This window comes from Asterias amurensis, chromosome 2 (assembly GCF_032118995.1).
Source record: "Asterias amurensis chromosome 2, ASM3211899v1".
Classification (NCBI taxonomy): domain Eukaryota; kingdom Metazoa; phylum Echinodermata; class Asteroidea; order Forcipulatida; family Asteriidae; genus Asterias; species Asterias amurensis.
In genome coordinates this window covers 6,121,212-6,365,004 of record NC_092649.1, presented here as the reverse complement: position 1 = coordinate 6,365,004, position 243,793 = coordinate 6,121,212, and the positions used below count along the sequence as shown (strand labels likewise).

The window sequence follows — 243,793 nt, the reverse complement described above, 5'->3', positions numbered from 1 at the left end:
TGTAAATCTATGGACATTTTGAAAAGGTACACAAATCATTGAAATCTGAACCTCAGAAGAAGGTATTGGTGTCCATACATTTTTTCAGATTTCTTGCTTTAATAATTAGAAATGAATTATTTCTCTTTGAAATGCATGACAACCAATTAAAGTCATTGGACACTGTCGGTAAACAATGTTGTCCAAAGGCCCACACTTCGTGTATCACAACTTATATATAAAATGACAAACCTGTGAAAATTTAGGCTCAATTAGTCATCGGAGTCTGGAGAAAATAACGGGAAAACCCACCCTTGTTTCCGCACGTTTCGCCGACCGTTTCATGACATGTGTTTAAAATAAATCCGTAATTCTCGACAACGAGAGTTGATAATTGTTTTTAATGTTTTCTCAAAAAGTAAAGCATTTCATGGAATAATATTTCAAGAGAAGTCTTTCCCCTTGACCTTCTGTAAACCCTGTAAGTTATTTGTAAATCTGTGAACTTTTTTTGTTCCTGTTCCGAAAGTGTATAATGGCTTTAAAGCAATAATAACACAACGGCTCATAGTTTTTCGTCTTTACCATGTTGTTAAAGGCACTGGACACCTTTGGTAATTGTCAAAGTCCAGTATTCTCACTTGATGTATCTCAAAATATGCATAAAATAACAAACCTGTGAAAATTTAAACTCAATTGGTCGTCGAAGTTGCGAGAGAATAGGCCTAATGGAAGAGAAAATACCCATTTCGTGCAAAGTGATGTGTGCTTTCAGCTGCTTAGTTTCGTGACCTCAAAGTCTAATTCTGAGGTCTCGAAATAAAATTCATATATTTCAGTGGAAAATTACCTCTTTAAAAACTAACGGTTACTTCAGAGGGAGCAGTTTCTTACAATGTTGCATATTATAACACCCCTTGCAAGTATTGTGCCTGCTCATTGGTTTAGAGCGCGTCACATGACATGTCTTAGTTTTGCTAGACGACGGCCGTGTGATAGAGCGTCGGTTTGCCATGCGCTAGTCCGAAGACTAGCACATGGCGCCGTGCGCTAGTCCGACAGACTAGCACACGGCGTGCAGTACCCAGACGTCCGTTGCGTGTACGAGGATGATAAATTAATAGTCTGTAACCATTTCGGATTGTCCGACACTACATGCAACACAGTAGGTAAAAGTGTTTGCAATCTGTGTTCGCGTCGTCCGTGGATTGTAGCATTCAGGTCTGTAACTTAATAATAATAATAATAATACAGGTTTTAGAAATGTTTGGGGTGTTATAAAACAAATATTGACTGCTTTTACTCGTGCAATGGTTAAAAACTATGACTCCCTCGGTGATCCCCGGAGCGTTCTATTTTCCCTCGGCTTCGCCTCGGGAAAATAGAACGCTCCGTGGATCACCTCGGGAGTCATACTTTTAACCATAGCACTCGAAGCAGTCAATATTTGTATATTATAACACCCCTTGCAAGTATTCTGCCTGCTCATTGGTTTAGAGCGCGTCACATGACATGTCTTAGTTTTGCTAGACGACGGCCGTGTGATAGTGCGTCGGTTTGCCATGCGCTAGTCCGAAGACTAGCACACGGCGTGCAGTACCCAGACGTCCGTTGCGTGTACGAGGATGATAAATTAATAGTCTGTAACCATTTCGGATTGCACGACACTACATGCAGCGCAGTAAAAGTGTTTGCAATCTGTATTCGCGTCGTCCGTGGATTGTAGCATTCAGGTCTGTAACTTAATAATAATAGTACAGTATTTAGAAATGTTTGGGGTGTTATAAAACAAATATTGACTCAACAGCTCCCCACTGCTCGTTACAAATTAAGTTTTTAGATTAACAATTATTTTGAGAAGTATATTACCAATAGTGTCCAATTCCTTTAAAGAATTCCTGCAAAGACAACAGTTTAAGTAGGCTTATTTGTCTGAGGTGATTTTTATTTCCCAAAACAATATGTACAATTTACACAGGATTTAATCAGAATTACAATTAATTGGAGCAAAGTGAAGGAAGAAGGAACAACAAATCTCCCCTATCTTTAACTAATCACTATGCAGCACTTAAATATAGCTCAGAATCTAATCTAAGCAACATCCATGCACAGGTACATAAGTAAGGGAATCAATGTGTGGTGAAGAGGTTTCCAACTAGTGGTTTTATCCCAACGAGGTCTGGTTCTTGAAAATTTTACCAAGAACCGGGCCGCTCGGCGGGTTTAAACCACTAGTTGAAAACCGATTCAACACACTTTGATTCCCATTCATAAATACATTTTCGGTCAAAAACATCATCACTTTTTGGTCAAAAAGTAAAATAAATGCAAAAATTATAATTGTTAAATGATTTCTTTCAACCACTGATCTCTATACAACACCCCTCCAGCTATGAAATGGTAAAGCCCTCCGCCGCCCTCGCGTAAACAACTCCTTAAAAAGGAATGCTGTGCGCGTATCGCGTGATGTGGCACAACTGTTTCAGCCGTTGCTCTCGACCAATAGGAATGAAGAAACTGTCTTATAAGAACAGGTGCAAGCTCGCGTGTCACGCCCATGAATAACACTTTTTACCGGTCATAAACAAAGGTTTATACACACCCATGTGATGAGCTCACCACCAATAGGAATAGGGAAACTGTCTGAGGTGTTTATGAATGCTGTATTGTTGACCGCATGAATTAAATTCAAGCGATTAAAAAAAAGTACTGTTCTTTCATTACTACTCACAAGAAATATTCACATGGTGTTATCGCAAAGCTTACTAGTTGTTTTGTTCATTGTTACTATTATGTTTTGCCTGTTGAAAGGTCCCTAAATTGGGAAAAATATATGACAAAATACATGTAAGAACATGTTGTAAACTGTTGTCATTAATCATGAAACCTATCAATAAACCAACCATAAACGGTGGTTTAGTAGTTAAAGGGTCTATGTACTTTTTGTAGAACGAAAAAACACAAAGTCTACAGATTTACACTAAACTTACACAGTTGGAAGATAATGATAGTATAAAGCTTCCCTGAAAATACTTGTTGCTGAGGAGCTGTAGTTTTTGGGAAATGAGTAAAACAATGTCATGAAAATAATTTTCGTCTAACTGATCATGAGACGAAAATTATTTTAGCTTTTAAAAACGTTTTTTCATGACATTGTTTTACTTATATCTCAAAAACTACAGCACCTCAGCAACTAAAGTCTTAAGGGAAGCTTTGTATTAAGTTTAATGTTAAGAGCGTGATTTTGATGTCAATATCCACAAAACCAAAGGGCTTGTCCAGTCTTGAGTTTACTGGCCCTACGCTTAAAGCACTGGCCTCAGGCCTACAGTCCAGTGTCAGTTTGGAGCTTTGTTGAAGATGATGTAAGCGTATGCCCCTAAAAAAAACCAAATATTCAGATGTAAAGACGGAAAGTTGTGGAGTTCTAAACTTCTTGAGTCTTCAATTTCTCTCATTTCTCTTTTTAGGTTTCTTGGTAGAAATCATTGAAGTTGAGTCTCAACATAAACTCCTCCAGGTGGGGCTGGTAACCACGGGTAACCAGCTTAGCAACCACTGCAGAAACAAAGACAATTAATAGGACACTTTGTCAGGAATATTGTGAGTATTAATATACCTTTTTATGTTTGTTGTAGTGTCATTTAGCCTTCAAGAAAATTTCTGCTAGGGTTGAAATGTCAGGCAGTTAACTATTTGTTATGTTTATTCAAGGCTTACTTCTATCCAGCAAATGAAACGAGCAGCGGTGAATTGCTACGATGAAATTGTGAAATAACCAACAGTGAAATGCCATGCAAATACTTTGTCTTGGGACTGGTATGAACATAGAGGAAGGACGGTATGAAGTTTACAATCAGCAAGATTTCAGACTGCTACTTATTACATCCTGTTGTTGATAGTTACCAATGCCGGAACCGACTTCACAAAGAGCAAAGATTGATCTTAACCCTTCCCATCTAAAGCCCTAATGTAGCTGACCCCATAAAATCACTAATTAGTTTATAACTAATTAATTTTGTGTGTATAGTCTATGCTCATATCAACACAAACAAACGAGAACATTTTTATTTGTCTTAGACACTTCGTTTGTCAGCCTGCCCAGCTGTGTGAATACTCGACCAAAATGGGTTTGTTTGCAAATCCCTAGGGGTCATGTTCTGTAAAAAGAAAGAAAGGAAGAAGCTAGCCTCTCAAGATCTACAAAATATCGTCAACAAAAATAGTTTCAAGTAGATGTCATGAAATGTTTTCCTTTTGACTGTTGGCAGCAGCTACCTATTCTTTTAATTGATTTTGGGTTGAACAAAGAATATTTACAAGAGCAGAATTTGAACCAACAACCTCAGGATTTGAGGCATTGCATGGTGAGGTATTAATGTATTATATTTGGTTGTGTATCTACTTGCCAGGTAGAGTTTGTTCATAGAGAACTGTCTTTCTTTATTCTACAACCGAGGAGTAGACTGTTCGGGTGTTCGGGAGACTTCTCAGTTCTGAAAAGAACTGTCCTGAAAAGAACAGTCTCCTGACGATGACTAGAGCAAGTTAGTCGAATTGTTGAGACCAATTTAAGAACTGATTCCAGTACAGTTAATTACGATCCTATAAGCTAAAGTAGTTGTCCCAGCCTATTTTCTATACAATCCGCCCGGGTAGTACATGTAGTTAAAAAGCAGGACAGTTCTTTTCAGAACTGAGAAGTTTCCCGAACACTCGAACAATCTACTCCGCATTAGTAGAATAAAGAAAGACAGTTCACTAAGAACAAACTCTACCTGGCAAGTAGATACACACATGGTGTTAGCGCAAACCAAATATATATTGACCTCAGGATCAACGCTCTACCAAATGAGCTTTGGCAGTCTCCCTATTTGATTAATATCTTTGTTTGAGGTGCCAGTCAGAAGCCATTCAACCGTTAACTACCATGTAGCCAGGGATCACACCAAAGTTTACAATACAACATGGAAAGCAACAGCCAGGGGATCACAAGGGGATACACCTTTTTACTTCAGATTTTGAGGAATAAACCACAGACATGATATTATTTGGTCCATAGAAAAAAAGTAGGACGATTTTATCTAGTCAAGGGCTGACCTACAAGTACACATGGTGTAGACTTCAATAGGCATTTCAGGCTAATCAATCAGATTTTTTCAAAGGCAATTCTTTTTTGTAAATCAGACTAAATTAGGACAAGTATCATGTCTGAACCACAAAGGAAACAAAGTGCGATGTCACAATACTCTTCGGAAGATAAATCTTTAGTGCTTTTTGAAATCAAATCCAGCCTGTAATTTATCTCTAAGATGTTTTGGATAGAGAAGATAAATAGATAAGAACTTTATTATCCCACACTGGGGAAATTAAAACTGGCCTTGATACAAACAATACAGACAAACACAAAAACACTAAAAATTCACAACAATAAACAGACAGATTGATTAAAAGAAGCAATTAGTATCAAAATTTGTTTCAGGTATGGATAGAAAAAAAGTATGCAAAGCAATTAATTATCGACAAGGTTAAAATGTACACTAGGGAAGTTCTCAAAAACTGCCAACCTGGAAAAAAAACACAGAGCTAATCATTGTAAAAACGAATTGCATTAGGGACAAAGGAGTTGTTGTAGCATTGTGTCCTAATTCTATGTTGCAAAAGGCGATCCCTCACCGGCGACTTCATAAAAACCTACGGTACATGGGATGGGATGGGCCAGACAGGATCATGCTCACTTTAGTACATACTTAGTTCTGGTAAAGTGCCTCTGGGCTTTGTAGATCGGCTCTGGTTATTCTTCTAGAAAATGAGTCTAAAGAAAGGAGTTGGTCCCATGTGGGTTGTGTAATGCATCTAAAAGAACCCAGTGCACTTATCGAAAAGAGAAGGGGTACACCCCTGTGTTCCTGGCTGTGGCTGCTGATGCGCCGCAGCACCTTGTAAACCCTTAAAAGGTCCTAAATAATTGGGTCTCAGAATTCATCACTGCAATAACCTACACGTATCTTTCTGAAAGTTTGTATATACTCAGCACCTTGAGTACCTTGTTTGGTAGATACGTGCGCTATATAAGACTTTGATATTACTACCTTTATAGAGGAATCCCGAGTACTCCTTAAATGCAAGGAAAGACATCCTGATGTTGTGGAAGCCAGGATGAGATGCTTGCTTCTTCTCCTTATCAAAGACCCAAGATGCTGAGACAAGCTGGGTGCGCACCTTGAGAATCAGACATAAGATGTCTGTGATAATCTTCATGACGGGGGCAGCTTTCTTGTTTAGCAGACACCTTGGGGGTTAAACACAATTAGTATCAACAATTTGGCTCTTAACATGGATGTGTGATATACATTGTGTACTCATCCCCTCCCCCCCCCCAAGTCCTGCCGGAACAACATTCACAGGCATACTTCTCAAGTGGGAATCAAACCAATGACCATCTGCATTATACAGCAGATATCATGTCATAAAATATTTGTGTTCTTTTTGTTCTGTAAATTATAAAAATGGATCGTTGGGCTGCTATTAAGTGCCAGTCACCACAGGTTTCTAAAACACATACACACTCATTCGGAATTGTGCATGGGTGTTTGTCTTCTCTGACGTAACTTCGCAAAAGCTTGCTCGAGTCATGTGACATAGCAACTGGCTCATTAGTCAGAGGAATTCCAATTTAAGTGATAACTGTGGCGAAGCAATTTAATGAACTCGATTGATTTGCATGTGGATTTTTTTTACACAGAACTTTGGAAAGCACCGAGTATACAGTGCTTTATTAAAATACACACTGGTGTAAGGGCAAAAACAAATTATATTCTGTATCCCGATGCAAACATAACAGCTATTAAAACATTGCTTTACCCATTCCTAACATAAAGGATTCGAAAAGCCAGCGGGCTTGCTCGATGGTCTAGTGGTAAGACATCAGCTCTAGCAATGCAAAGGTAATGGGTTTGAATCCCACTTGAGTGATTTGCTAGTAGTTATTTTTTTCACAGAACTCAGGAGACAGTCCTTAAAGCACATGGGTGTAATGGTAAAAAATAATTTAATTTATTGTACCAGACTTATTAAATTCTAACTTGAAAATGGCTTATTAGGTTCAGATTTTTAAAAAGTACGCTACCTGAACACTGCTTTATTGAGATAGTCGGCATGCTTCTGATGAAGGTCATCCAGATTGTGAACCTAAGGGGGGAAAAATAAAAAATATCCTTGGTGTTCTGTATCAACTACAACTAGCCACAAATATAAGAAATACTTCTTGTCTCTTTAAACGACCAAAATTTATTATTTTCTTGCCAAATGTAGGCCTCGAATAACACACGGCACTCACAGCAATTGCTGTGGTGCCCTGTGCCTTTAATGTGGTGCCCTAACTGCCCTTACCAGAGGTAAATTGCTGTTCCCCTTCAAGAACAAAATTCAAGGCCTGCAAGTGTTTACTCATAGTGTTTCAAAGTGCATTCCATGTGATGTGTAATGCTCATGTATAGAACTCAGTTTTATCGCTGAGGGAATAAGTTTTCCACAGTGTTTCAGGTAGTGCATGCTGAATACACCTCCTTACAATGCACAACTCATAATTCAAAAACTTAAATAAAAAAGATAAGTGCTTTGAGACACCTGTAGATTAAGCGCTATAAAAAAAAACCAAGTTATTATACAATACAATTATTATATGGGAATGTTTGCGGTAACACCAATGGTGTTACCGCAAACCTTTCCACCATGCAAATTTTCAAATCCTACTAATACAATTATTGTTATTGCATTGTGAAAAAAATCATTAGTTTTTATACCTCAGTCTTGAGTTGTCTCTGGAATTCCTCCCAAGTAACATGGATGATTTGATTGACGACATATCCCTGCATCACGTTCACAAAGTGCTGCATCTCATGCCTAGCAAAAAAATCAAGTTTAAGAAATCATTTCAGAGGAAAGACCTGTAGATCCACAAGCCAGATACTTCATTTCGGTTCTCAAAACTTTTTCAGGATAAAACCGCTGAAATTTTCTGGTCATGTGTTTGCTGGCCCAACACTAAGATCACCAGAACCCCTGATACCCAAGCCTACATTCGTATGGACTGTGAAAGGGGTAACCCTGTTTCAGCCCTAGGAGTAGGTGGCAACGGCCTCTGGAAAAAACAATTGTAGCCCACACCTTGAAGTGGCCTTCAGGCCTTGTGTCAGGCGACTTGCATAAAAACAAATTTAAAAATCAAGCCTGTACTCCTGGGTACAATTTTGAAACCTCTTGTCCTTAAACCTACACAGCTGCAACGTTATGCCATTTCTGTGTTGGATTCAAATAATGTCTGGTTCAATGACCTGCTTGATCACAAGTTACCACTTAAATTTGAATTCCGCAGACTATCAAGACAGTCGCTATGTCATATGATTAGGGACGAGCTTTTGCGTAGTTACTTAAGAGATCGTGAACACCAATACACAATTCTGAATGGATGTGTATGGCACAATGGTACAAGGGTTTGCTCATCTGGAGATTGCTTTACAAAGGCTTGCCCCAAACCATTTCACATAGGAATCCAGATGTAAGCGGTACATTATGACTTAGCAAGTCATTGTATTCAAATCTAACTCGCAAATGTCTTATTGTCAGAAATAAAGACAATTATGAAGATATGTTGATATTTATATGTGACTGTGAGTTGTTGAATGAGTCATTGTGGTGTAGTTTACCTGAATAGCTGCAACTGTCGGAACTGGGGGGAATTACCAGCATGGTTCACCATACCTTATGAAAAAAAAAAAAAAATCAAAAACTATATTAGAACAAAAATACTTTTAAAAACTTTCTACAGAATCCTCAGAAGATACAAAAATCCAAATTTTTATCTGACAATTTAATAAGTACCAAATCAAATACCAAAACTTAAAGGCAGTGGACACTATTGGTAATTACTCAAAATAATTATCAGCATAAAACCTTTGGTAGCGAGTAGGGGTTGATAGTATAAAACATTGTGAGAAACGGCTCCCTCTGAAGTGATGTAGTTTTCGAGAAAGAAGAAATTTTCCACAAAATTGATTTCCAGACCTCAAGTTTAGAATTTGAGGTCTCGAAATCAAGCATATAAAAGCACACAACTTCGTGTGACAAGGGTGTTTTTACTTTCATAGTTATCTCGCAACTCCTGACGACCAATCAAGCTCAAATTTTTACAGGTTTGTTACTTTATGCATATGTTGTATACACCAAGTGAGAAGACTTGTCTTTGTCCACTGTCTTCAATTTAACTTTTCATTTCATTTTTTCTTTATATAAAATTGGTTCAACAATAGTCGAAAAGGAGTCAAAATAATATGTCATCTTATTTATACCTGAAAAAAAAGTAAATACTATTAAAAACATTTGTTTTGCTACTGTTAATGCTAGTGTGATATCTCAATGGCTACCCTCTCCCAATATAATAAAAACATGTCATACATCAATTCTTTTTGTATCCCATTACATAAAAACACTAAATGCCAAAATTACAAAGGATACAGTACAACAAAATAGGCATGCAATAAAAAAGTTAAAAGAAAACCTGAGAAAGATAAAAGGGCAGATACAAAAGTGCACCACACATCAACAAAAAGAAAACATGAAACTTAAGTTTCAGTCTCACCATGTCTCTTGAGATGGAAGTAAATATCTCTCAAGACCCAAGATGTTCGTTTCAGCTGCACCAAGAAGGAGAACACCTTGTTGTATTTGGCTAAACACGTATCTGTGATGACGATATTACACGGCCACTCAACCTAAATGAGACACAAATATCATTGGATTATTATTAAACACTTTGCTGTATTTGGCTAAACATTGTATCCAATGAAATCACTGGTTCTGTAAAACCAATACCAATCTTTATCCTTGCGGATAAAGACAGGGGACCAGTCTAATGATAACTGAGCTCAGCATTCTTGGTGTTCTCTTTCTATAATGCAAACTCACTTCAGGGAAAAAAAAAAAGCAAACTATTCCTTACCTTGTATCGTAATTCCAAACAATCAAAGGTATCAATAGCTGTCAAAGACAAAAAGGTTCATTCTTATTATGCTATTCTATTAGAAACAAAGAAGAAAGAGTTTGGTCAGCCGTAAAACAAAACAAACAAAATGAATTTTTGTTTTATGTTGTTCCTATCTGTCACAACATGCCCTAGGCCTAAGGTCAGGTTACATGAGGTAATTTTTACAGGCAACTAGTATGCAACCATCCCTACTGCATTCAAAATGGACACTTTCGTTCCACACGAGAAATCTTTCAAGCAGTTTCCTTTTTTACTGTATCAGAGAGAATTATGTAACAATTGTGACTGTTCTTGCTTTTTTGAGATTGTCTGGAACTGGTTGACTGTAAACTGACTCTAGTCGCATGACCTCTAGTCTACAGGGCAGCCTGTAAAGCATTTTCACAAAAATCAATCAATAATGACAAATCAAGGAACCCCCACGAATATAATAATAGGATTCAAACTTAATTCAAACTTGGCCTCTAGTTACCAGGCAATTTCTGTGGTCTAGTGGTATGACATCTGCTCTAGAATGTCAAAAGTCGTTGGTTCGAATTCCATCCAGTTATGCTTGTGGATTTCTTCACAGGACTCAAGAAAGCAAAGAGTATAACAATGCTAAACAAACATCAGTGTACATGTAGTTGCATACTACAACACAAATATTAATGTAATAAAACAATTTTGAGATGTTCATTTCCAAATATCACAATATATAATCTTAAAACATACATGCATGTAAATTGGTTATACATACTAACCGTTTGGCTTGAAGTGATGTGGAAGATACTTTAGACTAAATCCAAGGTTGTTAGCGTACTTGGATTCACTATTCGTTGAGTACTGAACGGCCCTTGCCAGAAGCTGGTTCAGCACCATGGGTGTCAGTAACTCGGGAGGCCTCATACCTTGGGCAAGCTGTCAACAAAGTAATTTGTTTACATGTATGTCTTTTTTTTGTATTTTATCTTTATTATTTACTTATCTTATAATGGGTTTTGATACCAATGGTAGATCAACTTTTTGGCCATGACACAAATCCCTACCCACTGTGAATGAAGATGTAATTAACATAACTTTACCTGTAGAAGTTTCAGCTTCATTAGTCATCATGTTTTTTTGTTTTTTGAAAGTGGAAGTCACAGAGCCATGTTTTCAGGAGAGTCGCATGAATCTGTTTTTTCCGTAAAATTATTTTACTAATTTTTCAAAAACTACCGCACAGTAAGAAATATTTTAAGGAAGCTTTTAACCACAATTATCTGTAAACCGTGTATGTTTAATGTAAATCTGTGGTTGTTTGTGTTTTGTATCGTACAGAAGTACCCAATCCCTTTAATATGAGAGGTTAGGACAGTGTGTTAGAGCAGGGTTTGATGAGAGGTTAGGACAGTGTGCTAGAGCGGGGTTTGATGAGAGGTTAGGACAGTGTGTTAGAGCGGGGTTTGATGAGAGGTTAGGACAGTGTGTTAGAGCAGGGTTTGATGAGAGGTTAGGACAGTGTGTTAAAGCAGGGTTTGATGAGAGCATAGGACAGTGTGTTAGAGCGGGGTTTGATGAGAGGTTAGGACAGTGTGTTAGAGCAGGGTTTGATGAGAGGTTAGGACAGTGTGTTAGAGCAGGGTTTGATGAGAGCATGAGACAGTGTTAGAGCGGGGTTTGATGAGAGGTTAGGACAGTGTGTTAGAGCAGGGTTTGATTAGAGGTTAGGACAGTGTGTTAGAGCAGGGTTTGATGAGAGGTTAGGACAGTGTGTTAGAGCAGGGTTTGATGAGAGGTTAGGACAGTGTGTTAGAGCGGGGTTTGATGAGAGGTTAGGGTAGTGTGTTAGAGCAGGTTAGGACAGTGTGTTTGAGCAGGGTTTGATGAGAGGTTAGGGCAGTGTGTTAGAGCAGGATTTGATGAGAGGTTAGGACAGTGTGTTAGAGCAGGGTTTGATGAGAGGTTAGGACAGTGTGTTAGAGCAGGGTTTGATAAGAGGTTAGGACAGTGTGTTAGAGCAGGGTTTGATGAGAGGTTAGGACAGTGTGTTAGAGCAGGGTTTGATGAGAGGTTAGGGCAGTGTGTTAGAGCAGGGTTTGATGAGAGGTTAGGGTAGTGTGTTAGAGCAGGGTTTGATGAGAGGTTAGGACAGTGTGTTAGAGCAGGGTTTGATGAGAGGTTAGGACAGTGTGTTAGAACAGGGTTTGATGAGAGGTTAGGACAGTGTGTTTGAGCAGGGTTTGATGAGAGGTTAGGGTAGTGTGTTAGAGCAGGGTTTGATGAGAGGTTAGGACAGTGTGTTAGAGCAGGGTTTGATAAGAGGTTAGGGTAGTGTGTTAGAGCAGGGTTTGATAAGAGGTTAGGACAGTGTGTTAGAGCAGGGTTTGATGAGAGGTTAGGACAGTGTGTTAGAGCAGGGTTTGATGAGAGGTTAGGACAGTGTGTTAGAGCAGGGTTTGATGAGAGGTTAGGGCAGTGTGTTAGAGCAGGGTTTGATGAGAGGTTAGGGTAGTGTGTTAGAGCAGGGTTTGATGAGAGGTTAGGACAGTGTGTTAGAGCAGGGTTTGATGAGAGGTTAGGGCAGTGTGTTAGAGCAGGGTTTGATGAGAGGTTAGGGTAGTGTGTTAGAGCAGGGTTTGATGAGAGGTTAGGACAGTGTGTTAGAGCAGGGTTTGATGAGAGGTTAGGACAGTGTGTTAGAGCGGGGTTTGATGAGAGGTTAGGGTAGTGTGTTAGAGCAGGGTTTGATGAGAGGTTAGGACAGTGTGTTTGAGCAGGGTTTGATGAGAGGTTAGGACAGTGTGTTAGAGCAGGGTTTGATGAGAGGTTAGGACAGTGTGTTAGAGCAGGGTTTGATGAGAGGTTAGGGTAGTGTGTTAGAGCAGGGTTTGATAAGAGGTTAGGACAGTGTGTTAGAGCAGGGTTTGATGAGAGGTTAGGACAGTGTGTTAGAGCAGGGTTTGATGAGAGGTTAGGACAGTGTGTTAGAGCAGGGTTTGATGAGAGGTTAGGACAGTGTGTTAGAGCAGGGTTTGATGAGAGGTTAGGGTAGTGTGTTAGAGCAGGGTTTGATGAGAGGTTAGGACAGTGTGTTAGAGCAGGGTTTGATGAGAGGTTAGGGCAGTGTGTTAGAGCAGAGTTTGATGAGAGGTTAGGGTAGTGTGTTAGAGCAGGGTTTGATGAGAGGTTAGGACAGTGTGTAATAGCAGGGTTTGATAAGAGGTTAGGACAGTGTGTTAGAGCAGGGTTTGATGAGAGGTTAGGACAGTGTGTTAGAGCAGGTTTTGATGAGAGGTTAGGACAGTGTGTTAGAGCAGGGTTTGATACGGGCAGTGCAATGTAGGTTGATCTCTCATTCTTATTGCTATGGATTTACCAATCGGAATCAAGGATTCAAGTTTGAATATAATTACCTTATCGAATAGCTGATCACAGAGGGAAAGTCCAAATTCTCCATCTTCAAGAAAGAGGAAACTCCTGAGTGTTTCAAAGTGTTTGCCGATCCCCAACTCCACTATAAAGTAGTCCAAGATTCCTTTATTTACTAAACTGATCCTGGATAAACAAAAACAACAACAAAAAACACTCACACAATTGAAAACCGAGTCGGTGTATGGTTACACTCATGTGAACGCACTTTGTTTGGGAAGAAGTTTGGGTTTGTTGGTTTGTTAGTTTGTTTGTTTAGACGATCTTCCCGTCAAGGGAACTCGGCAAACTCCCACAAGGGGACATAACCAAGCTGGCAACAGCCAATCTCCAATACAATTTGGTTTTAATGTCTATGATAATGAATAAACCAAACCAGGAAATTGTGCTTCATTAACTAGACAGCAATACTTTTTTAGTTATTGTGAAATCAGCGATTAGCTTGGTAGGATTCGAACCCACTACTCTGTGATTGCAAGTCCAGTAGTTTTACCACTGGACCCAGTAACCAAGCAGACAAGTAGAGAAAACTGTTTGAAATGTCAAGAGGCTTCTTCTTCTCAGATCAACACTTATGAACATAAATGAACTTCTTAAATGAATTTTCATTTAGGAAACTTAAAGGAACATTACAGAATTGCTTTTGCTAGCAAAAAAACGTTGCTGGCAGTGTAAGCACTTTATGTAATCTACAATATACATAAACTGACCAACCTGTAGAGAAAAGTGAAAAACCGATCACCATGTTTGAATTGCACCGATGCCAAAACAAAAATTAATAAAATGCTCCATGAAACTAGATTATTTATTTCTCATCAAATATGTAATTTCAGATAGAAATATTTCAAGGGATGTTTTCTGCTATCATCATCATTAGACCGTGCATGTTTAATGTAAATCTGTGATTTTCACGATTTTTGTTTCTTACCAATTCTGTAACGTTCCTTTTAGAACCAACTTCAATTATTTCTATTATGACTAGTAAATATTACTTAGAAGGAGAGAAGTTACATTTACTGGGAGACTTGTTGGTTTGAAAAGTTCCAAGTGGTATGAAAAATTGAGGAAAGGTTCTGGGAAAGATTAATAGATTTCCTGTAAGGGACAGCGTCAAAAATATTTTCTCGGCGGGCTGGTAACAATGGACGGAGAAGAAGTGCGGTTGTATTAAATATGGGTTTAATGACTGATCATTAGCAACGTTCAAAATAAACTAGAGTTTTGCCTAGATGTCTCCATCCCATCCACCCTAAGAACTTACTGAGCAAGCAGCGGTGCTGTAACCGATCTCTTCATGATGATTGGAAGTGATTGGAGTTCCACTGCTTCCATACTGTCCGACTCCAACGCTTGTAAACCATAGTCTCCAACCTCCGTCGATAACGGCATGAAGCCAGTGTTGGATAAGAGGTCAGGCATTGGGGGCTTGTCTGGAAGAGTAAAAAATAACTAATAATGACTTTCAAGAAATGTTACAAGACAAATCACTTTTCAGAGACAACTTCTAAAAGTTGAAGTCGTCGTCAGAGGGATTTACTGGGAGGGAAACCGAAGTCAAGGAAAGTTAATGAATGGTGTACAAAGAGAGTTATAAACTTATTGTTATATTACTAAGTTAGTTTTCGAAGATGAAAACACCTGTATAAGGCAAGTTGTGCATGGAAGTTTGCTCAACTGTACTGTCATTGCAAAGAAACAGAAATGCTATGGAAATGTTTATGTAGCTTTGGACAAAGCTGACAAATACAACTGACTTACTGACAGGGATGATTTGAGCTCTGATAATAAAAATGATACTATTTGGGCCAATTTATATCAACCATGGACACTACTTGTGTTAACATTATACAAAAAGACCCAATAAAAGTCACATGTGAAAGTTTCAGCTGGATACAGTGTCTACTTGATGAGAAAGTTCATCAAACAAATGACACAGCTGGTCGCAACATTTCTGAATGATCCAAACCATATTACTTCAAAGGAAATTCTCAACAAAGTTTTTACTTTCAATAGTAACAACGCTTCTCATCAAGTAACTTTGTATGGTCATTAAATGTTTGTATATTTATCAATTTATGCCTTGCTAGATTCAGATATAATTGCGACTATTTTGAAATACATAGAACTATAATATATGTTTGCAGAAAACTTACCAAGAATATCAAAGTTATCCTGCAATGGTTCAACTCCCTCAGCCAACCAGACAACAACCGACCGATCCTCCGTTGACTCCCCACCATCTGTCTTAGTCTGTCCTCCCTTCTGCTGACCAATCCCACCATACATGAACCTCTGTGCCGTTGAGTCCGACGGGTGATGACCATGAGCCACGACTGTCATTTTGGTTTCTCCGCCGTCTCCCAACTGCTTATAAACAATATTTTTGTCATCGGGGTACAGCATTGACTGTATGGATGAATCCGAAGAATGGGCGATCGGAGGTCTAAAGATAACAGCGCCCTCTATTGATCCAACCTGCGAGACTCCAGAGATGATGTTGTGCTTAATGTAATGTGATTGGCTGACAGACTGTGAGGTGTTGGACTCCTTTGATGCCCCTGGTGTATGGTGGGTTTGTTGCTGTACAGCTGCAGGGTAAAGCATATCCCCAAGATGTGAATCGCTAGGGTGTGCCCCGGTAGTGGGTATACCAAGGATAGCCCGGTCCTTGACCAAGTAACTAGCTTCTGTGGAAGAAACATTTTCCTTGGAGTTAGAATCCTCTCCGAGGTTTTCTTTGGGGTACAGCACATCCCCTAATGATGAATCCCCAGCATGTCCGAATGCACTTTTAGCAATGTGACCACCCCTCAAGTTCAAGTCGGATGGTCTGCTATCTGCATCTGAAGGTGATAAGAGAGGAGGTTCCACTGGTGCTACAGGGGTGGATGGCAACAAAGGCACTTTTGGGGTACAGAACATCCCCTAATGAAGAATCCCCAGCATGTCCAAATGCACTTTTAGCAATGTGACCATCCCTCAAGTTCAAGTCCGATGGTCTGCTACCAGCATCTGAAGGTATAAGACAGGAGATTCCACTGATGTTACAGGGGCAGAGGGTAACAAGGCAACTGGTAGCAAAGGTTTTTGACTTGAAGAAGAATCTATTTGCCCAGATGGGTTTAACAAGACCTGAGAATCAGTTCCTTTAGGATAGAGGAAATCTCCTAGTGATGAGTCCCCAGCATGCCCGTATGTACTCTTCACCACTTTTCTCAAGTCCCCTCCAGTCACCTCACCGCTTCCCCCCAAATTAGAGTCAGATGGATGTCCAAGCGCAGTTGAAGATTCAGGAATGGACTGCTCCACTGGTGTATTAGGGGAATACAGAATGCCACCAACAATTGAATTGGAGGGATGTCCAATGGAAGGTGAGACAGTCGGGACTCCAAGCATTTCATCTATGATATTAGAGTCTTGAGGCAGCGCAGCTTGTGAATTTTCAGCTTCTGTTGGTAGACTTGAACCGATCTGGATCAAGACATCATCAACATCTGCACCAATCGATGACGCCTGTTCTAACCCATCATCCTCAACATGCTCCTTGGGTAGAAAGTCTGAAATCAGGTAGCGATGTGTGGTAGGATTCTTAGCATCAGCCTTAGCTTGAAGATCGGCACCAGTGCCTCCACCAGCGATCATCTGCAATGTAGCCTCAATGTCTTGGTTTGGAAGTTCTCCTGTTCCTAAGAAGTCACTTCCGACTGAAATCAGCAACTCCAGTTCTGGCTCTCCTATTTGCTTGACTGTAGGCAAGTGCTGTCTACCAGTAGCTAGCTTCATCTTCGAGGATCTCTCCGATACTTGGGAGCCCTGTTGGGAATCCTCTTCAGGTACGGCTGAAGAAATCTGACTCCCATCAGGTCTATTATCATCCTGATCTTCAGTCCCTCCAGACACAACCGATTGACCCGCTACGCTCTCTGACCCCTGAACGACCTCTGAAGTCTTTAATGTGTCCTCTGAGCCGCTGAGTGGGACACTGCCTTGTTGTTTTAACACAAGCTCCTGTTGGAGTCTCGTCTCCTCTTGCTGGATGAATTCCACCCGTGCCTGGTCTAGTTGATGGCGTCGAACACGCCACAGTGCTCTTTGCTCCCTAGCTGAGGCTTCCTCCGTCAGGCCAGCGTAGTACTCAACCAACTCTTCCCTGTATTCACAAATATAACACACTGATTCTGGTTATAAACACTCACTTTGATTATAATTTATAACAATTTAATTTGCATTGTTTGCATCCATTTAGTGTTTAACTTAGTCAACCGTTGTTCTTTTGAGTTTTTATTAGTTTTTAAGGGTTTAATGAAATTCCTGTTTCTGTTTACAGTTGTTCTAAGGCATGTTAATTGGCTTCTTGTTTCACATCTTGAATAAATGTAGATTGCTATGAACTTAATTAACTCTCATGGTCACGCTTTATAAACCTTCCTACTGTCTGACCAATCAACTATCAACCAGTGTGGGTTTAAATGATAGATGGATTAAACCAAGGATCAAAAGATTCAGACTAAAAGTTAACATTAAATAACATTTTGTCAATACACAGGGAAGTGTTAATATTAAATTGAAACACATAGGACCGCTAGACTTGTCGCGTATTGGGTTTACAGGCCCGACTCTAAGTCACTAGCTATGTGCAAACCAACATGTACATACCTGACTTTCTGTTCCAGATCATACTGCGCTTTAGCCTCCCCTGTCTCTCTCTTAGTCACTGCTTCAATTCTTTCAATATCTTCTTGCTTCTCTGTCTCTTCAGCAAGAGCCCGACGCTGGGACAAAAATAAGTATACATGTAATAAGAGAGCCATTTAAGTATAATTCATGTATAATTTTGCGGTATAATCAGCAGAGTGTGGGTTTGAATCCCCAGCTGTGACACTTGTGTCCTTAAGCAAGACACTTAAACCATTGCTTCGTCCTTCAAAAGAACCCAGTCCTTAAACAAGACACTTAACCATTGCTTCGTCCTTCGGATGGGACTTAAAGCCGTTGGTCCCATGTGTTGTGTAACGCATGTAAAAGAACCCAGTCCTTAAGCAAGACACTTAACCATTACTTCGTCCTTCGGATGTGATGTAAAGCTGTTGGTCCCATGCGTTGTGTAACACATGTTAAGAACTCAGTGCACTTTTCGAAAAGAGAAGGGGTTCGCCTCGGTGTTCATGGCTATGGCTGCTGTATGCGCCGTAGCACCTTGTAAACCCTTATAAGGTGCTAAATAATTGGTTCTCAGAATCCATCACTGCAATTACCTATCTTTCTGAAAGTTTGTATATACTCAGCGCCTTCAGTATCTTGTTTGGTAGATACGTGAGCTATATAAGACTTCGATATTTTTATTATTGTTGTCATTTAGCTATTGAGAAAGAATTTGCTAGGTTCGAAACGATAGGCCATTAAATATTTTGTTTGCATTTATACCATTGGTCCATTTGGTTGGTAAGCTGCTGCAATAGCTAATTCTATTTTCTAGAATTTAATGATTCACATAAATATCCTGTGAAATTGTGTCATTTTTGTGTAATTTCAAGACAGAACATGGTCCACTATTTTGTGGAGCCAAATTTGTTACAGGTATACTAGTTTTTATTAATCAAGCTGTTTCTGTATTTTATCCTGTAATGGGCTGTGGACAGAGGGCGTAATTTATGTTCTTGTTGTGAAACGCCCTCTAGTGTTCGCTGGTTCTTGCATGTATTTTAGAATGCAAGAACATGCGAGATAACAAAGATTAGAACTCATTTATTGGGACAACGTGTGTTGGCGCTCGTTGTGTAACAAGAAAAAATCATAAAGCTTTGTTTTTAGAAAAAATCTTAACCCCGCCCACACAAAAAAAAAAACCCAAACCCAAACCAAAACCAAGCTTTGAAGAGATGTTTTCTCAAGTTCATAAAAAAAAAAAATTACAATCCCTTTTTGTTATACTTATGTGTCCAATGCTCATGTATGTGTTGATTTACCAACAGTAAATGTGATCAGGCAAGCTAATTATAGCGTCTTATACGTCGGTATGCCTTTGAAAGCATTTACACTTGAATCTTATTTCGGTAATTTTAGGGTACTGCCCCTTCTACGATGAGTGTTTTTTATGCAGGAAATACGGTAATACAGGTACATATCATTTTAACCTTTTTACAAGTCAAGAAACACAAGCCACAACTTAACTTCGACACTCACCACAAGATCTCTCTGCATTTGGTCTTTAAACTCCTTGAACGCTTCTCTCTTCTTAGAGTCTTCTGCAACACGCTGTTCCTGCATTGCATCTGGAAATACGAAATAATCATGGCAGCTTGTAATCATTCTAGCAGCGACTAAAGTAGGTCTAATATTTCCACAATATCCGGACCTCCCAAAAACCTTTACTTGTGGAAAAAAATCCCCACTATTTCCCACACAACTCAGGGGAAAGAACCGAGTTCTCTGTGCGTATCATACTTCGATGTAGGGAAAAACCAAAGATTATTGAGCGTCGAAAGTGCAGGATAGGAAACTGGATCTCTATCTGCTGTTGGAACATGAAATATGCATAGGGACTGTTTCAGCTGGCAGATGTTTTGTTATGTCATTGAAAGCCATGCTCATTATCTTCACTGATCTACTGTTGCATCAAAAGAGTTGCTTGCTAAGGCACGTTTCCCATTTTAGCCCTAGCTCCGCATCTTGTGCCTTCAGCACTTTATAATCTTTGGTAAAAACCCCAATTATAATTCCCTATTCCCAATGCAATTTTTACAGGTATGATGAAACTGTTGCAGAACCACCTGCTAATCTTTACAAGATTCAAACTGGCCCAGTGATACGTCATCAGCTCTAGAATGGCAGTTATCCTTGGTTTGATCCCAACCCAGTAGTATAGACTGTTAATTTTTCCATAAACTTTTTTTTATAGGGGGGGGGGGGGGGGGAGAGGACTGAGTATAGCGAGTTTATCACACATCAGTGTAAGTCTGTCCAATAGACCGATCCAGGCCCGCAAGTGCTGGGCGCCGCCAGGCGCTGCTCGCCACTGCTGGGGTGTACTTGTGCCTAGTTTTGTGCACACGAGAAAATTGTTTTCATTTTCACTTTTTATGGGAATTGAATGTCTTCTTCGATAATCTATGAAATTTCCTTGATATGGCTGCTTGATATAACAACGTACTACATTCTTGATAAATTTATAAAATTAAGAAGAAAGTAAAATACTGAAATTCTATCAAAATACCTTGCCGATGTAATGCATTTTAGAGACTATTATGCAGTTTCCGCGTCTTTGACGCCTAAGACAAGCACCTTTTTCAAGATGATTTGGCTTGTATTTTGTTGCAAATATTTGTGGTCAGTGATCTACATTGGTATATAATGATGTCCTGTTAAGAAAATTGTATTATTGGTTGAGGAAAACATTTAATTTTCATAAAGAGTGAAAAGAAACATGATTTCCTCATGTCTGTGTGCACAAAACTAGGCACATGTACACCCAAGCAATGGCGCGCGGTGCTAAACACTTGTGCGCCTGGTGCGCGTCGGATTGGTCTATACACATCAACTCAGAGATAATGTGGATGCAATATAAGCCCAAGAGTGATGGAGAGGATGCGGGATGCGGGAGAAAGAATGATGCAGGGGGATTGGTTGGCATTATTTACCTATTATTTTCTTGAGTTCATCTGCTGCAGCTTTCCTGGCTTTGGTCATCAACTCCTGCCTGGTCTCCAACTCCAAAAGCTCCTGAAGATGAAATAGCAACGTTGCCAAAACATAAGATTCAAACTGCCTTTAGCTAACGGGCAATCTCGGTAGTCTAGTTGGTCAGACACTGCTCTAGAATTTGGTCATGGATTTGAATCCCACCTGAGTAATATGCCTTTGATATTTGTTAACAGGAGTTGGGAAAGTACTGAGAATACAGTGCTACCACACATTGGTGTATGGCTAAAAACCAAAATTAATATTCTTTATTCCCGCTGCAATTTGCACCAATGCCATAGGAAGCTACTGTCTACCAATGGTGTGCTGTTATAAAGTCAAACTGAATGTAAAGGTTTGGTGTGCACCTACTGCATGTACACTGCACAATAAAACACGACTTCAAAAATAGCGCACCAAGATTTAGTTGCATAATAAATTAGGTGAATTGAGTTAATACACAACATGAATGAATTTGAGTAAAACTTTTGGAATAAATTTTTGTCTTTTCCTTCAATGACCTCTGAACAAGATTTGTACATGGTCACTAGGCCTGGGCGAATTATTCGAATATCCGGTTAATGGCGAATAGGTTTTCATATCCGTAACCGCGAATGCCTTTTTTTTCTTAACCGGATATCCGCATAGGGCGCGAATACTATTTACAAACCGGATAATTCTGTAAATACAACCGAGTAACCGGATATTCTTTAATATCCGAATATCTGCGGACGTCGGGCGACAACTGATATGAATATTTTGTCTGAATCCTTATGAAACTTCTATTAAGACAGCATAAAACAGCATATATTAAGTATTTAACTATGCTCACCTCCGTGAAGAGTTAAAACAATGACATTTCTGACGTAATTTGTTCAAAGATTACAAAAGTTTTCCTTCACGTAGAGTCAATCACGATCAAAAGAAAAAGCAAATCGCCATCTTTAAATTAGATCCGGTCATTTTTATGAATGAACCGAGTGACACTGTCTAAAACTAATATCAATCCGCCCATAAGATCTCATTCACAAACGAACAGCGCCCTCTAGCGGCAAAAAAAAAATATTTTTAATTTTTTTTTAATTTTATTTTTTTTAAATAGCGCCCTCTAGCGGCAAAAAAAAAACTATTCGAATATCCGGTTAATTTTGGATAGTTGGCCAGCGGTATCCGAATAACAAAAATTCACTATTCGCCCAGCACTAATGGTCACCACAAAACTTTTTTGTTTCCTATTCCTATTTGCATTCTTCATACCTTTTCTCGTCTTGAGACAGTTTTCTGTCTTGCGAGGGCCCGCATGTGACCGACGTAAACTCTCGTCCTCTCAGCAGAATCCTCTAACTCCTCAGCAGAAAATGTCAGATTAATTCGAGGTATGGACACGCCGGGGTTACACAAAAAATGCTGCAAGAAGAGACAAATTAAAATCTGTGAGTTCTCACCGCTATTTTTCAAAATTTTGGCATTCTGGACCCTAATTGTTCAAGTTTTTCTGAAGCAGGCTAAATTGAAAAAAGGCCCTTTGCATAGTTTTACATGATGTCTATGTTTGGTTTGAAAGGATCTACTGCACAATTTGGGACATTTTAAATGGCTTAACTTTATGTTGTTTGTGAATTTGAAATATCAGCCTGTAATCCATACCTATTGGTCTGATATCGTATCTTGTGCATGTCGAGAACCCCGGTTCAGAACTTCTATTAACACCCATTAACATTTCACCTTCGTGAAAACCCTGATAGGCCAATTAAAAACGCCAAAACAAACTAATTCTCACTTAGACTTTATGTGTAATTTTTATTTTGTTGGGGCTTACTTTGTCAAAATATCACATGCAAAACAACATTTGCAAATGTATTGAAATGAATCATTAGCATAAAGGGCAAAGTTTTTTAGAGTGCAACATACTATTGAACACAAAAAACTATCTGTATTTAACAGACTTTCAACAACAACAAATCAATCAAAGAGCAAATAAGACGTTTTGATATCTGTCATGTGATCACAATATTCAAATGAGGCTTTGGTACTTTACCTCTGGACAGCAAAGCCTGATTAGGTTGAGTGATTTTCCGCATACATAGATGTCATATGCAAGATCCTTCAAGAATAAAGGTACACTGTCTTCTGTGTTACGAGACGCCAGCACAAAACCCTGTGTCCAGTAATGCTTATCTGTAAGTGGAAAGTGTCAATACGTTGGTTCAATCAGCTAAATATTAAAGGCACTGAACACTATTGGTAATTACTCAAAATAATTATTAGCATAAAAACTTAGTTGGTAACAAGCAATGGAGAGCTGTTAATAGTAACAGCCCCCTCTAAAGTAGCGTTGTTTTGAGAAAGACGTAAATTCTCACTCAAATAATATTCAATTCAATTTTTTAATTAAAAAAACTTTAATCATCCTTTACAGGCAATCATCCTTTACATGCAAAACTTCAGACCTGAAGCCTTTTATTATGCACCTGAAGGGAAAAACAACTTTGATTACCAATTGAGCTGAAGTTTTCACAGGTTTGTTATTTTATGCATGTTGGGATACACCAAGTCAGAATTACCAAACGTATCCAGTGCCTTTAAATGGCAAAAGGAAGTGAAATTTCTTGACCAGATTTAAACTCACGATATTTCATTCACTTCAAATTGCAAACTAGATATGCACAGGAACTTGTCAATTTCAAAGACATGTTTGAAAACAGATTTTAAAAAGTTGCACAGATTGTGCACCTCACTCATGTCTAAGCCTGTGCCGGATAACTGGGTATCCGATTACTAAAAAAGACAATCGGTTCTGGTTCCCAAACCCAAATCACAATGAATATCAAAAACGTAAAAAGAAAAGAAAAGAAAACGAAAACGCACAGCCCTACTCATGTCAAGCTATTTTCACAAAGGGAATGGCTCTTTTTACATGCAGTGCAAATCGATTGCCTGTAAATCAGTTGGAGCTCAATGCATCTTTCCAATTTATATTGTTAATTTCTTTAATTGCTTGTCATTGTTCGCTTGATTTTGAACTTATTTTTATTTCTTGTTGTTTTTGCTGATTGTCTAAAATTTTTAAGGTTTCTCTGTATTAGTGCCATGGAGCATTGTTTTCGATGGATATGGCGCTATATAAATTTTTACTATTATTATTATTATTATGGCGCACACCCCCCTAGTGTGTCTTCTTTGTGTTCTGGGAAATCTCAAGAATTCTTTACAGGATTTTAGGAGGGGGGGGGGAGATTGTGCTTCTGCACCAGAGAAAAAGAGTGTGTTAAATATTGGAACATTCGATGGGGGGACACCCTCTGTCGCATTGTGGATAAAGACAAGTATTGGTGTTACAGAACCAGTGATTTCATTGGATAGAATCTACATGTATTGTTTTTGTTTACAGTGGGATGGGTGGTTTTTAACTGTGGGGTGGGTTTCAGGGAACATTCTTTGTGGCAGGACGGCTTTGTAGAGGTGCTGGTCACCAGTTCCTCCTCGCCACTCACTGGCTTGGTATTTTAAAGCTATTTTGATTCATTGTTTCTTTATGTATCAACTTGTATATTTATATTTTTATGCCAGTGTAAAGTCTAATAAAACTAAATATGTGTGGACAATTTGACAGTGTAATGAATGCAAGATCATGTACCGCGTGACCGACTGGATCTTGACGTAGGCTAAAGACTAATCTTTGGGGGTAATTCATGAATCTCAAAGTGTGATGTCAGATGTTCAGACTAACTGTAAGTTGCCATTGAAAATAAAGCCTTCCAACACTCATGCAACTGTCCCAGTCACCATATCTTTATTTATTCAAGACCTTTTATAAACTCAACCTTTTTTACCTCTATAATGTAGATATTCATCACTGACTTTGATCAAGAATTCTCCAAACAGATCACGACAGATTCCATGGAAGACCCAGTCCTGGATAAACCTATCAACAGGGTCAGACAAATAAAAAGGGTTTGAAAATCTTCATCTTTGAGAAACCTTTCTTTGAAACAGTTTTGGTAGCTAAGCATGATTATGATAAGGAACTATAAGTGCTAATAAGTTCTTCTGTTGAAACCTGGAGATTGGAGTAAGCAGTGGACGCAAAATATCAATAAGGCGTCGGGTAGCTGATGAAAAACAAAGTGAAGAAGAACAAATACAGGCGCCAAATTATGAACAGCTTTATACACAAAAAGAAGAGTTTTGAAGTGGATGCGTTGGGGAATTGGGAGCCAATGAAGAGAGCGAATGATGGCTGTTATGTACTCGTACAGGTAAATAACATAATAAGCCATTTTGAGATAATATGATTGACACATTATAATTGCACCATTAGGTTTGGGTAAATTTGGAATTCCTTAGACTATTGAGACAGTTGCTATTCCCTTTCCTGTAATTGGCAGTTCGTTCATTGTTGGTTTGGATAATAAAAACAAATATGTCACTATTCGGGGAAAGCTTTTGCTTGGTTACGTAAGAGATCGTGAACACCAATACCCAATTCTGAATGGATGTGTATAGCACAATGGTACCAGGGTTTGCTCATCTGGAGGTTGCTATGCAAAGGCTTTCCCCCCGACGTTATTCAAATCTAACTTGCACATGGCTTTTTGGCGACTTCCGAGTTGGCAGTAAAAACTGCCAAGTATGACAAAGCTTACGAACATAACTCACATTAAGTAAGGTCCACAGCTACTTCTAAGCAGCGATAAGACAAGCTGGTATCTATCTTGAAGACTGCAGTCCAGCGCTTCCTCATAGAGGTATGATAAGAGACGAATACCCAGGGGGAAGGAATCCCCAGGGTCACCTGGCTTGGTGATCAGACGTTGGTTGCAACGACACAGACTGGCCAAGTATCTATTATGGATGTAGAAACAGATAGGGGGTTGTGATACAGTATCCTAAGTCATAAAATAGTTCTTTATCAGCAGGAGGGTTAATACTTCAACCTTCAATAGTTTTCTTTTACTCGGTACCTCTCCGACACCCTATTGGGTACTTGGTACCTCTCCATCACCCATAACATTTGGTACTGGGTACCTCTCTGACACCCATATGATTGAACACAGGGTACCTCTCCGACACCCATAATATCAGGTACTGGGGACCTTTGGACACCCATAACAATGGAAACAAGTGCCTAAAACGTTCAATAAATGATGGGAACATAGGCCCTCGTATCTGATGTAAAAAACTCAACAGGGCCCGGACTAAGGATAAAAACAGACCTCTTACTTGCCTATAGTCATCCAGGGCGTACACACAGGTGCGCATTTCAATCATTTGTCCTCAGCGATGGAGGCCATCACAAGGATTCTATTCTAGCAAACATTTAGCCTAAAATTTTTGTATTATTTCATTATAGGATTTTTTTCTTTCTTGAAATATCAGCATTTCCTACGAGCAATACCTCAGCTGCTTCATCATCTTGCCGTACATAGCTCTAATCATCAACACTGTCAGTTTTCCATCACAAGAGGGCGCCCTCTGTACGACAGCTTGGTAATAGTGCATGAATCTTCTGATGCTGCTGGTGAACGCCTGGAGAACCAGACCACCGGTGTAGGTGGAGTCTAGCACCCTCTGTTGGGCAAAGATGGTAAGTCTATGGTGGTCTGTGCCGGCTTGAGCGAGTTCTCCAAGGAGTCGATGAAGGCTGCCTGGGGTGGTTCCAGTGAGGCAGATGTCAGGATTGATGACAAAGCACTGGGCTTCCTACAACAACAACATTTCTAAATATTAATACATGACTGATCATTGAAGTCATTAGTATTCTTTGTGGGAGTGCCCCTACCCCACTTTTACAAACAGAACACCGTGTTAATTTCATACCTTCAAGTTGATTGTCCCAAATAAAATATTAATTTTTTAATTTCTTTTCTTAAATAATTTTGGCAGATGATGCTGTTTCAAATATAAAAATATACAACAACTTCTGCATATGCACCCCCCCACCAAAAAAAAAGCACAACATTATTTGTTCATGGCTGATGGACAACAATTCGGTTTTAGGATCCCGACAACAATTCAGTTTTAGTTTTTAATCAACAACCACTTACGATTGGCATTTTTTGTTCATGCAATATCTTAAATGAATGCTCGTTACTAGTCTGAATCTATAAAATTAGCTATTTAAAATTTAACTCTGACAATAATAAGGTGGCATACATCAGGCATGATATTAAATTTTGGTCGTAGAAACAGTTTGTTGGGTTAAAAAAACCTGACCTACATGTACACATGGTGTAGGCTTTAAAAGACATTTCAGGTTGTTTATTCAAAACTTGTTTGATTTTTCCATGGGCCCCAAACAAATTAAAAATCAGACTATTAAGTAGGAAAATTATTGAGCCTGATATATAGAGCATTATAGAGATCACAAAGCCCTAGGATGTGTCAAACACAGATAAACAAATCTAAAGGCCGGTTTATAGTCGGTCGCGCAATGGTCGCGCGATGGAAATCTTTACGCGCGATCATAAAAATCACAGTTTATAGGCCTCAGCGATGACTATAAACTGTATTTTTTTAGGATCGAGCATGAAGATTTCCATCGCGCATCTGACTATTAACCAGCTTTTAAATGCACTGAACACTATTGGTAAATACTCAAAATAGTTATTACCATAAAACCTTACTTGGTAACGAGCAATGGAAAGCTGTTGATAGTATAAAACATTGTGAGAAACGGCTCCCTGAAGTAAAGTAGTTTTTGAGAAAGAAGTAATTTTCCACAAATTTGACTTTGAGACTTCAGATTTAGATTTTGAGGTCTCGAAATCAAGCACCTGAAAGCACACAACTTTGTGTGACAAGGGTATTTTTACTTTCATTATCTCGCAACTTCGACGACCAATTGAGCTCAAATTTTCACAGGTTTGTTATTTTGTGCATTTCTTGAGATACACCAAGTGAGAAGACTGGTCTTTGACAATTACCAAAAGTGTCCAGTGTCTTTAAGCAAAGATGGCCTGAAATAAAATAAAACATTTTCAAAGGAGCAAGTGTGTCTTACCTTATTCAGCATGAATGTTTCTGATGGAACGCTGAGGAGCACATTCAGACTGTCCCGCACCAGCTGATCCTGATTGGGTAGAATCACAAGAGGGCGCTGCAACGACGCATCAAGAACCGAGGCCTCCTGGCATCGGAGTCTGTACATCTCATCGAATACTTTGGAACCTGCTTCGGTTAGGTAAGGTCTCTCTGTAACATGTGGTCGGCTAAAAAGTCAAACAAAAAAACAATTTGTGATAATTTGTCATTCTGTTTCCTCACTCTTTCCCTGCAGAATTTCCAATTTAAATACAGGGAATTGAACCTGTGCTCCCCAGCCTGCACTCATCTAGCCTTAATGTAGTTGGTCTCCCTATTTTATCAATATATTTGTTGGGGTGCCAGTCAGAAGCCATTTGACCTGTAACTGCCGTATAGCCAGGAATCACAATCTACGCTACTTGCAACCAGCACCCCATTTATTGTTGCTTGGCCGTTTAATTAAGGAAGAAACTTTTTTCTGCGTCAACAGCATTATGGAATTGGGCCAAGGAGCTGCATTCAGTGGAAGAATTAGCAACACACACAAGAATTGTAATGTGTACAATTTCTGGCTAGTTTCCTGCTAATTTCTGCTTTTCTATGCAATTCGGTCTAGGTGAAGATTGCCCTGTGATTAGGAATCATTTGCCTATTGCCCCCTTGCACTGCCACACTTGCCACTTAGAAATAGAAGTAAGCTTGGGCGATATCGATTTATTTGATTCACGATATATCGCCGACAATATATCGCGATATTCGATATAATCGCGATTAATTAAATTTGACATCATAAGTCTTCAAACTCCAAGTGAAAGTTGTAGAAGAGACAGTCATAGCATTAGAGAGGTGTTCTAATGACATATTCTTCTGGTTTTACTCCAAACCTATGGGGTGCAAGATGTCTCAGCTAGGAAATAAATCGTGATATTGCGATATTTAATGGATATCGCGATATATTTCGATTAAAAGCAAATCGATCCGATATCGAAATCGTTTCCAAAATAATATCGCGATATTCGATAATATCGTGATATCGCCCAAGCTTAAATAGAAGTATCATGGTAAATGTGTAAATACTGCACAACCAAAATGCACACAACTCTGTAAAACACACAAGGACGCAGCCAAGATTATTAAGATGTGGACGTCAGGGGAATTGGGTCAAAAGCCCATATGCATGAGCCCCATCTGAAAAATATACAGCAATGCATATTGGGAAACCAAGTACAGTTAAAAATGAAATCAAGCTGCAATGATGTAGTTAACTTGTATCTATGCCAGGTTTGATAGAAGTGGGTATCACATTGCTTCGAAATCAGCGCACCATGATGGTTGCCTGTGTTGCTTGGACTCAGATGTCCCTACAGAGCTAAATGCCATATATGGGCTATAAGATTGATGTAATTGGCCCATAGTGCAATGACCTTACCAGCCTAATGTCTCCCATGTATAGTGCTGATTGGGTTGGTACTGTAGAGCTAAGTGCCATATATTCTCCTCATCTTCCTCTGGTTTGATAGATGCCTCAGTGGCAGGGGTAGAGACGGAGGAGGAAGCTTCATGGAATCCTTCATCATCAGACGGCTGGCAGGAGAGAATATCAATAAGGAAATCATTTTATGCCAAATCACTGCATTACATGTATATGTAAAATCTAAAGAGTTCATTTAAGATCATGCATTTGATGTCTTTATTGGGAACAGGAATGAAGCGATAACGAAAACGATAATGACGCAAAGAGAGACGCATTCTTTTGGTTGAATTGCTCCATGCAGAATACGCCCACGCTTATTCAACCAATCGTGAGCGTGCACTTTTAATGTGGCCTGTGTGACCGGGCCGTAAGACTCATCACTGACTTAAATGTCTGAAACCATTCTCTAAATGTTAGGAGGTATGTTGGTCAAGCCGATAAGACTACTGGACTCAAGCTCAGGAGTTTCAGATCAGCAGAGTGTGGGTTCGAGTTCCAGAGGTGACACTTTGTGTCCTGAAGCAATACACATTTACATCATTATTGGTCTGTTACTATGTTGAACGTTACTAGTACCTCTGACAAGTTTGGTATATTCAGCCCCAGTAGGTCTGGGGTATGAGACTAGGACCTGGTCTAATCTGATTGAAGTTACTAGTACCTCTGATAAGTTTGGTATATTTAGCCCGAGTAGGTCTTGGTTGGTAGTATCTGGAAGCTCAGGGAAGCTTAGCTTGATGTTGAGCTGTCTGGTCTTACTGTGTGTCAATCCAGTAAAAAGTGTCTCTCTTGTATGCTTCTCATGCTCACCATCAAGAAGACCCTGAGAAGTAAATAGAGATTGCGAGATTAGTATACATCATACTAATTGAGTGTTATGAGGCATTTAGATCTTGGGCGGTGTCATCCCTGGGTAGACCCTGTGCCTGAGTAGGCAGGGCTCCAATTTTACACTGGACCACAGGCCCGCGGCCATTAGTTTTAGTGTTCGGCCCTGTACAATTTTGACCGGACGAGTCCAGCAGTTTTGTGTTTTTCAATTGAATAATAGAACATCACTGTGTAATCTCTTAAAGGCAGTGGACACTATTGGTAATTACTCAAAATAATTGTTAGCATAAAAACTTACTTGGTAACAAGCAATGGACAGCTGTTAATAGTATAAAACATTGTGAGAAACAGCTCCCTCTGAAGTCACAAAGTTTTTGAGAAAGAAGTAAAATTATTTGAATATGATTTTGTGACCGAAATCAAGCATCTGAAAGCACACAACTTTGTGTGACAAGGTAGTTTTTTCTTCCATTATTATCTCCTGTGCGCCTTGAGCACCTCATTTTGGTGGATTTTGGCGGCCTATAAATATTCTTTATTATTATTATTATTATTATGTTGAGATACAACAAGTAAAAAGACTGGTCTTTGACAATTATCAAAGGTGTCCAGTGTCTTTCAACAAAAACAACGTCATATTCAAATGTTGACTTTGAGTCTGATCAACAACTTTCAATTCTATTAAGTAATGAAGTTTGTATCCCCATAAAGACAAAGAGATAAATATTCTCTTATACTATATGTCTTAGTGCTTGTTCAAATATAAACAGTATGCATTCTAAACTATGCTGGTCTTGTTAGAACAGTTCTGGGCCAGTAAACAATAAAAGCAACAGGCCCTTTGGTCTTGTAGACCCCCCCCCCTCCCACATCACCAAATTGAAGCCCTAGTAGACACCTTTCATGTGTAGACGCCAGTCCTGGGTAGGCACCACAAAAACAACAACAGGATTAATTTTAGAATGATTTGAAAAACAAATACTCACTTTCAGAGAAAACAGGCCATTGCCAAGAAGATCCTTCCCCGGCTCAACTTCAAAGAGCTAAAAAAAAGTTCAGATTGAGGTGGTATTAGTGTGTCAAATTGGCCCTTAAATGGGACTGAATCTAGCAAACATTAAAATCTCAAAAGTGAGATTGTGATATTTATTGTGAAAATTAACAATGCTCCCAACAACAACTCAGATGTTTCCCTTCCTTGGTGACATCTCAAATTTGTCCAAAGTTGACTTTTTCATGTTTGTTACTTATTATGGTAAATATAGAGTAGTTGCAGCACAACAATTTGCTTAGCATGAAATTTCCTTTTTGCCTGGCGAAACATGACGTATACAGTGTTTTGTCAACAGAGGGCGGTTTGAATGTAAACGTAGGTTCAATCGTCTCTACATTACCTTTTTCTCAAGGATTCTGTGGTAACCATCTTCAGCATCCTCCCCATTTGTCTTCACAAGTGGAAGTTGTTTTCCCTCAAAAAGCTCCCTACAGCACAGACAAAATACAAGTAGTCAACACACTGATAAAGGACTGTGGGAGATCTCTTTACCTGTTGCTATTGACCCCCTGCACGCTCGTCACACGCAACGACTGTGCCACGCTCACCATGTTGGTGGGCAATAGGTTTACGTGTAAACGCTGCGTCGCATTAAATGCGCACTTCACTGAATAATGCACCGTGACACTGCCACCAAAGTGGATTATTCTGGTGATGACTCAGGTGAATTGGGTCAATACTGGAACATTTTCGATAGATCATAAAATAATAATAATAATAAAAATAATAATTTAAAAGTTTGTCCGGATATTCATCATCGTCTCTTTCCTAACTTCTCTGATGTAATTATATTTAATTCCCTGTGTAGAGTTTTGACTACCAGAAAATGTCATGGAATGCACAGTCACTTCTTTTGTAATACATTTATAACAAATAAGTAAAAAAATTACTGTTCAGAAATGAATAAATAACAAATAAATAAATAAGGCTAGTCTTGGATTTTGGGTCAGTGATCAATGCCAAAGAAAAGGTAATCTCAGTTTTAAATAAGGGAATAAAAGTGTAGTGACTTGTTCTTCGACAGCCGTTTAGAACCGGCAGGATCGTTCCTGTGTGATAAAGCCTTTATCACATGCCGTGAAACGGCCGTGAAAGAACGTGTCACTACTCTTTTATTACCATTCATAAATGCCTTTTTGGTTAAAAGGCGTAATCAAGTAAGAAACTCTGTAAAACTTATCCGAAACTTATCCGTTTCCGATGTGCTTGAGCTCTGTATGTGTACATGTACAGTACTTAGTCTGTGTGTTGCATTGTTATGACTAAGACGCCTATTTCCGACAGTTTCCGGCTCCGTTCGTGCGCATGTGCGTATAGTCTTGGTGCAACACGTTCTGACTACGACCAACCTACAGACATCGCCCGTATAAAGAAACGTCTTGCACCAAGACTAGCGCGGAGTATCCGCTCACAACCGGTTAAAAACACAGGTCATTATCAAAGGTTTAAACACCCCCACATGACGCGCTCTCCACCAATAGGAATACCGAAACTGTCTGAGGTATTTATGAATTTGTTTTTAAACACACAATGAGCAGAATATGAAAATGAAGTGACCCATACCTGGGGTAATGGATGTAGCCTTGGTAACCTTGATGATAAACATGACAGCTGTCACCATGGTAACGGGGTCCTCTTGGTAAAACAACAGAACGATCACCCTGGACCAAGAAACAAATAATCCAGACAATAATACACAATAGAAGGAAGTGCTGGTTTTAAATCGAGTATAAAATTTGCTCACTTATTGATACAAATCCCTCTTCAAGTCAAAGTGTTACAGCTGGACTACCCTCCTACTCTTAGACCATTTAATATACTTAGGTTTTGAATGATACACTATGCGATATGATATGTGGTGACTATACAGTACAGTCAACCCTCAACCCTACTGTCTGACCATTCATTATCATCCTCTGTGGTTTTGAACGATAGACACATTATACCATATATACCTACATACATCTCAGCATTTATACAAGGCGCCTTTTTCCCAAGGTTACAAAGCGCCTACAGAAGATGCAACAAAGAAGTTCAAACTCAAGATGTTCCAATGTAAAGTGAAGTAAAAGAGTCAAGTATTTCTGTACAAATGAGTCTTAAGTTGTTTCTTGAATTGCAATCTATCATGCAATATATCATGTGGTGAATGCACCTACATAGTGCAGTCAACCCTCCTTCTGGTTGACCAATATTATATCGTGTGGTGAATGCATAGTACACAGTCAACCCTCCTACTGTTTGACCATTCATTATCATCTAGTGCTGGGCGAATAGTGAAATTTTGGTATTCGGTTACCGCTGGCCAACTATCTGAAATTAACCGGATATACAAGTAGTTTTTTTTGCCAATAGAGGGCGCTATTAAATAAAAATGTATAGGAACGTAAATGAGTTCACCCCACAAAGCTAGATAATCGCATAACAATCATCATCACAAACCGATGACGAGTGAGATCTTATGGGCGGATTGATATTAGTTTTAGACAGTGTCACTCGGTTCATTCATAAAAAAAACCGGATCTAATTTAAAGATGGCGATTTGCTAATTCCTTTGATCGTGATTGACTCTACGTGAAGGAAAACTTTCGTAATCTTTGAACAATTACGTCAGAAATGTCATTGTTTTAACTCTTCACGGAGGTGAGCACAGTTAAATACTTAATTTATGCTGTTTTATGCTGTCTTAATAGAAGTTTCTTAAGGATTCAGACAAAACATTCCTATCAGTTGTCGCCCGCTTCCGCGGATATTCGGATATTAAAGAATATCCGGTTACTTGGTTGTAATTACAGGACTATCCGGTTTATAAATAGGTCCTTGCGCCCATTGTGGATATCCGGTTAAGAAAAAAAGGGCATTCGCGGTTACGGATAGGAAAACCTATTCGCCATTAACCAGATATTCAAATTATTCGCTCAGGCCTATTATCATCCACTGTGATTTTGAATGATAGACACATTATACCAGCCTGCAATATTATATCATGTGGTGAGTGCATCTACACAGTACAGTCAACCCTCCTACTGTCTGACCATTCAATATCGTCCACTGTACGATGGTGTTGAGTGATAGAGGAACTATGCTAGCCTGCAATATGATATCATGTGGTGAGTGCATCTACACAGTACACAGTCAACCTACTGTCATCCACTGTGGTTGTGAATGATAGACACATTATACCAGCCTGCAATATGATATCATGTGGTGAGTGCATCTACACAGTACACAGTCAACCTACTGTCATCCACTGTGGTTTTGAATGATAGACACATTATACCAGCCTGCAATATGATATCATGTGGTGAGTGCATCTACACAGTACACAGTCAACCTACTGTCATCCACTGTGGTTGTGAATGATAGACACATTATACCAGCCTGCAATATTATATCATGTGGTGAGTGCATCTACACAGTACACAGTCAACCTACTGTCATCCACTGTGGTTGTGAATGATTGACACATTATACCAGCCTGCAATATTATATCATGTGGTGAGTGCATATCTACACAGTACACAGTCAACCTACTGTCATCCACTGTGGTTGTGAATGATAGACACATTATACCAGCCTGCAATATGATATCATGTGGTGAGTGCATCTACACAGTACACAGTCAACCTACTGTCATCCACTGTGGTTGTGAATGATAGACACATTATACCAGCCTGCAATATGATATCATGTGGTGAGTGCATCTACACAGTACACAGTCAACCTACTATCATCCACTGTGGTTTTGAATGATAGACACATTATACCAGCCTGCAATATTATATCATGTGGTGAGTGCATCTACACAGTACACAGTCAACCTACTATCATCCACTGTGGTTTTGAATGATAGACACATTATACCAGCCTGCAATATGATATCATGTGGTGAGTGCATCTACACAGTACACAGTCAACCTACTGTCATCCACTGTGGTTTTGAATGATAGACACATTATACCAGCCTGCAATATTATATCATGTGGTGAGTGCATCTACACAGTACACAGTCAACCTACTATCATCCACTGTGGTTTTGAATGATAGACACATTATACCAGCCTGCAATATGATATCATGTGGTGAGTGCATCTACACAGTACACAGTCAACCTACTGTCATCCACTGTGGTTTTGAATGATAGACACATTATACCAGCCTGCAATATGATATCATGTGGTGAGTGCATCTACACAGTACACAGTCAACCTACTGTCATCCACTGTGGTTTTGAATGATAGACACATTATACCAGCCTGCAATATTATATCATGTGGTGAGTGCATCTACACAGTACACAGTCAACCTACTGTCATCCACTGTGGTTTTGAATGATAGACACATTATACCAGCCTGCAATATGATATCATGTGGTGAGTGCATCTACACAGTACACAGTCAACCTACTATCATCCACTGTGGTTTTGAATGATAGACACATTATACCAGCCTGCAATATGATATCATGTGGTGAGTGCATCTACACAGTACACAGTCAACCTACTGTCATCCACTGTGGTTTTGAATGATAGACACATTATACCAGCCTGCAATATTATATCATGTGGTGAGTGCATCTACACAGTACACAGTCAACCTACTGTCATGCACTGTGGTTTTGAATGATAGACACATTATACCAGCCTGCAATATGATATCATGTGGTGAGTGCATCTACACAGTACACAGTCAACCTACTGTCATCCACTGTGGTTTTGAATGATAGACACATTATACCAGCCTGCAATATTATATCATGTGGTGAGTGCATCTACACAGTACACAGTCAACCTACTGTCATCCACTGTGGTTTTGAATGATAGACACATTATACCAGCCTGCAATATGATATCATGTGGTGAGTGCATCTACACAGTACACAGTCGACCTACTGTCATCCACTGTGGTTTTGAATGATAGACACATTATACCAGCCTGCAATATGATATCATGTGGTGAGTGCATCTACACAGTACACAGTCAACCTACTATCATCCACTGTGGTTGTGAATGATAGACACATTACACCAGCCTGCAATATGATATCATGTGGTGAGTGCATCTACACAGTACACAGTCAACCTACTGTCATCCACTGTGGTTTTGAATGATAGACACATTATACCAGCCTGCAATATTATATCATGTGGTGAGTGCATCTACACAGTACACAGTCAACCTACTATCATCCACTGTGGTTTTGAATGATAGACACATTATACCAGCCTGCAATATTATATCATGTGGTGAGTGCATCTACACAGTACACAGTCAACCTACTATCATCCACTGTGGTTTTGAATGATAGACACATTATACCAGCCTGCAATATGATATCATGTGGTGAGTGCATCTACACAGTACACAGTCAACCTACTATCATCCACTGTGGTTGTGAATGATAGACACATTATACCAGCCTGCAATATGATATCATGTGGTGAGTGCATCTACACAGTACACAGTCAACCTACTATCATCCACTGTGGTTGTGAATGATAGACACATTATACCAGCCTGCAATATGATATCATGTGGTGAGTGCATCTACACAGTACACAGTCAACCTACTATCATCCACTGTGGTTGTGAAAGTCCAAACCTTAGTTGTTTACCTTATTTTTCACATCCACTAGTGGTAGGTCTGGTTCCTGGTAACCAACAGGCAGATCCTTGTTGTTTTTAGGGCAGGTACCAGCTAGAGTCAGAAGCAGCTGTATCGCAGCCTTCAGCTCAGAGTGATTGCCTTTTGATAAAAACAACAACAGCACAGTAAAATAAAAATGATTTTTTTTTCTTTCTGAAATCACTAACTTACAAATCACCAAACTCATAGAGGTATTGTTTGGCACAAATGTACAGGAAAAATTCTTCTTTACAAAATGGGTTCTGAAAAAATGCCATGTGATACATATTGCAAAATAAACTTTTAAGCAACTTGCCAAGTATTTTAGTTAGGCACTTCTATACAATTTATTCAAGATTATTGCACCAAGACCTTTTCCTGGCCCTGATTGCACTCTTGAAGACAAAGGCAAAGCCTATTTTGGTTGAATCTGTATGGTGGTTTGGGGTTGTTTTTGAAAGACACATGTTTATAAAAACCAAGACTTTCAAGAAATCCTTGTAAGTGCCTTGTACTGTAACAGTGGGACTGAAACAGTTGTTGAATACAAACCAGTTTTAGATGTGGGACGAATAACAGGACTCCAAGTAGTGCAACCCATGCAATCCACATGCTTCAAATCAGACTTGGTTGAAAATAGATGCAGGGTGTTAAAATTCGTTACAAACTTATGAAAAAGTAGTACTAAATAAGTTTGCAACTACCATTGTCTACATCAGGTATAGTTGACAGAAGTCTCTCAAGTTTGTGCGCTTTGTCGTATTTCCGCTGCTGTCGCATCTCAAAGACGACCTGGAGAAGTTTCTCTTTGGTTCCAGTGACTGCATCACAATCCTCAACAACATTCCACACAGACTCAGGGGAATCCCTAATGACATCATCTTGTTGGAGAGGGCCGTTTAGATGAGAGAAGAGCGTTGTATAGAGAGAGGTACGTAGAGCTTGACGATGCTTGGCTAGTGTGGTGTTGGATGGATTGAGTCGAGATTGTAGTAGTTCCTTCTTGACATGTTTGTCAACCAGCTGATTGAAGAGTCCAGAGATGGAGTCCATTGCCGCACAGGAGATTATTGGCTATAAAGACAACTGCAAAAAATAGAACACAGATTTAAGGTAAATTCTAAATAGGATTTAAGTTAATCTTTTGAATCTTCTATCAAAAATCTTTTCTAAACATAGTTTGCTTCGGAGTGAATAACACACAATGCTCTTTACACAACATGCGGCATTATTTTTTTTAAGTAGCAAGTAAAAAACCACAATAAGGTTTATCGCGAATAGCAAAATATCAAGAGAGGGCACTGTTGAACCCACACAAAGGTATAGGCGTTGCGTGCGCGAGTTGTACAAACTGCATAGTAACCGCCCCATATTCCTTCCCACAATGCAGTGCGTTTCTGAATCGCGATAAACCTTATGGAAACTAACTGGGTAAATTTTAATTAAATTTTAGATTGAATAGAGTGGAGTTGATTCCTGTGATTTTTTTATACATGCAAGTGCTATACCAACTGAGGTAGCTAGCCCTATTAAATGTGGCCCTTAATTTTTATAGTGGAAATTCGACATATTTTCGGAAATAATTTCTTCCATGGATATATTTGTTAGCTGTGAACTCGTTGAGAACATAGTGAGGGACACTATGAATATATGAGCGGAATTGTTTTCGGTCCCCACCTTTGATTCCCGTTTACCGCGAGATTGTGCAAGCTGCACCGGTGACAGAAGCTTTGCAGTTTACTCACAGTCTGTATTTTCATCAGGCTTAATCATGCTGAGAATAAAGTTTCCTGTCAGTGGTTATGCTCAAACATTTATAAAATGATTGATTTTTGGTACTAATCACTAGTGCATTATTATGCCAACATTCAAATGAGTCAAAGAAACATAATCCAACCTCGAAAGTTCAAAACAAAATTACTATCTGCTAGGTTGAGTTTCGTTCTGCTTTAGTCACTAGATGGATCACGTGAGGTGGTTACTATTTGGGATTCTATTGTGTGAAAATGACAAAAAATAAATTTATTTAGGCTGCATACTGTGATAAATGCTGATTATAAGCGTAATAAATATTAAGTCTACATTAAAGAGAAAATATCATAGATTGGTTTCTTATCTCCTGAAACCAAACATTACTGGTCTGAAATGGGGGAAAACGGATTGTTATGAAGTGTGTGTGCTTCAAGGGGGGGGGGTGGGGTGTTTTACTTTCATGCCTTATGATATCTCTGGATTCTAATAGTAGCCATTATGCATTGGGAAAAAAATGTAATTAAATTTGTTAAATAGTAATTGAATAATATTTTTGATTTATTTTGCTTCTGAACATTCAATAAAATACCAACCAATGAAAGGTGTGAAAACATATGACGTTGCCCCAATGTCGTGCATGCATAAGCACTGTTAATGGTAGTTGCGATAACGTAACCCTCCTGCCGATGGCGGAGCCAGAGGGTTACGAGCCGCTTCAATGGCTTCAGGGCGAAATGGTCAAACACGTACAATTTCGACAGCTAGTCAGCAGATTTGCTCCATTTTTACCACTTTTGAAAATCATGACACAAATTCTAGAAACACAAACTTGATCCTCAATGTCTAATGAATCCTACAATAGCACACAAAACACCATTGAGGATCTAATTTGAAGAAAAGGCACAAAAACTTACCAGATTTCCGAGCGAAAGACCCAGGTTGAAAATTCGAACTTGAGGGGGGCGGAGCTTCGACCGTGTGTGCACGTCACCGGGGGGGGGGGGGGGTCAACAACTCAGCGCTGCGTGTGGTGCACTGTGTATCCCGGTAACTGTGTAGCCGTAGTCTTGATCCAAGACCATTGATGTTGCGCGGTCACACACAACCAACGTTCCGATCTATGCACGGCGAAAACTGTACACGCTTGTTATAATCGAACGTTAGCGGGCGCTCTGTTTCTCTGATTTCCGCATCTCACCGTGTGTACAAGACTACGGCTGCACATTTGCAGGGATACAGAATGCACCCCACACACGCAGCGAGTCCGTGACGCGCACAAACAGCCTAAGCTCCGCCCCCCTCAGGTTCGAATTTTCAACCTGGGTCTTTCGCTCAGGAATCTGGTAAGTTTTTGTGACTTTTATTTCCTCAATGGTGTTTTGAGTGATATTGTAGGATTCATTAGACATTGAGGATCAAGTTCGTGTTTCTAGAATTTCTGTCATGATTTTTAAAAGTGGTAAAAATGGAGCGAATCTGCTGAATAGCTGTCGAAATTGTACGTGTTTGACCATTTCGCCCTGAATCCATTGAAGCGGCTCGTAACCCTCCGGCTACGCCGTCGGCAGGAGGGTTACGTTATCGCAACTAATGTTAATGGCGGACTGTCTCTCGCAACGTAAAACCAAAACTTTAAAATGTCAACACACCATGAAGTGTAAGTGTTATTGTTAAAAAATTAGATAGATGATTTGAAAAAAAAACATTTAGTTTTTGATTGTGAACAGATTTCCTGTTATCCTACTGAAAACACATGACACACCAGGATACTTTTTAGACAACTCGTCCGTCCGTCGGATCATGATCGGACAACTCGACAGTTCGGACCGACCTAAAAGTAAGAACCCATACTCACTAAATCATCCAGACACAATATGGTGAATCGTTAGATGTGTTGTTGTTGTTGATTGCGGCGGCATTATCGCTGGTTAGAAAAAAGTAAAGAAACTCTGATCATCATCCATTGATCTCTGGTCCTTGCTTAGCCTGTCATGTTTTGATGCTCAAACTCGATACATTCACTTCAGCGCGCGCTCTCCTCGACCCCGAAAGGGCACCATAATGTCGTCGGTCCCGCTGCTAAACAAGTAGAATGAATTACCAACTTACCTTTGGTGTACGAGGTTGTATCCAAGCCTCGAAGACTATGCAATGGTTTATAGGGCGTTACCATTGTTTTTATGCACGAACTTCAAACTAGTAACTAGTACTTGTTTGATATTTTGAACGTCAAGTTTAAAACAAAAAGGTACCAACTTCAAACGGTCAGTAAATAAACAACCGTGTAGTTGAAGTTAAAAAAGTCAACACACAACTGCGTAAAAGTTCATCAGCTGCGGTGCTGCAATAAAGTTGAATCTTGCTGCGGTAGAAGATCTTTGGTAAGGTACAATTTATGAATGTACGGTCAGGAACGGTCAAGTGTCAGGATGAACAACATCTGTTAGTGTTATCCCTAAAAAATATTAAATGTTTTCGTGCTTGATAAAAAACAAAATTAGGGCTTCCTTAGTTAGGCAGGTAGTAAAATTTCACTCAGCATGCTCAGCTTATTAATTGCTCATTCAACTTAAAATGTCGAATAGCAAAATACTAATAAATATCAAGAGAGGGCGCTGTTCCACTGAGCATGCTGAGTAATAGACCTTTTTGCGTTGCGCAAGTGCCAACTGTCGATAGCCGGGATTTGATCCCTAGCTTGCTATCCCAGAATGCACCTAGATCCACGCCTAACTAACCAACGCGGGTGCCTGAGCTGAGTTTTTGAGATAAGGGGGCATCGTAGCTAGTAGCCTGGGCGCATTGCATGACGTGAATCAATAAACAATAACAAACTATTATCAAGAGAGGGCGCTGTTCCGCTGAGCATGCTGAGTAAACCTTTTCGCATTGCGCAAGCGCCAACTGTTGTGTTGATAGCCGGGATAGTATGGATCAAATTTGATCCCTAGCTATCCCAGAAAATGCACCTAATTCTATGCCTAACGCGGGCGCCTGAGCTGAGTTTTTGCGATAAGGTCTATGAAAGGGGGCATCGGTTGCCCGGGCGCATGGATACACCGCGATCGTCAACCGCCCCTCTGCCTACCTACCCATCTCGTTAAACCTTGTTAAACATATCATCATTCCATCAGATCAGACATTCAGTGATTCACCATCACCCGTCAGTCAGCGTTCACAACCTCCAACAGTCATGACATTGACTAGTCTCAAGTGGTGTAAGACATTTCTCATTTCCTTTCACGCACAGCGCGGTCAACACACCAAGCATCGACTGCCCCACACACTCAACTGACTTAGCTCACACACTCACCTAACTTAGCCCACTCACCACCCAGCGGGCGCTGTTGGTGAGTTGACTGCGCTGTGCGTGAAAGGAAAACGAGAAACGTCTTGCACTAGACTAGACATTGACAGAAGAACCTGAATTTGAAGTAGGCCCTACGGCCGGTCACAAATTTCGGGGCGGATTTTTAATTTAAATTTGTTGGGGCATTGGGCCATAGAAAGATAGACCGCAAGTTGTGGTCTATTTTATCTATGGCCAATGCCCCTAACAATTAGAATTAAATATCACAGGGGTGGTTATAATATTAAATGACAAACTAACTGGTATAAAGCTGCATAGCACAAACAATTTGCTTAGAATGAAATTTCTTCCTTGATAAAAACAGGATTACCAACAAAATTTTCATTTGTTGCATATTGCTTGTTACTGGTATTAAGCTGATGTTTGCTTATCATCCTGAAAATCATCTGGTTGGAAATACTGTTTTATCAAGGTAGAAATTTCATGCCAAGCAAATTTTTATGCTTTTTAGCAGCTCTATAAAATTTGGCCCAGGGCAGTCAGGTTGGCTCAGTAGTTTCTGTCTCTGTTTTTCACCTCTGCTGTGGACCCCAGGTTCGAATCCCTCCAGACCTCCAAAACACTGCTCATTAGAAAAAGTGTCATTGTAACCATGGAGGAAGGAACTGTGCTCACCGATCCAACCAGGGCCCCATTTCATAGTGCTGCTTAGCGGTTAGCAAATTTCCGTGCTTACTCTTACTGTAGCAGAAAAATTTGCTATGGTGCAAGCGTATTTCACAGGTTGGCAGAAAAACTGCGCGGCCATATTGCGCGGTTACCATGGATTTCCATTGTGACGTCATTTATTTTCATGCGGTAAGCACCGGAAGGTTAGCATGCATTTTCGTGTGCTTACGGTTAGCAGCGCTATGAAATGGAAATCGCACATTAAGCACAAAATCGGCCGCTAAGCAGAGCTTTGAAATTGGGCCCTGGTATTCAGCACAAATAGCAGTGGCCAGAAAGGCAGACTCTACGTTGAGCAACAGTAGCAGAGATTGGTGGAATGTCTCTGTAAATCTGTTCTTTAGTCTTGTGCTCCGGCCATGAGATATTCTGCACCCTGATGTTTGCGCCATTCAGGCGATCTTGAAGCCCTTTCTTTATGGTCCAGGTTTCAGCTCCTTAGAGAAGGATGCTCTCTACACAGGCGCTGATGAAAATATTGTTGTAATTGCAATGTTCGATTTCCATGGAATCAGTTATTAATTGTTTTCTCCTTTCTTCTTTTCTTGAACAGTTGCATTTTAATTTGAATACAAATTTGATTGGGTTATCTACTGTCAGAATGTGTTTCAAAGTCACCTGTGAAAAGTGCCAAAAGACAACGTGGAAAGGTGAGATCCGAGGCACTTTTTGTTTCTTTTTCAAAACTGAACTCATGAATGTGTAACCCACAACCCTGTAATTGCTAAAGCATTCCTCAAACAGTGCTAGAAGCTCTGTTGTCATTACTTCAGCTTTAATCAACCACAGCATTGCTGGACCTGGTGTTGGTCTAATGATATGCATTATTCGCACTATGGGTATGGGTCATCAATATTCTTGTCAGCTTTTATGCATAAAAAAAATCAACATTCTGAGGGATTCTCTGTGACATTTCGCTCTTAAAATAATTCATGGAAGAGAGCTTATTTGACTCAATGTTTTTGTTTTTATTTACAGGGTGTGGCAAACATGTAGAGCAGGTGATGAAGGATGTTCCAGATGAGCAGAAATGTCAGTGTCCTCGACCTTGAGTCAGATACATGAAGAACATGTTAGCACTTAGCAGTCACATATGGTAAGATCGGTTAGCTGTATCTGTTGCTTTTAATACCAATGCAACTCAAGAACATAATGACCCATTACCATTCCCTTTACATAGGTAACTACACTGTACTTTAGCCAACTGCACTGTGACACGGCTTTGTAAGAGCACTATTATTTTTGTATTGCATTGTATTGCACTAATACCCCCTCGACATTACCATAATTATAGATCGCTAAGATAACCTGCAAAAAAAAACCAGGTTGAGTTTGAATACAGACGTCGATTTATATAGTTTTGCTCAGATTCACCCTCCATAGCTAAACGTTTACAATCCACGGGAAAGGAAAGATCTCCAAGATTTATTTTGAGTGTTGCAATTAAAATAAGCAATGGTGACTCAGGAATCAAATAATTTATTATAATCAATGAGGTCTCACAGTTAAAGTAATTCAGCAGATCCATGAAGGCTGTTTAAAAAAAAAAAAGAATCAAATCTGTGTAAAAAAAAGGGTTAAATTTATAAAAATGTGCTCTTTCATTTTTCTTGAAACTTTGTTTTTGTATCCAGGAAGAAAAATACAAATGCAGACATCTGTCATGATGTGACTCTCCTTGCAATCCTGAGTGAATGAAAGTCAAGTTCAACATTGGTTTCTAATTACAATGGATTTGTTCAAATGTTTGAAATAATAGATAATGTACATTATAAGAAACAACAAATTAACCTTTGAAATAAAAAATAAAAAAATGAAAAGTGAATATTGTAAAGCAACAGAAATAGTCAAGTTTAGGTTTTGGGGTTTGTTTTAGAAATGGATAATTTACTCGTAAACAATTTAAAAATTTAAGATTGAATGCTATTTAAAGGTTTTACAATAAAGAAGTATCATAGGAAGTATAAAGCTGAAATACAACATTGTACTATTTTTTCAAATGTCCTTTTACAAAAAAGGATGAAGTTATTAGATGTGTCAAAAAAAGCACAGAACAAGCTAAGCCAAATGCCCCCTCCCAAAAAACACACCCAACACCACAACCATAAAAATAACCCAAAGAGTTTTAAAAAATGTTTAAATATTACGTCAACATTTAATGCTAATGGCGCAGTACTAGAATTGGGCAGTGGAAAAATACTGGTAAGGTTAAAGAAATGTACTCATTTGAAGATGAAATGTACCACACATGCAAACAAACCTAGATTGTCCTACCTCATTTTGTAATTTTAGAGTTTATAACAAACAGAATGTTCACTTATATTTCAAGTTTATTGTACACACCCAACAAATAGTGATAGTGTAATGCCAAAGATGTTGAGCCAAAGAAATATATTTTTAGGTTTGGTTGTGAGGTTTCCTGGATTTTTTTACCCTCAAGTTTTGGTTTGTGTTGTGTCAAAGTTCAACCGTCCTAAAACAAATCAATAATTTGACCGTCCATGAAAACAATTCCCTATCGGCCGCCTCAATTTTGAATAAATCTAGATGCTAAGCTTGTACATGTGTGTATGTAGTACATTGTAGCCGAGCTGTATGAACGACACTATAACATTCCTCAATCAACAGTTGGGTTGGCGAAGTGGTATCTAATTTGCTTTAAGACTCCGGTTCTAATACTAACGCCCAGGGCACTTATGTGGATTGTGTTTTCAGTCCCTACTGATTGATAGTGGGGTTTCCCTGGAATAATTCTCTTGGGTTTGCCTCCCACATCTAAAACTAAAAGTTGTCATCTCCTCTCCATTTGGTTCATGTTGGGTGTAGTGATTAGATTAAGTTCACATTTAAGTTCGCTTTTCTTAGAGCCCTTTGCTTCCCAACCAGAATTAATAAATGCAATTTTCCCCAGAAACGTGAACCAAAAGCAATAACCAACCCAAAATAAACCATTTTGTTGGCCCTGAATAATGAGGAATAGTTATAGCATTGTCTTTTGTACAAATCTGATTTATTTGGGTAGTAAACTGAAATTTGATTTTTATTTTATTTGTACTGGTTGATTTCAGTGTTTTCATGCTGCATGTCTGTTTATCCCTTCCCTTTGATTTCAAGTGGTTTCAGTTCAACTTATGTACAAAGACAGTGCCCTGTGTATTCCAGAGCATTTACTGGCAGGCAGGATACAATACTGGCAGTTTGAGATATTGTACTTTTTGCATCATAACTATTGCATAAAATCAAGAATGTTAACAGCACAGCTTAACAAGCCTTGATATGCGACTCGAATCCTTTGTTGTACTTTCCATTTAAATACAAAGTATATAAATTATTTTTCTGCATTGGACTGTTTAAATATTGTCTCAGCAGGAAGTCCAGGGGTGGATTTCACAAAGAGTTTAGACTAGTTTTATCTTGAGTTGGGACGAGTAGCCATACGTTTTTTTTTATATATCCTAGGACTAGCCCTAAGTTAGGACTTGTCCTAACTCTTTGTGAAATCGACCCCAGGCATTGTAGCTCTTGTGCATAATGTAATGTCGTGAGTTGGTAGTGTAGTCCAATACAATAAGGACACTCAAGCAAACATGAATTCAAAGGAAATCCTGAACTTTGAAAGGAAAAACTTTTCCTTGCATTCATACGTGTCTCCACAAATACCAGCAGGTCTTCTGGTGTAACAAAGTACTAATTTTAAATCTTGGAATCAATTTTTGTTTCATGACTTAAACCTCTATTTTTTAAAGACATATTCCCAAATTTTTGAAAATTTGAATTTGAATAAATTGTGTTTGGTATTAGTTTTCCACTTTAATACAGTCAGAGGCTTTTATATATTGGGTATTATTAACGTAGAAAAATAAAAGTGTATAATGATTCTTAATATTTCTGTGATGGGGCAGTGTTTTTTTTTTGTCATTTTTATTTTTACTCTCTTGCCATTTCTGGCATCTTATTAGCCATTGTTTATTCAACATTGACATAATACTTAAAGACACTGGACACAAACTACAAACTACTTCATACCTTGTTTGAACAATCAGGGCCCATCTTCATAGAGCTACTTAAAAGCACTGGACACTATTGGTATTTGTCAAAGACAAGTCTTCTCACTTGGTGTATCTCAACATATGCACAAAATAGCAAACCTGACAAAATTTGAACTCAATTGGTCGTCAAAGTTGCGAGATAATAATGGAAGAAAAAACTACCTTGCCACACAAAGTTGTGTGCTTTCAGATGCTTGATTTCGGGACCTCAAAATCTAATTCCGAGGTCTCAAAATCATATTCAAATATTTTAGTGTAAAATTACTTCTTTCTCAACAACTACGTTACTTCAGAAGGAGCCATTTATCACAATGTTTTATACTATTAACAGCTCTCCATTGCTTGTTACCAAGTAAGTTTTTTGCAAACAATTATTTTGAGTAATAACTAATAGTGTCCAGTGCCTTTAAATGCACTTGACACTGTTGGTAATTACCAAAGAGCTATATACATGGAGTAATTACTCAAAGTAATTGTTGCCATAATAACTTGCTTGGTAACGAGCAATGGAGAGAAAGAGGTAAAGGCCTGAAGCCTTTTTTTAGGCTTCTGAAAGCACACAAAGTAATGCAACAAGGGTGTTTTTTCTTTATTTAGTCTATTGCAACTTCGATGACCCATTGGGTCCAAATTTTCAAAGATATGTTATTTTATGCATATGTTGGGATACACCCATTGATGCAATTTGTTTATCTCCTAGGACTAGTCCTAAGTTAGGACTGGCCCTAACTCTTTGTGGAATCGACCCCTGGTCTTTAACAATTATAAAGGTGTCCAGGGCCTTTTAACACAACAAAAACAATGATGTGCAACAGTAGTTTGTTGAACTCTGATTGGGCCGAGTATGGTATGCACACATCATATAATAGAGCAAGGAGTATGTCTCCACTGGGGCTAGAACATAAGCTGCTTTCCAAGTCAATAGTAGGGTTTTTCTAAATAATTCTGTGTTTATGGGTAACCAATGCAACACATGTACATCCACTTGTCCAAAAGGGTCCACTTAAGTTTGCATAATTAAAGACTCCACCTGAAAAGGGAGGGGGGGGGAGTAGCAACTTCTATTGCAGGAACTTTTCTTTTCTTTTTTTATTCAGCATAAAGAAGAGGCGGGTTAAACATATTGCTGTTACAAATTTTAATTACAACAAATAATTTGTACACGACTTTACATAATTTCTAAAATAAACTGAAAAGATTCACAAGGTGACAATGTGCTGAAACGATTTAACATCAAGAAAGCATTCTTAATAAAAGAGGGGGGTTTGAAGATGCGATGCAGCATTTGCAATTTTCTTTTCTTTTTCTGATCCTCATATTTTCCGGTAGATTTGTGGTGTCGGAATGCTTTTTGAAAATTGCCCTGAACTTCTGTTAGAAATAGCTGTCACACACTGGTTCCAATTTCATGGAATTCTGCTAGAATCACATGCTTTCGCTGGGCACAATAAGCACAGGAATCTGTTACAGGGTGCAATCTGTGTAAGCAGCAAAATGGCCCTCATAGAGCTGACTGCTTAAGCAGACAATATTGCTGAACAATTTTCAGCTAAGCAAAAAAAATGCACGGGATAACAGTCATAAAATGTACATGATGACTTTGTATTTTGGCTGGTAACTGTATATTGGTAAAAAAAAGCCTCTTTTGATAAGGTAACTTTTGTGCTTGAACAGCTCTATAAAATTGGGTCCACGTTAGAGCTGCTTAAGCACAAAAAGTAGCTTAACGCATCACGATTATGCTTACCTGAACAGAGTTACCAGCTAAAACACCATGTTGCATACGTACAATTTGTGACTGGTAGCCCGCTCATCAGCTCTAAGAAATGTGGCCCTACTACATGTAGGTCACAAACCAAAATGAGTTGTGGTATACACGCTATATGTGATATCGCCTCATTTTTCACTCACGGAGCGTATTTCTCAAGGACTAAAACCAGAGGCAGTCAGGTGAAAGGTTTGAATTGAGTGACAAGCAAGAAGCAGAGACCAGACAGAAGATGTTGAAGATTTCCTCATTAGTATGGCCTGCTGTGTGCCGTTGACATCATGTCAGCACGAAATCAAACATTACAGATGCTGAATCGTAAGCTGTTTAGTGGCGACAACAAAACTTGCTTAATACATAAATTTGCTAAGCAAAAAATAAACAGGGTACCAGTCACAAGCAAAGAACGCGACATGAAATTTTGGCTGGTAACCTGATTTTGCTAAGCAAGATTTTTTAGTGCTAAGCAGATTTGCGTTCTGAGCAGCTTGATGAAATTGGGACTAGAAACAACTTTCCCCTTCATGTGCACAAATAACGAATGATTTTATTTCACAAATGGAACTAACTAGAGCTCATTGGTTGGTTATAAATAAACACCTGAATTAAATGCAAATGTTAAGAAAAAAACATTAAGTGGCGTGTTAAGAGTATAAAAACCTTCCTGAGCAAGTAAAATAAACTAAAATACAATACATAATGGGAAAAAGCACAATACTGCTTAATATAAAAAATGATTCAACTGGTATACTTGGATGAAACACTCCAAACTATTATTACTAGTCCTAGGGATGAGATTGTTAACCTCCTAGATTCAAAGGTTGGAAAGATGAACCAATCAGGTCGATGGTTTAATAAACATTGGGAAGCACGAGTACAGGCAAGCACAAGTTATAAATATGCACACTTCCTGGCAATAGATTGTATTGAATAACCCCCTTGTTGCTATGAAAGTGGCCATCTTGTAGGGCAAACCGTATGCGCATCTAAACATGTACATCAATGAAGCACGCAGCATTCCTGGTTTGATTTCTACGGCACATGCACACACACCCGGGAGGAAAGTTTAAACAAATACATTTTTTTTAGTTAATAAATATATCTGATGAGCTATCAAGAGGCCACATGGAGCAAAATCAAAGGTCAATGAACTTTTATCATACTCCATATTCTTAGTTAAAGATTTTCATATGAAAACAGTGTTATCATAAAGAAGATCGGAGCAAATTGATCAAAGCGTTCAATTGGTAGTCAGGGTAACTTTTGAGCGAGATTATTACCAGTTATTTTTTTTTCCCAAGAGGGGCCAAGCTTTTTATGAAGGTTGTGTTAATTTGTAGGTTTTGCATTCAAAACTCTGGTTTGAACCTAGTAATAACACCTTTAAATCCAGCAGCTTAACAGCCTTCATGTACACCAAGGCAAAATACTGACGTTGCTTCCCAAAAGAGACGTAAAACAATAAAACAAGAAGCAATAAAAAGAGCATTTGATTTTTTTTTTTTTCATTTAAAAATTCAAATTGTGGTTCTTGATGCATTTTTATAGAAACTCAAATACTCCAGTTAATAACAATTTAAAACAATTGTTGAAATCTTGGTTTGCACAAGGCTTCTCCCAATATTTGTTGAAACTTTCTGTTTGACAACATTTTTAATTGTGTTTCTGTTGTTTGAACATGGAAACAAAAACGTGTTAAAAAACTAAAATACATTTTATCTACACTAAAAAATAAAATTTACAAATTAAATAAAAAACATTTATCCTACATAAATGCCGACACAGATTCCCCAAAACCAGTCGCATTCAATTCAAACTACATAGTTATATTGCTGCTGTCAGTATATACAAATGAACTTTTACACTTTTCCTACATTACAAGAAATACATTTGCTATTAAAAGCTGAATTGATGGCTCAACCCCCTTTACAAATGAAGAAGTTATCTAATAAAACACATTCAAATGAAGTATGAAAAAATGTTCCATAAAGTTTCGTCATCTTCCCAAATTCATCAAATAAATACGATAAATCAAAAGATAAAACCAGTTGACTGGAAATACACTTGATTTCAACCACTTCAGCAGAGGGTTTGGGTTGCAATAGGCACCTTATAAACCTGGGGTGGATTTCACAAAGAGTTAGGACTAGTCTTAACTCGAGTTAGGACCGGTTACTCGTCCTAACTTTGACTATCCATGCAATTTGTATATCTCCTAGGACTAGTCCTAAGTTAGGACTAGTCCTAACTCTATGTGAAATCGACCCCTGTGGTGATATATCATGCTGTCATGTGATAAACCATACACTCTTATAAAAATCGTCATATTATGAGCATTAAACCCAATATTTTTGGGAGAACAGAGAAGGAAAAAACTCTTCGTTCAACCCAAAATCATGCACACAAATTTAACCCAGTCAGTTTCCCTTGTAGTTTATAATATTTCATATTTGAACTTGTGACCACTAGATTAACATGCTGGTGCTATAACAACTGAGCCATCTAATCCGTATGTTGGCACCTCCCTTATTTGTCAATATCTTTGTTTCGGGGTTCCAGCCAGAAGCCATACAACCATTAACTGCCGTGTAATCAGGGATCACACCCAAGTTTTGTGATACATGACTCAGTGTGGCAGTTTCAACTTCCCGCCGTGTTCAGTCATCCGAATGACCAAGTACGATAACATTACGTCATGCGACGCCTGCGCACAGCACGCGAAAGTAGTAAATTGTTAGTGCTGTACTGAGTCACGGAAAACTGAACACGGCGGAAGACTGAAACCGCCACACCGGGAAGTCTCTTTATGGGTGCGTTCGTTTAGCTTCCCTGGGTCGACCCCGATGTTGGGTATTTTATTTTTTCCCAGGACGAACATGGGCATACAATTACCCCACGTTCGTCTTCGAACCTGACAAAAAAACCCAGACACGCTACCACGTGAGCCTTCCCGTGGTGACGTCAGTGCACTCGGGCCAGCCCCAAGTGACCCAATCCACAAGTGGGGCTCTTGGGGCTGGCCCGAGATGCACTGACGTCACCACGGGAAGGCTCACGTGGTGACGTGTCTGGGTTTTTTTCTGGTTCGAAGACGAACGTTGGGTAATTGTGTGCCCACTTTCGTCCTGGGGAAAAATAAAATACGCAACATCGGGGTCGACCCAGGGAAGCTAAACGAACGCACCCTACATTTAGAATGAGTGGATAGTTTACAAAGGCAGGATATACCACAAGAAACTCAAACCTCGTTTGTTTACCCAATGAATAGTTGAATCAAGCGGACAATGCCAGACTTCATACAAGGCATGGTAGATTTACATACACAGTTCTCAATTCATCAAAAACATGAAAACTCAGCTCGGTTGGGTTTTAAGGGAATTAGGAAGGCAAGGGTAAAGAATCAAACATGTTTACCCTGCACTTCAAAGGAAGCCTACTTACTGATAATGCCAAAACCATTAATGAAACAATCATTTAATTGTAAACAACATCACTGAAATTCTGTTTACTAATGCTTACATACAAAACAAAATACCCGACAGAAAACTGATTTTTTTTAAACTCATTTATTTATTAATTTGTTAAGAAAATGTTCACAGGCAGGCATTGTGGTGCTGTGATTTTAAAATACAGTGTTTTTATTTTTGTTTTATCAAACTGTGAGTCTTACAAAATGTTTGCAAAAAATTTGAAGAATGAATGGAAGAAGATTATCAGTTTGATTTGCATTTTGCAAAGAAGGCATTTTGCAGCAAAATAGAAGTGTGTTTTGTTCTTTAAAAAGTGGTAGTTCTAATGTTGTTGCAATCAGAAACTGTTACATAAAGTCTTGCAGTATGAGTCTGACTTAAGTTTTTATTGTTTAGTTTAATATTGCCTTGAAAACTTTGGTTCTGACTGACTTATGTGACCCAACAAATGGCAAGGGAAAACGGTACAGGACGTATGCAAATGAGCAAAATGGACATATGCAAACCAGCACCATGGATTATCGACAAACTTGACCTGATGTCAAGCTCACATTTACGTTAGTTGCGGTACGCTACAACAACTAAGAAGCGTAAATGAGTATACATACGCGTAAACACTTTGTAACATAATTTATGCGTACAATTTGACTTCTAAAATGGCGGGTGTGGCAGACAGTGCAAGAGGTCAAAAAAAAGTAGAATCTACTTAAAGTTGCATTTCACCCAACATATTGCCATTTCGGTTGAAAAAGAAAGGAAATTACAAATATTGTCAGTAAAAAGATGTTCAATTAAGAGTCTTCTTTCATTGCTGTGAATACTGGTAATTAAAAAAAAAATATTATTTTGAGATGTTTTTTTAATTGTCAGTTGTACCTTTTGCTGTATGGTGAAACTGGCAATTATATGTATTCATACAAAACCCACATAGCTTTAAGAATCCCTAAATGACCAGTTTCATCTTAGCAAAAAATATTGCTTATGAGATTGATCTGAAAGCAAAAGTCAGCTGAGGACCAGCCACACAATGCAAATCACATTGTATTTTGTTTGGTAAACCGATTTTGCTATGCAACATTTTTCTGTGGGTTTGAGAAATTGTGATTTAATCGGTTAAATGGAATTGTCACTTTTAGTGTGTATGAGTGATATTATAAAGATGCATAATCAGTCTTTCATAAGATTGCTTTTGGAACTGAAGGCATTCCTGGTATGGTGTGAAATAGGCACGTTAAAACAGTCAAACTGCAACATTTTCATTACAAAGTTTGAATCCAAACTGCATACAAATTGTATAAAACGTTTGTGTAGTTTAAAAATTAGTTATTATGAAATATGGCCACTGCAGTTAAAAACAGTTTGTATTTGATTTAAGAAACTTACGGAAGGCATTTTGTTTTTTTCTTGGCACCTGAATCCAGAATCGGATTAAAAAGGTCAAGCTTAGTTTAGGTCAACCCAGTTGACTACGACAGACACAACTGGAGACTTTTTCGAATTTTGTTATGGTAATCATACATCCCACACCCCGTCCTCATCTTTACTGCTCCTCTTCTTCCCATGTTGCCTTGGTGATGTTGCCGTTGAAGATGTGGACACAGCATTCTCCAGGCTGGACCTCTTTATCTGCTTCTTCTAAACCGTCTCCTCCCATACATCCCACACTCCATCCTCATCTTTACTCCTCCTCTTCTTCCCATGTTGCCCTGGTGATGTTGCCGTTGAAGATATGGACACAGCATCCTCCAGGCTGGACCTCTTAATCTGCTTCTTCTAAACCGTCTCCTCCCATACATCCCACACTCCATCCTCATCTTTACTCCTTCTCTTCTTCCCATGTTGGCCTGGTGATGTTGCAGTTGAAGATGTGGGCACGGCATCCTCCAGGCTGGACCTCTTCATCTGCTTCTCGCCTCTACTCTGAGAGTCACTCTTCCTCTTGGTCATCCCAGTCACTCCTAGGGAGGTACCGGCCTTCCCGAAGAGGTTCTCTTGGAGCTGTGTGAGTTGATCCATCTGGGAGTCTAGCTGGCAGCCTTGGAGCTGCACTAGGGATTCCAGGAGGTCACTGTCTTCAATCGGGGAGGATGGAATCAAGTCTGGCTGGCTCACCAAGTTACTATTGCTGTCACTGGAGGAAATCAAGCAAAGTTACAATGATGTTCAAAAAGCATATATCAGGGGTTGATAGTTATAGTAATAGTAATAGTAATAGTAATAGTAATAGTAATAGTAAGAGTAAGAGTAATAGTAAGAGTAAGAGTAAGAGTAAGAGTAAGAGTAAGAGTAAGAGTAAGAGTAAGAGTAAGAGTAAGAGTAAGAGTAAGAGTAAGAGTAAGAGTAAGAGTAAGAGTAAGAGTAAGAGTAAGAGTAAGAGTAAGAGTAAGAGTAAGAGTAAGAGTAAGAGTAAGAGTAAGAGTAAGAACCCTGTCTCTTTTTCGATAAGTGCAATGGGTTCTTTTACGTGCTCTACACAACATCAGCCGTCAGCTTTACATCCCATCCAAAGGACGAAGCATCATGGTTAAGTGTCTTGCTTAAAGACACAGGATTAGAGTCATTGCTGATAAAAAGTTTTAAGAAGGTATGTTGAAATTATGCCTTTTCCAATTGTTAGTAACCCCTAGGGTTACAATTTCACATAGCTTTTTAAGGAACAGTGTCCCCAGCGCTAGAGAAGTAGATCAAAGATTTCTGTACAATGTGGACAAAATAATGGCTGATTTTCTTCACCAAGCCGATTAAAAAAGTCTGTATTCAGATAAAAGTCTAAAATATCTCATCCCCATTATATATATTGACAACAACAAAAAAACTCTAATGACAAAATAATGGCCGACTTTCTTCACCAAGCCGATTTAAAAAGTCTGTATTCAGATAACACTCTGAAGTAAATCATCCCTGTTATATATATATTGAAAAAAAAAAAAAACACTATTGGATGAAGAGAGAGAAGTGCAAATAACAAAAATGGTTCTAATAAAATACTGACCTGGTACCGATCTGGTTGTAAGGCTTTGGGACTCTCCTGGGAATCATCGACCTTGTACTACGATGTAAATCTGAAACAATCAATTTCACAAACTTTAGAAGTACAATCACTGGTAAAAAGTCTTCAAAAGTAGTTCGTTTGCAAAAGCTTTATACATTTTTAGAAAAAAGTGAAATTTTGATTGTTTAACGGTTGTAACAAATTGCATCTGGGATAAATTAATTACTTGCTTGTTACAAAATATGTGTAACTGGAACTATACCTAGAGTTAAACCAACTAGAGATGCAACTAGAGTTACATGTAAACCAACGGTTCTTTTCAGAACCACCCCAACTCATTTAGAGATAGTCATTACATGGTGTTACCGCAAACTCTTCTATACCAGCTAATTCTAGATCTTGTCTTTGTAACACAAAAATAAAATCTCTTCTCAAAACTTATCTTATGTCACAGGTTTTCAAGGACTAATTTTGTTGTGTCCATTTCTTTCGTTCTGCTATTGATTTACTGCGCTTTGAACACACAGCAGGGTGGATAGGTGCGCATTACAAATCTGTAACATTATTATTTTGTTTGAAGTGGATGAATAGACTGAAAAAAAATGAAGTTTCCTACCGGAATGAGGTCCATCCAAGTCCAGAGCAGCTTGCTGTTTGCTGGCAATCAGTGCAGCCTTGTTACTCGTCTTACTACGATCTAGACTCTTACTCCGTCGAGGTCGTTTCAAGCTTCCAGTCTTATGGGATGTTAGCTGGGTTATCACTTCATTCACGCCTCGGAAACTAGACATGTAATCTTCCGCTTCTGTGAATATTCACCCCCAAAAAATGATCACCAAGAATTATTAACAATGCTTTTTAATTATGTTTCAGGGAAAAGCAGTGAAAACTTTTTACAAAGTCAATTTACAGAAAACAAATTATACTTTTTGAAAAAAAAAAAAATCACTTTTAGGCATGGAATTTCATCTTTGAACATGTTGAAAGGGCAAAGCCATTTTCATTTTGCAAAGGACACTTCAAAAAGAAAATCTTAAAGTCTGACGGAAACTTTTGAAGGGCAAGACGGCCAAGACCAGGGGCAACGGAGGCATTGACCTCCTAGCCTGCGTGTAATTCCAGGTCTGCACTTTGTAAAATTTACTATTTATATAGTTTATAGGCCTACATGTATAAACTCAGAAATGTAACAAAGTTGTGTCCAAATAAAATTTACCAGAACTTCTTATGAGGTCCAGAATTGAATTCTGAAAGTCTTATCATACTGTTATTATATAAATGCTATAAATGGATAAATGCCTTATTTGAAGTGGGAATGAAACATTGTGCTTCATACATCGGTGTATATGGGTAAAAACTACTTCTGCAAACAAAAATTCAAAAACAGTTAGCCAAACGCAACTAGCCAATAATTTGCCTAATATATCACACATGCCCACTATTTCGACTCAAAACCAGGGCCCACTTTCAAAAATTGCTGCTTAACGCCAAGTACATTTTGCTGCTTCATATAGCAGAAAAACCCAAGCCTGTTTCATATGTTAGCAAGAAGTTTAGACTCCCAGTTTGTGCGCTGACGATGGACTTGCATTGTAACGTCATTCTTTTTATACAGTAAGCAACGGAAGTATAGCAGCTTACGGTTAGCAGCGCTATGAGATATAAACTTGAGCAGTAAGCATAAAATCAGCCGTTAAGCATCTCTATGACAATGGCCCCGTTAGTGTGTATTTTAACCTATGATTACTCAATTCATCGATCAAAGGCATATCTTCCCAGAGGAGCTGAGATGATTTAAGGAATGAATTAAATTGCTGAGTGACCAGGGGTAATAATGTTGGTAGCCCTTTGAGACCCTCCTCGAGTGTTTAAAGCCCTATGCAAAAATCAATTAATATTGCTATTATTATCATTATACATTTAAACAGAAACCGCTTCTTCTGAAATTGAGACTTTATAAAGCATGTGGTAATGGGTGATTCTTTCTCACATCAATCCTATAAGACAAACTAGCTCGATGCATTTTTCTATGGGATTCTAATAATTCATTTTTCAAAAGTCAAACAACAAATAAAACTGAGAAACTTTCAATCATTTTGAAATGTTTGCAATGTTTCTTACACTTACCTTCACCAGTGAAAGGACAACCAGGGAACACTGCCCGCTGTAACAGGACATAGAGCGTGGTGCTAGCAAGGCGTTGATAATTATGAGAATTAGAGGATGGGGAGTTATTCTTTCGAAGGGCATCCTCGATACCGGGTGCAATAGCATGGTTCCAGGACAGACAAAACCATCTGCAGGTAACCAAAAAAACCCAAACACTTGGGTAAGAATCATACTGAGAACAACAAAATAACTGAAACTTGGGCCCATTTCAAAACTACTGCTTCAAGTTTGGATCGGCTCAGGCTAGCTTGGCCCTAATTGTTTTAACTATTTTGCACGTGCTTTTTATGCACTCAGCCAAGCCAAGGGCTTCAGCCGAGAGGATGAAGCCTTAAGCTGAATCCAAAGCAGTTGTTTCGAAAAGGGCCTAGGAATAAAACATAAGACAATGTAGAATTAATATTTACAGTCCTCTCACCTGAAAACTGAGTTAGGCCCTTCCGAATCCACAGGGCAGGCACGGAATTGCTTAGGTCCAAGTGCAGTGTGCTCTAATTTGAGTCTCAGGAAACAGTCGTTGAGTCTCTGCCATACATTACAGATCCACTCCATGGCTCTGTAGGATTGGTTATTAGAGGAAGGGAGTTTGCCGTTGGTGTGGTTGATGAGACGTCGTAGGAGGTAGCGGGGTAGCATGCTGGCAACTGGCTCTTTGTCATGATGGAACTGTACCCAACGGAAACAATGCTGAGTGGAGAGATCTAACCCCAAGCTATCAACAGAAATCAAGAATAAATGGGACTACATGTAGGAATAAATGCTATGTGTCATGATGGAACTGTACCCAACGGAATCAATGCTGAGTGGAGAGATCTAACCCCAAGCTATCAACAGAAATCAAGAATATTAATTAGATTTGTAACTGCATTCTCATCTTCTATTTTTCAATAAACACGCCATAAACAAATCATAAAATTATTGGCCAATTATTTTGACTCGATTTTTATGAAAGTTCAAAAACATGCTTGTTTCTATTGCTGCAGTGATTTTTAGTCAGTAATTGCTATTTTCTCAACTTTGACAATGTAACAGACCAGAAGTATTTCTTTGGAAGATTTGACACTGGTAACAAGTTGTTAGTAAGTCAAACCACAATGGCTTTTGACTGGCATCCCATAGCAAAGATATTGACAAAACAAGGAGACTGCCAACGAAGACTGAGATAACTCAGTTGGCAGAATGGCGGCATGTTAATCTTGAGGTCACAGGTTCAAGTCACACTCTTGTAAGTTTTTCTTAGTTCAACCCAAAAATGTTTCTGATCAGTTAACTTTTACCATAAAAACAAATCTTGTTTACTCCTTTTACCAATTAATCATCAATCCCATACTTTGTGAATTGTTCTTTTAGAGGGACATATTCACATTTACAATAACATGAATGAAACTCTTAATCAACCATTTTTATTAGATAGAAATATTTCCAAGTCATCCGAAATGTCAAAACTATTTTGAAGAACCTGAATATTTTGAGGTCACAATGCACTACCTGGTTTTATCCATGGTGCCAATGACGATACACTCCGGGTGTAGATGGAACGGTCCATTGCCTTGTGGGGATGATACCTGAAGAGATCGTTGAGAGCCTCTTTGCTCTAGACCCTTGAGTAGATCTGATAACACCCCTGGTAGAGTGGTCTTTTCTAGGTTGTCTAATACTAGGATTGGTACTGTTTTAGATGCTGTGACGTCACTGAGTGGGATGTATACACCTAAGTTGAAAAGTGTTTTAAATCAGTTAAGATCATAGAGCGCTAACACCCCGTTATACACGCACTAAGGTTTTGAAGTCGTGTGGGCGCATCCATGTTTATGTACAAACCAATACAAAAGCTTGAAATTTTGTACGGCAATTGTACGGCTACTTGTATGATATTGCATTTTTTCTTTTGCGTGTCATCGAACCAAAAAATGCAGCAAATGTGAACGCACAATCTGCTGATGAGCGTACAAACTGCGAGCGTCATGTGCATCATGTTTAAAAGGCATGTAGACTTTTTTTAGTATGTCAATCTAGTCGAACTTACGGTTTTCGTAGCATGGACGTACGAAAATGGGCAGTCGCGTACATCAGCGCACACGCCGAATGTAAACAAATTACGGCAATGTGTCTTCTCTTAAAATTAAAATCGTTCTGCAGCCACGCAACACATCAAACTTGTCTGCGCCCAGGGTGGCTTCAAAACGCAGAGCAAGTTAGCGCTCTAGGCAATATATAAAGCTCTATGGTTAAGATGAACCCTTTACAGATCGTAACAATGGTAATAGCACCCATGGCGGGGACTCAAACCCACACTCCGACTTTACTAGACCGCTCGGCCATTGTCCCAGGTTGATAATATTTTGTAAAGACTGACTTACCATTGCTACAAAGCAGCTTGGTTATCTCCTGTTGGGTTGTCTTGGATTGAAGTACTAGGTGGGTCACATGACTCTTGATGTTCAACTGATGATGTTTGGTCTAAGTAAGCAGAGAAACAAACAAGTTTCATTATATACAACGGTCATGCCCATGTGGAAACATCAGAAATAATTTATATTTTGTCAGAAAAGGTTGTATACCTCAGTAAAGATGTTCATTTTACCGATTACATTTTTTGTGCTCCATTTTTCATCCTTTTGGAATTGGTAAAGTGAACATCTTCACTGAAGTTTTAATGGACATTCCTGATGAATCTATTAAAGGGAAGGTACACTATTGGTAATTGTCAAAGACCAGTCTTCTCACTTGGTGTATCCCAACGCATTCATAAAATAACAAACCTGCGAGAATTTGGGCTCAATTGAAGTTGCGAGAAAATGATGAAAGAAAAAACACCCTTGTAAATAAAAGACTTCTGGCTAGAAGTCTTCTATTATTTGAGTGAGAAATTACCTCTTTCTCAAAATCTACGCTACTTCAGAGAGAGACGTTTCTCACAATATTTTATACTATCAACCTCTCTCCATTGCTCCTTACCAAGTAAGGTTTTATGCTGAAAATTATTTTGAGTAATTACCAATAGTGTCCACTGCCTTTACAGATTGTTGTGTACTTATCAGGCTTATTCCGAATAGCAGTAATCACACAAATGTGATTTGCAAGTTTTCTCCAAATGCTATTCCCTCAAGTTTGTCAGTATGTCAGATAGAAAAATTTCTGAAGAAAAATTGTACTGGTATGAGCTTTATAATCAGTCAGATTTCAGAGAAAAAATAAAAAATCTTTACCAATATTATCAATCCTCCACTACGTCTCTCCAAAAAGGCTGTTGATTACGTCATAGGTTGTCTTCTTTCCCACAAAACCATTTTTGAAATGTGTAACACCTTTGTGTAAATCTCAAGATGGTGTTGTCTTTTTCGAAATAATTACCAAACCTTTGTGGAAAACTGCACCTGGAATAACCCCATGACAAGGTTAATTTCGAAAAAAGAAATGCACTTGGTTCAAGTTTTGTTCTTGATATTTTACCTGGACAAACTCAGCCAACTGTGCCGCTAGGTGTGACTTTCCACTGCCAGGAAACCCATAGAAAACAACGCTCTTGTACTGCTCAATCTGTGAATAAAACATTATAATACATCACCAAAAAATTAATAAAATGTTTTTACATTCACAAGTGATGACCAAAATAAAAGCAATTAAAGCCAGTGGACACTATTGGTAAATGTCAAAGACCAGCTTCTCAACATATGCATAAAATAACAAACCTGTGAAAATTTGAGTTTGATTAAACAAAACCACCCTTGTCACACCAAGTTTTGTGCTTTAAGATGCTTGATTTCGAGACCTCAAATTCTAAACTTGAGGTCTTGAAATCAAATTCGTGAAAAATTACTTCTTTCTCCCCATTACTTGTTACCAAGTAAGGTTTAATGCTAATAATTATTTTGAGTTATTACCAATAGTGTCCACCGCCTTTAAATAAAACATGCTACTGATGGCCATAAAACACAACCCATCACAGTTTTGAATGACAGATGGGCTATGCAAGCCTGCAATGTGATACCATGTGGTTGGTGACTGCATCTACCCGGTTCACAGTCAACCCTCCTACTGTCTGACCGTTCAACATCATCCACTGTGGTTTTGAATGATAGATGCACTATACCAGCCGGCAATGTGATACCATTCGGTGACTGCATCTACACGGTACCCAGTCAACCCTCCTACTGTCTGACCATTCAACATCATCCACTGTGGTTTTGAATGATAGATGCACTATGCCAGCCTGCAATATGATACATGTACAGTGTACCATGTGGTGACAGCATCTACACAGTACACAGTCAACCCTCCTACTGTCTGACCATTCAACACCATCCACTGTGGTTTTGAATGATAGATGCACTATGCCAGCCTGTAATGTGATACCATTTGGTGAATGCATCCACACAGTACACAGTCAAACCTCCTACTGTCTGACCATTCAATATCTAATCAGTATCATCCTCTGTGGTTTTCAAGATAGATGTAAAATTCCATTCAAGCCTGCACTGCGATATCATGCGAAGAAAGCATCTACACAGGTACTCATGTATAAAGTCAGTTCTGTAGCTTCAAATGATTGGTCAACTCAATGGAATATGTGACCAATAGCAGGAGGGTTAAATGACTTGTTGAACTCTAATCTTACCAATCTGATGTAGTTCTGTAGTGTGGCCGATGGAATGAGCATCTGATATGCCAGCTGGTCAACTCCTCCGACCTCAATCCCACGGAGATGAACTATGACCTCAGAGGTCAGACTGAATATCTCATAAGGTCGCATGCTCTTAGGGCCATCACCCACAGACCACTGTAAGTTACCTGCATTCAACAAATTATTTAAAGAAAATATTATATACAATGTATCACATTATATCCGTCACTCAGAGACGCTCAAGGCGCTTCAACATACAGTATTTTCCTGCAAGGTATGTGGCGCTACATTTGACTCATGAGACCTGTAATTGTTTGCAAGGTGCGTGGCACAATATGCTGGGAACACCGGGACGAACCCCTTCTCTTTTTGATAAGTGCAATTGGTTCTTTAATGTGCGTAAAATAATAATTACAATAATAATAATAATAACCCGTTTTGATATAGCTGAGTTTTGAACTCCTGTAGGTCCGAGACAATGTTGAAAAGTTTTGAAGACCCCTAAATCTATCTCTTAAAGACAGTGGACACTATTGGTAATTGTAGAAAAAACAGTCTTCTCACTTTGTGTAGCTCAAAATATGCATAAAATAATAAGCCTGTGAAAATTTGAGCTCATTTGGTCGCCGAAGTTGCGAGATACTAATGAAAGAAAAAACACCCTTGTTACACAAAGTTGTGTGCATTTAGATGCTAAATTAGTGACCTCAAATTCTAAATCTGAGGTCCCCAAATCAAATTCGTGGAAAATTACTTCTTTCTCAAAAACTATGTCACCCCTTAGAGGGAGCTGTTTCTCACAATTATACTATCAACCTCTCCCCATTACTCGTTACATAGTAAGGTTTTAATGCTAATAATAATTTTGACTAATTACCAATAGTGTCCACTGCCTTAAAGGAGTCATGGGGTAATGTTATGGGGGCTTGTTCCATTTTTCAAGTCCAAAAAATGAAAATCAAGTAAAGTAACAATACAACGAAACCCTGTTTGTTTTGGGTTTTTTTTTTTTTTTTTTTTTTTTTTGGGGGGGGGGGGGTTCTTTTGTTAATGTGTAAATAGTTTGTAGCTAGAACTCTCCTTACCTGCAACGAAAGATTGGATGCTATTAGCATTGAGTCCTAAGTCATGGCCGTAATCAACACCTTCATCTGAGTTACATTTATCGCTTTCACTTTCATGATCGGACTTCAGTCGACCACAGCCTTCCAAATCCTAAAACAAAATTCATCAAAAGAAAATCAAAAAGGGAAAATATTTGTGCCATGTTTTTTTATAATATTATATTGTTGCTGCTTTAATTTCTACGGTTCATGTATGTTTTTGTGCTGTTTTTTAATATCTGTATTTTAATGTACAAATCGAGAAAGTTATTTTCATGCTGGGCATGATGAATGAAAAATTGAATTGAATTAAATGTGCAAGTCAGGCATGGAACTGTAACTTCACCTAAAAAAAAGAGGAAACTACAAAATAGAAATGATTTTGTATAGTGTTTCCTGAAAATTGCAAGTTTCTCCTGTTGGTTTAGCATGAGAGCTCCCAGAATTCCTGGGTGTTCCAGTTGAGAGGACTTACACACCCATTCCACACCTGCCAACAGTGAAACCTCAGAAATATGATCACTAGTTTTACAAGTCATCAAATAACGACGCAAGAAGTTGTGCAAGTAAAGCTTATTACATGTAGACATACAAATAATGTATGCATTTAAAACAATCTACACAAATCATTTTATCCCATAAAAAAAATCTTCTGTCGCAAGGAAATGGCACCCCCTTTTGCCAGAACCTATTGATCTTGTTCATACTTGCTGTCTCTTGTTCTGATTGTTTGCGGCCTAAAATCTCAAAAATCAGGGCAATTACAAAAAAGGGTTAATGGGAGACTTTCCAACACTAGGTGGCAGCAGACTTACCTGGTAAATTTCCATTGTTTACTTAGTTCTGAACATGATATGCGCTTAATTCTGAGAACAATGGATTTCCCCGGTAAGTCTGCTACCACCTAGCGTCCCAGAAAGTCTCCCATTGGCTGACCCAGCCTGATTCCTTACCCTGGAGTGATTGGCCAATACAGATACCATGCAGCGGTCAAAGGTCATCCAGGTCATGTCAGGTCGTACCGTTAACTGACCAATCACAAAGTGACGATTCTGTTCCTTCTGATTACTGAGTGAGTTGCTTGTGTTTCCGGCCAGTTCCATCAATACTTGGACCACCTTTCCTTCTATAAAAAAAAATATTAAAAAAAAAGACGGAGAAAAAAAAAAACGTGTGAGGGCGGAATTCCCTGCTTATTGATTCTTTGCTAATAGTAGGCGCAGAGTCATGACTTTAGGCCCAGATCCATTGCTGACATGTGAAACTAACCACTTTAAAGGCAGTGGACATTATTAGTAATTCCTCAAAGTAATTATTAGCATAAAAACTTACTTGGTAACGAGTTATGGAGAGTTGCTGATAGTTACTTAGTGTAAAACATTGTGAGAAACAGCTCCCTCTGAAGTGATGTAAGTTTTAAGAAAGAAGTAACTAAAATATTTGAATTTGATTTAGATACCTCAGACCCCATGCTCCTTGGTGTGACAAGGGTGTTTTTCTTCCATTATTATTTCGCAACTGTCAGGACCAATTGAGTTCAAATTTTCACAGGTTTGTTATTTTGTGCATATGTTGAGATACACCAAGTAAAAAAAAGATTGGTCTTTGACAATTACCAAAGGTGTCCAGTGTCTTTAAGTGAACAATATAAAAACAATATCTTATCCTCCTTTAAGTTAACAAAATGTAGCTTCCTGTAATGGATGTTAGTGACAAGCTTTGCCTCTATCAAAGCATTTTTTTCAAAAAAGTTATTAATAAGTTATATTACGCATATGTTGAGATACACCAAGTGAGAAGACTGGTCTTTGACAATTACCAACAGTGTCCAGTGTCTTTATAATGCACCCAGTCCACAATTTGTTGAATCACTGATCATTCGGTTTGTTCACATACCTAAACTCAAGAGGAATTCTTTGCAGGATTCTGTTGCTACATCACTTGGAGTTCTCCTCCATTTGTCCTTAGTGTCTAAGTCCAGGTTGCCATAGTTACACAGCATCTCCAGACATTCCTAAAACCAAAATGGAGGAAAGCTTGTTACACAATACACCAAAAATAGCGTATTGTCATCTTTGAAGTTGGGTTTTCACAAAACAATTTAGCCTTTGGAAACGCCACTGGTGGGGTCGAAACGTGAGGCCATTAAAATTGTTTTCTTCTTATTTTCACTCCCATTACATGACCAGGGCTTGACTTCTAAAAAAAACACAAAAAATCATCATAAGATGAGCTGTCAATATCACCTTAGTTATCTATTATGTGACATCACACACTGCTTGGCAACAAAGATTTATATCCGTCTTATGATCAGTCTTTGTGAAATCCAGCCATGATCTCAGACATCAGAAAAAGGGCAGTCTTAGAAAAAAATTTCAGAGTTTTAGAGTTAGGGCCTTACGAGCCAAGAAGAAACAATGGCTCAACCACTTACTCATCACCTCAAGGAAATGCACAACTTTCTGGGAAAAAACAAAAAAACATTTCAGTTCAACAAGGAGATTTATCCTTGCAATAAAATCTTACTTTTTGTCCCGTTGAAGCCGCAACATGAGCCACCGTCCATCCTTCTTGGTCGGCCATATTGAGCACCTCAGACACCACCAGCCTATCATCTGATTGGCTGTTGTTATCTGGAAGAGTATTAGTGGCAGGAGTGGGATCATCGGGACTAGCGTTTGTCTTATGGTAGAGCAGTACTTGGAGGCACTTTGTGTGGTTGTATCTTGCTGCACAGTGTAAGGGCGTCCATCCAGCCTGAATATAAGTTTATAAAATTTGCTAATAATTGGGATGATGACTGCATCGGTATTCTTTTCAATACAATGTGATCAGAATAGTATTTTTCTTGATGGATTTTGTCTGGTTACAAAAAGTATGTAGGTCAAGGTACAAGACTTAAGACCTGTTCATCCTTTCGAATGCAAATGCGAAGTAAATTTTGGTACGCTCTCCCCTTCCAATCGGGACACAAGAAAATTTGCCTTGCCATAGAATTCCAAAGAAATACGAATCGGGCTTAAAAGAAATTACTTAACAGTTAACGATATAAAAAAAAAAAATACAATGGATAACGAGGTTATCAAAATGGGTTTATCATACATGTACATGTACCTAGCCCTACCCAAATTATCAAAAATGTACTTTTGCAAAATGATACGCTGAAAGAATTCTTATCTGCCAGACATTCCAATCAACAATTGTTCCAATGCATTTCTTGCATGGAACCAGTAAGTGTGTGTAGAATGTATGGTTTGACGGCAGACTACATACTTCTCTTTGGTCTTTTGGAACAGTAAATTTATTCATATAAATTATCATCAATTTACATTACACACATCATACCAACAGCCTATAGAAATTTGGGTCAGGTTTTTAGTAAAAACAACAAGTCCACATGTCCTTCTCGGTAGTTATCAATCCTATACGCTATCTGAAATTTGAGGTGGCTGAATATAAGAGCTGGCAGTGTTACCTTAGTGAGACAGTCTCTAGTTGCTCCACAGTCAATAAGGGTTCTGACACAGTTAGCATGACCATTGGCTACTGCCCAGTGAAGAGGGTGCCATCCGAGGGAGTCTGGGGTGCAAGTGTTGCAGTTTCTTTCAAGGAGTAAATCTAAGCAGCTGTAGCCAGGAGAGGAACAAAAAAGCAAAAACTTTAAAATTTCGTTTTTGAAAACCAAAACGTTACATGGAAATGTTTACAGGAAAAACAATTTAATGAAGTCAGTATATTTGTTTCTTCTTATGTCAACAGAATCTCATAAAACACATTGGGTAAATTTCAAAATTATTTGGGGTCGAAGAAAGACAAATTTACTGGAGCAGGATTTGAACCAACGACCTCTGGAATAAGGTGACAGCACTCTTCCAACTGAGCTATTTAGCCGTTTAATGGTGGTCCCCTATTTTGTCCATATCTTTGTTATCTTTCATATTGATAAAGTAGGAGAAAATAGGGAGACCGCCATCATAGGGCTAGAAAGCTCAATACGCCTTTCTTAATATTCATGCATGACGTCACAATTCTAACCCAAAATAAGGCCATCAGCGCACGCCACGTCACCGTCAGTACCAGCCGGTCAATCCTGGTTGCAGTGGTTGCACCGATGACCTCGTTTGGGGTTAGAATGGTGACGTCATGCATGAATATTTAGAGAGGTGTATTATTAGTAGAGTGCCAGCACATTAATCCAGAGGTCCTTGGTTCAAATCCTGACCCAGTCAATTTGTGTTTGTTCTAACCTGAATCAACAGAATCTTTTGACAAGTCTGAGACTCTCACTCGGGTAAAAACTTGAAGCCATTATTACTTAAAAGGCAGTGGACACTATTGGTAATTACTCAAAATAATTATCAGCATAAAACCTCACTTGGTAACGAGTTATGGGGAGAGGATGATAGTATAAAACATTTTGAGAAACGGCTCCCTCTGAAGTGACATAGTTCTCAACGAGTTTAGAATTTGAGGTATCGAAATCAAGCATATAAAAGCACACAACTTTGTGTGACAAGGGTGTTTTTTTTTCTTTCATAATTATCTCACAACTCCGACGACCAATCAAACTCAAATTTTCACAGGTTAGTTATTTTATGCATACATGTATGTTGATATACACCAAGTGAGAAGACTGGTCTTTGACAATTACCAATAGTGTCCACTGTCTTTAAGCATTAAAACTGCAGGTCATATTGTTTGGTGAGCAGTTTGCAACCTCTATGTCTATTATCACACTGAATAAGTAGAATTTGCTTTACCTCTCATGGCCTTGAGCAGCAGCCCCATGTAGCGGTGTGAAGCCATCTATTCTAGCTATACTAACATCACCTCCAAGATCTAAAAGTAATTCTAAACAATCTGCAGATAGAAAAACAAAACAAAAAAACTAACGGTTGTTAAAAGCACAAAAAACCTCAGTTTCAAAAGGGAAAGAACAGCAGGGCTCGATTTCATAAAGCTGCTTAAGCACAAAAAGTGGCCCAGCTCAACAAAATTATGTTTGAACCAGAGCTGAGCTGGCAACATTTGCATCTTGCACAACAATCATTTTTCTTCAGCTGCGCCACACATCTGAAACCCTCAACCAATTTGTCTTAGATCTTGTCGTTGTACCACAAAACTCAAATCTCTTCTCAAAACTTATCTTATGTCAAAGGTTTTCAAGGACTAATTTTGTTGGGCCTGTTTTCTTTTCTTTATTTTTATTTTTATTTTACTGCACCTTGAACACCCAGCAGGGTGGATATGTTTATTATTATTATTAACATTTCCATGATCAGGGAGATTTTCAAATTTGTTTATCAGAATATGTAAACAATAAGCTTATTTTCAGGGAACTTTCTGCAGAATCAGGGAGAAATGGCAGCTCTGGTGTATGAGGGAAAAAAATTTTGCACATATGATGACGTATAGCAGGCTGGCATTTTTTATCTATCGTTCAAAAACCTCAGTGGATAATATTAAATGGTCAGAAAGAGTGCACAAGGATTCAAATAAAAAAATACCATGCGCTAAGCCTGTTTTTTTCCCGAAGTTTTCAATCGCATTAAAGGAACACGTTGCCTTGGATCGGTCGAGTTGGTCTGTCAAAAGCGTTTGTAACCGTTGGTTATAAAATGCATATGGTTAGAAAGATGTTTAAAAAAAAAAATACAATGATCCACACACATTTGCCTCGAAATTGCGTGGTTTTCCTTTTACTTTGCGAACTAACATGGTCGGCCATTCATGGGAGTCAAAAATTTGACTCCCATAAAATGGCCTACCGTGTTTGTCGACGAGGTAAGAGGAAAACCATGCAATTTCGAGTGATATTTGTGTGGATCATTATATTCTACTTTCAAAACATCTTTCTAACCATGTGCATTTGATAACAAACGGTTACATACGCTTTTCAAAGACCAACTCGACCGACTCAAGGCAACGTGTTCCTTTAAAATATGTGATTATAATTTGAAGGGGAAAAAATAGAGTTATCTTCTCTCAGTGGACTAAATACATATTCTTTCAAATAAGATGAAATCGATTCACACATCAATTACTACATGATCAAGATATTACTTCAAAAACATCCGATTAATTTTGTACATGGTATCTACAAAATGATCTTTAAAAAAAACTCTGATATGCACATGGCGTTATCAATTCAGTGGACACGCATACCCTTACAGCTCATTTCATGACATCAATGAAACGTATGGCCCAAATTACCCATCGTAAAGCTGTCAGTGCCACATGTCAGTTGGCATTTATCATGTGTAACATATAAATCTTATGTTCTCCACACTACATGAATGTACTAAATTGATAGAAAGCCTGTCTGAGACTGATAGACAGCCCGGTAGTTTAAAGGCATTGGACATGTTTGGTAATTCTCAAATACCAGTATTCTCACTTGGTGTACCCCAACACGTGCAGAAAATAACAAACCTGTGAAAACAATTACAGAACAAAAACCCTTATTCCATAAATTTGTGTGCTTTCAGATGCCTGAGAACAGATTCAAATATTTTAGTGACAAGTTACCATTTTTTCAAAAACTATGTTACTTCACAGGGAGTCGTTTCTCACAATGTTAGTAGCTCTCCGGTACTGACATTACCAAGGCGTTTTTATTGTTGCCGATACAAATGTACATGTATGTTCTGAGAAATTACCAAACTTGTCTAGTGCCTTTAATAAACTGAATTTATTTCCTCAAGCAAAAATTGTTGACTTCATCCGAGAGCACTTTTGCTTTGAAGGATTTCAGGCGCCATTTATACTTCCTGTATTCAAGTCTTAAAACTAATCAGTCTTCACATTTCATGCCCATGGCTGATTAAAAAAAATAAAAATTAGATTTCATGTTCAGTTCTGATTTCCTGTAGAAGCTAAAAATGCCTCACTCTCTCTCTCCATCTCTTTGTCTGTCTATTTGTATTGAAACAAATGTTTGAAGGCCCTTTATGCCCGATGGGCAGAGGGTGTTTACACACAATAACACTAATGTTGTATCCACTTCAACGAATGATATGCAGAAACAACAAGTGTCTCTGCTGTTTTTACATAGACACTTTCCTTTGTTCTTACAAAGATATTTCCATGACCAAAGATATTGCCCAAAATTGTTTTTCATTATTATAATATGGAAAGGTTTGTGGTAACACCATGTAAATGAGTTGAGGTGGTTCAGAAACGAACCGTTGGTTTCCACTCGACGTTTCGATCAGTATGCTCAGATCCCTGTTCTGGAGAAAGCAAACTGATCGAAACGTCGAGTTGAAACCAACGGTTCTTTTCAGAACCACCCCAACTCATTTAGAGAAAGTCATTACATGGCATTACCGCAAGCCTTTCCATATCGTATTTCCACCATGCAAAGTTTCAAATCCTATTAATTAATAAAAGTTTTTATTATTATTTGCTACACAGAAATGAGCAGCGTACCAGTCACAAAATAAATGGGACATACTGGTACATTAGTAGGGGGAGGGGGGGAGGGGCTTGAAAACCCAAGCCCATGGTTAGACTGGCTAGTAAGTCCTCACCTAATTGGCCGTGTTCAGCTGCAATATGTACAGGGGTAGAGCCATCAATTTCTCTGCTACAGGGACTGTGTTTCTCTTCTATTAATCTACAAACGGTGGCCGTATCCCCTGCCACTGCGGCCTGGTGCAGTGGGGAGCTGCTGGTGGGTGCAGTGGAAGGGGGAAGCCGGGCTATAACTGGGGTGCTACCTGCAAGGAGAGAAGCAAACCATCGTACGAGATTTAAAATAACGAAAGGTTAATGAGCACCCGAGATTTCTTCAACTGGCAAATTTAGGGAAGACTATTGTATACAGACATGCAACTTTGTAGTGGTAAAAAAAAGTGAGCAAGCACACTTTACTTTGGTTTGGTTTTAGTTCAACGTTTTTCAGTTTGTGTGCAACTATTATACTTTAGTAAATTTGTCTTTGTTCTACTCACAATCTATTAAGGATGAAATCAGCTGATCAGCTGAGAAGTTGCATGAGTGAATATAATGCAAAACTTGATGCCATTCTCATATCGTATACCAATGGAAGTCTTTCTCAGTGTTAATGAACCAAACTGAGGATCTTGAACAATTTTGATAAGTTATTCCTTCTGAGTTTGCTTCTTTTTAAAAATGGCTGTCAAGATGTTTGCTAAATATGCTTAGAGGGGAGTATTATTTGCACACTTTACTCGAGATAAATCAGTTCTCACTTTTTATCTTTTCTCACCTTGTTAGTACAATCCATAATCAACGTTGAGTGGACACAATCATTAATCCAAGAGACATGGGCCCAATTTCATAGAGCTGCCAAGCACAAAAATTTGCTTAGCATGACATTTCTTCCTTGATAAAAACAGAATTACCAACAAAATTTCCACGTGATTTTCAGGATAAGCAAACAACAGCTGAATACCAGTAACAAGCAATATGCAACAAATGCAAATTTGGTTGGTACATGTAATCCTGTTTTTATCAAGAAAGAAATTTCATGCTAAGCAAATTTTCGTGCTAAGCAGCTCTATGAAATTGGGCCCAGGTCAAATACATGAAGTTAAAGTCTTGATACATTTACAAATGAATGTTCAAAGACGTTCAGTGCAAGTAAGGTAAGGATTTTAGTTTCTCACATAAAGAAATGAGAGAGACAGACAGAGGTGAAGCCCGGTTCATACTTCCTGCGAATGCGATTGCAAATTTGACGTAAATTTGACGTCACAACTCTGTTTTCACTATGAATATTCGCAAGGGTTGGGCACAGCTCAACCCATGCGAATTATTCGTTGCTAATTTGTGACGTCAACATTCGTATCGCATTCGCAGGAAGTATGAACCGGGCTTTAAATCAGAGTCAATATAAAGAAAGACCTACCCTAACAGAGAGGAAAGAGAATAAAATAGTAGGTAGAGTTTCTAAAGGGTGCATAATGTATAGCAGTTGTAGTTTATGTGGAGGAAGGAAGGGGTATTACCAACAGTTCAATAACCCTTTTCAATACCGGAGTGCAATGTGATGAGAATGTTAGTGAGACTATTACACTATGTACATGAATGAGCTTTAGCCCCGCAGGATGCCATTGTCATATAAATACTAGTGACAGCAAGGGCTAGACTGAGTTCTGCCCTCTACAATGAGGAAGAATTCAACTCGACCATTGAAGGATTGCGTGATATTAGCTGCTGCTCACTCTGAAACTGTAAAATGAGATACTACATTGTACATACAGGAATAGATTTTACACTAGATCTTATGCAACTGATATCACTAGAGTGGGGCCATTCCATGCCAAACCAACCCAACTCAATATTTTTTTGTACTTTTTATTTAAAATGAGGTACTACACACAGGAATAGATTTTACACTAGATCTTATGCAACTGATATCACTAGAGTGGGGCCATTCCATGCCAAACCAACCCAACTCAATATTTTTTTGTACTTTTTATTTAAAATGAGGTACTACACACAGGAATAGATTTTACACTAGATCTTATGCAACTGATATCACTAGAGTGGGGCCATTCCATGCCAAACCAACCCAACTCAATATTTGTTTGGTACTTTTTATTTAAGAAATGTTTGGGTAAATTGAGGCCGTTTTCCCATTTCAAATTTTCAAAGACATTTACTATGTATGGATGTGAAAATAGCGTATTCTACCTCGGCTTCTGTTTAAACTTTCGTTCTAGTTTTTATGGAAAATAGTTTATACTTGCCTTTCTCAAAAATGTAAAATTTTTGGGTTGGGACGTTTTGCCATTAAACATGTTGAAGGGCCGAGTAGGGCGCCCTCATGTAGAGTCAAACGGAGGTAGCTTATGGCTTATCATGTGTGCTGCACGTTAGTCTTGGCCCAAGACTATGGTGCTTGATTCTGGATAGTGTACTACGCGCAGTTGTAAATCGCCAAAGCGCGCCTGCTACAGTATGATTTAGTTAACTGGGAACTTGAAATCTAGACTACACTGGTAGCTTGCCAGTGGTAGCTTGCCAGTGTAGTCTAGATTTCAAGCTCCCAGTTAACTAAATCATACCGTAGCGGGCGCGCTTTGGCGATTTACAACTGCGCGTAGTTAACTATCCAGAATCAAGCACGTTAGTCTTGGGCCAAGACTAGCTGCACGTACATTATCTGTGCGTTTTTACCTCAAAGAATGGCAGCGGGTTCTGCAATGCATAAAGTCTATTGAGGCATCACGTGTGATAGTAATTTCAGACATGCAACTGCAGCTAAGGTCCCTAGATTAATGGTGGAATCGGCCGATCAGCTGCGTGCTGTCTTTTGATACTGCCTTCTTTGATATCAAACATGAAGAAATTGGAACCAAGACGGTTCTTCATGATATTCATCCAGTTCAGTATCAAAAGCAGTATGTTTAAGATGAGGCACAACACAATTAAAGGGTTTTCTTCGTGGTGTAAAACAAACTACCATGACCAGTACAAGGTTAACAAAATCAAAAAGAAATATATATATTTGAAACATACACAGAACAAAACATTTAAATATATGGATGTATTATCTAATTGGTGATTATTAACATTAAATGAGACAATACAATGTGAACATAAAGTAATTGAAATAAAATAACAACGCTAACTCACAGTCAAAATTATATGAAGAACTACCTTCAAATAATTTGTTTTGTCAAACATAAAACACACACAAACAAAATAAAACAAAACACATTATGTCAAATAAGTTAGATTGCAAATGTGCAATTATTGTACTGAACAAATAAAACTATTTCAAATTTTTGAACATTCAAGGGAAACATGTGACAGAACTGAAATGCATATTCATGATCTATGCTAGTGTTGGCCAAAAATCAAAGAAAAACAAAATCCTTCATATTTCACAGGAATAAATATTTACTGATTAGAACACTATCAATGCTAAAAAATTTGTGCAATTGAATTTTAAGCTCTTCACTAAAATCGCGGAGAAAAAGTAACCTTTTGGCTGAAGGCTAATTGTGGATTTTTTTTTTTTTTTTTGGGGGGGGGGGGGCATTTTCGTAATGCCTGCAATCTTTTGCGTTTCAAACTCCCAGCTTTTTGTGTTTAAAATTTTTATAAAAACTATTAAATAAAATAAGCAAAATGTATTTTGTGTTACCTAATGATACATCCCAAAGTCAAGAGTGATAAAACCCTCTCGTCATAAGATGTGTATTATGGGTCGATAATTGATGACACTTTTGAGTACATAAAATAGATCGTACTTGTACGATAATGGCACTGAAAGGGAATTAACAAACCCCCCCCCCCAAAAAAAAAAAAAATAAAAAAAATTAAAAAATAAAATAAAAAAATAAATGGCGACGTTAACAACTTTAGTGAAAACATTTTGTCTGTGCATCTCTGTCTGCTTCAGTGCAATACTCCATAAGCTTCACACTGACTGTCAACTCTGCTGGTGGTATTGGATACTAATATTGATCTATCCCATACATGTACATCTTCATCCCCCTGCTGGGACCTACATGTAATGTACATTCAACAACATCAGGAGGTTGTGTTACCCTCTATGACCGATTCAGTCGCCGACAATGTTGAGTATTTACAGATGAAATTGTTGGGGGCGGATGGTGTATATAGATGGTAACCTCATGAACAAAGCGTACATCAGGACATGATCTGATGATGCTATCAATGTAAATTTGCCCATGAGTTGAAGGGGGGGGGGGGGGGGGTATTGGGAGCATCTATGTATCTATGATGGATGTTTTGTTGCTGATTTTGTTGTAACAATTTGAACAGCTGCAGCTTTAGCAGACATCATGATGGAGGGCAAGAATAGCTTCAAAAATATAAATGAGAACGAGTAATTATGACGTCTGACCTTTTAAAGTAGGTCTAAATTGGGGTTTGTGTATGAAATGATCAGGGACTACGACGACAAATAATTGACTGACAAAGATCTTCAAGCTGTTTTAAAAGCTTCTAGAGCCCAATATCACAGAGGTGCTTAACCATAGAGCTTGTGCTTAATATCAGAAAGTGCTTACCAGAAAAGGCTTACCAGTCAAATAAAATGTCACAAAGTGTATGTAACCGTTTGCAACTGGCTTCCTGCTGATATTTTGCTGAGCAGAATATGTTTAAGCACTGTTGCTGCTTTTAAGTAGCTCGACACAATTGCATCCAATGCCAAAAATAGTGAACATAAAATTTAGAAAGGGATGGCAAAGCATTGATGAGAATGATATTTTCAAATAATCAACTCATCAAAATAATATTATTAGATGTAAAATTTGCATCAGGGATAAAGAATATTAATTTTTGGTTGCAGTACCCCCTGCTAAAACATAGGATTCGAACTGCCTCTAGCTACCGGGCAATCTCGGTGGTCTAGTTGATATGACACTGCTCTACAATTGCAAAGGTCGTGGGTTCGAATCCCACCCGAGTAAAATGCCTGTGATATTTTTTCACAGGACTCGGGAAAGTACTGAGTATACAGTGCTACATACTGTACATCGGTGTATATGGGTAATAACCAAAAATTAATATGTTGATATTAGTTATAAAAACTGTTCAAGCCAGTCAAAGAACTACTCCCCATGAGACAAATCTGTTTTAGCTGCTCTATTTGATAGGTGAAATTACTACCAGAAAGTCAACTGTTTTGAAACAGATGGAGTACAACCAAACGTGCAATGACCTGAAGTTTGGATCACAGCAGTCTTTCTCGAGACCTTCCTTGCCCCATTTTTCTTCAAATAGTTTTGAACCAAGTGTAATGAACAGTTTTTACGACAAGTTTCTTAAGGTTCACAAGGACTGTACCATCCCTTCCATCATATTATTAAAAAAGACTCACAAACAAAACTGACAAACAGGCACATCTGAAAATAACAAAATTTCACACATACATCAAATTAAACAACTGAAAATAACAAAAAACAACCATACATCAAATTAAAACAACTCAAAATAGTGCATTGCTAAACAAAGTAAAGTGAATTGAAACGATCCTACATGTATGTATCCTTGAATGATCTCAAACAAAATGTTCAAAATAAAATTTCAGTAAAAAGAAAAGAATAAGTATGTGGCAAATCAGGAATGTTTTTCTTACTTACATTTATATTTTCTAAGCAGACAGCACTGTTGTGCGCAGGATTGGATGTGAAAAAGGGGGGTAAACCAAAGAAATAATACTGAATATTCATGAGCCATGCTGGGGGTATTTATCACAAAATAACACACATATGAATTGGTTGTAGCTGGTGATATTCCACATTCACAATATACTGATGACATCTTGCTTAATGTGTGCAAATCCAGCCTAGAATAGAGTAGACCTGTGTAGTGCCTACAAACATCGATGACTATTTAGTATGAGTGGCTTTTAACATCACAAAATTAATTTAACTGGTTGGAACACATTTCTCTAAATGTAACATGGAAACTATTTGTTATGGAGGAAAAATTTTATGTACTTTTCAATTTTTGGTAGCAGCTGTTGGTTTACCAGTGATTCAGGTAATTTGTTAGTAGCGCTGATTCTGCAGTTCGGGCAGCCTAATGTAGTTTGGCCACCAATATGACGTGTTATGTAAGACAGGTATATGCTATACAAGTAGCTACAAGTGTTAAAAGCCAGGGCCCTTTTCAATTATCAACAGTTCATAAATCACAAGATACGGGGAACCCGACATGATTTGCTGTGTTGTTGTTTGGCTCAATAGACCCTCATCAAACAGGTACCATTGGTCAGGTCCCCTGACCTAAAGTTTATCCAGGGTAGTCTATACAAAATATGGAGCCAGGCAATTTCCTTGCAAGCCTCGGTTTTCACACATGTATTTGTTTGACAAACAGTGGATGGCAAAAATAAACAAAAATACAAAACAAAAAACGGGAGCTGTTTCAAGTACCAAGAAAATGTGTGCAACGAAAATGGCTTCTCTGCTGGAATAGCTAAATCAACAATTTGAAGAGGAAAACAAATTAGTGACCAAATTTTGAAGCATGTGTGGCCTTACCTATGTGAAAAAAAATCTTTTTTTTGTCTTCAATATAAATGATTGACTTGGGTGCCAGGTACATGCAAATACAGCTAACAAGTGCAAGGTTGAACTCAATTGAATTAAGCAACACAACTTTGAAGTCCATGTCTGGAGTAGTGATAGTGGACGTGTGTGTGTACAAATAACAACTGTTTACAGAGTTAAGACATAAACTATGTTCTCACTCAGCCTGGTGTGATATCAAACAGACAAATTCAATTTAAAAACAACCCGCTTCTTCCAATCGACGGGCATGAAATGTTTGGTTAAACAAAATACGTGTCACAACTTTAACATCTATTATACATCAAAACTCTTAACACACATGTGACTGGCACACAACATTTTATGCAAACAAGAATCCTCCCTTTGAGATAACCTAATTGAATCACGATATAGGGTACCAGACACATGAGACCCTGCCCATTCAGACAAATTAATAATCTAAGAGCAAAATGTTAAAACTGCTCAAATATGTAGGATTCGAACTCCCTCTAGCTACTGGGCAATCTCGGTGTCCATTTGGTAAGACACTGCTCTGGAATTGCAAAGGTCATGGGTTTTGAATCCCACCCAAGTAAAATGCTTGTGATTTTTGTTCACAGAGTTCAGGAAAGTACCGAGTATACAGTGCCTAGATACACATCGGTGTATATGGTTGAAAACAAAATTAACTTGCTATGGAGTCTATTGCTATCAGTCAACCTTTTTTTTTATTCAAGAGCCGACCTTCGTCCATCATGCAGTATGGTACAAATTTTCCCAACTACAAAGTTGCGTGCTTGAAGCCAGGAAAGCCATTGAAAACTCCTGAGCTGAGAGAACATTTATCTAAAATATCTGTTTCATTTTAGGCATTACTTTGTTCGTTAGTGTACAGGGTGGATTAAACAGTCCGTCAATATTAAGAAAATCCAAACTGGGGTGGATGGTTAGACCAAAACAAACTTTTAAAAAAGATTGGCATTTGAAGCATTGATTTCTCTGAAGGGCCCCTGGAGATGCTACAGGGTAAAACCACATGTACCTACCCCGTGTCTCCACACATAATGTATTAGTAGATATCGGTTTTTGGTGTTAGTACTTCCAGATGGAAGATGACAGGCGAGCAGGGATTAGATATGAGACAGTAGATGATGAGTGTTTTTAGTCATGATTCAAGTCAGTCCCATAAACAGGGGGGTCAATATAACACACTTCCCGTACTCAAAATGAAAACCACCTGGAGCCTCCAGGGCCGCTCTATTTTATTCATTAACAGTCAAGACGCCTAATCTTAGAAAAGAGGTTTTTTTTTCTTCTTCTTCTTCTTTCTGGCAAAGGTCAAGTGCAGACGTTTATTATGTTTCAGATTATATTTGGAGGCTCAATTAAGTATTCCCAACAGGTGAAGTGACTAATACCATCTTGCTTTCTTGGGCATGAAAATTGGAAAAAACAAATTACACGTGCAATAAAGTTTCACGAACTGCCTATAAGTAGGGTGGGGTTTTTTCTTCTTCAAAATATGTGTTTTTCCAGAAAATTTAGTGAATGCGCTTGGATGAATGACTGGTATCATATCAATCATTTGATGTGGCATTCCAAAATGCAGACTGAAAGAGCTTCTGATTTTGTCTTTAGAGTTTGAGAAGTCTGTTACGTTGAAATAGGAGGTGGATCTACAAAATAATCTTGGTGCTTCTACCGTTTTCTGGGGAGTGTTTTTTTTTTTTTTTCTTTTACAATTTGGATTGTTGCATTCAACATGTATCAAGACCGGGGGTACAGTTTCAAAAATGGGCAATTACCTTCTGGATGTGGGCCTAGGGTGTTATGGTAAAAGCCATGATCGCTATGAATGGGCGGGGCCCCGCTGTGCCTTAAAACTGTGTCGTCACCCACCTGGGTTGTGGATTTCTGCGTGGGGCTCTGGTCTTGGGCACTCTTTTGAAAATGTGGACCCTCGCTGTATGCTAAATCATCGTTAGTGTCAATGGCAAAGGTGTCAATAGCATTTGAGTTGTTGGAATTGATGTTAGCAGCGCTGAGAAGCATCTGGTTATCCAGTGCGCCCCTTGGGTTAGTTGGACTACCACCGAGCTTGTTGGTGTAAAACTGTCTGCGGGCCTCCACTAGGGAATCCGACCGCCGCACCGGAGGGGTCGGAGGACAAGAGTTCCTGTTGGAGTCCGATTTACTGACAGGAGTAGCAGTGGCAGAAGTGATAGTGGTAGTAGAAGTGCATGAAGAAGAAGAAGAAGCGTTAGTCTTTTGTGGTATGAGAGTAGGCTTGTTTGGCGGTACAGGTGGTGGGGTACCTCTTGGGGAGACAGTGCGCTTAGCAGGAGGTGTGAACACTGGAGGTTGCTGCGTTCCGACTTTGGCCGGCTGGCCGCTGGCGGCGACTGTGGTGCTTGCCAAGTTGGAAGACACATTTGCTGGGCTGGGTGGATTGACCTTTGAAAGAGGTGCTGTCGGCTGGGTGGGTGTTGGTGGCTTCAAGGGTTGCTGTGAGGATTTCTTGGCTGTATTTACTAAAGGTGAGACAGCTGCTTTAGGGACGATTGATGAGCCGACTTTGGATGGGGATTGAAAAGCAATTTGAGATTGATGTCCTGGAAGCCCTGATGATATTGCTTTCTTAGTACCGGCTTTAAAGGCATCTGCTGCTTTCATAAATGTGGAACCAGAGAGAGCTGTAGGTCTTACTAAACTTGTAGCTGCAGGTTTTGGAGACGGTGTACTTGGTTGGAGGCTTCTTTGAGATGTTGTCCTTTCCATTTCAACAGAGCCTTTTCTGTTCTGCTGTGCTGGCCTTTCCATTTCAATGGAGCCTTTTCTGTTCTGCTGAGGTGACAGCACATTATGAGATCCCTTGGAAGCACTCCCTGTGCTAGAAGGGATTTTACTGCCTCTCAGTGGTGGCGGTGATGACGTATTTGTTCTACAGTTCAACCTATCAAGACTTGTTGCTGGACTCAAAGTCTTCCCATTTCCCTTAGAATACAGTAGAGATCCTTTATGCTTCACAGATGACCTCACTTCAGTCTTTCCACTTTCATTTTCCACACTCCTGGTTTCAGAGTTACTGCCGGGAGTGGGTTTCCCAGATGAACCATACTGCGGTTGGTAAGCGCTCTTCTGAGGCCTTCCTGGTATTGGCTTAGAGTGTGTAGGACTCATGGGACTATAGAGCTCCTCAGATCCAGAGGAAGACCCCTCAGATTTATCTGACCTCGGAGGGGTTCTAATTCCTCTTGGTGTGCCAATCTTCCCTGCTTTTGCTGCTGAAATAGGAGATCCAGTAACCCTTCCAAGAGGCTTAGCTCTACCATCTCTTCCATTGGTGGCAGAAGTGGGATTCTCGCGGTTCCCATTGGAGGCATCAGTATGTCTTGCTTCTGCTAAGGACAACTGTAGGTCATTCATACAGTTATTAGCTACATCTAGCTCTTCTCTTAGCTCTCGAGTTCTATTTTCTTCGCGATTGAGTTTGGCACGGAGCTGTTCCCGCTCGATGTCAAACTCCGACAGCCGCATCTCTATCCCTGCTTCCATTTTGGTGAACCTCTTCCGCTCCTTGTGGATGCAGGCCTTGGCGGTCCCAAGCTGAGTTTCCTTCACAATCATCATGTCTTCCAGTTCTTCCATCCTCTGTTTCATCTCACCCAGCTCCATCAGGAGGACCTTCCGCTCATCTAAGATGACCTTGGCAAACTGCAGGTGCTTCTTCCGTTCCTGGACTAGGGCCACTTGGGAGCGTTTATTCTCTTTCTCAAGCTTCTTCTGTTGGGCTTTCTCAAAATCAAGCTTTATCAGAGGAAGATAAAAAGGGCAAAGTAGATCAAAGTTAATTTTAAAAGTAATTTCAAAATTGAATTAATAAAAAACAGATTTTCTCAGACAAAAGTTAGTTTTTTTCCAATATCAAAGTGACCTTGAGTCTTACATACATGTATAAAACACTATACAGATGTGACAAGCTGTACATTGTAAATACATTCAAACAAATTCAAGAAAAAATCAATCTATGTTTCTTCCTGAAATCAGAGGTAGTGTGGATAAAATGCCGGTTAACAAAATATGCCTGTTTCTTAATTAAAGAAATACAATAAAACAAATCCGATTAAGCTTGTGACAATTTCTCTACAACAAAAGGGCATCTTTAAAAACTGTACGCACACATCAAGCACCATCCCCTCAAGCTATTTTGCATTTTTATTTTCAAGCTACTCCATCAAGGGATTAACTCCAAGCCGCTGTTTGCCTAGATCGCAAATCTCTTCATCCTCAGCAGACATGGAGAGAGGGGGAGGGGGGGGGGGGGGGCAATCTCTGGCGGCTGATTTATGATCAGCAGGAGGGAGGATGGAAACAGGTTGATAAACGGCCATCGCTTCACCCATAGAGCAAGGACTCTGACAGTCTCTCTATCTTTTGTTTTATGATTCAACTATTCACTTAAACTTTCATTATATGCACTAAGCCAGGAAGATTCTGTGTTTAATTGATTGCCTCAAATAGCAAATGTGAAGGCCACACAGATAATTAAAATATACTAACAGCAAGAGGGAACCGTTTTTCTGTGCGGACCTACATATTGTCAATTGCAAGAAAATGTATAAAACTATTTTAAAATGGCCAAGCACACAGACCACAGTGAAATGTTTTGTAAATTTTGTATTGATCAGAAAGAGAATGGCTGATCAGCTGAAAAATTGCATACATGTAGGCCTGACCGTATGCATTAAAAAAAATCTATTTTTTTTAACATGGACAAAGAAGAAAAAATATTTAGATAAAACCAGGATACCCCCCTCCCCCCAAAAAAAAGAAAAAAGAAAAAAAGGACTCCACTGGATTTTACTGTGGAAAAAAAATTAAAAATTGCCCTCCAACCATTGCATTCAGCAAGGGAATTCAACGAATTGAGTCACACAATAATGTGAACATGCAATCAAAAACCGCCGACACAATTATCATTTTTGATCTCCTTCGTCTTCAATATTACTCAGCAATCCTGACGAGTCCTAACAAACAGTGAAACGTTTAAATACAAATGGTAGTATCACCAACTATTTGGGTTCTTATACCTGCTGCGCAAGCCGCTCTCTCTCCTTTTCCAGCATGTAGGTGACGTCATCCCCTTGGGCCGTATCATGCGCATGTTTCCTCTTTTCTTCCTCTAGATCCACCACCATCTAAAAAAAATAACCCCAAAAGAGAGTCATGAAAAGTGCAATTAGGTAAATATCCACTGTGGGACCATTTTGTGATAAATTGGATGTCATTAAAAACAAAAAAAAGTCAATAATGGAAGTCATCTGTTGTGAATCCACCGCACTTGCATGGTCTCAAGGAAGCTTTCTATTTACACTCTGTAGAAATGTTGCACTGTGATAGCTCCCTAGATGGTGTTAATTTAAATACATCCTCTGTAAAACTCAGCTTTCAGAATGCAGCGTTTAAACAACCTCCCAGTAAATGGTCCTCCCTTAACAGCAGACAACCACTAGTAAGAGCTACACGTATGGGGCAGTTAGAATTCACTTCAAGTGGTCCAGTACAGCTGGCTAGTTTAGCCTTAATATGAAACATGGACAAGTGAAAAAGATCATAGGACTGTGACGGGCAGAAAAACTTTTTTTTTATCAACTTTTTAAACACCTTTTGAAATTGTTCGCAGCCTTTAACCCCCTGTTACTTTCACCAATTGTTTACAAACCAGAGAATGAGGTTTGTGGGATTAGGGTAGACTAAGGGAGGGCAGTTCATTATTTATCAACAGATGAAAGCACTTTGAAAACAATCGGTTTACAAGACACTTTAGTTCAGACGCAAATGCTTGGCCCATCCCTTACAGGGGCTACCAATTAGAGTCAATGAGTAAGACAATGACGCCAACTTGAGGGACAAAATACCAACTTAAGGGCGACAGATGATCTAATCTTAAAATTCCCAAGCTACTGGGTCCAACCTCAGGTAACGCAAAGTGGTTATTACCCCCTGTAAACTCCGACCTGCTTTTTCTTCTGTGACAGAATAGTTTAGGTAGGAAAAGATATGTACTTCAACATGGGAATCTTGACACGTGTTGTAAATAACCTTGCACAACCAAGTTGGTGAGACGTTTGCATGTCTGATATGAAACTAGTTATTCAGTAGCAACATTTGAGGAACACGCTGCAAGAGTCATTAACCACAATTTGCATTTATTGTGCTTGGTAAGCAGTTTGCAAACAGAAAAATTATCTTACCCATGACTTTCTAAAGGGTCTAAAAGATGTGTATTTTTAGAGAGAGGTATTTGTGACTTCTTTTCAAATGACTCCTAAAAGCACAGAGTATACAGTGCCTCATCATACACAGGTTAGTCAGACATCGGTTCTAATATCTATCATTCAAAAACCATAACTGAAGACAATTATGGATGATATTGGAGGGTCAGTCAGTAGGAGGGTTGACTGTGTGCTGTGTATGCATTCACCCAACTGCAGGCTGGCATAACTGATCTATCAATCCAACACTATTGAAGGTCAATAATAAGAAGTTAAGAGAGGCCAACCCATAGAGTTATATATAAGAACTAGAGGGTGCACTGGCCTATATACGTGCCCCGGCATGCGCGCAGGCGGCCATTTTCTAAGTTGACAAAACAGGCACAGCCATCTCACAGTGTGTGTTTGTGCGGCCATTTTGTAAGTTGAACAAACAGCATCGCGTGAGCGTTCAATAAAAACAAACTCAAATGTACGTTTCATATTCAACGAGGGTAAGAATGGCGCACTTGTCATCTTGCGGTCCCGCCGCATTTGTGCAAGCAGCATCACCAGTGCGCCCTCTAGTTCTTATATATAACTCTTTGGGCCAACCTTACTTCCAATTTTACAACACTATACTCGAAGCAAATATTTAGAACTATGCTCAATGCTTAGTGTTAGTCTAAGGGAGAAATCACACCCACAAACACCCAGACCTCTGTGCAGTAAAATCAATCAACCAGCCCCACAAACCTTGTTTACACACACTCAAATACACACTGCCTCTTTCACCAAAAGTCAATACAGAACTCATGAACCAGAGTGGAGTGCTTGGGTTTCTTAGCTAGAAGTGAAATGTAGTATTATTACATTAGTAGATTAGGGGAAAGCGTGCGTATGAGCCGACAGCATTCAACCAATCAGATTGACCGTACTGAAAGCAAACAGTGTACACTTTCGATAAAATGTCAGTTACTACCCCGTTTCACATCAATCCAGTGAACTAAACATTAACAGTATTGAAGTATATTTTCATCATACTTTATTGTACACTTTTAGTTAAAAGAAAACAGCAAGTGAAGCAAGTTTTCAGTGCAACATTAGATGGAAATTTTGGAGCGATATCTTTGTTTGCAAGTATCTTTGAAGATTTTCCAAAAGACATGACACCTGGGGCTAAATACCTCAAAGCAGTCACATTGTTACTCGGTCACACAAAACTGAAATGAGGCTTCAAGACTAAACAGTCTGGCACCTTTTATGGATCACCATTCTAGTCATTACAGTGCACAGGGTCTCAGACAGACAACCACAGGGTCGAGAGGCTGAAGTGAGGCTTAAAGACTAAACAATCTGGCACCTTTTGTTACAATTCCAGAAAAAGCACCTTTTAAGTCTCAATATTCTAGCCATTACTACACACAGACAACCACAGAGTCCACAGACTGCAAGGCAGAGTCCGAATTGGCGGCTACAGCTAGGGCTACAGCTAGGTTTCTGCCTCATCGGGCGTTGAGATATAGGAGGACCTCCTTAGAGACACCCTTAGCAACAGACGTAGTCGTACCTGTAGATGCCAACTGGGATACCGCCTAAGATCTACATACCTTAGCATGGCTCTCCTTCAACCCCTTCACTTGGCCACTCATCTCTACTTCAGCTTTCTTATGTTTGGCCACCATGGCTTCTAGGTAGGCCAGAGCATTGTTACTCCCCTGTTCCTCCTTGCAATCCTCTCCATTACTGCTATTATTGGTATTCCCATTACCGTCTACATCCCGTCCTAGGGCGGTGTAGGGGTTGGCTATGGTGTACCGCTGCTGGCCGTTAGAGGGTCGGAGAAGCTTTGTTCGCTCGGCCTGGAGGGGGGAGACAAACAAAATTACACAGCCATTATAAAAACATGATAACAATTTTGCAAAGAGCCTGAAGTACTAACTAAAGTGGTTCGGGACAACCTATTCATTTCATTTTTGGATGGTTATTTGCTTTACGCTAGATACAGGTCAGTATTTTAAATCTGCCTTCAGCAATAGAGTGGATCATATCCCTGTATTGTGGCGAGCCAGTTTAACTGCAATCAGGCAGATTAGTTTGGGACCAATGGACCTCTAGCATTGACTTGATCACCATGCCTTCTAGAAGTGCAACCATGATGAAACAATGGAACATGCACATCTTTTACGAGTGGCACAGAGAATGAGTTGATGAGCATCACATCACAACCCTCTTTTATCCTGTAGCTGAGGGAGCCATACTCAGAAGTCTACCCAAGCCTAAATCAGACATTTCACTGAACATGATGGCATTAACAGTACAGACAAACAAAACATCAGCCTTGATATTAATGTGAAGTGATTTATTTAACTTATCATACCTAACCAGTCCTAATTAAAAACCATTCATATTGTCCTTTGTGTTTCCATCTTCTTATGGTCAAGCCAGTCACTTCCCTTCAACCCCCCTTTTGTTTCCCTATTCATTGTTTACCCCTTGCTTTTTTTCTGTATGCTTTCTAACCCCATTCATGTATTTCCACTTCACTGCTTATGTTTCACTTAGTTAATACTGTTCATGTTTGCTGTGTTGTCGTTTAGCCTTCGAGAAAGACTCTGCTAGGGTCGAAACTTCAGGCCATATGTTGTTTGCAACAGCTAATTTTATTTTCAGGTCCTAATTAAGTGTATTTCAAGAGCTCTTATTCTCATCGCTTGATCAGCAAATAAGCTCAAGTATGAACTTGAGCAGGAAGTGCCTTGTTTTGGTATTGGGTGCCACAAATCATAAAGATATGCACTTCCTATATGTTTAGAATATTCATACATAAATGCAGCGCTAAATTTATTTTAAACACAACACTAAATGAAGACCAAAAAAAAGAAAAAAAGAGAGCGAGAGATCAGATTTGTACATATTTAGCTGATTTGCATCACATTTTTCCAGAACCTAGACTCTGTTTACACAAGTTATATGCCCATAACCATCTGCTGCTCCCAAATCATCATAACATCATGACAAACCTGCCTATCAGTGCCATTTATCACAACTACTCTAGTCATATTCCTCACTTTACCGAACCAACGTACAAATTGAATAACCAGAAGAAGAAAAACAACGTCTGACACCAAGATTCTAAGATACATTATAGGATTAAGATGTCATATTAGATTGTCAGCTTAGCTTGTGCAGTTTAAAGAGGAGCTCTAACCTCCCAGAAAATATATACAAAATGCTTGCAAGCAAAGCTAGTCTGGACAAATATTTTCACCCCAATTATGTTTTGACTTGTTTTGAATACAGCCAATTGCTGTACCTTCTCACATCCTACATGTCTAACCTAAGACATCATGACCAGTCAGTAAGACGGCAACAGTGGTCTAGTAAGACATACCATCACTCTCCTAAGTATCAGACGGTTAGATTATTCCTTAAATGAACTTCCCTTATGTATGATTGATGAACACCGAGCATAGACTACTTGTTCACATGAAAAAGCAGTTGACACTATTGGTAATTACTCAAAATAATTATTATCATAAAACCTTTCTTGATGAGGAGAGGTTGATAGTATAAAACATTGTGTGAAACAGCTCCCTCTGAAGTGACAGAGTTTTCGAGAAAGAAGTAGTTTTTCACGAATTTGATTTCGAAACCTCAGATTTAGAATTTGAGGTCTCGAAATCAAGCATCTGAAAGCACACAACTTTCTTTCATTAATATCTCGCAACTTCGACGACTGATTGAGCTCAAATTTTCATAGGTTTGTTAATATATGCATATGTTGAGATACACCAACTGTGAAGACTGGCCTTTGACAATTACCAATAGAGTCCAGTGTCTTTAACTTTTTGGTGCCTGGCTAGCAGGACCAGCTCGCTTGTCATTTTATTATTCTTCTATTCATACATCTCTATAATTTCATTATAAAAACAAAATGATTCTGACTTGTCAACCCAAATCTGTCTTCCTAAACTCGATCTGAAACATGTACAATCCTATTACCCACACTAATATTGGCTTAGAGAACTAGATATCTGCCCAGATAGTACTCTAACAGTCTCAAGTAGAAAATCCTGCCCAGAGGCAATATATACAAACTCATAACAGATTTCATATAATGCCTAGGACTTTTTTTTCACAGCACTTAGGAAAGTAACGAGTACACAGTGCTAACACACATTCGGTGCATACCGGTAAAACCAAAATTAATATTCTTTATTCAGATCCTCGATGCAAATTTCAATAATCGTTGCTGCACCTGATGCTAAAATATAGGATTTGAACTGCCTCTAGCTACCGGGCAATCTCAGTGGTCTAGTTGGTAAGACACTGCTCTAGAATTGCAAGGGTTGTGGGTTTGAATCCCACCCGAGTAATATGCCGGTGATTTATTTCCAACGCTCTGGAATGTACTGAGTACAGAACATGCTAACACATCGGTGTACACATGTATGAATATGGGTAAAAAACAAAATTAATATGCAAATTTACATCTACTATAGATTCCAAATGCCTGGTGAATGTCCTTGCATTACAATCACAGTTCTTATTAAGATTGTATGTTGTTTTCTTGTATCAATGGCCAAATAGATAGGAACAATAAAGAAACCAATGTTTGTTTTATTTGTTTCGCATCACCCAAATCGGGTTCAAAGAAGCCCTCACATGGTCAAAAGTAATGGGAGGATGGAATGGATATTTAAACAGGTCTGGTACTTCACGGAGGCAACAAAGGCGGTTGCCTCCATGCTCCCAATTCATTGCCTTGATGCCCTTGAAATGTTCCAGTAAAAAGTTACAATTTCCTCATAGGGTGGGTGCCCTTTACCAAGTACCAAGGAGAAAATGACTTGGTGTCCTTGCCCTTTCAAAAACAAAGGATCCAGCCGATTTCACAAAGAGTTAGGACTCGTCTTATCTCGAGTTAGGACGAGTAACTCTTCCTAACTTAGGATTAATCTTAGGGTCTGCATGCAACAGTGCAGGGTAAGACTCGTCCTAAGTCATAAGATTAATCCTAAGTTAGGAAGAGTTTTGTGAAATTGACGGCTGGCCTGTTTATTCCCAAGTTTTCTACTTTCCCTTTAATGTTCTAGCATCATATGCGCCTCCATGTACTGACTCCATCTGATTTCATTACAGACATGATTCAATTACTGCCCTTATTTAATAAGTTACAGTTCAATTTAAACGACCATGCATTCAGCCCACTAAGCGCGACCCACCTGGGCTTCATGGTGCTGTGTCTATTGACCCAAACAACTATGGTTGTTTAATCATCACAGGAAATCAATTAAGCAAGGTTAAATGACCAACCAGGTTAGTGTAGTAATCAAGCACGCTTAATTACTGAGCTCTCATGGCAGAGTAAAGTTAAATAGGGGCAGTACAACCTTAATGTGTAAATCATTTCTAGATCAGAATTTAATAGTCTAGAGTCATTCAATGTTGTTGTTGATACCTAAGACCAGAGTCGACAATTTTAATGGAAATTTAATTGAAGAGTACCCCCATATTTTTGAGGGTATGCACCTTATTTTTGACTGCATGAAGGTGCTCTCAATAGTATTTTTATCACTTCCGGGATATAAGTGATTCGCTAAGCACAGTTTTAAAAGGTGTTCTGCCACCTTTTTCTCGCCGTAGTTTTAAGTTGCTTTAGAGGTGGATTATAACGGCTCCTTTAAAGATATTATTGTCCGAGATGGATTAGATGTCTGTGGTGGTAATGTGTTTCAGTCTATAATAACTATTTTAGATATAGAATAAAATAACCCTGAAAGTGATACAAATATGTTTGAGAGCACCCTCCCACAGTTAAAAATCTAAAAATACGGCGCATACAAGATGACAAAAGTTATTGTAATACAAAGTCTTTTGTTAAATGATTATTTTTATTGCATTACAATTAAAATTGATACACACCTTAGCTCTTTAAGCAAAGGACTAGATATTTTATTATTTATATATATATATATTTTTATTTTTTTTCTTTGAACTACTTTTAACCTTCACTCATTCTAGCAGGGTTTTATTTGTTTAATAACAGTTTAAACTTTGTTTGTAAAGGTTAACAATTTTAAAAAGAAACATTAGGCCCCTAAGCGTTCTGTTATTTCAACGCTTCTGCCATTGTTGATTTCATATTCATCCGGACTGTATTATCTGTCTGTCAATTAAAAAGAGTTCCAGCCAGGCATAACGTGTCAGTATGTCATCGCATTTCATCATTCTAACAGACTGGATTCAACAGAAGTAATGAGGGGTAGCTGAAAGGTCAGATGGGGTCAGGGTATCCAACACCACTAGACTTGTAACAGTCCACACTGATGCTGACTTACTGAAGTTCCCAGATAGTTTGTAAATGGTGTAATGGACTTGCCTGTATGCTTCATGTACACACTCCACACTGTGCATTAGATGCACTGTGTTAGACTTCTCCTGATCAAGTTGTGAAGCCAGGGGTTATCTTACAGTACAACGTACATTAAACTACATGTAAATGTACAGTACATGTATGTATCTAAATCCCATTCCACATGTATGGTACATGTATGTAAATTGTTTATACTTCTACTACATGTACAATGTACATGTACAAATTTTGTGTGTTTTTTCACTGCAAAAATATTGCGCAGTCTTGTGGAGCTCTAATGGTGAATACTTCATTTCATTTCATATCAGAAACATTTATTTCCACATGAATAAGCACTTTAGAAAACACTAATATGAACACCTGGTACACGCTGTGCATAAGTAAAAAGTATTTATTTTTGTAAGAATACAGCCAGCAATTGTCTTAAATCTTTGAGATTACACTCAAATAATTATGCAGGTACAGTACATTACAGTGGGCAGTTGTGTAACTGTGTAAATAAGTGAAGCACACTGTACAACTGCACAACATACGACTGCTTTGCAAGTGTCATTACAAACTAAAAACTAAAAGGTTCTTACATTTGTAGCTTAAACTTAAAGGGTCTGATTCTCCACAATGGTCAGCAAAGTATGAGGTTTACTCAAACTGTTTTAAGACAACAAACAGGATGGGTAATTATCAAACCAAAACTTATTTTGTTTAGTTTAAATTCAAAGGCTCACTGTGCCGATTCTAAAGCCAAAAGCCAGTTCCAATCATTCATATAAATAACTCCATCTGAAGTAGGACTAGTCTGAAGTGCTGTCAAACGTGAGAAAATAGTACTATTTCCCCCCAAATTTCTGCAATCGAAACAATACCCATGTACATGTCCACACGATTCCTGAGAAATCATTCAGCATTTTGATATCGTTATTTTCACTCAGATACATGTACCTTCATGTGTATGACGTTCCATTTATTGAAATGTTCACTGGTTGGTTGGATGGTTTCATTTATTGAAAACTAGAGGATGTAAATTAAATTACTCTTCCCCAAGACAACAATGTACTTTCCCTCTACACAGGTGGAATAACATTCTAAACTAAAGTGATCAGTGACACATATTCAGTGTAGCACATAATACAGATCTGAAAGCACATGATACGAAGTCTGATGGAGTGAAATAATAAAGCCAGTAGGTGGCCTTACTGCATTTATTCTAGCGCAATGAAACAGTTAAATCTGAATGCATAAAGTTAATTGTTTAGATTTACGCGCACAATAAACTACTGGCCGACGTTCCTTTTGCATCTTATTACATTTGTCCACACCTCCTGTGCCGCTTGGGTCTAGGCAGGCTAACCATTACCATTAACTTCTCAACGGGGGTGTTGGGGCATTTGAAGTGGCTTGAGACGCTGATCGCAGATGTGTGATTAGTGAGCAGGGGAAGAGGCAGGGCACAGCCAGAGTGTGATATCTTATGACTCAGCATGTTTTATCAAACCCCTGTGGATCGTAGGGTGCTTGGCTTTGGGCTGGTAAATGACGATTCTTACGGGTTAACTGCTCATCTAACATTATTTCTGCATCAAGTCCTAACGTGGTGTTGAACCTATATCCCTTGGGTCTAAGGTGCTTGGCTCTGGGCTGGTAAATGACAATTCTTATAGGGATTTAACTGCTCATCTAACATTATTTCTGCATCACATCTTAACGGGGTGTTGAACCTATGTCCCTTCTCCCTTGGGTGTAGGGTGCTTGGCTCTGGGCTGGTAAATGACAAGTCTTAGGGGGTTAACTGCTCATCTAACATTATTTCTGCATCACATCTTAACGTGGTGTTGAACCTGTATCCCTTGGGTGTAGGGTGCTTGGCTCTGGGCTGGTAAATGACAAGTCTTAGGGGGTTAACTGCTCATCTAACATTATTTCTGCATCACATCTTAACGTGGTGTTGAACCTGTATCCCTTGGGTGTAGGGTGCTTAGCTCTGGGCTGGTAAATGACAAGTCTTAGGGGGATTAACTGCTCATCTAACATTATTTCTGCATCACGTCTCAGCGTGACGTTGAACCTGTATCCCTTGGGTGTAGGGTGCTTGGCTCTGGGCTGGTAAATGACAAGTCTTAGGGGGATTAACTGCTCATCTAACATTATTTCTGCATCACATCTTCACATGGTGTTGAACCTGTATCTCTTGGGTGTAGGGTGCTTGGCTCTGGGCTGGTAAATGACAAGTCTTAGGGGGATTAACTGCTCATCTAACATTATTTCTGCATCACGTCTCAGCGTGACGTTGAACCTAAATCCTTTGGGTCATAAGGGAGAGGCCCTAGGCTGGTAAATGTGAGGCTAGCAGCGCTTCTGACGCTGTTCCATCTTGACACCATTTTCTCTATCGTCACTGGGCTTATGGGCTGGTGAATATTTGGTCATATTTTGCCTGCATCTTCCTTGGAATAGTACATGGAGACTGATAACGACAGTCGCAGTGTGATAGAAAAACTACAATAATAATAATAATAATAATAAATATAAATCCGCATTCTATCAAAGGATAATTTTTCAGTAAATATTACACTCAGTGATTAAATTGATTTACCAAACTGAGTGATTCAATTATTTCAGAGCGGCATCATTTGATGAACTATTGTTGCTACTGTGAACATTCCCCCAATCACTAGGCAATCATAGTAACATAGTCAGCCCCTGAAACAAGTCAACACTTTTCAGCATAGATCATGTTGCCTCCCCTGACATGACATCCATTAATGTCCCAGACATTGTTTGCACACAGTGTGACAATCAAATTCACGTGTACAATGTAGTTGATGATTCACTTCAGCTAATAGGGCTCCTCATTAATAAATGTATGAAACTTTGCGTCACCTACACGTATATTTTGAACGTGATGATGAGTGCATTCAAAGTGATTAACGATGTGAGGAATATAGCACTGTTTGTTGAATTAACTGCAGGGCAACATTCATACATTATACATATGTAAAAAGCTAGTGTGCAACTTCTTGTGCATTGCCGTACTACAATATTCATGGTTGTGCTGCATTGTTAACCAACATGTAGTTCAGAAATATCTTTGTTTTCTGCCCTATTTTCTTGGTTGGGCTCAGTGAACTATTCCCTTGTATGAAAGAGCAAATTGCTACGCAAAATGTCCAGGTTGCTACTTAAAGATCATCATTTGCTACACACTAACAGCATTCAGTGCGTACAAAAGAAGTTCAGTCTACATATTTTGCTATGCAAAAATTGCTAGCTGAAATCGTTCGCTGTGGCTCATAAACCGGGGGGGGGGGGGGGGGGGGTGAGGTTTCTCCATGATGGTTCTTAACTAAACTATGATACCAAATTGTTTTTCAAACTTAAGAAATATAATCTCAAACATAAAGTTGATTTTTCTATGGCACTATGGTTTGGGGAAGTATTTCATGAGAACTGCAATGGATTTTTTTTTTTTTTTTTTTTTTTTTTTTAACTCGGTGCCATTTTGCACCCAACAGTACAGAAACCGCTAACTGAACCCTATTCTCAATGAAAGTTATACATGCAGGTATGGTGTGCTGTAATTATTAAACTGACCTTTATCATTTTCTAATAGGCTATGAATTTTTTAACAGCCTTGGAATGTAATGGCCTTGATCGACACTGATGACCCCCCCCCCCCATGACAACATGACATAATCCTTTAGATATTTATTAAAGTTACCCTTATACTAGCTTCTCCAAGGTGATTTATATGAGTAATCAATTGTATGTTTATTAATTCTGGTTGCGAAGCCAAGGACTCTCAGAAAAGCGAACATAATCCCAGTACCAGCCAAAAACAAAACATGAAGGGAATACAAACAAGGACATTTTAATGTTAGATGTGGGAGACAAACCCCAGAGATTTATTCCAGGGAAAACTCACACAAAAAGGAAGGGACTGAAAACCCCATCCACACAGTGCTCCCGGTGGGATTCGAACCGGGTGCTCGAGGTGGAAGGCAAGGAAAGATACCACTACACCAACCTCACTGCCCAAACCAAGGGTGAATTGTTCTGAAACCATAATCAAGGCAGTCAAGAACTTAATAACAGGCCAGATACTTCACGGAGGCACCGGAGGCGATTGCCCCCAAGCCCCATGGTCAGTGCATTGGTGCCCTTAAAAATGCTCTAGAAGAAATTTACAATTGCCTCATAGGGTGCCCTTTACTGAGGAGAAAATGCCTTGATGCCCTTGCCCTTTCAAAAACAAAGCATATAGGCCTGTAATAAAGTGCACATGAAGTACAGGGGAACATTGTGATATTCAAACCTCTACAAGAGCCTTGTTCCAACCGCAAATGCCATCGTCAATTGTAGTGACGATTTCAATTTGGAATCAATTATTTTCTAATATCCCTCTATTTTTTAGTGGGTAGTTTAATTATTTCACAGGATGTCCAATCACAGGCTCTTATTCTAAGGTTGATGGCATATAACACACAAGCAAATGTTTATATATGTATTGCTTAGACAACAGCGTTCTTGTGGACTTTGAACTTTCATTTATAGCAAAGCAAACTGATAGAAAAAGTTGAAACTGTAATAGGCTCAACACGAGCACTCTTTTCATTGGTTTAGGGGAAAATTAGCAATCTCTGCTAAAAGAAGCTGGAAAATACAGCAAGGAGCAAAGCAGTCATGTACAACAAACTTCCTTTGATCCTTATACGTTTCTTACTTCAACCATTTGCTGTGACATTTCCAATATATTAAAAAGTCTTTCGCTATAATTTGTGTATAAATCTCCTTTAAGAATTCCCTGGTGAGTGATTCAGCCTTAAAATATTAAAGATGACCCAAGCGGTTGAGTCTCATCTCCCATGTTGGCCTACTGTAGCAGTACCTACACACAGCTTCTTCAAGATGATAAATGACAGCATGGGATTTTCTATTACCAGTATTGTCCATGAATTATTCCTGGAGTTGATGGCATAAATCATAGCCAAGGTTGTCAGAGGACAGAGAGAGAGAGAGACAAAGATCAGTCATGGAATCAAGAAATGATCGAAGATGGGAGGCTTCTTTGGTTCCTGGAGCACTTTCTTTCATTAGCCATCAGGTGTTCCGCTTGCCCTAATAGCACGCATTAATCTGCCCATGGCTAGAAAATGACCCGCTGTATTTGACAGTTTTGTGGGTGGCAACGGCCCTGAGGGTAGAAACAAAGTCTTAAAGCCATTGGACACTTTCGGTAAACAGTATTGTCCAAGTCCCACACTTCGTGTATCACAACTTATATATAAAATAACAAACCTGTGAAAATTTAGGCTCAATCGGTCATCAGAGTCAGGAGAAAATAACGGGAAAACCCAACCTTGGTTTCCGCACGTTTCGCTGTGTCATGACATGTGTTTAAAATAAATCTGTAATTCTCGCTATCAAGAATTGATATTGTTTTAATGTTTTCTCAAAAAGTAAAGCATTTCATGAAATAATATATTAAGAGAAGTCTTTCACCATTACCTTCTGTAAACCCTGTAAATTATTTGTAAATCTGTGAACTTTTTTTTTTTCTGTACCGAAAGTGTCCAATGGCTTTAAGCTTGTATGATGCATTATCTATGGTATGAGATGGAAGTACAATGTAAGTTCATAAGAAAGAATCCCATATCTTGCCTGGATTTCTTTCGTTGTGTTAGGCTTTTTTGTTTGATTGCCTGTCAAATGATTTATTTTGGGGGGTTTTCTTCAAGTTTTGTTATATTAAATTCCTTCATTTACATATGTACTTACTATTAAACAAAAATTGTAAACTATTATAAATTATTAATTTTGAACAACTTTTCAGAGGATATGGTTATACTTTTGTTGTTGTATCTATTAAAGGAACATGTTGCCTTGGATCGGACGAGTTGGTCAAAACAAAAGCGTTTGTAACCGTTTTTTATAAAATGCATATGGTTGGAAAGATGTTTTAAAAGTAGAATACAATGATCCACACAAGTTTGCCTCGAAATTGCGTGGTTTTCCTTCTACTGTGCGAACTAACATGGTCGGCCATTTATGGGAGTCAAAATGTTGACCCCCATAAATGGCCGACGTGTTAGTTGACGAGGTAACGGGAAAACCACGCAATTTCGAGGCATGTTTGTGTGGATCATTGTATTCTACTTTTACAACATCTTTCTACCCATATGCATTTTATAAAAAGCGGTTACAAACGCTTTTCAAAGACCAACTCGACCGATCCAAGGCAACGTGTTCCTTTAATTGTAAGAATTTGGGGATGAAAACAAAGAAAAAATGGACTAAAACAAGGTTTTAGTTTTTGACCTCTGGATTATCTAGAATGAGTGGAATGACACAAAAAAGTGTACATTCTACTGAGTGTGAATGTTATAGGCATTGTGTTGTCACGAGGTTACTGGACTTAATAGAGGCTAAATATCCGTCTACCCATGGTCCGCCAGACATCAACCCATACAACATTTTAATATCATCCAAATTAACAACATTCATCACCAGGACAACAGTCTACACTTACAACATCCATTAAGAAACTAACTCTTGTCCGATTTTAATTTCACTCTATTAGGCGTTCACAATGTACATGATTCTGTCATAAGCTGCTAGACTTCACACACAATCGTTTCAAATAATTAGAAGTGACAGCAAAGAATTAACAACAGTACAATGACCATGAGCTGGGTGTACTTTTAGTTAGGTATTAAATTGGAGTCTTCATTGTGTGTAGCTTCATCAAATAGTATTAAAGGGAAGGTACTAGTTTGGTAATTACTCAAAACAAATATTAACTTCAAAACTTACTTGGTAACGAGCATTGGACAGCTGTTGATAGTATAAAACATTGTGGGAAACGACTCGCTCTAAAGTAACGTAGTTTTTGAGAAAGAGGTAATTTCTCACTAAAATAATAAAAGACTTCTAGCTAGAAGTCTTTTATTCTTATCTGAAAGCACACAGATTTGTCCATTAAGGGTGTTTTTTTCTCGCAACTTTGATGACCAATTGAGCCCAAATTTTCACAGGCTTGTTATTTTATGCTCATGATGGGATACACCAAGTGAGAACACTGGTCTTTGACAATAACCAAACATGTACCTTCCATTTAAATGAACGTACATGTAGATGGGCCTTTCACAGCTTATAATATATTCACCGTTATACAAAGAATTGGTTTGAAAATTTGCGCTATTAGTCATATTGAGGAACACCAGGAAGATTAAGAAGGATTTGGGTTCTTTGAGCTGTTATCTCCGCAAACTTCTGAAGAACTTAAAAGGATTTGGACTGAGTGTATTAAGCAAAAGATCCTACGCTTTATGTGTTACGATAAGGGCTCAATTTCATAGAGCAGCTTTAGCAGAAAAGTTGCACACAAAAAAAAAGCTTACCAGAATTACATAACCAGCCAAAATATCCTGACTCACACAGGATGACATTTTTATCCACAATTTTTATTTAGGACAGACTTATGGCAAACGTTTTTAATCCCCAAAATAACTTTGCATTTTCCGAAATTATTTGCTGACAGTCAGTCTATCTAAGCTGATTCAACACGTATAACATCTATAAAAAAAACTAAAAACAAAAAACACCCCAAAACCTAAAACTGAAGTTTATTTATGTTCCATGTTGTATCTTTTCAGATATTTGACAAAGTTTTTAAACTTAATTTTGTTCATTCTTCAGTTACTATCATAATAATTTGCAAATTCGGTCCAAAAAGCACTAGTTGATCAAATTCAATACCATTGTATCCTTGTAATTAAGATAATCAATTTTCCCACACAAATGAAATTGAGTGGTGTCAAAACATGATTAAATGTGTTTGCGTAAAATTTGTATAAATTGAAAAATTACTAGGAGGCCAAGCACAGCGTGAGATTAATTGCCATTCGACTGATATCTTTGTAATCTGGCTGTAATGGCTATTATGTACAGCATTTTAATTTTTAATTAAGAAAAAGTAGCAGGACATGCGGGCTTAACGATCCATTAGGGAACCCTGGTACAAACAGAATGCGCAATGAGAGAGAGAGAGAGAGCAAGAGAGACGGAGTTAGTATAGGGCTAGGAGGGAGCTTCATCAAGTAGATATTATAGTTTAATTGCATTCAGTGATGATCAATATATATTGATCAAGACTAAGCATGTAGGCAGGTAGAGGTATTATTTTATAGAGTTTTATAAAGGCCTCGTCACACAGGGCAATTTACACAAGCAACTTGAAGGCAACCAAAATGCACTACTGCACGCAAAAGGAACACTTCGGTAGAACAAGCAAGAGTTATTTGTCTGATTCCTCCCAATAAAAATTATCTCATGAGATGGAAGTAGGAAAGTTTTCTGTTAGAGATTGCCTGTAACTGGCTGCCTGTAAATTGCCTCATGGCCTTAAATATATGTGGAAAATGTCTGAAATAAGTATCTTTGTTTACATTTCATTTCATTTTAAGTGTTTGCCTCTTGACTTGTTCAGTGACTAGCCCACAGGACCAGTTTGGCTAGGGATATCTTTAACATTGAACTAGCCAACCGGACCGCTGGTAGAGAATTTTTGACCGATTGAACAATGACTAATTGCTGGCTCATACTGACTCCTTATCCTGTTTAGTTTCAGGATATTCAAATTACTTTAATGAATTAATACATGAATGTCAATCAATACATATTGACCAAAAATGTTGGCAGTGCAATTTACAATAGTCATGTACATATATACACTGTAGGCCTACAATGTACATTGCGTTGGGGATGTATTTACCTCCACAAACACTTTTAACTGCTCTTTGGCATAATATTGGTATGCTAGACAATACTTCTCACACAAATGTTTTATAGCACGAAAAATGTGTATTTTTGCAATGTTTTCCAAAATAAAATTTGACAGAATAGCAAAAGTAGCCGAGTAGACAATGCATTTCGTATGGGCTTCTGGTAATTGTTGGAGTCAGTTTGTGTTGAACTGAGAATGGCTGCCACTGAAAATTATGGCACGCATCTGTACATGTCAGGCACAGGTTCACAACCTCATACCATATAAGGAGTAGAATACAGACCTGACAAGTTTACATATTTTACCAACACGTAGTTGGTGTCATCAGAGATTGAATACGATCTGACCAAGACCTTGTTTAATGATCTTTGGTGGACATTCCATCCATACCCCATCTATGATGAGAATTTTAATATCCATGGCTACTCATCTCAAGTTTCATAAGAAAGTAAACATAGATGAGTCAGAGGGTCCAGTGGTGCATCTTGGAGACACCCGGGTGACACCACGCTCAATAATTAATGCACCCTGTTAATGGGTTCGGGGAGCAGTGAGGCAGAGCATATGAGATAATCTTAGAGATGGATGGGGGAAGCATTCAGGACGCTTTGTCATGTTATGATTTCTTACACTACTTAGGAATAAACTCGGCATTTAGACTAAAGCTAGGCCTTAAAACAAATATTAGATTTACACAGTTAAGAGGTTCATAAGATGATTATTGCCTAATGTTTATAAAATAGTTCTAGCAGTGTTCAAGCTTCGATTTTGTTGAGAAGGTTGACAAAGAAACCTCACTAATGTACCAAAATTGAAGTCGGAATGAGTTTTAGAAGTTCCCTGTATTTGATAAATATGATCAAAACAGGAATTCTAACAGTATTCATGTGGAAAGAGCAGGGAAAGCCTTTTAAAAAAGAAAATATTGCAAAGCATATTTAATTCCCAAGCAAAAACTAGCATGAAACCAGTTGCAAGAAATCCCCACTGATCATCTGCTGTTGCTAAGCAAGACTTTTTTTATATAGCTAGGCAGCTTCATAAATATTGGTTTAGGTTTAGCACTTGATAAATGATGGAGAACAAAAGTTAATAAAGTATGATCGGAAACAACATGGCTAGAAGCATTGTTGGCGATCAATAATTTTCTATACAAAACACTCCCTAACTGTCGGTTAGTATTTAAAGACTGAGCCATTCCCCTGCTCCTTTTTTGGACCTGTGACTGCTGTGGGCAATTACAAGCCACGTTCTCTACTGAATTCCAGCAGGTCCACCTAGCGCTTCGATGGTTTTTCCCTCCCGCCGATGCTCAACATTCCCACCCCTAGGGATTAGCGGTCCCCATGTCTAAAGATCGGGTTACCCGTTCGTTTCTCGTCCGCACGATTAGAATAAATAGATAAAAAGAGAACATGATGACACCATCACACATCAGTGGTTGCGTGTATTCCCCTAATTCTGACGCAGTTATTAAAGGCAAGAGTGAATATTTATTCCCACTGTCCCTCCCAGGATCAATGAGCATACCACTTCTGCTCGAGTGGATTCCGGTAAAACGCTGGGACCAGTATCAATATCGGGCGTAAAAAGCGCCTGATCTCTTAACACATCGATTGGGCGGCACTCGGGGGCCTGACGTGAATACCAAAATATGGGGAGACGGGGGATAGAAACGAGTGTACGATTATTTCAATTTTGAGATTGGGATCGAAATGATTACCACTCGTGAGTCAAAGAGAGCCTGAAGGTGGCTGGATTGGATATCAATCCCAGGAGGGAGGTGAAAACCCTCGACGGAAACATGCTATTATTATTTCATACAAATACTCCACGTGCACTGACTTCTGATCTGGTCAGCCTGGCTCAACGAGCAATGGTCAATGTACTTTGGTGAAACACAATCAAAGGTAGAGAGGGTTTTTAGTGGGTGTGAACAAGATGCAGTTTTTACTTGGGTCAGGTCAAGAGAGATAGAAGGGGATCTATATCAGCAGCTGCTCCTGCTTAAAGACACTGGACACTATTGGTAATTGTCAAAGACTAGCGTTCACAGTTGGTGTATCACAACATATGCATAAAATAACAAACCTGTGAAAATTTCAGCTCAATCGGTTATTCGAACTTGCGAGATAAAAATGAAAGGAAAAAACACCCTTGTCACACGAAGTTGTGTGCATTTAGATGTTTGATTTTGAGACCTCAAGTTCTTAATCTGAGGTCTCGAAATCAAATTCGTGGAAAACTACTTCTTTCTCAAAAACAATTGCACTTCAGAGGGAGCCGTATCTCACTATGTTTTATACCATCAACCTCTCCCCATTACTCGTCACCAAGAAAGGTTTTATGCTAATAATTATTTTGAGTAATTACCAATAGTGTCCACTGCCTTTAAGAGTGACAACAGGTTTTGGGTCACCATCATCTCAATCCTTGAAACCTGTCTCACATGTTTAGCTACAGTGTCATCTTTTCTCCTCACTAACATTTTTGTCGCCTTTATGTTCCACTATGTTTCCTTGCACCATGGTTAAATACACAAGTCTAGAGGATTTGCTGTTTTCCAAAAGAAGAAAATTTTCTATTTTTAGTATGAAAGCTCAGCTATTATTTGAGTCATCCCCAATGCTCTGAGAAATATTTCAACCTGTAATACTGTCATAGTAAAACAAACAGGATAAACAAAAATTTGTCTTTTTAATTTAATTTGTATTCATAAATACCTTCGGCGAGGGCCTTAATCACACGGCCATGACCCTTTAAGGTTTTAAACGGCCGTGAAAAAACGAATCACTACTCTTTTATTCCCTTATTTATTTATTTATTTGTTATTATTATTTTTGATTGGGGGGGGGGGTACTTTATACCTTAACTGACTGTTGATGTGCTTTTCTCCTGTATTTACAAATGACTGTGGTTTGACCTCTTATTAGAGTTAAAACAACGGTTCTTTTCAGAACCACCCCAACTCATCAGAGTTAGTTATTACATGGTGTTACCGCAAACCTTTCCATATCGTATTTCCACCATGCAAATGTTTCAAATCCTACTTGTTATGAATTATTTTAGATATAATTAACAGCACACTCCATTAGGATTAACTATTCTTAATCAATGCCTAATTACATGTAATGCAACTTTATCTACTAATTTACATAGCGGGTACATGTGAACACATTAACAGGATTTGCCCTAAACGTTTTTAGAAGTGGCCAGCAGAACCAGTCAACTTCACTAGTCCGTATTTCAAATGCAACAGGGATGCTCTCTATAACACTTGCAGGGAATTGCGACTGGTGTTCAGAACTGGCAATTGGCCAGCGGACCACTGTTGAGGGAGAACGCTGTTTAACCTAATAATTTATTTGCAGAACATTATTCTTTTATCTTTTACCAAACTTCTTTTTTGTTTTCCTTTTCAAGTTTATTTTGACCTTAAGTACCCCCATATCATTACTAGTGAGTTATCCAAATATCATTCAACAAATACATCAATGTAATGAACTTGAAAACAGTAAAGGGGAGGGGGGTGGACGACACAAGAGCAAGCTTTCCAAAAATTTGTTTTTTCCGCGGGCATAAACTGGAAGGACTAGCAGCAGGAAAACCTCTGAAGTAGGCTGTCAATACGAGTCAAGGTTCCCAACCTGTGATAGTTGGCAGCTTAACTTGGAGATAGTCAACAACAGGGCTGACCTGCTGCATCCATACAGCACCTCTGACCTACATTACTAAGAGTAGGGCCGAGCTGCTTGGTGTTAAGCCTAGGACCGTTGCATCAGCAATGTCAAATGCAATTCTGAAACTACAAGGAAAGTGCTCGTGCGCTTTGATGTCTTTTCCAGTTGTGTACATATTTGTATCTCAATAATTGAAGCACAAGCCTATTCTTAATTTTTGAAGGGGTAGTTGGACAAGGGACACTTTTCAATTTCTACTGTAACATTTCAAGGGGCACCAAGACAATGCCTGGAGCATAATGCTTCTAGGCATTCATACGATAGAGAGCTACCGTACTGTACATGGATATGTATGTAGTTCCGTTTGAAAGAATAAGATATTCATGCTTAAAAAATAACTAGCATACTACACACGTGTAAGGCATCAATATAAACCATTATAACAAACATTATAGCAAAAACATAAGACAACTGACTTGCCTATTCTTGTGAAGACTACGTTGTCTTATCTAAAACTCAAAACCTCACTTTAAAAATCAAGAGAGAGACTTTTAGAGTAACTCAGACTTGTGTGAAGACCAAATGAATTCCCTTTAAAACTGTAATAAGACCCATCACCACAGTCATAAGTTAGCAATGCTAGACTTGTACATCTGCTGAAAACATTAAGAGGCTTACCATAAAACATAAATTTAAAAATCTCCAAAACCTAATGTAGGGATAGACAGAGGATGGCACATCATACTAGCTTCAGGTTTTGTGTCGTTTTGGTGTGGGATTTATTTTGTGTTATCTTTATTTATTTATTTTTATTTATTTATTTATTTATTTATTTTTTTTGGGGGGGGTTATATATTTTTTAACCTTTTATTAAACAGCGGCTAAAAAATGCTGCGAAATAAGTAGTTGTAGTGGGGGTAAGTAAACATTCCCCAGGAATTTGCTGGAGTCTGTGTTCCTATTAATTAGCTATGTAGTGTGAACAGGGCCTTTGACACTCCCGAAGGTCACCACAAAACAATACTCAACTTCAGATTCTAAAAACCTTCTAAAATCTTCAGACAACTTGAGAAAACAACGCCTCATTATTGATACAGCCCCCAGGGTTCCAACTAAAACACCATGCTGAAGGATTACGGGATAATCCTATATCATAGGCTTACCTGTCTGAAGCTGATAAGGCTGCAACACTGTCTGGGTATGCAGATTACATAATTAGGATTAGGAGAAAAGTCCTAATTGTTGCCATTAACACCCACACCTTAAACTGGGGATATTTTTAAACCATGAATGAGTGAAAATGTTTAATCTTGGATTTTTTTTGTTAACCAGTAAAAGCTGAGGGTTAGCACTTAGGCATGGGGGAAAACCACGGAAGAAGGAAGGGCAGACTGAGATTTGTCAATCAGGGTTAAAAAGGTGGGGGGGGGTTGGCAAGAAAAATGTTTAATATTCCACAATTCTATCGCCAAGTTTACAAATCTTTTGAGCTTTGAAATTCATTTTAAATACCAGATTTACACATTTTTTATAAAAGTTTCAAAGGTACTGCATGCTGGCTAATAATAGAGAAAATTTTAACCCTCAAAACAAGTCACAAGTTGACAGTCAGTTTGACCGGGTCAGCGAGGTAATAAAGGTAGGGGAGGATGCCTCTAATTATGACAATATCCGACACGTTGTGCAAGGTTTGCTCAAAGATTGGCCGCACTCAAGCCCCAGGAAGTTGTTGGCTTTCAAGATTCCGGAAAAATAAATTTAGGTGGTTGGTGAAGGTTTTTTTTCTCCCTCTTAGGTTGGCCTAGTTAATGGTCTTTTTATTTTTAGCACTAAATAAGAAGTTATGTTTAAGTGTGAATGACATTGTCAGTAGACGTGAGGCATTGAGGTCCCACTTAACCATGAAAATGTTACAATGTTTAAAGGAACAAGTTGCCTTGGATCGGACGAGTTGGTCAAAACAAAAGCGTTTGTAACCGTTTTGTATATAATGCATATGGTTGGAAAGATGTTTTAAAAGGAGAATACAATGATCCACACATGTTTGCCTCGAAATTGCGTGGTTTTCCTTCTACTGTGCGAACTAACACGGTCGGCCATTTATGGGAGTCAAAATTTTGACCCCCATAAATGGCCGACGTGTTAGTCGACGAGGTAAAAGGAAAACCACGCAATTTCGAGGCATGTTTGTGTGGATCATTGTATTCTACTTTTACAACATCTTTCTACCCATATGCATTTTATAAAAAGCGGTTACAAACGCTTTTCAAAGACCAACTCGACCAATCCAAGGCAACGTGTTCCTTTAAAAAAGAGTGATGAAACATGTCAACTGTGTCGTCACAAGTTCAAAAAAGAGCCACAGATCTAGGCATTCTGCAGGCGAAATTTGTACGAAGAGATTGGTTTGATGGTGAGTTTTCAAAAAACTAGACGATGGAAATGAATGTCCTAAATGCATAGTTGATATCATATGGGTCGTGGCGTGCCATCTGTTAACAGCTGTGTCGTTCAGTACAAATATCACAGGTCTCACTTTTGGTCTACGCACTGTTTACATTTTTACTGCTTGGGAATAATAATCAACTGAACTACATTCTAACAGAAAATCACATTGCAATTTTTTTTTTTTTTTTTACAGACTATTTTTCTGGGGGAACGCATAAGGTTGCCAACAATCAATGTCTTATAAATCCCTTCAAACTAAAACCATTGACTTCAGGGCCCATTTTATTACACCATTACTCTAGATTATACAACTACAAGTTCAAGATGAGTACAATGCCCTTGTACACACCCCTCTCAATGGTCCTTTCTCTATGCTCTGACTAACCCCTCACCAAGTCAACAGACAGTCACCTAGGCTACATTCCAGCTTGCTGACACAACACCTATAGGGTTAAGTACCCACAACCTTTACACCCAACAAATGCCCCCATTTTATCACCTGGCTTACTTTCTTTCCTTGGCTGACAGACACAAAATGGGCTCCAATGAAGGAAAAAAACAAACTGAAAGGTGACTGACCTCAGGCCGGTAATCTCTTCCAGATAAAAGACAGGAAGTTTTTGGTTTTCTTATTCTGTGGTACAAAAGCCGCCTTGTGCGTGGTATTTGGTGAATGTTGATGATTGTAAGACGACATGCTCAGTCATTTTATGCATGCTTTACAGACCAGTGAGTTCTAAACTTTGGGGCCTTCTTAAACTGTTCACATTGTGAACGCAACAGTTTAAACCTTATCCAGACTGTTCTCATGCATAGTTCTCTATTCAGTCGTAGTTTATCACGGAACTGGGTACTGGGTTTATCACTGATGCTAAGTCTATAAAGAGCAGTCAAGGATTGCTTTTAAAAATAGCATAGCAAAAAGCTATCACAATGTATTGCATTCATTCAGTCGATGCGGACCTTACACATTGGTCCTCCATTGCTGTAAGCAGCTCCTCCCGTCTCAGGCAAGAGTCCCGGCACAAGGTGTCCCGCCTTCGATTTCACAAAACTCTTCCTATCTTAAAGGCTGTGGACACTATGGGTAATACTCAACATAATTATCAGCATAAAACCTTACTTGGTAATGAGTAATTGGGAGAGGTTGATAGTATAAAACACTGTGAGAAATGGCTCCCTCTGAAGTGACGTAGTTTTCGAGAAAGAAGTACTTTTCCATGAATTTGATTTCAAGACCTCAAGTTTAGAATTTGAAAGCACACAACTTCGTGTGACAAGGTTGTTTTTTCTTTCATTATTATCTCGCAACTTCAACGACCAAATGAGCTCAAATTTTCACAGGTTTGTTATTTTATGCATATGTTGAGATACACAAAGTGAGAAGACTGGATTGTGACAATTACCAATAGAGTCCTTTGCAGACCTTCAGATTAATCCTAAGTTAGGACGAGTTACTCATCCTAACTCGAGATAAGACGAGTCCTACGCCAAGGTAGGAGGAGGATGCAATACCACAAAGTAGCCACAGCAGAATACCAATTAGAATGCTTATCCAAGGACTTTTATTATAGACGGAGAAGATCGCAACAACAAAGATGGCGATGTAAACAAAGACAAACCCCTCGCAAGAGGGCGCTATAACAACTACTGGCGCGACTACTTTTCTTTCGCTTAAACAAATGAAAGAGGGGAATGAAATCCCTTAAACAGAGAACACTACATGATAAAAAGTCAACAGTTAAAAATGTCTGAGGTCCACAGAAACAATGGACGGATATCAAGCCACAAACAGGATACGAGGAACGCAACCGCAAAAGGGAACATAGAGCCGTCATAGGGATGGACTACCCTCTGGCCCTGGGGATTATTCTGCCCCATATAAACATACAACAAAACGAGCCAAAACACAATCCAACAGGAGAACGAGGTGATTAGTCCGTAACATAGTCATCAAGGTACTTGGGAGGACGAAGCAAGCGCGAAGAGCGTCGTGGTCCAAGGGAGGGTGTGTCCTGTGAAACAACTACTGGCGGTGGTTGGGGCGATCCAAGATGGGCCTCAGGTGGATAAGGCACAGACCAGGGTTCCTCAAGAGCGGTCGAAGCAGGTGTTGAAAGCTTGCTGGGAATGTCCGGAGGATCGGGAGGACTAGGTGTCGGGACGGGGTCATGGTCCTCAGTGTCATCCTCGGTGTCTGGGCTGCAGGATGGGGGAGGGACAACGTGGGACGAAGCGGGCACCTTATAGCACTCCGAGCGGTTCACGCGATAAGAAGTACTCCTGAGTTGGTTGCCCACAAACTTCCGAACGTTACACCAAACGCCTTCGATGGAGACAACTAGGTAGCGATTGCGACTGCGTGTCTTGTTGCGGTCAGCATGGAGGTACACAAGGTCGCCGATCTCGACAGCAGTTTCGAGGGGGGGCATCTTACCAGGGGCCTTAGCATGTTCACTATGAGGGTGATTGGCTGTGCGAAGACGCTGTTGCTCCAAAATAAGATGTTGATCGGAGAAGGGTATTTGGTGGTTAGTGAACTGGTCACGCTGGTACCACATTTCACGGGCTGAGAGTCCACGGGAACGAATGCGTGAATTGAGGCATGAGGTAGCAACAGAAAGGGTCACAGGAGAGATGGCACCACCCATGGGGTCCTGACGGAGCAACTCATCGATAAGTTCACGGACAGCCTTTTCCGCCACAGGGTTTTTGTTGAGGTTTTTCACCCGCCCAAGTTCGATGGACAGCCTGTGACGTCGGAGGAGCTCGTCATTGACGAGTGATTTGAAGCCAGGCGCTGGATCAGTGCGAATAACTGCCATGGGGCCATCGAGCGGCCTAAGGCCTATGCAGAGACAAATCAGTGCATCCCGCAGAGTGTTGCGGCGCTCATCTTCGATAAGGCAAGATGTGGTGAATGAAGTGGCAGTTTCCCGGAGCACGAGGATGAGCTGGCGATTACGCTTAACTACATCGGCAGCGAAGGAGAACCCAAGAGCATCTGGGGGGTCGGACGAAGACTGGAGGTGGATTGTAGATGGGACAGTGCGAAGTGCAGCGCACTGGTGGCATCCGGTTGTAACTGTGTCAATCGACTTGTCCATGTCGAGAGCAAAGAAGTAACGATGAACGATTGACTTGAGCTGGTGGCTAGATGGATGGTCGAGTTGAATGTGCTGCGCTGTGAGTAGGCCATCTAAAATTTGACGAGGCACAACGATGCATTCACGAGTTGGAGCGAGTGGAACATCGCGACGAACGACGATCAGACCGTCCTTGGCCAGGGATGCAACCTGAAGATAGCGCTTGACATCTTTAGCATTAGTGACCTTTTTTGAGGGGCGTGTCCCCTGCACCAGGTGTGCCCGGGTGCGGCGTAGATCAGGACATTCAGATTGGATTGCAGACCAGGCAGCCCGGCTCGTGAACGGCAACTTCACTTTACCTGTGAGAATATCCTGTGCCGATACGCGCAATACAACAGACTCCTCAGCTTGTTGGACAAATGAGCAAATCTGACAAGGAGGGCTCAAGCAGGCTGGGGCGTTACGGCTAGCAAAGTCAGACGGAATGTTGGCAGAGCCAGCGAGGTGGCGTACAGTCGCTTGGTACCGGCTGACAGTAGAGAGGAATGTGGAGACGCGGGGACTCGAGGAAAACTCACCGCGGCATAACTTCTCGTAAGCCTGTACACAAGGTTTGCTGTCGGTGAGGATGGCAGCATTGCGAGTCGACTGGATGAGATAAGGGCTGAAGTGCTTGGTCGATGCAGCAATGGAAAGGGCTTCAACTTCACAGGGCAGCCACGTGGGTTGGCGGCCGCGGAGTTTGGCGCTGAAGAAACCAGCGAGGCACAGCTTGTTTTGGCGGGTAACGTACAGAGTGGCGCCAATGCCATGGTTCTTAACTGCACCGTCAGTAACAATCCATAACTGGTCAGTAGGGCGAGGAAGCGTGATTGTGCGAGACGCCGACAGAGCTGACTGTGCATTCTTGAAAGCAGAACGAGATTCGTCGGACCACACAATAGAATCGGAGGACTGGCGTCCTGCTATGACAGTATCCAATGGGGAAAGGATTGAGGCACAGTTTGGGAGCACCCGCGCGAGTACTTTGTAGGCACCGATGAAGGAACGCAGTGCGGATACTCTCTCCGGGATTGCGCATGTTGATAGGGTGGCGATACGGTGAGGGCTGGCATGAAGGGTGCCTGAAGACCAGATCCATCCGAGGATAGTGGTGGTGGTCGGACAAATCACTGTCTTTTTAGCAGACAATCGTAGGCCATTGGTATAAAGGATATGAAGCACACGCCTCCAGTTGGTGAGAAGACTGTCTAGTGTGTTTCCGCCACAATAGAGGTCATCAGCAATTTTGGCGACAACACCGTCCTTGAGAAGATCACCGAGTACGCGGCACATGAGCTCTTCAAGGGCTGTCTCGGAGCCTGGCATGCCCATGGCTGATCTGGTGTAGACACGGATGCCGCGGAAGGGAGTGGCGACTCCGCAATACTTCATGGAGGCTTTTGAAAGGGGGATCTGATAGAAGGCATTGGTGAGGTCTGTGGCAATGATGTACTTCCACTGTGCAATCAGGCGTAAGGTGGAATTGACGTCAGGCATGAGAGACGGCTGTGGCTTACTATAACGGCCAACGTCAGCAAAGGCCGTGACCAATCGAAAACCGCCATTGGACTTCTTGACGAGGAATGAAGGGTTGAGGTATTCCACAGAGATGCCGATGTCCTCGGGGCGAGCAAAGACACCTTTTTTTTCAAGCTCGTCGAACTTCTGCTGTAGCTCCAACAATTTATCACGTGCATACTGGGGCAGGCGGCCTTTGCGCTGTGGAGGTTGCACGGGACCCATGTTGACGACGGCCTCGAAGGGGCCGGAGGCACCATTGTACCCTTTGTATTCGGTATCAAAGACTTCATCAAATTCAGCCATAAGAGATGAGAACAGTGCTCTGGTGTCATCAGGCAAATTGTGGTCGGGGTCCAAGCTGGCGGAGTGTGAATGGAGTTGAGCGATGGCAGGGCGGGCCTTCGGAGTGACGTGAGAGGGCACACTTTGTTGTACTACATCGGGTGACGGGGAAGGGGTGAAGACGGGGCAAACTTGGCAGAAGTGCTCATTGCGTTTGAGAACTTGCGGTTCTGTTGACGAGTTGAGGATGCGGATTCTTCCAGCGACAGAAGTGAAGATGTCGGGGGGAGGCCACAGCCGCGATGACTGATCGGGTCTTGCCCTGGCTGTGTCCGTGCGAGGCTCAAGAGCAAAAAGTTCATCATTTGATATGTCTTTTGGTAGGGTTAGCTCAATGAACTCCCCCGGCCAAACCGTGGTGGAAGAGGTGGGTGCACGCAAAACGTGTGCACGTCGTACGGCATTGCTTGTCAAGGGCCCCTTGGGCGAGCCATATGTTATTGCGGATCCATCGCCAAGGGTGATGAGACGTTTGGCAGGGCGGATTGCGATATCATTCACAGACATGAATGGCGTGCCGGCAAGGATGTCAACATCAAGGTTATCAACAACCAAGCCCTCGAACATGAAGGTATGGTTGTCGCGAGTGAGTCTGAGTCGAGTTTCACCAGTGATGGTGAGTGGTGAAGAACCATCAGCCTGGTGAGCAGATTGGGAGCTCTCGGTAATATGGGCACCCAGGCGCTTTGCTGTGGATGCACGAATCATATTGCCCGTGGCGCCGCTATCAATGGTGACACGGGTGGTATGATGGCCATAAAACATGTCCATGTAGGGGGATTGGTTGATCTGCACTCGGAATGACGCAGGGGCCTCAACATGGGGAGATGGGATCGAGGTGCATGAATCCCCATCATGATCCGACTCAATATCTGTGGGCTGGTCAGCAAATATGTCCGCAACTTGTCGGGCTCTCGCGATGTACTTACGGTCATGTTCTGGTAAGTATGTGCATTCGCTGAGGAAGTGGCGGGTGTCACTGCGACCGACTTGCTTGCAGAGAGGGCATGTCTTCTGGGGACGTGCAGGACGGGGCTTTGAGTTGGGGGGGAACCGGCCGCTGGGGGCAGAGGTAAAAGAAGCAGTACGAGGTGTGTTCAGTGGGCGAGTGGTGAAGGCTCGCATGGCCTTAGCATCGTCACTGTTATGCACTTCGTCTAGCAGTGAGTCCAAGGCCTGGGAAATTTCCGGTTTGATTGAAGCTAGGGTGCGTGACCGTAATTCCGTCCCGTACCGTTGTTTGACAAATTTTGGTAAGTTGGTGTGGATAAGGCGGAGCCAAGTGAGGACAACAAAATTCTCAAGGGAAGGGGAGAGCTCCTCATCTTCAGTGACTTCTTCCCCATGGTGGGAGATTCCTCCATTGCACTGGAGCAAATTATCCTCAACAAATGCCATGAGGCGCTGGTATAAGTCCTCTGGGCGTTCATCCGGTTGGAGGTGGATGTCAGCAAAATCGAGTAAGTGTGCGCCAGTAGACTGGAAGCCATAATGGAGGCGAATCACTTGCCAGATATTACAGATTGATGTGGACGATTTGATAATGGTGTTACGTGAGATAACAGGGCAATAATTTGCAATCTGGCCCAGCATAAGCTCAAGCATGTTGACTTTCTGTTGAGCTGTTTTACGTTGGGGCAAGGGGATGTCATCGGCATCATCAGTGAATCCACGGAGGGGAGAAGTTTTGGCCTTTTTCTCCCACTGTGAGCCATCGAGTAGAAACGGAGCAAAATTCTGGTCGAGGGAGAGAGTGTAGTGCAAATTCTGACGCCAATTTTCGAAAGAGTTCACAGTTTCAATTTTATTCAAGCACCACTGTTTTGGTGCCCGATGTGTGGTAGCCATAGTAAGTAAGGCGGTGAGAATAATGGCTAAAAGGCAAAGCAAAATGTATGGTACGATCAGTCAAATGTATCTTGACTGCACTGCCGCTCACCTGTATAGTGAACTGAAAGACCACGTTGTGACGAACCGGAGATCCGTTGCGTTGGAACGGCGTCGAGAAAACTGCACTTTCTTTCACCTTTATGGAAGCGAGGGACGTTTCAGACCGCTGCCACCATGCCAAGGTAGGAGGAGGATGCAATACCACAAAGTAGCCACAGCAGAATACCAATTAGAATGCTTATCCAAGGACTTTTATTATAGACGGAGAAGATCGCAACAACAAAGATGGCGATGTAAACAAAGACAAACCCCTCGCAAGAGGGCGCTATAACAACTACTGGCGCTAACTCTTTGTGAAATCGACCCCAGTCCCTGAGTAGGGGCCCATAGCACCAGCCTGCTTACTGCCAGCTCAGCATGTCTTAGGTCTTAGCATGGTCTGAGACAGTGACCTGCTAAAGTCAGCCTTCTTGTCCTTATCTTGGTGCTAACCCCCCCCCCCCCCCCCCCCCCCCCCCCCCCCCCCCCGTAGTCCACCATAGTGATTGCCTCTCCCAAAGAATCTGTTTTATACATTGAAGCCTTCTTGTATATAGCAGCCGTCCAGTCTCTTCTCTAGTCGACTGATTAGTGCAACTAAAACAAATCATCACTTACTACCCAGTATAATAGCAGTCAGTGTACAAAAAGCTTCAGTAATGTTTTATACTATCAACAGCTCTCCATTGCTAGTTACCAAGTAGGTTTTTGTGCTAACAATTATTTTGAGTAAAGCCTCTTTCATACTTCCTGCAAATGCGAAGGCGAAGCGAATTTGACATGAATTTGACGTCACAACCCTCCTTTCGCAGCGATATTCGCAATTGCTCAACTCAGTGCGAATTTTGTTGCGAATTGTTTTGTACCATATTCGCATTCGCAGGAAGTATGAACCGGGCTTTACTACCAATAGTGTCCAGTGCCTTTCAGTTAACCTACATGTAGGAGCAAGGATTACACGTCCCCAAACTGCTTTCAGGGACAAGAAGGATGTTTGTTTACTCTGAGATTCAATGCCTGTATGATGTGAGGGGAGTTATGTGTTTGTGTAACATCCAATGTATTCAATTTGCAGCAGAGAAAGATGTGGGCCCCAGTGGAGTAGAAGTAATGCGTCACTGCTGGGGTTTCATAACCTCAAAATGTTTCAACCAATACAGAATGTATTCAAGGAAAGAAACTGAAAAGATACACCATCTCCCCCACCCCCACGTAATTGTACAATGCTTTATGTCCCTCGGTGCTTCGGGACTTTTGTGTGAGGCGTATGGTTTATTATTCTTATTATTACTATTTATGAACTTTAATGACAATGAAAACATTTGGCAGATGGTACCACATGAACACCCAAACCCGGGACCAATGTGTTGAATGACGCCAGCATTTCCATAAACGCACCATGGGACCAGCTGCCTCAATCATACCGTTCTAGTTTATCTCAAAATGTAATTAAGGAAAAGTTTTCACAACAAGGCCGTTTATGTGGACTAATGAAATGACCTATTTATGTCAAGGGTTGTCATCCAAACTTAAAGGATTTGGGTACTTTTTCAAAATGTCCATAGATTTACATTAAACTTACAGGGTTTGAAGATAATGATAGTGGAAAGCTTCCCTTCAAATATTACTTACTGAGGTGCTGTAGTTTTTGAGAAATGAGTAAAACAATGTCCTGAAAATACTTTTGTAAATGATTAAAATAATTTTCGTCTCATGAGACGAAAATTATTTTCATGACATTGTTTTACTCATTTCGCAAAAACTACAGCACCTCAGCACGTAGTATTTACAGGGAAGCTTTCTACTATCATTATCTTCAAACTGTGTAAGTTTAATGTAAATCTGTGGACATTGTGTTTTTTGTGCTACAAAAGTTATATAGACCCTTTAAGCAAGACAGATTACATCTCTGGGATGATGTCATAGTGTCGCTAAATCCTCTCCAGACATTGATGAGTTTTGTCCAGACAGGTAACCGTCAACCACAATTACACTGGATTAGGCCAAATACCCCAAAAATACCAGTTTATCGTCCACTGCCTCATCCTTTTTTTGAGGCCGCATAACTTTTTTTTCTTCTCAAAAAGACAACGTTTTCTGTGCATTTCTCATTTTAAAACTAACTATCATTGAGATTTTGTAGTTCTACATACAGCAAGTGGTGACTTTAAGCTGAAACATTGGTGGCCAGTTTGACTTAAAATACTTTGCGACCATCTTTGAAAGAAATAACAGATAATAAATAAAAAGGCCATCGTTCTCCTCTTTTTGGAAAAACCCTATTTGGCTACAGTTCATATAGGAACTCATACAGGACTTATTTTGGATGGTTTCAATGATCTTGATGTAAACATTATTATGACAGTGTTTTGCTGTTCCTTAAAGGCAGTGGACACTATTGGTAATTACTCAAAATAATTATTAGCATAAAACCTTACTTGGTGACGAGTAACAGGGAGAGGTTGATAGTATAAAACATTGTGAGAAACGGCTCCCTCTAAAGTGACATAGTTTTCGAGAAAGAAGTCATTTTCCACGAATTTGATTTCGAGACCTCAGATTTAGAATTTGAGGTCTCGAAATCAACCATCTAAAAGCACACAACTTCGCGTGACAAGGGTGTTTTTTCTTTCATTATTATCTTGCAACTTCGACGACCAATTAAACTAAAATGTTCACAGATTTGTTTTTTTATGCATATGTTGAGATACACCAAGTGAGAAAACTGGTCTTTGACCATTACCAATAGTGTCCACTGCCTTTAACGGCAGACACTGTATAAAGCTGAACACTTTGCAGGCCTGTAATCTTTCTTGATATTGTTGCTTCTAAATCATCACTACGTGGACATAAACCAGTCTATGACCCTACCTTTAAAGACATTGGACATCATTGGTAATGGTCAAATGCCAGTATTCTCACTTGGTGTATCCCAACATAATGCTTAAAATAACAAGTCTATGAAAATTTGGACTCAATTGGTCATTGAAGTTGCAAGGGAAAAGTGAAAGAAATAACACCCTCATTCCACAAAAATTTGTGTGCTACCATATACTGAAAAGGCTTCAGGTCTAAAGTCCTAAAATTTGAATGAGAAATTACCTCTTATATATATTTGGTTTGCGGTAACACCATGTGTGTACCTACTTGCCAGGTAGAGATTATTCTACAAAGTGAACTGTCTTTCGTATATATATTGGTAGCTCACCATGCAATGCCTCAAATCCTATAAATTACCGCTTTCTCAAAAACTACGATACTTTAGAGGAAGCCATTTTTATACTATCAACAGCTCTCCATTGCTCGTTATCAAGTAAGTTTTTATGCCAAGAATTTTTTTGAGTAATTACCAATAGGGTCCGCTGCCTCTAAGTATGATACAAATGTAGAGGGAGGAGGAGACAGTGACGCCTTACCTTCAAGCTAGCTATGACTAACTCTCTTGCCTGCAGCTCTGCCTCTAATAGTCCCAGTAGTCTCAGAAGATCTGATTTACTGAAGTTCATGATCCCTTCGGCTGGTTTCTACAAATTAAGAACAAAATAAAAATGAAATCTCATGAGTTACAATTACGGTGATTATGATTCTTGAGCTACCGGCTGTGTTATTACAGAGGGGAGTAATTCTGAATTTGCTGAAGGGTAGTCTTAAGTAAGCAGTCACGGCTTCTTTTATATCCTTGTGAAATGATTAGGCTGACATAGTTTACTTTCAAGCAGAGATAGAATCCCTTGCAGTCATTTCAACGTAAGATGCAAAATCATTAATTAAAGAAGTAAATTTCATCAGATGCAGACGATTCGGTCGGATGATTCATTGAACGTTTATCTTAAAACCGATGAGACGCAAGAAGAAATCAAAGTGTTTAGTGCGAGTGCACCGTTATGGAAGGAAGTCGACAATGAAAACCACCACTAAATAGTATCTTGTCTATTCAACTGAAAAATCTTCATCCTTGGGAACAAAACAAAATAGTGTTCCTTTCCATGTAGAAACCAGTACTTCCTGCCAAAACTTTTAGAGAAGAGCACATAACTTGGGGCCTCTAAGAGAAGTATTTCTCAACCTAGAGTATAATTTAGACAACATATCACATTCATGTTTTGCATTCTGAGAAGTGCCTTATATGAGTGTGAACTGTGAAACGTCACTAGTATTGGATATCTTTAAAGAAATTTACCGTAACAAGACTGTTGAGAAAGAAACAGTGCTATGTAAAACCAATGTCTCAATAATGAATAACTTTAAGTCTACTGCACCACATTTCTTTTTAAACCTTTCAACAGATGAAGAAAGCGAAAGCGTCTGGAATGAATTAGGGTTGACAACCAAGGCAAAATTCAGGTTTCCAGCGTACATTCTTCAATCAACAGCACGGCACTCAGTATTACATTTACATCGCTCTCTAGCAACAAATATCCTTCGCCAAACACAAGAGTGGAGAGAGAGGGGGAGAGCCGGGGCGGCAATGTTATCATGTAGCACCTCACGGAAATTACACAGTCGAGGCAAACACACAAGACTGCAAAGGAAGAAGATGTGCACGACTTCAAGAGGCGGCTCACGCATTGTTTGCATTCATAGGCCCAAGGCTAATCACCAAGCAATTGATGAGGTTTCTCCTTGTACTGTAGGCTTGTGGAGAGGGGGAAAATAAAGAAACGGGTTGCTTGGAATGTGAACTATAACTCCTTAAGATGACCCTGTTTGTGTGTGACTGAAAGTCCTGGAAAGAATTTGTTTTGGTTTTGGTTTTGTCTTTCTGAAAACCATTATGGAAGCCACAAAAGCTCACTACACCGTGGGTGAAAGTTCGGGACTTCATGCACACTTAAATATTTACAAGGCTAAAAGCCACTCTTGATATGGGCCTACAAGAAAAAAAAAAGATTAAAAGTAGAAAGAACTCAGGGGAGCTGAAAGTAAGAATTGATATTTCTCTTAAAACAGGAAATGGAAATACTGAGCAGATACAAAATGTATAAAAAAAAACAAAAAAACATGTCAGGACACATATTCTATGAAGAAAAACAATTATTGAGGAATAATATTATATTCAGTCTAAAGCAAAACTTGATGACAAAATCATTGCTGAACTTGAGCACATGTAAAAAACAGAAGGTCAGAAAGAGTTTGTTTCAATTGATGTTTCACGTTTCATCCATAATTCTTAATGACCCATGCTACAGGTATTTCATGGCTAATATATTTTAAAGACTTAAATACCTGCACTTCTCTTAGCCTTATTCTTTAAAGGCAGTGGACACTTGGTAATTACTCAAAATAATTATTAGCATAAAACCTTATTTGGTAAAGAGTAATGGGGAGAGGTGGATGATATAAAACATTGTGAGAACTGACTCCCTCTGAATTAACGTAGTTTCGAGAAAGAAATTTTTTTCCACAAATTTGATTGCGAGACCTCAGAATAAGAATTTGAGGTCTAGAAATCAAGCATCGTGTGACAAGGGTGTTTCTTATTATCTCTCAACTTCGACGACCAATTGAGCTCAAGTTTTCACGGGTTTGTTATTTTAAGCATATGTTGAGTTACACCAAGTAAGAAGACTGGTCTTTGACAATTCCCAAAGGTGTCCAGTGTCTTTAAAACTGCTGTTGCATCACAGAGATTCATGACTCGTAAATGTCCAACGGCTACAAAAAAAAAGTCAGCAAGAGACTTGCATAGAAGTCTAACAAGAATTCCAGAGAAATCCTAATCAGCATTCATCTGCAGGTAATTACAGCCAAATGCTGCAGGGCGTGAATTCATTGAAGCAATAACCATAGAGAAAGGAACACAGCTCTCTATGCAATAATAACACTCTGTCTAGTAAATATTAATCTGTGTAGGATTCCCGCAGTCAAGACTCAACAAGCCCTATCTACCCCACACTCCGCAAATATTAGTAGTGCACCCAAGGGTCTAGTGTCAGTACAACCATTGATACAAAAAGGGTAACGTCAGAGAATAACTTTAAGTTATGAGTGCAGAGTAGTATTTCCCTCTTGTAAGGCCCAGCCTGAAGCAAGATTCCGTACTTAACAACAACGAAACACAAACCTGAGGCAAAATAAGTGTACTAGGCTAGAGTAGAAACGTATTTGCGAGATTGGTCTGCTGTAGGTGATGTTCAAACTGTGCACGCCACTCGCTGTGAACGCTCGCTGTGCACGGTACTTTGTGTTCTATAAAACATGTATGGATTGGTTTACAGGATACATGAATTTGTGCCACTGATCGAAAAGTTTTTGGCAGGTTACTTGCAATTTACCACAGAGATTGTTCATTTGAGTCGGTACACAGAGTTCTCCCTGTGCACGAGCTAGTGTATAGGACAAATATGCGCAAATTGCAAGCAAAGGCCTACAAATTGCGGGTGATATGCTTAAAAAAAAATATGAATAATCAAGATGTTTTTGTTTCAAATTTATTATTATTACTTTTTTTTTTTTTTTACTTCACCCAGATCAAATTCACCCAAATCCTCCAAGCCCCTGATGCCCCTTCAAATTTTCCAGTAGAAAATTACAATGTCCTCATTGAAGTGCCCTTTACTAAGGAGAAACTGTCTTGCCCTTCCAAGACTGAAGTATCCGGCCTGTATCTACACAATGGCTACCTTAACATTGATACCTTTACCATTATATTTTGCATAATGGCATCTTATCTTATGATAGACACAGATTGATGATAGGGGCTTGCATTGCTGTATCATTTGTATCTATGCATAATGACAGACTTGTCAACTGGTATGCATGGCTGGTCTGCCCATAACTGTTCACAGCGAGATTTAGTAGCATGCATTCATCAGATCTAGGACAAGCATCGTAGGGTTCAAGCAGTGTTGACCTCATTAGAGATGTGTATGGAATTTCACTTAAAAAACTATACTGAAGATCCCTTACCAAAGATACCATTCCAACAAACTAGTGCGCCATTTTGACAACAAACTAGTGCGCCATTTTGATAACAGACTAGTGCGCCATTTTGATAAGCATCAGGGCGTTCAAGCAGTGTTGACTTCATTAGAGATGTTGAATGGAATTCCACTTAAAAAACTATACTGAAGATCCCTTACCAAAGATACCATTCCAACAAACTAGTGCGCCATTTCGAGACTTCCATTAAAGAGGTCTCTCAGAATTAAAGTTTTGCCCCTTCACTCTTTAGTGACTAGCGAGCAGGACCAATTAGCTCGTCATTTCACTGGTCCTTTAGCTTGTCACTGGTCAGTACTTCATATTAATTAAGGGAGAGTTTTCACTGGTCCTCGGCTGTTTTAACTGGCATTTGGCCAGCGACCACTCCTAAGGGAGAACGCTGAGTAATGTACGCAGTATGTTCTCTCCTCTGTGTCTAACCATGTTTTGCATCTACAAAGTATGTATCTGACCAGGGGTGGATTACATGAAGAGTTAAGACTAGTCTTATCTCGAGTTAGGACGAGTAACTCATCTTAACTTAGGACTAACCTTAATATTTGAATATACTCTAACTCTTTGTGATATCGACCCCAGACCTGATAATTCATGGAAGCAACGAACGCAATTGCCTCCATGCCCCCAGGTTTGTGCCCGTGCCCCTACAAAAATGAAGCATACAGGCCTGTGTGAGATAGTTTAGCCCTCATAAAATGTAACACTGGAAAAATCCACTAAGTTACCCCTGGCAATATTTTTTTGATAAAGGAAAGACAAGATCCAGCGATGCGAGACGAAAACGCCCAATTTCCACTCCAGACTGTAGGGTCTCCTGACTAGGGTCTCCTGATTAGGGTCTCCCGACTTTGGTCACCATCCTTCGACTCTTGAGTGTGTTTGACACACAGCCAGTTATGAATCATACAGGCAATTCTCTAGTGGCTTCAATCACTCCATCAAAATTGATTGGATTGCTTTTTCTCTTTAGTCTGTACTTTTCATGATATTAATTTAAAGCAATGAAAATATTTTGCTTGTCAAGTACCAGGGACTTGGAAAGAGGATCTTGGGAGTTTGCAGGAAAGAGGAAGAAAACAAGACCCGGTGGAATAGAAAGAGAACTTCATTACTGATTATGAGGCAAATTATTAAGAAGATATTCAGTCAGTAATATATGAAAAGGAGACTTTGAAGTGCGTGTTTAGAATTAATTAGAAAATGAGGTGAATTCACAAGTTTGACAGCAACCACAACTTGCCTAAATCAGAAATTGGCTTGCATGAGATAATGGTTCTCTTTTGGGAGAAAAGGTGGTTTTGAGAAGAAGCTGAACTGAGATGTTTCAAGCAGTATGCAGTGCTTGTCTCCAAGAGAATGCTGCAGCAGATTTCACCAAACGCTAGGATTGCGTCCTAACGTCTATGGATACGGAACTTAACTTGTCCTAAGTACCAAGATTAGTACCAAGATCAGTCCTAAGTTAGGAAGTGTTTGGTGAAATTGACGGCTGGACTGCTGAAGAGGAATGGGTTTAAGAACTGTAAAATATGCTCCAGTATGCTCAAACATTTCCAGAAGTCCAGTTCAGCATGCTCCTTAAGACAAGAAACAGAAACTTTCTGAAACCTCAAGACTATTTCAGTTCGGTTCTTCTAAAAGCCAAAACTCCCCCCCCAAAAAAAAAAAAATAATAATAATAATAATAAATAAATAAATAAATAAACTAAAAGAAATATAAAAAAATATTTCATCTACATGGTTCTCACCCATCGGCCAATTTCTTATTGTATCTCTAACATTATGCAAAACTTAAAACCAAACGTTTGAAAACCAGTCCAAATATTGTCACAAAATTTTCTTTATTTTTATCCTTCATTTTGAGCAAAGATTGCAGACCAAACTCTTGTGTAATTCAAACATACAGGCTAACAATCTCCCACTTCTCAAAAAAGACTAAGCACTTTAATACCTAAGGGCTAATATGATGATACAATATTTTATGATGTTTTATTTCATAGGATCGGTGAGCCAAAAAAGATAAGTGCTCACATACAGCACAGATTGCACCTAATGTAAGATTTAAATTTTATTTCAAACATAGACTTAAGAATTAAAGATTTTGTAATTCTCAACTCGGGATAAAATCAAATCAATTGTAAAAATAGGATAAATGTACGTATATTATGCTCTCAGTGTCAGGGCCTATAAGCCTGTGTGCATGACACTGTTAGGGTCAAAACCTAAGGCCATTACTCCTTTTCACAACAACAAATCTCAGAACTTCTCAATCTCCAAAGATGAAGGATTCAAAACACGCATTTCATACATTATATGGGATTTGAGGCGTTGCATGTTGAGATTTCAATGATATTTGGTTTACGGTAAGTGTGTCTATTTGCCAGATAGAGTTTGTTCTTTAGAGAACTGTCCTGCTAATTGTATTCTATTACTGCAGAGTTTTTTATTTGAAACTTCTCAGTTCTGATGAGTTTTGTTGAAAAACAATGCCATAGCACTAGCTTGGTATAGTTGTGACAAAATATCACATATTCAACTTCAACCCAAGTATCACATGTTCGGTCAGCAGCCATCTACTTTTATTTTTTTCGAATCCACGTTTAAAAGGAAATAAAACCAAAAAGACTCACCAGGTCTGAAATAAACCCATGTTTTCTTTCTGAAAAACTTATGTCCCTGGTAAACATTCCCTCATGGTTTTTGCTTGACAGGCAGACAATTAGAAAACACATCGATTCAGTGAGTTCGGCTGTGAACAGGCTGGTCCCAAAATTAGCCAAGACTCATCCAACATAGGGATTCTCATACATTTAGCAATGCTCTATTTTGTCAACAAACCCCAGAATGTTATCCCTTAATATTTTGAAAACTCAGCCCTGTACTATTTCCCCAATTCCTCTGAAATCCATTGTTCTCAGACACAAGGGCATTCTATGCATGAATAAACATGAGTTATGTTTATGAGTCAGTCATCATCAGAGCATGATCAGAGCATAAAACTCCCTCATCATGAATTCAGATCACAACTTCACAGATGGTTGAAGCCGGTGCAGGGCCACTTTAGACCAAGAGCTCTCAGTAAAAAATGCAAAGTGCCTGGCTGGACGGAAAGTAGTGTGGCCAGGCCGCATATGCAAACAATGAAATACAATTACAGGGATGTTCAGGTATTTTTTCTCATTTTTACGAGAGAAGCTGAATCTATAACTGACAGGCCATCAACTACTCTGTATTCCGCACTGTTCAGAATCGGAACGTGATTCTTTTGGAATATTTTGACACTGGAAAGAAGACTGAGCTCATAGTTGAATGATGTGCTCTGTTAAAGTGAGCATATGTTGGTTCTCCAAAAAAGTCATTAGTGAATCATTACATCACTATGGTTACCATTTTTAGTAACCACTTTTAACATTTCGGCAACACAGGCCATTTTGGTTGAACAGTTTGCAACAGCAATTGCTTTCTTCTCCATTTAAGTAATACGTTTTATAAATTTGTGACTGGGAAGTAACCAGTTTGTTCCGTTTGACTATCCAAAGTCCAATACAGTCCAGTTTGGACAAAGGGCACAAGTGTGGTTGGTGGGTACGGTCACCTGTCCTCACATTAGGCACACCCTGGGCGACGAGTGAAATTTGCTACTCGGCTAGTGGCACCTCAAATAGTCACAACTACGAGACTAGTCGCACGTAGTCGCCCAGGCCTAATACACACATGTAACATCCATGTGGAGACCCATGACTACACAATACAATTACAATTGCATCCACAGACCTATTATAATTTGTACATCAGTCCACCTGTACCAGCCAGCCATTGCACACCCTGAACTCACCCCAGTGCTTCATACACACTCAGAGGATAACTCAATTTGCAATTTGTGACAATAGTAACAACACAAAACAGGAAAACACAAAATAAACAAAAAAAACCACCCAAATTGATGTTGGAATGGGACTTTAATCTAATTTCTCCATCGAGCGTAAAGTCCTAATACACGGTTTTTCCATCCTTTGAAATTAAGTTAGTGACTAGAAGGCATATCGATCCCAAGTACAGCAGTGACATTTGGGAATACGACCAAGCCTAAATCATAATACATACAATAAAGCAGGCAGCCTCCCATTAGCTCAGCCCAATCAAATTTCTCCCCAAGCCCCGCTGAAATTATTAATCGGGTGGAACGAACAAGAAGGGAATTATCTTTAATGGGTGATGAGAAGCATGAACATAAACAGTATGGATTTCTTTAAAGTGATAGAAGTCATTTTTAGCCCTCTCCGTAATCACTGGGGATTAACAGAGCAATGTTGACTTTCTCTACTTCTTCTTCCATTCTATATACTTGGCGTTTAATTAATGTGGGGATAATTAAGCCTTGGATGTCAGGCTGGGGTTCATTAATTATTCGCTTTATCCTGGGTTTGAGTCAATTACCTGCTAATTGCGTGAATTGTGAAACAGGTGTAAAATCTCTGAGTGTATTGGACTTTGGATATTCTTGGACACCTTTATCTTCTATGATGTAATCAACACCTAACTGTCTTGTCACAGGAAAAATACCATGTTGCTGTTCAGCAAATGTTTTCTATTGATTATTTATGACACATCTCAGTGCAATCAGGGCTAATAACGGGCAATATCTTTAAAAGATAATGAACGCTTCTGGTTCTTTAATTTAAAAACCTTGATTTGAAATCTTGATTGCAAAACTTTTTTTTTTTTAAAGAGTGTTGCAAATAAAACCTGTAATGCAGTTTTAAGGAACATTACAGAATTGGTTTCAGCTAACAAAACAGTTGCTGGCAGTGTAAGCACTTTATGTAATCCACCAAATCCATAAACTGACAAACCTATAGAAGTTTGAGATTGATCGGTCATCTCACTGGGTCACAAGAGATCAGTGAAAACTGATTACAAATTTTGCATTGCATCGATGCCAAAATAAAATGAATTAAACGCTCACTGGGTGATAAATTCCGAACGCGAAGTTAGATTATTTATTTCTCATCAAATATGGCTTATTAGACATAAATATTTCAAAGGATGTTTTCAACTATCATCATCATTAGACAGACTAAGTTTTATGTAAATCTGTGATCTTCACGATTTTTGTTTCTTACCAATTCTGTAGACTGTAACGTTCCTTTAAACGGCCATCAAGTCATCAAGTTCCACAAACAACAAGAAACAAATTGTTTTTACTGTATTTTTTGAATAAAAAATAATCGTGGCCGTTTATTAATTTTTCTTTTTTAAATTTAGATGACCCAATAACACAATTTTCTCAGCAAACCAAGAGTCACTTTTGGCAACCCAAAACCATTTACAGCCTCCTAATAGGTTTATCTAAGAGAAGACATGGCAGTTGGATCCCAACCCTCTCGTTATCCGACACTTTCTAACACTGTCTACATTACAAGATAATATCACATCTGACCTTTATATCTGAACCATTCTGGCTAGTCGGAGGGGGGGGGGGGGGGAGAGGGGAGGGGAGGGGAGAAGGAATCATAATTGGACTATTCAGCCTGGTGTTCCCATTAAAGGAAAACGTTTGAGTGCAGTGTCAATATTGCTGTCATTTGAGTGTGAAATGGGCAAGAATGGCAATTTATAGTTAATGGGGTTTAAAAGTGAGGCTGTACACTTACTGGTTGGTGTGACGGGGTCTTGATTTGCTTTCCCTACTTATGGGTTAAGATCAATTTGAAAATGATAATAGGTTTGGGTTTTTAGAGTCTCTACTTAAAAATTTATTAAGGGTACGGTAGAAGGACTCAGGAATAAATTGAAATATAAATAAGCCCAAATACTGTCATTGAAATAAGCAAACTGTACAAAACCCTTGACCAATCATAAACCGTTTCCCTCACTAAATACAGGAACTGGGTGAAACTGAATATCGAGAGTGGGAATCTACCAAAAGACCAATGACCACTTTAACACACCAGTAATCTTCTTTTTGTGTGTTGTGTTGTCTTTTGGCCTTTGAGAAAGACTCTGCTACCTAAGGTCCAAACATTTTGTTGGTACATGATAAGCACTTTATAACAGTACTTAAAATAACAAGTGAATGTAATTGCCCCTAAAAGCTTGCGTCATTAGTGATTGAACCTGTAAACAAAAATATCAAGCCCGTTGGTCCATGAAAAAGCGTTTGAAACTGTTTGTTATGAAATGCATTGGTTGGAAAGATGTTATAAAAGAAGAATATTGATGATGCTCACGAATATGCCTCAAATTTGCATGGGTATCCTTTTACTTTGCAAACTAACACGGTCAGCCATAAATGACTAGAAAGAGCTGATGACATGCACTAAATATTCATTGCACAAGCACAATCTTTATTAGGGAGTGTTGGTTTTAAGTAGGTTTTAATTTGTTTACTCGTCGTTTGCAAGTGAAGTGTTTATTTGCATGGCTTGTCAACCAGGACCTTTGAAGGTTTTACCAGTGTTTGCTTTTGGTCATTTCAGGTATTTGTGACCTCCACATAAAAGTGCAACTACAATGATCGGAAGTTAATCAAAGGCCAACTCACAGGGTAATTATGAGTACAAAAATAACTCAGTAATTATACACAGAAAACACTTCACAGCTTTGGACAATTTTGTTCAGCCGTCTTGTCTTAGTTGTGCCCTCTATATAAGCTAAGTATTAGTGCTGATACAAGTCAAAAACTGCCAAGCACCAATCACAAATCATACACGTGGATTGTCAATTTGGCTGGTAATCACATTCACTGGTCGTGAATGTGCTTATGGTTGTGAATTTGTTTGTGCTCAGCAGCTTTTTGTGCTTAAAGGGAAGGTACACTTTTGGTAATTACTCAAAACAAATATTCACTTAAAAACTGACTTGGTTACGAGCGAGCATTAGAGAGCTGTTGACAATATAAAACATTGTGGGAAACGACTCCCTCTGAAGTAACATGAGAAAGAGGTAATTTCTCACTAGAATAATAAAAAACTTCTAGCTAGAAGTCATTTATTCTAATCTGAAAGCACACAAATTCGTCCAACAAGGGTGTTTTTTCTTTCATCATTTCCTCGCAACTTCGATGACCAATTGAGCCCAAAATTTCACAGGCTTGTTATTTTATGGTAATGATGGGATACACCTAGCGAGAAGACTGGTCCTTGACAATTACCAAACGTGTACCCTCCCTTTAAGTAGCTCTTTGAAGTTGGGCTCAGGACAAAAACAATTGTAGTCTCGTTACCAATTGACCCAAGTTCGTTTTTATAAATCCAAAAACAAAGTAAATGTTATACGTCTGAATAAGCTCCTACATGTGTACTAGCCTAATGTGTACCTAGCTTACGAGTGAAATGAATTAACTAAACTTCTGTGAACATCTACATCATGTTTTGTAAACAACAGACCTCTTAATTCATGATAATCATTTAAGTTTTAAGTTACTGTTTAATAAGTTACTGTTCTCGTCCATATAAGAGTGATCAGTACTTCTCCCTCACTGTTTTTCTGTGTAAGATTTAGGCCATTTTAAATTGTAATGAAATGTTTTACTGCTTTGCTGACAGCGAATTGAATAGATTTTTAATAAACCATTGAATGAATGAAATAATCAACAATCCAGATGAACTAATAACATGTACCTTACCTCAATTTTCAATCTCTCAAGAACTACCAAGTTACGGTTGTTCACCACACCGGGGCGACACCATACACCCAGGACTAGAATCTGGGCTGTTGAAGAAACTCTTCCCTAGCATATTATTTGTTGGTTCCCAGATGTTCTATCAAGTACAAACACACAGTCCTAACTCCCAAATGGCTCTTACGAACGAAGACGTTGCTTCTGCCAACATAATCAGTAGCTACATGTTCCTATAAGTACTACAAGCTTTAAATCTGTACACCAGTTCATTGTGTCCTCATGCTCTCTAGCGCCTTTATTGTCCCCCAACAAACAATGGGCACACACAGACAGCTCTAGCATTTTCTACCATTCACTCGGAATCATTTTCAAGTAATGATAATGATATACTTTCTGTATGGAATATACATGTACGTCATGCACTAGATGTGAGGTCAGCCAGTCTGACTGAAATCCGATAGGAAAACTGAGTAACTGGCATCTGAAGGCATTTGGTAGTGGATACCAAGTATGGGCAGTCAGTCTTAACCAAGGATCAGGTACTTGAGATGCATTAGTGGTCTAGGCAAGGTATTCAAATGACTCTACCTTGAAGTAGAGACTCCTTCAAAGTTCAGAATGTGTACTTTTATGAGACTAGCCTTTTGAATGTTCGCTGTCAAACTGTCTTTTCACACTATTCTTGATCCTCAAAAATGAAAGTCCACTCTGCTGTACTAGGCTGCATCCGTACTTAAAGGAACACGTTGCCTTGGATCGGTCGAGTTGGTCTTTGCATATGGTTAGAAAGATGTTTAAAAAGTAGAATACAATGATCCACACACATTTGCCTCGAAATTACGTGGTTTTTCCTTTTACTTTGCGAACTACCACGATCAGCCATTTATGGGAGTCCAAAATTTGACTCCCATGAATGGCCAACTGTGTTTGTCGACGAGGTAAAAGGAAAACCACGGAGTTTCGAGTGATACTTGTGTGGATCATTATATTCTACTTTTAAAATATCTTTCTAATCATATGCATTCTATAACAAACGGCTACAAACGCTTTTCAAAGACTAACTCGACCGTTCAAAGGCAACGTGTTCCTTTAAATCATCACCATAATAATTGCATAGCGTGTACTTTATAAGACAAGATACTTCTGGCTTGCTTGCACTGTTTCACTTTTTAAGATACCGTTACTCAATATCCACATGCACTACTTCCTACACGTGTGTACTTGGCTTTGCGTATATATTGAAACTGATATGAAGAGTGTATGTTGTGACAAGGATTTGCTTACTACATGTAGCTGGCAAGGTTGTCTCGTTTCCTCCTGCTGACTTTCAATGTCTGGCATTGGGCATCTAGCCCAAAAAACACTCACCATCATGTATCAAAACATTAACAATATGTCAATGGAGTGGGGCAACCTTACTTTGTTAAATAGACCTTGTTTGCTACTGGAGCCCTCCTTCCTTGGCATAGCTTTTTTATTTCACAATTGCGTGTCATGGCCAGGCAGTTTAGTATCCTATCGGACTCAAGTTCTGGTTGTTAAATCTAAGTTGTGTGGGTTCGAATCCTTGTCTTGACACTTGTACCCTTGAGCAAGACACGCTAACTACAATTGCTTTACTTCAACCAAGGGGTGTGTGAGGGCAGAGGTGGTTCCTACATGGATGATTGATTTAGCTTTGTGCGCTACATACTTGGCTTGGTGCGCTACATACTTGGCAGCACAGGCTCTCGGCCCTACATGTATACTCCTAAGGGAGCTGAAATGGGTTTAAGGGATGACGTAAATGACCCAGTGACCAGGGGGTAATAATATTGGAACTTTCATGAAGGACATGAGTGTTGGATTGAGTGCTATATAAAAAAGACATTGCTATTATTTTTGTTATTCCAATCAATGCACACCAAACGACACACTGACTTTCCTTTCCTCAATTTCCTGCAAAGAGATGAGGTGCAACAGCAATGCAAATCCACTTGAAAACACATACATAATATCAAACTTTCTACATCATAAGAACACTATTGCTTGAACACATTTTCTTCTGTAGAACATGCCTAGTGAGCATAATAATTAAGAAAACCGGGAAACACAGCTTTATGAAATTGGCCCCAGGTTAAAAGAAAAGGTTAACATTCAGAGTCTTTGATTTGGACAGTTGCCCACAGTCCAAACAAAAAGATCAAAGTACATTTATGCAGCAGTGAAAAGTTCTCTACCAAATCACTGTGTTGGAAAATTGTTTATTGCCCTTATGAAAATGTGTATTATTCAAAATACATCTAGCTGAAACACTGAATTTACAAAATTTTTGACTGGTATATAAATGTGTAGACCGTATTGAATATGACGTCACCGTTCAAATATCTGCCCTACAAGATGGGGTCTGTGCGCATGTGTGCGTGCATGTGCCGTAAAAATCTTACTGGGAATGCTGCTTGTGCTTGTGCTTCATTGATGTACGCGTTTGGGTTCGCCCTACAAGATGATGACTTTCATAGCAAAAAAGGGGTTATTCAATCTATGTTCTATATTGTGCACGGTTAAAATAAGGTATGGAAGGGTATACTTACTGAACAACCTTTCTTCTGACAGATACGGTTTAAAATTGAAGTTTCCAATTATCCCCTGAACTGTATAAAATTTACTTAAAGGAAACATCAAGACGTCTCGTCTCCTTGAGATGTTTCTTTAAGATGCAGCCTTTGAAATGCTCTGATTTGGAATGGCACTTGAAGGCTACATGGCATTAGTTGAATTTTTGCCAGAACTCAAAGACAGATCAACTGATGACCTTTGGATTAGATCCTTCATGATAACACACAGATGGTGAGGCTTTAACTCAAACAAATCTACGCTCTATGGTCTGACCATGAACAAACAAGAAGCTATTTTTCTCATAACTTGTGTTCTTTCTTTGCCGCATTCATGAAAGTGTTCTATTATCAGGCATGAAGATTTCAAATAGCCCAGAATAGCCCAACAATATTGATAATGAAACGTTACATAATTTAGGTTTGAACCATAGAGCTACTATTGACTAGAGCGCTATTTGAACAAAGACAAGTTTACTAGAGCAGGATTTGAACCAATGCCTCCAGTTTAACATGCCGCTTTTAAAGGAACACGTTGCCTTGGATCGGTCGAGTTGGTCTTTGAAAAGCGTCCTGTAACCATTTCTTATAAAATCGATATGGTTAGAAAGATGTTGTAAAAGTAGAATACAATGATCTACACAAATATGCCTCGAAATTGCGTGGTTTTCGTTTTACCTCGTCGATAAACACGGTTGGCCATTTATGGGAGTCAAAACTTTGACTCCAATAAATGGCCGACCGTGTTAGTTCGCGACGTAAAATGAAAACCGTGCAATTTTGAGTGATACATGTACTTGTGTGGATCATTATAATCTACTTTTAAAACATCTTTCTAAGCATATATGCATTTCATAACAAAAGGTTTCAAACGCTTTTCATAGACCAACTCGTCCGATCCAAGGCAGCGTGTTCCTTTAACAATTACCTGAGCTGTGTCGACATTCTACAGAAAATACTACAGGATTTTAAATGATCAAAAACAAGAATACTTTCAATCTGAAAGTGAAAGTTTGTGCATTTTTCAAGTTCATACCAGTACCAATCCTCCAGAGAAATATTTCCATCTGAAATAGCGTTTAAAAGTCAAGGAAATTATTGTTGCATCTTTTGATTGCTAATCTCATTAGAATGATTCCCCCGGCAAGCACCATCAGACATCAAGCTCCACAAGATCCACTTCTTGTTGTTATACTTGTGTTTGGATTGAATAGTTTATTGATTGAAATCAAGTTGATTTGAATAAGCCAGCTCTTTTCTTTTGAATATCCTGTTAATACTATATTGTATATAGAACCATCGTTTGTATAACAGTATGGCACCTTTCCAAACACAACTTTTGGGTAGTTTCTCTTCGGTTTGAACATCTGGACCCAGTTTCATAAAAACTGTTCATCGCTTATAAAAGCTTACTTTAGTTCCTAAATAGACTGGGTCTCATCTTGTACTACTAAGCATCTGGGCCCAATTTCATAGAGCTGCTAAGCAGAAAAAATTGCTTAGCATGAAATTTCTTCATTGATAAAAACAGGATTACCAACAAAATTTCCACGTGATTTTCAGCATAAGCAAACAACAGCTGAATACCAGTAACGAGCAATATGCAAAAAATGGTTGGTAATCCTGTTTTTATTCAGGAAGAAATAACATGCTATTGCTAAGCAATTTTTTGTGCTTAGCGGCTCAATGAAATTGGGCCCTGGACTGCCCTCGTCTGCCGAGTTCATTATGGTCCAACCAAGATGCAAATACATGTAAATGCAGTGTACATTAACACTACACAGCACTCCACATGTATCACCATATCAACTTGAAGATTTTAGCTCATAGCCATAAAGAGAAAACTAAGCTTTGAAGTTCTTGTATTCTGAGCCAGCCCTACATGTGTAGGTATTTCTAGTCCTTGGGCAGACCATAAGCAGGCCAAGGTTTACACCCGGACTCTATTATCAACCAGATTGGATATCAGAACCTGCTGGGAGTGCACTATATAGGGAAAGCCAGTTGGTGTGCAACTCTACTCCAGCTAGGCCTTCACAATGCATACTGTATGTTCACAAACAGCCTGCAGGAGTGGTTAATATTTCATAGTTCTGGTCTTTGGTTTTCTTTCCCCAAGCTTGGTGTGGACTTCCTTTGTCAATGTGAATTTATTATGGAGTACTTGGCCAAAATTATGCACTTGACCTTTTGATTTCTGTACAGTATTTCCCTCAAGTCATAAAAACTGGCTTGCAAGCAAACCAGCATCTAATGTATATTTATAAATAGTGAATTTCGCTCAATTTTAATCTCATACAGGGCACTTCTATGATTGAAATGCAAGTTTGTATTGGAACTTTTCAGCGGGGCATCACAGCAAAGTACAGGGCACCACGGCTGTGTTATAAATGAACCACCAGAGTCAAAGAGTGGGGACAACCCTGATCACATAGTATTAAGAATGATAACAAAAATCCAAAACCAAATTTTGCAAAATGTAGCTGGTGTTTACTCAACTTTGCAGTTGCCTACATGTACTTTAATGAAATGTTCACATCATAACACGGTCAACGTGAGACTTTTTTAGGGCATTGGTCCAAGTTTTTTTTTTAATTTGATGAAATTTTCACATGTCCCTTTCTATTGTTCTCCACAACATGAACAATACAAAACAACCTGTGAGTGAGAAGCTTACTAAATTGTCTCAAAAGTCTCCCAAATAATTGAAATCAGGGATGTGATAGGCTGTTTTGAAGAAAAAAAACTGAACTCTGAGCGTAAAGCACACAAGCATGCAAGCTCGAAAAGCTTTTAAAAGCCTACTCTGCAATCTGGAGCGTTATTTATATCGATATTACTTTTGTAATTTGATCTTTAAAAATAAGGGGGGGGGGGGGTAACAACAAAACAAAAAACAAGCAATAAATGAAATAGACATAATCTTCCAATGATTTATAGTACTGTATCTTCACAATGTGACAATTTTGCATTTTACAAAGGGTGTTCTTTACAATGTGACAATTTTGCATTTTACAAAGGGTGTACATATACCCTTTGGCCCAACACATGTCCTGCACTCATAGCAATGAACTAAACAAAACATTGCCGGTGACAACATCCAAGGAAACAAACTCTCTGTTTCAATGTTTATCGGCTGCTGGTTTTAATGGTAAACCCTGCAACCAAAAGCTCTACAACCATTTCCTGTTATTCTCAGATCTACTGAGCGTGTCCTGAACCACCTGGCTTCTATTGTAGGACTTATCCATAACAAACCATGGACATGAACCATTCCATGTGGTTCCAGACATTGTTGTAGGGCATCCCACAGGCTAGTAGCGGATAACCCAAAACTAAAATGCTGTGGGGCAAGGTGAATGTCCCCACTGTCTGGATGTCCTGTTCTTACTTCCACTACATGCACTACAGAGAACACTTCAAGAAATTATGTAAATTATTATAAAGGCCAGGTGTCTTCATTAGGCTCCTGGCTTTTTTTTCTACAGAGTTACATGTTGTCCCATGGCTAACATAATAAAAAACCTAAGGCAGAATTTTTTTTGGGGACTGCCTAATGAAATTGTGATGAACAAAACATATTCTAGTATTAGTAATCTTTACAATTGTACAGCTTTAGATGCAGTGGACACTATTGGTAATTACTCAAAATGTTGATTAGCCAAAAACTTTACCTAGTAAAGAGTAATGGGGAGAGGTTGATAGTATAAAACATTGTGAGAAACGGCTCCCTCTGAAGTTACGTAGTTTTCGAGAAAGAAGTTATTTTCCACGAGTTAGATTTCCAGACCTCAACGAGACCTCAGAATTAGACAAGGTCTCGGTCTCGAAATCAACTTGCATCTGAAAGCACACAACTTTGTGTGATAAGGTTGTTTTTTCTTTCATTATTATCTCGCAACTTCGACGACCAATTGAGCTCAAATTTTCAGGTTTGTTGAGATACACTGAGTGAGAAGACTGGTCTTTGACATTTACCAACAGTGGCCAGGGTCTTTAAACTGATTGAAGAAACTCCAGAGTAATATATTCTTAAATAGATTCTGGCAAATTTAATGCAAGTTTCTATTAATTATTATTGAACATCATGAACAGTTGCATTGTTGTGTATGGGTAGAAACACTGCTTGTTTATCCATACCATATAGATCCTACCACAGAAATCAATATTAACCAGATCATTAACCCTGAACCAAAACCTTGATTGGGTACGAACAGAAGAATAAGATATGAGAATGAGATTTATAACAGGTTCATTGGCCTACATGTATTTTTGTTGTTCTTTGTTTATTTGTAGTGGTGTACCAGGGTGGTTGTTCTGTGTTTGTTTAATTGTTTGTTTGTTGGTTTGTTTGTTTATGCTGTAAGGGCAATTGGTTCTGCAATCCAGAATAAACAATAACCTAACCCAGTTTTTTGTGAGTTGTTCCTTATTGGGACATCACTCTTGACATGCCTTTAAAGACAGGAGGCCCTTTCAGATTAAAGTAGTTCAAGAATCACAAAGCACTCATTTAATGGTTCAAATCATTCCCTGAATCACTGTGCACAATCACAACAACTCCACGAAGTTCTGTATTTGGACTGCAACAATATCAGCTCAAAGCGCTGCCGAGATTCAAATCAATGGCTCCACCTTTATATCCGGGCGCATGACCGGAAAATTAGACCACAATGGATGGAAGTAATGGCATGGACTGAAATATCCCCAGACGTCATGTTTCTGTACAGGCTCAGCGACATAGAGCCAGCAAGAGTTCTTTTCTTTTGTGGAATGAACAAAGGGCGTTAAAAAATCAGTCCACCCAAGACTTCATTTGAATGTACACAAGAGGTACAGCTACGTAACTCTGTGTGTTAACGTACACCTCCGGCCATGGGTGCATACCATGTACACCAAACAGAACGTCAGGAACAATGTGCACTCTGATGCACTTGTTGCAGGCCCTTGAAGCCACTAAACAGTCACTTAAGTTACAGTCAATTGCAGTCAACTAAAGCTTGCTTAAATTTGAAGCATCACAGGGTGGATTTCACAAAGAGTTACGACAAGACTTGTCTCGAGTTAGGACGAGCTTAGGACTAGCCTGAAGTTTCCAATAACTCCTGGGACAAGCTCCAAGTTAGAATTATTTTTGTGAAATTGACTCCACATCTCTGCCTACATACATATAGCAGCAAATAAATGTGATAGGCCTACCATCTACTGAAGGCAAGGGTTTATTGCTCTGAATGATTTTGCCATAGAGCAATGTTTTAAAGGAACATTACAGAATTGGTTTTGCTAACAAAACAGCTGCTGGCAGTGTACGCACTTTATGTAATCCAACATACACATAAACTGACAAAACTGTAGAAGTTTGAGATCGATCGGCCATCTGGGTGACGAGAAAATAGTGAAAAACCGATTACACATTTTGCATGGTATTGATGCAAACAACAAAATTAATAAAACGCTCACTGAGCGTTATTTCAGGGAGAAATATTTCAAGGGATGTTTTTTACTATCATCTTCAAAAGACCGTGTAAGTAAGATGTAAATCTATGATCTTCATGTTTTTCTGTTCTAACCAATTCTGTTACGTTCCTTCAACAGAACAAAGTTTATACGACAACAGGGAAACATTTAAAAGTACTGTGCCGCGCTCAATTCAAGGTCATTTATTTGCATGTTCAAGCTCTGTATTACTTCCTACAGTCGGCTTATTGTAAGTTAGAACTCCAAAAATCTCCTCAGCGTTGCTTATAATAAATCTTGGTTAAAGTTTATCAATATTTACAACAGTCACTGGACTAACTCAACCCTACAGTTTACACTTACGGTCTTTCCACAATTGTGGCAATTGTGGTTTGGCAACAGCTGTTACATGTACATGACAATGTGTGCAGTACAATGGTGAATTAGACAACACTCGCAGAAGGCCGCCTTCGCGACCTTTCGCAAGGCCAGGCCCGTAGCCACAATTTTTTGTACAAATCCTTTTAAAAAAAAACTAAAAAAAACATTTTACAAAAATCCTCTTGTATCCATGAGCAAATTTGGCCCCAAACTACTTTCTTGAAGAGATGGTGCAAGATTCATACTTTAACACTAACAGAGCAATGTTGACTTTATCCACTGCCTTTAAAGCAATGCTGGCGGCAAAGGCCTACCATTTTCTTGTATTAGAAAAGCAGGAGTGACACATTATGAACATGTACCCTTCTTTTGCTCACCACATATTGTTTTTCTGTTATAGTAAGCACACAAATTTACTGGTATTAAAAAGCTTTATGATGGGCCCAATTTCAGGAATCTGACCAGTGAAATCGCTCCCTGTCCCCCCCCCCCCCCCCCCCACCAAAAAAGTAACTAAATTGTTTTTTTAAATGCCATGAATTTTGCGGTAACAATTGTTTTATAAAATCAAAATTGAATCAATACTTTGAGTCCTAATATCGTTCTATAGAAATATTTGTTGATTTCGTTTTTAAGTTGAATGCATGGATTTTCAATATTGCTCCTTGTTAATTTTCGGTTTCCATCTAAACTAGGCTTTGAAATGACGTGACTGGCATACCAAGTCCCTGTATGCAGCCTGGCGTAACCCCACACCTTTAAGCCTCATCAAATCCAAGGATACATTCATTCATTACCATGAATACCTCCTCTCTTCAACATCTGCAGATGAGCTCAGTCACTAAGATCTCTGAATTTGATGAGAGAGCCCAAGGACGGTGAGAAATAGTCTCTCTCTAATTGGACTTTGCTGCCGGCTGGGGCCCATAGGACAGGTTCTGACGAAGGGGCCCATGTTGGAATATACATCACTGCAGCAACTAACATGGCTAATTACAAAGTTTTATCTTTAAAACATTGCGATTAAAGGGGCACATGTTGGAATAAAAACATTGCTGACAGCTACCACTACAGGTTCATTACAAGTTTATCTTTACAACGTAACAAAGGGGCCCATGTTGGAATACATACATCGCTGCAGCAACTACTATGGCTATTTACAAATTTATCTTTTCAATATAACGATAATAATTAATCCTTGAGTCACACAAAATTACTTGCGTCATACCTTTTTTCATAAATTGTGACAGTAAGCATAAATATTCCAGTCCAAGAAATATATTCAGTAGAATATGTCTCAAGAGACATTCAATCAATGTTTGAACTAAAAACATTGTACCCTTTTCACAAAATGTGTGAACTTCTTTGGGATGACACACTGAGAGTAAAGGAAAACATTTTAAAACTTGCCCCCTGCTACCCCACCAGGCTCAATCCAAATTGGTATTCTTTGCTGCTGTACATTAAATCATAATTCCCCCATGTTGAGTTGCATGGTACGTACCCGAGTGGGTGAATTGGTTTATTGTCTACCACTCTGATTCATTTTGAGAATGACTGTCATTGCCTGATTTATTTAATTGAATTGACATTTTAGATGACCATGGAAATAATGAAAGTCCTGTTTTTAAATCTTATCTTTCTTGCGAGAAACAAAATAATTCCTTGCTCTTTCTGTTTTGTCTGGTGAATCAGACTAAAGTATACAAAGATTCAAAACAATTATTAATGTTTCTAATGGGGCCATCATTAAAGGCAGTGAACACTATTGGTAATTACTCAAAATAATTTTCATCATAAAACCTTTCTTGATTACGAGTAATTGGGATAGGTTGATGGTATAAAACATTGTGAGAAACAGCTCCCTCTGAAGTTACACAGTTTTCGAAAAAGAAGTAATTTTAGACGAATTTGATTTTGAGACCTCAAGTTTAGAATTTGAGAATTTTTAGAATTTGAGGTTTCTGTACCAAAAGTGTATAATGGCTTTAACAACAGCTTGGCTGAATGAGGAGCATTTAAGTATGCTATAAACAACAATAAATAGTTAATAATAATAAGACTTGTAATGCGCACGTATCCACCCTGCTGGGTGTTCAAGGAGCACATTCTAAGTATATATAAGAGAAAGAGGCATCAACAACCGAGAGAAGACAACGACAACCATGATGCAAGACAAACTTTCACATATAGGCCTACATGTAGATCTCCTTTTCCTTAGCGTTGCAGATTCATTTTGTGACAGTAAAAATTTTTGGTTCCAGAACGTTCTCACTTGATAAATTTACATAAATAAATATGAATGAATTAAAGATCAGTTTACCTGAGTATGGCTGACCCCTGAGCGGTTGGAGGTCAAAGTTGAGCTTGGGCTTGAGGAGAGACCGCAGCTTCCAACTTGATCTAATGTTATCTCAGCCAGGAGACCCACAGCTCCAGACATGATTAAATACTGCAGCAGTCTTGAACGGAGCCTAGCAGGTGCTATGATACGCAGCAGCTTGCAATTACTGATAGATTCATCACCTGGTAGAGTGGAGGAAAGACAACCCATTATGAGCATTTAACATACACGCATGTTTATTAGTCTAGGTTGGGCATGTTCAGAAATGACATCTGAGCCAGTATGGCGCCGAGTCGCATTTTTAGTAAACCCATTTTGATTAACAAATACTTACAGATTACTTGATCCGTCACTACCCATCCTCTATGCCAATTTCTTTTTTTTTACATTCAGGGAATAAAATTGCACGGTATGCCAAATCACACTAGTTTCATGCGAGTACCCTTTTCAATACAAGGAAATTTGCATCGGGGATAAAGAATATTCATTTTGGTTTAACCCATATACACCATTTATGTTCTAAAGCACTGTGAAAAATCACAGGCATATTACTCAGGTGGGATTCTAACCCATGACCCTTGCAATTCTAGAGCAGTGTCATACCAACTAGACCACTGAGATTACCTGGTAGCTAGAGGCAGTTTGAATCCTAGCAAACCCTCCTTTTTCATTTTGGCAAGCTAAGGCAAGGCTTAGCGTAGGGGAGGTTACACTCACGCACACTGTACATTTGGTATATTTTTTCCCTAAGCTAAAATGCAACAACAAAATACAATACAATCATCTTTATTAGAACCCAAAAAGGGTAATTCAAATGCTCGCATACAGTAAAAACATTGACACATTAAAAACATTTCAAAACAGACAATGGCTATATATATACAATTACAAGAAAAACCAGTGAAAAAGCGGTTATAGAAAAATACTGGAGACTGGGCGATACATTTTTAATGCAGCAATGTAAAATAAATCCAAAATGAAGGGAGTTTAAAAAAAATCTTAACTAACCACGACAACCAACAACAAACAATAGTAAAAAAAAAAGAATGTTGTCTTACAACTTGTAACTTAAAGGCATTGGACACTTTTGGTAATTACTCAAAATAATTATTATCATAAATCCGTTTCTGATTACAAGTAATGGGAGAGGTTGATAGCATAAAACATTGTGAGAAACAGCTCCCTCTGAAGTGACGTAGTTTCCGAGAAAGAAGTAATTTTCTACAAATTTGGTTTTGAGACCTCAGATGTAGAATTTGAGGTCTCGAAATCAAGCATCTGAAAGCACAAAACTTTGTATGACCATGGTGCAACAAGGGTGTTTTTTCTTTAATTAATATATATCTCGCAACTTTGATGACCGATTGAGCTCAAATTTTCACTTGTTTGCACCAACTCTGAAGACTAGTCTCTGACAACCACCAATAGTGTACAGTGTCTTTAAAGACAACATAAATTACGTTAAAACCACAAACCCAAAAATTAAAATACAGTATGCCTCCTTCACCTACACCCACAACCCCCCACCCCTCCCAAATTTTGTCTCGCAGTTAAAAAAAACAGACAGTCTGACCATGGAGGTGGTCTGACTATACTTCTAGAAACTATAAGGCTCCCCTGTGAGCCTGGCTCCCCTGTGAGCCTTATAGGGGTCTCATATTTAAGGCCTCGTTAACGCTATACGTTTTCAAATCGGCGTTGATAGGTGAAAGTTTTACGACTGTTAGGCAGCCAGAACTGAAGTTTTCCTGTGTACTGTACACCTAAAGCTTTCCCCACCCTACTCAATATACATTCATAATGCTTGTATTTCCTTTTTGTTGAGTGAAATTAAAACACATCGTCAAAAAATACAATTTTCTGCTCGGTACTCACTGTTGTTTTTCTGCCACATCGCACGTCTTTTGCCTTCTCATTATGCAGCATGTAGATCGACGAACTGCCGAGCCGCGGCCGAGTCGGACTAAACCATTCTGTGAGAGGGGTGTTACAAACCCGTGCGGAAGTGCGTGGGCGCTTTATCCGTGAACGGCGGGTATTTGTAAACAAACAGCGCATGCACTGCCACTTGGGTTTGTAACACCCCTTTCACAGAATGGTTTAGTCCAACTCGGTCGTGGCTTGGCAGTTCAGCGAGTAGGCTGGTGTACAGCGCTTGGTGGTCGAGTGACCAAAAGATAAAGCATTGAGCATTATCGAGAAGTGAAAAAACGTGCCATGCGGCAGGAAAACAACAGTGAGTACCGAACAGAAAATTGTATTTTTTGACGATGTTTTTTAATTTCACTCAACAAAAAAGGAAATACAAGCACTATGAATGTATATTGAGTAGGGTGGGGAAAGCTTTAGGTTAACAGTACACAGGAAACTTTAGTTCTGGCTGGTTAATGGTCGTAAAACTTTCACCTATCAACGCTGATTTGAAAAACGTTAGCGTTAAGGAGGCCCTAAATATGAGACCCCTATAAGGCTCACAGGGGAGCCTAATAGTTTCTAGAAGTAGTCTAACTCTACTTAGAGCCCATGAAGTATCACCTAAAAAAATAAGCAAGGAAAATGGTCTGCTTACGTTTGGTTACGACTCTGAAAATTAATGCCAATAAAAACTAACACGGTAAGAAGTACAGCAGCTTTCCCAGCTTTGGCTAGTTAATGCATTAATGCAGAAACTTTTCACTGGAAAGAACTGCGGTTATGAAAAAAATAAAACATTTTATCCCCCAAAGTTTTAAAGCATGTAATGCGTCTCAGATTGTTTATTCAAGCATGGACTATTCTTCCTGTCTGGACATTCGCTCTGGAGTTTTGGGGCGCTATCTCCAAAACGTGACCACCAGCATTCACATTGGTCCATTTCTACTCTCTATCTATGCTCCGACAATGTTCACTGTGGAGTGTGGTCATGTAATTGTAAATTTCTATAAACAAAAACAAAACAAGTACAGTAGGCCTATATTTATATATCTAAGACTTGGTAGAGTGAGACTAAATTATAATAATCAGAGACAACAGACAGCCAGAAGGTTTTGATGTAGGATTGTAGTGTACTGCAAACATAGTTTATGAAAACTAAAAGTTTTTAAAATACCACATCACTAGGTAATAAAACATGTACTCTCTCTGGTACTCTGTGCTCTGATCGTGGTAATCATGAAATGGGTCAGCCATGCCACAATGGATCTAAAAACATAGTAAAATTAGTAGTTAACCGCAAACTGTGTACAATGTGTGTTCACACAATCACTTACTATTTTTCCCTCAGAAATTTTCCATTTCACCTGGCAGAGTCGAATTCAACACATCAGAGCAAATAATATGCGTTGGGAGTCTTACACTACAGAGCCAGTCCCAGTTCAGCTGTATCCTCAGTAGAAGTGGAAACCTTGAAATTGACAAACTGTCATTTTACAACCACGCTGATAAACACTGAGTCATTGAAATTCCAACTTTGAACTAAATTTACAAAACAGAGAGTTTGTGATAAACATCAACACACACTGAACTCTCGATCTTGAGATCGTGTGTGTACAAACTTTCTTCCGAGTGATGAACGTGTACTACGCGGCACCAGTGACCATGTCAAAAGCAACAATGTGCTTGACGCGGAAACCAGTGAAAAAGTCGCAGATGGTCAGGATGAACAGCGACCTCTATTGACTCTTTACTTTTGTTAGTAAATATTAATCTGTTGATCAGCAGAGTCAGTGCCCCTTGTGAATCTTGCACTCAGTGTTTAATTCGATATAGATTGCCTCTTGGACCCTGTGTATGTTCATTTACTTAATTCTTATAATTTCAAATGTTCGTGGCAATGACATTAGAAGTAAACAACTCTATATCATTAATTACGGCAGGTTCTCACAATGAACATCTACGAACGATTGAAGTCATTCGTTAGTAAACCAAGGAAACCTGCGGCTTAGTTGAAAGGTAGCTGAGGAACACTTTAACAAATTTGTTATGGTTACGCTGGTTCACTAGGAAGCTTTGTTTAAATTAAATTGTGCAATAAGGTGAGTTTAGGCCTACTGTCTAATGAATATTTTACATTATAATACATTTCAAGAAGCACATCAAAACATGAATGACAAGGCAAAGAGTAGAACCCCGTCTGATAGAATCTAATTATTTAGGGCTATACTTAGACCATGGATGTCACCAACATTGTTTATCCAATTAAGTCTACCTCCATGCTTATACCAAGTTACAAGCAAGAGCAACAACAAAAATTTTGAAAACGAGTAAAAAACAGAGCGCTCGTTCCAAGTCGATTAATCTAGCGCCCTCTATTGACTTTTAAGGCACTGGACACGTTTGGTAGTTTTACTCAAAATTAATAATTAGCAAAATAATTTTCAAAATAATTAGCGTTAAAAATAATTGGCAAAATGATGAACTGTTGGTAGTATCGAACATTGGGAGCTCTGTCAAGTATTGTAGTTTTTAGAAAGAGGGAAATTCCAGTTACTGCACGCATTACTTTGCCTAACACGACGAGCGTTGTGTGACGCCCTTTCTAACGTCATACTTCTTCTTAGTTAGACATGTTTTTTAATTTTTTTTTTTGCCCCGTGCCTGAATAGGTTTTACTTGTCAGGTAGAGTTTTTTCTTTAGAAATCAGAGAACTGTATTATATTCTACATCCGCGGAGTAGATTTTTCGGATTGTTCGGGATAAAGGGACCGGAACCCGGCAAGGAGGTCAAATCAAGGGGTGGGGAGATGTGACATTTCTAAAATTAAGCTTAAACAGAATTATAGCAGGGTTAACTTTTTGCCCATAACAATTCAAGGGAATTAAGGTACACGTTTGGTAATTGTCAAAGACTCCTCTCACTTGGTGTATCCCATTATAACCGTAAAATAACAAGCCTGTGAAAAGTTTGGCTCAATCGGTCATCGAAGTTGCGAGAAACTGATCAAAGAACCTTGTTGGACGTATTTGTGTGCTTTCAGATAAGAATAAAAGACTTCTATTAGCTAGAAGTCTTTTATTATTTTAGTGAGAAATTACCTCTTTCTCAAAAACTATACACGTTACTTCAGAGGGAGTCGTTTCCCACAACGTTTTGTACATGTACTACCAACAGCTATCAACAAAAATGCTCGTTACCAAGTCAGTTTTTAAGTTAGTACTTGGTTTGAGTACTTACCAAACGTGTACCTTCCCTTTAATGTCTAGTCATTACCGAAATGCGCTATTGTATTATCAAGTCCTCGCTTGTGATGTAAGTTGTCTTCCAGCTTTGAATGTATAATGTTCTATCAAACTTCATCCCAACCTTTCTGTCTTCCTTTCTCCTTTGTGCCCTCCCCTGGATAAATTTTATCCTTTGCCCAAATTCCCAAATAGTGGGTAACACTAATCGATTCAAAAAAATTAATGTGTGTGTGTACTGTGTGTGGGCATGTCTGATATTGGTAACCGAGGACTCAGTAACAAAAGGGATCCGGGAAAAGGTCACACTGGGGACAGTCCTCGGTAGATTTTGTGTACAAAACCAATATACAATGGAACGTCCAAACTATGTCCAAATAATGGGAGAACAAAGAGAAGTCCTCGCGTGTGTGTTTGTGTGTGTGTGTGTGTGGGACGGGGGTGGGGGGGGGGGGGGGGGGGGGTGGGGGTCCATGACATAATGGCATAGTTTGCTGTAAAGGTTGGTGCAAGGTGTGTTTCAATTTTCCACAGTGTGAGTGTGTTCGTATGGCCTACCCTCCTATTCGAAGTGTAACTATATTCGACCGTCTTGCAATAGACAAAGTATAATGTTACTGCCAATGAGCCAAATATTTTGCATATGTGAGATTTGATATAGTGCTGTTAATGGTGTCAGGGTCTACGGGAAGAAAGTGACTAATATACAATGGAGCTGATGATCGTTGATGATTGTTTTATATTTTAAATAAAACCCAATTAAGTCCCCTTCAACAAAGGTACAGAGAGATAATACATTTTAGTCTTGTACAATAATCTACCTCACTTTTGTTGTTGTTAAAAATAACACTAAATATAATCAATTAATTCTGAACTTACCATGCAGACACCACTGGGATTGACGCACTAGCTCTTTAGCTTATTAAAATACCATGTTAAGGCGACCCACTCGAACTCTTATACAATCATGAGCTGTCATAAATACATACATACTTCATACAGACACGCATGGGGTATAGCCCTACAGGAGTAAAGTGCAACTCATCCACTGACAAATAATAAGAAATGTTTATACCCATAAACAACGGATTTATACAATGAAATGTAAAATAAATACTAAATCACCAGAGTCCACAAATATATTTGAGTTGGTTAACAACTCCTAGAGATACGTATACGTACGCTCTGCAATCCAACCGCGAAGGCGGTGGAAACTATTATCGCCGTCTTCCAAATGTCTCACAGCTGTCTTATTGAAGGCACACATTGCCTTGGATCGGTCGAGTTGGTCTTTGAAAAGCGTTTGTAACCGTTTATTATAAAATGCATATGATTAGAAAGATATTTTGAAAGTAGAATATAATGATCCACACAAGTATCACTCGAAATTGCGTGGTTTTCCTTTTACCTCGTCGACAAACACGTTCGGTCATTATTTTATGGGAGTCAAATTTTTGACTCCCAACAATGGCCGACCGTCTGATATCGCAAAGTAAAACCACGCAATGTTGAGGCAAATGTGTGTGGATCATTGTGTTCTACTTTTAAAACATCTTTAACCGTATGCATTTTAAAACAAACGGTTACAAACGCTTTTCAAAGACCAACTCGACCGATCCAAGGCAACGTGTTCCTTTAAAGTTTACAACAATGGCGACCCTCCAATGCAACTAAAGGCACTGTCACACCATGGCGTATCGCCTGAACGTAAGCCAACGTATGCGAAATATCGAAAATACGTTGGTGTACGCTGATATAAGTTTGGGGTAAGTTGGGGATACGTCGTTTACGTTAAGAGCACGCTGGGGTACGCTGTTAAAATTTTGAATACGTCGAGCCCGCGAATTGTTTTTGAGCATGTTCAAAATTTCTCGGCGTACTGAACGTGTGCTTCATACGTTCTGCATAAGTTCCCCGTAAGTTCATGGTACGTTAGACATACGTTGACACACGTTGATATCGCTGGCATACAAAATTTCCAGAACGCTGCTGCTCGCGTATTATAAGACCACATCACACCTGTATTGAAACAACTTCACTGGCTCCCAGTCTGTCAAAGAATTAAATTCGAAATTATTTTGCTCGCCTGGAAAGCTATGAATGGCAGGTCTCCACCATATACCCCTACTCGCAATCTTCGATCTACAAACCAACTTCTTTTAATGTGGTGCACCCCGAAACTAGGTGTCTTGAAACCTGTTCATTTCCAGGTTGTTGCAAATGTAATTGGAAACAATATGTAAGGAAAAGCTTTTTTTTTTATCAACCGTAACAATATTTCACTTCAGTTCCGACTTTTTTATTTAAAACATGTACATGTATTGTCACAAATGTGTCTTTCACAATAGCCAAATAAATTTCCACTCAAACACTCGAAAATAAGCAAACACATTTAAAAAATGTATTATTCATAATTTATCTGAATAGAAGAAATATGAGCATTTTAATCAAGTAGGTTGCACAGTTTTTCCCACATGGCAAGTGACGTTCACTAGCATGTAGCAGTTTTTACTAGACAACGTACGCCAGGCTAGTATAAAAGGCACTGGATACCTTTGGTAGTTGTCAAAGACTAGTCTTCTCACTTTGTGTATCTCACCATATGCATAAAATAACAAACCTGTGAAAATTGGAACTTAATGGAAGAAAAAAACACCCTTGTTGCACAAGGTGCATTCAGATGCTTGAATTCGAGATCTCGGCTGAGGTCTCAAATTTAATTCAAATAATTTAGTGAGAAATCACTTCTTTCTCAAAAAATTGTAACCACAGAGGGGGCCATTTTCTCACAATGTTTTATACTATCAACAGCTTTCCATTGTTCGTTACCAAGTAAGTTTTTATGCTAACAATTATTTTGAGTAATTACCAAAAGTTTCCAGTGCCTTTGTGGGTGAACCCTGTCATATTGCAGGCTGGCATAGTTTATCTTGCATTTAAAACCTTGCGGATAACATTACATTGTTATGTAAGCATAAAATGTTACTTTATAAAGTCACCTTTTTTTTCAAACATAAGAATATATGTTTATGAACAAAAATAGATAAAGTTTTTTTTTTTTTTACTTTTTTGGGGGGAGGGGGTGTGTGACTCCGCCTACCCCTTTTGTGACGTCAATCGAGGCAGAACTTGCCTCGATCGAACATCGATCCCCCCCTTCGAATTTGCCTGCAATGCGTAGAGTAAACACACGTGAATAGTACATGTAAGTCCAAGTCGTGAGTTTGTACGTTTCGAATAAAGTTTTTTTCTTGCATTTTTCCGGCAATGCCGATCAGGTGTATTGCTGCTGGATGCAGCGAAACAACTAAAGATGGGGTAAGTTTGCACCTGTTCCCTGCAGATCCCAAGTATAGGCGGTTGTGGACAGCGAATGTCAAACTCACAAGAGCAATAGTGGTCCGGTCCGACGTCTTTTTTAGCGTTGTGTAGCGAACACTTCGAGACGTCACGACGCGTCGTGCTTCGAATCCGGAATACACCACACATTTGACATGAAGAGAGAGGTGATTATAAAACATGACGACATCCCAACAATTTTGTCCAGCTAGTGGGAAGTCGAAGAAGGTTCCTGAAAGACGTGACGAACCTAGAGGAGCATTAACCAAACATGAACAAATTCGGGCAAGTTTGAACTTTCATGTTTTTAGCTTGCGCCAAGCGTCACGATTTGTTATTGGCACTGCATGCGATTCACCGTGCAGGGTAGTCCGAGTGGACCGTCCGCACAGCAGCCGTAGTGCGTGCAATCTGCTCCGTGACCGTAGTTCTGTACGTAGGCATCATACCGATCAGGTACCCAGACATAGTGTACGGGGCCAGACTACACATTTTCTCTTCAAATATCGCGCCTCCATTGACGTCACAAACAGCGCCCTCTCGGGTTGGGGCCTACTCTTAAATTTGTAAATAATATAAGAACCATTTTTTTTTTAGAACCTTAGAATGGTACCTTAGAACCTTAGAATTTAGAACCTTAGAATTTAGAACCTTAAAACCTTAGAACCTTAGAATTTAGAACCTTAGAACCTTAGAACCTTAGAATGGAACCTTAGAATTTTTTTTTTAAGAACCTTTTTTTTTTTAACTGTTTATTCATATTCCACTCATCAAAACACATATCTTAGTGACAAAAGCTTTGTTTTGACAAAATACCACTTCCAGGTGACTTTAATCTTGATTTTAACTAAAACCATTCTAACAAAAAAGAGGGTGATATTGAATGGTCAGACAGTAGGAAGGTGAATTATTGTTATTCATTAAGTTGTCCTCTTTTCTGAGCAGCTAAACCATTCTTAAAAGTTATAAAAAAAAAAACCATGACAAAAAAAAAGTTATCAAAGTTCATGTAGTTGGTGTCCAGCTCTGTCATGTGTCCTGTATAGCGAGTTTGGATACATCCTCATACGGGATACCGCCTACCATCTTCCCAGCTGAATGACCCTGCATAAATCAAAACAAATAATGTCTCCACAATTTGAAAGCAATAACTTTGAGTAATTCACCTATTGCTTCCTCTAAGAACTTGGCTATAAATGAAATAACACAACTCAAAGTCTCTAGTCAATACTCGACTGAAAAATAATCTGTGCCCGACGAAGTCATGTCCTCAATATTACTCAGCAGAAAATGTACTCAGACTCAGATACCAAATACTTGTCGTAAATACCACTTCCTTTCTACTACTCTATTATGGAAAAAATAAGCTCTGGCAAAATGTAAAATTGAAATTGTCTGTGATTTGTTCGTGTTTAAAAAATAGTCATCATAACAAACTAGACTTAAAGGCAGTGGACACTATTGGTAATTACTCCAAATAATTGTTAGCATAAAACCTTACTTGGTAACGAGTAATGGGGAGAGGTTATTAGTATAAAACATTGTGAGAAACGGCTCCCTGTGAAGTAACATAGTTTTCAGGAAAGAATTATTTTTCCACGAATTTGATTTTGAGACCTTACAGTTAGATTTTGAGGTCTTGAAATCAAGCATCTGAAAGCACACAACTTCGTGTGACAAGGTGTTTTTTCTTTCATAGTTATCTCGCAACTTCGACGACCAATTGAGCTCAAATTTTCACAGGTTTGTTATTTTATGCATATGTGAGATACATCCACACCAAGCGAGAAGACTGGTCTTTGACAGTTACCAATAGTGTCCAGTGTCTTTAAGTAAAAATAAATTGTCTAAAAATGAGCAAAAATCATATAACTTTTTCCTAATATAGTACTCATATCATAGAAGATCTAAGCACTTTGTACTGGGCTGTTGGACTCAAGGATGTGATAGGCTGTTAAGAAAAAAACCTGAACTCTGACACAAAGCGCAAAAGCATTCAGGCTTGAAAACTTGCTAGCATGAAGCCCAATGCACATGTATTAACATTTGTCTTTAGTTTTAAAAGCCCTACTCTGCAATGCAATCTGGGGCGTTATTATATGGTTTTATCTTCATTTTTGTATAAATTTAATATTTATTTTTGATTTGATTTGATTTCATTTTTGGGGGAACCCAGAATTTCTTTTTTTTGGGGGGCAACCCCAAACCCCCGGGATTCCGGTTAAAAAGGGAGAAATCACCACCCTGTATACCATAATACTTGGTCACTTACTAGATGGCCCCCAAGTACTCGTACTCGGCCTTCTTAATTAGTACTCCATAGTACCCAAATGAATATTACTTGACTAACACTAGTCAAATCTTATACGAGTAGAACCAGAATGGCGTTGAACCCAACCCGACTCAAGATGAAGCAGATAAAGTACAGGGTGAGTCAAAAAGAAGTTGACCGAGATAAGTGATGTTTGTTCAAAACAAAAAAACAACACTCGCAAATTCAGTAGAGCATATGTTTAACAAGCACTCTCTCCTGCTTATTGGAAAAAAAGAATTAAAGAAATTGATCATTCCTAAGAGGAGTTATTTCATTGGGTGCATTCGTTTAGCTTCCCTGTGTCGACCCCGGTCTGCCCCGGTACGTTCGAATAGCTTTGTCGGGGCTCACCCGGGTCAGCCCCCAGTGCCTTGCTTGTTGAGTGGGTCACTTGGGGGTGACCTGAGGTACATGTCGTCACCACGAGAGGGCGAGTATGACCATTCGATTAGCTCGTGTCAGGGGCTCGCTCGAGTGAGCACTGCGGGGTCGACCCAGGAAAGCTTATAGAATGCACCCTATGTTAATCAAGGTACTCATTTTGCAAGCCGTGCACGGAATACTTGACAAAATGACTGAGTGACTTTTTATACCCTTTGCTACTTACTCGGATGATCTACATTTTCTCGTCCATTCTCCTTAACATACACAGATACCTAATGCACATTAATCTGATCGAGCGCATCGGCGGTAAATCTATCTAATAGGATCTTAAATCTTTTTTACCAGTCACTGATTCAAAGTATTTGCACTTTTTGTTTGATTTGTAATTTTGGTAATCTGTCTGAACAAAATGTAAAGAAACTGGAGATACCAAGGAAAATCGCTCAGCGTTTAATTGGTACTGATCTGAATTCAATTGGTTCACTGTATGAAAAAGACTCATGCTTAAAGTACACAAAATAATGCAAGACATTATTTAACAGTTGTTTTACATTTGGGTATGCGTCTTTCTGTTCCTAGGACTTCACTATGCCGCAAGAGACGATAATTTGTTCCTAATGCTATTCGTATATTCAACAACAATGCTAGCAGGGTTACTAAGGGTTGTTAGCACTTTTTACCATGGTCTTGTATTAAATGTATTGTTGGCACTGTTGGAATGGATTGGTCGAGGCAGCGTTAACTAGTCACGGGTGGCTATGGGGGAAGGAAGGCTGGGTGTTTCTTCTAGCCTTTCTTGTCTTGATGCTTGATGTCCCATGTGACCGGGTGGTGTTGTTTTGGCTGGTGCATTTTTTTTAAGTGTGCAGGGGTGGATTTCACAAAGAGTTAGGACTAGTCTTATCTTGAGTTAGGACAAGTTACTAGTCCTAACTTAGGACTAGCTGTACGTTTTTGATATCTCTTAGGACTTAGGACTAGTCCTAACTCTTTGTGAAATCAACCCCAGGTCTTTTGTTGCTTTGTATTTCTATTTCTCTTATTTTGTAATTCATATAGTTTCGATATTGATTGTGTATACTTGTATATGGTCAGTGAATGTCAAGTTTCTATGTTTTTTAACGTGGACAATAAATAAAATCTAATCTCATCTAAATGTACTTACGGTTTGCAGTTTGATTGACACTGAAAAGGATTGGTCTTCCAGGGAGAGCAGAGAACCTTTTTGTCCTCTGTGTGGGCCGTTCACTACAAGCACCAGCTTACCTGTCATTCACAAATCAAGTCAACTTCACATTTATTTCCACTTTTGTTGTGAGGAGTAACAGCCTTTACATGTAATTAAAGGAAAACGTTGCCTTGGATCGGGCGAGTTGGTCTATGAAAAGCGTTTGAAAACGTTTGTTATAAAATGCATAGTAAACAAAAATAATCGTTACAACTTTAATTAAAGGGAATAAATGGGTAGCGACGAGTTCTTAAACGGCCGTTGTTGCCGTGTGATAAAGGCCCGAGCCGAAGGCGAGGTCTTTTATCACACGGCAACGACCCTGCAAGGTTTTTAAAGGCCGTTTAAGTACTCGCCGCTACCCTTTTATTTCCATTTATAAATGCTTTTTGGTTTAATAAAAGGTGTAATAAAGTAAGAAACTCTGTATAACTTATCCGTTTCCGACGTGCTTGAGCTCTGTACGTCCGTGTGTTGCATTGTTATGACTGAGACGACAGTTTCCGGATCCAATCGTGCGCGTATAGTCTTGGTGCAAGACATTCTCGGTTTCCTTTTGCGGCCAACTCACCGACAACGCCCGCATCGCTTGTAACAAGAATCGTCTTACACCAAGACTAGCGCATAGTATCCCAAAACAACTGGTTATAAACAGAGCTCCAGCTGGTCATTATACCGTTTGAACACCCCAACGTCATGCGCTTTCCACCAGTAGGAATAGCGAAACTGTCTGAGGTATTTATGAATATCTATTAAATGATTAGAGTTAGTCAATCTAAGGTTAAAGGGCGTAAGGGACACGTTGCTTTGGATTCGGGCAAGTTGGTTTATAAAAAGCAATTGAAACCATTTGTTGTGAAATGCATGTGGTTAGAAAGATGTTTTTAAAGTAGAATTTATTGATCCACACAAATAAACCTCAAAATTGCAGGGTTTTTCTTTTACTTTGCGAACTAACATGGTCGGCCATTTTGTGGAGTCCAAAATTTGAATCCACAAATTGGCGTGCCGTGTTAGTTCACGCAAGTAAAATAACATCATGCAATTTTGAAGCATATTAGTGTGGATCATTATATTCTTCTTTTAAAACACCTTTCTAACCATATGCATTTCATAACAAACGGTTTCAAACGCTTTCAACAAGCCCGATCCAACAAGACCAACAAGCCCGATCCAAGGCGACGTGTGTCCCTTTATCTGCAGTCCTTGATCGAACTAAACGCAGCTGGCCTCTCACCTGGTGCTGGGATCACTGTCTCAACATGTTGCTGGTCTACTTTGATTTTGGCACCAGTGTCCACCATCTTAACAACTCCTGTGAACAGATCCCGTACTTCCTGAAACAATGAAATACAAACAACATATGGCAGGTCTAAATTCAGAAAACATACAATTGAAAAATGTGGCGTCTCAGTTTTTAAGAGAGAAAACAATTGTGACTTATCTAAAAAACAACAAATTGATTTCAATTCTTACTTCATCTCACTTCCAACTCAACCATGTGCTACAGATAAGGACACCAGAATGATGAGGTTTTCATCCAGTTTAAAAGTCTTACATATTAAAGAGAAGGACAACACCCGAATGATGAGGTTTTCGTCAAGTTTGAAATGTTACATATTAAAGAGAAGGACAACACTAGAATGATGAAGTATTCCTCAAGTTTGAAATGTTACAAATTAAAGAGAAGGTCAACACTAGAATGATGAAGTATTCCTCAAGTTTGAAATGTTACATATTAAAGAGAAGGACAACACTAGAATAATGAAGTATTCCTCAAGTTTGAAATGTTACATATTAAAGAGAAGGACAACACTAGAATGATGAAGTATTCCTCAAGTTTGAAATGTTACATATTAAAGAGAAGGTCAACACTAGAATGATGAAGTATTCCTCAAGTTTGAAATGTTACATATTAAAGAGAAGGACAACACTAGAATAATGAAGTGTTCCTCAAGTTTGAAATGTTACATATTAAAGAGAAGGACAACACTAGAATGATGAAGTATTCCTCAAGTTTGAAATGTTACATATTAGAGAGAAGGTCAACACTAGAATGATGAAGTATTCCTCAAGTTTGAAATGTTACATATCAAAGAGAAGGACAACACTAGAATGATGAAGTATTCCTCAAGTTTGAAATGTTACATATTAGAGAGAAGGTCAACACTAGAATGATGAAGTATTCCTCAAGTTTGAAATGTTACATATCAAAGAGAAGGTCAACACTAGAATGATGAAGTATTCCTCAAGTTTGAAATGTTACATATTAAAGAGAAGGACAACACTAGAATGATGAAGTATTCCTCAAGTTTGAAATGTTACAAATTAAAGAGAAGGTCAACACTAGAATGATGAAGTATTCCTCAAGTTTGAAATGTTACAAATTAAAGAGAAGGGCCACACTAGAATGATGAAGTATTCCTCAAGTTTGAAATGTTACATATCAAAGAGAAGGTCAACACTAGAATGATGAAGTATTCCTCAAGTTTGAAATGTTACATATCAAAGAGAAGGTCAACACTAGAATAATGAAGTGTCCGTAAAGAAGTAATCAGAGGAAGTGGACACCAGAGTGATGAAGTCTTACCGTGATCACACCTTTCTTTTTGTGGTACTTCTCCCCAAGTCTCTTAGTGGTGACCTTTACAACGATCCCCTCAGTCAGCCAGTTTTCCGTCCGCGTCACTTTGGCTTTCTTTTTCCGCTCCTCTTCCTACATTTCAAAAAGAACAAAAATGAACCTAGAAATTCAGTTTATGTGACATGACCAAAAACAAGGTCTCCGTGAATGTCACCAAATGATGTCATCAATCTTTTACTTTTCCAGCCTAAAATTATGGATTTCAAATTGTTTGTTTTCTTTCAACTTCTGAATTAAACCATTTGACAAGAACATTAAAAAAAAACACAGAACAATAGCTAGAGGTGTTTGCGCAGTTGTATCAACCCTACCGAAAACCAGAACAGTACCAAGAGGTCTTAACGCACCTAATGCACAAACATGTACAAATGTATAGATGTCAACAACATTTTAACAAAATTTGTATTTTATGTTTTGTGTATATGCTCTCACCATTTTATTTATTTTAATTTTAACCCTTACACCAATGTGAATAAGCACTGTATACACAGCACTTTCTCAATTTCTTTTCGAAAAACCCACAGGCAAATCACTTGGGTGTTAATCCAAACAAACCTTTGCATATTGCTAGAGCAGATGTCTTACCACTAGACCACCCAGCTAGCCCAGTGGCTAGAGACACTTCGAATCCTATGTGTTAAAAGCAGGTACCGCAACGATTAAATAGATGTTTATAAGGAGAAAGGCAAATCACTTGGATGGGATTCGAACCCACATTTTTCACAGAACTCAGGAAAGTACTGAGTATACACATCGGTGTTATCCTAATGCAAAATAGTGGAATAAATTTAATTTGATATTGCATTGAGAGTTCCAGTGGTGTGGCCCTGAAACAGAACAAGGATCGGTGTCCACAGGAACGTTGTGTTCATGGAATGTGCAAGAGCCCGGTGATGGTGGAGCGAAGCTGTCGTGTAAGTTGGTACGGAAGAATGAAGTCTTGGATGAAGGTGAAGTGCCCGAAGTGAATTAAAAACGAGGAGGAGAGTCTTGAAGAGAGAGCACTCAATAACAGGAAGCCAGTATTGTTATTATAATCCAGAATACAATCAGAACATACCGATTGAAACGTCGAGTTAAAACCAACCGTTCTTTTCAGAACCACCCCAACTCATTTAGATGGTGTTACTGCAAACCATTCCATATCGTATTCCCAACATGCAAAGTTTCAAATCCTACTTGTTATTATTAATTTTTTTTTTTTTTTTACCCATATACACCGGTGTGTGTAGCACTGTATACTCAGTTCCTTCCCGAGTCCTGTGAAAAAAATCACAGGCATTTTACTTGGGTGGGATTCGAACCCACGACCATTGCAATTCTAGAGCAGTGTCATACCAACTAGACCACCCAGATTGCCGGTAGCTAGAGGCAGTTCGAATCCTTATTGTTATTAAATTATTTTTTTGGGGGGACTATGTACCTCAATGATTTCATCCAGAGCGGACTTCCTCTTCCCACTCTTGCCGTGACTGTTGCCGTCTTTCTTTGTGACTGACTGTTGATCCTTCAATGGGTTAGCCCAACTGGAATGCCTGCATACAGAAATATTAATGACAAACAAACTGACAATGTGGACAATGCGCAAGGGGGGGGGTATTAATGACTTTCTCTGACTAGTCTCAGTAATTCTTTCCCCTGTTCTGGTCAGCCAAGTGTACACTGTGGCCCAAATCCAGTCTGTTTTCTCATCACTGCTCTTCTACTCTATATTATGTTTGTATAGCCATAAATATACACAGTTTTAAGTACAACATCCTGTATATTACAGCCCAAAGAGAATCTTGGGGTCTTTATTTGAGTTTTAATCCCATGTGTTACCGGCCATCGTGTATGTGACACCTCAATTTTGAGTGTAACAGTTCCGCCTGAGGGGACTGGTGTGTCTAGTATCCAAGTTGTGACTATTGATTGCTTAGTCGAGCTGTGCTCGCATCCTTTAACTTCTCGGTTAATCATGCCCCAGGACTACTACAAAAATAGTCACCACTACCTGCTTTGTGAACCAATTGTGTCGCTCGCGACAACATAATTTACTTTCGAAACACATTCAGACATCAGAGACACAATCCTTCCTTTCAGCGTGAACGTTACTAATATATTTCGCCTGTGAAAAACAATATGCCGCAATGCATATTGGGAATAAAAAATTAGCTGGACAAGTGCAGAAGTTGCGACTATTTGAGGTAAGACTAGTTGAGTAGTAAACTTCACTAGTCGCCCAGGCCTAGTTACAACAATACTCACGATTTGTTACTGGAAGTAGCATCTGACACAGCCTTCATCTTGCTGTCCTTTGGTTCGGTTTTAGAGGTGGCGGCCATCTTGCCTAAATTGAAACTGACTCGGCTCTCGTCATCCTCCCGTTGTAGCTCGGTAAACTCCTGACTGGTACCCTGCATGGTGGTACACAAACATTATCAGCTATCACACAATCGCGAGTGGAACACAGAACAATAAAGCGCTTCTGCCCTGTTGGATATAGGACACAGACACGCAATATGTTCTGTTTTCCACAAGAGGTTGCGTTTAATCTTCAAGCAAACTTGAACTGCAGATTGTTATATTCATTGACAATAATAATAAGGGAATCAATGTGTGGTGAAGAGGTTTTCAACTTATGGGTTTAAACCCGCCGAGGCCTGGTTCTTGATAATTTTACTGAGACGAGGTTGCGGTAAATTATCAAGAACCAGGCCTCGATTCAACACACTTTGATTCCCATTCATAAATAACTTTTCGGTTAAAAAACATCAACACTTTTCGTCCAAAAGTAAAATAAATGCAAAAATTATAATTGTTCAATGTTTTTTTCAATACAACACCCCTCCAGCTTTGAAATGGTAAGGCCCTCCGCCGCCCTCGGGTAAACAACTCTGTATAAGGAGATTGCTGTGCACGTCGCCTGTATCGCGTGATGTGGCACAACTGTCCTGGCCGTTGCTCTCGACCAATAGGGTGTCATAGCCAAGTGGTTAAGAGCATCAAATTCAAGTGCTCTCGCGTTTTCGCCAGAGTGTGGGTTCGAATCCCGGTCGTGAAACTTGTGTCCTTGAGCAAGCTACTTTACTATAATTGCTTCTCTTCACCCAGGGGAATAATTGGGTACCTGCGAGGGTAGAGGTCGATATTGTGAATGAAAAAGCCTTTGGAGCGATATAAACTGTTGCCCAGGTTGTATACTCCCAAGGGAGCTGAGAAACATTAAAAAGGGATGTTATTGGCCCTATGACCAGGGCACTAATGTAAAGCGCTTAGAGAATTAAGTGTTAGTTATTAGGCGCTATATAAATTGAAAGTTATTATTATTATTAATAGGAACGAAGAAATTCTTATAAGCACAGGTGCAAGCTTGCGTGTCATGCCCATGTTTCAACACTTTTTGCTGGTCATTATCAAATGTTTAAACACCCCCATGTGACGCACTCTCCGCCATTAGGAATAGCGAAACTGTCTTTGGTATTTATGAACAGTGGCTTTTACATTCTGCAGCTTGTAATTTTCTGTTAATCGTGTTTATTTCTGCTTTTGTTATGTGTATTTTGTATTTGGTGATGTTGCCCTGGTTTACTATAGTCATAACTAGGACACCAGCACCACACGCTTAGAATGTAGTATTCAGCGCGGTATAAATTTATGTAATCAATATTTTATTATATAGCGCTCAGGTCCGTCACGCAGTGACTCTAATGGTGCTTCAACATTTCCTTAAACCATCTCAGCTTTTTAGGGTGTATACAGCAGCTGTGAGTTACCGCGTTCCACACTTAGCATTTACACAAACCATCTCTGCCCTCACAGGTACCCATTTACACCTGGGTGGGGGAAGAGAACCTTATGGTTAAGTGTCTTGCTCAAGGACACAACCGGGATTCGAACCCACACTCTGCTGAACAGAAACACCAGAGCTTAAAGTTGGTGCTCTTACCCGCACGGCCACGACACCCCACAATCGGTGTGTGTTGCCTTGGATCGGTTGAGTTGGTCTTTGAAAAGCGTTTGTATTAAAATGCATATAGGTTGTCAAAGAAGAATACAATGATCCACACAAACATGCCTCGAAATTGCACGGTTTTCCTTTTACCTCGTCGACTAACACAGACGGCCATTTACGGGAGTCAGACTTTTGACTCCCATAAATGGCCAACCGTGTTAGTTCGCACATTAAAAGGAAAACCACACAATTTCGAGGCCAAGTTGTGTGGATCATTGTATTCTACTTTTAAAACATCTTTCAAACCATGTGCATTTTATAAAAAAAAAACGGTCACAAACGCTTTTTATAGACCAACCCGTCCGATCCAAGACAACGTGTTCCTTTAATGTAAATGTGTGAACATTGTGTTTTGTGTTACAAAAACCACCCAAATCCTTTAAGTGTAAAATCTCACAAGACTGGATTTCTTTGGCTCCTACCTGATCCATAGCACCACCTGCACCTTTCTCCACCTGGCGCTGGATGAATCTCTGTATACGCTCCTCATCATCAAGCTCCACCTTCTCCTTTTTGGCTACAGCTTCTTGCCGGGCGATCGTCGCAGGGTCTCGATCGATGTACGTGATGAACCAACCCTTCTCTGTTTGATCCACAGTACAAAAACCTGGAACAAAAAATAGTTAAGGTTTTATAGTTAAGTTTTTGTAAAATTATCATGGGCAAAGATTACACTACCTATGAAGAGGTGCTTGCAATCCTCAACCTTGAAACACTCGAGGAACGAAGGAAGGAGCTATCTTCTGAGCAATTCTGCAACTGGGTCCCACCGCTTAGGAAAAATATTCACCACAGGAACTTGAGAAACTCAGATGAAATCTCACTACCAATTTGCAAAACCAAACGGTACCAATTTGGTACCGTTTGGTTTTGCAAATTGGTAGTGAAAAATAGTCCGATTATGTACATGACCAGTCTATGGAACAAAACCCAATTTTGAAGCAATAATAATATTTTCCTATATTTTTACCACCTCTAGCCATGTTGATCCCTTTTCAATGTTGTAAATACAAATACGATCAATGGCCTGCTTTTAACTAATTTATGTTCAGATTTTAATTGGTCTTTTGCTTGTTTTTCTTGATTGTAACATTTTCAATTCTTGTCTGCTGTTTTGTTGCATTGTCACATCATTTTTGAGTAAAATTAATTCAATTTCAATATGCAATTTTCAATGTGTAGATTTAGGGGAGTGGCTTAACTATTCCACATTTTTAAAATTATTATTATTACCAATTTGCCTCCTATTTAAGTTCAATTTTTAAATTTATGTAAAATTGTTGTAATTCACCCTTTGTGCTGCGAGGACAGTTTTTTAATAAACCATCAATCTATCTATCTATCTATCTATACTTACAAGGCTGGACAGACACTTCAAGATGAGGACTACGCTTTATAAATAATTTGGGCTATCGACCAAAATCAGTAACCACCAGGGGCAAGCTGCCACCTACTCCTGGGGCTGAAACAGGGTTAACACCTTCATTCAGTAAGGATGTAAGCATGGATATCATCCACTATAGGAGCCTGGCTGGTAGAGCAGAATGCACTACTGTACCTCCCAACTTTTCACTAAGCAATTATGGTAAAGTGGCTGACAAGTATCTTGACAGGTATTCTAACGAACAGCTTGGGTCAGGTGAACTAGACTGCTTGGCCACGATACGGACGCCACAAAGTTTTATTATTATGATTAGGCCATGAGAATGAAAACTTTAGATTTGCGTCCGACATTTTTGAAATGACGCGAGGCTTTTTTTCACTTTTCATTATTCATTGTTTTGCACACGAAGATGCGCAATCTTCAAATTGCGCAAACTGGAGCTCGAATCATAAATTTGCCTATTCTGCATCGCGCAAATTAAAAATTGCGCAGAATATTTTTGCGCAAATTTGTTGATTGTGCTCAACAGATGAACAACAGCAGATGACTGCAAATAAATCGATCGCGATCGAAATCACAATCGCGGCGGAATGTCTCAGTCTGCCTTGTATAGTACTACTACTAAAATGCGTAAATATAACCTTGTACCCTTGTTCGATGATTTGAACTTGAACATTTTAAATGCAGAGTCTTGTTTGTGAAAATAATGAAATTTTTCGGCGGTAGCTTTTAGAGCATGCGGGCGGTGGACGCAAATCTATCATTTTCATTCTATGGAACACAAAATACCTAAACAACTATCTGAACAAGGCAGGGCTTTTAAGAATTAAAAAATTTGGGAGGTAAATCCACATGACCACAGGGCTTTTACTGGACCAGAATTTTGTTTACAGGCATGCAACTGGCCGTTGAAAAAAAGGAGGAAAATGTTCGAAGGCACAACACAAGTGCCGAGCGAGGCAGCCGAAACACCACGGGACATGAGACCCACAATGGTACCCTAGAAAATGTTATGGTTTATTATGCTCTAAGGTGCATTGTTAGCATGTACTAGGCTTATTTTACATTATTGTAGTTGTACATTGTTGTTGCCAGGCATTTACTAGGCTAAAAAAAAAAAGAAAAAAAAAAACACATTTTTTTTAGCGCCGATCATTTTTTTTTAAACGCGGAATTCCGCAGAAACGCCGAAGAGTTGCATGCCAGTGTTTAAAAGACCAGAATCAAAATAAAAAACATACTTCTTACAAAGTCTGGGCTTGAACTTAAGGAGAAAATTCACATGACTGAATGGCTTATAAATAGCTTACAATTTTTACTGTCTAGATTTGATGTTTAGGATCAGAGTACTGAAGGTATTACACAGTGCGTGGGAAAAACAGAAGAATATCGGACTTGCCCTGTTGTGAACTTACTGGCCAGACACTAAATCACTGATCCCGTCTCACTTTTTAAATGGCACAGCTGAGAAACAAAATCACGAGGAAAACAGCTTATCCGCTGAAAAGTTGTATGCCTGGATTATTTCATCATTGAAACACAGTACCATTAGAATTATCCAGTCACTGTTTGTTTTTTTAGGCCCATTGCTACATGTAACATCACTGGCCGTAGAGCTGCGGTCTAGTGTAAATTAAAGACACTGGACACTATTGGTGATTGTCAAAGACCAGTCTTCTCACTTGACTTGGTGTTTCTCAACATATGCAAAAAATAACAAATTGTTCTATTTACTCAAGTTACTCATACCTTCGCGTCCGAGCCATTTGACAAACTCAGTCAACGTTTCCCACTTTGTAGCATTCATGTGAGTATGTTCCTTGTCCTGGATGTATTCATTGTAGATGACGTTACAGTGAACGCGTCTTGTGCCAAACCGTCGTCGGAGCAGCTCCATAAAACTGTCAAAGAACTCCCTGAGAGTGGAAGAACAACAAAGTAAGAATTACTGTACTACATACATTTAAAAGCAATTCTTTTTAGGATTAACGCTAGCTGTTCTAGGAGTTCCCATTCGAGACAATTTTCCTTGGAACTTCCCGGGGAAACTGGTTGACCTTTTTAACTCTTTGGTGCACAAGGCAGTCGCTAGAGACCACTAAAACATGTTCAAAACATGTTCAAACTGGACTTTGATAAACGGCCATTGCGACCATTACTTAAAAGCTACAACACCCATGTATACTGTCCCCATTCAGTTGTTTAAAGCGATTGTTGAGCTTTCGATTGATGTTATGTTCAATAGGGGGGCGCTATAAAAGAAAATTCAAGAAAAACATGGATGAATGTTTTTTTTTTGTAAAACAATAAAATTAATCTGTGCATCAAAGGGTTAAAATTCAAACTTATAACCCTGATGAACTACTGTCAAGGTTCAGGTTTGATACTCATATGATTAGCATATACTGAGTGTTAGATCTTCAAAGGAAACACATAGGCCTAACTGTCAACATTTTTAAAAGCCATTGTACACTTTCGGTAAACAGTATTACCCAAAGCCCACACTTCGTGTATCACAACTTATATATAAAATAACAAACCTGTGAAAATTTAGGCTCAATCGGTCATCAGAGTCGGGAGAAAATAACGGCAAAACCCACCCTTGTTTCTGCACGTTTCGCCGTGTCATGACATGTGTTTAAAATAAATCCGTAATTCTCGATATCGAGAATTTATTTGTTGTAATGTTTTCTAAAAATGTAAAGCATTTCATGGAATAATATTTCAAAGGAGTCTTTCACCATTACCTTCTTTATACCCTGTAAGTTGTTTGTAAATCTGTGAACGTTTAAAAAAAATTCTGTTTCGAAAGTGTCCAATGGCTTTAAAGGCACTGGACACTATTGGTAATTACTCAAAATAACTGTTTAGCATAAAAACTGATGGCAACGAGCAATGGAAAGCTGTTGATAATATAAAACATTGTGAGAAACGGCTCCCTCTGAAGTAACGTAGTTTTTGAGAAAGAAGTAATTTCTCACTAAAATATTTGAATTGAATGAGAGACCTCAGCTGAGGTATCGAATTCAAGGCATCTGAAGGCACACAACTTGTGCGACAAGGGTGTTTTTCTTCCGTTATTCTCTCGCAACTTCGACGACCAATTGAGTCAAAATTTCCACAGGTTTGTTACTTTACGTATGCCATTATGTTCGCATAGAGAAAGTGAGAAGACTTGTCTTTGACAATTACCAAAGGTGTCCAGTGCCTTTAACACTGGTCGTTTTATTAGTCAATAGGGACGCAAGAAGTCATGCGAGTAAAGCTAATTATTTCATACTTTCTGTACACACACATGATACATAATAAATAATAATATGACTTGTAATGCGCACATATCCACCCTGCTGGGTGTTCAAGGCGCAGTAAAACCCCAAAACAAAAACTAAAACAAAACAAAGAAAAACAGACACAACAAAATTAGTCCTTGAAAACCTTTGACATAAAATAAGTTTTGAGAAGAGATTTGAATTCGGTGGTACAAAGACAAGATCGAAGATTAAGTGGTAGAGAGTTCCAGATGCATGGCACAGCTGAAGAAAAAGACCTGTCACCCCATGAGTGTCGAGACGTGGGTTCAATGAGAAGAAGCATGGAACTTGATCGAAGATTCCTTGATGAAGTGTACATTGTAAACTTGAAGCAGTTCAGAAATATAGTGGGGAGCCTTGCATTAAGAGCTTTGTGGACAATGAGCATCAGCTTGAAGATATTGTAGTTGTTTCAGAATGGGGGTGATAGAACACCTTTCTAGACAGTGTCACAATGTGGGCAGCAGTATTTTGGAGGCGCTGAAGTCGGATATCTGGTTGTTAGGAAGACTGAAAGCTCTTAAATGATATTGATAATGGCAACAGAAAATCATCAGTGGCAGAAATATTCCTGGTACAAAAAGAGAAAAGTGCCAACGCAATCTGGAGATCGCAAACTCAAGTCCCACTCTAGTCCATTTTTCTTGGTTCAACCATAAATTAAAACAAACTTTAATAAAATTTGGTGGCGGCCACAAATGTCATCACTGAAATGCGCACGAGAGGGTCAATATAAGGTCCCAAGGAAAGGTTCCTACTAAGGGAGGAGGGGACCACCACCCAACCACATCCTCTGACAGCTCGGTTGCTTTGCTCCGTTGCATAGCAAATCAAGCTCTAGATCCAAGCCTTACATAAAAACATTCCACTCACTCTGAAAAGCTATCCAGGAATTTCTCTTCATTTTCAGCAAACAGCAGAAGCTGACGCTGGTGGGACTCAGACATTGTGTGACACTTGAAGCCATTCTGTGAAAACCAAAAATATAACAGACACATTGCTATTTTATGTTCAATCATGAATATTTATGTAGATCAAGTTGGGCTCCTTCTAATGCTTCACAGTCAGCCTAGGCAGCCAATCAATGGCTATAATAGTAATACTACTACTACTACTACTACTAATACTAATAATAACAGTTTTGGGGGTGGGGGGGTTAATCATCCTTACTCTTAGCTAAGAGCTGAATTGCGAAGGACGTGGCTACAACGTGTTCGAGAAGCAGGCATGCTGCCAGCCACATAAACCCATTATGACCTTGGAGCACAGCCAGAGATCGAAAGTGTTTGATTTTTCCTGAGGGAGGAAAATCGGATGGTCTAGAAAACCCTCGTGGCACAGCAAAGAACCAACACACAACTCAACTCATATATGGCCTTGGCCGGGAATCAAACCGGGGTCACCTTGGTGAGAGGCGAGCGCTTTACGCACAAGCCAACCATGCCACCCCTGGACAACCCTTTGTAACCAAGGATTAGTCTTGGTTGCTTGGAGGATGTTTTTGCATATGTGAATTAGTATAGAGGTAGAGGAGGACCATGTTTCATTTACCCCCCGCCCCCACCCAGATCCAGAAATCGGTGAGGGAAAACAACACAAGTAATGGCACCCTCTGTGGTTCATTTACTACTTAATAATCCGTGAAATGTTGGTTATGTGTGTGCAAAAACATATGGTCTTGAAAGGTTGTTTCAAAAGGTATGAAGTGTCTTTTTATGTGGAATTTTGCGTTTATTGATGCTTTTTGTTATTTGTTATTAATATTATCATTTAAGTTCAATGTATTTGGATGGTTTTACTCCTAGTTCTAATTGACTGAGGTTGCACTGATGTGACTGTGAGCTTTTCTCAACCCAAAACATTGGATCTAGGTTCACCAGACGTAAAGAATGTGACCAAGAAGTACAATACATTAAACTGCTAAGATTGGCATAGCTGAAATAAAACAACCTCTTGCCGGTCATGCTCACACAGGTCTCAAACGTCGGAAGGATCAAGGGTTATCGTAACTAACAATGAATCTGATCACAGTAGAACACAACTCTGTGAACTTGACATTGATATTATCTCCTGGTGTCATGTGTTTTCAGTTGGATAACAGGAAAATTTTAACATTCAAAAACTAAACTTAAATGATTTTTTTTTGTAAATCATCTACATTATGTAAACAACCTTTTTACAATGACACTTACACTTCATTGTGTGTTGAAATCTTTTGTTTTGTTTTTCTGTTGCGAGAGATAATCCACTATTTATATTGCTAATGCGTGTACATGTATGTTATTGGAGCGACGCCATTATATGTTTTCAAACCTTTCATTGGTTGGTACGTTATTGAACATTCAGAAGCTAGTATTCCCCATAAAAAATTATTGGCACACCATAGAATCCCAAATAGCAACCACATCACATGATCAATAGTGACTAAAAAGCAGAATGAAACTCAATCTACATGTAGCAGATAATAATTTTGTTTTGAAATTTAGACGTTGGATGATGTTTCTTAGAGTTTTATAGACTAATTTGATTGTTGGCGTAATAATGCACTAGTGATTTATACCAAAATTTCATCATTTAATAAATGTTTGAGCATAACCTATGACAGGCAACTTTATTCTCAGCATGATTAAGCCTGACAAAATACAGACCGTGAGTAAAACATGTAGCAGAGCTTCTCTCACCGGTGGAGCTTGCACAGTCTCGTAGTAAACAGGAATCAAAATTGAGGGTCGATAACCCTCTGATAATCAAATCTGTGTTCTTGGAATTTGTCATTGTGTCATGATTTCCAAAAAAGTGGTAACACAAACATTAAACAATTTGGCAATTTGCATCAATTGAGGTTTTGTAGTGGGTGACTTTGCTGCAGGGCGAGTACTCCTAGAACTATTTTAGTATTATGTATTCGAGGTTCGTTCCGCTATCGTCTCGTAGTAGACTCGTGGAGACGATCTGAGGATTGCGGAATGTGGAGACGATAAGTCGATAGCGGAACGAACCTCAGTCATAGTTAGAATTTACGAGTCTGGCCCTCTTGGGGGGGGGGGGGGGGGCGAACAGGACAGGCCTACATTAGAACAACAGTTGGCCTACATCATGATGGAGGAAGGAATTTCATCTGCAGAGTCCATGGGTTACATATTCCTTGCTCTTCTAGAGTCTATGGTTACATCCCTGGTTGCATTTGTACACTCCGTCATACTGTGCATGGAGCAAGGAAGAGACTACACTTTACAGTGCGAGTTTGTGTGGCTAAAAAAAAAAAGAAATTCAATCAGAGTTCAGAGTCAGACTCAGCAGAGTTAAATTGGAAGTGCTCACCTCGTCTCTGCACTGTTTTTGACACATTTGGCAAAACCATCGCAACTTTTGAAGACCCTTGGATTTGATCCTATTGCCGATTGCCTTAGGCGTCAAAAAACCCTGTTTTGGCATCGTTTTCGGCGTATTTTTGCCACTACATGTAGTTCGAACCTAACTTTTTTTTTTTAGTGATACTCCACACAATCATATGGAGAACGGTTACCCCTTCATCACTAACTAGTTCAAGGGCAGAGGTAAATGTGGTACCAGACTAAAACTCAGCAGAGACAATTGCTGCAAGATATGTTAACAGAGTTCATCAATGCAGACGGCTGTTTTATGTCCTTTGTGTGCACTATTTAATAATTCAATAAAAAATTGCTTTTACTTGCACACTATTCTTCATTATACATAAAAGGGAACAAAGAAGTTGAACCATCCAAAGGACCAAATAAGCATGTTATATACAAATTTTATATAATGACATAAGATAGGATTTTCTTGGTAATAAACTGTAAGCTTTTTGGAAGTGACCTTGGACCAACTAAATGTTGTCTTTAAATACTACTTGTTTATTTTTTTGAAGTATTGTGTACCAAATCATACCTCGATCATACTATATTGCTTGTTTTAATTTTGGCATAAATGTACGCTATTGTATTATTGTTTTGTATGACAGCATTGAAATAAATGTACTAAATATATAAACTAATGAGTATTAATTTAATTTAAATGAGTCTAATTACGCACCTTACTTGTCATCCTGTTAAATTATTGATGTAAAGTTTGTACTTGTTTTTGTGTTTTTTTTATTTTTTATTTTTTATTATCTGTTTCATGTTCATCTCTTAATTATTGCTTAGTATTTATTTAGCACCTGCGTACTGTATTGTGTTTTGCTTTATTGCTTTCGTTATAGGGGGGTCCAAACTCGACAAGCTTTGCTTTTTGTGGGCCCCCTCCAACTCCATCACCTTGTGCTCTGTAAGTTTTTTTGCTTGTTTTCCGTAATTTATATTTTGCCTTTGCTTGTAAGTGTAGTATTATAGTATATGAATATGGCTCACTAATTCAAATGCCATTTCAACATTCAAAGAAATAACTGATTTTGTTGTGAGTGTCACACAATACCCTGACCATATGTTAAATTTACTCCAAAAACCTTGTTTTACCCCCTAAAATAAATTATCAAATGGACACAACGACTCTTTTAAGTATAGAAAAGAGCAAACAAGTGGATTATTTTATGATTCTCATTTGATTTATTCCAATTACACTCATCATGCACACCACATATATTGCCACTGAATTCTTCAGTCATAGCCTTCATCTGGCAATAAGAGAAAGCTTGCATCTCACAAAAATAATGTGTAGGGCCTACTAGTTTGCCCCATAAAAACCAATGTACACTTGTTTTTAACGCCATGTTTCTTTTAATTTTATCAAAAATAACCATTACAATTACCACTTCAGGCTTCGACCATCTTTTGTCAGTCCTTTATTATTACATATGATCGATACCAACTATCAGTAAATCATGGATGAAATGCAGTGAAATTTATCATAACTCAGGCTCTTGAGCCAACCAGCCACTGAAAAATGTGTTACAAGTCTTGGGCGAGGCGGGATAGGGTTGGGTTGGGTTGGGGGGGGGGGGGTGAGGTGGTCCCCTGAATAAATCCCCCTGAACAATAATTCTGTATGAGAAAGCAACGTTTCACCACCACCCCCCCCCCCCCCCCTAAAAAAAAAAAAACAGTTCAAACTCAATTGAAACAACACGCTGGATATGACTGTGCACAAAATCCCCCGACAAAACAAACACTGCATGTTGTTGTTTGGTTGGTTTCACAAAAGAATTTGATATTTTCAGATTGGTGTATAGATGGATGGTGTGCAGTTTAAAGCGCCCCCCCCCCAAAAAAAAAAAAAAAAAAAAAAAAAAAAACCACAATTAAATGTAAAACATCTTACTAGAACTCTCTTGTTATTACAAGCATTGTATAATATCATTAATTTGTGACAGTTCATCACATAACAGCAATAAAGGAGCCAATTTAAGAGAACAACCCTCTTCAGTAGTGACAGATAATCTAATTTGGATTTTTGTTTTAAGTACCTAATTATGCACAGCAGCCATTTTAATCTGATGATGTCATTAGAAAAGGACTTCCTTCTATGCAGGCATACCTTCCAGGGTGCTCATTACTATAGTACCAGCTTCTAACAATAAATGCTGCAAATGTTTCTTGATCATAAAAATAGCGACATCTTGTACCTTTTTATTAAAAACCAAGAGAGAGAAATAACAGCTCTACATTATAATAAGTCATTATTTCAGGCACGACATTTTGTCCTTGGAATAAAGTAGCCCCTTGAACCTTATACAGGGCTCTTTTTCAGAAAACCCACAAGTCTGAAGGAACATTTGATTGAGGGCGAACCTCCATGTACACATGTTGAAGGCCATTTAATAAAAAAAAAGAAGTGCCCCCAAAAATTAAACTTGAATGACTAAAATAGGAAAAATATCATGCCTGTTATTTATTCAGTGAAATTATACCAGCAATTTAAACATATAATTATAGCTTTGGAATCTTTTATGAAAAGAAAGAGAAATAAACCCATACAAAACCTCAACTACTACTAAACTACGGAATTTCAAGATTTCTGATGACATACTACATGTTATTAATATCCTAGTATGAAACCCTTAACTAATTCACTTCAAATGTAGGCGCAAAAACAAAAATCTAGAAAAACTTTCAGAAAATCCATAGCGGTGCAAAAATTAAAATCTAGAAAACTTTCAGAGAATCGAGAAAGGTGCAAAAATAAAAATCTAGAAAACTTTCAGAGAATCCAAAATGGCAAGAAAGTATTTCAGGTCGTAGATGTTCCAATGTCTAAATGCAGGAATAAACAACAGAATAAATGATCAATTTCAGAATCATGACCAGTGTACACACCAGTCAGAAAAACATTCGCTGGAAAAAGGGAAATATTTATATAAGATGTGTTCAAAACCAAACATTGTATGGCTACTCTGTGTAACAGCAAGAATTCTAATTAATTCAAAATGGCACATACCACAACAATTTTGGCAATCATAAAATGTTTATATATTTTGGCTGTAGTGTTTTCATTGTTTTTATTGTTCCCTTTTTTGATACTTCAACTATTCTTCTAACATAAACAAAAATTTTTTGTCTGGAAACAGTACCGGTATTCGAATAGTGAGAAATAGCATGTATTTTCAACCCCATCTCGAGAGATATGCCTCAACAAAATCCTGCCTTAGAGCTTCTCAAACTTTTACTCGCATAACATTAATAGAATGACTACAGCAATAAAATCCATGTACAATATTAAATTGCACTTCTCTTGAAGTTTGTGAAAAATTAAAATCTAAAAAAAAACAAAAAAAAACTATAATTTCACGCCTACTGAATAGGCTTTGCCCTAACTTTTTTGGGGGTTGCTAGTCAGCAGAACCTGCAGCCGACTTCACAAAACGCTTGGATTAATACCACACGGTATCTCGAGTTAGGGCGAGTTACTCCTAAGGATGGGTTCAACTTGTCCTAACGTCTCTAAGGATCCAAAACTTAACTCGTCCTACCTACAGATTAGTCCTAAGTTAGGAAGAGTTTGGTGAAATCGACGGCAGGTACCTTATTTTTCTAATCTACCAGCTTATTCACTATAGGCCATATTTCATATTAAATAAGCATTTGGCCAGAGGACCAGTGTCAACTGTGAATGCTGCTGAAATAATGAACACTCAATCATAAATCCTAACACATCACATTTTCTAAGCAAGTACCTCAGAAATCCAGTTAGTGTTTTGAAAAGGTAGCAAAGATAACCCAAGAAAGGTCCTGCCTTATCTTTGGTACCATCCCCAGGAAAAAAAACATGCCCGCTATGCGGCGCTTAATGCTGAAACCAGACACTCTCTGACAAAACTGACTTTCATGTGCTCATCATATAAAAAAAGTATTTCTGAACAGATATAATGTTTAGGACATATTATCACATTGATTTCATGGCAGGTCTTTGACTGTCCAAACCTACACAGATATCACAGAAAAGTGATGCCCGATTTGCTTATTGGTAAATAGTGAAGACTGAAAGCTCCCCAGATAGCTGCAGTATAAAAGAACACTGCAGACAATATTGTTGGGATTTAAAACAAAAGCTGAAAGTAAATACCGCTGTATGAACAATCTTTAAAACCCTGGGAAAATGATCATCTAGTCATTTATACTTGTTCTACACAAAACTCTATTTCAATAACCATGCAGCTTCTATCGCTTATTAGAAATAAATTAATATTACTCCATTGCTATTTCAGCTAAGATGAAGTACATTATTATTCTAAACTAAGAAAATATTGCTTGTAAAAATAATATTTTTGTTTAAAATGTATGTAAGAAATGGTGTTTAAGGTACAACAAAATGTTTTACTTGAGAATGTCAAACTCAAACTTTATCTTATTGAAAAGAAGCAGATAATAGAGTATCTTCATTCATTTACATGAAAGATGCCAGGAACAATCCCTCTCTCTGAATGCTGCTTGTCTCTTTTATACATATATTATAAGTTATCACACAAGCACCAATGGAATACGGAAAAATATATTTTTTTGTATTCCACGAGCGCACGTGTTATAACGTATTTATCTTCCAGTCTCACGTGCACTGCGCAAAGTTTACCAATTCAGAACGTTATTTCGCACACAAAGTTTAGAATGTAACTTTTGCACAGTCTGTATACGGAGCGTGACGCATTGACACTCACAATACGCACTGTGCAATAAAAACACTGGAAGTAGTATAGGTTTTTATACCACCCTCCAGTTTGAGCATCTGATTGGTGGATTCGCGCTTACTGGAAGATAAATAAATTTAAAGGGAAGGTTTGGTAACCTCTTAAAGTACAGCAGCTTTTGATAGTTTATAACATTTTGAGAGTTGTTCCACTTTGAAGTTATGTGGTTGGAAAAAATATCAGGTTTTATCCACAACAAAATGTTGTTGCGTTTTTGGTGTATCACCGAAAATCCGGAGCGTATATGTCCACGCAGGAAGAATAATCCCTATAGGAATACACAATCGAGAAACCCATCTGACAGTAACGTTTCTCAGGTTCAAATTTTGGGGGATAAAAACTTATTATTTTTCCATAACCACAATACTTATACAACAAATGTTTATACTATCAAAAGCTGATGTTTTACTTCTAAACAATAAGTTAGAATTTTTTTTATTGCTGATTCATTTTATTATTGATTACCAAACGTGTCCCTTCTCTTTAAAAACCCTGTGGATATTATTGACTAGTCAGAAAGTATAGGAGGGTGGTTTAAAGTTTCCAAGAATTAATCAAATCATACTTGGGCCGTATCGGAGTTGACAGCTACAACTACGGCTTCAACTGTTGCTAAGGGGTGTTGCTATGGACATCCCATACTTCATCGCATGATGATGCATTGATCCAGCCATAGCCGTTGCTGTAGCCGCTAATTTGGACATGGCTTTAGTCTACATTCTAATAAAACAATTGTGTAGTAAAAATTCAGAGAATAAACAACTACTCTAATGCATACTCTGACCCCGACAACAAATACAAAATGAAAACGATGATTTTTAAGTCAAAATGAAAACAAAATAATTTCAGATGAACAAATTTGTGCTAGAAAAAAAAAATGTCTGTGAGGTCATAAAATACCTTTTCACACCTACTGCATGCTTATAGTTAATCTAAAAACAGGTTTTTATGTACATGATCAGAGTGTTGACACTAATTGCCTGATAAAAAATAACATCTGTGAAATATATTTTGCAGGAAAATACTGTATGTTGAAGCGCCTTATGCATCACTGAGTGACGGATATGTGCGTTATATAACAAGAAGCAACTATTAATAAACCAATAAGTATCCATGGGGACAGAACTGAAACCCAAGATAATCAGAATACCACTTTAAGAAGAAGGAAATTTCAGTTTTGGAACGGTGATAATCTTTATATTAATATTGTGATAATTTAATAACATCCGCTTTTTTATTGTTTCAGTAGTTAATGGATAATGCTTCTGGGAGGCCCTCCCCCCTTAACTTGTACACACTGTTCACAGCTGACACCATTGCATGATGAGCAATGCAAACAAGTCGTAACGTGGTACACTGTGCGACTTGTTTGCATTGTATTGAAGCTCAGATGTCCTTGGTTTTCAGATTGATAAATTACCAGTTGACGCCATCTCATAACTGCTTAGTTGTACACTGTGCGTACTGCAGCTCAGAATTGCTTTGTTTGAGATTGATAAATTACCGATTGACGCCAGTCCATGATTGCTGATGTTAGTAGCAAGTCGCTTAGTGGTACACTTTGCCTACTGCAGCTCGGATGTCCTAGCTCTTGAGATTGATAAACTACCAGTTGACGCCAGCTGATGATGACTGGTGGGAGTAGCAAGTCGCTTTGGTAACTGTGCATACTGCAGCTCAGATTTCCTTGGTTTTCAGATCGTTAAATTACCAGTTGACGCCAGCTCATAAAGGCTGATGTTACAGCCAATTCGATTAGTGGTACACTGTGCCTAGTGACGTTCAGATATCCTTGGTTTTGAGATCGTTAAATTACCAGTTGACACTAGCTCATAATGGCTGATATTGGTAGGACGTCGCTTAGTGGAACACTGTGCGTACTGCAGCTCGGATGTCCTCTGCCTTGAGTCGGTTCAAGATGAGGTGATAGATGTCCTTGGAGAACGGAAGGACCACACCCTTTTGCACGATCTCACCTGAATGGACACAAAGATGAAACATGAGAGTTGAAATTTAAAGAGGTGCGACAATTTATGACAATATCTTTACAAAAAAACACCCAGTGTTTATAAACAAGCAAAAGAGACCTTCAGAAATCACGGAGATCAACTAGCAGAGATGATTAAGATCAAATAGTAGAATTTACTTGAGTTAAATTAAAGGAACAGTGCAGAATTGGTAAGAAGAAAAAAAATTGTCTAAGATCACAGATTTACGTAAAACTTACAGTCTAATGATGATGATATTAGAAAACATCCGTTGAAATATTTTTGTCTTAAATGTCACATTTTCTGAGAAATGAATAAAACTACATGTAATTTCCCTTTTGGAGTTCATCGCTCATCAGCAAGCGTTTTCTTCATTTTTTTTTAAATCAATGACATGCAAAATGTGTAATCGGTTTTCCACTGTTTTTTTGTAGGGGGGCCCAGGTGGAAGACCCATCTCAAACTTGACAGATTTGTCAGTTTATGTATATGTTTGATTACATAAAGTGCCTATTACCCACTGCCAGCAACTGTTTAGTTAGCAAAAACCAATTTTGTTTTCTTCTGTTATGATCCTTTAAGAAAACTCACCCTCCATAATCATCTTGGCCGCGATGGCTGCTGGGTATCCGACCATTTTGGCCATGGCTGAGTGTCCGTAAGCGTCACCATACACCGTCATACTAATCTCCTCAGTGCTGGTGATCTTGTCCGGCCACTCCACGCCGATACGATGCTTCATGATCACAAGATCACGCTCTCCATTCTCTGAAACAACATCAATATTTTCAGTTGCATATCGTCGTCCCAGCCCAAAAACTTAGTATATCCTAAAGTAGTACTTCTGTTATATGCTTGTTTGAAATTACAAAGTTTTTGCACTGAGCTTTTTTCAAATTAGTTTATGGTCTTATAAACAAAAAAACCTGCAGTTTTGTGGACTCTCACACTAAATTAGAGCCCGCAGGGTCACATGCACATAAATACCAAAGCAAATAATAATGATATTGAAGTCTTATATAGCGCACGTATCTACCAAACAAGGTACTCAAGGCGCCGAGTATATACAAACTATCAGAAAGATAGGTTGTTGCAATGATGAATTCTGAGACCCAATTAGTTAGTAATAATAATAATAATAATAATAATAATTAAAATTTATATTGCGCCCCTTACATACAAAATGATCAGAGGAACACTTGTTAAAAAGCACCTTATAAGGGTTTACAAGGTGCTACAGCGCATATAACAGCCACAGCCAGGACCACCGGGGCAAACCCCTTCTTTTTTCGATAAGTGCACTGGGTTCTTTTACATGCCTTACACAACACATGGGACTAAAGGCTTTACGTCCCATCCGAAGGACGAAGCAATGGTTAAATGTCTTGCATAAGGACACAAGTGTCACGGCTGGGGAGTCGAACCCACACTCTGCTGTTCAGAAACACCAGACCAGAGTTTGAATTCGGTGATCTTAACGGCTCGGCCATGACACTTCCGCAATTAACAGACATCATAAGAATACAAAACAGACTAAATGGAGATGGGTTAGACACACTGCCTGAACCACAGACAACAGATGGACAACAAGACTATAAAATGAAGAATCTATGTGAGGGGAGTTACATGTACATGTAATATAAAAAAAGAGCTTCATGACAATTTGGATTCACGCTTACAAGTCCAAACTTAGCATGAGGTTTGATGCTTACCGTAACTCTGTGTATGACTAAGATGTGCTGAGAGAGTTTCAAATATGGAGCCTTGCTTGTTGACTATTGTTTCAGACAGCAAACCTAGCCTGTTGGACAAGATGAAGAAGAAAAAAAATCTATTAATCCAAATGATTATGATTCCCCCTTTATTCGGCTATCAGGCATGCAACTGCAGTTTACCCCCCCCCCCCCAAAAAAAAAAGTATCAGGACTGGACTCAATTTCATAGAGCTGCTAAGCACAGAAATTTGCTTAGCATGAAATTTCTTCCTTGATAAAAACAGGATTACCAAGTGTCCCGTTGTTGCATACTGCTGGTATTTGTATTCTGTTGTTTGATTATCTTGAAATTCACAGGAAATTTGGTTGGAAAATCCTGATTTTATCAAGGCAAAAATGTCATGCTAAGCAATTTAATGTGCTTAGCAGCTCTATGAAATTGGGCCCTGGAAAGACTTTGTTCAGTGTTTATCAAGGCACAGTTTAGAAAAAGAAAACAGCAGACAATCAGCAGGGGCTATACTGAGATTTGCTTACTGCAGAATTCTGTGCTTACAGCTCATTTTTATTTCATTTTGTATTTCTTTGTTTTAATGTACATGTACCTATGTACTGCACCCCCGTACTGTGGTGGTGCAATTTTATGTCTTTTATCTGTGCAGTTTTTATCAATACTTTTACCCTGTAATGCCACATAATCTTTTTTTAAATAAAAATGAATGAATAAATGAATGAATGAATGAAATCAAATGGCGCCGTGAGTGCAGAATTCTGTGGTAAGCAGAACCATGAATAATAACAATAATAATAATAATAATAATAATAATAATAATAATAATAATAATAATAATAATAATAATAATAATAATAATAATAATAATAATAATAATAATAATAATAATAATAACAGTAACAGTAACAGTAACAGTAACAGTAACAGTAACAGTAACAGTAACAGTAACAGTAACAGTAACAGTAACAGTAACAGTAACAGCAACAGCAACAGCAACAGCAACAGTAACAGTAACAGTAACAGTAACAGTAACAGCAACAGCAACAGTAACAGTAACAGTAACAGTAACAGTAACAGTAACAGTAACAGTAATAGTAATAGTAATAATAATAATAATAATCTAAGCATTTATATAGTGTTCTTACACAAAAAAAGGTGCCACAACGCTTTACAACAGAATAACAAGCAATTAAATATTTACAATACATGTACAAAGCAATGAGAAATAAATAATAGCCTAAGAAGCGAAATAAGTTTGGAAAAGGTGTGTTTCTAATGATATATTGAAATCGGAAAGTGAAATAGCATGACGTATTTGATAAGGAAGAGTGTTCCAAAGGCTTGGTGCTGCTGCATAAAAACCTTTGGATGATGAAATGGGAGACTTTGGACTGCTAGGTGGCACCAGACTTACCAAGTAAATTTCCGTTATTTATGTAGTTCTGAGCAGCGATTCCGGCAACAATGGGTTTTACCTAGTAAGTCTGCTGCCACCTAGTGACATCAAGTATCCCATTGAGCCTCAATAATCAACTGAAAAGTAAAATGCCTGTTTAACAATGAAAAATGTATTTGAGTTTCTTACTTTAAGATGGCATCAAGTCTTTCCTCATCCTGGCCAATTTTATCAAACACAATCCTCTCAAGTCTGCTGGATGTCGTCTGTGTGTCGTGTCCGAGAAGTTTACACATCAGCTCATGCTAAAAAGCAAGATAACATCAATAAAGTTCAGGCAGGAAACTTGATTTGTATTGATTTGTGTTGATATGGTAAACAAGCCTTCTCGGTTTTTGCCCCCAAACTTTGGTATGATCTTCCCATCTTCATTTGTGATTAACTCACCCATGTGATGTCCGGTGTTCCTTCTGCTAGCGCTGGATGAGGTTCTGTATCCATCAGACCTAGCATGGGGAATGTGGTGACAGTCTTGCAGAATCCCTGAGTCACAAAACAACAAGGTAAAAGTTAAATCTTATAGGAAATCCAAGTAAACACTGGAATCATTTACAGGCCCTCATCAGGGTGAAGTGACACCACACATGATAATGATAATGATAACTTGTTTCTTATTTGTTCCTTTTTTCTTCTTATGTCATGTATGTCAGCCACCAGACATACAAGGCCTGAAGGCAACTTCAAGGTGTGGGCTATAATCAACTATTTTCTAGGGGCGTTACCACCTACTCTTGGGGCTGAAACAGAGTTACCCCTTTACAGTCCATATAGATGTAGGCTTGGGTGTCATTAATCCGAAGCATGGCTGGTAGAGCAGAAAGCATTACCCACTACCTTCCCAAATTTACGAAGCAATCATGGTTAAGTGTCTTGCTTAAGGACACAAGTGTCACGACCGGAACTCGAACACACACTCTGCTGATCAAACACCACAGCTCGAATCCGGTGCTTTTAACGGCTCGATAATGACACGTTACAAACCGTACATTTAAAGGGTGCACTTATCCATTACAAATGCTCACAGTGCCTACAATAAGTCCTTACAATGAAAACAAATAACTTTAGTGACTTTTTAAAGTCATCCAATGGTTTTTTAGTTGTCTCTTAACTGCTGGTACATGTATGCTGGAGCATGACCTCAACGATGATGGTAAAGAAATCCAGAGACGAGGGGCTGCTGAAGCAAGGGCCCTCTCCCCCCCATGATTAACTAGTTCTTAACTCTACCAGCTTCATATTAGTTAAATATAGAAAGCCGACTCTTCCAGGAACAAAATGTTAGAGATGAAATGATAAATATTCTGGTGCTTAACCGGAAAAAGACTTGTACATGAAGGTCAGCAATAGAATCTTATATAGACTGCTCCAAGTCCGCAGGTGCTGCACGCTGTCTGTGGCTGCGCTGCCATTGCTGGGTCGAGACAGTGCAATTTTTTGTAAATAAAGTTACGGACAAATGATCATCTTTTATTTGCAAGTTTGCAATTTTTTATGCAAATTAAGTGTCTTCCTCAATGATTTTCACACTTTTCCTCACAAAACAGCATGACCCCATTATGTAGCATGTAGTTATTAAATAATTTGACACTAAATAGAAAGTAAACACAGAAATTCTTTTAAAAACTTTGCTGATGTTACACATTTTAGAGACCCTACCGTGCAGTTTCTGCGTCTTTCACACTTAACTCACTTTTTGTCTGCACAGTTTGCAGGATTCAACTTCCATTTAGTTGTAAATACTTATGCCAGGGAAAATGTGTAAATGCTTGAGAACGACACCCATGTCACACAAAAAAGTTTTAAAAGATGCTGATTTTTCCTTGCCGCGATCCCAACACTGACATAGCATCCCATGGCAGGTTGAAGTGCATTGCGGGCATGGGTCCGTAACCAGAATTTCCTCACAAACCTTGTATCTAAGAGTTCCTCTCTGGACCGTATGTGCCGTTGGGATTCCGTAAGCAAAGACATACTGGGTCGAGTCTCGATTGAAGTAACCCTCTAGGTTGAACCCTGGTAAGAAGTTGATCTCCTGGACGTTGGAGTGGTCCATGAGCATGCCTGGTGGGATATAGATCTCTTCACCATGTTTCAGGTACTTGGCGTCACGTGTGACTGCACCGAGGGATGCTACAGCGCTCCAGCTAGTGACAGGATTACAATACATGTAGATAGATCAATTGATAATACTCGCATTGTCTGACCATTCAATATCACCTACTGATTGATAGATGCACACTGCCAGCCTGCAATAACATATGATTTCATGTGATGAATGCATACACATTACACAGTCACCCCTCCTACTGTCTGACTATTCAATATCATCCACTGTACGGTGGTGTTGGGTGATAGATGAACTATACTAGCCTGCAATATGATATCATGTGGTAAATGCATCTACTTAGTACACAGTCAACCCTCCTACTGTCTGACCATTCAACATTATCCACTGTACTATGGTGTTGAGTGATAGATGCACTATACCAGCCTGCAATATGATATTATGTAGTGACTGCATCTACACAGTACACAGTCAACCCTCCTACTGTCTGACCATTCAATATCGTCCACTGTACGATGGTATTGAGTGATAGATGAACTATGCTAGCCTGCAATATGATACCATGTGTTACATGTGAATGCATCTACATAGTACACAGTCAACCCTCCTACTGTCTGACCATTCAATATCATCCACTGTACGATGGTGTTGAGTGATAGATGAACTATGCTAGCCTGCAATATAATACCATGTGGTAAATGCATCTTCATAATACACAGTCAACCCTCCTACTGTCTGACCATTCAATATCATCCACTGTACGATAGTGTTGAGTGATAGATGAACTATACTAGCCTGCAATATGATATCATGTGTTACATGTAAATGCATCTACATAGTACACAGTCAACCCTCCTACTGTCTGACCATTTCAATATCATCCACTGTACGATGGTGTTGAGTGATAGATGAACTATGCTAGCCTGCAATATGATACCATGTGGTAAGTGCATCTACATAGTACACAGTCAACCCTCCTACTGTCTGACCATTCAATATCATTCACTGTACGATGGTGTTGAGTGATAGAGGAACTATGCTAGCCTGCAATATGATACATGTATCATGTGGTGACTGCATCTACACAGTATACAGTCAACCCTCCTACTGTCTGACCATTCAATATCATCCACTGTACGATGGTGTTGAGTGATAGATGAACTATGCTAGCCTGCAATATGATACATGTATCATGTGGTGACTGCATCTACACAGTATACAGTCAACCCTCCTACTGTCTGACCATTCAATATCATCCACTGTACGATGGTGTTGAGTGATAGATGAACTATGCTAGCCTGCAATATGATACCATGTTGTAAATGCATCTACATGTCATAGTCACCCCTCCTACTTTCCTACTATCTGACCATTCACTGTGGGTTTTAAATGATCGATGCACTATGCCAGTCTGCAATATGATATCCTGGGATGAATGCATTGTCAGTACACAGTGCACCGATAGTTCTGTTGAACTTGTGGAGTTGAATGGTTTTGAACTGTTAGTACACACTCACAGGTTAATGCTAGACGTTAAATATACGGCAAAATGTACAGAGAAAAAATAGTTGTGGGATTATTGTTAAAATTCCTGATTTTGTTTCCTTCAAATGTTAAAGATACTGGACACTATTGGTAATTGTCAAAGACCAAAAGACCAGTCTTCTCACTTGGTGTATTGTAACACATGCATAAAAATAACAAACCTGTGAAAATCTGAGCTTAATTGGTCGTCAGAGTTGCGAGATAATAATGAAAGAAAAAAACACCATTGTCACACAAAGTTGTGTGCTTTCAGATGTTTGATTTGGAGACCTCAAATTCTAAATCTGAGGTCTCGAAATCAAGTTCGTGGAAAACTACTTCTTTCTCGAAAACTACTCTACTTCAGAGGGAGCCTTTTCTCACAATATTTTATACTATTAACAGCTCCCCAGATACCAATTAAGGTTTTAAGCTAATAATTATTTTAAGTAACTACCAATAGTGTCCACTGCCTTTAACGCAATGCATGTGGGAACAACCAGGTCCCTAGATGATCCAATACGTACAAGACAACAACCCTATAACTACTTTTGGTACTCAAACCACATTCCCAGTGAATAGATGTATTACAGCAACAACACCATGAGTGGCTGGCTTGGCATGTGGCATCTTTCCTCGCTTTCCACTTCTAGGACCCAGGTTCAAATCCCGCTGGGGGCAATATGTGGATTGGGTTTTTCAGTCCCTGGCTTATGGTGTGGGTTTTCCCTGGAGTACGTCTAGAGGGGGTTTCCTCCGACATCTAAAACTGAAACAAATGGGTTCTTGGCTGATACAGCGATTAAGTTGGCTTTTCTTAGAATCCTCGGCCTCACAACCAGAAGTATGAAAGGAAAAAAAAAAAACAGTGACACTATCTTGAGGACTTACTTGAATTTGTAACGGAGGGGGTTCTCGGAGTGTTCAGGAGCTGGAAGGCCTCCACACCAGGAATCAAAGAATCGAATCTTCAAAGTATAATAAAATAACAAGATTTACAAGAATATTCATTTTGGTTACAACGATGTGTGTAAGCACTGTATACTTGGTACTTTCTTGAAGTCTGTGGGAAAAAAAATCACAGGCACATTACTTCGGTGGGATTCTAACCCATGACCTTTTCAAATCTAGAGCATTGCTTACCAACCCAAAATTGCCCGGTAGCCAAATATAACATCTATTAAAGATTTATAAGGCTCTACCTGGCAAGTAGATACACATTACCGCAAACCAAATATACAAGATTTGAGTTATACAGCGTTGAAAATTTTCCGCCCCCAGAAACGGGCCTTAATAGTTAGCACTCTGTATCTGTGTACAGAGGAAGAGTCCTATATGGGGCTAGGGGTAAACAGTGAATAGGGAGACAAACAAAATAAAATGTGTCCCCAGTTGGATCCCCGATTGAGAATCTCACCTTTCCGCCTTCCTCCTTGATCCTGTGGAATGCTTCCATTGCAAGCATGTGATCGATGCCAGGATCCAATCCACACTCATTCATAATGGTGACTCCAGCATTCAGGGCACTGTCAGACAAACATAACACTCAAGATAAGTCTGTGGGTATGTTCAGACAGTGTACTAACTTAGACCCGAACCGGTTTAACTTTTACGAGCAGCGGGGGGTTGTCGTAAAAATAAAAACCAATTGCGTTCAGACAGCACAGAGTTAAACCCGATCGGGTTTATCTTCGATTTTAAGACGTCAAAGTAAACGCGACCCCATTGCTCTAACATCCAGTTTTATTCATCAGATTCACGTACCGAGATACTGAGTGCATTGGACGATCATCAGAACATGTTATATATTGGATAAAAATGGCTCCGTTGGGATGGGTACGGGCACTTACAACAAACATGAACACGGCTCTAAAACAAATAATTAAACAAACAAAATATTGATACAAACAGCCGAGAAAACTCACCAAAATATTATCCATATTCCATGAATCAGAACACGTTTATTTTTTGTGTTTTATACATCGGTTCTGATTTAATAAAAGTTTGTACCTCAATCGATTGGAAGTTGCGATCTCTCAAAGCTGGTGCCGCGATTTTTATTCCGATTCGTTCACACAGCTACACACGTGCAAGTTACGTAAATACATGTACATGTACTTTTTCAGTTTTTTTGCCCAACCTTCCAAACAACGTGGTATTGCTGGCCAAGGGGAGTTTCCCCTACACACAGCCTCGCACCCACGGCAGTTCATTTTCCTAATTTTAAAGTACAACACGCTAGTAACGGTGACGGCAATAGAAAAGCACATCCACGGGATCGGTGATGGATATACTATGGGATATCAGAGATTGATCACTATGGGATGGAAGCGCTGTGCTGTGAGAAGGAATACAAAATATCCATGCTTCTTCGCTGCGCTCGTAGAGTATACGCATGAAACCAGTTTCAATTTATTGTAGGACACTCAACAAAAAACGCTTGGAAAATATAATTTTGTTTCAGAATTTAATCAATATTGGACCGTTGAAATAAACTGCACACACCGATCGAGAGAGTTTCGCCAACTCGGTAAGCGGCACCAGAGACGACAGTATACATATACAAAAAAAAACAAGCACTCTGGGTCCCGGGCGTGTGCATTGAACCACACAATGGGTCGTCCGTTGTGAGTTAAAACCGGATGTCATTCTGTCCACACGCAGTGTTAAAAGATAAACCCAAACTGGTTTAGACTTAGACCGCCTCGCTGGACGGTTTAAGTTTTGGGGTTTAAACCCGATCCGGTCTAACTTTGTTTGCGTTCACACGCACAAAAGTTGAACCCGAACCGGTCTAAGTGGACTTAGACCAACTTTAGTATGGCGTGTGAACGACCTCAATGGTAGACTGGGCCCCCTAGCATTCAGGACACTGTCAGATAAACATAACACTCAAGATTAGTCAATGGTAGACTGAGCCCCCTGTCTATATTCGCAAGGGTAAAGACAGGCACTTGCTTTTCCGAACCAGTGATGTCATTGGATAACTGTGCAGTGACGTCATTTCCCATATCCATGTTTTAATTGGTCGAATGAGATGTGGGTGCAGCTGACAAACATCAGTTCGGGCCAATCAAAACACAGATAAGGAAAGCTTACTTTCGGTCGTCTGCATGCAGTATTTATTTGTATTATGACTTTGTTGTAATGTTGGCATGCAGGGTTGGAAATGAAATGAAATGAATGGTGAAATGAATGTAGGTGAAAGGTGATTATGGACCAGGATTGACCTAGGCTACAGGCCACTCTCTGGTGTTATTCACGAGGCCTCAAAGTGTGACGTCAGATGTTCAGGCTAATTCAATGACTGAATTTTGAAGGCTCTTATGAATTAGACCTTGAAGTCACCTGGAAATAGAATTTTTTTTCTTTCAAACATAAGAGTATATATGCTTACGAACAATAAAACAATTTTTTTAGTAATTGTTTGTCACGATTTATATGTTTAAAAAATATATAAAGTTGTTTGGGGGGCTGACTCCGCCTACCCCTTTTGTGACGTCATTCAAGGCAGACTTTGCCTGCAATGCGTATAGTAAACACACGTGCAAAGTACATTTACGTCCAAGTCGTGAGTTGGTACATTTCAAAAATTGTTTTTCTGCATTCAGCAGCAATACACCTGGTCAGCATTGCCGGAAAAAAACAAAAACATTTTTTTTTGAAACGTACAAACTCACGACTTGGTACGTACATGTACTTTGCAAGTGTTTACTCTACGCATTACAGGCAAAGTCTGCCTTGATTGACGTCACGAACAGCGCCCTCTTGGGTCGGGGTCTACTCTTAAATTTGTAAATAACATAAGAACTGATTTTTTAAAACCTTAGTTAACTGTTTATTCACATTCAACTCATCAAAACACATATATTAGTGACAAAAGCTTTATTTTGAAAAAATACCACTTCCAGGTGACTTTAACATGGGCTCAATTTCAAAGAGCGGATTTTAAAAGCAGAAAATATTGTTCAAAAGACTTCTGCTTAGCAACAATAAGCAGGATACCAGTCACAAGTTCTACATATGAAATAGTAATGTAGCTGGTAACCTTTTTTTGGTAAGCATAATTTTGTTGTGCTTAGCTAGTTTTTGTTCTTAAACAGCTGTATGGATTTGGGCCCTGGTGCCGATTTAACAAAGGGCTAAGATTGATCTTAACTGCAAATCAACCAAAGTTGCCAAGTGTGATGTCAAAATACAAATCTCTACAGTTATACTGAACATTTGTCTAAGGATGGACTTTATTGCTTTGTGAAATCGACTCCTGGTCAATACTTGCATGCAAAGTCTAGAACCCAGACTCACCCTTGCTGTAGTGCTCTCATTTCAGGGCTAGCGTAGCTGGCAGTTACCATGTTCTTTTTGTTTTCCACACACAGTTTTGCAACTCTGGGATGGAAGGAAAAGGGCAGCATACTAACAGAGAAGGAAGACAAAAAAGTATTTAGTAAATTTAATTCAATCAAATTCTGAGGAATCCTGCAAATATAAATAAACAATCTGCATTCTCGATGTGATTTTTTAAGTGTACCTTTAATTTAGACTCAATGTTATCCCTGTTCAACCCAACATGATTTGTTTGTTTTAGACGGCAGTAATTAAAGACACTGGACACTATTGGTAGTTGTCAAAGACCAAGTCTTCTGACTTGATGTATCTCAACATATGCTTACAGGGAAGGTACACGTTTGGTAATTACTCAAAACAAATTTTAACTTAAAAACTGACTTGGTAACGAGCATTGGAGAGCTGTTGATAGTATAGAAAATTGCGGGAAACGACTCCCTCTGAAGAAATGTAGTTTTTGAGAAACAGGTAATTTCTCACTCAAAATAATAAAAGACTTCTAGCTAAAAGTCTTTTATTCCTATCTGAAAGCACACAAAATTGTCCGACAAGGGTGTTTTTTCTTTCATAGTTTTCTCGCAACTTCGATGACCGATTGGGCCCAAATGTTCACAGGCTTGTTATTTTATACCTATGATGGATTACACCAAAAGATAACACTGATCTTTGACAATTACCAAATGTGCACAGTGCCTTTAAAATAACAAACCTGTGGAAATTTCAACTCAATTGGTCGTCGAAGTTGCGAGAGAGAAATGAATGAAAAATCACCCTTGTCACACGAGTCTTGTGCTTCCAGATGCTTGAATTTGAGACCTCAGTTGAGGTCTCCAATTCAGTTGAAATATTTTAGTGAGAAATTACTTCTTTCTAAAAACCTATGTTACTTCAGAGAGAGCCGTTTCCCACAATGTTTTATACTTACTTCCAACAGCTCTCCATTGCTTGTTACCAAGTATTTTTTTATGCTAAAAATTGTTTGAGTTTTATAACCAATTGTGTCCAGTGCCTTTGAAAGGGAACCCATTACAAAAACAGTGAAGTTGAAATGCTTTAAGGGTACACTCATTTGCATAAAAATATCCACAATACTTCTTCAAATCTATAACTATCCTTTGTGGTTCCAAAACCAACCGAAGGTTTAATATGATATGGGAGGATTAAGGCAATAGGGATCCTACACAAACTAATTCTGGATGAGGATTGAGGCTGTTTCATGCAGCGAGTATCTAGGAGCTTAAGAAATATAAGGACAAACTCTTTTTAAATTTGTCAAGTTCCCTAGAAATACTATAAAAATAAAGTAGTCAATAACAAAAAAAAACAAAAAAAAACCCAAATCCCAATGATGGTGGCAACGAATATGTCTGATAATTCAGTTCATTTCAATGCCGTCATTCAAAACTATAATGCACTTTTATGTCAAAATAGACCCTTCCCATGAAATATGTAAATTGCACAAAGCGCGTGCGTACTAACGTTTTGGTTGGCAAAATGAGGGAACATCGCGCTGTTTTGTACACTGCTAATGGGTGCATGACGCACACGCGATTGCGCGTCTGCTTAGTGCACAACTCTATGGTGTTTGCCAACCAACAGGGTCTGTATGCATGCGTGAATGTAATTAGCATACTTTATGGGAAGGGTCCATTACCAAGGTATGGTATACTAAGCACACAATAATTCAATGAGCAGCAAACTAATGACAACATTTAGGTACAAGTTTAAGCGAGATGATTTTGTTCCCTAACCCAACCTATATTATTATTATTCATGGTTTATTAAAACACTGCAATACGGCGGCTAAAAGCCAAAAACAGTCATTAAAAAGGAAAACATTTACTACAATTATGGGTAAAACCAAGGTACAGTAACATGGATGTATTGTAGGACAAATGAAGCAGATCAAACAAGGGTGAGACAAGGCTAACCAATTACACTTAAATTTATGCAAACGAGTCAAGGAACTGAGCTCCTCAATTAAAAAAAAAGACAGATAGAGAGGGTGATGATTTTAAGGGTGTATGTACTTTTTGCAGGACAAAAAACACAATGTCCACAGATTTACACTAAACTTACACAGTTTGAAGATAATGATAGTAGAAAGCTTCCCTGAAAATATTATATGCTGAGGTGCTGTAGTTTTGGGGTAATGAGTAAAACAATGTCATGAATTTTTTTTTCGTCTCACGAGACGAAAATCTTTTTTTTAGCATTTATAACATTTTTTTCATTACATTGTTTTACTCATTTCTCAAAAATTACAGCACCTCAGTAAGTAATATTTGAAGGGAAGCTTTCCACTATCATTATCTTCAAACCCTGTAAGTTTAATGTTAATCTATGGACATTTTGAAAAAGTAACCAAATCCTTTAAGTGAACCAGTTCAATTATGGCAGTATAATATGCCTCGACGACACTTTTTTTTTAAAAGACAGCGACTCTCTGTTAAATAGAATGAACAATGATCCTTACCTGATAACCAAATCATGTTCTTGGATGGCCTTGCTCATTTTATCTTCATGTTTGGCGACATTGAGGTACATAGGGCTGGTGTTGTTGTATTTAGTTGCCAAGGCGTCTGCCTCTGGCTTCTCAGCAGAAGCTTCACGAGAGGTAACAAATCAGTAATGTTAATTAAGATTTTTACGACTTTGTAAAGAAGGTGAAATAAATGTGTATGCTTGCCAAAGGGAAAATCTGTTGATCAGTTACTATCAGGTGCAGGTACATGTATGAACCATGGGGAACAATTTCTACTGAGGGGCGTCAGGGCAATGACTATTAAGCATCACGGTATTAAGGACCATTTTGCATTAAGGCAAAGGGCATCAAGGCAATGAAAAGGGGCATCAAGGCAATGGCAAGGGGCATTAAGGCAATGAAAAGGGGCATCAAGGCAATGGCAAGTGGGATCAAGGCAATGAAAAGGGGCATCAAGGCAACGACAAAGGGGCACCGAGACAATGGGCATCAAAGCAACGACAAGGGGAATTGGGGCAATGTCAAGAGGAATTAGGGCAATGGCAAGGGGAATTAGGGCAATGGCAAGAGGAATTAGGGCAATGGCAAGGGGCATCAAGGCAATACAGCCTGCCGCAGCAAAATATCAGTCCAGCCCCCGATTTCACAAAGCGCTGCGACGCGTCGCAAGTGCAAGTTGCGACGGGTTACACGTCGTAAGTTGCGATGGGTATGAACTCGATTTCATCAAAGTAACGATGCGTTGGATGCGTCGCAAGTTCCTTGACAACGAGGAAGAACACGTCGTAAGTTTATGTTTCATTTGTTTACACACAAAATGCATGAAAGGACATAACAATTACCACACGTAACTTCCGTGAACCAATCGGGAAGACACTAGACAACAAAATGGAAATTTACCCTCCCCCCCCCAAAAAAAAAAGGGACGGGTAAAAGAAAACAAACACACGAATAACAAACGAACACACACAAACTAAAACAACTACACAAATAAATAATTATAAACCCCCCCCCCAAAAAAACAATACCTAAACACTAGTCCGAAACGGTGTAGTGTCTGCCATCTTGAATGAACTATAATACACGACTGTTTCATGACCAAGTTGTACACAACATAAAACAGCCGCAGAACTTTAGCAGTTCATCCTCGTCCAAAGGGTTGTTTTTATTAGGAGTGAAAATAGTTTGTATTGCGACTCGTCGCGCTTACGACGTGTTTGGTAAAATGTATTGTGGAACTCGTCGCAGCCGCGACGTGTCTTAGGTCTGCGACGCATCGCAAACCCTACGATGCGTCGCTACTTGCGATGAGTTTCGTGAAATCGGGGGCAGATACTTTAAAAAGGGATTGTTCAAAGTTTTCAACATTTTGAAGGTCAAAGTTAAAGATCTCAATGTTTTTGTCTTCATCTGTCAGGTTTGGTTATATATTTCAAAGTTGTTAAGCTTGAAACTCAAACTTGATCCCAAAGACTCGGGACTTAGACGCGTCGTCTAACTGATGACTCAAATACATGGTCACATACCAACAGTTATTGCAATGTCGTCACTCCTTGCTAAGTACTCTACAATGGGATCAGCCATATAACCCGATCCAAACATCAAGACTTTCTGTTTACCACCACCGAAAGAGGCCCCTGGGAACGCTCTGTAGGAAAAAAGAAAGAAAAAACATGAATTAGAAAATAACGAGAAAGTAAATCAAAGGAAGGTAGCATTCATCATTAAAAAAAACTGTTAATGCAAGTTAAATGTGAACTCTAGAAGTCTACGTAGCAATTGTTAGAACTTAAAAAACATTTTAAAATATTTTTCCATGACATACTGTCAAGTCAAGAAAGTAGCATTGAATTCACATCCCAAAATCACACTTACTTTTTTTCGAGGTGCAACATAAGTTAATCTCAAAATTTAAAGAACTCAATACCTGTCTTAATGTTTCTGTTTGTTCTATGAGTACTGGTAGATACATGTACATGCAATATATATATAATTATCATCGCCATTATTCATATATTTTTTAAAGTTGATACAAAATGTTTACAGAGTGGGATGGGGTGGATGAGTTTTTCAGATGTGGTATGAGGCTTGATAAAAGACCACAACTCCTGAAGTACAGAATCTTCTTGAACATTCTACATGAAAGGTCTTCATAAAAGCCCAGCAAAAGTTGAACTGACATGACTCCAATTTGACCTTTTCTCCTGGTTGAAACTGGAAGTGAAAGTGAAAAATAATCCAGGCATTTTGTTTGAGCCCTCAAGCCAATTTTGAAAATGGGAATTTGAAAATGGTTTCAGTGTATGAAAAAGTTTTCAAAATGCTGGCATATAGAAACCAAAATCGATGACATCATCCACTACTGTGATGACAGGTCAAAATAATAAATTATTTTGCCATCTCAAAAATTGAATGCCAAAGTTTTGAAAACCTCAATGTAGGTAAATTTTAAGACAACTAGAAAGTTTTATGATCGTTCGAGTTGGTCTTTGAAAAGCATTTGAGCGGTTTGATATGAGATGCATACATGGGTAGAAAGATACTGTAAACGTAGAATACAATGATCTTCACAAATATGGCTTACTTTGTCGACTAACACAATCAGCCATTTGTGGGAGTCAAATTTTTGACTCCCGTAAATGGCCGACCGTGTTAGTTTATGACATAAAAGTAAACCGTGCCATTTTGTGTGATACTTGTGTAGATCATTCTACTTTTAAAACATCTTTCGAACCATATGAATTTTATAACGTGTACCTTTAATCACAGAACCAGGGGAAAGTTAAGACAATAAGAAACTTAATAATAAGAGGTAAATTACAAGCTCATGTTGAACATAATTTCTCTGGCATGTAAAGATTGTTTTTAGGCTGAATGTAACACATGACGAAATTTATTTGTCGGTTGCCAATACTTGAAAAGATTCTGCCCTGTCATTTGGAGTAACTTGGACGTCCCTGTATTTTTAAGCTAAAAAAAATATTACAATACGATAATTTACTACATCGTAATGTCCATGTAGTGAATACACTTTTAGTGTGATTTCATATTCACTACCTATTGGAGATCGAGAAAAGTACACAAAAGGGAACAAAAACAGGAACACAAAGGGTCTCAATAGGGGAATCCTAATGACTGAGGTGCTACACAAGGAAATTCGTGTACACCATCCATGGGAGGTTCTTCACTACCCGGCGGACAAAAGAAAGAACAAAAGATGAGGTGACCACAGATTCCAAGTGGATAATAACTTATCAAGCCGTACCTAAGCTTGGTTGTGTACAACCAACACTTGTTAGTCTTAACTTCAGCTGTTTCAGGCTAAGCCTAGCCTTTTGTCAAGGCCTTCGCAACTTGGAAAACTTCATAGAGCCACTATCCCAAGCGACTGGAAGGGAAGACCACTTGCATGATTGAAGAGGCAAAGCCACAAGACTTTTTATATTCATTACTTGTATGAATATATCAAAATTGGGACTTTCCCCAAAACGTTTTATAAATGTAAATTTTGGTTTTTACCCATACACCGATGTGTTTTAGCACTGTATACTCAGTACTTTCCCGAGTCCGGTGAAAAAATATCGCAGGCATGTTACTCGGGTGGGATTCAAACCCACGATCCCATGCAGTGTCTAGAGCAGTGTCTTACCAACTAGACTACCGAGGTTGCCCGGTAGCTAGAGGCATTTCGAATCCTATGTTTTGGCAGCAGGTACCGCAACGATATAATAGATGTTAAATTCGCATTGGGGATAAAGAATATCAATTTTTATTTTTTATTTTTATAAATGAATCCAAGATGAATGACTATCGTTTTCCCAGAAAGTGTGCATTATCTGTTAATGTAGGCTGACCCGCTGACCCCTGTTGCTTCTAATTGGTTTGGTCTATTGCTACTGATTTGGTAGCAAACATCGAGATTAATAAAGAAAAACATAACAAACCACACTCCAGTTGTAAAAGGCCCTCGTGGCTGACGCCACTTGGTGCGTGGTCTTCTGTTCCAGACGCTTGGGATATCGGCTCTACGAGGCTATCTAATCAACAAAGGTCTTGACAAACAGCTACACTTAAAGGCAGTGGACACTATTGGTTATTACTCAACATAATTATCAGCATAAAACCTTTCTCCGTGACGAGTAATGGGGAGAGGTTGATAGTATAAAACATTGTGAGAAACGGCTCCCTCTGAAGTGACAAAGTTTTCAAGAAAGAAGTACAGTAATTTTCCACAAATTCGATTTCGAGACATCAAGTTTAGAATTTGAGGTCTCGAAATCAAGCATGTGAAAGCCCACAACTTCGTTTTCTTTCACTATTTTCTCGCAACTTTGAAGACCAATTGAGCTCAAATTTTCACAGGTTTGTTATTTTATGCATATGTTGAGATACACCAAGTGAGAAGACTGGTCTTTGACAATTACCAATAGTGGCCAGTGTCTTTAACCTTAATAACAGTCAAACTGTGCATGAGCTGTGTGATTCAACTAATCTCTATTAAAACTGGATTGCACGTGAACTGATCCCTGAAACTCAACAAGCATTATTGAACTTCAAACATAAGCGGAGATACTAAATAAAAGTGTGTCATGATGATGCAGGTAAGCCTGTAGCCCATACAAGTAGTAGCGCATTTAACCTATAACTTATTATGAGCATTTAGCAAAGCAGGGTTTAGAAGCACATGCCAGGGTTTTACACGACATAAACACACAGAAAAGAATGCGTGATCGAGCAGAAACCTTACTAGTTAGTCAAGCTGGGATGTGTTACATTGACAATTTGAGGTCACAACCGGTCAACCCGATCTCAAAAACGTTGTTGACTCGTTGCTACATTACCACGATAACACCTACACAAAGTCGACCAAGCGTTTGTTTCTTGATGGTTGCTGTCGATGCTGCGTTTCAATTACGACCACAGAGATCTCACTACAAATGCTACCACAGTGCTTGTATGATAATGGCGTTCACACTACAACTTTGCCCCGCTTATTGTTGGCCAGGACCCGGCTACTCTTATTTTTAGCACAAATCTTAGCGTGGGGAGAGAATGTAGCTACCCGACCGAGGAGATCCCACCACGACCAAAACCACGCTCATAGAGGTCCTCACACATTTGGCTCACAATTGGCAAACTCTCTCGGCCAATTTCCATCGTAGCAGAAGCGTCATGTATGTGTGACCGGGGTATAGTAGGTCCTTTTCGAAACCACGGCTTCAGCTTCGACTTTGGATCTTTCATACATTTTTTTTAAATGAACATTTTCGAAATGGTCCTTCAGCAGAAAGCCTTAAACAGATGGCTGCTAAGCTGTGCTTTCTAAAAGAGCCATAGACGTTTGGTTTAGCTCTTGACCTTCATCTGTAAAAAGATACTTAGGAAATGCCAGATTGTTCATCTATAAAAAGATACTTAGGAAATGTCAGATTGAAAGTGGAATATGAGAGCATGATACATCTGGCATAATGTATTTTGTAATGCGATTTATTGTTTTTGGAACAAACCCCATCCCCTCCCCCCTGCAATGATTATCAGGAAGAACTAATCCGTCACAATTATGTTTTTGGACATGGCCCAACGTTGTGGCTGTGTACCACAAGCAAAGAATCAGGGCTCACAGAACAGGGATTTTTGGCTTAATTTCAAGCGCATTTCACAGATTAACAGGGACTTTCTGATTGTGCGCGTGCATAAACAAAAAATTACTAATATTAGACATTCTTTGCCTATACAGCTAGAGCAGAAATTTGGCGGTAATCGTGTATCACAAATTGACAATTCTTCTGAAACTGAATTCTCCCCCCCCCCACAAATTAGAATGGCAGAGCTACTTGCCTCACGTAGTACAAACAAACAAACTTAATAAAGAGCTTGCTGCACCAGAGGTGCGGTAAAATAAATTAAATTTACCACTCATACAGACACAATCAAGAAACATGAAACACAGACCAGGGTTGGCACTGAAGCTCACACTACGGGGAGCACTGGGATGCAAGACAAAGTACAAAGGCAACTTTGTTAGTATACAAGCAATTGAATGGCACAGCGAGGGACACATCTGCAAACTCTGTCACAATTGGCAAAAAAAGTGTCAAGAAATCAGATTTGCGAACATATCTTGAAGAATGGGTTGTTGGTGTGGCAGGAGATCCACTGTCCCCCCGGAGATTCTGGCCCACCATATATCGCATTGCGCCCTCTGTTGACTCATCCTCCTTCAGCGCATGTTAATTTCCCATATGGTGGACAGAATCTCCGGCGGACAGATTTTCCTTGGACACTGGTCTGGGTCTCCGAACTTATTCTTCACCCAGAACCAGGAAGGTAGACTTTGTGCCTCACAAGAAATACAGAACTACAGGTTCAGACAGTTTTGACATTTCTTTCTCTCTTTTTTTGACCGCTCTAAACCTTTCCAGGAATATTTGAAGTTTCCAGCAGAAATGGCATGCCTGGTTGAAAGAGCTAATATCTTTTTTAGATCAACCCATCTGGCATAATAGCTGACCCTTGTAAAATACAGACAAAAGGATCTGGAACAAAGACTTACACACAACAGCACCTTGTAAACCATTTCTCGATGCTATGTTATTGGTCTCATACTTCTCAAACGTACATGATCTCCACACCATATAGATGTTGAAGTGCCTTGAGCATGAATGAGCGATTGGATATGAGCGCTACAAGCCACTATAATTATATGGTAACAGGCTTTGCAGAAGCATGAACAAACATTTTCAATTGGGAGTGGAGGAGGAGACAAATGGGAGCAAAGACATAAATGGGGGAAAGGGCATTTTACTGTGCCGAATCATTCATTTATGGGATTTTTTAAAATCTTATTTTGGAGGTCTCCATGTGATGCCCGATACCAAAATCAGACACTCAACTGACAGGGTTGTTATTGTTGCCCAACAGCTACATAGGGCTGGTCACACTGCAGCGACAACGAAAACAAAATTGACGCAAAGGGAACGCATTCTACACACTGTTTATGAGGAGTGTCTGATTTCGATGTGGGACTCGACTTTCCAAAATGTTATGTGTGTAAAACATGAGGATTGTAATTAATATACTCTTACGGTAACCTGATAACTACGTACTAAGCTGAGGTATGAGGAGTGAACATTGACATAGAGTTTAATTGTTACCCGAGGGTTAGTAACTTACTGATGTTGATAGAACGAGGCTTGCTTCTCTCTAATATATAAGGAGATAAATGAATACACATTTACTATTCCTATGATAGAATCAGTAACTACTCTAACGACTACTTGTAAATTGAATCTTGCAGTAGTTTTGACAATGTGAGGGCATGTTGGAAACAAGTTTACGTGTTGTGAACAAGCAAAACAATGTACACGTTGTAGTACATTTTTGGCAATTTATACAGGCAAACAGCATGAGGACAATCAAAATAAGAAAAGATTCTGAAAGCACCCTCACAACTTCAAAAATACAGTCATTCCTGCTTTTCAAAGACACTATTTGTTTGTTTGAAAGGGTGAATATACCGGTAGGTTAATTTTACCCTTACACCGTTGTGTATTAATTCCTAAATGCAAAACTAACATTTACAAAACTGTTTTGGAAACCTGCTGCTAAATCATAGAATTTGAACTGCCTCTACCCATCAAAACCTGCTGCACTTCTAACTTCAAGTAAGTTTTAGTTTTCCATACATTTTAAGAGTGATTACCAAATGAAAACCTTCCCTTCTAAGTACATGTACCAGCGAGAATACTAAATCAGGTTTGATTGGTAAAAGACTGCAGTGATCTTTTCAATGATTCAACAAAACTGATTGCACAGGAAGGGCTATTATTAAAGCCAAGATAACCACCGTTTTAGAAACATTTTGCTGACCTGATTTTCATTTGGCGTGCTTAAACCACAAACCACATGTCAAGAATGCCCAGTAGTTTTGAAAAATCCTACGTAGAACCCTGGGGTGGATTTCACAACGAGATAAGACTAGGTTATCTCGAGTTAGGACTAGTTACTCGTCCTAACGTATGACTATAGCCATACATTTTAATATCTCTAGGACTAGTCCTAACTTAGGACTAATCCCAACTCTTTGTGAAATCGACCCCTGGTCTATCAACAGCATCAACAAGATACATGTAGGGGGCTCTGCACCACACCCAAAGAGCAGCAGTCCAAATGATGAAATTTTGTTCAGATTCTGTAGCAGGATTTAAATTATTTTGAGGACTTTAAAGGAACACGTTGCCTTCAATCGGACGAGTTGGTCTTTGGAAAGGGTTTGTAACCGTTTGTTACAAAAAAATGCATGGTTAGAAAGATAAGTAGAATACAATGATCCACACAGGTATCCCTCAGAATTGGGTGGTTTTCCTTTTACCTCGTCGACTAACACAGTCGGCCATTTATGGGAGTCAAATTATTGACTCCCATAAATGGCCGACCATGTTAGATCGCAAAGTACAAGGAAAACCATGCGATTTCGAGGCAAATTTGCGTGGATCATTGTACATGTATTCTACTTTTACAACATCTTCCTAACCAATGCATTTTATAAAAAAACGGTTACAAACGCTTTTCAAAGACCGACTCAACTGATCCAAGGCAACGTGTTCCTTTAACCTGCAACCTCCAGATGCCTGTGGTCTAATCAGGAGGTTGCGGGTTCAAGTTCAGCTCTAGTGAATTCTTCTTTGTTCAAACCAATTTAAAATTTGGTTTTCAACACCATGTGTGTTTCTAATGGCCAGGTATTGTTTGTTCTTAGAGAACTGTCTTGCTTCATATTCTACTACTGCGAAGTAGATTTTTTCCTGACTTTTTGGGAGACTGTCCTGCTTTTTAACTACTTCATGTACCCTGGCAGAAGGTAACAAATCAGCTGGGACTACCATCTTTACACTTACAGGATCGTTATTAACTGTACTACTTCAGAGTGAGTTCTTAATTGGTCTGTTTTTCTTAGGGTTTGTTACAGGATCTAAATCTGTCAGACATTTGTTTGATTTCTAGGCGTGTCTTTCACTTGTGATTGGTTAACACAATAAGAGGCTGAGCTTAATGGATCTATCTATTGCTTTGAATAAAAAACCAAACAGTAAACATGAATATAAGAATAATTGGGAATACTTACGGCATAGTGGCTTCACGTAGGTCTGTTAAGTACTGGAAATTTTCAGTCAGTTTACCATTGGATGTAATTACAGCCTATTTAAGGAAAAGCAAATAGCATATTAATAATAACATGCAGTTCTTCCATACAGGCATGACATTTGACCCTTGGGAAAAAAACAGGAAAATTTGATCAAGTACAGGAGCTGACCTACATAATCACAAGAAGTAGGCTTAAGACACTTTTAAGGCTAATAAAGACAGTGGACACCTTTGATAATTGTCAAAGACCAGTCTTCTCATATATGCATAAAATAACAAACCTGTGAAAACTTGAACTCATTTGGTCGTCGAAGTTGCGAGATGATAATGAAAGAAAAAACACCCTTGTCACTTCAGAGGGAGCAATTTCTCACAATGTTTTATACTATCAACCTCTACCCTTTACTCGTTACCAAGTAAGGTTTATGCTGATAATCTCGACCAGACAACCATTAATAATAATAATAATAATAATAATTTATTGAACTTATTATAGCGCTCTCTCCAGGACCAGCCGGTTCGAGAATAATATTAATAACAATATCGTTTTATATAGTCTTATATAGCGCACGTATCTACCAAACAAGGTACTCAAGGCGCTGAGTATATACAAACTTTCAGAAAGATAGGTTATTGCAGTGATGAATTCTGAGACCCAATTATTTAGCACCTTGTAAGGGTTTACAAGGTGCTACGGCGCATTAAGCAGCCACAACCAGGAACACCGGGGCTAACCCCTTCTCTTTTTGATAAGTGCACTGGGTTCTTTTACATGCGTTACACAACACATGGGACCAACGGCTTTACGTCCCATCCGAAGGACGAAGCAATGGTTAAGTGTCTTGCTCAAGGACACAGTGTCATGGCTGAGGATTCGAACCCACACTCTGCTGATCAGAAACACCAGAGTTTGAATTTGGTGCTCTTAACCCTTTCAATACCACATTGTTTATTGCAAGCACCCAACCGGATACCGCATTGTTGACAAAGGTCACAATGCTGTGTACCGTATTTTTTCACACTAAAAAAAATATAACGCAATTTGCAGTGTGTACTGTTTTCAATCTTGATTTTCTGTGGGAAGACCTTATTATTTTGAAAAACTTTGTGCATGCAATTTGTAGCATATGAAATGACCTTTCCTACGATGTCAAATTTGTATATATTATCTTATTTTTGTTTGCAAGATTCTTGGCTGAAAAAAACCACTTCTATTTTCAACCTATTTTTCCTCAAGAAAAGTTTGTAAAAACTTCTCAGAAAATATAACCGTTTTTATTATAAGCTTCTATTTCCATTTGTACCATAATCGGAACCTGTTTTGCTGAAAAATCTTATCTGTTTTGAAAGTGTTCAGCTACCACGGTCACTTCGACTAGCACGAGTGGGTCCAAGCCCGCCCGCCATGCACGCCCAAGCCCACGACGTTGAACGGGTGACGTGCTCGGTCCAGTTAGCTACCGTTGGTATATAGTCTGATTTTGTCATCATCTGACTGCATGTCTGGCGACGAAATACCATGATTTGATGCCAAATGTTCACTAGATACTTTGATAGAACTTCCCAAGTCTTTTTATAGAGTCACTATAGGCAAACATATAAGCCAAAACCTCCGTGCAATGAGCAGACATGATGGTGATTTTTGACGAAAAACAAACGGAAGCGTGAAATCTTGAGGTGTACTTTTCTTGGAAAATCATAATGGCGACCCCCTATACAATACATACCATTGCAATGCTTGGTAAACAAGCAACCCGTCTATATAAAACCTAACAACAGAGGGCGCCAAACAAATTAAATACAATCTCTCAAAGGCAATGCTTTTTTCTGTCGAGTTTTCTCGACATTGGGACGGAGCGACTACACAACGCACGGTCGAGTTTTCTCGACAATGGTAAGGAAGCGCTTGCATTGCAGGGTCGAGTAAACTCGACAATGGTATTGAAAGGGTTAACCGCTCGGCCACGACACTTCCACAAGCCTGTTCATTAAAGAATTGGTCATGAGTTGATTATATTGTCACAAGTTTTTTCTTTTGAAAAAAACCCTCTGAAATCCTCCACTTCACTTAAAACATTCCATCCGAAAAACAAGTGTAAAAAAAAAAAAATTAAACAGAATTTGGGTACAAAGTACTTACATCTTTAATAACTCGTGAAAGGTTTTCTTCTTCAAAGGGCCTTGTAGCATCAGATTTCAGCTGTAGATAAAATAGAAAATGTTCAAAAATATTTAATGCTGATTCAGTTTATGACAAACCACCTGAGCCTTGCACTGCGTTTTTCCTCTGAAAAATCACTGCATACATTTTGACACGCCACGATGATGTGTGTGTGCTCCTGGTCAAACCCCCATGAAGCCTGACATTCTGCTGGATGGGTGTTTACTCAACGTCGTCCAAACGTTCAAGTACATCAAAAGAGCCCAACTACTATGAGCTGACCCTCATAACGCTGGCATTGCGGTCGGGGCACCATACCCACGAAAAACAGCAAGCTGCCACATCAATGGATGATGTCATCGCCAGCCAATCACCGTGCAGGAAAACTATCCTGTTTAATGGTTGATTTTTTTGTAAAGTGGGTTTTGGACTACCAGTGGAAATTGCTGTATCCTGACTGGACTAGCTACGATCCGGTTTCGCGGCCGTTTATTATTTCCGGGAAGAATATGAAATAATCTATCCATATATACTAATTGGGGACTGTTGCCGACATTCATAACGGGAAATTTGCCGTGGTTTTTGTGACTTGTTTTCTTTCTTTTTGAAGCCCTTTTTTACGTACAATTTTCTCTTTTCAAAATTTGAGTTGCATACATAACGACAGATATGCTCTTCGATTCAATTTACTGGTACATTGTTTTGGTTGAGACTTTTCAGAAAAGGCCGAAAATGACCAAATTCCAAAAGCCCTTTGGACTAATTATATATTCAAACCGAGGTCACGCATAAAAAACCACACAAATTGCTGCAGATAAAACCTGGCAATTATGCTTATTAACGCATAGGCTGCTGATAGACTGTATACAAATCTAACTCGCAAATGGCTTGCAGTAATCACTGCTATAGTAAGAATTAAATCGAATGAGGTTTTCAAGGAAAAACATTACATAATCTCTCTTTATATGAGTTGTGGTGGTTTTATCGAAGAACCAGTGGTTCTGAGAACTCTTTCTCAGAACCACCACTAATCACACAAAGATAGCCTCACTTGATTATATTCCCACCGTGCAAAGTTAAAAACAGAGTTTGTCATTAGCACAATGTAACTGTTCCCTTGATCATGTTGATGTGTTTGCATAAATTAGTCAAGTCAGACCTCTTAGCATGCTTACTGATCAAAGTTTTAAAGAAAACTGTAAGCCTTAAAAGCACTCACCATTTCAGGTACTAGTGGTGTTAGTAGATTCCCAAAGAAGTCTGTGGCCTCTCTAGGTAGCTGGGCTGGCATATTGTCAATGGAACACACAAGAACACCATCACCGGAAAACCTATTCAGTAACACACAAAATAAACCACACCATGGGAGTGAAAGTCCAGTGGAAAAAATGCTTGCAGGGTTTTGAAAAAGTCCATCTCAAAAGGTTTGCCAGCAACTGTAAATGTTCTATTAAGGGAATAAAAGAATAGGCGAAGTCAAGGGCCTCGAACCTTCAAGGTTTTAAACGGCCGCTTAAGAACGAGTCACTACTCTTTGATTCCAATTCATAAATGCCCTTATGCCAAAAAGCAAATTAATATTACAATATTATAGACAATGTCACACTGTTTCTTTTGCGAATTTTTCTTGAAGTTTGCAAACTTTCACAAACTTTTGTAAAAATGTTTTGTGCGCGTTGGTCGGTGTTTTTACGCACGTGTACACACACATACCCACTGTTACTAAAAGCTATAAATTGTTTCAGCTGTGTCTTTATCAACCACTTAAACACCCCCACGTAAAGTGCTCTCCAAAAATTGGTGTAAACTGTTTTTGTAATTTTTAAATTTGGAATCTAAGCAAATTGATTGAGTGGTGAGCTTTCTAAAGTCAATGGACTTGTTTAGTTATTGCCAAAGACCAGTCTTCTCACTTGGTGTATCTCAACATATGCACAAAATAACAAACCTGTTCAAGACAGTGGACACTATTGGTAATTGTCAAAGACTAGCCTTCACAATTGGTGTATCTCAACATATGCATATAATAAATAACCTGTGAAAATTTGAGCTCAATCGGCCATTGAAGTTGCGGGATAATAATGAAAGAAAAAAAAACCTTAAAATGTCAACTGAAACAAAATGAAGAACACCAACGACCTAACATTTGTACATTAATAAAGCAGGCACAACATTTCTGAACACAAATAAAAGAAGAAAAATAATCAAGTCAACCAAACCATTAGTGCAAAATCATGAAGAGGTCATAAATAGAAAGCAAATTTTTCAAGCGAGTTGAAAACATTTGTCAGTTTTACACACACACATGCGCTCACTTGTCCACCCGGTAAATCGAGGACTTCTCCTTTTTCTCCTAATTTACGGAACTTTTACCCACTGATTTGACACACAAGAGTGTGTTAACAGATTTGCGACACAGACCTAGAGGGACCAGTTTTCTTTGGTCACATGGTTGCTGGATGCCATTTTGTCTCCCAATGCAGCACAACCAAACAAGCAGACTAGTCTGGCACCCCGTGTTTGCTCATGACCCATGCCTTTGTTGAGAAACAAAATGGCTTCAATTCGCAAGTTCTTGCAACTCTCCCTCTGACTAGAGCAAAGCAAGGAGGCCCTCGCCTGGCCAAAACAACTGGATCCCTTATGTGAAAGTCCTTGGTTTCACTGGGTAGGCACGCCCACAGCAAGGTTGCCATGGCATCCCACAAACCTTGTTCTGGAAGAGTGAGGAGTATTGGAGACTCGTTGTTGTGATTTACTCAAGAAGTTCCCAAACCAAAGGAAAAGGAACAAAAAATATTCTTACATATTGTGGATATCTGTCAAGACACACCCAAATATTTGGCAGGATGAAGTAAGCGTTTTACTTCTCATCCAACAGACATCTAAGACTGCCATTTAGTCTCAAAGTCCAACGTTTGTATTTGTTCTTTGTTTAGTGTTTGCTGTTTCTTCTTTGTAAACAGTGTTTTTTTGGTCCAGTGTTTTTAAAAAATTTGTGGTTCTTGTTTTTTTAATATTGTCAAATCGCTCGATGCTTTAGTCTTTCAATGTACATGTATACGTAACTTTTTATTTTATTTTTTACTTAAAACAAGTAGTTCTTGTTGGTTCTTTTCCTTAGATTTTATTTTTATTTTTACACACCAAGGGATTAATTTCATGTTGTTTTTAACCAATGTGACCAATAAATGAATGAATGAATGAAAGAATGAATGAGCGTAGACTGTGGAAACACAGGTCAAAATAAATACCAAACGGAAAATTCTGCCTATAAAAGAAGATCATGTACAGCCATTGGAAAGAATTTACTTTTCTATAAGGCTCCTGGTTTCACACTGGTTATAGACCGCTATGAAAGTAGCCATCTCGTAGGGCAGGTCGTATGCGTGTCTACATCAATGAAGCATGTAGCGTTCCTGGTTTGATTTATATTGCTCACGCATGCACAACCACACGCACACGCTCACAGACCCCATGTTGAAGGGCAGTTATTTGAATGGTGGAGCCATATTGGATACTGGCTATTCACACATTGTTTTTAAAACTACGATTCTAAGCAGTAGTGTAAGTTAAATTTTTTAAGGGGCAAAGAGGATGTAACGTTTTTCCTCTGAGGAAGTTCTGGCCAATGAAAACTGCAGTTCGCATTGATTTAGCCTGTATTACTAAGCAGTATTTTCTGCTAAAACAGAAATGACATTGTGCCCATAGCACTGACCTTTGGCTCATGAAGTGCTGGTGTTTGTGGTTAGCGTCGTACAAGTCAAATGGACTCTCAATGCTGCTACACTCCTCAATGAACTCAATGGAACCGCCGGGGTCGGCAGTGATGTCACAGATGGCTAGGAGACGATGAGGAAGGCGTGGACATCCTGGAGCTTCAGGGGCATTGGGGCTCATATCGGGACTCAACAGGGTCTTGGTGTCCATTTTGGTAAGGAAACGAGGGTGAGCAATGTTCCAGAAGATGCCATTGATGATGCAGGATGCCCAAGGTGCAATCTTAAGATAGCAAGTCGAAAAGACAAACAAAGGGTTAGACCAGAGTTTGAGCTTAAAGGTACTCGAGACAGGATTGGTAGAGCTGACAAAATTGTCGCAGACAGCGTTCATGTTTTGTGAGATCGCCCAAACACATGAGGTAACAAACCAGTGAAAGTTCCCTTGTGTGAGTCCGGAGAACATATGAAGTACTGAGAGGTTTGCTGATGGCCTCATCTTAGAAGATCATAGGACCAAATGAATACGCCTTTCTTAATATTTATGCATGAGGTACGTCACTATTCTAACCCAAAACGAGGCCATAGGCGCAGCCACTCCAAGTGGTGGCGAACGTGCGCCTATAGCCTCATTTTTGGATACGAATTATGACGACATGCATGAATATTAAAGGCAGTGGACACTATTGGTAATTACTCAAAATAATTTTAATCATAAAGCCTTTCTTGATTATGAGTAATGGGGAGAGGTTGATAGTATAAAACATTGTGAGAAACTACTCCCTCTGAAGTGACGTAGTTTTCGAGAAAGAAGTATTTTTCCACGAATTTGATTTCGAGACCTCAAGTTTAGAATTTGAGGTCTCAAAATCAAGCATCTGAAAGCACACAACTTCGTGTGACAAAGGTGTTTTTTTCTTTCATAGTTATCTCGCAACTCCGATGACAAATCAAGCTGAAAATTTCACAGCTTTGTTATTTTATGCATATGTTGAGATACACCAAGTGAGAAGACTTGTCTTTGACATTTGCCAATAGTGTCCACTGTCTTTAAGAGAGGCGTATAATGGCACAGTTTTCCAGGTGATTTTAAACTTTATTAAACATACAGGCAGAATAGTGAAAAAATCGTGCATACTTTTTAAACAGTCCTGAAATTTCTTGTTTGAGAGGGTCAGGCCATTTTCGTTTGGTAAAGGGCACTTCAAATGGCAAAATCTTGAAGTCTGTGGGAAACTTTTGATGGTTCAAAGCATAATGGTGTTACTAATCAGCAGTGTGTGGGTTTGAGTCTCGACAGTGCCACTTGTGTCCATGAGCAAGATACTTTCATAAAACTGTTTTGTCCAACCCTAGGTCGCATGCACTAAGATTAATACTGGTTTCCTCGGGCTTGCTAGTAACAACTAGTAAATCAACTTATATGGTTTCCTTCATTTTATTACACGAAATACACATTAACATTAAAAGGGACACGCTGCCTTGGATAGGGCGATTTGGTAGACCTATTATTAGGCGCATTTATAAGGCGCACTTTACTGAAAAAGAGAAACATTGTTTTGAGTTTCTGCTGGAAGAGAGTGATGTTGTGGATTTGTCTGAAGTATTCCGGAAGTGAGTTCCAGAGTCTTGGTGCCATGTTGGAGTACGCCCTGTCCCCGTAACTGGCCAGGTGGGTTCGAGGAACATGGAGCGTATTGCTGATAGATCTTAGACCTGGTCTAGTTGTACGGGGTGTCAAGAGAGAGTGTATGTAGGGTGGAGCTGAACCATGAAGTGCCTTGAATGTGAGTATGATTATTTTGATTATATGGTTAGAAAGATGGTTTAAAAGTAAAATATAATGATCCACACAAATAAGCCTTGAACTTCCGTGTTTTTCCTTATATTTTGCGAACTAACACGTTCAGCCATTTCGTATGCCATGTTAGTTCACATCATATAAGGAAAATTATGCAATTTTGAGGCATTTTTGTGTGGATCATTGTATTCTACTTTTAAACCATCTTGCCAACCATATGCATTTTATAACAAACGCTTTCAAACTATTTCCATAGACCAACTCGTCCGATCAAAGAGCAAGACGTCCCATTTTTAATATAATTTATAATTTTTATTAATATAAATTATTATTTATTTGGCAATTCACATACAAATACAAAAATACAAATATCAGAAAAATACAAATATCACATTTGTTTTACAAATGATAATACAAAAACTTACTTTTTCACTGAAAGTGGATCTGTAAAGCTCAGGATGCTGGTCATACTCCTCACGATTGAAATCTCGTCCCCCTCTCTTTACGATGTGGTCTTTGCGGTGAACTTCAGTGGCGTAAACCTTCCTGTGGTCTGAAAAGTGACAAAATAAAATGATTCAAATAAATAACTTTTCTACTCCACGAGGAGGTCAGTTTCCTTTTTTGTCAAGCCACTTATGGTAATATGGTATCATTTTGCCAATACATGTGTGTCACGTTGTATTATTTTTGTTTAAATGCATGTCACATGGGGTGCGTTCCACTTGCATAAATGTTGTAAACGTTTGCAAACAATTTCCAGTGGAACGAGTTGTGCGCTGCCACTGTTGCCGAACATGAGCAACCCTAGGCAAACGTATTCCGAGAATATTGGTGAGTGGTTTTAAAATGGCGGACAAAGCTGACAACATTATTTCCTTGCCATGAATATAATTAAAGTATGTTTTCCTTGGTTGTTAATGCAGTCAGTTGGAGTAGAAATAACAACTTAATTAGTTGATGTTTAATAGAGGATTAAAATACACCTTCAGTTCAGCAAGAACCAATGTTAAAAAAAAAATGTATGTAATGTCGCCATTTTTATATTTGGTGTTTCTTAAAACTTGTGTGAGCAATGCAATTTCCTCTTTTGGAGATCAATAAAGTTGTATTCTCTTCATTACAGAGCGCCGCCATATTGACTTCACAAATTGCGCAACAAATCATTCTAGCGATCAAAAATATTTGAGCGAACGGTTGCAATCTATTTGCGCAAGTGGAATTCACCCATGGTATCGTTGTGCATACATGCCTGTCACATGGTTTCATTTTGACATATACCTGTATACATTTGTTATGTGGTCAGCATTCATGCTCAGCATTCTGTACGCTCTTTTTCAACAGTACAGATTGATGGCTTGGCATGGCATTGAGGTTAATAAGAACACCAGATTCAAATTCGAGTTGGGTTTGAGTCTCGATTGTGACACTTGTGTCCTTAAGCAAGACACTAAATAACCATGATGCTTCGTCCTTTGGATGGGACCATTGGTTCAGTTATGTGTAAACACACGTAAAAGAACCCAGTGCACTTATCGAAACAGAAGGGGTTCGCCCCGGTGTTCCTGGCTGGATGTAAAAGGAGTGTAAGTCTCCTAATTCAAACAAAGTCCCACATACCTTGCAGGAAAAATACTGTATGCTAAAGTGCGTTGCGTGCACTGAGTGACTGATATGCACGCTATATAAGAAGCCACTATAGAGCGCAACCACGTTCTTTATATGCACGCTATATAAGAAGCCACTATAGAGCGCAACCACGTTCTTTCTTTGGATGAGGACCAATCTGGGACCAATTTCATAGCGCTGCTTAACTGTAGCAGAACAATTTGCTAAGGTGCAAGAAAAGTTAGTCCTCATATTGCGCGTTCACCATGGATTTGCATTGTGATGTCTTTTTTTTTTCGTGCAGTAAGCACCAGGAGGTTAGCACACCTTTTGGTGTGCTTACAGAAGCAGCAGTATGAAATGGAAATCTCACAGTAAGCACAAAATTGGCCGCTAAGCAACTCTATAAAATTGGGTCCAGACCAACAAACCAGGATACCATGACCAGAATCTTACCTCCCTTCTCCACTGCTTTTCTCAAGTCATGAGGCTCAACGTATTCCACTGGAAGGTCGGCGATCACTTCTTGGGCTCCCTACAAGAAAAACAAACATAAGGGTTTTTATACTTTTTCTTAGATCAAGTTTTTTGGCCTTGACATGAAGCCCTTATCACTGTATTCTGAAGATGTTTGTAAAATAATTTACCTGTAGAAGTTTCAGCTTTATTTGAATCATTAGTCGTCAGGTTTTTTAAGGGAAAAAAAAGGTGAAAATCACAGAGGGGCGTTTTCAGAAAAGTCACGTAAATACCGGTACAGGTTAAAACGTGTACATGCTAAAATAATTTCCATAACCCGAGACGTAAATTATTTTTAAAGACATTGTTTTACTTATTTCCTAAAATTTATAGCATCTCAGTAAGGGATACTTTCTACTATAATTATCTTCAAACTGTGTTAATTTAATGTTAATCTGTGGACATTGTGTTTTGTGTCCTACAAAAAGTCCCCAAACCCCCCGTTAAGGGTGACCAAGTTGGTATCTTGCCCCACCCTGAATGCGTAACAAAGTAATAGATCTTTTCATTGTTGACAAACAAACCTCTCTGGTTGGCATGGATGCACGAATGATACCAAAACATTCAATTTTTTCTAACAAATGTTTTGAACAAATTCAACATTTTCGGCAAATTGTCAATTAAATAATATACTTCCCATAATTGGTTGCTTTGTTTCCCCAAAATTCTGCACTATTTGAAAAAAATTTGTGTAACAATGTCACAAAATGTTGCCTTTTGTTTTTGCTTTGCACGTACAGCTGGCAAAAACTGGAGCTGTGAAGTTACAAACTAATTCATTAATTAATTACTTTTTCTCCCTTTTCCCACCCTTTAATTCTTATTTGTGTTTGTTTTGCAAGTCGCCAGGCAAACAAGGCCTGAAAGCCACAAAGGCCACTTCAAGGTGTGGGATACAAATATTTTTTATTCCAGAGGCCGTTGCCACCTACTCCTAGGGCTGAAACAGCGTTACCCCCTTTACAGTCCATATGGCTGTAGGCCTGGGTATCATCAATTCGAAGCCTGGCTGGTAGAGCAGAAAGCACTACCTCTCCAATTTTACGTAGCAAGTGTCACGCCCAGGACTCAAACCTACACTTTGCTGATCAAACACCAGAACGTGAATCCGGTGCTTTTAACAGCTCGGCCATGACACGCCACAGATATTATCCTTCGTGTTTCCATCTTCTTGTGGTCTAAACCAGCCCCTTCCTGCAACCCTCCCCCTCGTCTCCCTATTCATTATTTACCCCCTTTTTCTTTCTTTCTTTATGCTTTCTGACCTTCTCTATTTATGTATTTCCACTTCAGGTTTCAGGTTTCAGGTTTATTTTCCATACCATATGTACATGAATAATGTAAGGGAAAAACTAATTAAGGAACTTTATAACAGTATGGGGAGGTCGCAGACAGAAAGCCTAGGCTTGTACAGGGTCTGGCCTCTTCAAAAAGAATACATATAAATAATGAGTTACAATCATGAGTTTTTGAAAACAGATAAATAAGCAATATTCAATATGAAGTTTATTTATTGAATAATTCAATTTAATAATTATTCACAACCTGACAAGTCAAGAAATTAAATTTAAAAGAAAAATAACCATCTAAAACTTAACAATTTGATTAATATTGAATCATTATACTTTACTGCTTATACACTCAAGTTACCTGTTTAAATTTGTTGTTTTGTCATTTAGCCTTCTAGAAAGACTCTCCTGGGCATGCTGGGGTTGAAACGCCAGGCCAATAACTATCTTTTTGCAAAAGAGTGGTCTATAGTATATTAGTCTGTAACAAAATAGATTTGACAAAAGGCAGCGTGGTAAACCACTAAACTGAAAATAGAAAGGTGAGACCAGGCTTTCTGCTTGTTCTCATCCTTTATTATACTGTGGCTGTGCCGAGATGTAGAACAAAGAGCTACTCCAGTAGTTTTTTCCCTCGTACTTTATCTCTTTGGAGCTCCCTGCCTGGTGCATGTTTCCCTTCATCCTATGATCTGCCATCTTTTAAGAGGAATATCAATTCCTACCTCCAGCTCCACTGAGTTTCTGCATTTCTATGTTTTCTTCCATGTAGCCCTTAACCTAGAGTGGCTTTTAGCCTTGTTTTGGGCGAACTTGCATAAAAAAAAAAAAAAAAAAAAAACTGGGAGCTAGACTTCTTAATTGTCAACGTACCTGGGAGACATTTCCTGATCCCATGAAGACAAATGACATGGGTCCAATGGACTGGGGAAGCTCTCCGAGTGCTATACGGTAACCTGCGTCTCTAACTGCTTGCATGGCCATACCAGTGTTACGGTAATTGTGTGCTGCTGCTATATGCTGTTAATCAAACAAACCAAAATATTACAAAGTTTCTAGTTTTCTCATTTTTCCCCACTGTTATTTGCCAGCGAGTTTTGATTAGAAAATTATTGATTCTGCTTAGGTTGTGACAATGAAATGTTTGTGTAGATGGTAAATAATAGATGTTTCATGGTACATGTTGTGTAGATGCATTCATAGTAATATATGCAGTGGATGAAAGTGAAAAGCCACGTACATGTAGTAATAGGGTTAACTATGACTGTGTGGATGCATTTACCATGTGACATCTAATGCAGGCTGGAAAAGAGCAACTCATTCAAAACTAGTGGATGAAATTTAATGGTCACATAGTAGGAGGGTTGACTGTGTACTGTGTGGATGCATTTACCATGTGATATCTAGTGCAGGCTGTCAACCGATTGGAGCAAGTTCGAGTGTACACAATGGTGTTAACTAAAGATTAACTATTTTGACTCAAACCCAGGCTGGTCGACCGACCATTGGTTGACTACTGTGGTTGACCATTTGGAACCAGTTCATGACCATGGTTTCTTCACTGGTCCCAATAGCCTGTTCCATGCTGACTTGAGTAAAGCGCAGAGGGGAACCAGTGACACAATAGCAAAAAGGCGGAAGGCAATGTGTTGAAAACCATGGTACCAATAGTTGACTAGACTTCCAAACGAGTCGTTTGAGTGAGTGCCTCACTGCACTTGTGCGTTGCTGGTCAGTAGCCGACTAAATGTGCCCACTCGATCTTGCTCTATATAATAGGGTAGGTCATGTCAGGTTAAAGGTCAAACTTACAATGAATGGTGTATGATGCCCCAATGCCAACAGTCTAAGACCGATTCCATGAAGGATGTTCAGCATACCAGCAATGCCAGCGAATTTCCCAAAAGCTACGAGCCTCTTACCATTCTCATCCACAATCTTCTCATAATCAATCAGCCGAATATTCTGCCAGAAAAAATAAAAAAGACAAAGTATTACATCTTAAGATCCAACTGTAAAGGTCTTTCTCTCATGGCCGAGTGGTTAAAGGAACACGTTGCCTTGGATCGGTCGAGTTGGTCTTTGAAAAGCGTCCTATTAACCGTTTTTTATAAAATTGATATGGTTAGAAAGATGTTGTAAAAGTAGAATACAATGATCTAAACAAATATGCCTCGAAATTGCGTGGTTGTCGTATTACCTCGTCGACAAACACGGTCGGCCATTTATGGGAGTCAAAACTTTGACTCCCATAAATGGCCGACCGTGTTAGTTCGCGACGTAAAAAGGAAACCGTGCAATTTTGAGTGATACTTGTGTGGATCATTATATTCTACTTTTAAAACATCTTTCTAACCATATGCATTTCATAACAAACTGTTTCAAACGCTTTTCATAGACCAACTCGTCCGATCCAAGACAACGTGTTCCTTTAAGAGCTTTGAATTCTAGTTCTGGTGGTTTAGTCATCGGGATGTGGGTTTGAATCCCAGTTGTGACGGTTGTGTCCTTAAGCAGAATACTTTACTATAATTGTTTCTCTTCACCCAGGGGTATAAATGGGTACCTGCGAGGGTAGAGGTTCATTTCGTGACTGAAGAAGCCACTGGAGCACTACGGCAACTAGGGGCTGTATACTCCCAAGGGAGCTTAGAAAAAAAAAGCCTTTGTAGCACCCTGGCAGCCGGGGACTCTTTACTCCCCAGGGAGCTGAAAAAGATTAAAGGAATGTTATTGGCCGAAAAAGGGCAAAAAATTGAAAAATAAATAGTTGTGATATGTTTGCATTTTAGGCGAAATTTGTGTAAACTGGCATTCAGATTGCGTACATGGGCTTGATATGCCAAGTTGGGGAGAACCCTAAGAATGATTCTCATCAAAGCCTGTTCAGAATGCGATATGGAAGTGCATCGGATGCCACAAACGCTGGGACAAATCCCTTCTCCCAGCGATTATTGTACTGGGGTCTTTTAAACAAAATAGTTTTCAACACATGGCTTTTGTACGTCCCATCCAAATGGTGAAGCAATAAGGGTCAAGTGTCTTGCTTAAGGACACAAGTGTTACAGTTCTGAAAACCAAGTGATTCAAACTGGGGACCACAGACGTGAAAGGCAGAGCAAAATACCAAAGCCTTCATAACATGTGGCATGTCGTGGCGTAACGGTTTATAGCACTGTCAAGGTTTGGTGTTTCTGAACAGCAGAGTGTGGGTATGAGTCCTAGTCGTGACACCTGTGTCACACTTAAAGGCACTGGATACTATTGGTAATTGCTCAAAATAGTTGTTAGCATCAAAACTTACTTGTTAGCGATCAATAGAGAGATGTTGATAGTATAAAACATTGTGAGAAACGGCTCCCTCTGAAGTGACAACGTTTTCGAGACCTCAGAATTTGATTTTGAGGTCTCCAATTCAACCATGTAAATGCACACAACTTCGCATGGCAAGGGTATTTTTTTTCTCATTCTTATCTCGCAACTTTGAAGGCCAATTGAGTTCAAATTTTCACAGGTTTGTTATTTTGTGCATAGATACACCAAGTGAGAAGACTGGTCTATGACAATTACCAATAGTGTAACCATGATGTGTCCTTCGGATTGGACGTAAAGCCAATGGTCCTGTGTGTTACATGTATGTAACGCACGTTAAAAAACCTAGTGCACTTTTGAAAATAGAAGGGGGTTCACCCCAGTGTTCCTGGTTTGATTGGCAGCATATTGCGCCACAGCAGCTTGTAAAGCACTACATGGTGCTAATTAAAAGGAGTACATGTACATGAACACTATATATAGGTTTCATAATTCAAACGACAGTCCCACATACCTTGCAGGAAGCGCCTCGAGTGTCACAGAGTGACAGATTTAAGTGCTATATAAGAAACCAATATTATTATTATAACCATAAACAGTCACAAGTATTGGAGGGTAAAGACACACCTCAATAATTCATCTGCCACAAACCTTATCTAGAATGGCATCTAAGAGGGGCATGTTCTCGCTCTGTGCTTTGATGGTGTGTGAGAAGAAACAGTAGGTCTTATTAGCTAGAAGACGCTGTATTGGCACCTGCTTGACACCAAGTATTAGGGAGGCTTCCATCAGGTCCTCTTGGATGACTGCTCCTGCCTTCAAGTAATCCTGCGATAGAACGATCAAACAAAGACAAAATTGGAATCTTACTGAAGTAATAATAATAATAATAAACTACAGCATTTATAAGGCGCACTTTACTGAAAACTAAAAACATTCAAAGGCGCCATTCAAGTTTTGTCAAGATGTTGGAAAGCAAGCAAGAACAAGTGAGATTTGAGTTTCTGCTGGAAGAGAGTGATGTTGTGGATTTGTCTGAGGTATTCCGGAAGTGAGTTGCAGAATCTTGGTGCTATGTTGGAGTAAGCCCTGTCCCCGTAACTGGCCAGGCGAGTTCGAGGAACATGGAGCATATTGCTGATAAATCTTAGACCTGGTCTAGTTATACGGTGTGTCAAGAGATTGTGTATGTAGGGTGGAGCTGAACCATGTAGTGCCTTGAAATTGAGAACATGTATGACTGTTTTGAATTGAATTCGCTGATTGACAGGTAGCCAGTGTAGTTTATAGAGTATTGGGGTGATGTGAACTAACTTTCTAGTACCAGTTAGGAGAGGTGCTGCAGTATAGACCGTATTGAATAACCCCTTTTTGCTATGAAAAGTCGCCATCTTGTAGGGCAAACCGTATGCGCATCCAAACGTGTACATCATCGAAGCACGCAGCACTCAAATTTCCCGGTTTGATTTCTTCGGCACACGCACGCACACGCACAGACGCCATCTTGTAGGTCAGATATTTGAGCCGCGTGACGTCATATTCAATTCGGTCTATTCTATACTGACTGGAGACGATTTAGTGTGCTCTGAGGAAGACCGGTAAGAAAGCTGTTACAAAAGTCAAGTAACACTTCTCAGATTGTGTGTTCCCAATAGTGCTGGGCGAATAGTTAAATTTTGATAGCGGATACCGCTGGCCAACTATCCGAAATTAACCGGATATTCAAATTTTTTTTGTCGCTAGAGGGCGCTGTTCGTTTGTGAATGAGGTCTTCTGGGCGGATTGATATTAGTTTTAGACAGTGTCACTCGGTTCATTCATAAAAATGACCGGATCTAATTTAAAGATGGCGATTTGCTTTTTCTTTTGATCGTGGATGACTCTACGTGAAGGAAAACTTTTGTAATCTTTGAACAAATTACGTCAGAAATGTCATTGTTTTAACTCTTCACGGAGGCGAGCATAGTTAAATACTTAATTTATGCTGTTTTATGCTGTCTTAATAGAAGTTTCATTAGGATTCAGACAAAACATTCATGTCAGTTGTCGCCCGACGTCCGCGGATATTCGGATATTAAAGAATATCCGGTTACTTGGTTGTAATTACAGAACTATCCGGTTTATAAATAGCTATTCGCGCCCTATGCGGATATCCGGTTAAGAAAAAAAAAGGCATTCGCGGTTACGGATAGGAAAACCTATTCGCCATTAACCGGATATTCAAATAATTCGCCCAGGCCTAGTTCCCAATAAGGATGATTCTTCCCTCATGGACATAAATTGCTCCATGGACATAGAATTTTGGCTCAAGATTTGTATAATGCTATCACCTCTTGAAATGCAATTGTCACAGGTTAATATTTGCTGTGTATCTACATGATCTACACGGATTAAAGCAATTGAACGCGCTTCTCTTCCAAAAAACCAAGTATACTTCCCTTTTAAAGACCCCAAAGCAAATCTCAACAAGACCTTAAAGGATATTGGGTTTATGGAACTGTTCCATTGCTTTAATCCTATATTTAGATGTATTAAAACTATTTGAAAATTTCATTTCCCAAATAGGGGGTCAAGTTTTTGAGATATTCGTAATTGGAATGTAGACAATCTGCGAAACGTTTTATGCAGAACATTTCTGAGGTTTTTTTTAACCCGTTTGTATAAGACCAATTTTAAAGGAACGGAATAATTTCTCAAAATGTGCATTATCAGCAGACTGCAGCACCTCTTATGGTCAGGTATGTTTTGATTTAATTACAAAATGTCTTCCATCGATTTCATGGGACACATTGCCTTTTTATTGGGAAATTTAAGCTAAAAAAGCCTTTGTTATGAAAGGATTGATTGGAAAGATGTTTTAAAGGCAGTGTACACCATTGGTAATACTCAAAATAATTATTATTATAAAACCTTTCTTAAAAACGAGTAATGGGGAGAGGTTGATATTATAAAACATTGTGAGAAACAGCTCCCTCTGAAGTGAGATAGTTTGCGAGAGAGGGAGGAGTATTTTTCCACTAATTTGATTTCGAGACCTCAGATTTAGAATTTGAGGGGTCTCGAAATCAAGCATCTGAAAGCGCACAACTTCATATATAACAAGGGTGTTTTTTCTTTTGTTATTATCTCGCAACTTCGACGACCGATTGAGCTCAAATTTTCACAGGTTTGTTATTTTATGCATATATATGTTGAGATACAGCAAGTGAGAAGACAGGTCTTTGACAATTACCAATAGTGTCCACTGTCTTTAAACTAAACTATAAGGGCCAAATGATTCACATCTATAGCCTAGGTTTTTTTTCTCACCTTTTGTTCTTTTTTCTTGTCTGTTTTATGGTTATTTATTGTGATATTTGGTAATAAATCAACAAACAAACAAACACACAAACAAACAAACATATGCAAGGGATCCAAATACTTTAGCGTAACTCTTTGAAAAACCAACCAGCACAAGAAAGGGCTACCCCCTCTGAATCCCACATACCTCCATTGTGTACGCTCTTCGGTTGGATGGCTGCACGAGGACCTTTACTCCGCTATCAACGAATGACTTGACCTGCAGAGGATTAAGAGGTGCTCTACGCTCCCACTGAGACCCATAATCCTCTCTTCGGATTGCCATAACTGGAGCATCTTGATCCTGCACACTGAAGTGACGCCATTGATTGGTGTGATGCGACGAGGGTCCCTGCAGAAGCCGCCGGACGAGGTTGACGGGCTTTGCGCGCAACATCCTTAATGTCTTTTAGTATGGCGCTAATTCAAGATCTGCAATTTGATGAGGGAAAGATTTCTTGAAAAATACATGAAGCTGAAATATGGAACTTTCTCGCAGTGTTTGCTTTCCCTACAGCCCTAGATGTGGCTTTCTTTTAGAGAAAAGCAATGTAACACCAACCACAATTGTCTTTAACTTAACCTGGGCAACTAGTGTTGAGGTCGCGACTATTGATTGCTTTTAACTCAAAGTTAACTCTCGACTGCAGTTTTTCAACTACTCTGTTAATTGAGCCACCACGACCACAACAAAAGTAGTCCTGACGAACTACCAATAGTGTCACCTACTACTAGTACTATATTCACAACAACGTAATTTATTTATGAAACACATCATCACTGACATCAGACATCAGTGAACGTGAAACAGAATCCTTCAATCCTTTCAGTTCAGGGTGAATTTTACTAAATTGCTCCTGCAATTGTAGTTGCGACAACGTAACCCTCCTCCCGACGGCAGACTCTGCCTTCGGGAGGAGGGTTACTGCAATTGTTGCACTTAATTGTACCATTAATGATAAGTGGTTGAGGAAACCGACCAATTTTTATGGGACTGTGTGTGCGCTTCAAACAAAAAGTTGTAAAGATCGTTGAGAAAGTTAATTCACACTCAAATTCATTTGATTTTCCCCCAAAAGTCGTGTGATGTAAACGTATTTGAACATGGAGGATAATTCCACCATGGTTAGAACAATTCCAGGTGTAAGTACAACTTCTGAAGCATAGAAATGAAGATCAGCTGATCCAAAAATACAAAATATAAAATAATCCTGCGACTGGCCACTGCCACTCCTTCGACACACCCAGTAAACCAACCAATCAAGAGTGACTCCTCTAGAGTCCAGAGTCCATCAACAAGCTTCCTAACGATTCTTGTCCAAACCACGTACGGACACGTACAAACAATAACCAATAATTTATCAATCAGCCACTAAAAACCGAGTTCAAAATACACATTTAGTTTTAATATTATGCTTAAATGGACACATATGTCGACCTACAGTACAAAACTTTACTCACACACAACCACACCGCCGAGTTGCTCCTGACTGCTTTAATTTTCGCTACATGCTCTTTTCGCCACCGCGAGCGCTTGGCGTCATCACTATAGGGCGCCACCAGCGTTGAACAATAACTACTGACTGACGACTGTTTGTTCGCTCGTCCCCAGCGCCTTGCTTTAACCGAAGGCGCTGGGATGGGCAAACGTATCATGCACGCACATTGGTTTAATAATGCGCAGTCCCGTCATGCATCACACTCAACACTGCGCCATATTTCCATGCACTGCATACGTGACGTACTTCCTGAACAAGAATCTGTGCAAGCGATTAGCCCATCCCAGCGGTCCTGGATAGTCTGGTGATAGTCTGGCCGCTGGGGCCGAGCGAAGACTGTTTGGTGCTTGATGGGGGCGTGAATGTTGACGAGGTTCTGTTCCCCGCCGTTCGGGAAGATTCGGTCCCCAGACCTTCTTGTGTTGAAAACAAAAAACAGCCTAAGTTGGTTGGCAAAATGGCCGAAGGTTTAACCGTATAAACAGATATTTTAATCGAAATTAACTCATGATTTCTGAAAAATAGGCTACCTACCATATAACTCTGTGCTACCTACCCATAATTGTTGATTACGTTTTTTTTTATTTTGGCCTACAAAATCAACACAATGTTTGAATATTTGTGTAGGCCAACATTTATGACAAACAGTTAAAATCTGTTTTTATAGTTTTCATATCAGGGTTGGCAAAAACTCAGGCGGAGCCAATTTCAATTAAATATACAGAGAGCCGCCATCCTAGTTATAAACAAGCCCGCCCGCCAGCCAGACGCAACTTTTGAAAAGAGCCCGCCAGGTGACTTTTCCAATGCGGTTTCTGAACTTTCTGCCGGTATTTGGTTGAACCGCGCGCCGGCCCTCTCCTGGAGATTATATCCTCTCTGCAAAAGTGACTCTATAGAATAAAAAAGCTCCTGTGAAACTAGACTTGACTCAAGTCCCAATCCCTTGCCATCCCATCCCCAGTAAACTACTGTTTTGTGATTCTCTGCATTCTCGCGACTGCGAAAAGCAAACCACAATCAGTTCTCCCAAGTTCTCGACTCCCCACAAGGAAAATTAAAGGATAGTGGGATCATGGAGGTGTTTAATCATACCGCAAGAGGGCGCGCTTTAGCAATTTACAACTGAGCGTACGCATAGTACACTATCCAATATCGAGCACTAACGTCTTGTATGGCGTGTCAAACGTTGCATTATTCGATAATGTACAATATATGTGCGATGTTTCTCATATATATGCGATAATTGTCACATATGTGCGATATTCATTTGATGTATGCAATAAATGTAATATATATGCAATAATTAAATGTAATATATATGCAATAAATATAATATATATGCAATAAATTGTAATATATGTGCGATAAATTGTAATATATGTGCGATAAATTGTAATATATGTGCGATAAATTGTAATATATGTGCGATAAATTGTAATATATGTGCGATAAATTGTAATATATGTGCGATAAATTGTAATATATGTGCGATAAATTGTAATATATGTGCGATAAATTGTAATATATGTGCAATAATTTGCAATATATGTGCGATAATTTGCAATAGATATGTGATATTTTTTAATATCTGTTTGATAATTTTGTAGTATATTATATGCGATCATTTGTATGCGATGTTTTGTGACGGTATACATATGCGATAATTTAATATACATGTGCGATGTTCGTTCTTATATATGTGCGAAAACGGAATTGTGGGTTATAGTATGGCTTCCTGTCCACTTGATCCCCGTATCCGTAATGTTTTAGATCGGGCCAGACTATACTCTGGACGGTATAGTATGGTTCCTATGGTTCAATGAGATTGGCGTAGGGTTTATAGTGATGGTCAGGGTACGAGACTCGAGCAGCGTATTTCCAAAACAGCCAGCCAGCCGCGTATTCGGATAATAGAACACATACAGTACAGGGAGGTGACAAAATGTTGCATTTTGCTCAAATCTGAAGGTGAAGATCTGTTTTACTCGAACGAATTCTGCAATATTAGCATAATTTAGAATTTTTAATTGATAATATTGTGACGGACAGTGCCGGGTGTATGTTGTAAATTGTGTAGTTATGAGCATGCGCGAGCTTATGCACGATCTGCGCATGCGTTGGCTTGCGGAGCACGCTGGTACTTCTGGGACCATGCGTGCATCGTCAGTCGGCAGCGAGCATTCAAGGAAGAAACAGGTACGTTCTTTTACTCTGATTATTACCCAAGTGTTATTTGTTGTGCAATCTGCGCTAGCGTGCGTGATTTATTGCAAGTTATATGCAGCGAATTCTAGGTCTCACTGATTAGCTGAAAGGCTTTGTGCTGTTGATCGTGAGAATTTCTGGGTGAAAGGATTGACGGAAGCTGAGTGCTTGTCGATCTTTTTGGGGTAGCAGTCCGTCGCTGAGTTAGCCAACGTTAGTTTTGTGGTTGACTAGCAGGATTGTGGTTCAGGGTATCTGTGTGAATGTCTCAGGGGGTACACGTGAGTTGAAGCAGGGAAGACTGCGCTTTGTGCTAGTCCCCTTCTCCTCAAACGTGGCGGCTGCGGGACTCGTTTAGGTAATTGCTGGTGCTTTACCTAGGGTTGTCGATATAGCTGGGCTATATTGCGGTGTGGGTGATTGCTTTGTGCTTCACCTGCGGTGTGGGTGACTGCTGTTTTGCGGTTTACCTGCGTTGCGGTTGACTGCTGTTTTGTGGTTTACCGGCGGCGTGGTTGACGGTTTTTGTGCTTTATACCGGAGGTGTGGTTGGCACTGCTGCAGCGCGTGCTTGTTAACGCGTGGCGTTTTAACCTTTAGTTAGGAGGTTGACTAGGCGATTGCTGGTGCTGCATAGGCGCGAGAATCACGGGTAATAGTTGAGTAGAACGTAGGTGTCTTTTGCAAGTAACTGGTACTTTATTATTTAATGCTCTGTAGCTCTGTATTGGTCATTGATTGTGGTGGATACTGCAGAGGTTGACACTCAAACCACATTGACTGATGCTTGTTGTTCATTGTTTATTGTTTACTGCAGAGGTTGACAATTAAACCACATTTTCTCATATTTATTGTTTACTGAAGAGGTTGACAATTAAACCACATTTTCTCATATTTATTGTTTACTGGAGAGGTTGACAATTAAACCACATTTATTCACTGTTCATTGTTTACTTGAGAGGTTGACAATTAAACCACATCTATTGCTGTTTGTTCTTCATAAATCTCTTGTGGAACTGTGTATTATTTTGGGAACTGTGTGTGTCTTGACAGAGAGGTTTGCCATCTTTTATAGTCGGGCGGTATATTTCCTCCCAAACGAACCTCGCCACTCAGCCTCAAGTCCGCTTAGTGACTTCAACTTGAGTCGGCAAGAGTCAGGGTCAAGTTGTATTTAAGCGCGGATCCGATAACGACCCGTGCCCGCCACAAATGGTGTCAGAAGTGGGATGATTATAATTGACTTGGTGAACTCTCCGTTAAAGATTTAGCCTCCCTTGGTATAGGGAAGGAGCTAGTACACAAGTTACAGGGGTTGGCTTGAGATTTTGGGTTGTTGTTGTGTTTTATATTGGTTTGTCGTAGTACTTTTGTGTTGAGTTTTCGCAAGGTTTTGGGCCACACAGGAGTGCATCACTGACTAGTTTGCTTGAGTGACCGGGTCGCCGAGCCGAGATTGGTCAAGTGTAGCTACCGTGTGAGGTAATCGTCCCTAATGCGATTCTGTTTTGTTTTGTAATCCTGGTGATTCTGGCTGCCTTGGTGTGTATTTTAACAGTTGAAATTTGTGGTGTGTGGAGTGAAAACAGCAACGGAGGAGGGGTATTCGTTGGTTGTCATTCACACGAGGTACTGCTGAGAAGGAAACAGCAGTATGAGTGTAGGGTCAAAGGTTTCCAGGGATCCTACGGGTGCAGAGTCTGAGTTACGGAGACTCCGCATGGAAAACCAGATTCTGCGACTGGACGAAGAATTTCTTGCAAAGAAATTGGAGGTACTGAAATCCAAGAGCGGAAGTATTCAGGGAAACATGCCAGGTAATGTTGGGCATGTGCGACATCATGGTGATGATGATGTTGGGTTGAGGGTGATGAGAGAGACTGTGGTTGATAGGTCTCGTTCACCAAAAGAGTTGGCTAGTTGTGGGGAGAGTTTGGGGACGGTCCCACAAACTGAGGTGACCCCCATTGCTAGGGAATTGTCTACTCAGCTGGATGATGAGTGGTTGATGTTCTTTTCGGAGCGAGGGGCTGCAGAACCAGGCAGCCGAAACACAAATCCATGCTTGGAGGAAGTGGATGTTGTGACCCCTCAGGAGGATGGGAAGGTTGAGCAGCAGGGAATGCTTGACGAGAGGCCGGCCATGATGGTAAGGGCCATGGACTCTGGTATTGGGCAGAGACTTGGTGTACTTGAAACTAACCTTGGTGAGCAAGCTCGGAGTTTGAACAAGGTAGTTGAGCTTTTACAGTCCTTGTCGGGTCAGGTTGTTGAGTCAGGAGTAGAGAAGGGTGTGTCGTCAGGGAACGCGCACAAGCCTTGGCTGAGTCAAACTGGTAACTCGAAGTGCTTCAACTGTGGTATGGGTGGCCATTTCGCACGTGAGTGCAGGAAACCCCAGAAGAAGAGACCGAGGGAGAAATACCAGTCAGCCTCCTGTGGAGCTCACAGTCGACATTTACGACGGTCTGAAAGGCAATGTGGCAACAGTGGTAGTGAAGAGAAGAAAAGCACGGCTGGTGGAGGGCAACGAATCGTCACTCTGCCCGAGCCAAGTGTGAGTCCCTGTTTGGGAATGTTTGTTGATGGTGTGGTGAAAGACACTAAGTGCCGATTTCTTATCGACACGGGATCAACAGACACGTTGATTAGTAGCTCAGTCTACTACGAGATGCCGGAGAGGCATAGGCCCGTCTTGGAGACGGAAGATGTGGTGGTCAGGCAGGTTGATGGGAGTCAACTGTCAACATTGGGCAAGGCTCTTGTTGAAGTGAAAGTGGGGAGGACCACTCACATGGTGAAAGCAGTTTTCACTGACATGAAGTACCCGGGTATTGTGGGTATGAATTTTCTAGTGCCCACTGGTGGGACATTAGATTTTCGGAAGAAGGAGTTAAACCTCAATGGAGAAAGGATACAATGCACCAGTAGAGCTGGTGAAGCCTTTGTTGAGTGTGTGGCTGGTTCGGAGACCGCCATGGTTCCTTCAGTAGCAGAAGAATCAGTTGTTCTTAGTGTTGTATCCCAAAGGAAGGCTGACGTAGCCAGGGTGGCTATTGTCGAACCTTTGGAGGGTGATGTTGGGTTAGAGGAAGAGCATAAACTTGTAAGGACAAGTGGGAATGCTGGTCGGTTGCCAAGGCAACGGCGCCAGCAGTGCAGCCGAGAAGATAAATCGGGCACTGGCCCAGGTAGTTGTAAACCTGAGATAGAGTTGGTTCGGGGCATGGTGGCCCAAACGAGGCTTCCCTATGAGGAGATGAGGAAAGCGCAGTTAGAATATGAGGACATGGGCTGGGTCCTGAAGTCAAAAGAGGACAGCCGTGGTCGCCCTGAGTGGAAGACAGTGTCCCACTTATCGGCAAGAGCCAAGATCTATTGGACTCTATGGGACCAGTTAGATGTCATGGGAGGTCTGCTGTATAAGCGGTGGGAGTCTGACGATGGAGATTCAGTGAAGTGGCTGTTGGTTGTGCCACGGAGTTTCGGGAGAATTGTTGTTGATGAGTTGCATGGCGAGCAAGTCGGTAGGCACTTTGGTTTTAATAAGACGCTTGCCCAGTTGAAGTTCAGGTATTTTTGGCCAGGAATGTCTGCGGATGTTCGGTCATGTTTGAGGGTTTGTGACCTCTGTGCTAGGAGGAAGTCTGCTGCCAAGAAAAAGGGTTTCCCCTTCCAGCAGGGTCAGGCTAGCAGTTCGATGAGAAGACTGGAAGCTTCAGACTTGCTCGGGCCACTGCCGGAGGCGGGCAGTGGCAATAGGTTGGGTTTAGTATTGGCCGGAGGAGGGGGCGTGACCAGTTTCCCCTTCACCTCTGCCCTGAAGGTGACGAACAAGTAAGATGGGGCGTGACCAGTTTCCCCATCGACCCCGCTGAGACGTGGATGACAGTCGAGCACCCGTCGACTGAGGATCATCGATTGACGAATCCAGCAATAATTGTTTTTGTAATTGCTAAATATTGTACTCTTTCTAATGTATAAATCAAGAGCCTTTAATCATTGTATAAGAAATTACGGGTAATATTGAATCAGTGTGTGTATAATGTGTAATTCTAGAAGAAACCTTGATTTTGTACTGAAATTTTTATATGCCAAAGTATTCTCAGCCAGAGATCACGTATTTTTGTATTTTTCTACGCCAAAGAAGTGTTTTATACTTTCTACTTATTTAAGTAAACCACAGTAGGTCTGTGCATATTTATCTAGGCTGGAGAGAAGGAAAGGTCCCTCTCCAAGTCAACCTCATGAAGTGTGAGGTTGACTAGGATTTCCTATGTGGAAGTGTTAACAGGGTTTGTGAATATTTAATTAGATGTGGAGAGAGGGAAAAATCTCTTTCCAAGTCAATCTCATTGTAGTTACTATGGTGGCCCCGAAGGGACATCGCATAACGCAAACGTGTGTGCACACGTATGCAATGTCGTGAAACAAATCGCGAATATATGCGCACACGTATACAATATCGTGAAACAATTCGCGAATATGTGCGCACACGTATGCAATGTCGTGAAACAATTCGCGAATATGTGCGCACACGTATGCAATGTCGTGAAACAAATCGCGAATATGTGCGCACACGTATGCAATCTCGTGAACCAAATCGTGAATATGTGCGCACACGTATGCAATTTCGTGAACCAAATCGTGAATATGTGCGCACACGAGTGCGATTTGTTTTGCAATGTCGTGAATTTTATTGCATACCATGTTGCATACCATTAGGATGATGTCATAGTTGTGGATAATTTGTTACCGATCTAGGGAGTACTGTGGCGCTACAGCAGGCTCCCTCTGTAAAGCATGTGTATACCCAGGAACTTGGCACCAGGCCAAGGACGACCACACGCCTCGCTTGCCTCACAACAAAGACTACTGCTGCAATGACTACCGCTTATCTCACTGTTGGAAAGAAACCCCCCAGATCATTAGACATCTTATTCAAAGGTATGCAACATGGTATGCAACAAAATTCACGACATCGCAAATAATATTCGCAGACGTGTGCGCACATATTCGCGAATTGTTTCACGACATTGCATACGTGTGCGCACATATTCGCGAATTGTTTCACGACATTGCATACGTGTGCGCACATATTTGCGAATTGTTTCACGACATTGCATACGTGTGCGCACATATTCGCGAATTGTTTCACGACATTGCATTCGTGTGCGCACATATTTGCGAATTGTTTCACGACATTGCATACGTATGCGCACACGTTTGCGATATGCGATGTCCCTTCAGGGCCACCATAAGTTACCGTGTGGTTGACTTTAGTGTTTAGTGTTTTATGGTAATGTAAGTAGATGCACTGTCCTTTTATTTTTGTATTGTGAAGCTGTTTGGACTGGGGCAGTCCAAGCTTCGCTCGGGCCTGTGTGACGGACAGTGCCGGGTGTATGTTGTAAATTGTGTAGTTATGAGCATGCGCGAGCTTATGCACGATCTGCGCATGCGTTGGCTTGCGGAGCACGCTGGTACTTCTGGGACCATGCGTGCATCGTCAGTCGGCAGCGAGCATTCAAGGAAGAAACAGGTACGTTCTTTTACTCTGATTATTACCCAAGTGTTATTTGTTGTGCAATCTGCGCTAGCGTGCGTGATTTATTGCAAGTTATATGCAGCGAATTCTAGGTCTCACTGATTAGCTGAAAGGCTTTGTGCTGTTGATCGTGAGAATTTCTGGGTGAAAGGATTGACGGAAGCTGAGTGCTTGTCGATCTTTTTGGGGTAGCAGTCCGTCGCTGAGTTAGCCAACGTTAGTTTTGTGGTTGACTAGCAGGATTGTGGTTCAGGGTATCTGTGTGAATGTCTCAGGGGGTACACGTGAGTTGAAGCAGGGAAGACTGTGCTTTGTGCTAGTCCCCTTCTCCTCAAACGTGGCGGCTGCGGGACTCGTTTAGGTAATTGCTGGTGCTTTACCTAGGGTTGTCGATATAGCTGGGCTATATTGCGGTGTGGGTGATTGCTTTGTGCTTTACCTGCGGTGTGGGTGACTGCTGTTTTGCGGTTTACCTGCGTTGCGGTTGACTGCTGTTTTGTGGTTTACCGGCGGCGTGGTTGACGGTTTTTGTGCTTTATACCGGAGGTGTGGTTGGCACTGCTGCAGCGCGTGCTTGTTAACGCGTGGCGTTTTAACCTTTAGTTAGGAGGTTGACTAGGCGATTGCTGGTGCTGCTTAGGCGCGAGAATCACGGGTAATAGTTGAGTAGAACGTAGGTGTCTTTTGCAAGTAACTGGTACTTTATTATTTAATGCTCTGTAGCTCTGTATTGGTCATTGATTGTGGTGGATACTGCAGAGGTTGACACTCAAACCACATTGACTGATGCTTGTTGTTCATTGTTTATTGTTTACTGCAGAGGTTGACAATTAAACCACATTTTCTCATATTTATTGTTTACTGAAGAGGTTGACAATTAAACCACATTTTCTCATATTTATTGTTTACTGGAGAGGTTGACAATTAAACCACATTTATTCACTGTTCATTGTTTACTTGAGAGGTTGACAATTAAACCACATCTATTGCTGTTTGTTCTTCATAAATCTCTTGTGGAACTGTGTATTATTTTGGGAACTGTGTGTGTCTTGACAGAGAGGTTTGCCATCTTTTATAGTCGGGCGGTATATTTCCTCCCAAACGAACCTCGCCACTCAGCCTCAAGTCCGCTTAGTGACTTCAACTTGAGTCGGCAAGAGTCAGGGTCAAGTTGTATTTAAGCGCGGATCCGATAACGACCCGTGCCCGCCACAATATGTCAATTTCATAGCTTCACATGATTAAAAAATAATTTATAAAAAGTGAAAAACATTAACAAAACGTCAAAAAATGACCCGCAAACGAAAAGGCAAACATTTTTATTTTGTATTTTTTGCATTTTTTAATATGTCAAAAAACATCACTGTGAAATACAAAACCATAACTTGAAAAGAATTTATACCCTTCGTTAAAACAAAACATTTAATTTGTAATCCAGAACTTTCAAGACTAATATAGTGGGCGTATCAAATTTTGGAGCTGGGTAAATTTGGTTCACTGTCTAGTGGTTAATTAACCACAGTTATTCTGACGCCATTGTCAATGTAACATTCCGCCCAATTACATAGACGGTGCACTTAAACACAATTTGAAAAGAATTTGAACCCTTCGTTAAGACAAAAAGTTGCTTTCTTGTTCCAGAACCTTGAAGGAAGATAGACTGGACGTATCAAATTTTGAGCTGGCTAAATTGGTCAACTATTATTGATTCTGCAATAAAAAGAAAATGTTTGTCTTATCAACTACTAAATAAATTGTTTTATTGTTCGTAAGCATATTCTTATGTTTGAAAGAACATTTTGTCACCTCCCTGTACTGTATGTGTTCTATTATCCGAATACGCGGCTGGCTGGCTATTTCGGAAATACGCTGCTCGAGTCTCGTACCCTGACCATCACTATAAACCCTACGCCAATCTCATTGAACCATAGGAACCATACTATACCGCCCAGAGTATAGTCTGGCCCGATCTAAAACATTACGGATACGGGGATCAAGTGGACAGGAAGCCATACTATATCCCACAATTCCGTTTTCGCACATATATAAGAACGAACATCGCACATGTATATTAAATTATCGCATATGTATACCGTCACAAAACATCGCATACAAATGATCGCATATAATATACTACAAAATTATCAAACATATATTAAAAATTATCGCATATCTATTGCAAATTATCGCACATATATTGCAAATTATTGCACATATATTACAATTTATCGCACACATATTACAATTTATCGCACATATATTACAATTTATCGCACATATATTACAATTTATCGCACATCATTACAATTTATTGCATATATATTACATTTATTGCATATGTATTACATTTGTTGCATATATATTACATTTATTGCATATATATTACATTTATTGCATACATCAAATGAATATCGCACATTATGTGACAATTATCGCATATATATGAGAAACATCGCACATTGGAAGTGTCATGGCCGAGCGGTTAAGAGCACCGAATTCAAACTCTGGTGTTTCTGATCAGCAGAGTGTGGGTTCGAATCCCCAGCCGTGACACTTGTGTCCTTAAGCAAGACACTTCACCATTGCTTCGTCCTTCGGATGGGACGTTAAACCGTTGGTCCCATGTGTTATGTAACGCATGTAAAAGAACCCAGTGCACTTATCGAAAAGAGAAGGGGTTCGCCCCGGTGTTCCTGGTCCGATCGGCAGCAAATTGCGCCGCAGCACCTTGTAAAACATTACATGGTGCTATAAGAATTAGGTCTCATAATTCAAAAACAGTCCCACATCTTGCAGGAAATACTGTGTTACAGCGCCAGGAGCGTCACTGAGTGACGGACATGTGCGCTATATAAGAAGCCACAATTATTATTATTATTATTATTATTATTATATTGTACATTATCGAATAATGCAACGTTTGACACGCCATAGTCTTGGGCCAAGACTACGCAGTGAGGCATAAATATATATATATATATAGAGCATGGGTTTTCCCGCTGGTTTTCCCACTTTTACCGAAGGTGGTATATTGCGCAATCAACGTTGCGTTAACTATTTACATGTATTACAGCATAATCCTCCATGGTCTAGCCAATGATACTGTGAAATAATTGTGCTGATTGACTCTTCCCATTCTTTTTAGGGAGAAATTCAAGATTGGTAAGTTTTATTCTGTTTATCAGTATTGTGTAGGCCCCAAATGTTTTCAGTTGTGAGGCGGCCGGGGTAAACATTTTTTTTGGGGGGCGGCTTTCGATGAGAATGTACCGTGTATAGGCCTACATCGAACAATTCACGGTGAGTTGTGAATTGGGTAGGCAAGGGGTGACGTAGACCATGGAGGTACCTCCATGCGTAGACCCAGTAACATGGGGCGCTGTACTCCTTTCTCGAGAATGTCAAAATTTCGAAAAAGGAGTAAAAGGAGTTTGAAAGTTACCAATCAAAGGTGTCCAGTGCCTTTTTAAGTCTGATGTTCACCCGCATGGCACAACACCACAGGCCCCACCGCCAACAAGCCATTTGGACTTATTCTGTCTTTTGAAATATTTATTGCACTTGCTTGCCAGGCAATTTTCTGGAATTGTCTAATTACAAATTATACGCTAATGTGAGCTTTGACGACCAAAAGTGCAACCATACTCACTGTATATTATAGAAAAAGGACATAAACTGTCGAGAGGATGGATCTAGGATACTTAATTAAAACTATTGTTTTATTCTATTCAACCTTGGTTGTCTTGCTGTCTCATTGTAAATTTAGCAGAGTTCTTGTTTGTTGCACCAGCATGTACAGACATGGCGCACTAGAAATGTTCAACATTGTTATTTTTTAGTTTATACACTACCCTCGCAAGTTTCAAAAGCATCTGTGTTGTCTTTTGAGACATCGTATCAATAATACTCTTAACTTTCTGCATGTTTATTTAAAGGAACACGTTGCCTTCGGGCTGCGCTTTGTTGGGCGTTTTTGGGCTATGACAAGCGTTTGATGTAAAATGATTACGGTTGGAAAGATGTTAAAAAAGTAGAATATAATGATCTACACAAACATGCCTTAGAATTGCTTCACTTTTGCTAACTTTCTCGAAACAAAACGCTCCGCCATTTATGGGGGTCAAGATTTTGACTCCCATAAATGGCCGCCAAATTCACTAGTCTTATTTCCAGTCGCAGCCGTTGAACTATACGACTGAGCAATTATTAACAATTTTACGAACCCATTTGTATCTATCTCTTCCTCCATGGTTACTCCAAAAAAAAAAAAAAAGTTCATGAACAAAAATAAAAGGGCCTACGTTGAATTAACTTTTTATTAATCTATCTAAGCAGCAAGTTCAGCCCACGTCCCGGGGCCGAGCGGCTGCCGTCCAGCGGGCCATCATCCCCCGCGGCCAGACCTCCCCAGACGCAGTGAACTCCCCGTTCTTGCTCGTACGATGTAGGATTTTAGCGGGGCCAGTCTAGTAATGCGAACACTTTGTACACGAAAGAATGTCTAGTACCCGTATACTAACTAGCGAGTGGAGTTGAAAATGGACGTGTCATGACCTCCCACACCAAAACTACAGCTAGAGAATTCATCCTCTCAATAAAACATCTGCTCGACATGTCAGAGGCGTTTACCGTGTTTACCGCGTAAGTATAGTATGCAATTGCGAGTCATATAGGCCTATACCCCACAGTTCGTTTTTAGATACAAAATTACAGGGACTTTACTTCTCTGTCCTTTCTCTATGCTGTTTGCATGTACATGTAGAGTCACAGGGCAACAGGAAAGTGGTGTCTATTACTAATACTAGTCCATCGCCATAGGATAGATGATGTCACTTGTCTTATTTGCCAACATGATCCTTTCTTCGGGGTATACATTCATTATTTTATAAAATAATGTTTATGTCTATTATGGGGATGTAATTCCTTGACCTTGGTCTTGGACAGTACTATTTGAGGTAGCTCCTGTTTACATTGCTCAGAATCATTTGACAGCAAAATTTACGGTGCGATGCATCTGAACAGGGAGCACATACTGCAAATGGTAGTTGGCAAGGAAAGCTAAAATAAATTAATACTCTTGTCCACAAAAATGAAGCTTCCATAGGTCCTTTTCAAAACCACGGCTTCGGCTATGGATTCGGCTTCAGACTCCGTCCCCTTGTCTGAATCCCTACGCAAAGCACGCTCAGTATTGTCCAAACATCTGCGGGGCCAAGCTAGCCCGAGCTGAATCCAAAGCCAAAGCCGTGGTTTCGAAAAAGGCCATAGTCTAGAAGAACTCTTTTCAAAAATTACAAAACAAAATCAGTAACGGGGAACAATTTTATTATTTTGTAACATTTTTGTATTGATACTTGATTCCCAGGTCACAGTGAAAGTTGGGTGGTGATGTGATTATTGAAGCTGTTATGGACAAGGAAGAGTACACGTACATCAAAGAAGTTTTCCTAGCATGGTTAGATGACAACCAGCTTCTTCGCAGGACAGGAAAACTCTGCTAATTAGGCCTGGGCGACCAGTGAAAATTACTAATCGACTAGTCGCACCTCCATCCAATAGTATACAAATATTGACTGCTTCGAGTGCTATGGTTAAAATGCTACAATCCACGGACGATGTGAATACAGATTGCAAACACTTTTACTGACTGTGTTGCATGTAGTGTCGTGCAATCCGAAATGGTTACAGACTATTAATTTATCATCCTCGTGCACGCAACGGACGTCTGGGTACTGCACGCCGTGTGCTAGTCTGTCGGACTAGCGCATGGCGCCGTGTGCTAGTCTTCGGACTAGCGCATGACAAACCGACGCACTATCACACGGCCGTCGTCTAGCAAAACTAAGACATGTCATGTGACGCGCTCTAAACCAATGAGCAGGCAATATACTTGTAAGGGGTGTTATAATTGCGACTACGACACTAGTCGCAACAAAATTTTAATTATCACAATGCACTGTGGCAATGTGTGCCGCAAGCACAATATAGTCTAATTCAAGCGGAAAAGATTGAAGATTTGTGTCGCTGATGTGACTGTGTTCTGTAAGTAAATTATGTTGTCATGAATAGTCATGAGCGACTAAATTGGTAAACAGGTAGACGCAATTTTTTAAAAACTATTTTTGTAGCACGTTTAACCGAATAGTTGAAAACAATAGTCGCGACTCGACTCAGGATTCAATAGTTGGAGTGCGACACTAGTCGCCCAGGCTTACCGCTAATGGTGCAAGAATGGCCTCTATCCGCAGCCGCCACCCCCCCCCCCCAATACCACCACCACCACTACTACCAACAGAAGAACTTGTAGCAAAACACAAATCCAGATTTTCCACTTCTTAAATTTAATTTCCATGTAACTTTCCACAATTTGGCTACAAAATTGTCTGTACAGGTGTGCATAAGATATAAGGTCAGTGCATTATTAGCATTATTGGCAAGTTCTAGAGTTTGTATGTAATCAAAGAGAATCTTTGTCACAAATTTATAGGAACTTTATAAAAAAATATGGACAATTTATTGAATGTTTTTACAATTCACAGCAGTACACGATGTATTTGCAAACATTAATTAAATTTGTCCTTTGTCAAAGAACACTATAGTCCCATGCAGTATCCTTAGTAATAGTTGGTGTATCTCCTCAATATTTATGCATAAAATAATAAACCTGTGACAATTTGGGCTAAATTTGGCAATATAAGCTGCAAGAAACAGTGAAAGAAAAACACCATTGCAGTATAGAAACAAGTCCTTTGACATGCCTCTCATCATGTAGACTTTATCAAGTGAGTTTTATGATCACAAATTAGTAATTACCAACGTCTAAGGTATAAAGTCCCTTTAGAGAGACCAATGCCTTAGATCGAGTGATTTGGTTGTAAAATGCATATGGTTAGAAAGGATGTTTTAAAAGTAGAATAGAATGATCAACACAAGTATGACTTGAAATTGGGTTGTTTTCCTTTAAAACTTTTACTTATTCGAACTAACATGGTCTGCTAGTCAACAATATGACTAGTCTTGGCCCAAGACGATGGTGCTTGATTCTGGATAGTGTACTACGCGCGGTTGAATCGCCAAAGCGCGCCCGCCACGGTATGATTTAGTTACGTGGACGGCTCGAAATCTAGACTACACTCTGCAAGCTACCATCGTCTTGGCAATCCTGCAGCACTGCGTGCACTGTGGGCGTTGCCGTATTATGTTAATAAGGCCGTTGTCGAGGTTGTGTAATGCATATTCAACATGTGAACAACATGGCAGCGCCCAGCAGCATGAAATGAAGTCGAGTCACGGTCGGACGAACGAGTGATACTATAGTATGGTTTGCCTAGCCATACTAAACGAACGCAATGCAGGGATTTAAATTCTACATCCCCTTTTCCCAGAAAACCAATTAATAATTATTGTCGTTATTCTGAAGAATAGCTGACTACAGAATGTCTGAGAGAAAACTGACTAAGGAGGAATTAAGTAACAAAATGCTTCGTTACGTGTCGTGTTTGTTTTATGGTTTTATACTTCCCGAATGATTTGTCGTGGGCAGATCACATCATAGAGTAGATCACATGAACCACAGACAGACGAACTACCCTCAGTGCATATATTATACCATGGAGGTACCTCCATGATTATACTCACACGGAGGTAGAATCCTCCATGATACTACCGTATATAGTAGTTTTACTACAGCAAACACTATTCACTGTACATGTACAATTTATTGTCGTTCTGAGGCATCGACTCATATGACTTTGCACATGTATTAAACTTTAGGGCTACTAATTGTGTCACAATCACATGAATACCTAATAGTCAGTATGTTATAATTAACAATGATGTATTGTGTCAAAAACAATTGATACAGTTTAATTCAAATTATTTCTAAATAAAGGCCAACACAAATTACTTGTTCATAAAATTGATTTCTTTATTTTATTGCCAAACACAAATTCTTCACAGAACAGTGGCTATTAAAATGATCAGGTTTGTAAACAGGCTATAACAACGATACCCCACAATTAAAGCCTGAGCGACTAGTGAAATTTGCTTCTCAATTATTCGTGCCTCAAATAGTCGCAACTTCAACACCCTAGTCATTTTTCATGCCCCAAAATGCATTGCGACGTATTATTTGCTGCAGGTGCAATAGAGTTAAACTCACGCTGAAAGGATTTAAGGATTTTGTCACTTAATGTCTAGGGCTGGGCGACTAGTGCGACACAGTGTTAAACTTGTCGCACAGTCGAGATTATTAAAATCACTAGTCGTGTTGCGACTACTTTTTTTAATTCCTAATTGAATAATCGTGTACTCCAAAAATAGTAACAACTTCCTGTTTGGTGAACTGTCTATTGTATCGCTCACGACTATTCATGGCAACATAATTTACTTACGAAACACAGTCAGTGACACCAGTGACAATCCTTCAATCCTCTAAGCACGAAATTTACCATATTGTCCCTGCGGCAAACAAGTCGTGACTAGTGTCGTAGTCATGACTTTTTGAGGTGTGACTAGTCGAGTAGTAACTTACACAAGTGGCCCAGGCTTACTGATGTCTGGTTGTGTTTCATAGGTAAATTATGTTGTCATGAAAATTCGTGACTGTGAGCGACACAATTTTTTCAGCAAGCAGGAATAGTCGCAACTATTTTAGTTGTTGTGGTGGCTCGATTTACGGAGTAGGTGAATAATGGCAGTCGCAACTCGACTAAGCAATAACTAGTTGCGATTTCGACATCAATCGTAGTGCGTACCACTAATCGCCAATCACAGGCTTTCCCACAGCAGCATTTAAAGTGCACAGGTATCACAGCAGTTATACACAATACTGTTTGTACTATGTACTTGTGTGAGCGGCTGAGCCTACGACCACTCTTCTACATTGTGGGGTGCAATGCAGTTTTCATCTGATTCTCTTGGTCTTAGATAGTTTATGGCAGTTGAAAGACCATGTTGCTCATCTCGCCCAACTCTTCCACTTAGTTGTACATTTTCATCTTGGTGTTCAAAATAATGACAAACATCAACCCCAGTCCAAAAGCATCGGTTGCTAAGAGTATGCACACAGTTCCCACACTGTTGAAAAAGCTATGTAAACTCATCTTGAAAGTCAATCTCTGTATTGGTATGGTATGATACATGTCGACAATAAATTGTGATATTGTGATACAGTGGTGGAACTTTGCAGCAAAATGTAGAGTACAGCTCTTCACATACGTCTTTCTTGATTGACAGTTAATATGATGTTCCATCTTTTCCTTTTCTCTTGAGACTTCCTCTGCAAAACAGCAAAATATCTCTTCCACAATTATATATGCTTGAATCTTGATTCTGTCACAGATTTGTCTCTCTTGAATCAAGAACTCCATTCCTTAATTGCAGAGCAGTCGACTACCCATTCATCTGACAAGACGAGGCCTAAAAAGTATCAGTACTCCAAGGTGGGCATGCAGCAGTTCTCTAAAAGCCTTTCCTGGAAATGTGCCCTATCAGAAGAATGAAACAAATACAAATCATAGAATAAGTTCAGTGATTATATTGGGTCTTATTGTGCTAAACTTTTTCTGCATCAAGCTTAATGTAAAATGTATATCTGTTTTGATTATTAATATTTCGATCATCAATCAACCCAACTATAGTAATTGCAAACAAGTGTTAATTGCTTGTGCACAGAAGAAAAATGTAAGTTAAAAAAAAAAATGTCAGCCAATGAGCCATTTTCAAATCGAGGGATATGAATCTGTGTGCATTGAAGTGTTGGTGACTCAAGTCAGACAAATCCAATCTCACATAAAGCTGGGCTATGTTCGTTCCAAACCGAAACAAAACCAAGGAGTAGGCTCATACTTCCTTCGAATGTGAATGCGAAGTGGATTTTGGTGAGGCAATACTTTTATGAGCTGCCCTTCCATAAGTGAGACACAAGAAAATTGTGCTTCGCATGATGAAACAGCACTGCTATTTAGCAGGAAGGAGGTCTACCTACATGAATAACATAACAACAAGTTTTGAAGTATTCAAACATGACAAACAATGACTACTTACAATGTATGAATTTACGTTTTCTAATTCTATACAGATTCGATCAATATAAACAAGATTCTCTCCACTCACCACCTTGTGACACTGGCAGTTACATAATGACTTGGGATCCATCCATGACTTGCTCAGTTGCAAACGTTGGTCGTATGTGGTATGGTGGTATCATGCTCTAGTTCCCTATAGTTTATTCACACCCGGACATCCTACCTCCATGGTCCAACTGCTGCCTGCATGCAGCAGACGAAGCACACGAGAACTGACGGAGTTTATCGCAAAACCAGACCGTCCGCAGAGAGGGCACTAGCTGGTATATTTTGACATAGTCGTTCATCAATTGCCATCTAGATAGCAGATCAATATAGCTTCGGCTCACTTGTTCATCTTTAACATTCATAATCGTGAATATTTCCTATTTTCTTACGACTTTTCCTCCACGACAAACACGGAGCTGCCAATGCCGTGTAATCATAACATGAATGACCCCAGGGTCAACTAAACATTATGTTAATTTATTACAACGATCGCACGCTGATTGGTTCTACAGAAAGCTGTAGAAGAAAACAATGAAAAAGTTAACACAGCGCTGCAGGATTGCCAAGACGATGGTAGCTTGCAGAGTGTAGTCTAGATTTCGAGCCGTCCACGTAACTAAATCATACCGTGGCGGGCGCGCTTTGGCGATTCAACCGCGCGTAGTACACTATCCAGAATCAAGCACCATCGTCTTGGCCCAAGACGATGGTGCTTGATTCTGGATAGTGTACTACGCGCGGTTGAATCGCCAAAGCGCGCCCGCCACGGTATGATTTAGTTACGTGGACGGCTCGAAATCTAGACTACACTCTGCAAGCTACCATCGTCTTGGCAATCATGCAGCGCTGCGTGCACTGTGGGCGTTGCCGTATTATGTTAATAAGGCCGTTGTCGAGGTTGTGTAATGCATATTCAACATGTGAACAACATGGCAGCGCCCAGCAGCATGAAATGAAGTCGGGCCACGGTCGGACGTACGGGACGAACGAGTGATACTATAATATGGTTTGCCTAGCCATACCATGGAGGAATTCCTCCATGGCCATACTTAACGAACGCAATGCAGGGATTTAAATTCTACATCCCCTTTTCCCAGAAAACCAATTAATAATTATTGTCGTTATTCTGAAGAATAGCTGACTACAGAATGTCTGAGAGAAAACTGACTAAGGAGGAATTAAGTAACAAAATGCTTCGTTACGTGTCGTGTTTGTTTTATGGTTTTATACTTCCCGAATGATTTGTCGTGGGCAGATCACATGAACCACAGACAGACGAACTACCCTCAGTGCATATATTACACCATGGAGGTACCTACATGATTATACTCACATGGAGGTAGAAACCTCCATGATACTACCGTATATAGTAGTTTTACTACAGCAAACACTATTCACTGTACAAGTACAATTTATTGTCGTTCTGAGGCATCGACTTATATGACTTTGCACATGTATTAAACTTTAGGGCTACTAATTGTGTCACAATCACATGAATACCTAATAGTCAGTACGTTATAATTAACAATGATGTATTGTGTCTTACAACAATTGATACAGTTTAATTCAAATTATTTCTAAATAAAGGCCAACACAAATTACTTGTTCATAAAATTGATTTCTTTCTTTATTGCCAAACACAAATTCTTCACAGAACAGTGGCTATTAAAATGATCAGGTTTGTAAACAGGCTATAACAACGATACCCCACAATTAAAGCCTGAGCGACTAGTGAAATTTGCTTCTCAACTATTCGTGCCTCAAATAGTCGCAACTTCAACACACTAGTCATTTTTCATGCCCCAAAATGCATTGCGACGTATTATTTGCTGCAGGTGCAATAGAGTAAAACTCACGCTGAAAGGATTTAAGGATTGTGTCACTTTATGTCTAGGGCTGGGCGACTAGTGCGACACAGTGTCAAACTTGTCGCACAGTCGAGATTATTAAAATCACAAGTCGTGTTGCGACTACTTTTTTTAATTCCTAATTGAATAATCGTGTACTCCAAAAATAGTAACAACTTCCTGTTTGGTGAACTGTCTATTGTATCGCTCATGACTATTCATGGCAACATAATTTACTTACGAAACACAGTCAGTGACACCAGTGACAATCCTTCAATCCTCTAAGCAATCTAAGAAATTTACCATATTGCCCCTGCGGCAAACAAGTCATGACTAGTGTCGTAGTCATGACTTTTTGAGGTGTGACTAGTTGAGTAGTAACTTACACAAGTGGCCCAGGCTTACTGATGTCTGGTTGTGTTTCATAGGTAAATTATGTTGCCATGAAAAGTCGTGACTGTGAGCGACACAATTTTTTCAGCAAGCAGGAATAGGAGCAACTATTTTAGTTGTTGTGGTGGCTTGATTTACGGAGTAGGTGAATAATGGCAGTCGCAACTCGACTAAGCAATAACTAGTTGCGATTTCGACATCAGTCGTAGTGCGTACCACTAATCGCCAATCACAGGCTTTCCCACAGCAGCATTTAAAGTGCACAGGTATCACAGCAGTTATACACAATACTGTTTGTACTATGTACCTGTATGAGCGGCTGAGCCTACGACCACTCTTCTACATTGTGGGGTGCAATGCAGTTTTCATCTGATTCTCTGTGTCTTAGATAGTTTATGGCAGTTGAAAGACCATGTTGCTCATCTCGCCCAACTCTTCCACTTAGTTGTACATTTTCATCTTGGTGTTCAAAATAATGACAAACATCAACCCCAGTCCAAAAGCATCGGTTGCTAAGAGTATGCACACAGTTCCCACAGTGTTGAAAAAGCTATGTAAACTCATCTTGAAAGTCAATCTCTGTATTGGTATGGTATGATACATGTCGACAATAAATTGTGATACAGTGGTGGAACTTTGCAGCAAAATGTAGAGTACAGTTCTTCACATACGACAGTTAATATGATGTTCCATCTTTTCCTTTTCTCTTCTTGAGACTTCCTCTGCAAAACAGCAAAATATCTCTTCCACAATTATATACGCTTGAATCTTGATTCTGTCACAGATTTGTCTCTCTTGAATCAAGAACTCCATTCCTTAATTGCAGAGCAGTTGACTACCCATTCATCTGACAAGACGAGGCCTAAAAAGTATCAGTACTCCAAGGTGGGCATGCAGCAGTTCTCTAAAAGCCTTTCCTGGAAATGTGCCCTATCAGAAGAATGAAACAAATACAAATCATAGAATAAGTTCAGTGATTATATTGGGTCTTATTGTGCTAAACTTTTTCTGCATCAAGCTTAATGTAAAATGTACATCTGTTTTGATTATAAATATTAAACCGTTGACCAGCGAGGGTTACGATTTACGATCATCAATCAACCCAACTATAGCAATTGCAAACAAGTGTTAATTGCTTGTGCACAGAAGAAAAATGTAAGTTAAAAAAAAAAAAGTCAGCCAATGAGATGAGCCATTTTCAAATCGAGGGATATGAATCTGTGTGCATTGAAGTGTTGGTGACTCAAGTCAGACAAATCCAATCTCACATAAAGCTGGGCTATGTTCGTTCCAAACCGAAACAAAACCAAGGAGTAGGCTCATACTTCCTTCGAATGCGAATGCGAAGTGTATTTTGGTGAGGCAATACTTTTACGAGCTGCCCTTCCATAAGTGAGACACAAGAAAATTGTGCTTCGCATCATGAAATAGCACTGCTATTTAGCAGGAAGGAGGTCTACCTACATAAATAACAACAAGTTTTGAAGTATTCAAACATGACAAACAATGACTACTTACAAATGTATGACTTTACGTTTTCTAATTCTATACAGATTCGATCAATATAAACAAGATTCTCTCCACTCACCACTTTGTGACACTGACAGTTACATAATGACTTGGGATCCATAACTTGCTCAGTTGCAAACGTTGGTCGTATGTGGTATCATGCTCTAGTTCAGAGTTCCCTATAGTTTATTCACACCCGGACATCCTACCTCATAGTCCAACTGCTGCCTGCATGCAGCAGACGAAGCACACGAGAACTGACGGAGTTTATCGCAAAACCAGACCGTCCGCAGAGAGGGCACTAGCTGGTATATTTTGACATAGTCGTTCATTAATTGCCATCTAGATAGCAGATCAATATAGCTTCGGCTCATTTGTTCATCTTTAACATTCATAATCGTGAATATTTCCTATTTTCTTACGATTTTTCCTCCACGACAAACACGGAGCTGCCAATGCCGTGTAATCATAACATGAATGACCCCGGGGTCAACTAAACATTATGTTAATTTATTACAACGATCGCACGCTGATTGGTTCTACAGAAAGCTGTAGAAGAAAACAATGAAAAAGTTAACACAGCGCTGCAGGATTGCCAAGACGATGGTAGCTTGCAGAGTGTAGTCTAGATTTCGAGCCGTCCACGTAACTAAATCATACCGTGGCGGGCGCGCTTTGGCGATTCAACCGCGCGTAGTACACTATCCAGAATCAAGCACCATCGTCTTGGGCCAAGACTATACCCTGATTGGCGAGGTGTCCGTTCCTTCTTTTTGGACGTGTCTTCAATCACCTCTTTGCGTAGAGCAATGAGCTGAATCTGTGTTTTTCGGCGATCCATTTTGACAGCAAAATGGTGTGTTTACATTTCACACAACGTCGTATGGTAGAGAACGGTATGTTACCTCGTGTTCTTCTGGTATGTTTACCAGGCCATTGGCTACGGCGCCAGCCTAACTGCTGTGCATCGCGCATAAACGGACGATCGTTTTGACGGCTTGAAAAACGTATATATTTTGCGGGCCATGTTTCGGGGTCAGAGGTCAGTGTTTGTTTTTTTTAATTACCATTCACTAATTACAACACATTAAATGTGTTTTATTGCAAGAACAACTCTTAATAAGTACAAGGAACACCCTCAAACGTGAAATTTTGTGAAATCTGAAGGCAACGTGTTCCTTTAAAGCCATTGGACACTTTGGGAACAGAAAAAAATGAATGTTCACAGATTTACAAATAACTTACAGGGTTTACAGAAGGTAATGGTTGAAGCCTTCTCTTGAAATATTATTCCATAAAATGCTTTACTTTTGAGAAGAAAAAAACCAATATCAATTCTCGATATCGAGAATTTACGAATTTATTTTAAACACATGTCATGACACGGCGAAACGTGGGGAAACAAGGATGGGTTTTCCCGTTATTTTCTCACGACTCCGATGACCCTAAATTTCCACAGGTTTGTTATTAGCTGTTCCGACCTACCGTCAGAACAGGTATTGTTTCTGTCGAGATTTTTATTTTTTTTCTTATTCTTTGTTTCCGCCTAAAACCCATAGCAATCGCACAAGTTTTTTTCTTTAAACCTAATCTCCTAGACCATAACTTCAAAAGAGTGAAATCATATACCAAATTGAAGCTTAGAACATAAGCTTTACTCTAAATGTAAACAAAATTAAAAATCTTAATAAATTAGCCACGTAATCTTCATTTGAATATAACTGGATGCAGTCGCTTCCATGTTATTGTTAAATATTCTCTTTGGTAAATGCCATACAGTATGTACCTATCATCAGTTGTGACTTCTTGAGATGAGTCTACGCATTTGAATATAACTGGATGCAGTCGCTTCCATGTTATTGTTAAACATTCTCTATGGTAAATGCAATTCAGTATGTACCTATCATGAGTTGTGACTTCTTGAGAGGGCTCCTCTCAAGAAGTCACAAGTCTCAAGTCTCCTTTTCTTGTTTTTCTACCTACGTTCTGGGCCACAGCGCAGTCTCTGTTTATTCGTTTCCTAACCGAGTTCTGGACCAATATACTTTGCACACGAAGGTATAGGGTTTTCGTTTAACGAACGTGCGTATATAAATAGGGGTTTTTGACGACGACATACCATGGTGTCCACAGAATTACACTAAACTTAAACAGTTTGAAGATAATGACAGTTGAAAGCTTCCCTTAAAATATTACTTGCTGTGGTGTTGTAGTTTTTGAGAAATGAGTGAAAATATGTCAAATTTAGACTCCGAGGTGGCGTCGTTGTCCGTGGACGAACGTGCGTAATTGAATAGGTTTTTTTGACGACGACGACGTCGTCGTCAAAAACCCCTAAAGGCATCTAATACTACATTTCAACCCTACTTAATAGTTATAGGCGTTGAAGTTCATATTTAGTGACAATGTTCGCAAAATCATGAAACGAGAATTATTTCGCTGGATCATAATCCCCTCTGTTGATATAAATACAACCCTCGAATTGTGTATTGGCCCTTATAGCCTAGTGGTCATCAGTCGCGCTTACTTCTCTGATACCTGCGAGTTCGAATCTCCGTGCGATATCAATATTTCAGTTTATCCCCTTAAACTAAAAAATATTTATTTTTGTAATATTTAAGTTAGATTCTTATCTTTATATCAATAGTGTTGCCTTTTCTTTTTCTCAGTTGTTAGCCCAACATAACATGTGTGCATGCATGACACGATGATGTTTGAAAAACACAGTAAGCGGAAAATGGTGATCATAAGCGCAGAGTTTGGTGGTTAAGAGTTCTGTGAAATCAAATCGTACTAGATCAAACATCAAACCACCGACCCCCCAAAATGTTAATTAATTAACCACGTGACCCATATTTGCATATTTAAGTTGGAACTTCCTGTTGATGCTGACATCATGAGAACATCAGCATAAGTATTGGAATTGCACTACCTATTGAACCACTTGGAGTGTTCAATGAGTCCAACACGTCAGTCTAGAGTCCAACTGTGATTGTAAAAATCAATTCAGGCATCATCTTCAATTTAATTTTATGCAACAAGCAAACTTATAAATTTTCTGATTTTCCCGAGATAAATTATCACAGGAAGACGACATCCTAATTTTAGGATGTCGACTTCCCGAGATAAATTATCACAGCAAGACGACATCCTACTTTTGGGATATCGACATTCTGAGATAAATTATCACAGGAAGACGACATTCTTCTTTTAGAATGTCGACTTCCCGAGATAAATTATCACAGGAAGATGACAACTGACGTTTAGGATGTCGACATACCGAGATAAATTATCACAGCAAGACGACATCCTACTTTTAGTATGTCGACATCCCGAGATAAATTATCACAGGAAGACGACATCCTACTTTTAGGATGTCGACATTCCGAGATAAATTATCACAGGAAGACGACATTCTTCTTTAAGAATGTCGACTGTTTGTAGTTATAAGACTCCTTGGGGATAGGAGAAAAATTTGGAAAAACCGTGACCTCAATTTGGTCTCTACTTCCGGGTCAACCGGAAGTGGGACCATATCTCAAGAACTACTCAACCGATTTTCAATTTGTTTTCACTTACAGACTCCTTGACATTAATATTGACTGTGAAAACCCGTGTGACCCCATGTTGGCCTCTACGTCCGGGTGAACCGGAAGTGGGACCATACGCCAAGTACTATACAACCGATTTTCAATCCTTTCTGTTCAGTTTTATCCTCCTAAGGCATTAAAAATAAACTTTGAAAATCCATGACCCCAAGTTGACCTCTACTTCCGGGTCAACCAGAAGTGGCACCATATCTCAAGAACTACACAACCGATTTTCTAACTTTTTTCAGTTACAGACTCCTTGGGCGTTAGAGATTAGCCTTAGGTTACCGTGACCCCATGAAGTGGCACCGTAACTCAAGACACTGTACAGTATTTTTCAAACTTTTTTTCAGTTTTAGACTCCTTGGTAATTTTAACACATAATCAAAGCAAAAGAACACGGAACAGCTTTGTGTTTGTTCACAAACACCTAATGTCTAGTTTTATATAGAAGTTGTGGTACACGAAGTGTGGGCCTTGGACAATACAGTTTAACGAAAGTGTCCAATGGCTTTAATGCTTAAGTTTTTGTATCAATCATTGTGCCACCGAAATTGGGGCGGGAGGGAATTGCACTGGAAAACAAAACTGATGGTGGAAAAGATAAACAAACAACATAAGTCACGTGATGAATGTTGTATTCTGTTAAATAAACTGTCTCAAAGAAGCTTCAACTGAGATCGAGAGACTTATTTTGTATTAAAGTTCAATCCCACATTGTGTGACACGCCATGTAGGCCGTCTGCCCGTTATAGGCTCAGGTCATAATCTTTTGATTTCATTTACCGGTAGTGCAAAAACACCTGTTCTCTACAGGCTGAATTCAACATCACAAATTATGACCTTTGTGCAATTTGATTCTGTATGTTTTTAAGTCTGTTTTGTAAATTTAATGTTTGGTGTAATTTTTACTGATTGTTATTTGCTGTAACTTTTTAAAGGATTTTTGGTATTTGCCCCTGTAACTTTTTAATGGATTTTTGATATAATTACGCATTTGATTATTTTCGGATGGATTAATTTTCATAATTTTTTTTTTTAAATGGAATTGTGATAAATTGTTATGCGCTCTAATCGGACAGGCTGGTCCTGGAGAGAGCGCAATAAAAAGTTCAACAAATTATTATAAATTATAACAAATTGTATTGGAGAAGATGTTGATAATCCAAACAATGATTAAAAAAGACACCTTCTTAATTATTTGAGAATGACAGTAAGTTTATTTAAATTTGATGTAAGCCTACCACAACAGCGTGTATTGACTGAACTTATACTAGTGTGTATACCACATAAAGCAATGTCGTACAACTATAAGAGTGTGCACGTGGTGTACATGTGGTTTGTGAATGCCCGAAAACAAGGTGTACTTTTACAATATGTTGTTACATTGTCTATATAGTCTTTATGCAAAGTATGATCTTGGCATAAAACTGTAAACAGGAGACAATAGACGATGTGACCTGTGACGTCACATGTTTAAAAAACAACCACAGAGCCTGGACTTACTGCAGGTACGATTTGTACACAGCTCAAAGGAAGAAAACATCAAATCTATTATTACGGAGATTGCACTGTTTAATTCTTATCAACTTTTGATATGATGAAAGGGGGCACATCTCAAAACTTTTCCAGCTTTTACTTTCACAACTTTTGGTTTTATGTGGAAATTATGACACAAAATGTCAACTTTCCTATACACTGTAGGACCAGTGTACATGTAGTATCTTGCCTGCCAGAATACTCAAAGAATGTACAAGGGTCACACTTATAAACAAAGTTCACATGGTCTAGTGCTACAGTTCACCAGAGTTGTTTGTTTTAAAACAGGCTATGTGTTTAGAATTTAAAGTGTTTGCATTTTAAAGGAATCCCCAACGGATAAGGAAACAATCACTATATAACTATAATGTGAAACATTATATACAGGGTTTTCACGCAAAATCTTGTTCCTAAAAGATTGAAGGGCGTACACTAAAGTGGAACAATCAGTGTTTTCAGGCAACGTATAATGGTTTGCGGTAACACAATAATGTGCATCTACTTAAAGGCAGCGGACACTATTGGTAATTGTCAAAGACTAGCCTTCACAGTTGGTGTATCTTAACATATGCATAAAATAACAAACCTGTGAAAATAAGTTGAGCTCAATCGGTCATCGAAGTTGCGAGATAATAATGAAAGAAAAAAACACCCTTGTCACACGAAGTTGTGTGTGTTTAGATGGTTGATTTCGATACCTCAAGTTCTAAACTTAAGGTCTCGAAATCAAATTCGTGGAAAATTACTTATTTCTCGAAAACAATGGCACTTCAGAGGGAGCCGTCTCACATTGTTTTATACCATCAAACTCAAACTCTCCCCATTACTCGTCACCAAGAAAGGTTTTATGCTAATAATTATTTTGAGTAATTACCAATAGTGTCCACTGCCTTTAAGCTGGTTAGATTATATTATATTTTGTTCTGTTGCGAACTTGTCATGCTTTATATTCTTTCAAGCCATGTTAAATTTGTATAATACCGCCGAGTAGATTGTTTTTGAAATCGGGAGACTTCTCAGTTTTAAAAAGAAATGTCTTGCTCACCATAATGGAAGGCTGGAAGGGTGAGAAATCGGCTGGGATACTGCTTTTGCTTTAAGTGGATCGAGAGAACTTCCGATCTCGTACTAACTTCACTTCCGTGGAGTGAGTTCTTAATTAATTGTCTCTACAGTGTTTCTTTTAGCAAAGAGAAAGCAATGTTTTTTATCTGGCGAGATTCCAAAACTCGATGTTTGAAATCATTAAAAACATAAAGATATTCAGTTTTCTTGTGGCTTCGATGACCCGGAGCTTAACAGGGGTTGCCCTTAACTTTTTTTCAACTGGCCAGCAGGACCAGTTGGCTTGATTTTTCACTGGTCCGCCAGGTTTTTGACTGGTCCGTCAATTTTTTATGCTATTTTTTTTTTAAACTAATAGTATTCTGTTGTATACCAACTGCTCGATTTTCGATCGTCGCTATTTCACTATTTCAAAATTCAACATGATTTGCAACGTCAACTTAACTGCACTGGAAGCCATACTTTATTTATGTGTACCAAGTTATTGTGTTCGTAAAGGATAATTAATTTGAGAGTATTTTTTCTTTAAAAATGTAATAACAATAGCGTTATTAAAGTTAATTTAAAAACAGGTCAAATTATTTGTCAAAGCAAAATGGTCTTTATTTAGGTAGTTTTTTTTTAGTCCACGGTTTATTGTAAGCACTCAACATAGAAGTATTCCTAAGTAAGAAGAACTTTTTTATGAAGAAAAAAAAATAGTGTTTTTACTATAAAAACACCCCAAAAAACACTTTAAAACCGACTGTTAAAATATCATTAACTTTTTATGTACCGCCTTCAAATCTACTGTGGGGGAGGGTTACGTGCGATCGCTCAAGTTATTTTATCATGTATAAACATTGCCTATTATTGTAGTTTTAATAAGTATTCATAAACATAATACATCGTACCGAAGTTCCCAAAATCTTCCCACTTTCGTCCAGAAAAACCCCCAACAAAAAGTAGACATCAAAAAAGTCCATGAAGAAGCATACGAGTTTGACGGTATTTTTTTCAATTATGTGTATGGAATGGTCGGTGCCGGCGTCTGTTTTGTGAACAAAATTTTCATTTAAAAAACGTTTTTAAAAGCAGCAAAAACAACTGCGCCTTTGTTTAACACATGATTGCATTCTAAAACCCAAGTCTTTCTTGAAATCAACCCGCAAAAAACCCCAAACAACCGCGCATTATATGTGACCAATAAAACCATAGATAAACTAGATCGCCCACCAATCGCCCGCAAAAAAAAACAAGCCCCAAATAACAACAAAATTACCCAAAATCAGGACGGAAGAACTTTACTAAACACAATTAAATACTCCTTTTTGCTCATCCAGAGTATCCTAGCTTGGTAATTTTTGTTGAATGAAGCCTCACCGTCTCGCTCGTTTTTCGTAAACACGCTAGACTCTTATTCCCACACGGAAATCTGCTCCGTTGACCGACCATGCTGCTGACAGAATGTGTTTTGCTTTGTGGTCTTCTGTCAAGGCGATTGAAGCTAGTTTTGTAAGCTATTGCGTACTTTCACCAATAGAGGGCGTCTATTCCCACGCTATCGAATATTCTGAAACGCCCTCTAGCGTTCAGTATTTCTTACACTTTCTGCCACACGTGAACTTATACGAAGACTATAAGCCTTTGCGTTACATGATGGGATTTTGCGCTGTGTACGCGTGATCGTCGGAAGTTTGCCAGCGTTCAGCGGCACTTCGAGTGATTTTTATTACGTTTTATCCAAACCTTGAGTGAATGTTTTTACATTTTATTCGAGCCTGAAAATAGTTTAAAATTTTCATAGTTCTGTAGTACCGCTGCCGATATTTTTGACTGGTCAGCCGGACCAGTTGGCAAGGTGTTTCAGCTGGTCCGCCGCGATTTCTACTGGCATTTGGCCAACGGACCTGCGTTAAGGTCGAACCCTGTAAACTGGTATTATTTTTTATTTGGCCTAAGCGCTTTATGTGTGTTTCATGTGTACTTCATTGTGTGTATCAAGTTTGTCCATTTTCCAATTTGACATGTTTGAATTTGAAGTACCTAGTATTTAGACAGACCCTTTTATTTCATTCAGACTGCACTTTCTACGCAGTCATGACAGTTACCATGGTTACTGTCATAACAAGTACCAAGTCACCAACAGGCATTGTAAAAATGTTTGCTGACTGAAGTACATTTTTACACCCCTGGTGTCAAAATTCAGCTTTTGCCCTTGAATTTCATGAAGGCTGTTCTTTGCATTCCCTCCCGAGGTCTTGGTCTTCGCAAGAGTTAAAAATTGATTTGTTATAATGTGTTACAACTTTTTCACTCGGGGTTTTTAGGGGTGATTTAAAAAAAAACGTGATTATAATACATCCAATGTTCGAAAAGTAGGGGCGCTATAGCATATTCCAGCACCCCCTTCATTTTTGGTAGAGGTGCTGCAGCAAATGAGGTGGGCGTCCTCATTGGCGTGGAGTGTTGAAGTCACTGTAGTAAACCAGGTTTCGTAGCCTGTAGGCTGGCATTCTGAGTACATAGTTGGCCAAACAGCTTTTTTAAATTTGAGTTCAATAATAAATACATTGGTTACACTCACACAAATCTGTTACCACTTATTTATGAAACTGAGCCCTTATTCCAATCGTTCAAATAACTATTATTATTATTATTCATTTTATTATCTATTTTTCAATTAAACAGGCCCTGGATCAGCACCAGATCCATCAAAAGAAACACACCATTCAAGAAGTCAACCGAGAAGAGAGTCTCCTCCAAGAAACGGCAACGAGAGAGGCGGACCTTGTCGATCGTATCTCTGATCTTGAGTCGGAGATCAAGATGAGTCGTCAGGATCTAACGCACACCAAGATTGAGAATGAACGGTTACACGCACGACACATTGAGCTGGTCATGCAGACGGAGAAGCTGGAAGCGGCCAAGAAGACGTGCAAAGATGACATCAGAGACACCAAGTTTCGGGAGTCGAGGCTTCTTCAGGATTACAGTGAGCTGGAAGAGGAGAATATTGCTATGCAAAAACAGGTGAGAAACTCCCTTCTCGATCAACCCTTAATCTCTGTTTCTCTGAAAACAAAATATAAACTGATTTTTATGAAAGGTAAAAAGAGCCAAAATAAAACAAAAACATTGCAAGTGAAAGATAAAATAACTTATTGGTAATGATTGCCTTTCTTCAACTTTTTCAACAGAAGATTGCTTTGAATGTTGAAAAATATGATTCTTTGAAAACTAATTGGAAACTTTAGATTGTCTTATTGAGTTATAT

The 243,793-nt window shown here is 39.2% G+C and overlaps 5 protein-coding genes and 3 long non-coding RNA genes across 12 annotated transcripts in view; 2 read left to right on the top strand and 6 right to left on the bottom strand.

Moving 5' to 3' along the window:
- Positions 1-2,349: 2,349 nt before the first annotated feature.
- On the bottom strand, positions 2,350-40,874 carry LOC139934160 (gamma-tubulin complex component 6-like). Its single transcript, XM_071928463.1, has 29 exons — positions 40,713-40,874; positions 37,810-38,191; positions 37,095-37,225; positions 33,043-33,140; positions 31,820-31,907; positions 31,412-31,468; positions 30,256-30,417; positions 29,550-29,704; positions 28,098-28,305; positions 26,493-26,797; positions 25,754-25,939; positions 24,928-25,019; positions 23,133-23,272; positions 22,352-22,501; positions 21,055-21,136; positions 19,601-19,689; positions 18,074-18,189; positions 16,406-17,567; positions 15,571-16,342; positions 14,679-14,847; positions 13,402-13,543; positions 10,768-10,924; positions 9,980-10,017; positions 9,620-9,752; positions 8,688-8,742; positions 7,785-7,884; positions 7,109-7,170; positions 6,072-6,271; positions 2,350-3,537 (listed from the first exon to the last, which is right to left on the bottom strand). The coding sequence occupies exons 2-29, from the start codon at positions 38,156-38,158 to the stop codon at positions 3,446-3,448; spliced, it is 5,490 nt and encodes a 1,829-aa protein (XP_071784564.1). The 5' UTR covers positions 38,159-38,191; positions 40,713-40,874; the 3' UTR covers positions 2,350-3,445.
- Positions 40,875-41,066: 192 nt separating this feature from the next.
- On the top strand, positions 41,067-50,124 carry LOC139954358 (uncharacterized). Its single transcript, XR_011788096.1, has 4 exons — positions 41,067-41,238; positions 43,450-43,546; positions 43,875-43,992; positions 44,531-50,124. It is a non-coding gene; the product is annotated as an uncharacterized lncRNA (long non-coding RNA).
- A 1,706-nt stretch (positions 50,125-51,830) lies between these two features.
- Positions 51,831-140,437, bottom strand: LOC139953205 (uncharacterized). 4 transcript variants are annotated; one of them, XM_071952664.1, is made up of 23 exons: positions 140,131-140,437; positions 136,862-137,064; positions 114,957-115,064; positions 84,942-85,193; positions 82,168-82,275; positions 78,977-80,884; positions 76,163-76,187; positions 70,604-70,792; positions 67,832-67,931; positions 66,547-66,697; positions 65,598-65,828; positions 64,968-65,085; positions 64,025-64,197; positions 63,054-63,183; positions 61,963-62,135; positions 60,798-60,884; positions 59,705-59,804; positions 58,833-59,055; positions 57,763-58,056; positions 57,303-57,472; positions 55,792-55,980; positions 55,176-55,245; positions 51,831-54,314 (listed from the first exon to the last, which is right to left on the bottom strand). In XM_071952664.1, the coding sequence occupies exons 2-23, from the start codon at positions 136,979-136,981 to the stop codon at positions 53,957-53,959; spliced, it is 5,277 nt and encodes a 1,758-aa protein (XP_071808765.1). In that variant the 5' UTR covers positions 136,982-137,064; positions 140,131-140,437; the 3' UTR covers positions 51,831-53,956. The 4 variants fall into 4 exon arrangements, with proteins under 4 accessions (XP_071808765.1, XP_071808780.1, XP_071808774.1 ...); XM_071952679.1 differs by lacking the exon at positions 76,163-76,187 and having other exon boundaries at positions 79,393-80,884; XM_071952673.1 differs by lacking the exons at positions 136,862-137,064; positions 140,131-140,437 and adding an exon at positions 126,110-126,290.
- A 3,187-nt stretch (positions 140,438-143,624) lies between these two features.
- On the bottom strand, positions 143,625-164,119 carry LOC139933903 (DNA/RNA-binding protein KIN17-like). The gene is made up of 10 exons (XM_071928138.1): positions 163,960-164,119; positions 161,512-161,606; positions 159,077-159,243; positions 156,366-156,550; positions 154,197-154,345; positions 153,373-153,484; positions 151,896-152,021; positions 150,543-150,642; positions 149,243-149,343; positions 143,625-146,483 (listed from the first exon to the last, which is right to left on the bottom strand). Exons 1-10 carry the CDS (start codon positions 164,071-164,073, stop codon positions 146,409-146,411), a joined length of 1,224 nt encoding a protein of 407 aa, XP_071784239.1. The 5' UTR covers positions 164,074-164,119; the 3' UTR covers positions 143,625-146,408.
- A 3,665-nt stretch (positions 164,120-167,784) lies between these two features.
- On the bottom strand, positions 167,785-212,791 carry LOC139953740 (alpha-aminoadipic semialdehyde synthase, mitochondrial-like). 2 transcript variants are annotated; one of them, XM_071953280.1, is made up of 23 exons: positions 212,725-212,791; positions 211,412-211,695; positions 208,576-208,752; positions 206,425-206,577; positions 205,486-205,632; positions 203,261-203,339; positions 201,622-201,749; positions 199,395-199,678; positions 196,893-197,004; positions 195,653-195,712; positions 193,493-193,566; positions 191,542-191,571; positions 185,895-186,016; positions 184,360-184,489; positions 181,842-181,952; positions 178,954-179,062; positions 178,428-178,504; positions 175,857-176,091; positions 174,335-174,430; positions 174,077-174,192; positions 172,476-172,564; positions 171,355-171,531; positions 167,785-170,751 (listed from the first exon to the last, which is right to left on the bottom strand). In XM_071953280.1, the coding sequence occupies exons 2-23, from the start codon at positions 211,658-211,660 to the stop codon at positions 170,636-170,638; spliced, it is 2,871 nt and encodes a 956-aa protein (XP_071809381.1). In that variant the 5' UTR covers positions 211,661-211,695; positions 212,725-212,791; the 3' UTR covers positions 167,785-170,635. The 2 variants fall into 2 exon arrangements, with proteins under 2 accessions (XP_071809381.1, XP_071809391.1); XM_071953290.1 differs by lacking the exon at positions 191,542-191,571.
- A 10,760-nt stretch (positions 212,792-223,551) lies between these two features.
- The window catches only part of LOC139954351 (protein bicaudal D homolog 1-like), a 21,880-nt gene continuing 1,638 nt past the window's right edge, over positions 223,552-243,793 (top strand). Inside the window, exons 1-2 of the mRNA XM_071954108.1 lie at positions 223,552-223,680; positions 243,208-243,549. Of these exons, the coding sequence (XP_071810209.1) occupies positions 243,346-243,549 (204 nt within the window). The 5' untranslated portion in view covers positions 223,552-223,680; positions 243,208-243,345. The remainder of the gene's footprint in view (positions 223,681-243,207; positions 243,550-243,793) is intronic.
- LOC139954359 (uncharacterized) lies at positions 226,839-231,021 on the bottom strand. Its single transcript, XR_011788097.1, has 2 exons — positions 230,635-231,021; positions 226,839-230,006 (listed from the first exon to the last, which is right to left on the bottom strand). It is a non-coding gene; the product is annotated as an uncharacterized lncRNA (long non-coding RNA).
- On the bottom strand, positions 232,204-235,042 carry LOC139954361 (uncharacterized). Its single transcript, XR_011788099.1, has 2 exons — positions 234,423-235,042; positions 232,204-233,764 (listed from the first exon to the last, which is right to left on the bottom strand). It is a non-coding gene; the product is annotated as an uncharacterized lncRNA (long non-coding RNA).

What these genes read in the sequence shown, in the direction of transcription:
- LOC139934160 (XM_071928463.1), bottom strand. Translation starts at nt 38,158, where the DNA reads ATGGACTCCATCTCTGGACTCTTCAATCAGCTGGTTGACAAACATGTC. An exon ending in TCAGGCTTTGCTGTCCAGAG is followed by an intron (nt 22,502 to 23,132) that starts GTAAAGTACCAA and finishes CTCTTCTTGCAG; the next exon opens with CATTTTTTGTGTAACCCCGG. An exon ending in CTCAATAAAGCAGTGTTCAG is followed by an intron (nt 6,272 to 7,108) that starts GTAGCGTACTTT and finishes TTAACCCCCAAG; the next exon opens with GTGTCTGCTAAACAAGAAAG.
- LOC139953740 (XM_071953280.1), bottom strand. Translation starts at nt 211,660, where the DNA reads ATGTTGCGCGCAAAGCCCGTCAACCTCGTCCGGCGGCTTCTGCAGGGA. An exon ending in CGACATTGCAATAACTGTTG is followed by an intron (nt 184,490 to 185,894) that starts GTATGTGACCAT and finishes CCTCTCGTGAAG; the next exon opens with CTTCTGCTGAGAAGCCAGAG. An exon ending in TCAAGGAGGAAGGCGGAAAG is followed by an intron (nt 178,505 to 178,953) that starts GTGAGATTCTCA and finishes TATACTTTGAAG; the next exon opens with ATTCGATTCTTTGATTCCTG.
- LOC139933903 (XM_071928138.1), bottom strand. Translation starts at nt 164,073, where the DNA reads ATGCCAAAACAGGGTTTTTTGACGCCTAAGGCAATCGGCAATAGGATC. An exon ending in AAAAGAAAGGTGTGATCACG is followed by an intron (nt 150,643 to 151,895) that starts GTAAGACTTCAT and finishes TCATTGTTTCAG; the next exon opens with GAAGTACGGGATCTGTTCAC. An exon ending in TGTCAATCAAACTGCAAACC is followed by an intron (nt 146,484 to 149,242) that starts GTAAGTACATTT and finishes TGATTTATGCAG; the next exon opens with GGTCATTCAGCTGGGAAGAT.
- LOC139953205 (XM_071952664.1), bottom strand. Translation starts at nt 136,981, where the DNA reads ATGTCTGGAGCTGTGGGTCTCCTGGCTGAGATAACATTAGATCAAGTT. An exon ending in CAGGGGTCAGCCATACTCAG is followed by an intron (nt 115,065 to 136,861) that starts GTAAACTGATCT and finishes CTTAATTTGTAG; the next exon opens with AAACCAGCCGAAGGGATCAT. An exon ending in GGGCCTAACTCAGTTTTCAG is followed by an intron (nt 57,473 to 57,762) that starts GTGAGAGGACTG and finishes GGTTACCTGCAG; the next exon opens with ATGGTTTTGTCTGTCCTGGA.